Source organism: Neoarius graeffei, chromosome 4 (assembly GCF_027579695.1).
Source record: "Neoarius graeffei isolate fNeoGra1 chromosome 4, fNeoGra1.pri, whole genome shotgun sequence".
NCBI classification, from domain to species: Eukaryota; Metazoa; Chordata; class Actinopteri; order Siluriformes; family Ariidae; genus Neoarius; species Neoarius graeffei.
The window spans coordinates 13,556,938-13,794,246 of record NC_083572.1 but is presented as its reverse complement, the minus strand read 5'-3'; the positions used below and the strand labels follow the sequence as shown (position 1 = coordinate 13,794,246).

At 41.7% G+C, this 237,309-nt stretch overlaps 6 protein-coding genes across 14 annotated transcripts; 3 read left to right on the top strand and 3 right to left on the bottom strand.

Annotated features, from left to right (window-relative positions):
• The first annotated feature begins 13,835 nt into the window (after positions 1-13,835).
• ldlrb (low density lipoprotein receptor b) lies at positions 13,836-39,821 on the top strand. 2 transcript variants are annotated; one of them, XM_060918890.1, is made up of 18 exons: positions 13,836-14,024; positions 21,636-21,758; positions 21,876-21,998; positions 23,720-24,088; positions 24,301-24,423; positions 24,559-24,681; positions 26,120-26,239; positions 26,482-26,610; positions 27,062-27,233; positions 27,505-27,732; positions 27,984-28,102; positions 28,338-28,477; positions 31,188-31,329; positions 31,416-31,568; positions 33,100-33,288; positions 33,417-33,491; positions 33,610-33,773; positions 35,825-39,821. In XM_060918890.1, the coding sequence occupies exons 1-18, from the start codon at positions 13,952-13,954 to the stop codon at positions 35,912-35,914; spliced, it is 2,655 nt and encodes an 884-aa protein (XP_060774873.1). In that variant the 5' UTR covers positions 13,836-13,951; the 3' UTR covers positions 35,915-39,821. The 2 variants fall into 2 exon arrangements, with proteins under 2 accessions (XP_060774873.1, XP_060774872.1); XM_060918889.1 differs by having other exon boundaries at positions 33,100-33,309.
• Positions 39,822-63,669: 23,848 nt separating this feature from the next.
• ap1m2 (adaptor related protein complex 1 subunit mu 2) lies at positions 63,670-90,331 on the top strand. 2 transcript variants are annotated; one of them, XM_060918886.1, is made up of 12 exons: positions 63,670-63,880; positions 75,000-75,156; positions 78,868-78,935; positions 79,825-79,955; positions 82,122-82,269; positions 83,811-83,937; positions 84,138-84,280; positions 84,396-84,467; positions 87,742-87,900; positions 88,138-88,263; positions 88,422-88,497; positions 90,142-90,331. In XM_060918886.1, the coding sequence occupies exons 1-12, from the start codon at positions 63,839-63,841 to the stop codon at positions 90,162-90,164; spliced, it is 1,272 nt and encodes a 423-aa protein (XP_060774869.1). In that variant the 5' UTR covers positions 63,670-63,838; the 3' UTR covers positions 90,165-90,331. The 2 variants fall into 2 exon arrangements, with proteins under 2 accessions (XP_060774869.1, XP_060774870.1); XM_060918887.1 differs by lacking the exon at positions 63,670-63,880 and adding an exon at positions 63,911-63,967.
• A 418-nt stretch (positions 90,332-90,749) lies between these two features.
• cdkn2d (cyclin-dependent kinase inhibitor 2D (p19, inhibits CDK4)) lies at positions 90,750-110,412 on the top strand. The gene is made up of 3 exons (XM_060918888.1): positions 90,750-90,944; positions 91,320-91,507; positions 109,342-110,412. The coding sequence occupies exons 2-3, from the start codon at positions 91,367-91,369 to the stop codon at positions 109,711-109,713; spliced, it is 513 nt and encodes a 170-aa protein (XP_060774871.1). The 5' UTR covers positions 90,750-90,944; positions 91,320-91,366; the 3' UTR covers positions 109,714-110,412.
• A 6,246-nt stretch (positions 110,413-116,658) lies between these two features.
• Positions 116,659-123,755, bottom strand: si:zfos-323e3.4 (volume-regulated anion channel subunit LRRC8E). Its single transcript, XM_060918872.1, has 2 exons — positions 123,615-123,755; positions 116,659-119,020 (listed from the first exon to the last, which is right to left on the bottom strand). Exons 1-2 carry the CDS (start codon positions 123,753-123,755, stop codon positions 116,741-116,743), a joined length of 2,421 nt encoding a protein of 806 aa, XP_060774855.1. The 3' UTR covers positions 116,659-116,740.
• A 10,259-nt stretch (positions 123,756-134,014) lies between these two features.
• keap1b (kelch-like ECH-associated protein 1b) lies at positions 134,015-202,019 on the bottom strand. Of its 7 annotated transcripts, XR_009654496.1 has the most exons (8): positions 201,768-202,019; positions 178,866-180,013; positions 168,503-168,748; positions 156,773-157,449; positions 150,808-151,013; positions 148,531-148,716; positions 135,005-136,472; positions 134,015-134,669 (listed from the first exon to the last, which is right to left on the bottom strand). XR_009654496.1 is itself a non-coding variant. In XM_060918873.1 (7 exons), the coding sequence occupies exons 2-7, from the start codon at positions 179,175-179,177 to the stop codon at positions 136,282-136,284; spliced, it is 1,818 nt and encodes a 605-aa protein (XP_060774856.1). In that variant the 5' UTR covers positions 179,178-180,013; positions 201,768-202,019; the 3' UTR covers positions 134,015-136,281. The 7 variants fall into 7 exon arrangements, 6 of the variants coding, with proteins under 6 accessions (XP_060774856.1, XP_060774861.1, XP_060774859.1 ...); XM_060918873.1 differs by having other exon boundaries at positions 134,015-136,472; XM_060918878.1 differs by having other exon boundaries at positions 134,015-136,472; positions 148,531-148,707; positions 201,768-202,012.
• A 9,992-nt stretch (positions 202,020-212,011) lies between these two features.
• LOC132884860 (uncharacterized) lies at positions 212,012-215,551 on the bottom strand. Its single transcript, XM_060918869.1, has 2 exons — positions 213,894-215,551; positions 212,012-213,758 (listed from the first exon to the last, which is right to left on the bottom strand). Exons 1-2 carry the CDS (start codon positions 214,144-214,146, stop codon positions 213,061-213,063), a joined length of 951 nt encoding a protein of 316 aa, XP_060774852.1. The 5' UTR covers positions 214,147-215,551; the 3' UTR covers positions 212,012-213,060.
• Positions 215,552-237,309: the final 21,758 nt, after the last annotated feature.

The window sequence follows — 237,309 nt, the reverse complement described above, 5'->3', positions numbered from 1 at the left end:
AGGCACTTTTACATATTTGCTGCTAGGGGGTGTAAAATCATAGCATGTCCTGAAACAACAATTGCAAGTGTAGCACTGCAGCAGGTGCGCTGGGTCTGCAGAAGGATGCATCTACAAACACGTTGAAGGCTGTTTTTAAGTGAATGGATCAGCAGTGACATCTCTGGTGTCTTCAAATGGCTTCATTAGTGTTTACTGGAGATACCAGGCTAATGTAGTTATGAAGTAATTAGCACTGTGCCAGCTGTATCCTGAAATCATAACCTTATTAGAGATTGTAAGGTTCAAGAATACTAATTCAGCTTCGTAAAATTAATATTTAAATATTTTATTATATTTAGCATACAATTTCATCTTTCAGGCGTGGCACGCTGGCGCAGTGGTTAGCACTCTTGCCTCACAGCAAGAAGGTTCTTGGTTCGAACCTCATGGCTGACGAGGGCCTTTCTGTGTGGAGTTTGCATGTTCTCCCAGTGTCTGTGTGGGCTTCCTCTGTGTGCTCCGGTTTCCCTCACAGTCCAAAGACATGCAGATTAGGTAAAATACCCAGCCACTGGGGGTGCACAAACCAGTGCATACTTAGTGCCAGTCCCAAGCCCAGATAGATTGGGAAGGGTTGGGTCAGGAAGGGCATTTGTTGTAAAAACCTATGCCAAATCAAATATGCAGATCATGATGATCTGCTGTGGTGACCCCTAATGAGAGCAGCTGGAAGAAGAAGAAGAAGATGCAATTTCACCTTCAAACTTTGGGTCACATCACCTACCTCTGCTGAGGAAGAAGACAATCCCAGCTTTAAGATGGCTACCCTGTTGTCAGCCTGTCCAAAACCAATTATAATCAATTCTTATTGAGACACTGAACAAATCACTACAGTTTGAGGTGAGTCATTTGATTTCGATGTGCACTTTAATGAGGCTAAGCTTCCCTAATGAAGACACAAAACATGATCAAGAACATGTAAGGACCCAACAGCAAACCTGTGTAAGACTAGGATTTTGTCAATTTTCAGATATAAAACCTATAAAGATCTTCTGTCCCAAATTTATCATTTTTAGAGTTTATCATTTCTAGAGCCGTGTGCTTTTTCAAAGGTGAATTACAGTGAAAATGATCAATTACAACCCTTTTGCTGAAGCTACTAATTCCTGGTGAGTTGGGTTTTGAAAGAAAAGTATCAAACCTCTGCAGAGATGTTCTAGATGTGGGCGGAGCTAATTTCAGGGCCAGAAAAGAACTAAAATGAAGACACAAGCTATTCTGACATATTCCATTGTAATCTCATCTCATCTCATTATCTCTAGCTGCTTTATCCTGTTCTACAGGGTCGCAGGCAAGCTGGAGCCTATCCCAGCTGACTATGGGCGAAAGGCGGGGTACACCCTGGACAAGTCGCCAGGTCATCACAGGGCTGACACATAGACACAGACAACCATTCACACTCCCATTCACACCTACGGTCAATTTAGAGTCACCAGTTAACCTAACCTGCATGTCTTTGGACTGTGGGGGAAACCAGAGCACCCGAAGGAAACCCACGCGGACATGGGGAGAACATGCAAACTCCACACAGAAAGGCCCTCGCCGGCCACAGGGCTCGAACCCGGACCTTCTTGCTGTGAGGTGACAGCGCTAACCACTACACCACCGTGCCACCTATTCCATTGTAATACCACAGTAAATCTTTAAGGTTCTTTCAAGGCATGCTGATAAATTGTATGCTCTATACAGCACTAAAACTTTAAACATTACCAGAGGTGGACAAAGTACCCATCTTCATTACTTAAGTCAAAGTACAGATCCCACTGGTCAAATGTTACTCTGATACACGTGAAAGTTGCACAGTCAATTTTTTTTACTTAAGTTAAAGTACTGAAGTACTTGCTTTTAAAAATACTTGAGCATTAAATGTACATTTTCTGCCACAACGCTTACAAAACCTAATGCCGTTACCAAAGACAGAACTGTGAATTCACAAAATGAACACATGCTGTACTTGTTAGGGTTTTGCTGGGATACGAACCTGGTTCGTTGGTGTGATGATCCAGCAAACCCCCACTAGGCCACCAGGGGAATGACTCAAATGCAGAGGCGTGAGGCGGAAGTAGAAAAAGTAACAAAAGGTTTATTTATACTATGTACGCTATATACAATCCAGGGCAAAACAAACAAAAAAAAAAAAAACAAAGAGTATAATTCAAAAAGAAAAAGGCAAAAATGCAAAAGCTCAGAAGATCCACAAAACACAGTACAAAGGAAACTGGAGATAAACATAACAGCACAAAGACTCCGTGACAAGAGGACTGAACTCAGGGGTATAAATACACAAACTAATTAAGGACACAGGTGAAGATAATTAGGACTAACAGGCAATTAACAAAAAAAAAAAAACACAAAACACAGGAACAGTGGCGGCCTCTAGAGGCCAAAATAAATATGACACGAAAAGGAAATAACAGCGGCCTCTAGAGGCCAAAACAGTCCAAGTCCTAACAGGACCCCCCCTCTAGGAGCGTCTCCTGACGTTCCCAGGGCGATCCGGATGGGCCGAATGGAAGTCCCGACACAGTTCTTTATCCAGGACATCCCGAGCAGGAACCCAGCAGCGCTCCTCAGGACCATAGCCCTCCCAGTCCACCAGATATTGCAACCCGCCGCGGACCCGGCGGGAGTCAAGCAGGCGATGCACAGTGAACACAGTCTGCCCCTGGAAGATGCGGGGGGGTGGGGGGTTCCTAGGGGCAGGGGCATACGTAGACGTCAGTACAGGCCGCAACAGGGAAACATGGAAAGTGGGGTTGATCCTCAGAGTCCGGGGCAACTGGAGCCGGTAGGAGACAGGGTTCACCCTGCGCACCACCTTGAAGGGGCCAATGTAGCGAGGAGCAAGCTTGCGGTTCTCCACCCGCAGCGGAAGGTCCTTAGTGGACAGCCAAACCTGCTGCCCAGGGCGGAAAGTGTGTGCAGGTCTTCTATGGCGGTTGGCCTGAGTCTGGTTGGTTCTGGAGGTCTGTATGAGGGTCTTCCTGACCTTGCTCCAGGTCTTGCGACACCGTCTCACATATTGGTTGACCGAGGGCACCCCCGCGTCCTCCTCCTGGTCCGGGAACAGAGGTGGCTGGAACCCGAATTGGCACTGGAATGGCGACAGCTTGGTGGCCGATGACTGCAGGGTGTTGTGGGCGTACTCTGCTCATGGCAGCCAGGTGCTCCACGATGTCGGGTTATCCATAGCCAGGCCTTGCAGGGTGGTTTCCAGGTCCTGGTTGAGCCTCTCCGTCTGACCATTGGACTGTGGGTGAAACCCAGAGGAGAGGCTGGCAGTGGCTCCGATGACCTTGCAGAACCCGTGCCACACTCGGGAGGAGAACTGGGGCCCTCGGTCTGAGACGATGTCCTGTGGAAGACCAAAGACTCGGAAGACATGATTAAATATAAGTTTCGCTGTTTCAAGAGCAGAGGGGAGTTTGCACAGAGGTATGAAGCGGCAGGCCTTGGAGAATCTGTCAACAATGACCAAAATGACCATGTTACCTTGTGACTCAGGGAGACCCGTGATGAAGTCGACTGCCACGTGGGACCAGGGACGTCGGGGAATGGTCAGAGGATGCAGGAGACCCTGGGGACGCTGTCGTGGGTTCTTGGTTCTGGTGCAAACCTCACAGGACAGGACAAATGACCTTACTTCCTGCTCCATGTTAGGCCACCAGAAGCGTCTTTTCAGGAAGTCCAGGGTCCTCCGAGCTCCCGGGTGGGCGGTGAGAGGGGAAGAGTGACCCCACTGGAGAACCTTGGCCCGGGCTTGATGTGGGACATACAAGAGGCCCGGTGGCCCCGTCCCAGGACCGGGGTCCTGGCGTTGGGCTCGTCGAACAGCCTCCTCAATACCCCAGCGGACAGGGGCCACAATCCGGGACACCGGGATAATAGGCCCGACTTCATTCTCCCTGTTAGTGGCAGAGAACAGCCTGGACAGTGCGTCAGGTTTGGTGTTCTTGGAGCCGGGACGGTAGGAGAGGGTGAAGTCAACCCGACTGAAAAACAGGGCCCACCTAGCCTGTCGAGGGTTCAGTCTCTTGGCTTGCTGGAGGTACTCCAGGTTCTTGTGGTCAGTCCAAACCAGGAATGGATGTTGCGCTCCCTCCAGCCAGTGCCTCCACTCCTCAAGGGCCAGTTTGACCGCTAGCAGTTCTCGATCCCCCACATCGTACCGGGACTCCGCAGGACTCAGGCGGTGGGAGAAGTAAGCGCAGGGGTGCAGCTTTCCTTCCGAACGTTGAGAGAGTACCGCGCCGACACCACTGTCCGAGGCATCCACCTCCACGATGAATGGTTGGGAGGTGTCCGGGAGGACCAGAATGGGTGCCGTGCAGAAGCGGGCCTTGAGGTCTTTGAACGCCTTTTCTGCCTGAGGAGACCAGCCATAAGATCCACCTGTCCCTTTGGTGAGGTCTGACATGGGTGCTGCCACAGAACTGAAGTTCCTGATGAACTTGCGGTAGAAGTTAGCGAATCCTAAGAACCGCTAAACCTCCTTAACGGACTTGGGAGTAGGCCAGTCCCGGACGGCCAGGGTCTTGGCAGGGTCCATTTGGAGTTGGCCTGTCCGTACAATAAATCCCAGAAAGGAGACCTCGGGAACATGAAATTCGCATTTCTGGGCCTTGGCGAACAGATTGTTCTGTAGCAGCCTCTGGAGAACCTGGCGGACATGGTGGCGGTGCTCCTGCACGGTCTTGGAAAAGATAAGGATGTCATCGAGGTAGACAAAGACGTACAGGTTAATCATGTCCCTTAAGACATCGTTGATTAGGGCCTGAAAAACAGCTGGTGCGTTGGTGAGTCCGAAGGGCATCACCTGGTATTCGTAGTGCCCAGACGGGGTGTTAAAGGCAGTCTTCCACTCGTCTCCCTGTCGGATACGGATGAGGTGGTATGCGTTCCGTAGGTCCAACTTGGTGAAGACGGTGGCGCCTTGGAGCAGGTCGAAAGCAGTGGACATCAGCGGAAGGGGATATCGGTTGCGCACAGTGATCTTGTTCAGGCCCCTGTAGTCAATACATGGTCAAAGCCCCCCATCCTTCTTGCCGACAAAGAAGAAGCCGGCACCAGCAGGTGAGGTGGAGGGTCGAATGAACCCAGAGACAAGGGCGTCTTTGAGGTATTCCTCCATAGCCTTGCATTCTGGCTGAGAGAGGGAAAACAGTCTGCCACGAGGAGGGGTAGTCCCAGGGAGCAAGTCGATGGCACAGTCGTAGGCCCGGTGCGGAGGAAGAACAGCGGCCCTGCTCTTGCTGAATACCTCCTTGAGATCCCAGTACTCTGTGGGAACTTGAGATAACTCGGTGAGATCAGGGGGCTCGGCAGGAGACACAGGAGAGCTAGAGAGCAAACAAGAGGCATGGCATGCAGGGCCCCATTCCACAACCTGGCTTGTTACCCAGTCTATGCGAGGGTTGTGGCGAGTAAGCCAAGGAAGGCCTAGAATAACTGGGAACTCAGGTGAAGGAATCAGGTGCAGGGATATTTCTTCCTTGTGACCTTGAGACTGGAGGAAGACTGGAGAAGTAACTTGAGTGACTCTTCCATCACCTAACGCTTGGCCATCGAGGGCAGACACAGACAGTGGGACTTCAAGAGGTGCAGTAGGTATATTGATGCTTTGGGCGAAGTGAATATCCATAAAGTTCCCAGCCGCCCCTGAGTCTATCAAAGCTTGACAAGAGTGGACAGACTCACCCCAGGAGATGGAGACCGGGATGTAGATTCCTTGGCCAGGGAGTCCGGGAGAGAGGGTAGGCCCCGTCACAACCCTCCCTCGGCTGGACGGGGCGGTCCTTTTCCCAAGAGTTCGGGACATGATGCTCGGAAGTGACCAGGCTTGCCACAGTAGATGCAGCACTTGTCCCTCCTTCTGCGCTCCCTCTCAGATGCGGAGAGGCGAGTACGACCCACTTGCATGGGTTCTGGACAGTCACTGAAGGAGGTAGACGGTCTCCAGGTAGAGGTAGGGAGGCTGGGGGGGCTCAAGGCTTGGTGGCGTTCTCTCATCCTGTTGTCCAGACGAATAGCATGGGAGATGAGGGTTTCGAGGTCACTTGGGCATCCAATAGAGGCCAGACCGTCCTTGATGGGGTCAGACAGACCATGGTGGAAGGCTGACACCAGGGCAGTCTCGTTCCATCCACTTACTGCTGCGAGTGTTCGGAACGAGATGGCGTAATCTGCGACGCTTCCTCCTTGCCGGATGGACATGAGCTTTCGGGCTGCGTCGGTACTGATGTCTGCCTGATCGAAGACCCGAAGCATCTCTTCAGAAAACAGCTGGAAATCAAAGCACTCAGGTCCCTGTCTTTGCCAGATAGCAGTAGCCCAGGCTCGCGCCTTACCAGCTAATAAGGTGATCACAAAGGCAATCTTGCGGCGATCCGTAGTGTAGGTGGTAGGCTGAAGCTCAAAGGTGAGTTGACACTGGGTAAGGAACTCTCGGCACTCACTGTGCTTGCCGTCATACCTCTGTGGTGCAGGAAGGCTGGGTTCGCGAGGTGAAGAAGGCAGCATGGCAGGAGGCACTGGAGCAGGAGTGGGAGCTGGATCAGGAACAGGAACTGGATCAGGAGCAGGAGATGCAGGCAGAGATGTCAGCTGTGCCAGGGTTTTCCCAATTTGCTGAAACAGTTCCTCGTGGCGAGCAAGGGCCTCACGTTGGCTGGTGAGCGTACGTCCATGAGCGTCCATGGTCGCTCCGAAGCGTGTCAAAGCTGCCATAATTCCCTGAAGGTTGGCCGGGTAGACAGTTGAAGCAGCCTCTGCTGAGTCGGTCATGACGGAGTCTTTCTGTTAGGGTTTTGCTGGGATACGAACCTGGTTCGTTGGTGTGATGATCCAGCAAACCCCCACTAGGCCACCAGGGGAATGACTCAAATGCAGAGGCGTGAGGCGGAAGTAGAAAAAGTAACAAAAGGTTTATTTATACTATGTACACTATATACAATCCAGGGCAAAACAAACAAACAAACAAAAACAAAGAGTATAATTCAAAAAGAAAAAGGCAAAAATGCAAAAGCTCAGAAGATCCACAAAACACAGTACAAAGGAAACTGGAGATAAACATAACAGCACAAAGACTCCGTGACAAGAGGACTGAACTCAGGGGTATAAATACACAAACTAATTAAGGACACAGGTGAAGATAATTAGGACTAACAGGCAATTAACAAAAAAAAAAAACACAAAACACAGGAACAGTGGCGGCCTCTAGAGGCCAAAATAAATATGACACGAAAAGGAAATAACAGCGGCCTCTAGAGGCCAAAACAGTCCAAGTCCTAACAGTACTATCATGGTGGTTTAACGTTAAGCTAGCTAGTCAGTGAAACTCCACCTGACATGCTAGCAAACTCTTTTCAAACTCAAAATCATATTGGGTAGCTAACACTACTAGAAAAGAAAGATTTCTACATTGTGTTTATTTGGCAAGATTATGCTGAAACATATTTCTGAAAGGACTTCAGATAAGTTAACGTTATTCATGTTAGTGTAACTCTGTTTTTACATGCTAATTAACAGTGTCCAAGTTAACTAGCTATGTGTTAATGTTAGCTGTGGACAAGGCTATGGCAACTTGGCGGGGAAATCCATAGAAAGTCATTTGACTGCATAGCTATTGCAACATTATCGCTAGCTCTAAAAGCACAGACAAATTCGTTGCAAGCTTTCTCTTGGAATAAAATGTTTACATCCCTCAATATGCTTCCACAGCTTGGACAGCAAGTTTTTGTAAGCCGTGATGTGGTTCGTTTTCAGCAAACAAAGCAAACATTTAAAACGAAACGAATCTTTAATCCTTTCAGAAAACTGAAACATGGGTTCATGGGCCATGAGTGCGTGCATTCCCCAGAAGAACCGCCTCCTTCCGTTCTGCCATCAGCTGATTGCGTTCAAATAATGCTGCGGAGAAACTGAACTTGATTTTATCCAGTCTATGGACGTGACGTGACCCTAGTGATTACTGACTGTCTGTCTCAGTGTCACCTGCGAAAAAACCAATCACATTTTAGAAAAGAAAAGAAAAAACATCCACTTTCAAAGCTGCTTCATAGTAACGAGTAACGAGAACCTTGAAATGTAGTGGAGTGAAAAGTACGATATTTGTCTTTCAAATGTAGTGAAGTTAAAGTCAGAAATTTCCAAAAATAAAAACCCCTCAAGGAAAGTACAGATACTCAAAAAGTGTACTTAAGTACAGTACTCAAGTAAATGTACTTTGTTAATGTCCACCTCTGAACATTACACACTGCATCTTTAATTCTTTTCTTAACAAACTACACTAAAAACACTGACAAGTCTTCCCATTACCCCAACCTATCCTACCCCTTCGATTTAAACTACTAATCTGTGGTGCTGAGCAGAGCTGTACTGGCAGTCTGTGGAGCTCATTTCTGGGCCAGAAAAGGGCTAAAATGACAGATAAATTAGATCTGTTGCATTTTAATAAACAATCAATTGCAGTTCTGAGGTATGCTTATAATTTATATGATTATTGCAGGAGTATAAACAACCAACTTTAATGCAATATATCACAGTTTAAACAATGTGGTAATAATGCATGTATTGAACTACCCACTACTACACACATAACTTCAATACAACACACACATTTATCTCTTCGACAATCATTGCCAAAGGGCAGGGTCTTGCCTCATATGTGCACACATATCCAATTGTATGGAGGTCTTTGTGTGTGTGTGTGTTTGAGAGGAGGGACTCCAATGGTATGTGGTTCAGCAGCTATTTCTCCATTCCTTAAATGCTCTCTTGTCATTCGCTGTCTTCTTGCCAACAACAGCATGAGGTCATGGTCTGTCTCTCATGTGCAAGTAAAAGGGGCGAGCACAATTGATTTTTTTAGTTAGCATTTTAAAATTTATGAAATATTAACCTGTCAACGTTTGTATTATATTACATTCTCTACCATTTCCGTGTTGTCCTACACTCAGCTGAACACTTCATACTTCCAATCCTGGTGAATCTAATTTATTTGTAAGTTAGTACATTGCGTTAATGGCATTTAGCAGACGCTCTTATCCAGAGCGATGTACAACATACCCAGGGCAGCCTAGGGAGCAGTTGGGGATTATGTGCCTTGCTCAAGGGCACTTCAGCCATTCCTGCTGGTCCAGGGACTCAAACCAGTAACCTTCTGGTTCCAAAGCTGTTTCTCTAACCATTAGGCCATGGCTTCCCCTGGAAGTCATGGCCCTTGAAGTATTTACACCAGAGCATCTCATCTCATCTCATCTCATCTCATTATCTCTAGCCGCTTTATCCTTCTACAGGGTCGCTGGCAAGCTGGAGCCTATCCCAGCTGACTACGGGCGAAAGGCGGGGTACACCCTGGACAAGTCGCCAGGTCATCACAGGGCTGACACATAGACACAGACAACCATTCACACTCACATTCACACCTACGGTCAATTTAGAGTCACCAGTTAACCTAACCTGCATGTCTTTGGACTGTGGGGGAAACCGGAGCACCCGGAGGAAACCCACGCGGACACGGGGAGAACATGCAAACTCCGCACAGAAAGGCCCTCGCCGGCCACGGGGCTCAAACCCGGACCTTCTTGCTGTGAGGCGACAGCGCTAACCACTACGCCACCGTGCTGCCCACACCAGAGCATCATGTAGCCATTTTGAGATGTAAACTGTGGAGTGAAAATCTGGCTTTATATCACACCACACTATATATATTTAGCAGTTCTCATCTCATCTCATTATCTCTAGCCGCTTTATCCTTCTACAGGGTCGCAGGCAAGCTGGAGCCTATCCCAGCTGACTACGGGCGAAAGGCGGGGTACACCCTGGACAAGTCGCCAGGTCATCACAGGGCTGACACATAGACACAGACAACCATTCACACTCACATTCACACCTACGGTCAATTTAGAGTCACCAGTTAACCTAACCTGCATGTCTTTGGACTGTGGGGGAAACCGGAGCACCCGGAGGAAACCCACGCGGACACGGGGAGAACATGCAAACTCCGCACAGAAAGGCCCTCGCCGGCCCCAGGGCTCGAACCCGGACCTTCTTGCTGTGAGGCGACAGCGCTAACCACTACACCACCGTGCCGCCCCATATTTAGCAGTTATTCCACAAAATCAAGTTGTACATGAGCTGATAGCCAATGAAGCATGTAGCACTGAGTAGTCTATAAGCCATGTACGACAAGACTGAGTGGAATAACTGTTTTATTATATCCACATTTGCTGGATTTTGAGAATCATCCATCCATTATCCATAACCGCTTATCCTGTGCAGGGTCACAGGCAAGCTGGAGCCTATTCCAGCTGACTATGGACGAGAGGTGGGGTACACCCTGGACAAGTCGCCAGGTCATCACAGGGCTGACACATAGACAACCATTCACACTCACATTCACACCTATGGTCAATTTAGAACCACCAATTAGCCTAACCTGCATGTCTTTGGACTGTGGGAGAAACCGGAGCACCTGGAGGAAACCCACGCAGACATGGGGAGAACATGCAAACTCCACACAGAACGGCCCCTGTCAGCCACTGGACTTGAACCCAGGACCTTCTTGCTGTGAGGTGACAGTGCCATCCACTACACCACCGTGCCGCCATTTTGAGAAACAGAGCATTTTTCTCATCTCATCTCATTATCTCTAGCCGCTTTATCCTGTTCTACAGGGTCGCAGGCAAGCTGGAGCCTATCCCAGCTGACTACAGGCGAAAGGCGGGGTACACCCTGGACAAGTCGCCAGGTCATCACAGGGCTGACACATAGACACAGACAACCATTCACACTCACATTCACACCTACGGTCAATTTAGAGTCACCAGTTAACCTAACCTGCATGTCTTTGGACTGTGGGGGAAACCGGAGCACCCGGAGGAAACCCACGCGGACACGGGGAGAACATGCAAACTCCACACAGAAAGGCCCTTGCCGGCCCCGGGGCTCGAACCCAGGACCTTCTTGCTGTGAGGCGACAGTGCCATCCACTACACCACCGTGCCGCCATTTTGAGAAACAGAGCATTTTTATTTTTTGAAAATTCAATAAATAAACTTTATACAAAACATCTGACAAAATAATTCCCACTTAGAATACAAACAAATCGGTGAAATGACACTAGCAATTTGTGAAAAATGCTATAATAATAATTCTTGAAAAAAAATTTCCTTACCATCAAATACTTTTATTCCATATTTTGTTGCTTTTTTTTGTATTTTTTTGGGTTTTGTTTTTGAGTAGTTTTTATTTCATCCTCGGTTGGTTCAGCTACACACGCTGCCATTTTATTGTTCTCTACTCACGGTATATGAACTGATAGCCTAGTAGCAGAGTAGCCAATCAGAGCACACAGTTGCTCATATCCAGTGAATGTGGCTAGAATAATACATTTTTTTTCCTTCCCGCACCATTCATGGCGCATTTGACGGCGCCGATCTCCGTTTCGTAGCCCTCGGCCTCTCACCTATATTACATAGCTAGGGTTACAGTGAGGGACTGGTCCTCTAGTAACCGTGAGAGTTTGACTCCCCACTCGCATCTGTATTGCAGCGTGCCTTGCCAGATGGCAGTAGGCACCATTTTTATGATTGTCTTTGGTATGACCCGACCGTGAGTAGAACTCACGATGGAGAGGCGGACACGCAAACCACTAGGCCACTCGCTGGTCAGAATAATACATATTACAACTATATTACATAGTTGTGATTGGTCCTGTCTGGACTGGGAGCGCAAAGAGGTATTTTTTCCATCTCTGCACTGAAAATGAAAATGGCGCATGCAGACATTATGATTTATAGTATGTGTTTTTTTTCCTACACAAATAGTCCATATGTCCAAAATGTGAATTTGTAAAATAATCCATTTGTTTGCAGAATATCCAAGCTTCTATTAACTCCGAGGAAGACTCCATACTCATTCTTATAATCAAGTTTCAAGTTTATTTGTATAGCGCTTTTAACAATAAACATTGTCGCAAAGCAGCTTTACAGAATTTGAACGACTTAAAACATGAGCTAATTTTATCCCTAATCTATCCCCAATGAGCATGCTTGTGGCGACGGTGGCAAGGAAAAACTCCCTCAGATGACATGAGGAAGAAACCTCGAGAGGAACCAGACTCAAAAGGGAACCCATCCCCATCCGGGCAACAACAGATAATATTACTATAATATTAACAGTCCTAACATAAAGTCAGCTTCGTTGATGCTATAAACCCCCCACAGACGGAAACCCGAGCGCAAAACCGTTCACGACAACCGTAGTCCCAAAGTCAGCAAGTCAACTGCAGTCCCCATCCACAAAAGCACCACTGCAAGAGTCCAGAGCATCCTCCAGGCGCGAACCCTGACTGTCCACGTGGGGCCGCCCTCCACAGGAGCAATGCGATGAGACTCCAACCAGACACAGGGCACCAGGATGGATCAGGCAGGTCCAAGGAGCAGAAGAGGTCAGCATCTCAATCCCAGGACCGACATGTAACTCAGAGGGACAGATTTTTTTTTTTTTTGGGGGGGGGGGGGAGAAAACACAGGTTGTTAGGTATAATCTTATCATTTATACAAATTATAAACCTTTGGAAAAGTAAGAGAATAAGCAGTCGCTTTGTGTTATTTTTAAGAACATTTCCTTCACTGGGCGGCATGGTGGTGTAGTGGTTAGCGCTGTCGCCTCACAGCAAGAAGGTCCGGGTTCGAGCCCTGTGGCCGGCGAGGGCCTTTCTGTGCGGAGTTTGCATGTTGTCCCCGTGGGTTTCCTCCGGGTGCTCCGGTTTCCCCCACAGTCCAAAGACATGCAGGTTAGGTTAACTGGTGACTCTAAATTGACCGTAGGTGTGAATGTGAGTGTGAATGGTTGTTTGTCTCTGTGTCAGCCCTGTGATGACCTGGCGACTTGTCCAGGGTGTACCCCGCCTTTCGCCCGTAGTCAGCTGGGATAGGCTCCAGCTTGCCTGCGACCCTGTAGAACAGGATAAAGCGGCTAGAGATAATGAGATGAGATGAGACGAGATTTCCTTCACTTCCCAAAATCTAGTTTCTCTTTTCAAGGCTAAAACTATGTCAGTTATACGAGGCGTGATACATATTGATTTAGCATCTTGTTCCAAGGACGGAATGACTGTGTACATCAAAAAATCAGGCCAGTCATTCCCCAGACGGGCCTCCACCTGGTCCCCAAATGGGAATGGTGTTTCTATGGGGGAGGATTTCTAGAACCTTCTAATTGCTTCCTGGTAGGCAAAAAAGTGGGAGTCTCCCTGGTGCTCAGGAGGATTTTGCATCAAAGAACGAATCTGGATGGAAATGATTTGTTTTTGTTTGTTTGTTGGGAATGTCACGATAAATGAATCACAAAAAGTTGTCAAGGCATATAATATTTTTGATTCCATTTTAAAAAGAATATATGATGTAGCCTCTCTCTCTCTGTCTCTCTCTCTCACACTCACAAACATGTTTTCATCCATATTTATTTATGCAAATAGGTAATGTTCTGCTGCACCTAAACCAAACCTAAAGTTTGCCACTTTTATGACTTTATTTTTAAATACATATATATATTTTAAAAGCTGAATATTTTTCAATAAAAAAGCAATTCTAATTTCTTTATCAGTTTTAGTGGTGGAAAAGGGGGCGTGTAAAGCCGGCTCTCCTTCCTGTATATTCGTAAACCCCGCCCCCTTCGACCAGACGCACTTCTTTTCAGACATCACGCCACTGAGGAGACTCCGCCCCCCCGCCTTGCGCTCTCCTTATGAAATGAATGAGATTTGCTTTAATTCAGTGTGGAGCGGACGCTGTGGGCTGCGCACTAACACACTGCAGTAACACCGGGAAGTCGTCAGAGAGGGATACTCTAACATATATACATATATTTATAGTACATTTAAAAAACAAATAAACCTGTTGAGATGCTGTTGAGGAAAAGCTGCAGTCTGGTTTTGAGCTGCATTCTGCTCGGATTCATCTCTCTGCCTTTCAGCTGTAAGTATAATTAATCAGTTATTATTAATTATTACTAGAGTGCCTAAATATTATTCTGCATCTAATGAGAATTAAATTTCTATCACACATTTGTTCTGTAGCCTTATTATGATCACTGTTTCTCATTTACATAAGCAGCATTTGATATATAATATACAGTAATGAAATATGTAAGATTAAAAGTATCCTATACTTCTATTACTGCATGTTGATTGGTACATATTGATTTTTGGTAATTGTAGACTATATTCGGTTTTTCTACTTATTGATAGGTTATTCTACTTGTTGATAGTGAGCAGGGCACTAGGGATTAAATCTACAGAGAAGCTAGAAGGGCACTTGGTAGAATGCATACGTACGCCAAGCTACATATTCAGATTTTCATCCAAATCTAACCAATTGTTCCTTGGCCCATGGGTCACCTTTCCTCCAAATTTCATCCAAATCCGTTCACTACTTTTTGAGTTACGTTGGGAACAGGCAAAAAAAAAAAAAAAACTGGTTCTGCATACATATTTGGATCCTGGATTCATATACATATCCAGATTTGCACCAAAATCTATTCCGTTGTTCCTTGGCCCATGGGTCACCTTTCCTCCAAATTTCATCCAAATCCGTTCACTACTTTTTGAGTTAGGTTGGGAACAGGCAAAAAAAAAAAAGGCTCTGCATACATATTTGGATCCTGGATTCATATACATGTCCAGATTTGCACCAAAATCTATTCCGTTGTTCCTTGGCCCATGGATCACCTTCCCTTCAAATTTCATCCAAATCCGTTCACTACTTTTTGAGTTACGTTGGGAACAGGCAAAAAAAAAACTGGCTCTGCATACATATTTGGATCCTGGATCCATATACATATCCAGATTTGCACCAAAATCTATTCCGTTGTTTCTTGGCCCATGGGTCACCTTTCCTCCAAATTTCATCCAAATCCGTTCACTACTTTTTGAGTTAGGTTGGGAACAGGCAAAAAAAAAAAAAAAACCTGGCTCTGCATACATATTTGGATCCTGGATCCATATACATGTCCAGATTTGCACCAAAATCTATTCCATTGTTCCTTGGCCCATGGATCACCTTCCCTTCAAATTTCATCCAAATCCGTTCACTACTTTTTGAGTTACATTGGGAACAGGCAAAAAAACCCTGGCTCTGCATACATATCTGGATCCTGGATCCACATACCTATCCAGATTTGCACCAAAATCTATTCAGTTGTTCCTTGGCCCATGGATCACCTTCCATTCAAATTTCATCCAAATCTTTTCACTACTTTTTGAGTTAAGTTGGGAACAGGCAAAAAAAAAAAAAAACCTGGCTCTGCATACATATTTGGATCCTGGATCCACATATATATCCAGATTTGCACCAAAATCTATTCAGTTGTTCCTTGGCCCATGGGTCACCTTTCCTCCAAATTTCATTCAAATCCGTTCACTACTTTTTGAGTTACGTTGGGAACAGACAAACAAAGTTGGTGGAGGTAAATATCCCGTCATTCAGGTTTCACATGATGGACATAAACCATAAACTATGAATTTATGGTTCATATTTAAATATAAAAATTCTTTTCTACTTTTCCTTACTTGATGAGAATCACTGGGATTCACATTGACAGTTTTTATTGGTTTCACAATGACAGCATGTGCTGCATTGTCCAATCAGAAAAGAGCTCCTGACTTGCTCGCATTAAGCATGATGCATGGATAACTAGTGAGCGTGGTGGAGACCGGTTTCGCTGTCTCGGGTGCGGCGGAGTTGTTTATATAGGATCCATTCTCAGTAGAGCTTGCCTTATAACATCTCCTATACACGACACTATGCTAACGTGCATTATGTTGAAGTAATTTGATCCAAAATATTTTGACACTTTTGTGTGATTACGTTCATACTGTACGTCCTCAAGTTCAGAATGTTGCAGTTTCTGTCCATTTTTAGCAGTTGTTCTTAGCATCAGTTATTCCAACAGTTACTGTACCACCCAGATAATGCACTGTCATTGCTGATAAAGGGACACTACTCTCGCGCACTCTCGCTCTCTCTCTCTCATATGTTAAAGAAGTTGACCAACTTGTCTGAGCAGTGCTGCCACTTCAAACGGCATTCAAAGCATTTCTTTCTTTCGCTTAATGGACGTACAAAGAGACAGATATATACAAGCGTATACATGTATGCACTGCCATACAGAAGTTTTTAAACACTCTTATTTTAAATCCTCTACAGCAGTGCTTCTTAAACTTTTGTAGCCAGGAATCCCTGAAACTATAAAATAAACTCCATGGACCCCTCGAGTAAGATTTACTTTATGAAAATAATTTTAAAAATGTAAATGAGATTTTATGCAGAAATAGATCTTTCTGTTCAGGCCAATTACATTAGGTCTGAGTTGACTTTGGTGCTCGGACCCCTGAATATAATAACTTTGATCATGTGACATCATGGTTTCCACCAGTGTGTATATATATATATATATATATATATATATATATATATATAATCTCATTATCTCTAGCTGCTTTATCCTGTTCTACAGGGTCGCAGGCAAGCTGGAGCCTATTCCAGCTGACTATGGGCGAAAGGCGGGGTACACCCTGGACAAGTCGCCAGGTCATCACAGGGCTGACACAGACACAGACAACCATTCACACTCACATTCACACCTACGGTCAATTTAGAGTCACCAGTTAACCTAACCTGCATGTCTTTGGACTGTGGGGGAAACCGGAGCACCCGGAGGAAACCCACGCGGACAACATGCAAACTCTGCACAGAAAGGCCCTCGCCGGCCACAGGGCTCGAACCCAGACCTTCTTGCTGTGAGGCGACAGCGCTAACCACTACACCACCGTGCCGCCCTATTATTCCACAAAATCAAGTCGTACATGAGTTGACGAGATGCATAGTGCTGAGTTGGCTATAAGCCATGTATGATGGGATTGAGTGGAAAAACTGTTTTATTATATCCACATTCACCAGATTTTGAGAAACGGAGCATTTTTATTTTTATTGTTTGCAAATTCAATAAATAAAAACTTTATACAAAATGTCCAACAAAATAATTTCCGCTTAGAACGTAAACAAACCGGTGAAATGACTAACAATTTGTGAAAAATGCTATAATAATAATTCTTGAAAAATCAAAAAAGATACTTTTATTCCATATTTTGTTGCTTTTTTTTGTATTTTTAGGGGTTTTGTTTTTGAGTCGGTTCAGCAACACGCTCCACCATTTTGTTTTTCTCTACTCACGGTATATGAGCTGATAGCCTAGTAGTAGAGTAGCCAATCAGAGTGCACGATTGTTCATATCCAGTGAATGTGGATAGAATATATGGACCCCCTGGGTATGCTTCCTGGACCCCTGGGGACTCCATTTTGAGAACCATTGCTCTACAATGAGAAAAGCCAAGAAAGGAATGATTTTGGACATCTTGCCTTATTTATTGTCACACAATGAACACAGTATGATTTTTTTTTTGCTGACAGGTTTGATGTTTTCTCTCATGATGGTTACAAAGTAGGTTAGTGGAGCTGTTCTAGTTAAAAACAAAAGATGGTCTGGTTTTAAATTTACCTTGCAGCAGAGAGAAAAGCCAGTTGTCCAGTAAACACAGTGCTCATGCAAACCCATAAAAGGCAGAGGACGAAGCTGAGGAGAGGTTTGTAACGGAAGAAAAATGATAGTCGGACAGCTAAAGCATTACAGAAGTCATATTCATGTAAATGCTTTTTATACACATGGGACAAGGGAATTCTTGAAAAGGTCAATGGAAGCTGATATTTTCAAACATGTCTGTAATAATTGAGTGCCGCTTAGTGATTCTGCAATCACGTTATTGTAACAGTATATGAGTGAGTTTGCGTTTGCGCCCAAATCAAATCAATTTTTAAATCAGCCATATTGTACTTCTGAAGCAGAGCAGAGCGCTAAGTGAGTAGTCAATAGGATTATGGATTATTTTAGTGAAATGACCGCTGTAATGGAAAAGCTGTGTTCAGATATCGGATAGAGCACATGTCTCGTCTCGTAGCTCCTGTTGAATGCTCGATTCTGATTGGTCAGAAAGTCATGATTAATTTTCTATAACAGCAACTCGGACAGTCTTAATTAAAGGAGAACTGAAGTCATTTTTAAACTTGCTTTATTTCTTAATTAACATGTTATTCAATTACGTTTTCGGGTTTAGTAACCTTATATCGTGACTCATATTGGCAACTAATTGCAATTTATCGGCCTATTCGGTTTTTAGTCATGCTGAATTTAGCTCGTTTGGTCCGTGGCAGGCGTCGCTTATCCGCGCGATCGTCACGAGACTTCAAAATGTGAAGCGTCAGTTAGGTGTCAGTGCCGCCGTTTTGAAAACTGTTTTCCAAACGAAATATTGCACAAAAACGAGCTTAAATGACGATTCCTGCCGACTTTTTTCAAACTTTCTTGATTGCTGTCAAAACAAACAAAACTTCCAGCTTGATTACGTCAGCATTCGAAAGAGGGCACGCGCGTCTTTTGACAACGTTGGCAGATGTCGGTCACTTTGATTTCCGCTGTACGTTTTACTTCCGTCCTGCGATGTCTCGCACAGGTCTCAACGAATCTCGTTTACGGCCGTTGCTTTGACATATGGACTGGTATATTCCATAGCATATTTCAAACACTCATAACTTGCTATAGCAGTGACAAAATAGCGATCAAAAATGCATTCCTATATTTAATACAATGAGATAAATAGAATTTTGATGATAAAAAAAATGTGTCTTCAGTTCCCCTTTAATGTCATATAGTATAGTGAAGTTTGTTTTGAGGAGATGTTTAGTTCGCATTTTTGAAAAGTGTCTCCGTATCAGCGTTAGTGTAGCTCTGTAGCAAGCTTGCAGCTTGTTTTGTGGACATTCAATGTAACTAGAAATGGATAAAAAAGGGTGACACGTCCTTCTGTATTTAACAAAACTTGTAATTGTTGTTAAATTGCTGTAGTATAAGAGGAATAAGACACTTTGGGAGCAGCTGTTTTTTGAACATTAATCATCTTCAGGGTGGTAACATTAACAGCCTTGTGGTGTTTTATTCCTTACTTAGCCAACATGTAGGTTCGTTATGGTTGCCAAATTTGCAGGACACTATGATGCAACTTTAGCTTATTGCAATAAATTAGCTGCATAATTTCATACTTGGTGAATGGAAAAGCCACCTTTAAAGTCTGTGCACAGCTGATTTGTAAGAAATTGGGAAATTAATCAAGAATAATCTCATGCAGAGTTTTTTCCCTTGGGGGGAAAAAATGAAGGCAATTATTTCTCAAAGGTCTCAAAAGGGGGCAGCACGGTGGTGTAGTGGTTAGCGCTGTCGCCTCACAGCAAGAAGGTCCGGGTTCGAGCCCCGTGGCCGGCGAGGGCCTTTCTGTGTGGAGTTTGCATGTTCTCCCCGTGTCCGCGTGGGTTTCCTCCGGGTGCTCCGGTTTCCCCCACAGTCCAAAGACATGCAGGTTAGGTTAACTGGTGACCCTAAATTGACCGTAGGTGTGAATGTGAGTGTGAATGGTTGTTTGTATCTATGTGTCAGCGCTGTGATGACCTGGCGACTTGTCCAGGGTGTACCCCGCCTTTCGCCCGTAGTCAGCTGGGATAGGCTCCAGCTTGCCTGCGACCCTGTAGAACAGGATAAAGCGGCTAGAGATAATGAGATGAGATGAGGTCTCAAAAGTTATTCTGAGTTAGACGAGTTTACATGTTGGATTCAGCACAAAGCAGGGCTTCACCAGCATGGGGTTGTTGTAGTAAGTCTGCAAAAATGCCTCTTGTGGGATGTAGGTGGAGTCGGAAGGGTGTGTAAAAATAGAGAGAAAAATGCACTAGGTTCAGTTTTGACAATCATGGTTCTAATTCACAGCAGAACATTAAAATGTAATCCATGTATGAAGGGCAGGTTCAAGGTTAATGTTTTTTCATATTATGATCTTGTTTTGTATGAATGGAGGATGAATGTATGGAAATCCCCAAAGGTTTGTGGGAAAGTTTTGCTTCCAGTTTGAGTACAGCATACTCTGGAACACAGAGAAAAGAGAGCACGGTTCATGAATTTTCAATTAAAATAAAATTAGAATGAAAAATATACTGTACTTCACACACAGATGTTTGGACAATTGCCAAGCTTCCTCTCTCTCTCTCTCTCTCTCTCTCTCTTTTTCCCGGCTGGCGTCCGTAAATATAGTTTTGCCATGCAAATTATTGCAGGTAAGAAGAGAACGGCCTCAAAGACTGGGATAGTCACTGTATTTCCTGTATTTGACACAACAGGATAATCCTAGATTATTTCAGTAATGCAGATGTGTTTTTTTTTTTTTTACAATATTGCAACACAGTTCTGACGAATAGCCCATCTGTTGTAAGTTGCGAGACATTACAGGCTTTAGGAAACTGATTGCTCCAGCATCTGCTCAGTTCCCAGAATTCCTGATACAGTTCTCTTTCCCCGCCTCCACCATTGTCTGTGTAGATTTTGGATTATGCAGAACATCTTCTGAGACCAATGAGCAACTGGTGGTGTGATTACTAAACTCCTCCTCTCAGCATTGTCTTAAAGAGGCAGGGAAAAAATATGTCATCAGCTAAAGCAACAAAAGGTTTAAGATCATAACGAAAAGAAGAAAAACTAGAGCAAGTGGCTGTGTGGGTATGTTTTCCGTCTGAAAACGTACCCACATTTCTCCTTTTCACATCTACATCACATCATGATTTCACAAGCCTGTAGTTTGTTTGGGGGTTTTACACTCTCTCTCTCTCTCTGTCTCTCTCTCTCTCTCCATTTTTTTTTTTTTTAATGAAATAACATTCAGTAATTCATGTCAACTGTCACACCTGGCTACCTGGTTACATTATTACAACAGATGAAAAACAATTACAGGGCGTGTACAGGGTGCGTGTGAATGCGAGTGTGTTTGAACGTCATGGTCATCCGAGTGTACACACTGCGTGTTATCTGTTCAGATAAATTTTATAGCGCTTCCCTTGATTAAGGCTTGTGATGTTGTTAATCATTAAACATCATGAGACACTATCAGCTCCCTACCTGTTTTTTTTTTTTTCTCCATGGTTTTGCTTCTGATTTTTGGAATTTTACAACGTTTAAATTAAAGCTACATGTTTAAAGAGGCAAGTGTTTAAAGAAAGAGCAAAAAAACCCCAACTAAAGCAGAATGCTATAAGTGATTGTTTAAAGATGCAGTGTGGAATATTTAAAAGTCTTTCTAAACTGTTAATTGTATTATTTACAATCATAACTATTATTATTATTATTATTATTAGTTTCTACAGTATATCTAAGAAATTTCTAAATGTCTGCTTTACAATTCTGCAAATTGTGGTTTCTTCATTTAAAGCTTCTTAAATGCAGTTTTTCCGGGCCAGAAATAACTTTTACCAGCTCTTACACCATAACGACTTGAATTTGTTCCTTTTCTTTAAAAAGCATTAATAGTTTCAGCAGAGGGTTTATAACAGGAAGGGAAAGACTCATAACTGCTTCGATTGCAGTTCACCTTACAGACAGCAGAGCGTTGAAAAATGACAAACCGCCCCTTTAATGTTGCTCTGCTTGCTGTGTTGTAGGTGCTGCTACATGTAACGAGCAGCAGTTTCAGTGCGGCAACAAGAAATGCATCACAAGACGCTGGGTGTGTGACGGGATGGACGACTGCGGAGATGGAACCGACGAGCTCCCTGCTACCTGCAGTGAGTCACACGCACTTAATAACTACTGGTGTAGTTAGTTGAGTCATTGCACGTCTTTCTGAATTTCTATCCGTATTTAGCAATGACTCTCCTAACAATGACACATCTCTTGTCCAGCTGAGAAGAAATGCCTGCCGTCGGAGTTCACCTGCAATGGGAAGCCTGTTCAGTGCATATCCTCCAGGTGGCGCTGTGACGGAAAGGCCGACTGTGAGAACGGAGAGGATGAGCGGGGCTGCGGTATGCCATCACTCATGTGCCAATATCGTGTTGTTGTTGTTGTACAAGAGAATTATTTTGAATGTTTCAGTCATGCAGGTCATTTTGAAAGTTACAATTACTGTATAAACCAATATTTATAAAAGTAAATATAATTTCAAGCAAAGCTCTTTGAGAAAACTTGTAATGTTTAACTATTCAAAAACCACAGAAGCACTGATTAGTGGTCCACAGTTTGTTTGTTTTGTCCTGCTTGGTAATAACTTAAGCCTAGGTCACAACCGGACGTACAATTTTTTGGCCGTGCGATTTTTGGCGTTTCCCAAATCGCTGCGTTTTTTTTGTTCGTGGAGAAAGACGCATGTTGGCTGTAAGTTTGTCTTGCAACCTAAAAAAAACGTAAGCGCCCATAGAGTTTGTTTGACATGACAAAGAACCTCTGCGGCCAGTCTACGGCTTGAAAATCAGCATGTCACACGCGCGCCCTCCGTGCGTTTCTTGCGTTTTTTTGCACGTAGACCGGCCGTAGGAGCACGTACGTCCGGTTGTGACCGAGGCTTTAAGTAACATCATTCAAATGACTTTTTACGCCGTTTTGACTGGCTGAGCGAACTGCAAAAACTGCCTACAATAATGGTCTGTTCATGTGCAGTTACTTCGCATTTTTGTCAACGTGGCTCACTTCCTTAAATTGACAGACACTGAGTTGACTTATTTAATTGAAAGTAAAACCAGCAAAAACGCACACAAAAAAAACCTCGTTGTGCAAACTTTATAATCAGTATTTCAAGAATTTTTTTTGAATGATGGAACAATTGCTGAACTCGGTTTTCATAAAATATCGTGATTTGTTAGTGTCTGCCTTCGGCATTGGCAAATAATCGCTTGTTCGACACTAACAAATCATAATATTTTGTTCAACCTCATCCAGTAATTGCTTATTATTCTGTCCACATTCATTGGATATGAGCAATCACGCGCTCTGATTGGCGACTCTACGGTACTACTAGGCTATCAGCTCATATACCATGAGTAGAGAAAAACAAAATGGCAGAGCGTGTTGTTGAACCAACCGAGAACAAAATAAAAACTACTTGAAAACAAAACAACAAAAAATACAAAAAAAAATCAACAAAATAGGGAATGAAAGTGTTTGATTGGTGGTAAGAACGTGCCTTTTTAAAAATTTTCAAGTATTATTATTATAGCATTTTTCACAAATTGCTACTGTCATTTCACTGGTTTGTGTACTGTACATTCTAAGCGGAAATGATTTTGTCGGACATTTTGTGTAAAGTTTTTATTTATCGAATTTGCAAGAAATAAAAATAAAACTGCTATAGCCAACCCGGCGCTACGCACCTCGTCGACTATCAGCCCATGTACGACTCAATTTCGTGGAATAACTGTTACTTGTATGGAATAATTGAATTTTATTTCCTCTAAGAAACCTTCACCACACTTTACTCAGCTAACATTTGCGAGCTAACTGACGTGAACTGAAACACCAATACGAATAACTACATATTTACGTTACAGCATAGTTTTTTAATTACTGTATAATGCAAAACATATGTGATTACAGCGTACTTTCCGGAACCTGTGTAATTTATTTCACTGACAAAAGTTAATGTTAATAGAAATACTGATTAACTGGGAAATCACATGGGCTGCATGATATTAGTCACATTGATTGTACCTTTAACACCAGTGCTTAACCCTCACCTCATATCTCTCCTCAGCCCTAAAGAACTGTACGGCGGACGAGTTCCGCTGCGCAAACGGAGAGTGCATCTCTTCGTCATTCTTCTGCGATGAGGATGCTGATTGTTCAGATGGCAGCGACGAAGTGTCTTGCCCTAAGCCCACCTGTACAGCTGGCTCCTTCCAGTGTAATAACACGGTCTGCGTTCCGCAGCTGTGGGCTTGTGATGGAGACGTCGACTGCGCAGATGGCTCCGATGAGTGGAGTGAGCACTGCGGTCACAAACCGACACCCAGCTCCTGCAGTGGACAGGAGTTTCAGTGCAGTAACGGACAGTGCATCCACAGCATGTGGCGCTGCGATAAAAGCTTTGACTGCACCGACCGTTCAGACGAAGCTAACTGCAGTGAGTCAAAGTCTTAAAATCAATGCTTTTTTTTTTTTATTATACCACAGTAGGTAGTGAGGACAGACTGCTAGACCCTATGATATGTAATATGTACCTGCTACCAGTGAACCAGTGACCGATTATGTTTGTTGTGCTCTCTGTTGTGCTCCGGAATAGCTTGTTCCTGAAAACATTCGAATCACCCTTAATATGTTTGTTTTCTTCGGTAGCTGTGGCCACTTGCCGACCCGATGAGTTCCAGTGTATCGATGGTAGCTGTATTCCCGGCGTCCATCAGTGTGACGGCGAGTTCCAATGCAAGGACTTTAGCGATGAGAACGGCTGTGCCACTGGTGAGTGCATTTTCCAACACTGGTGTAGCAATATAGCCGACATCCTGCTTGTTATTAAGCGTCGCTACGAAGCATCTTTCTTCAAACGTTACTATTTAGTAAGAGTTAATATTTGATGTTCTTGTCTCCCTGCAGTGAGTAAATGTGAAGGCCCGGACACTTTCCAGTGCCGCAGCGGAGAGTGCATCAGCATCGATAAAGTGTGCAACAAGCAGCGTGACTGCAAGGACTTCTCTGACGAGCCCCTCAAAGAGTGCAGTGAGTGCAAACATCATTAATACCCTGTCCACAGTAGGGATTTTGTACCGATACGATACTACTTTCATACCCCAACACCTGTCCACACTAGCAACTATACCGGTACTGTAGCGGTATAACTGTATCGGTACGAAACCCACAAATGTATGGCTTTCGTACCGGTACAGTATCGGTACTGTAGCGCTTCGCTGTAGTGTGGACAGATGAAGTGGTTCTGTATCGATACAAATATAATGCGCATGCGAAAACGAAACGACCGTGGAGCTACATGGAGCAAAGAAAGGGGGAGGAGGGAGGGAGGGAGGGGGAAAGAGGCAGGAAGAGGGGGAAAAGGGAGAGAAAGGGAGGGGAAGAGAAGGGAAGAGGGAGAAAGTGAGGGGGGAGAAAGGGAGATTCGTTTTCTTTGTTTCTTTCTCAACTGCCTCGCGCGTTTTATACGAGTCAACTGAATAAATGACCACCAGAAATACAGACTGTACATTGACAACAAAAAGCACACACACGTTGTTTCATCCGCCATATTCTCGGAAGGAAGTTACTCGGTAACCACAGAAACATTTCGCGCACGCGCATTTCAACTACCGTGAAAGAAAACCGCAAACATTTCTCGCTAGTGTGGACAGATGCACTAAACTGTACCGGTATACTTTGTATCGACACAGTTATACCACTTTCGTACCGGTATAAGTGTGAACGTAGCAATAATCACCTACATATACACACACCAGAGTATCAGAATGGCAGCTTACTGGAATTCAGCATCACGCAGACAAGACCAAACAAAGCCTAATTAAAGCAGAATAAGAAAGAGAATGTTCTTCCGATGTCTGCTCAATTTAAAGCTGGAGTCAGCCCTTTTAAGCCAGAATATCTTTTGCAATATTTCGCAGAGTTCTGATTCCAGAAACTGTGAAGAAAATATCTGCTCATGATGAGAAAATCTTTGATCCCAGCAGTACAAGATGTTCTCTAAACAAGAGGCAAAAAAACAAACTGTGGGCCACCAACATCCAGCCAGTCAGAACAAACAAACACATCTTGACAAGTCTACACGGTTCAAAAAACTGTTTTACTGGGGTTCTTTCAGTAGATAAACGTTTTTAGCTTTCTGAATTGGTTCTGCTTGGAATTCGTCTACCTAATTCTCCCAGAGAAACAAACCATAGAACCCTAAAGCATTCTAAATTTAACCTATTTTTATAATACCGTGCCATTCAGTAACAGTTGTCTGTTAGTTCAGTAAGTCCCACTTCTTGCGTTAACATCTTTGTGCTTTGAACGGAATGCTGACAGGAGGGGCTGAATTTGTTTGAATTTTGAGTTTCAAAACAGCTGAAATTGTTGACTATAGCTTTAAGCAAAGGAGAAACAAAGAACGGAAAAGGAGAAGTCCATTTCGAAATGAACTGACTCGATTTTTCATTTGCCCTCTCCCCAGATATCAACGAGTGCCTTGAAAATAACGGCGGCTGCTCTCATACCTGTAATGACCTGAAGATCGGCTATGAGTGCCTCTGCCCTTCAGGCTACCGCCTGGTGGACCAGAAACACTGTGAAGGTAACGCCAGCGTTCAAGCAATCCAAATTAAACATTCACAATATAAAAAATAGCCAAAAAATTAGTCTAGAACAGGAAATGCTTCTTGAATAGAAGTCCTCTGCTTCAATCTTGCTCCATTTCCTGGTCTGTGATGCTTGATTGAGCTTGACAGCTAATAATCTGGGTTTTCGTGCATTAAAATTGGAACATGTGGAATCTTTAGCATTTGTATTTGACATCAAGTCTGTTTTCTGCCACAGACATTGACGAGTGTACAGACCCCGACACCTGCTCTCAGGTGTGCCTGAACCTGGTGGGCAGCTTCAAGTGTGATTGTCAGGAAGGCTATGAGATGGACCCCATGACCAAAGAGTGCAAAGCGGTTTCTGGTACGTCAGAAGCTTTCTCTTGAAATCCCCACAGTCACACCATAACACAGAAAGTAATTCTAGTCATTGATAATAGAATAGGAAGCTGAAGGTAAACCATTAAATGGTCCAAGCAAGAAGTAGCACATTGTTTTCTACTCTCCATTGGGAAAGTGGGAGAAGCTCGGTCAGTTTGCAACCATATGCTGTGACCCTTTATTGACACTTCTGCTTTTTCTGAACTGGGAAACATCATGTGTAAGGGAAGTGGTCACTCCATAGTAAAGACTGTTATTTGTGTGGTCACATACTGTAGTGATATAAAAATTTGTAACAAGCTAATGCACCAGAAAATTCTGGCACATATCATTATAACCATGTTCAAAAGATTACCTTGAATTGTACCTTGCCATATAATGTGAAGAATACATATTTATCTCTAACGTCTAGCATTTGTTTTCTTGTCCTGCAGATAACATTCCTTATCTGTACTTCACCAACCATCACGAGGTGAGAAAGATGACACTGGATAAGAAAGAGTATACGTGTCTGATCCCGCAACTGAAGAACGTGGTGGCACTCGATATGGATGTGTCCAGTGGAACAATCTTCTGGTCTGACCTTTTCCACAAAAAGATCTACAGGTCAGCGAGTTTATCACATCAGTTAAGGAAAGCAAGGCAGGAATTGCCGGTTTAGTGTCATTGGCAGAAAAGCTGTAGGGGTCAAGTACTAACACTGATGAACAAAATCATAATAAGAATTATAAAAAAACTTGAAGTGTGAATTTGTTTACCTGGTTCATTTTATTCCCTCGTGATTGGTCATCAGTGGGATTAATACAGTTTAGAATTTGACCCTTATGGTGCAGTTAAAGTAAATTTCTGGTTCTAAAACACCTTTGCTTGTTTCCAGCACTCCTATAGACAAGGCTGCTTATCCGGTTAACCACATCACCTTGATTGGCAGCCAAATCTCCTCTCCCAATGGCTTGGCTGTCGACTGGATTCATGGCAACATCTACTGGACTGACAGTTTCTTACAAAGCATTTCTGTGGCGACAAAGGATGGGTCCAAGCGCAAGACTCTTATCAACGAAGGCTTGAATAAGCCGCACGATATTGTTGTAGATCCAGAGCGCAAGTAAGCTCCTGTTAACATGCGATAATATTTTCCTCGATTTTATTGAATGTCATGAATAATGAATGACTCGATAGAGCAGCCTCAGGTTCTTTCCTAACACACCAGATCCAGTTCATCAGCTGACTATCATGTTGGTCATGAGCTGGATCAGGTTTGTTGGAAGCTGAGGAAACTCAAAACTGTGTGAGGACTGCAGTGGAGATCCTCTGGTCTATTAAGTTAATGGCTTGTGTATTTTATTGCCACTGTAGCTTCATGTACTGGACTGACTGTGGAAGCCCTGCCAGGATAGAGAAGAGTGGTTTGAATGGGGCAGATCGTACAGCTCTGGTCACTGACAACATCCTCTGGCCCAATGGCATCACATTAGGTGAGTAAGCAGTTTCAGACCTTATAAACAATGGCTTAATCATATGAATGCTCCATTGTAGGCTAGTTTTAAGTAAGGGTTTCAGTTGTCCACAACCACTGATCTGTATTGTATTTAGCTTTGCTTCTAAGCTTGTTGTGGCTTTAAAAGGATTAAATCCAAGACGGGTTTTTTGCTGGAAATGGTACATGACTGCCTAAAGTATGAATGTGCCTGTGTTTGTGTTTGTGTTCAGACTTGGTGAATGAGCGCCTGTACTGGCTGGACTCTAAACTGCACATGCTTTCCAGCATTGGTGTGGACGGTGGTTTGCGTCATACACTCATCGTAGACGAGTGGCAGCTGGCCTATCCATTTTCACTGGCTGTGTTTGAGGTGGGAGCAGGGGTTGAATTGGTGGGATTGAAAAAAAAAACCCCACACCAAACTGTAATCCATGCTGTTCCAAAAGTATCTACAGTAAACAAATCTATCAAGAGTAATTCAGCACAAAAGAAGAAAAAGAACCTTTGTAACATTTTCCGCTTTACCCCGAAATAATTCAAGCCGACATTTACTCCCTAATTTTCCACTTCCATATTTGGAAGAAATAAGAATTAGTAAGAACAAAGTCATCAACATTCATATATGCACATGTAATGTCATATATATTTTGTTTGCCAGCTAGCTAACCTGTCACATTTCTGAGAAAAATTTTAAGTCGTCTTTTTATGTTAATTTTTTATAGATTATTCATTGTTAACGTTAACAGCTAGCTAACATGAGCTAACCTGACAGGATTACTGAGAGGATTTGAAAGACATATTCATACATGTTTACTACATTATACACAGGGTAAACAAGCCAGCTAGCTAACATGAGCTAACCTAACAGGATTTTCGAGAGGATATTTAAGATTCATATATGATTATTATATTATTTACAGATGAAACTAGGTAGACAGCTAACATGAGCTAATCTGACTGGATTTCTGAGAGGCTTTTTAAAAACATACTCTTAAATTTTATAATATTTAAACCTAAAGCTAGGAAGCTAGCTAACTCGAGCTAATCTGACAGAATTTCTGAGACGATTTTTGAAACGTATTCTTAAATTTGATCATGTTCAAACCTAAAGCTAGTAAGCTAGCTGACATGAGCTAATCTGACAGGATTTCTGAGAGGATCATTAAAACATACTCTTAAATCTTACAATAGTCAAACCTAAAGCAAGTAAGCTAGCTATAGGTTTGACCTGACAGGATTTCTCAGAGGAATTTTAAAACATACTCTTAAATTTGATAATATTCAAACCTAAAGCTAGTAAGCTAGCTAACTTGAGCTAATCTGACAGGATTTCTGAAAGTAATTTTAAAACATGCTCTTAAATTTGATAATATTTAAACCTAAAGCTAGTAAGCTAGCTGACATGAGCTAATCTGACAGGATTTCTGAGAGGATTATTAAAACATACTCTTAAAGCTTACAATAGTCAAACCTAAAGCAAGTAAGCTTTAGGTTTGACCTGAATTTCTGAGAGGAATTTTAAAACATACTCTTAAATTTGATAATATTCAAACCTAAAGCTAATAAACTAGCTAACTTGAGCTAACATGACATGATTTCTGAGAGTAATTTTAAAACATATGCTTAAATTTGATAATATTTAAACCTAAAGCTAGTAAGCTAGCTAACTTGAGCTAATCTGACAGGATTTCTGAAAGTAATTTTAAAACATGCTCTTAAATTTGATAATATTTAAACCTAAAGCTAGTAAGCTAGCTAACTTGAGCTAATCTGACAGGATTTCTGAGACGATTTTTAAAACGTATTCTTAAATTTGATCATATTCAAACCTAAAGCTAGTAAGCTAGCTGACATGAGCTAATCTGACAGGATTTCTGAGAGGATTATTAAAACATACTCTTAAATCTTACAATAGTCAAACCTGAAGCAAGTAAGCTAGCTATAGGTGTGACCTGACAGGATTTCTCAGAGGAATTTTAAAACATACTCTTAAATTTGATAATATTCAAACCTAAAGCTAGTAAGCTAGCTAACTTGAGCTAACCTGACATGGTTTCTGAGAGTAATTTTAAGACATATGCTTAAATTTGATAATATTTAAACCTAAAGCTAGTAAGCTAGCTAACTTGAGCTAATCTGACAGGATTTCTGAAAATAATTTTAAAACATGCTCTTAAATTTGATAATATTTAAACCTAAAGCTAGTAAGCTAGCTGACATGAGCTAATCTGACACGGTTTCTGAGAGGATTATTAAAACATACTCTTAAAGCTTACAATAGTCAAACCTAAAGCAAGTAAGCTTTAGGTTTGACCTGACAGAATTTCTGAGAGGAATTTTAAAACATACTCTTAAATTTGATAATATTCAAACCTAAAGCTAATAAACTAGCTAACTTGAGCTAACATGACATTATTTCTGAGAGTAATTTTAAAACATATGCTTAAATTTGATAATATTTTAACCTAAAGCTAGTAAGCTAGCTAACTTGAGCTAATCTGACAGGATTTCTGAAAGTAATTTTAAAGCATGCTCTTAAATTTGATAATATTTAAACCTAAAGCTAGTAAGCTAGCTAACTTGAGCTAATCTGACAGGATTTCTGAGAGTAATTTTAAAACATGCTCTTAAATTTGATAATATTTAAACCTAAAGCTAGTAAGCTAGCTAACTTGAGCTAACATGACATGATTTCTGAGAGTAATTTTAAAACATATGCTTAAATTTGATAATATTTAAACCTAAAGCTAGTAAGCTAGCTAACTTGAGCTAATCTGACAGGATTTCTGAGAGTAATTTTAAAACATGCTCTTAAATTTGATAATATTTAAACTTAAAGCTTGTAAGCTAGCTAACTTGAGCTAATCTGACAGGATTTCTGAGAGGATTATTAAAACATATTCTTAAACTTTACAATAGTCAAACCTAAAGCTAGTAAGCTAGCTAACTTGAGCTAATCTGACAGGATTTGTCAGAGGATTTTTAAGAAATTCATAAACTCCACTTTATTTAGTAAAGGATTGTTTTCCTAATGATATTCTATGTTTTTGACCTTGGCTCTTATATACTGTGTGACACAGGAGAAAGTGTTTTGGACGGACGTATCCAATGGAAGCATCCTGAGTGCAAATCGTCTGACGGGAAAAAACGTTATGAAAGTAGTAGAGAACCTACTGCATCCCAAGGACATTGTGCTGTACCACAACCTTAAGCAGCCCAACGGTGAGTGATTTAAACCGACAGTCACAGCAGAAGACCTCCACATTGTTTGTTTGCCATATCTCTTTAACTGTTGGTTTGCTGTACAGGTACGAACTGGTGTGAAGAAGGGAACAATGTGAACGGTGGGTGTGAGTATTTGTGTCTTCCAGCTCCACGGGTGAATCACTATTCCCCAAAATATACTTGCACCTGCCCTGATCACATGATCCTCGGCCCTGACATGAGGAAGTGTGTGGAAGGTACGCATGTCATTTAATAAAATTTCTCAGCAAGGCAGTAATTTTCATGCATTTGCATATTTCTCAGCGTAACATCAGTGTTTTTTTTTTTTTTTTTTCTCACACAGATTAATAGAATGGTTTTGTGAAGAACCAAATGCACACTGTTTTTGCCTTACTGTCAGTGTGGTCAAGAATTGATTGGTGTACAATGTTTGCTTCTTTAGCTTGAGGCCAGTGTAGCTGATGTGATAGAAGTCTATCTTTTTCTTAAACAGATGTCTCAAACAACATCACACAGACTTGCTAATGTGCTTTAGGACAGATTGTAATATTTAAAACTAAACAAAACTCGACTTGAACTCTCTAATGCAATTTGGATAGCCATGTTGAACACCGAGAATGATTGATTTTTTTTCCCCCCTTACATATGAGTGCAATGCTATGCAAGATGTCTGAGGAAGGGAAAAAAATTGAGGGTGGAATTGAAGCAGAAATCTGGAAGTTATATAGATTATAATAATATACATACACTTAGAATTTGTAAATACAGACCTGTTACTTTATTATTAGAAACATTACATTACGGGCCCGTCCACACGAGTACGCGGCCTCACCCAATATGCTGTCGTTTTGAAAAAAATCTCCGTAAACACGGTGTCGTTTCCAGAAATATCTGCGTCCACACGGATTCACTGGAAACGACTCAAAATGCTGTAGTACATATGCCAGGCCTGTATGTGGCGCTGTGACGCCGCCACACCAATACACTAAAACCGGAAGAAAAGCCATGGAGCATGCGTATAAAGGTCACGCGCTGTTTACAAACAAGCTCATAACACGAGAAGAGGACGATCATGGCCAGCGCAACTCTGAGAGGAAGAGGAGAGTCTTTTGTGTGGACTGACAATGAAGTGAAACTTCTACTTCGTGTCACATTGGACATTTCTGCAGTACGAGCACAAGCCTGTAGTCCGCCATTGTTGTTGTTATGACGCGTCTAGCGGCGGCGGCTGAGGTTAAAGGTTAGAGAGGCGGGGCTTATACGTCATCGTTTCTGAAAAAAATCCGCATTCGCCGTCCAGACGACTCCGGGCTATCCGGCGTTTTAGGATTTTCCCACTCTGGGACTCGTTTTCAAAAAATACCGGTTTCACACCTCGAAAAAGCCAGATCTGTCTGGACGCGAGGCCGAAATGATAAAGTATTTATGCGGATTCGACAAAAACGTACTCGTGTGGACGGGCCCTACATTTATTGCTCCAGAAACATAACATTACATTAATGGCATTTAGCAGACACTCTTATCCAGAGCAGCGTACAACATACCCAGATCAGCCTGGGGAGCAGTTGGGGGTTGGGTGTCTTGCTCAAGGGCACTTCAGCCATTCCTGCTGGTCCAGGGAATCAAACTAGTGACCTTTTGGTCCCAAAGCTGCTTCTTTAACCATTAGACCATGACTTCCCTGAGAAACAAGAAATTGTGATGTTTCCTAAAAAATGTTTGGTTTTCAAGCAATGTAACACTGTCTTCACACATTTGTTCACACAGTTGTAAAGCCAGTAGCAACTACAGTAGCGATTCCACCTCCAGTTCCAGCTGGTACTACACCAAAACGACCTGCCATTCAAACCACCACCAAAAATCCCATAAAGTCAACCAAACAACCATCCAGAACTCCAGGCTCCATGACTTCCTTACGCGCAGCTGGGTCTCGAACAAACGTCTCCGAAACCAAGGGTGAGATCAGTGCTCGTGAAGGTACCAAATACTTTCTAAATATGCATGTTGTATGCTACACAGCTTCATGTCATGTATTATGTGTGTCAGTATGGTTTGTATTGATGTGCTTCTTCTTTCTCCTGTAGGTTCAAATGATGTGCACGTTGCAGTCACCAGCCCTTCGGAACACTCTGTCGCTCTCTATATCTTCCTCCCTATAGGTCTGTACATTACCTATATACAGTACAGTACTGTGTGTATATATACAGTATGTATATGTATGAGAAATAATGTATATTCAATTTCTATAATTTCCCCCTTATTTCTCATGCTGCTTAGTGGCAATATGCCTGATTGCACTCGGTGCCGTGCTGCTGCGGCGTCACTGGAAGCTGAAGAACACCAACACCATCCACTTTGAAAACCCTGTGTACCAGAAAACTACAGAGGACCAGGTGCACATCTGCAGGAGTCAAAGCCAAGACGGCTACGTCAACCCACCAGTAAGCTTACATAACGTCTCATTTAAACATCCCAAGGCTATTAGATATCCTGCTGAGATTTATTGTAAAATAGCACAGATTTGAATTATATTACTATTTATGGTAATACAGCAATTCTGTTCAGGTATATGTTAATGTTTTATTTATTTTTACGTACAGTTGTGGTCAGAAGTTTACATACAGTGACATGAATGTCATCTTGGATATGAATGACATGGCAATATTTGGGCTTTCAGTAATTTCTTTGAACTGTTCTTTTTCTGTGGTAGAATGATTGGACAGCATACATCTTCAATTAAAAAAAAACACTAGAATTTGGTGCACAAGTTTTAATTTTCTTTGAGTTTTCTGAAATCAACACAGGGTTAAATTATACATACAGGGTCAAAAATTTACATACGCGCACTTAGATGATTAATTCAGAGGTGCTGAAACTTCCAAAATGTCTCTTATCTTGCCAAGGCCGAGGTCTCTTAACTTCCTGTTAGTGATGATGATTGACTACAGCTGGTAGCTTCTCTGTGCCTTCATAAAAAGGGTTTGTTTACAGCATTCATTGGACTGACCAACACACAGTAAAATAGGAATGTCCAAGGAGCTCAGTGCAGATCTGAGAAAGAGGATCGCAGATATACACGACTCCGGAATGTCTCTTGAAACCATTTCTAAACAACTGCAAACTCCAAGATCAGTTCAAACAATTGTATCCAAGTTATTGTGAGGTGTAGTCACTTTGCCAAGCCACTTTGCTTCAAGAAAACCCAAGCTGTCACCCTCAGTTGAAAGGAAATTGGTTTGGATGGTCAGGAACAACCCGGGAACCTCCATGGCACAGCCCTGCCATGAACTGGAAGCTGATGGATCACTGTCTACAGTTCAGATCACCATGGACTAAGAGGCTGCTATCCAAGAAATAACCCCCTGCTCCAAAATTGACACCTTCAAGCTTCACTAAAGTTTGAAGCTGACCATACAGACAAAGAAAAATCCTTCTGGAGGATAGCTGTATGGTCAGATGAGGCAAAGACTGAGTTGTTTGGCCACAATGACCACCATGTACAGAGGGACACTGTACCAGCTGGTGGTGTTGGTCGGATCATCATGCTCTGGGGCTGTTTTGCTGCCAGTGGAAGTGGTTCATTGCACAAAGTGGATGGAATAACGAAGAAGGAGGACTACCTCAGAATTCTTCAGCATAAACCATCAGAAACTTGAACATGACTTGGGAACTACAACAGGACAATGAACTCAAACACGCATCAGAGCTGGTTGTGGAGGATAAAGCAGGCTAACATTAAGCTTAAAACAAGTCCTGACTTCAATCCTATTGAAAATATATGGACCGTGCTTATAAGTCGAGTCCGTGCCAAGAAAAAAAAAACAAATTTAATTGAACTCTACCAGTTCTACTATGAAAAGTCATAAAATATCCAACCAGAATTCTGCCAGAAGTTTGTTCATGGTAAACAAAAATGTTTGGTCAAGGTGAATCTTGCGAAGAGACATTTTACCCAAATATTAGGTGTGCTGTATGTATAATTTTGACCCTGTGTTGATTTCAGAAAACCCAAAGAAAATTAACTTGTGCACCAAATTTTAGTGTTTTTTTTTAATTAAAAATGTATGCTGTACATTCTCTCTCTCTCTCTCTCATTATCTGTAGCCGCTTTATCCTGTTCTACAGGGTCGCAGGCAAGCTGGAGCCTATCCCAGCTGACTACGGGCGAAAGGCGGGGTACACCCTGGACAAGTCGCCAGTACATTCTGCCACAGAAAAAGAACAGTTCAAAGAAATTACTGAAAGCCCAAATATTGCCATGACATTCATATCCAAGATAACATTCATGTCACTGTATGCAAACTTCTGACCACAACTGTATAACAGTAAGATACTTGGTCTTAAATCACGTCAGAGAATCTGCATGACATGACTGAAAAAACTGGATGTCGTCGTTTAAAGCATCCTCTTTCTCTACTTGTGTCTCTTACTGACATTTTCTGTAAAACTCATCCTCGCTCTCTCACTCTCTTGCTCTCGTTCTCTTTTTCAGCATCAGATGTTATGTTTGGATGAGGATGAAGATGTTGCATGGTGGTTCTCTCAGAAAGACACAAACAGCTTCACAGGAAGTCAAATCTGAAGAACGAGTGGGACTCCAAAGGTTAGCAGGCTCTTTAGATGCTGCTCATATGCTTTGAGTTTCTTTTCTTTTCTTTTCTTTTTTTTTTTTGCTGCACAAATCTGAATGTGAAGGAAAAATCCACAGCACAAAGCGTTCTTTTCCTCAAAGTACGGACACAGAAGAATGTCATCACCATGATATATGAAAAAAAGCCACTAAATATTTTACAATATCGACGCTTTCAGACCAAAGTCCTGTGCGATGTTACAGCCATCAGATTTCCGTGCTCATACCATTTAACAGCACATCTTGCAGCCAAACTTTACTAAGATAGGAAGTAAGATTAGATCCAGTTAGAATCTAAACGAATATGAAGAACCTCATCAACACTCTTGGCTTGAAAGAAGATTGTGTATTTTGGTAAAACTTTTTTGAGAAGCCCTGCAGAAGGACCGCATGACACATTCATAAATTAATAAGAAGCAGAATGCAGGTATGAAGCTATGAAGAGCCCTTACTGCATATTGATGGAAGTATATTAAAGGGATACTTTAGCGTTGTTTGGCGTCATCCCCTTCCACCAGGTTTATAGCATATGTGTGGTTACCATACTCAAGAATTATAATTTCTTTGTCCTGAAAAGAGAACAGAAAACCTGTTTACTCGAAGGGACCTCTTATTATGGAACAGACTTAAAATGGAAGGGCAGTTGCTGAATTGTGCGGTGAGAAAACAAATCGAAAACAAAATTACAGTAAAGGCACATACATGTCAACCTTTGGTCAATCAAACCTGTATAACCAACCTCCAAAATCCTTATTTCCCTTATAAAATCCGTATAAGATGCAAATTAAAATAATTTACCTAAAATTTGAATGATAATTAACAATGATATATCCCAGTTACTTTTTATTCAATATTAATAACAATAAACCTTCAGAATGAATACAAAGCTCCAATGTTTGACAAAAACACAGTGTTATCAGCGTAGTTACGAAGGAAATACTTCGTTGTTTGGAGACAGGTTTCACAGAGCGGCTATTATGCGCGAGACTTCATATTAGCCACAAAGTCAGGAAAATCTGTTCATAAAATTACGTTATAATGACCAAATACAATGAAAAGTATTTTTTCAGTCTCACCTGTGAAAGGTAATCCCATGTGATCTCGTTTGGATGGTAAACCTGTTGGTACAGTTAAACGCAGCACATGAATGAGGCATCTTTATTCTCGGCTACTGTCTAGACGCTATACCAGAGACGGCTGAAGAATCTCCACTTTGCCCCATCCAATATGGCGGCGAGGATGACGTATGATTCTATGCAGAAGGCGGCGTCTATGTTTATATGTCTATGACTTCCCGGTTGGCGGGATTCTCGCAATGCGGTGTGTGCATGATCAAAAGTGGAACGAAGTCTCGCTACCACAAGATAACGCGCGATTTCATAAGACTCTTTACTGGCTGTCTGTGGTGTACAGTACGTTTGTAAATGTTATGCGTTCTTTTATCATCGTGGGAATTGATTATAGCTCTAAATAAATATTGAAGTTTTTTTTAAAGAATCCGTATAACTTTATTTATACGCCCGTATACTACGTTTATTGAATCAAATCCGTATAAAATACGGACATTCCGTATAGGTTGACATGTATGAAGGCATTATACAGATTCAGGACTTAATTTACAAATACTCTTGATAGAAAAATTCACAAAAATACTCTAGCTGATAAATGTTAATCGACTGCCCTGACAACTGCCCTTAGACCTCTATTATAAACATGTAGGGAAACAGAAATTCGTTGAAATTCTTGTCCACGGTAATCATATGTCCTTATGGATTAGGTTCGAAGACTATGTTGAATAATGCTGGAGTATTCCTTTAATGGTGTGTGTGAACATTTGCACAGTGTAAATGACTGATTGTCCATTGTTCACTAACGAATGTGTAGTGTTTTTATTCGAGCCATTGCTGGGCTTTACACAAAAGTATTACCTGCAGATGCTGAAGGTTACTTCTTTGCTATGTGAAGGTTTACCTTTGCCTTGCGTGACTATTTTTTCGTACATGTTAACTTCCTGAACGACGAACTAGATTACAGTACGAAGTTGTATTGCAGTCTGAAGCGAACTGGTATCGAAATTAAAGTCGTGACGCGTCCTGAGCCATGACCGCTTTTTATACGACGGTCATGACACTACCGTGACTTGTTGGCAAGACAGGTCATCTTTCCAAAGAACTATTCAGGGAGAAATTATTTAAAAAAAAAAAAAGTCGATACAGGTTTGCCACGCTGGCATTTTGCACTTGAAGAGAACAGCTTGTTACCTCTTGTTGAAGAATGCAGACAAAACAGAAGCTTTACGATATTTGATACCATTGAATGATCAACAGCCTGTTAGCGCTTGTGCTTTCGGATATTTATGTGCCTGTACGATGCCAGCTGTAGATTAGTTAGATGTGTGGCTTATCTGATTGTTCTCATTTGTTTGAAACAAATGGATGAGTTGCTGCCTTAATGCTCAGGTTTCGGAATGTTCACAGAATAACTGGCCAGTGCTGGGTTTCTCAAAAGCCTCTTAACGCTAAGAGCATCTTAACTAGGAGAGAGACTGTTCATTGTGCTGCTCACTCTACCATTTAACGATGATCTTTGTGCTGCGATGCTTTTGGGAAATTCAGGCCAGAATAATACAACCTGATAGCTGTAGCATATGTAAAATGTAAAAACTTTTTTTTTTTTTGTGGAGAGTAGTTTTTAAAATGATATTTAAGACATTATTTGAGTGTAATCAACGTCAAATCATGTACATTGACTACGCTGCTGTTTTTTTTGCACACTCCGTGAATCTCTATTTTGAAAGATTGCAGTTCTTACAGTAGATGAGATCATAACGTGAAGTAAATGTAAAATGTGTACATAATGCCTGTGTATATACTGTACGTTTTCTGTCACTCACTGTTTCTTAAGTTTGTATAATTTGTTTGTATATTTAAACCACAGATTTTGTAAAGAGGGAAAAAGTGCTTTATTTATTGTACCATATCGATATAACGTGTCATTTAGTATTTTATAGTTTCTTTACTATTTACAGAAGACAAGCATGTTCTTGTAATACTTGCACTGTTATAGATGGATTACATGACAGCATATCTTTATCAAATTTAGTTTTGGCTTGTAACACCACGGTCTTCAAATGATTTTAATATTGTGCTTTTAATATTATGTTTAAGTTACACTTAGACAGTTCCGGTGTAGTTATTACCTAGGCACTGTAAAAATACAGATTTGATTCTGTAGGCATGTTACAACTCAAAGATTATGTAGGACGTTTATAAAAGTCAGACGTTATGAAATGAGCAGTTACGTACACGAAAGTACTTACATGATACATTCATAATTGTAAGATGTGCTACTATAATCCATCTGTAACAGCACGAACGTTGTAATTACAAAACATGATAATTACTCGTGTTTAATTTTATGTGTAATATTAATATAAAATGGGACCAAAAAAATAACAGCGCACTATACTTTTAAAATGAGCCATGTTACCGTCATAAATGTCATTGTATAAATGCCATCAAAAACACTTCTTCTTCTATAAAAATCACACAATTTAATTGTTAATTACAATGTTTGTGCCTTCTGATAATCATACCAGGCCTTACCTAAGCAGGAGGGATTATTATTATTATTATTATTATTATTATTATGTTGTTGTTGTTGTTACAAGAGTTACTTTTTACTGAGGTTTGTGTCCTGGGGATTCATTTGCTTTAACAGAAAGATTAGTCTGTTATAGTCTACTAGATGTTAGCTGTAGATAAGAGTATCTGAACGGTTCAAATGAAGGAAGCAAGAGCAACAGTTGCATGGTGTTTATTTTGTGTTATTGTTAAATAAATGTTATCTTTTAACCTGACTTTGTTAATGTCTGAATTTATTTCGTATTCATGGTTCCTTGAAGGCAGAAATTAATTTTCCGCATTTTGCATTAATATATGAACTCAAAGACCACTTTATCTGATCCACAGAACTGGTAAAATGACCTTAATCCTTTACTCCAGTAAAAGTCCAATCACTTATTTAAATAAACACTTGGGTAAACAATGAAGTGCAGCTTCGAAACGTAGCACTCAAATTATAGTAGAACAGTCTAAACTCACCCTTTTAGTCTGTCGTTATTGTCAGTTTCTGGCCACGCTATTATTGTCGGCTAGACATTTTTGATTGGTGGACTGTTTTCCAACCAAGCAATAACATTAATGTGCTGTTATCTTTCATTACTTGTTAGCAACAGTAATCTTGGCGCTCCAGTGCAAAATGAAAGAAGCAAAAGCCGGACAAAAATCATGTCTTGTCTGGTTAACTAAATTTGTAGTGATTATAATGGATTGATGATATTTAACAATTATTCCACGAAATCAAGTCGTACTGTACATGAGCTGATAGCTGATGAGGCATGTCGCACCGAGTTAGCTATAAGCCATCTACGGCAATAGTGAGTGGAATAACTGTTTTATTCTATCCACATTCATTGGATTTTGAGAAACGGAGCATTTTTATCTTTATTTTTTGCAAATTCAATAAAAAAACTTTCTACAAAACGCCCAACAAAATCATTTCGGCTTAGGCAGACTTCTCAAAAACCTACTGATGGCTGCACGAATTGACTTTAGTGTTGCTTTTTTTTTTGTAGAAAGTGCCGTCTTGCTGTCATGCCGAAGTATAGAATAGCTTTAGACATTTATTTAATTCTTCCTTGGACATTTCAGTTCTGTAATTTTCAAACTTTTTTGAGATTTTGAACCAGTCTAAAAAAATTTCAACAAATTTTAATGCTTAAAGATGAAGAATGTAAACAAACCAGCGACACGACAGGAGCAATTTGTGAAAAATGCTATAATTATAATTATTGAAAAATAAAGATACGTTCTTACAGTCAAATACTTTCATTCCATATTATTTTTGGGGGTTTTGTTTTTGAGTAGTTTTTTTCGTCCTTGGTTAGTTCAGCAACACGCGCCGCCATTTTGTTTTTCTCTCCTCACGGTATATGAACTGATAGCCTAGTACTCGAGTAACCAATCAGAGCTTGAGGTTTTCACACCTATTCTGAAATCTAATACCAAATCTGGAATTTACGTGGAAACTTGTGGGGGTGGAAAAAAAAAACAACAACCCAAAACTGGTGGGCATATACGCACGAACTGAAAACCACCTGGTAAAATTTTTCAGCGGGAAAGTCCGATCAAAGAAGCTCAGCTTTTAGATGTACACTACCGTTCAAAAGTTTGGGGTCACCCAGACAATTTTGTGTTTTCCATGAAAAGTCACACTTTTATTTACCACCATAAGTTGTAAAATGAATAGAAAATATAGTCAAGACATTTTTCTGGCCATTTTGAGCATTTAATCGACCCCACAAATGTGATGCTCCAGAAACTCAATCTGCTCAAAGGAAGGTCAGTTTTATAGCTTCTCTAAAGAGCTAAACTGTTTTCAGCTGTGCTAACATGATTGTACAAGGGTTTTCTAATCATCCATTAGCCTTCTGAGGCAATGAGCAAACACATTGTACCATTAGAACACTGGAGTGAGAGTTGCTGGAAATGGGCCTCTATACACCTATGGAGATATTGCACCAAAAACCAGACATTTGCAGCTAGAATAGTCATTTAGCACATTAGCAATGTATAGAGTGGATTTCTGATTAGTTTAAAGTGATCTTCATTGAAAAGAACAGTGCTTTTCTTTCAAAAATAAGGACATTTCAAAGTGACCCCAAACTTTTGAACGGTAGTGTAATTATGAAACTAATCATGTTTTGTTTCACCTTTTTTCTGTATACATTTCCACCTGTGGGGCGGCACGGTGGTGTAGTGGTTAGCGCTGTCGCCTCACAGCAAGAAGGTCCTGGGTTTGAGCCCCGGGGCCGGCGAGGACCTTTCTGTGTGGAGTTTGCATGTTCTCCCCGTGTCCGCGTGGGTTTCCTCCGGGTGCTCCGGTTTCCCCCACAGTCCAAAGACATGCAGGTTAGGTTAACTGGTGACTCTAAATTGACCGTAGGTGTGAGTGTGAATGGTTGTCTGTGTCTATGTGTCAGCCCTGTGATGACCTGGCGACTTGTCCAGGGTGTACCCCGCCTTTCGCCCGTAGTCAGCTGGGATAGGCTCCAGCTTGCCTGCGACCCTGTAGAAGGATAAAGCGGCTTGAGATAATGAGATGAGATGAGATTTCCACCTGTTTCAGAACTCTATTACGGTTTTGTTAGTATAAAGCACAAGTTAGTATAAAGTACAGAAGCAGCCATGAAGTCTGTTCCTTTCCTGAACAGGGCAGAAAAACTCTGGTTCAGCCCAATGGCGCTATGTGAAAATCTGATGAATCATAGAAAGATAAGAGTATGTTGATAAGACGCTTTGCCAAAGAAACCATTAATGATGAAGGCCCCCCAACTACTGTACTTCCTGTCTTTAAATTGTGAATGTAGGATAAGAATGTAATGATAACAGCAGAGACAATTTAAAAAAAAATAGTTTCAATTTTATACAGAGTAAGTGAATGACGTAACTGTAACGAACCCCATAATTCTGAAGGAAAGAATGTTCCGGTTCAGTTTTCCTGCCTACAGACAGGAAGCGGTTGGTGTGTGGAGGTAGTGACTCATCACTATGCGTTTATATGTGTGTATTTTTTGGCAAAGCACCTTATTAGCTTGCTCCTGTCTATCTATTAACAAAATGTTCAAACAAAAAAGTGTCTTATTTCCTATTTACATCTAAAGGCTGAGTATCAGTAGTGCCAGGGGGCTTTCAGTTAATGCATATGCTCACAATGTTGGGGGGAAAAACCAACAACCCATGTTTCTAACTTTAATTGACTTTTTTTTTTTAAATTACATTATATATATAGTATATGCTGTATATACTGTAGCCTCTAACTGGCTTACAGCAGTTCTGGACATTTTAAAAGTATAAAACTACAGCTGAGCAACCACAATCTAAACAAAAAATTTCTCAAGGTGTATTGCCTATTGTCTGTTAAATCCTACAGACAAGCATGAGTATGTAACCCTTTTCAAGTTTATTATTCCAATTGTTCATCATGCGTGAAGATGAAGGACTGCCAACTGGTCTTACCAACATGTGATTAAAACTTAAAACAAAAAGAAAACCCACATAACCAGACATTATGTCCTTTTGACTCATGGTAAGTTAGTTATGAATATACGGTCCGTTAATTTCCATCCTCTCTGACCTGATACTGCTGGACCAATGTGTTTTGTCAACATGGTCACAGTTGGAATGTAGTCAGACGTGAAACTACCAAGGCTTTTTTTTTTTCAGTTCTGTGAGACATGAGTCACACATATTTTCAGATACTGGGTCAACATGCATTCTTGAATGCCTCTGCGTCTAAGGTTTTGAACATTCTTGCTTACGTTTAAAAAAAAAACCCAGATACTTATATTTCCATCATCAGCAGCAGATATACTGATATACAGGTGAATGATGGCTCCATCTTGTTCAGCATTCCAGAGTCCTTGGTGTGATTTGCATATTCTAATGTTCTCATCCCCGATTGGCCTGCTTCCTTGCCATGGGTGGATCTTAGCACTCACGCCACTTTAGAAGGTGTGTGTCGTTCACTGCCATGGCAAAGAATATATTTAGACACACTTTAGAGACCGAAACCATCAGGTACTTTCAACTAAAAAAAATAAGCACTTCAGCCTTCATAAATCAGCCCTGAGTTAAAACCAGAAAACACCAGCAAACCCATTATAATTCTTATTATATTGATGTAATGCAGATGCAGTAAGTTAAACGTTTGTCCTTAGTTGACAATCTATCTGCTAGTTTTCCCAGAAGAATATGTTCTCTAAATGTGCTCAAGGCATCATCTCGAGCTTGCAGTTGCTATAGAGTTATGGAGTTATGAAAAGCAGTTGTGTGTCAGGTGGCCATCCTGTGGGACTGTCACTCCACGCAGGGGAATCGAACTCGACCCCGGCAGCCGACTGAGACCCGACTCAAGTTTCAGTGTCTCTGAAATGTTAATTATGGTATCCATGGGCACACGTATAACAAACCCATGATAATAGCATTTAATCATTTAATGTAAGAGTTTACTATGCTGTGTTTTGTTCTTGGTCTCAGATATCATTAATGAATTCGAGTAGTTAATCTATTATTTATACAAATAAATAGATGGATCCGCAAGGGGAAATTTCAATACTGCACTAATAAAAGAGACAAAAAAGTTAATGGAACAAGACAGAAAATGGACGGTGATACTGTATATGTAACTGACTGGTTCTATGAGTGGAGGACCACCAGGGTGGGTTCCTTCAAAATGACTGAAGTCCTCCTATTTGCTCATTTTCTTTCCGAGTACTGCAATGTCATCACTTCGTGACTGTAACCCTATTTAGATAACCTATAAAGGTTCATTGTTTGTCATTGTTCTGTCATTTAGCCATTCTTGTCAACATAAATGACACCGGTGTCCTTGCAGATGAATTCATAACCTTTAATTCTACTTCCTTTTGTTCCAGACAGTGAATTTGGTTTCCTTCAGAATTAATGGAGGTCGTATATTAAAGGGACCCTCCAGGAGATTTACTCTTAAACTTAGGCTAAGTAAAAGAATTCGTAGCTTTCAACAGTCAAACATTCATTTGAGGAGACCAAATAGTGTTCTAAAAAAATACAATTTTATTAAAATACCAGTACTGTGGAAGTGACTTATGTGATGACATGGCATGGTGGAAGCTTGGAGCAACTCGGCTGTTTATATCTTCTGCTTACATTGGGGTTTTGCTAGTAGAGTTTGAAAGAATCACCGAATGAGATGCTTTCATCTACCTAACAAAGAACACTGGATAATCTTGTTTTTGAAGACAACTATCTCTATCTGGATTTCAGCACTGACTGGTTCATCTGTTTGCACAGCAATATCCTTTGTTCCGGGTCAATTCACGTTCCTAGCACATACAGTGGATATAAAAAGTGTACACACCCTGTTAAAATGAAAGGTTTTTCTGATGTAAAAAAAATGAGACCACAGTAAATAATTTCAAAACATTTCCCACCTTTAATGTGACCTATAACCTGTACAATTCAACTGAAAAACAAACAAATCTGTTAGGGGGGAAAAATGTAAAAAATAAAAAACGTACAATAAGTTGGTTGTAGGGCGGCACGGTGGTGTAGTGGTTAGCGCTGTCGCCTCACAGCAAGAAGGTCCGGGTTCGAGCCCTGTGGCCGGCGAGGGCCTTTCTGTGCAGAGTTTGCATGTTCTCCCCGTGTCCGCGTGGGTTTCCTCCAGGTGCTCCGGTTTCCCCCACAGTCCAAAGACATGCAGGTTAGGTTAACTGGTGACTCTAAATTGACTGTGAGTGTGAATGGTTGTCTGTGTCTATGTGTCAGCCCTGTGATGACCTGGCGACTTGTCCAGGGTGTACCCCGCCTTTCGCCCGTAGTCAGCTGGGATAGGCTCCAGCTTGCCTGCGACCCTGTAGAACAGGATAAAGCGGCTAGAGATAATGAGATGAGATGAGAAGCTGGTTGTATACGGTAAGTGTGCACACCCTTAAACTAATACTTTGTTGAAGCACCTTTTAATTTAATTACAGCATTCAGTCTTTTTGGGTTCACACCTGCCATCAATTAAAATTAACCCCAAATAAAGTTCAGACATTTACTCAGTTGCATCCTCCAGCAAAAAACAGGGTCCACAGAGAGCTTACAAAGCATCAAAGGGATTGAAAGGTATCAGTCAGGAGAAGGGTACAAAAAAATTTCCACAGCATTAGATATACCATGGAGCACAGTGAAGACCGTCATCAAGAAGTGGAGAAAATATGGGACAACGGTGACATTACCAAGAACTGGACGTCCCTCCAAAATAGATGAAAAGACAAGACGAAAACTGGTCAGGGAGGCTGTCAAGAGGCCTACAGCAACACTGAAGGAGCTGCAGGAATTTCTGGCAGGCACTGGTTGTGTACTACATGTGACAACAATCTCCCGTATTCCCCATATGTCTGGACTATGAGTTAGGGTCGCTAAATTTTGCAAAAAAAAAATACCCCCAAAACATCAACTCTCCCAAAAGCATGTGGGAAAATGTGTTATGGTCTGATGAAACCAAGGCTGAGCTTTTTGGCCACAATTCTAAAAGGTATGTTTGACGCAAAAACAACACTGTGCATCACCAAAAGAACACCATACCCACGGTGAAGCATGGTGGTGGCAGCATCATGTTTTGGGGTTGTTTTTCTTCAGCTGGAACAGGGGCTTTAGTCAAGGTGGAGGGAATTATGAACAGTTCTAAATACCAGTCACTTTTGGCCCAAAAGCTTCAGGTGTCTGCTAGAAAGCTGAAGATGAAGAGGAATTTCATCTTTCAGCATGACAGTGACACCGAAAAAGTTTTGGAACGGCCCAGCCAGAGCCCAGACCTAAATCCAATTGAAAATCTGCGGGGTGACCTGAAGAGAGCTGTGCACAAGAGACGCCCTCACGATCTGACAGATTTGGAGCGCTTTTGCAAGGAAGAGTGGGCAAATATTGCCAAGTCTAGATGTGGCTGGCTGATAGACTCCGACCCAAAGAGACTGAATGCTGTAATTAAATCAAAAGGTGCTTCAACAAAGTATTAGTTTAAGGGTGTGCACACTTATGCAACCAGCTTATTGTATGTTTTTTATTTTTTATGTTTTTCCCCCGAACTGATTTGTTTGTTTTTCAATTGAATTTTACAGGTTATAGGTCACATTAAAGGTGGGAAAAGTTTTGAAATTATTTATAGTGGTCTCTTTTTTTTTTACATCAGAAAAACCGATCATTTTAATGGGGTGTGTACACTTTTTATATCCACTGTATGTGCTAGGAACATGAATTGACGAGAACAAGGGACATTGTTGGGCAAACAGATGAACCAGTCAGTGTTGAAATCCAGACAGAGACAGTTGTCTTCAAAAACAAGATTATCCAGTGTTCTTTGTTGGGAGATGAAAGTGTCTCGTTCGATGATTCGTTCAAACTCTACTAGCAAAACCACAGTGTATATGCTGCACAATGAGGCATACAACCCCGATTCCCAAAAAGTTGGGACAAAGTACAAATTGTAAATAAAAATGGAATGCAATAATTTACAAATCTCAAAAACTGATATTGTATTCACAATAGAACATAGACAACATATCAAATGTCGAAAGTGAGACATTTTGAAATTTCATGCCAAATATTGGCTCATTTGAAATTTCATGACAGCAACACATCTCAAAAAAGTTGGCACAGGGGCAATAAGAGGCTGGAAAAGTTAAAGGTACAAAAAAGGAACAGCTGGAGTAGCAAATTGCAACTCATTAGGTCAATTGGCAATAGGCCATTAACATGACTGGGTATAAAAAGAGCATCTTGGAGTGGCAGCGGCTCTCAGAAGTAAAGATGGGAAGAGGATCACCAATCCCCCTAATTCTGCACCGACAAATAGTGGAGCAATATCAGAAAGGAGTTCGACAGTGTAAAATTGCAAAGAGTTTGAACATATCATCATCTACAGTGCATAATATCATCAAAAGATTCAGAGAATCTGGAAGAATCTCTGTGCGTAAGGGTCAAGGCCGGAAAACCATACTGGGTGCCCGTGATCTTCGGGCCCTTAGACGGCACTGCATCACATACAGGCATGCTTCTGTATTGGAAATCACAAAATGGGCTCAGGAATATTTCTAGAGAACATTATCTGTGAACACAATTCACCGTGCCATCCGCCGTTGCCAGCTAAAACTCTATAGTTCAAAGAAGAAGCCGTATCTAAACACGATCCAGAAGCGCAGACGTCTTCTCTGGGCCAAGGCTCATTTAAAATGGACTGTGGCAAAGTGGAAAACTGTTCTGTGGTCAGACGAATCAAAATTTGAAGTTCTTTATGGAAATCGGGGATGCCTTGTCATTCGGACTAAAGAGGAGAAGGACGACTCATGTTGTTATCAGTGCTCAGTTCAGAAGCCTGCATCTCTGATGGTATGGGGTTGCATTAGTGCGTGTGGCATGGGCAGCTTACACATCTGGAAAGACACCATCAATGCTGAAAGGTATATCCAGGTTCTAGAGCAACATATGCTCCCATCCAGACGACGTCTCTTTCAGGGAAGACCTTACATTTTCCAACGTGACAATGCCAAACCACATACTGCACCAATTACAGCATCATGGCTGCGTAGAAGAAGGGTCCGGGTACTGAACTGGCCAGCCTGCAGTCCAGATCTTTCACCCATAGAAAACATTTGGCGCATCATAAAACGGAAGATATGACAAAAAAGACCTAAGACAGTTGAGCAACTAGAATCCTACATTAGACAAGAATGGGTTAACATTCCTATCCCTAAACTTGAGCAACTTGTCTCCTCAGTCCCCAGACGTTTACAGACTGTTGTAAAGAGAAAAGGGGATGTCTCACAGTGGTAAACATGGCTTTGTCCCAACTATTTTGAGATGTGTTGTTGTCATGAAATTTAAAATCACCTAATTTTTCTCTTTAAATGATACATGTTCTCAGTTTAAACATTTGATATGTCATCTATGTTCTATTTTGAATAAAATATGGAATTTTGAAACTTCCACATCATTGCATTCCGTTTTTATTTACAATTTGTACTTTGTCCCAACTTTTTTGGAATCGGGGTTATACTTTACTTATTTAAAAACCTATAAATTTAATAAAAATACTCGTAAAACTAGCAAAACCACGATGTACGGTAAGCAGAGGATATTAACAGCCGAATTGCTCTAAGCTTCCACTATGCCAAGTCATCGCATACGTCACTTCTGCGGGAGGCCCGTCTGGTATTTTAATAAAAAGAAAATTTTCTAGAACACTATTTGGTCTCTGAAAATGAATGTTTGACTGTTTAAATCAACGAATATTTTTACTTAATATAAGTTTAAGAGTAAATCTGCTGGAGGATCCCTTTAAAGATCTCATTTCGGGTTTATGACATGTCCTGATGGTACACCTTACCTGACGCATAAATAGTGCCTATTTTGAGAATGAAAAACACTCAAGTGTAGATACAGTTCTTAACTGATGATAAGAACAATTGACATTCAGGTACTGTTCTCTATTGAGGGTGATAATCACTCAAACTCACTCGAGACCACATGAGCTGTAATGGAGCTGATCTAGATGGAGTACATACTAAAAAATGGCTGACTGTTGATCATTTTTTTGTTCTGGTTTGTGCGACAGCACCAAGGTGGTCCATGATGTACCTTGCAAAACGCCATTCAGACTTATTTCTGTAACCTAAATTCATGTGAATTGTGTGATGGTTAGATGTGTTTTGTTCTTTTCAGCAAGGCACTAAGGAGAAAACCGCGAGCTGGCCTAGTGGTTCGCGTGTCTGCCTCTCGACCGGGAGCTCGCGAGTTATACTCGCAGTCAGGTCATACCAAAGAGCATCATAAAAATGGTACCTACTGCCATTTGGCAAATGCGAGTAGGGAGTCAAACTCTCGCCGTTACCAAAGGACTAGACCCCCACTGTAACCCTAGTTATATAATAAGCGAGAGGCCGAGGGCTATGGAAACAGAGATCGGTGCCGCACCTTAAGAGATGGTTAGTACTGGGATGGGAGACTGCCTGGGAAGACCAGATCCTGGTGCGGGAGGGACTTTGGACCAAGGAGAAAGAATCTATATTAGCCATTGCCATGCATTTCAGCTCAGTGAGTCTGATATGGGTTCCAAACTGGAGATCATCCTTTCAGTATGTGCAACAGCAGTATTTGCAGCATCATCAGGCTACACATTTGTACAAATTAATGAATTAACTCGATGAATAGACTCAAGAATGTTGACATACAAGTGGCTTGTGTGTCAGGGAAGTACTACCAGCAAACAGTACAGTACAGTACAGTACAGTGTGTTTCTTCCAAACTACTGCCAATGGCATTTGAGTGATGCAGGTTGCCTTTTCATTATACTAATCTACCACACTGTATTGTGATATCTCCGATTACTTGATTAGTGTTGACTGTCAGAACTCTACCCATTGCTCATGCAGTTAAGGACATGATGTCATTAAATGCAACTTATATTTGTCATAGCATCATACGCTTTGTAAAACATTGTTTTAGCTCCCAAATATTCGGCTGCGTATGTCAGTAGGTGAAAATGTCAATTTAATTGCATTTAATCTAAATCTTAAAGGAACCTTAAATTTCATAGTGTATTGAAGTTACCTTTAAGATCGGCTCCTAAATTTAGCAGTAAATTTAAGTACCTTTCCTGAACTTTTTAAATTCATTAAATATACTTGTAACTTTAAGACACTTTATTGGTATTATTAACAGTAGTAGTGACTTTCAAGCTAGACTGCCTTTCAGATTTTTCAAGTGTAGGTCATAAAAAGAATTTTCCCTGACACCCAATTATTTTTGTTTAGTGGACTGAAAGCTACTGAATTCGAATCACAGACTTCCAATTTTATTAGCTTTTTTTTTTTTAATACAACAATTAATGAATTTAGGGCCACATGGCCCTAAATTCTCCGCTATTTTTTCCTGCTTCACCATGACCCAATTCAAGATACTACGTCATACATCACATGGTAGGCTTTCCCCGTTCGCACAAGGCATTGTGGGATACAAATTTGAAACCAGAGATAAAAATGGAGGACGCGAATGAAACGTGAAAGACCGACTACAGTAACGGAAAGCGAGAAGAAAAGGCGTTATGTTGCGAAGGAAAGGAAATGCAACGCAGGACCAAACTAATAAATATAGGCAGTCAGCGAGCACCTCGGTGTGATCAGCTGTTCGTTTAGCGACAGAATGATGGAACTGTCAGTGCACGGTCAAGGTAAACCTGTAGATGGCAGTAATGCAACACTGTGGATGCCAGCTGCCAAAAAGATGAAGAAAAAGAAGAAGAAGAAGGTAAACCTGCGCATGCACCCATGGACTTCCTCTGTCTGCTCGAAGCAATCAATTTCATGCACATTATTTGCCAGGGAATACCCTCAAATTAAATAACTTCCTAGCCACAAAATGGCCTGTTTTTTTTTTTTTTTTAGATATTACAGAAATAAACATATGTCACAATGACCAACTTTCAGAGGGAACTAAATTTCACCGATTTTATGAAATCGAAAGGCCATCTAGCTTTAAGTACATTTAAATGTTAAATTTAGTGACTTGAAGTGACATCTTAAACATTATTTTAACAGCATTTCGTTATCTTTACCAAGTCATGGAAAGTCACTTAAAGTTATACTACAAGAATTCTTAAAGTTAGAAGTAAATACACTGAAATTTAGCATTTCGTAAACTTTTAGGACACTTTAAGAATATCTTAAAGCTATTAATTCTTCTAGTGGATCACTATATATCACTAACCTCTCACCGTGGTATCCAGAGGAATTAATCTTAACCTTTGATGCTTTGATGTACGTTTAGGTGTGAATAAGTGTGCTTCTTACATTGTAGGATAGCCCTGTCACCAACTGGGCTACTATACCACATTCAAGCAGCTGTATCTACTGGAAGATCCAGCTTCAATTTCAGGAAGGCAGCCAAAATATCAGCCTGCCGCACATTTTTTGCTGACGGTGAGCTGCACTGCTGCGTTACTTGCTTATCGTCAGACTGCTCTCGTGGTGGCTTATCAGCACTCTCCACCAAAGTGGTCATCAAGCTTAGAGAATGAGCCAGAGCCACTGAAAATACCTCAGGGTCTGCCTGTGTGTAACATCTTCACTTCAGCATGCTATTGCATTGCCACTTGTGCATTCAGCCCATGCTTGTTACCCTCTCAAAGTCTAAATGGAGCCCTCTCTAATAGGGACCCTTGGGTGCATATGTTCACCAAGAGGGATGACCTTAAGTACCCTTCAAGATGGAATCTTTCTTTTTCTTCTTCTTCTTGAACCATCTTGTTTAGTCATGGCTTTCTGAAGCTCTGTATGAATTTTTGTGTATGTCAATAGCTGTGGCTCTTGTTTCGAGACAATTTGGACAGATATACTGTCAGAAATAGGGGTACAGTAGGGGTCCATTTCCATCCCCCAAGGTACAATCGACACTAATGTACCCTCTATGGCTCAGTATTGGACCTCAAGGTAACTATGGGTACCTTTTTTGGGCCAAAAAGGTACATACAGGGTTAGTCAAAATTCTGTTAACACTTAAATGGTAGACACCATTTATTCACAAAATATATATCATATGTGCAAGATGATTTACAAGACGGTCTCAACCTGTTCGCCATCATGTTCAACAAACAAAAACTAGTGAGCAACAGTACCATTTAAAGCCCGGACACACATTTCACAGGGAATACATGATACCACAGTCCTTATTCTGTCCTTGAGGTCATTGATATCACGAACTTTCCTGCTATACACGCGCTCCTTCACCATACCCCATAACCAGAAATCACAGGGCATCAAATCAGGGGAGGGTGGAGGCCACGGCAATGGTCCACCGCAACCTATCCATCGACTTGGAAATGTGTGGTCGAGATAAGCACGAACAGTACGGCCAAAATGCGGTGGTGCGCCATCCTGTTGGAAATACCCCGCCAATCTGATCCATAGTGGAAGTTCATCAATGGCGTACTCCTGCACTATCTGTAAGTAGAAGTCTGACGTCAGGGTTGGGGTGTCAAAAAAGTAGGGCCCAATTATGCCAGCAGCGGTCACGACGCACCACACATTCAGGAGAAAAATAATCCATTCGTGTTAACATAATTTTTACTAACTCTGTATATGTTTACAACCAGTATATAAAGGGTACAAATAAGTACAACTAGAAGGTACTGCCCCAGTGACAAGCCATTGTACCCATTGTTATATTGTATTATATATCATATGGCACAGAACTGGCATATACAAGGTATATGTCTTAGCTTGTCTATGTTTGTCAGTTATTAGGAGACTCCTGCCCGTCTGAACAGTGCTATATGAATAAAAACTCCATTTGCTCCTGGCAATACAGCTGGGATGAGGAAGTGCAAGAGCAAGGAAACTGGATGCCTGTGATATATTGGACATATTTGACATTTAAATGCAGGGGAACTAGATCACTGATTCTAGAGCTGCAGAGAAATAAAACTATAAAGTTCATTGCATCACTTACATTAAGCAATGCATTAATACACACAACGTGATGTGGCATATCCTATGACTAATAAAAATAGATTATTTGTAAAAATAACCCAAATTTACAAGCCTTGGTAATGTTTTGGATATTTTTAAACCACATCTTGTTTATAGGGCGGCACGGTGGTGTCGTGGTTAGCGCTGTCGCCTCACAGCAAGAAGGTCCGGGTTCGAGCCCCGTGGCCGGCGAGGGCCTTTCTGTGCGGAGTTTGCATGTTCTCCCCGTGTCCGCGTGGGTTTCCTCCGGGTGCTCCGGTTTCCCCCACAGTCCAAAGACATGCAGGTTAGGTTAACTGGTGACTCTAAATTGACCGTAGGTGTGAATGTGAGTGTGAATGGTTGTCTGTGTCTATGTGTCAGCCCTGTGATGACCTGGCGACTTGTCCAGGGTGTACCCCGCCTTTCGCCCGTCGTCAGCTGGAATAGGCTCCAGCTTGCCTGCGACCCTGTAGAACAGGATAAAGTAGCTAGAGATTATATGAGATGAGATCTTGTTTATAACTCATTTTATGAACACACTACAGACTGTATTATGGCTCCTTTGCAAAACAGTCATAAAGTAATACACACTTCTGCAAATAAACCATACAACGTGCTCCACTGCTTATCTCTGTGTGCTGGGAGTATATCTTCCTGGTACATCAAGGATGTTTCTCAATGATTGTAATATTCCACATCTGTCCTGGGGCCTATCATTCATTCATTCAGTTTCTATGCTGCTTCTTTTTTGTGGGTCGTGAGTGAGCTGGAGCTAATCCCAGCTGAAACTGGGTAACAGGTGGGGTACACCCTGGACAAGTCACCAGTCAATCACAGGGCTAACAGAGAGACAGACAGTCATTCACACTCACATTCATACCTATGGGCCCACACCTAGAGTGAACATTTGACCTAATGTGTATGTCTTTGGACTGTGGGAGGAAACCGGAGCATCACAAAGAACCCCACCCAGGCATGAGGAGAACAAATACTCCACGCAGAAAGACCTGTGAATGACCTGTGGTTCATATCCAGAACCTGTTTGCTGTGAGGCACCAGCGCTAACTACTGCGCCGTCTGTAGCCGCCTGGGGCCTGTCAGTGATCTCTTATTTAAATGAACTTTAATATATTATGTAGGGAAAAATGTTAAAATGTTTTATTCATCATTTAAGAAACAAGGATTTGTAGTTTTTCTTAGTTTATAAATAAATAAATAAATAAATAAATAAATATTTTTTTAAGAGTATCACTTTGATTTCTGTGCACAGATTAAAGAAAGAAAGAAAGAAAGAAAGAAAGAACGAACGAACCCAGGAACAAATAAGGAGAGGATACAGAGCTGCTTAGATTAATTTCTGATAAAAAAAAATTAACTGATCTCAGGTTGCATCAGCTTATAAACACTATAAGACTCTTTGGGAAATGTTTTCTACTTTTTAAATTACATCTGTTCATCAGTTCAGTGTTATTTGAACTGAATGGAGTTGCAGAGTGTATTTGTAACACCACACTGCCACCATGTGGACATTTGTATGTATTACAAATTGTCAATAAAACATTTGATTGAGAATTAATTAATTGATTGATTTTTACTTAATTACAGCACACGTCCACACAATGCCTCTGTACACATGCCTCTGTATTAGTGAAATTTTCCCAGGTCTGTTATGAGAGTTTTGTTCATTGCTTGAGAGTACATTCATCTTTCACAAATGAATATCATTCTTATACGCTATAAAATCTGTACTGTACAGACAGATCAAATAATCACAGCAATATATCTGTCATTTTAAATGTATGCAAGGGAGTATGCAAAGAAAACTCTCCAAAGTGAAATCAAAGTGAGAGTTATTTTCCTACAGGTTCTTTTTTAGCAGATATTCAATGAAATGTCAAAGAAGAAAACATCACACATGCAAATGTTTATTGGTACCAGAACTGAGAAAGAATTAATTTTAGTGATGTGCCAAGGTATAAAAACAAACAAACAAACAAACAAACAAACAAACAAACAAACAAACATGTTAAAGAAATTTAAAAAAGCTCAGCATCCTTAAGTAAAAAACAAACAAAAAACAACAATTCACATCTTTCATCAAATTTAACTCTCTCAAGTCTGTACAAATACTATAAATAGATTTGTACTGCTAACTTCTAAGACATTTCAGAGAGTATGCATGTATGTTTGTTTGTTTGTTTATTTATAACAATGTTTATACAGAAGGCTCTCATCATCATGGTGTTTTTCAAAGCGGTCCTACGTAATTCATATCAATTCATTTTCCATACTGCAATTAATTACATCCCCCCCTTTAAAATTAATTAATTAAAGGGCATCATTGTTACAAATGTCAACATCAATAATAATAAAAATATGCAATACGTAGACAAATGAAACTTAGTCACAACATATCAGTTATTAAGTTATTAAAGCTAGAGATAATTTTTTTTATTTGAAAGACATTTTAAAGATTATGTAATAAAAATTGAATTCAATTAAAAAAAAACAAGGATTTTTTTAATGTAAGTGGTATTTCCTGGGTATTAAATTATTAAATAATAATAATAATAATAATAATAATAATAATAATAAATGTATTAGGCACAAGGTTTCAAAAGCTGACACTTATTTACATCAAAGCTGTGCATAACAGATATAAATTAATGACAAATATATAATATCGAATGAAATAAATAAAATATAGCCTAATGCGGATAAAAATATTAAAATTTGTATTGACAATTGAAACTTTAAGAACTAGTGTGAAAATTATAATAACTTCGAGGTCTGAATACATTGGACAATTTAGAGTTAATCTAGGACATTTTTAGTTCTACAGCGCCCTCCACAATTATTGGCACCCCTGGTTAAGATGTGTTAAAAGCCTTAAAATACAGTTTTTATTGCAGAAGCATAATCTCACACTGAAAATTGTAATCCTTAATGCAAGTGAATTAAAAAAAATTAAAAATCCCTGACTAAGAAATAATTATTTTTCATAAAATCACCTGTTCCACAATTATTGGCACCCATAACAATTCCTAGAAAATAAATGTATTTGAAGCATTTCTGTCATTTCTACTGTAGTTTATAAAGTTGATCAGAGTATCTAGGAACCTTTAATTAGTAATTCATCACATCCTGTTTCCCTGGGGTGTAAATATGATGTGACACAGAGGCCCATTTCTCTTATCCACTCTTCAACGTGGGAAAGACAAGAGAACACACCATTCAAGTAAGGCAGATGTGTGTCGACCTTCATAAGTCAGGCAATGGCTCCAAGAAAATAGCCACTCGCCTACACCTGCCCATATCTACAGTCAGAGGAATCATCAAGATGTTTAAAACAACTGGAACAGTGGCAAACAAGCCTGGACGAGGATGCAAGTTTATCTTGCCACCACGCACAGTGCGGAGGATGGTAAGAGAAGTAAAAAGTTCTTCAAAGCTCACTGTTAGAGAATTGCATCAAAGAGTAGCATCTTGGGGTCACAAAGTCTCCATAACAACCATCAGGCGCTATCTACACGCCAACAAGCTATTTGGGAGGCATGCACGGAAAAAGCCTTTTCTCACTTACAAGCATAAACGTAAACATCTGGAATTCGCTAAGCGGTACTGGGACTTCAACTGGGACCGTGTGCTTTGGTCAGATGAAACCAAGATAGAGCTTTTTGGCAAGGATGAAAGATGAGTATGCGGAAAAGCACCTCATGCCCACTGTGAAGTATGGGGGAGGATCGGTGATGCTGTGGGCCTGTTTCTCTTCCAAAGGCCCCAGAAACCTTGTTAGGATGCATGGCATCATGAACTCTTTGAAATACCAGGACATTTTAAAACAAAATCTGGTGGCCTCTGCCCGAAAGCTGAAGATAGGTTGTCACTAGGTCTTTCAGCAAGATAATGACCCTAAACATGTGGCCAAATCAACACAAAAATGGTTCACCAGACACAAAATCAAGCTCCTCCCATGGGCATCTCAGTCCCCAGACCTCAACCCAATTGAAAACCTGTGGGGTGAACTGAAGAGGAGAGTGCATAGGAGAGGACCCAGGACTCTGGATGATTTAGAGAGATTGTGCAAAGATGAATGGTCGAATATCCCTCTCTCTGTATTCTCACATCTTGTGAAATGTTATAGGAGAATATTAAGTGCTGTCTTGTTGGCAAAACAGAGTTGTACAAAGTATTAACATCAGGGGTGCCAATAATTGTGACACGGATGATTTCATGTAAAGGAATCATTTCTTAATGTGGGATTTTTTTTCCCCACTGAATAAATGCACTTGAATTAAAGGATGGATTTTTCTCTCTTTTTTTTTGCATTGTTGTCCTATATTATTTAGAAAAAAAAATAATTTATTAGAAGCCTAAAAACATATCTTAACGAGGGGTGCCAATAATTGTGGAGGGCGCTATATACATAACCAACAGTTTGAGCAAAATGATTTAACACACGGGCGGCACGGTGGTGTAGTGGTTAGCGCTGTCGCCTCACAGCAAGAAGGTCCTGGGTTCGAGCCCCGGGGCCGGCGAGGGCCTTTCTGTGCGGAGTTTGCATGTTCTCCCCATGTCCGCGTGGGTTTCCTCCAGGTGCTCCGGTTTCCCCCACAGTCCAAAGACATGCAGGTTAGGTTGACTGGTGACTCTAAATTGACCGTAGGTGTGAATGTGAGTGTGAATGGTTGTCTGTGTCTATGTGTCAGCCCTGTGATGACCTGGCGACTTGTCCAGGGTGTACCCCGCCTTTCGCCCGTAGTCAGCTGGGATAGGCTCCAGCTTGCCTGCGACCCTGTAGAACAGGATAAAGCGGCTAGAGATAATGAGATGAGATGAGATGAGCTTCATGAGGGAGTCACCTGGAATGCTTCTCAATTAACAGGTGTGTCTTGTCAAAAATGGAATTTCTCGCCTTCTTAATGCATTTGACACCATCAACCAGTAAAGAATAAAAATACAGTAAATAGCCCTGTTTGACAACTGTAGTAATCCATATTATGTCAAGAACCACTCAACTAAGTAAAGAGAAATAACAGTCAGGTACGAAGTGTCTTTTAGTTAATTAAAATAAAGAAAAAACATCGAATTTGAAGGTGTTTCCAAACTTTTGACTGGTACTGTATTTAAAGACTTAAAGAATGTTTCCATTTCTAAGGAGAAGAGAGAGAAAGAGGGTTGGAATTTTTGCCATTTTTGTTTATGAACAAAACATTTAGCTTGCAAAATTCACAACATATTCCAGGGATTTCTTTTCAGGATTTTCATAATAGAAAAAAAATCTTTGATACTAAGGGAGTAAGCCACGTCCAAGTGATCAAAGAGGTACACTATATTGCCAAAAGCATTCGCTCACCTGCCTTGACTCACATATGAGCTTAAGTGACATCCCATTCCTAATTCATAGGGTTCAATATGTCGTCGGTCCACCCTTTGCAGCTAGAACAGCTTCAACTCTTCTGGGAAGGCTGTCCACAAGGTTTAGCAGTGTGTTTATGGGAATTTTTGACCATTCTTCCAGAAGCGCATTTGTGAGGTCACACGCTGATGTTGGACGAGAAGGCCTGGCTCTCACTCTCTGCTCTAATTCATCCCAAAGGTGTTCTATCGGGTTGAGGTCAGGACTCTGTGCAGGCCAGTCAAGTTCATCCACACCAGACTCTGTCATCCATGTCTTGATGGACCTTGCTTTGTGCACTGGTGCACAGTCATGTTGGAAGAGGAAGGGGCCAGCTCCAAACTGTTCCCACAAAGTTGGGAGCATGGAATTGTCCAAAATGTCTTGGTATGCTGAAGTATTCAGAGTTCCTTTCACTGGAACTAAGGGGCCAAGCCCAGCTCCTGAAAAACAACCCCACACCAAAATCCCCCCTCCACCAAACTTTACACTTGGCACAATGCAGTCAGACAAGTACCGTTCTCCTGGCAACCGCTGAACCCAGACTCGTCCATCAGATTGCCAGATGGAGAAGCGCGATTCGTCACTCCAGAGAACGTGTCTCCACTGCTCTAGAGTCCAGTGGTGGCGTGCTTTACACCACTGCATCTGACACTCTGCATTGCACTTGGTGATGTATGGCTTGGATGCAGCTGCTCAACCATGGAAACCCATTCCATGAAGCTCTCTGTGCACTGTTCTTGAGCTAATCTGAAGGCCACATGAAGTTTGGAGGTCTGTAGTGATTGACTCTGCAGAAAGTTGGCGACCTCTTCGCACTATGCGCATCAGCATCCACTGACCCCGCTCCGTCAGTTTACGTGGCCTACCACTTCGTGGTTGAGTTGCTGTCATTCCCAAACACTTCCATTTTCTTATAATACAGCTGACAGTTGACTGTGGAATATTTAGGAGCGAGGAAATTTCACGACTGGATTTGTTGCACAGGCGGCATCCTATCACAGTTCCACGCTAGCATTCACTGAGCTCCTGAGAGTGATCCATTCTTTCACAAATGTTTGTAAAAACAGTCTGCATGCCTAGGTGCTTGATTTTATACACCTGTGGCCATGGAAGTGATTGGAACACCTGATTCCGATAATTTGGATTAGATTAGATAACTTTATTTGTACCCAAAGGTAGATTTGGTGTGCAGCCAAGTGATCTCCACTCATACAAAACATTTAAAACAAAGGACACGCTTAACATAGAAACATTTGAAATATTGCAGAAATGTTTAAAAACAGTAAACATTAGACAGTACCAAAGAAACGCATCCTAGAGTGACATAGTGTCACATTGTGTAAAAAAAAAAAACAGTGATATACCAGCCATGACAGATTGATGAATATGTAATAAAATGAGACTGATAAGATCCTTAAATATCTAAACAAATTAAAAATGAATTATAAAACAAATAAAATAAATTGTGCTATTACAGCCTATGTTTAGAAGTTATATTATTAATCTCTCTAATAGCAGAGGGGACAAAACTTGAATGAATGAATGAATGAATGAATGAATGAATTTATTTTTATTTCGAACATGTATAAAAAATGTATGTAACTATTTGTACATACAAAAGAAAGAAAATGAGAAATTAAAAAAAAAAAAAAAAAACATAAAGAGCTAAGACATTACAAAACACCGCACATTGTTCGAAAAAGGAGTGGGAAGAAGTACAATACTTTTTTAATTTCCCACCCCTTTTTAACTACCCCGAAATCCAAACTACATTAATACCCCTATAAAAATATATACCATATATACACTTCATGAATATCTATATAATTACAAAAATAAATATATACTACATACCATATATATACACTTCATAAATATCTATATAAATATTTAATTACAAAAATAAATATATACTACATACCATATATACACTTCATAAATATCTATATAAATATATAATTACAAAAAATATATATACTATATACCATATATACACTTCATAAATATCTATATAAATATATAATTACAAAAATAAATATCTACTACATACCTATCCCTGTAAATATGAATATACAAACTATCCCCATAAATAAATATATACCTATACCATATACTTAGTTCTAATATAACAATCAACCCTATTCTATTTATCCCTCATCATCCTCTGTTAACATACTTCCTCTTCTATATACTTGTTTAAAAATATTTTTTGTACCTTTTTTAAACAGATTTATATTTGCACTTTGTTTTATTTCTGTCTCCAGTCTGTTCCATAAAGTCACCCCACAGCTCGATACGCACATGCTTTTCATATTTGTTTGAACCTTTGGTTTTTTTAAAATTTAGGTCTCCCCTTAGATTATATCCCCCCTCTCTCTCACTAAACATTCCTTGTATATTTTTTGGCAATAGATTATTTCTCGCTTTGTACATTATTTGTGCTGTTCTGAATTTGACCAGATCCATAAATTTCAACGTGTGTGATTTTATGAATAGTGAGTTTGTGTGATCTCTGTATCCTGTTTTGTTTATTGTCCTTATTGCTCTTTTCTGTATTGTACATATCGGCTGCAGAGTGGTTTTGTAGGTGTTTCCCCAGACTTCGACACAGTAAGTCAGATATGGCAAAAATAACGAGTAATATAGAGTATGTAAAGATTTGCAATCAAGAATATGTTTTGTTTTCCACAGAATTGCAGAGCACTTTGCCAGTTTTGCTCGTATGTATCCTACATGAGGTTTCCAGCAGACTTTACGATCCAAAATCACACCAAGAAATTTAATTTCCTGTACCATTTCTATCTTAGTATTGTCTATTATCAATTCTACATTACAATCTATTTTGTGTCTCCCAAACAACATGATCTTTGTTTTGTTTAGATTTAATGATAATTTATTTTTGTCCAACCATAGTTTTAGTTTATTTATTTCAGTTGTGATTGTCTCCAAAGTCTGCTGCAAATTCTCACCGGAACAAAAAATATTGGTGTCGTCTGCAAACAAAACAAATTTCAGTACTTGCGAAATTCTACATATGTCATTGATATATAATATGAATAATTTCGGACCTAATATTGACCCCTGTGGTACCCCACATGTAATGTTCATGAAATCAGATTTACGGTCACCTATCTGCACAAACTGTTGCCTGTTTCTTACACTACGTTCAGACTGCACCCTGAAACGACCCATATCCGATTTTTTTGCCCATATGCGACCTGTATCCGATTTGTTATTGACAATCTGAATGACACAGATCCGATCATATGCGACCCAGGCCGCTTGGATATGTGGTCCTAATTCCGATGCATATCCGATATTTTCACATGCGACTGCAGTCTGACCGGACAGGTCGCATTCATGCGACCTACACGTCATCAACAAGAGACAAACGTCACTATTCTGCGTTGGCTAATCCCGCCTCTTTGGTGGAAAACAACAACATTTGTACAGTTTTCAGAATTTAAATAGACTTTTATAGAATTGATCAAGCTAATGGTGGATTTGGTAGGGACCTGGATGTTGATCTGTTAGCCTGATTAAATAAAACAGTTTCTATAACTGATTTATAACTTAAACCATCCTGTATTACAAGATTATAAGATTGTTCTGGAAATTTCCAGTAATTTGACACCTTCGGTCTCATTAGTCTGCTGCCCACATTAATCAGATTATTGTGTGAGTTCCGCTGCCGCCACAAAAACCACATCGCCAGGTCTCGCCTCATCTCCATGCTTTACTTGCAAACTTGAAGAGTGCGCTTTTTTTTTGTTTACGTATTACGTAGATGTGCTTATTACATGTCAATTTGCGCATGTGGGACACTTTTGGGTCGTTTTCCGTTCATATTGGAGATCGCATACAAGTCTCTTGGTAATGTGAACGGCCTAACAAAAAAATCGGATTTCACAACAAATCGGATATGGGTCATTTCAGGTTGCAGTCTGAACGTAGTGTTAGATAGCTCTCCTCACACGAACAAAAAGAACAGAGCACATTACTCCAATTCTAAGGTCCCTTCACTGGCTTCCAGTAAGCTACAGAATTGACTTTAAAGTATTGCTGCTGGTATACAAATCTCTAAATGGTACAGGGCCCAATTACCTCTCTGATATGTTGCAGCGGCCTAACCCAACCAGATCTACCAGATCAAAACAGAAAAATTTACTATTAAAACCAGTTGTTAAAACAAAGTGTGGTGAAGCAGCTTTTAGCTACTATGCAGTACAGCTATGGAACCAACTGCCAGAGGACATTAAAAATGCTCCTGCTGTTGGCAGCTTCAAATCTAGATTAAAGACCAAGCTGTTTTCAGATGCTTTCTGTTAAATAATTAATATTGTCTTCTTTACATTCTTTATAATCTTTACTTCTCTGCATGTTTTAAATTTACTTTAACTTTATCCTATTTTATTCTTTATTCTATTCTGCTGGTTTTTTTTTTCTTATAATCGTTTGAGTAGGGTGCGCACATCCAAAAACTCTTTGCAGGTGCCAGACAAAAATGTCAGACAATAAAAGAAAATAGGTCTGCACACTGCTGGATACGCTCCAAAAAATAAACTTTATTTAATTAAAACAAGCAACGTTTTGATCACCCTGGATCTTCATCAGGCATATCATATGCCTGATGAAGATCCAGGGTGATCAAAACGTTGCTTGTTTTAATTAAATAAAGTTTATTTTTTGGAGCGTATCCAGCAGTGTGCAGACCTATTTTCTTTTAGGGTTTTTTTTTCTTCTCATCCTATTTGAACTACTACTTCATTTTATTATTTTATTTTTTACTATTGTTTAATTCTTATTATTTTCTTTTAATTCTTTTAATTAATTGTTTTAGAATAAAAATAAAATTATTTTATGTAATTTTATTTCTCTATTGTTTACTGTTTTTGTTTTTACTTCTGTAAAGCACATTGAACTGCCATTGTGTATGAAATGTGCTATATAAATAAACTTGCCTTGCCTTGCCTTGCCTCTGCGTTCCTCTGAAACTCTTTGTCTTGCAGACAGGTAGGTTGTATCTGTAACCAGAGATGTACAGAGAGGATGGGTGAGCAAATACTTTTGGCAATATAGTGTACTTCTTCAGGTCAATAATAAAGAAACGTGTGAATTTACTTCCGCATTAGCGATGACGTGGCCCCCGTTGCTGCTCTCGCGCACAGTGCAGGTGAGCTCGGTTAATGTTTTACCTGGCGTTACGCAGTGTGACGTCAGCACGCTGCACAAGGAAAGGAAACAGAGGAATTCGAGAGTGTGCTGATTGTTTACCGTTAAATACAGGGTTGTTGATGGACATAAAGTGTTTTTAAGTTGGTAACCAAACCGATTTTAAGTGATATATTTGTAAGCATTGTTTTTAGACGGTTAATTGTCAGTCATGTCTGCTTCAGCGGTCTTCATCCTGGATCTCAAAGGCAAGGTGAGGAGGACTCGAGTCTGTTAGCAGGTGGTCAGGGCAGGCTAACACTAACACACACAGTGCAGCCTGATTTGTGTCATATTTCAGGTTTGTGTTTATTTTTTTAAAAAAAATCTGAAATATATTTATTATCATAGCAAGTTAGCTGTAAAGGTTGTAGCATTCATTCAGGAGGTTTTTTTTTTTTGGGTTTATTGGTAACATGGCGGCTGCTAGAACCTGTGTGCTTCAAAAAGTGTTTATCCTTTAACCTTAAAGTGTAGCAAAAGTCCTTCTTCACTCTTTTTTTTTTTTTTACACAATATGTTTCTACTAGTAGCCTTCAGTAGCTACGTCCAAAACATCCATACTAACTTCATTACTAAATATTAGTCCCCTCCTGCTGTTTCCATAGCAACCAGGTGGAATATTATCTTCATATAGGTAATTATATACACTACCGTTCAAAAGTTTGGGGTCACTTTGAAATGTCCTTATTTTTGAAAGAAAAGCACTGTTCTTTTCAATGAAGATCACTTTAAACTAATCAGAAATCCACTCTATACATTCCTAATGTGGTAAATGATTATTCTAGCTGCAAATGTCTGGTTTTTGGTGCAATATCTCCATAGGTGTATAGAGGCCCATTTCCAGCAACTCTCACTCCAGTGTTCTAATGGTACAATGTGTTTGCTCATTGCCTCAGAAGGCTAATGGATGATTAGAAAACCCTTGTACAATCATGTTAGCACAGCTGAAAACAGTTGAGCTCTTTAGAGAAGCTATAAAACTGACCTTCCTTTGAGCAGATTGAGTTTCTGGAGCGTCACATTTGTGGGGTCGATTAAATGCTCAAAATGGCCAGAAAAATGTCTTGACTATATTTTCTATTCATTTTACAACTTATGGTGGTAAATAAAAGTGTGACTTTTCATGGAAAACACAAAATTGTCTGGGTGACCCCAAACTTTTGAACGGTAGTGTGTATATAGTGTCCTAGTACTGTGTGTATTTCAGATACAGCCTCTATAATACTGGGCAAAAAGTCTGAGGCACATGCCGTAGAGCAAAAATGGCTTGAAAATAAGGGTTGTTTTACAATCAGTGTACAAAGTTTGTGTCTTGTACCAGTTTTTAAGTGAAGGACAAGTTAAAGAACAGATTTCAGGTAATTTTTTGACGTGTGTATGGTAGTTTTGTGTAATCTGCTATAAGATGGGAGAAACATTCATTCATTCATTCATTCATTATCTCTAGCCGCTTTATCCTTCTACAGGGTCGCAGGCAAGCTGGAGCCTATCCCAGCTGACTACGGGCGAAAGGCGGGGTACACCCTGGACAAGTCGCCAGGTCATCACAGGGCTGACACATAGACACAGACAACCATTCACACTCACATTCACACCTACGGTCAATTTAGAGTCACCAGTTAACCTAACCTGCATGTCTTTGGACTGTGGGGGAAACCGGAGCACCCGGAGGAAACCCACGGGGAGAACGTGCAAACTCCACACAGAAAGGCCCTCGCCGGCCCCGGGGCTCGAACCCAGGACCTTCTTGCTGTGAGGCGACAGCGCTAACCACTACACCACCGTGCCGCCCTATGGGAGAAACAAATGAAGTGATTCTTGGAGAGAACTTTTTTTTTTTTGACAATTCAGAATCCGCTACTTCCATAGTGCTTTTAAATATAAGGCTGTAAGCTTTGTGTTAGTTGTCTCTAATATTTATGTCCCAATATCTTGACCACATTTTAGGATGAAAATAATCATTTTAGATATGTTATTTTATATTGAAAAATTAGCTGTCTCGGAGAGGACTTTTTTTTTTTTTTACACAATTACATACTAATTTGATCAAAACAGTCTGAAAACTTACTGGCATTCAACATTAAAACTTAACTATGTTTCCAATGATATGGAACCAAATATTTGTTTTATGGTATAAAGAATGATTTAAGTGCATCCCTTTTGGAGCTACCTGTGGTCAAAAAAGCACTTTTTCTAAATGACACGAGTAATTTTGCTAAATATGACATATATTGCCATATATTCACCAAAAATAACGTTATCACCAAAATTTTTTTTTTTGCATGGTAAATAGAGCTATCACAGGGCTACAGTAAACAACCAAGTTTATTTAGTCAAGCCTTTTGATATTGAAGAAGTGTTAAATGTGATTTTTAGCTTGCGTACCCTGATTGTAAAACAACACAATGAAATGAAATGTTTCAACATTTAAAAAAAAACTATAAATGGCTTAACTCTTTACCCCTTAAAGCAGTTGCTACAGCCACCCTTGTATATGTATATACTGTTCACCCTTCAAACATATTTACAAGAAAAAAAGTCTAAAGACAAGGTTTTAGACAAGGTGTCGTATGTTGTCATTATGGGATATACATGGGGTCATCATTAAGGGGTAAAGAGTTAACAAAGTAAAAAAAAAAAAATAGTCTAAGGTTTAGCAAGTGCAGTTTTCTAAGTAAATCAGCTGTAGGTTTTACTGAGCATCTTGCAGGACCAGCCACAGTTCTTCTGGACACTTTGATTGTCACACTCGCGTCTTCACTTTGCACCAAAATCCAGCAGCCTTCATTATTTGCACGTTATAATATTTTTGCTGGGGCGGCACGGTGGTCACCTCACAGCAAGAAGGTCTGGGTTCGAGCCCCGTGGCCGGCGAGGGCCTTTCTGTGTGGCGTTTGCATGTTCTCCCCGTGTCCACGTGGGTTTCCTCCGGGTGCTCCGGTTTCCCCCACAGTCCAAAGGCATGCAGGTTAGGTTAATTGGTGGCTCTAAATTGACCGTAGGTGTGAATGTGAGTGTGAATGGTTGTCTGTGTCTATGGCTACATCCACACGACAACAGCAACGAGATGTTATTTAAAAATATATCGCATCCAAATGGGCAACGATCAGTAAAATATCAGGTCCATATGGCAACGCAACGCTTGCTGAAAACGATGCAATACACATGCCACACCTCTAGGGGCGCTGTAAGACGGTCCCTTTGGAGACACCAGAACAATAGAAGTAAGTAAGTACGCATGCGCATAATGCGCGAGACTTCATATTAGCCATAAAGTCAGGAAAATCTGTTTGTAAAATTACATTATAATGACCAAATACAATGGAAAGTATTTTTCCAGTCTCACCTGTGAAAGGTAATCCCATGTGATCTCGTTCGGACGGCAAACCTGTTGGTACAGTTAAACGCAGCTAATCTTTATTCTCCGCTTTGACCTATCCAATATGGCGGCGAGGATGACGTATGATTCTACGCGGAAGGCGGCGTCTTTAATGGTCCGGAATAAATTGAATACTACACATTGATGGATTAATTTGTTTCTCACCTGTGAAAGGTAATCCCATGTGATCTCGTTTGGACGGTAAACCTGTTGGTACAGTTAAAGGCAGCACATGAATCTTTATTCTCCGCTTTGACCTATCCAATATGGCGGCGAGGATGACGTATGATTCTACGCGGAAGGTGGCGTCTTTAATGGTCTGGAATAAATTGGATTAATTTGCTCCTCTACGCCCTTTTTGAGGAATGTATTGTCGGACTTAAATCAACATCTGAAGAGGTGAGATCGCTCCTTTTTTTTCCCTATTTTTGCTGGCGGGATTGCACCATTACACAATAAATATTCACAGTGAAAATATTTTGTAAGCGCGTTTCATGAACCAAGTTATAGGATTTGTTGACAACTCGCATCGCAATGAGAAGATCATTGGCACTACTGGTGTTAAGAATCAGACCATTTCATAAATGAATATTTTGCTGTAGAGCTGCAGTGTTTGTACAATTGCATGTTTTTGCTTCACTATTACTGTCACTATTCTGCTTCTTGCATTACTACTGTGAACTAACACTGAACATAATAATAATAATAATAATAATATCCAAGCTCGTGTTTCACTCTCACTAGTGCTCTGTAAGGCTTTTTCCTGGTGATATTCGTTACACTTCTACCCGGCGTGAAGCACTCAGTCATGTGGTTGCGATGTCATCGTAAACAAATCCGTTCTACTCATCCAGACGACTTCACAACGGCAACGTTGCCAGATCTTTCCACTCTGGAACCCGTTCTCAAAAAGATTTGCGTTTTGGGCACCCAAAACGCCGGTGCCGTGTGGACGCCAGGCCTAAACGATAAGCAATTGTATCGGAGTCACCTGAATCTGTTGCCATGTGGACAGGGCCTATGTGTCAGCCCTGTGATGACCTGGCGACTTGTCCAGGGTGTACGCCGCCTTTCGCCCGTAGTCAGCTGGGATAGGCTCCAGCTTGCCTGCGACCCTGTAGAACAGGATAAAGCGGCTAGAGATAATGAGATGAGATGAATATTTTTGCTGATGCATAATTTAATCTAATCCACTTCATATTTAATTCTGTGCTGAGCCAGATTGCAACGAAATTTCATTCGGTGTACACTTGTTGCATACTAAATGACAATAAAGGTTGTCCAAGTTATGTTTTCTTTTTTATTCTGAAAATTGGTCTCTTTTGTAACATGCTGCTCAGGTACAAACTTTTTTTTTTTTTTTTTTTCTCCTATAGCATTTAATTTTGTGTTGGAAAACAAACTCTCAAATGTTTTTGTTCTGACTTGATCATGTAGAAGTCATAAAATAGAAATCGATAACAACGTTTGTAATATAAAAACAGGGGGTCTGAGACTTTTGCACAGTACTGTGTTTGTGTATATCAAAAAATTAGAATATTGTGAAAAAGTTCAATATTTTCCATCAGTTATTTAAGAAAGTGAAAATGTTATATATTATAGACTCATTACACATAAACTAAAATGTTTCAAGCATTTTTCTATTTTAATTTTAGTCAGTATGGCATACAGTACAAAAACATAAACCCATCTCAAAATATTAGAATATTTCATTTCGAGTTTGAGTAAAACAGTATGAACACAGCGTATCTCTCGAGCTAGTTCAGTACACACAACCACAATCATGGGGAAGACTGCTGACTTGACTGTTGTCCAGAAGATGATCACTGATGCCCTCCACAAGGAGAGTAAGCCACAAAAGGTCATTGCTGAAAAGGGTGGCTGGAAAAGGTGCACAAGCAACAGGGATGGCCGTAGTCTTGAGAGGATTGTCAAGAAAAGTCGATTCAAGAACTTGGGAGAGCTTCACGAGGAGTGGACTGAGGCTGGTGTCAGTGTATCAAGACCCATCACGAACAGACATCTTCAAGAAAGGGAATACAACTTTCGCATTCCTAATATCAAGCTACTCCTGAGCCAGAGACAATGTCAGAAGTGTCTTATCTGGGCTAAGGAGAGAAAGAAATGGACTGTTGCTCAGTGGTCCAAAGTCCTCTTTTCAGATGAAAGTACATTTTGCATTTAATTTGGAAATCACGGTTCTAGAGTCTGGAGGTAGAGTGGAGAGGCACAGAATCCAAGGTGTTTGAAGCCCAGTGTGAAGTTTCCACAGTCTGTGATGATTTGGGGTGCCATGTCATCTGCTGGTGTTGGTCCACTGTATTTTATCAAGTCCAAAGTCAACACAGCCATCTACCAGGAGATTTTAGAGCACTTCATGCTTCCATCTGCTGACGAGCTTTTTGGAGATGCTGATTTCCTTTTCCAGCAGGACTTAGCACCTACCCACAGTGCCAAAACTACTACCAAATGGTTTGCTGACCATGATATTACTGTGTTTTGATTGGCCAGCCAACTTGCCTGACCTGAACCCCATAGAGAATCTATGGGGTATTGTCAAGAGGAAGAGGAGAAACACCCGACCCAAAAATACAGATACGCTGAAGGCCGCTATCAAAGCAACCTGGGCTTCAATAACACCTCAGCAGTGCCACAGACTGATCACCTCCATGCCACACCGCATTGATACAGGAATTCATGGTAAAGGAGCCCCAACCAAGTATTGAGTGTATAAATGAATATACTTTTCAGAAGTTGGACATTTCTGTATTGTAAATCCTTTTTTTTATTGATCTTAGGGAATATTCTAATAATTTGAGATACTGGATTTCTGATTTTCATGAGCTATAAGCCATAATCATCAAAATTAAAACAAAAAAGGCTTTAAATATTTCACTTTACATGTAATGAATATAGAATATATGAAAGTTTACCTTTTTTAATTAAATTATGAAAAAAAGGAACTTTTTCATGGTATTCTAATTTTTTTGAGATGCACTTGTGTGTGTGTGTGTGTGTGTGTGTGTGTGTGTGTGTGTGTGTGTGTGTGTACACACCCGCTCAAATTTCCTCACTGCCTCCTAATTTAGCCCTTAATCCAGGGCTTCTCAAACTTTTTTTACAGTCTGTTATAAAAGAGCACACACACAATCCTCAGCCCATCTTTATTTTTGTGAGTTAGTCAAATACACATCCATTTATTCAAATGAAATGTATTAAAAATAATTTTGTCGATTTATTCAAGGTTTTTCCTTCCTGAAATTTTTTTCAAAAAGGTCCAAGTTGACATTTATAGCCATCCTTTTTTTTTAAGTTACTGAGGTTTGGATTAAAATACATTTTATTCACCTAACCAGTCAAACAGCCTGATAAGTATAAGAGCTGAATAATAAATACAAATGACGGATTGTGATTTCTACTGTAACAAATAAATGAATGAATGACGTACTGGCCTTGTTTAACGGATCCTGGAGGATCCCTTGGAAAAACAGTCTATGTGAAACTTTCAAATTTTTTATTTCTTCGGTTTTGATTTTTGTGGTGTATGATGGAGGCGTTTTCATCTAATGCCTTATTCAGAAGGTGTCTCCTGGATTTGTAACGTGAGATGAGCTGGCTCGATTTCTTTCACAATGGGCTAAAGGAGGGCAGACGAGAAAACAGAAGGGAGGGGTGCGCTTTCCTGTAATCCTATTGCACATAGATTTGTGGTCAAAGGTTTACATACGCTCATCGTGGACCTGAATGTCATGGCAATATTGGGCTTTCAGTGATTTCTTTGAATTGTTGTTTTTTTTTTTTTTTTCTGGGGAAGAATGATTATGCATCTTTAATAGAAGGGGGGAAAAACAAGCAAGAATTTAATGCATAAGTTTTAATTTATTTTGGGATTTCTGAGATCAAGGCAGGGTCAAGGGTATACATACAGCACACCTAATATTTAATATATTAAATGTCCCTGAGCAAGTTTAACCTTGACCAGATGCTTTTGTTCTCTATCAACAAGTATCTGGCAGAATTCTGATTGGATATTTTGACCAGTGTTCTTGGCAGAATTGGTAGAGTTCAGTTAAATTTGTGTGTTTCCTGGCATAGACCTGACTTTTAAGCACAAGCCACATATTTTTGTTAGGGTTGAAGTCAGGATTTTGGGAAGGCCTTTCCAAAAGCCTTATTCATTCCACAATCAGCTTTGATGCGTTTGGGGTCGTTGTCCTATTGGAACACCCAACTGTGTACAAGTTTCAACTGTTTAGCTGATGGTTTGAGGCAGTGTTGTAGTCGAGTCATTAAACCTCGAGTCCCCAGTGTTCAAGTCCAAGTCATTAAAGAAAATTTCGAGTCGAGTCCGACACACGACAGTTATCACACACACACTCTAAAACACATTCACTACGTTTATATGCACATAGAGAGAATCGAATTTCTGCCGTTGCTCGACTGAAATCGAAGTTCAAAATGCCATGTATACACCTTAATTCGGCTGAAATTGAACCGAACTTGGTTTCTCGGAATCGAGCTACACGACCTAGTTTATGCGATTTCTGCCGAGTTACTTTGTGCATGTAAACCCTATCGAGCTAGTTGTCGAGCTACTTCCGGAAGTGACGAGTGACGAGACCACAAGCGGGAAACACAACAGCCTCGGTCGGCATGACAACAGTAGTAGCGAGCAGCAGAAGAGGTCAGGAGGAACAAACGAAGAAGAGAAAATGGCGATGTAGAGCTCTCTGAAGTGTGGGTGGAGCACAGAGGACGGCAGGACAAAGCTTCTGGTACTAATAGGCTTTTTATTGTCAGACTTTTCAGTTTAACAGCCTACTTTTATTCTTGAGAGAAAAACACACACACACGCGCGCGCGCGCGCGCTGTGTTCTAGTCCCGGGATGAGCTCTCCCCTCTGCTCTCCCTCTGCCTCCTTAAATAGGGCGCGGTTACTGGGAAGACACACAAACACAGGTTAATTACCGTCAGGTGAAGTGATTCTGCCACTCACCTTCCCTGGCTCCGCCCTCCTGTCACAGACCGGCGCTTGACCACGCCCCCACTGCCACAGGCAAGCGGAAACGTGCACTTCTGGAGCAATGAGGAGACAGAGTTCATGCTCATTCAGCTTAAGGAGTTAAATATATTAAAATTCATGGACGGGAGAAAAACGCGCAATGGAGAACACGGAACTGATAACTTTGTTTACACTCTTGAATAGCTCTTCTTCATGACGACAACCGGAAGTGTACCAACACGATGGGGCGTGTTGCGCCACCTGTGGTTCGGGTGCACAATGCACCTCACACAATAGCCCGATTTCATTGTGTGCATGTACGATTGGATTTCTCTGGCACCCTGCTGGGACCTTCAGCTCGATTACCGACAGCAGCTCGATTTGGATGTGCATGTAAACGTAGTCATTGATAGCGTTGAGTAGTGTGGAAAGCTTAACGTTAGCCTATGTAGATGATTGTTTATTGAATTATGTTGCATATGTTAGTAGCATTCCTGTAGTAGTAGGAGACCATATGAACAATATAATGCATCGTTCCTTAGAACCCTTTTGTTTTAATTGTGGTTTCATTTAGAAGCACGAGGCTACACTTCTGACTGCAAGTGCCTGATTTGGCGGCGCTTGCTGTTACCATGGAAATGTTTTTACAAGCCCTCGAATGCTAGCACTAGGTTCTGTTCTGCTAGCGATGGGATTCGCTAAGAACAAGACTCCAACCGCACCATTTGACAGTGGCTGTTGCTGCCTTTCTGTGAAAGCGTCTCTGCTACTATGTTGGACTAACGTTACTGCTCGACTGCCCCATTTTATTTAATAGGCTACAGATAAAAAGCTTGTTCGTCGCTCAGCAAGCCCCGCCCGCTATCAACAGGGCAATGAACATAGCATGTCACTTCCTTCTCTGGGTGGAGTCTTACCAAATGACGATTGAAGTTTGAGGTTCTCCTCGTCATCTCCTTGATAGTTCTTCTACGTACAGTATGGAACACGTAGCAGTGCATTTTTTTTTTTTTTCCCACTGTACAAGAAGTCTGTAGAAGCAAAGCGGACAATCCTAGGGGCGTCTCTCCAGGCATTTTAGCGCCATTAATGTTAGTTTGTTTCTGAACATGACGTATGAACAGGTGAATGTACATTCTCTTGCATGAAATTAGTATAAAAATTAACGTACACTACCGTTCAAACGTTTGGGGTCACCCAGACAATTTAGTGTTTTCCATGAAAAGTCACACTTTTATTTACCACCATAAGTTGTAAAATGAATAGAAAATATAGTCAAGACAGTTTTCTGGCCATTTTGAGCATTTAATCGACCCCACAAATGTGATGCTCCAGGAACTCAATCTGCTCAAAGGAAGGTCAGTTTTATAGCTTCTCGAAAGAGCTAAACTGTTTTCAGCTGTGCTAACATGATTGTACAAGGGTTTTCTAATCATCCATTAGCCTTCTGAGGCAATGAGCAAACACATTGTACCATTAGAACACTGGAGTGAGAGTTGCTGGAAATGGGCCTCTATACACCTATGGAGATATTGCACCAAAAACCAGACGTTTGCAGCTAGAATAGTCATTTACCACATTAGCAATGTATAGAGTGGATTTCTGATTAGTTTAAAGTGATCTTCATTGAAAAGAACAGTGCTTTTCTTTCAAAAATAAGGACATTTCAAAGTGACCCCAAACTTTTGAACAGTAGTGTAGATATAAATATCTTATGGCATGTTACAAAAAAATAAAGAAAAATCATAGTCCTCGTCTCCAGTTTACGAGTCTGAATGCAGTTAATACATGAGTCCAATTCCAAGTCAAGTCACGAGTCCTTAAAATTAGGTCACGAGTTGGACTTGAGTACTACAAGCCTAGTTTGAGGTTATGCTGAAGAGTTCTGAGATGGTCCTCATTCTTAATTATACCTTTCACTTTGCTTAACAGGTGGCACAGTGTTCTTGGGGTTGAATGCCTCACCTTTACTCCTTGAAACATACCTTGGGGCACTGTGGCAAGCAACTCAATCTTTGTCTTATCTTTTCTTTCCTCCAGAAGGCTTTTTCTTTGTCCATGCAAACTTTAGTTGAGCTTCAAGGTGTCGATTTTAGAGCGGGGTCTTTTTTTTTTTGGATGGCAACCAAAAAAAAAGTCCATGGTGATGTAAAACTCGCTTGGCTGTAGACCGTGACACTAATGTTCCAGCAGCTTCCAGTTCATGGCAGGCCTTGTGCTTGGGTGGTTCCTGGGTTGTTCCTGACCATCCAAACCAATTTCCTCAGAGCTGAGGATCACAATTTGGGTCGTCTTCCAGACCTGGGCAAAGTGGCTACACCTCTAAATAACCTGTACTTCTCAAACAAACTCTACAAAGAAGCTACCTGCTGTAGTCAGTCATGATCACTTACAGGAAGTTAAGAGGCCTTGGCAAGTTAAGACATTTTGGAACTGTCCATACAACTGAATGAATAATTTAAGTGGGTGTATGTGTATATATATATATATATATATATATATTTTTGACTTTGTATGCATAATTTTGACCCTACTTTGTTTTTGTTTTTCAGAAAATCCAAAATAAATTAAAATTTGTGCACCATATTTATTTTTTTCCTCTTAAAGACGCATGTTGTACAATCATTCTTCCCCAGAAAAAAAGCAGTTGAAAGAAAGAGAATTGAAAGCCCAATATTGCCATGACGTTCATGTCCATGATGAATGAATGTAAAATTCTGACCACAGCCGTAACCCGGTAATGCAGATATAACTCTCTTGTTTAAGATAACATTAGCTTAGAAACACTTATCACAATAATGGGCTACTAATTTCCTGAATTAAAGTGTAAGAGTTGTGTAAAGCAATCTCTGGATGATTTGTATGTGAAAATGCTTTTTTTTTGGGGGGGAACTCCTAATATACATGCATAGAAACATTCATCCAAATTTTGAATTTTACTCTCATCAGGTGCTCATATGTCGCAACTACAAAGGCGATGTGGACATGTTGGAGATCGACCATTTCCTGCCACTGCTGTTGCAACAGGAAGAGGAAGGGCTAATGTGCCCTGTTATTTCACATGGCAACGTCCACTTCATGTGGATCAAGCACAGCAATCTTTATTGTATCCTTTCATCGGTGGTTTTGAGCGGCTGACGCTCCCACAAGCGCAGGTTTGATAGTTTGAAATGGTTTGTGATACAGAAACTTCTATTGTAATTGTCTGGTCTGTCTGAATGCAGGAGTGGATAATAATAGTGTTAAAAATTCATGCCAGGGCACTGTTTGGTAGTGTTTCAGCATGGTGAAGCACTGATGTAGGACTCATCATTATAAAATAGCACATCTGTTTAGTCTGTAAAGGATTGTGAAATGCCCAATTCCCCTTTAAAAATAATTTCCGGTAAATAATTGGACCTGAAGGATCACTCATGGACCTCTTAAAATTTTACCCAAAAAGCTAATTAAAGTTGCACATTCCCAGGTGATCGACACAATAGCAGTCAAGTGTTTGGACACACCTCCTAATTCAGTGGTTTTTCTTTATTTTTTTTCATTAAAAGACACTTCATGTCTTAAAGTAATGATGGATGTCGTTTCTCTTTACTTAGCTGAGCGGTTCTTGACATAATATGGATTACTGCAGTTGTGGAATAGGGCTATTTACTTACTTAATCCTGTTACACCCGGCGGTGCGTAGGGCAGCAACTAGACTACTCCATCTCTGGCGATCTTTGGCCACTCGTTGTATGCTGGCCCAGGTGTGACCCATTTCTTTCAGTTCCATCTCTACAGTCCTCCTCCACGTGGCCTTGGGATGTCCGCGCTTCCTCTATGAGGGTAGTAGATTTTGCGCTAATGGCTACCCAGTTTGTGTCGGAGGCGTCCTGTTGGCTTTGACCTCTGCCAGTCATACTGATCCTCCTGGTGACAGCATGCCCGTTGGCGTCACTGTCTCTGTACTGGGATCCAGAGAGTCCATTTTGCACAGATGTAGATTGGTCTGTTGCTGTTTCCATAACAAGTAGTTTTTTTTTTAAACGTAAAAAGGTTGTTAGCCCCCCTGTACAACCCCCGATTGACCTGGAGGGCCGGGTGACTGCTCTCTGTCTGTCCCGTATCCTTCGACCTGTCTGGCATGAGTGACCCTACCAGGACCCAAAGGTCCAGCCAGCATAGTTCTTAGGGTCACTGGGGCTCGCAAGCCTCCCCACCGTGTCAAGATGTCAGTCACGGGGAGGAATAGGGCTATTTACTGTATTTTTATTATTTATTTGTGCTAGCAAATTGTTATTCTCACTCAGGATCTTTCTACTTTCTTCTCCTAACGTTTTTTTAGGATGGTATTTCTCCCTTAGTTTTCAGCCAATCATCACCAAATTTCACATGAATACCTCTGGGCTGAATTACATTGCTATGACTTTTGGTGCTGATCTGGATCACCGAACCGGAATGATCCATGAGAAACAGGCTTTTTTTTTTTCAATTACTTATAACTCTGTCAATTTTCATGATTTTTTTTTTCTTTTTCATTCAGCTTTTTTATTTCGTTCAGGGCGGCAGGACGCAACTTTTCCTTGACCTTCAACTGACAAAGGTCAGCTAGCACAAATTACTGTGACTTTAGTCACAGTCTCTCTATCTAGTTTTATTATTTACTGTTTGATCTCAAACACATTTAAGAAGGCAAGAGACTCGTCCACTAATGAACTGTTAATTGAAAAGCATTCCAGGTGACTACCTCATGAAGCTGGTTAAGATAATGCTAATAGTGAACAAAGCGTCATCAAGGGAAACGCTGGCTACTTTGATGAATCGAAAATGTGAAACGTATTTTGCTTTTTAATTTTTTTTAAACCCTTTTTTTTGTTTACTACATTATTCCATATATGACCCATATGTTATTTCATAGTTTTGATGTCTTTAGTATTGTACCACAATGTACAACCCCGATTTCAAAAAAGTTGGGACAAAGTACAAATTGTAAATAAAAACGGAATGCAATAATTTACAAATCTCAAAAGCTGATATTGTATTCACAATAGAACATGGACAACATATCAAATATCAAAAGTGAGACATTTTGAAATTTCATGCCAAATATTGGCTCATTTGAAATTTCATGACAGCAACACATCTCAAAAAAGGTGGGACAGGGGCAATAAGAGGCTGGAAAAGTTCAAGGTACAAAAAAGGAACAGCTGGAGGACCAAATTGCAACTCATTAGGTCAATTGGCAATAGGTCATTAACATGACTGGGTATAAAAAGAGCATCTTGGAGTGGCAGCGGCTCTCAGAAGTAAAGATGGGAAGAGGACCACCAATCCCCCTAATTCTGCGCCGACAAATAGTGGAGCAATATCAGAAAGGAGTTCGACAGTGTAAAATTGCAAAGAGTTTGAACATATCATCATCTACAGTGCATAATATCATCAAAAGATTCAGAGAATCTGGAAGAATCCCTGTGCGTAAGGGTCAAGGCTGGAAAACCATACTGGGTGCCCGTGATCTTCGGGCCCTTAGATGGCACTGCATCACATACAGGCATGCTTCTGTATTGGAAATCACAAAATGGGCTCAGGAATATTTCCAGAGAACATTATCTGTGAACACAATTCACCGTGCCATCCGCCGTTGCCAGCTAAAACTCTATAGTTCAAAGAAGAAGCCGTATCTAAACACGATCCAGAAGCGCAGACGTCTTCTCTGGACCAAGGCTCATTTAAAATGGACTGTGGCAAAGTGGAAAACTGTTCTGTGGTCAGACGAATCAAAATTTGAAGTTCTTTATGGAAATCAGGGACGCCGAGTCATTTGGACTAAAGAGGAGAAGGACGACCCAAGTTATCATCAGCGCTCAGTTCAGAAGCCTGCATCTCTGATGGTATGGGGTTGCATTAGTGCGTGTGGCATGGGCAGCTTACACATCTGGAAAGACACCATCAATGCTGAAAGGTATATCCAGGTTCTACAGCAACATATGCTCCCATCCAGATGACGTCTCTTTCAGGGAAGACCTTGCATTTTCCAACATGACAATGCCAAACCACATACTGCATCAATTACAACATCATGGCTGCGTAGAAGAAGGGTCCGGGTACTGCAGTCCAGATCTTTCACCCATAGAAAACATTTGGCGCATCATAAAACGGAAGATACGACAATAAAGACCTAAGACAGTTGAGCAACTAGAATCCTACATTAGACAAGAATGGGTTAACATTCCTATCCCTAAACTTGAGCAACTTGTCTCCTCAGTCCCCAGACGTTTACAGACTGTTGTAAAGAGAAAAGGGGATGTCTCACAGTGGTAAACATGGCCTTGTCCCAACTTTTTTGAGATGTGTTGTTGTCATGAAATTTAAAATCACCTCATTTTTCTCTTTAAATGATACATTTTCTCAGTTTAAACATTTGATATGTCATCTATGTTCTATTCTGAATAAAATATGGAGTTTTGAAACTTCCACATCACTGCATTCCATTTTTATTTACAATTTGTACTTTGTCCCAACTTTTTTGGAATCGGGGTTGTAGAAAATACAGAAAAACCTCTGAGTAGGGGTGTACAAACTTTTGATACTGGTACTGTATATGCCACAAGTACAAAACATGTACTACCCCATTGACTACCTTTTTATTTCTGAGGGTATAGTCTCCAGTTAAACATCGTAGCTCCAATACAAAACCAATATCTTCTCGTTTTTGCGTCCAAGTTCAATACAATAATTCCGAAACAAGCTCCTGCACTGAGATTAATTAGAAGTATCGTGAACTTTGGAGAAATTAGACCAACTAATATTGCGTTTGAGACTTAACATGATCACTGTACAGTGGTGGCTACGACCAACAAGAACTCCAATGCATCTCTGGTGTATTCTTTTCTGTACAAGCTGGTGGAGGTAAGAAACTACACACCTTATTCGTTGTAGTGGAGTAAAGAAGTTTAATCCCATCTGGACTCGTGTCAACTTTAGTTTAGCGGCATGTGCACATTTGAATAAGATGTTACTGTTGGAATTCAACTCTGCCGCGGGGTTGATACTCAAGCCGAGGATGGACTGCGTGCTCTTTGAATATCTTTGAGATGATTCTTGTGTGTCGGAGTTGCTTATCAATGTACACAGACTTCCTGAAGTGGTTTCAGACACAGGGCTTACGACTGTACAATGAATACAAATTACACAAAACCTTACTCTGTTACCTGAACGCTGTAATGTTCTAGAGGCAGCTATTTTGGATAATCTGACTCCCTGTTTTCATTAGTGATATGCAAAACAACTAGAGTTAATTGTTTGGTATTTGATTTGAAGGCAGAATTGTATCCGAAAGCTAGAAATTATAACATTTTGTCGTCATAACAAAATATGATTAGACTTGATGACTTGATATTAATACTTGTTAGCTACATTAGACATGGATATATGGTGGAATGTAAGTGCAAAACATGTTAACGGATCAGAAAACACAACAGCAAATCACAAAAACACCACAACAAATACGAAAATGCAGCAGCAGTAATAACGTACTCAAAATAGTCCGTATCCAACATCACATTGCTTGTTGCTGATTGGTTCAGTCTGAGAGTTGATGGAGGAAAACAAAGAGCTGGAGGATGTTCTGTCCAAGCAACAAGCCTGTGTTCGATAAAGACCTGACCTTTTGACTTACTGCTATTGCATTTTTTTTTTTTTCTTGGTGTGTTTTTTGCACTTTATACGAGCCACCATATGCAGATCTCCAGTGCTAAACCAGACACTCGCTTATATACTATGTGTGTTCTCTGTCCAGGTGTTCACAGAGTACTTTAAAGAGCTGGAAGAAGAGAGCATTCAGGATAACTTTGTTGTGGTGTACGAGTTGCTGGATGAGCTCATGGATTTCGGCTTCCCTCAGACTACAGATAGCAAGATCCTACAGGAGTACGTGCTCATGACCCGTTCTGTTTCTATCAACACCCCAAACTATGATTTACATTAAACAAAAGTGTTCCAGCCAGTGCTTCTTAAAGGCCTTGCGTCAGTGTTATATGGATTAGTTTTAAATGTTTTTAAGAAACATAGGCAAGACAATTCAGCATATTGGTCAATTAGCTGTTAGGCTGCTTCTTTAGCTGCTTTTACACAGGCACTCGCATCAGAACAAGTTGTTTCTGGAACACGTCGCCCCAGCGCAATTGCCTGTCGAAATATTTGTTCTGGAACAATTTGACACCAGTGAGCACATCTTGTTCCCGCTTACTGTCTAAACACAAACTGTGGCAAGTAGGACGGCTTATGCGTGCGCGATGGCATTCATCCGGGTCATTTATCATCCGGACAAGACCGCTTCAATAAAAAAAAAAAAAATTCAGTGGTCAGTTCTTCTCGAGTGCTTTTCCTTGTCAAACTTCTCCACCTTTAAATGATGCAGTCAAGAGATTCCCAAGCCAATCGCAGTGATACCTGGACTAAAGATGATGTTCTTGCCCTCATCCAGGTGTGGGGATATGCAGATCATTGTTCACTTTTTTTTTAAATTTAAAATTCATCAAAGAGTCGATCCGTTCCCTGAACGACACATCACTCAGAGTGAATCAGTTTTCCAGAAGCGAAAGTTGGATTTACCGCCAAATCACAGAGCGTTTAAACAGAAACGAGCAGCGGGAAGACAATAAAGCAAGTTAAAAACAAGCTTCTGATCACTGATTTGCGCATTAACGCTTTTGTCAAGTCATGTTTATTTTTATCGCGCTTTTAACAATAGACATTATCGCAAAGCAGCTGTACAGAATTTTAATGGCTTGAGCTAATCTTATCCCCAATGAGCAAGCCTGTGGTGACAGTGGCCAGGAAAAACTTCCTCAGATGACATGAGGAAGAAACCTCGAGAGGAACCGGACTCAAAATGGAACCCATCCTCATTTGGGTGATAACAGACACTGCGATTATAACAGTTTTAACATGAAGTCTGTTTCGTTGATGTTGTAACTCTTCATTAATGGAAACTTGAGTGCAAAACTGTTCACGACAACTGCAGTCTTAAAGTTATCAAGTCAACTGTAGTCCTCAGCCATAAAAGCATTACTGTACAGTAAGTGTCCAGAGCGTCTTCCAAGTGTGACTTCCAACTGTCCATATGGGGTCGTCCTCCACAGGAGCGATGCGATGAGACTCCAGCCAGACACAGGGCACCAGGATGGATCAGGCAGGTCTGAGGAAGATAGCACAGGCATGAGGGCACCCCGGGACATAAAGCGGCCACCATCCATACATCCCAGTTTACCAAAACACTCTATGCCTGAGGACCTTCCAGATCTACACCTTTACCTCATAAACACCATTAACAAAAGGCTTGACTAAACAGACATGTTTTCAGCCTAGACTTAAACGCTGAGACTGTGTCTGATTCCCGAACACTACTTGGAAGGCTGTTCCAGAACTGTGGGGCTTTGTAAGAAAAGGCTCTGCCCCTTGATGTAACCTTCACTGTACGAGGTACCAGCAGATAGCCTGCACCTTTTGATCTAAGTAGACATGGCGGGTTATAAAGGACCAGAAGTTCGCTCAGGTACTGTGGCGCGAGACCATTCAGTGCTTTTAAAGGTCAGTAGTAGTATTTTATAAACAGTACGAAATTTGATTGGGAGCCAATGCAGTGTGAGTACTGTATGGCAGGGGTGATGTGGTCCTATTTTCTAGTTCTAGTAAGGACTCTTGCTGCTGCATTTTGAACTAACTGGAGCTTGTTTCTGCACTTATTTGAACATCCGGACAGTAAGGCATTACAATAATCCAACCTGGAGGTAACAAGGTTTGTGTTTACGTGTCTAACCTTTGGTTTGCCACCAATCGAGAGTGAGCGTGTGAACACCAAGAAAAGTGGGCGCAACTTGTTCCCACTGCCCGTGTAAAGAGCACATTAGTGATTTCAGTGTTGCTGGGTGAGAAAGTACTCCTGTTCAGAATATGTGCCGAGTGTGGGTGGCTTACCACAACTGTGGCCTTCGAGAAGATTGCAACAGATGAGTTGTCAGTGAGCTGCGTGTGATGAATGAACCTTTTAGTGACCTGCCTTTTAACTACTTTGAATCCCTCAATTATATTTAGATACATCACACAAGAAGGCAACAAACTGGAAGTTGCTAAGGCCAAAGTGCCCACTACAGTCACCAACGCCGTGTCCTGGAGGTCTGAAGGCATCAAGTATAAGAAGAATGAGGTTTTCATAGACGTCATTGAGTCCATAAATGTCCTGGTGAGTGCTGAGGTTCTTTGACAGGAACTTATTCAGTCGATTTTTGGAATACACGTGTACACAAGTTATTCCACGAAATCGAGTCGTACATGAGCTGATAGCCAACGAGGCACGTAGCGCTGAGTCGGCTATAAGCCATGTATGACTAGATTGAGTGGAATAACTGTTTTATTCTCTCCACATTCACTGGATTTTGAGAAACGGAGCATTTTTATTTTTTGCAAATTCTTTTTTTCTACAAAGCATCCGACAGATTCATTTCCGCTTAGAATGTAAACAAGCCGGTGAAATGACAGGAGCAATTTGTGAAAAATGCTATAATAATAATTCTTGAAAAATAACGATACATTCTTCCCATCGAATACTTTCATTATGTTGTTGCTTTTTAGGGGTTTTGTTTTCAAGTAGAGTTTTTATTTAGTCCTCGGTCGGTTCAGCAACGCGCGCCGCCATTTTGTTTTTCTCTACTTGTGGTATACGAGCTGATAGCCTAGTAATGATTACTCATATCCCGTGACTGTGGATAGAGTAATTACTGCTATTTGATAATTCCTTTTTGGCTCAGCCTTTGGCTGAAGCCTACAGAGGCGCCTGTCTGTATGTGTATGTTTAACTGAGGTTGAGCGTGTTTAAGAATGTAATTGGTGTGCTAGCCTCAAGTAGTGATTCCATAGTGCATCGTAGCACCACATAACCGGAGTTCGCAGTGTAATCCTCCGTGACCGAGTGGTCTGGAGTGCTGTCCAGGAAAGGAACAGACTTTGCAACATCGGTTTGAATCCTGGCGTTGACATAAAAGGCTGAGCTCAGACCTGCACAGGTCTCTAGTTTTTGCCATTGGAGTGGCATTACTTGTTATTACACACATGCAACATACTTTTTTTTTTTTTAAACGGTTATTGCTATATAACTTTCACGTCTGTTGGATTTATGCAGTGTTAAATGAATTATGCACTGAAAAATGAAATTTAAACAATTTTTCCCCTAATCCAAATGTAGCCCAGTTAGCGAAGTTGTTTGCTTCTTTAACAACTTTACAGATAATTTATAGCTTGAATAAGTAATGATGTCAATGTCATGTAAACTCTTTTTCATAAAGATCTGCCTCAAACCATATCTAGCTCTTGGGTAATGCCAAGCAGACTTGCTTTTTGGGTTTCATACACAGTATGACTTTCTGTAAACCATAAAAATTTAAACAAATATGCAGAACATCACAGCATAGATGAATATTTGTTTGTTTTATAGTATATATTCCAGAATTTGTGAAGCCATCTTGGACAACTGAAATTACTTATTTTTCCGTTGGTTCCACTGGGATGTTCCTTGAAGCCGATAAATAAGGGTCTGGTTCTATCCAGTGCAAAACAAACGAAGCAAATGTTAGACACTGAACATGTCTTGGCTGATCAGTTACTTTTGGGATAAGTGGAACATTATGTACAATTACTTTTTCACAGAATCATTTCTTTAATAGTTTGTGATGTTTGATGTTTTGCAATGTAAATCGCTTGGTTGATTGATTGGTCTATGGCTCACAGGTGAACGCCAATGGAAGCGTAATGAGCAGTGATATTGTGGGCAGTATTAAACTGAAAACTATGCTCTCGGGAATGCCTGAACTCCGACTGGGCCTCAATGACCGTGTGCTCTTCGCCCTTACTGGCCGTAAGCAACAATTTCACCACACACGTTCTCTGTTTTATATCCGAGGATCTCTTAAAGGGCTAAAGTTGCATCAGAAACTAACTAAACTAGATTCAGACCTTGGAAATAACAAGTCATTCACTCTCAGCACTGTTTTATCCGTCATAAAGAAAGACGGACCATACATGACCACGTTGTACTTCTTGTCCGTTTGTCTGCAGGAGACAAGGGGAAGACTGTAGCAATGGAAGATGTGAAGTTTCACCAGTGTGTACGACTCTCTCGCTTTGAGAGCGACCGCACCATCTCATTCATCCCTCCGGATGGGGAGTCGGAGCTGATGTCTTACCGTATCAATACTCATGTGAGACTCCATTCACTGCATTTTACCAACCATATTAAGAATATATTATTATTGAGCGAATGGTAAAGTTAATAAGAACAGACCTGCCAAAAATGTTGCAAAATTTATCATGCAGGTGAAACCTCTGATCTGGATCGAGTCTGTTATTGAAAAGTTCTCACACAGTCGAGTGGAAATCATGGTAAAGGTGGGTTAAACTCAAGCATTTGCAGTGTTTCCTTGTTCGTCATCTCCCAAGCAAAAGTAATAACATGTACAACCCCAATTCCAAAAAAGTTGGGACGCTGTGTAAACTGTAAATAAAAACATAATGCGCTAATTTGTAAATCATGGCAACCCTATATTTCATTGAAAATGGTACAAAGGTAACATATCAAATGTTGAAACTGAGAAATTTTATCGTTTTTTGAAAAATCCATGCTCATTTTGAATTTGATGTCCGCAACATGTTTCAAAAAAGTTGGAATGGGGCATGTTTACCACTGTGTTGGATCGCTTCTACTTTTATCAACACTCTGTAAACGTTTTCAAACTGAGATCAGTTGCTGGAGTTTTGAAAGAGAAATGTTGTCCCATTCTGGCGGCATGGTGGTGTAGTGGTTAGCGCTGTCACCTCACAGCAAGAAGGTCCGGGTTCGAGCCCCGTGGCTGGCGAGGGCCTTTCTGTGTGGAGTTTGCATGTTCTCCCCGTGTCCGCGTGGGTTTCCTCCGGGTGCTCCGGTTTCCCCCACAGTCCAAAGACATGCAGGTTAGGTTAACTGGTGACTCTAAATTGGCCATGAGTGTGAATGGTTGTCTGTGTCTATGTGTCAGCCCTGTGATGACCTGGCGACTTGTCCAGGGTGTACCCCGCCTTTCGCCCGTAGTCAGCTGGGATAGGCTCCAGCTTGCCTGTGACCCTGTAGAACAGGATAAAGCGGCTAGAGATAATGAGATGAGATGTTGTCCCATTCTTGCCTGACATACGGTTTCAGTTGCTCAACAGTTTGGGGTCTCCTTTGTCATATTTTGTACTTCATAATGCGCCAAATGTTTTGGACTGCAGGCAGACCAGTTTAGCACCTGGACTCTTTTACTAAGGAGCCATGCAGTTTTAATATGCGCAGGAAACGGTTTGGCATTGCCTTGCTGAAAGAAGGAAGGCCTTCCCTGAAAAAGATTTTGTCTGGATGGCAGCATATTGCTCTGAAACATGTGTATATCATTCGATGCCTTCCCAGATGTACAAGCTACTCATGTCATATGCACTAATGCCCCCTCATACCATCACAGATGCTGGCTTTTGAACTGTGCGCTGATGACAAACCAGATGGTCCCGCTCCTCTTTAGCCTGGAGGTCATGGTGGCCATGATTTCTAAAAAGAATTTCTACTTTTAATTCGTCAGACCTCAGGACAATTTTCCACCTTGCCTCAGTCCATCGTAAAAGAGCTCGGGCCCAGAGAAGGTGTCAGAGTTTCTGGATATTGCTTATATCTGGTTTTAACTTGCATTTGTGGATGCAGTAATGAACTGTTTTCACAGACGATGATTTTCTGAAGTGTTCCTGAGCCCATACAGTGATTTCCACTACAGACACGTGTCTGCTTTTAATGCAGTGTCTCCTGAGGACCTGAAGATCACAGGCATCCAATGTCAGTTTTCAGCCTTGTCTCTTGCATACAGAGATTCCTCCAGATTCTCTGAATCTTCTAATGATATTATGTACCAGAGATGATCTGGTGCCCAAATTCTTTGCAATTTTACATTGAGGAACTTTATTCTTAAATTGCTGCACTGTTTGCCAACGCACTCTTTCACAGAGCGGTGAACCCCTCCCCATCTTTACTTCTGAGAGACTCCGCCTCTCTGGGATGCTCTTTTTATACCCAGTCATGTTACTGACCTGTTGCCAATTAACCAAATTTTTTTTATTTGTTTATTTTATTTATTTATTTTTTTAGCATTACACAACTTTTCCAGTCTTTTGTTGTCCTGTCCCAACTTTTCTGAAACGTGTTGCTGACATCAAATTCAAAATGAGCGTATATTTTTCAAAAAACAATAAAATTTCTCTGTCCGTATTGATCTGTTGTCTTTGTGCTATTTTCAATGAAACATAGGGTTGCCATGATTTGCACGCTATTGCGTTCTGCTTTTATTTACAGTTTACACAGCGTCCCGACTTTTTTGGAATTGGGGTTGTATGTGCTTTTATTAGAAGATTTATTAAAGGAATGGCCCATAATTCCTAGTATGGCCTCCTAGTATCACAACTTTGTGTTAATAGCCACATTAGTGAGAAAATTCAAGTTGCACAATTAATTTATATATGTATTACCAGCATTTCTAGTTTTAATGACTAGCCTAGTGCCCATAATTGCCTGTAAATGCCCATAATACTGTAGTTTTGGACAAATTCAAAGTAAGGATCAGCCACAGAAGCTATCCCAGTACACAGTATGAGAGTCCAGGATGACTATTTGAAAGAAATGGCGAACAAGAAATGTGCAGATTTTTTGCTCTCCAGTGAGAACAGGTGCAAGTAAACTTGTAAATGAATTAAAGGAACACTCTGGCACATTTCAACATAATATCTACCCACTGGATTTTCTGAGTACGTGTGACTTACTACAGATATGAATTTCAGCACTCGTATAAAAGAAGTAAAGGCTGTTGAATATACTTCTAATAAAACTCTGCGGTAGATGTTGAATTGCCAAGGCAAATTCAAAATAAGACCCATTATATTGTAAGAATAATGAGAGAGAGTTTTACGACTGCTGTTCTTAAGTAGTTTTATTCAACTTTCCAGCACTGGAGCAGTACAGCCAGCAAGTAATTCCAGGCCCAAACTGATGAACTTTTGTGTTAATTTTTAACTCGTGCCATTCTGACACGATAACATTCATTCTTCTATATAGTTAATCTTATCTCTAAAAGAACAAATTATAGATTTGAACCTCAATTTACAACTCCCTTTGACAAAAGACTTCACTAAAGTGTTTCTCACACACATTTTCCTGGCTGCTCCAACAACTGGACTTGGGCTACAATTACGTATAAGTGCGTTTTAATCAAAAGCTAAGTTCTGGTATTTACTCACGATAGAGAAACGTGTTAATTCCTGTCTAAGATAATCACATATTGTGCAGATGCAGACGATAGAATTTTAGCTTTAAAAATGCTGGAGTATCCCTTTAATAGAATTATGGAAAGCCATGGCCTAAAGGTTAGAGAAACAGCTTTGGGACCAAAAGGTCGCCTGTTCGATTCCCTGGACCAGCAGGAATGGCATCTAACCCCTAATTGCTCCCCAGGCTGCTCTGGGTATGTTGTACGTTGTTCTGGATAAGAGTGTCTGCTAAATGTCTGCAATGTAATTTTGTGGTGATGAAAATTCTTAGGTAATTATAGCAATGTAAAAATTTAACATCAGCATTAACGCATGCTCTTTCAAGTCTAATTTATTTTCCCTTCAGGCTAAAGGACAATTTAAAAAGCAGTCCGTGGCGAATAACGTCGAGGTGCGCGTTCCTGTCCCGAGTGATGCTGACTCCCCAAAGTTTAAAACGAGTACTGGCCATGCAAAGTACGTTCCTGAGAAGAACCTGGTGGTGTGGACCATTAAATCTTTCCCAGTGAGTAAAATCTCAAACGAGATTGCCGCCTTGTATGCAATTTTGTGGATTTCATACCCAGATCATTTATTTTATAAGAATTTGCTTTTTTTTCTGCTTATTCTTAATGGATTTTAAAGCATTATGTTGTGCAGGTATTATAGTAACAGGACATTCTGCTGCATGTTATGCCTGTTAACTCTCCATCACCTTAATTTGGTTATTCACCTCGTGTCTGAATATTGTGTGGGTGTGTAGGGAGGGAAAGAGTTCCTAATGCGAGCCCACTTTGGCCTCCCCAGTGTGGAGAAGGATGAGCTGGAGGGAAAACCACCCATTACAGTCAAATTTGAGATCCCGTACTTCACTGTGTCAGGAATACAGGTGTGTGTGTGTTTTTTCCTGTGGGTATATTTGTATCACATGTACATCATGATGTTTCACTTATCTACAAGACAATAATTCTTATTAATAATTCAAATTATTATGAATTGTATCATATATAACATTAGTTTTGTCTGGCTTTGTTTTCATTTCATAAGGTGCGATATATGAAGATCATCGAGAAGAGTGGCTACCAGGCATTACCTTGGGTTAGGTACATCACACAGAGTGGAGGTAAGCTGGAGTATTTGCATGTTTGCACATAGCAAGCCTGGGTTTAGGTGGGTGATTTGCATAGCATCATCATAAAGGGTCAGAGAAAACATTACTGTATTAGAGCCACACCAACAAAGTGACTGGAAAATATAGCAAAAACGTGGTCTGATATTCAATTAGCTGTTATTTTGGTTCATCACAGGCAGCACACTATGGCCAAAAGTATGAAGACACCTGATCATCACATCCATATGTGCTTTTTGGTTATAATAACCTCCGCTTTCCATGAGAAGCCACTAGAAACGTCTTCGTTCAACCAAGAACATTAGTAAGATTAGGCACCGACGTCAGAAGAGGAGGCCTGGGGTACAGTCAGCGTTCCAGTTTATCCCAAAGGTGTTCAGCAGGGTTTGATGTCAGGTCTCTGTGCAGGACACTCCAGTTCTTCTACTCCAGCCTTGGCAAACCATGTCTTCAAGGAGCTCGCTTTGTCATTCTGGGACATACTTTGAGAACCCTAATGCCGCTTTTCCACTACAAACGCGGCTGAGCCGTGCCGTGCTGAGTCGAGCTGAGCGGGGCTGTTGGAGTTGCATTTCGACTACAACCGCGCTGAACTGTGCTGGCTGGAAGTGGGTGGACACATTGGGTGGAGTTAGCGAAAGTGGGTGGACGTCACGTGATGTCGTTAAGCAGCGCAAACAGTGACATCAGTGAGCTTTTAAGCGGTAGTCTCATGACCCGAATAGTAAACAATAAACATGGAGGACATGGAGTCGTTAGTGTTGCTGGTCTTGGTGCTGTGGCTTGTTGTCACCGACAACGCCAACAGATACTGGCAAGAGCGTATAGATGAGGCGAGGCGCATAAGGCTTCAGAAATTCTCGTAATTCGTAATTATTCTTCTTCCGGGTTTGCGGTGTTTACAGATCCCAGCGTGCTCGCGGGGCATGTGCGGGCATGTGAGGACACTCCTCCTCACCAATCAGTGCACAGGGGAGTGTCTGCTCACGCCCCCAGCCTCACTCGGCTCGCTTTGGCTCGCTTCAGCCCCACTCCAAAACGGTGCGAGTTTTAGGGGCTAAGCAGGGCTGAAGCGAGCCGAGTCGTGCTGTTTTTTGGTAGTCGAAACGCGAGCCGTGTCGGGCTGAAGTGAGCTGAAAAAGGGTAGTGGAAAAGGGCCATAAGTTCCAGTGAAGGGAAAGTGTAATCCTTCAGCAGTCAACGACATCTGAGAAAATTGTGTGCTTCCAACTTTGGGGCAGCAGTTTGGACAAGAAGCACATACAGGTGTGCACATACTTTTGGCTGGATAGTGTATTTGAGAGGGGACTTGTCATTTTAGCTGCCAGTAGTCTTCCAGTTAACTGACAGGAAATACGTAACATGATGGAGTTTAAAAAAAAAATTGTATACATTAGGAAACTGTAGGAATTATTAGTACTATTTACTGTAATGTATTTAATAAGATCTTACAACTGGAACATTTTAATTAATCATTTCATGACAGATTATTGACAAACTTTTTCCTGTAAACCCAGTGTTTACGCAAAAAGATTCTGACCAAAGAGGATGTGGCAAAATCACTTTAGGTCACTGTTTATTTAAAAGCCTTGAAAATGAAATTCAGTATGCTTTTTTTCCCCCCCTTTTACTTTGCAGATTACCAACTCAGGACGAACTAGAGAAGCACTTTGCATTTCCTGATCCTGTTCAAGACCTGAGGCGAATAATAATAATAATAATCTGATGAAGGCATAATAATTTGCATCAAAAACTGTCTTAATATTTCTTTTTTTTTTGAAGCAGAAGGAAAATAATGTTGTTAATGGGCTGAAATGCTTCCTTTTTGAAGATTTCACTAAATCATGGTTTAAAATGTTAAATTAAAATATTTTTCTGATGACTTAAAAGCGATGAGTTTTGGTTTTGTCTGCAGAAGATCATGTTGTTTCATGGGTTTAAATTATGACACTGGAGTTGATTAGGGCTTGGACAGATGCACTGTACAAAACAAACCCCCATAAACCCGCCTTTTTCTCTGATTATCGCACTGCTGAAGGAGAAACATGAATGAACGTGCCAGAGTGGAGAAATAACCTTCTCAAATCGCCCGCCGTCTGCGCGCTCATTCTGATTGGCCAGAGGCGCAGTTACCATGGGGATACTGTAGCAACCGTACGTTCACTCCGCCCTTTTTACCATATATGGTAGGGTTTGGCCTCGTTTGTAGCTTGTGATTGGTGGACGCTTTTTATTTTTTCTTCCTCTCTCTCGTCACCGTTTGAGAAGTCGTGTAAGAAATTTGTCAGTGTTTTCCAAGCGCGCAAATTAAAGGCACTGGCGCTCTTGTTTGTTTGGATTTATTTGAAATTCTTTGTAAATAAGAGACCAGAAGGAGCCGCGCGTAACGGTCGATATTTGAAAAGCCACAGGTTTTTAGAAGGCTAAGCAGATGAGATAAGGTAAGGCAAGGCGACGCGGCGGAGCTGGCTGCGTTAAAAACACTTTCGTTTCCCTATTCTTAAAGAATTCAACCGCTCAGGATTATTCACGCACACGTATTTTATGTGTCTCAGGTGTGTGATGTAACGTGTTGTGGATATTTCAGTGTGTCCTGGGCGCTTCCTTGTTGACAGCTAATCGAGTTATAACCGAGTTTACGCTGTGGTAAACAAGTTAGCCTGTTAGCTTAGCACGAGCGAACAGCCGGCATTTAATTAAAGGCGCTCGAGCTCCAACAAAGCTGCGGATAGAGAATACAAACCAGCCGCACTGTGTCTGTCAGGTCTGGATAAAACATCTCCAAGGTGGTGTTTGTGTTTTTTTTCCCCCTGAAGGGCTGATAGAGCAGTGTGTAAATTATAATAATAATCATAGAGTGATCATGGTGCTGAGTGAGAGCGACGCGGGGAAGAGTCTGACTGCGGCGGCGGCGAGAGGAGACACGGCGGAGGTGAGGAGGCTGCTGGAGGAGAACCGGGTTCACCCCGACACCAGCAACGAGTTCGGCAAAACTGCCTTACAGGTACCGCTTAACCGAGTATCTATCTCTCTCTCTCTCTCTCTCTCTCTCTCTCTCTCACACACACACTTTCTGGATATATATAAAGATTAGGAGTCGCGTCGTGCCTGTCTTTTTTTTTTTTTTTTTAAATTTAAGATTGGACAATACATCAACAAAACAGTAAGAACAAGTGACAGACATTCCAAGACATGACAAAGGCATATAAGGGTTGTTTTTTTTTTTACAAAGTTTGTGTCACAGGGGTCCAAAATTCAAATAGATTCAAACTGGTTCTTGTTGTACCAGTTTTTAAAGTGCCATTCCACCATTGGATGCATTTTTTTTGGCATAAAATACAATATATTTTATGACAACATGACTAGACAGAGAAATCTTTTTTTAGCTTCAAAATGATATATCAAACATATAATTTTTTGACAAGTAGGGGAGAGCGGGGTAAGATGAGCCACCCCCTGTTTCTAAGAAACAGTAAACAAATGTGACCACATTCAAAGGAGGGGCGGGACCATTTACTTACACTTGTGGAGAGGAGCACCACATGTCAAACTAGGTGAGGGAGATACCGTATTTTCTGGACTATAGAGCGCACCTGTATATAAGCCGCATCCGCTCTATTAAAAAAAAAAAGATATACAAGCCGCACCGGGCTATAAGCCGCAGATATCTATGTTGAAAAATTAGATATTTACTGCATGTACAGAACGATTTTGTACTGTAAATGTACATGTATGTACCTAAACAGATTCTTTCCGAACAGTGCCTTTTAACACGGCAGCAACTTTGCTGATTAAAACGGAACAGAACCAAGAGAAAATAACCGGTATTTATTTACCTTCATTTCTCCTGTGTTTGAAACCACAAGTCACTTTAATCATCTTCGCTGGATTTGAAAATAATTACCAGTTAGTAATTTGTCATGCGTGTTCTATCTGCTAAAGATCTGCTAATTCTTCTTTGCATTGATTTTTCGTCTATCTTATTTTTGATTCTACTTCCGGTTAGAGCGCCCCTAGCGGTGGAAGAAAAATCCACAGAATAGCCGCACCTTTGTATAAGCCGCATGGTTCAAAACCTAGGAAAAAAGTAGTGGCTTATAGTCCAGAAAATACGGTATTTATAAAAATGTGTTTTTGTGCTTTCTAAGTCAATTCCATGTTTGTCCACAGTGAAGATGATTTAGAGAAGACAAAAGTAGAATAATATTTAGACACATTAGGGTTAAGTTTGTGGCTTTCTAAGCTATGATATGAATGCTAATAAAAATATTTTGATTAGCCTAATCCCCTTTATTAGCATTTTTCTACAAAATGGTGGCCACGGGGTAAGATGAGCCATTAGATGTGGGGCAAGTTGAGCCACTGGCTCAACTTACCCCATTGGTGGCTGAGCTTACCCAATATGGATGACACTTAAGTTTTCACATTTACTGGTCATATATGACAACAACATGTGTGTATATATATGAGTGATTCCACGCTTCTGGGTACTGAAATGGGGACATGAACTTATTTTTTAAAAATTCACCTAAAACCATTTCTTTTTTTTTACCATCAGGTCACAAAACATCTCATCTCATTATCTCTAGCCGCTTTATCCTTCTACAGGGTCGCAGGCAAGCTGGAGCCTATCCCAGCTGACTACGGGTGAAAGGCGGGGGTACACCCTGGACAAGTCGCCAGGTCATCACAGGGCTGACACATAGACACAGACAACCATTCACATTCACACCTACGGTCAATTTAGAGTCACCAGTTAACCTAACCTGCATGTCTTTGGACTGTGGGGGAAACCGGAGCACCCGGAGGAAACCCACGCGGACACGGGGAGAACATGCAAACTCCACACAGAAAGGCCCTCGCCGGCCCCGGGGCTCGAACCCAGGACCTTCTTGCTGTGAGGCGACAGCGCTAACCACTACACCACCGTGCCGCCCGGTCACAAAACATGTAATCTTTAATGAATGATATGTTAAAAGATAACTTTAATTTTCTGAGATGTAATAAAAACATATTTATATGCCAAAGTCAGAACGTAACAGAAGTGTTGTGGACATATATATTCTCAATTTTAACAATGTAGAATTACTTTTTGAAACATAGGAAGGTGATGTTTTAGCAAATATAATTAATAAACATGTGTAGTAGAATAAACATACACATTCTTTCAATAAGATTAACATGGTATATAGCTAGATTGTAATTAATTTGTAACAGGCGCGAGATGGACAATCGTAACAGAAGTAATGTAACCGACATCATTTTGGAACTCATAGGCTTGACTTTGGCATATAAATATGTTTTTATTACATCTCAGAAAATTAAAGTTATCTTTTAACATATCATTCATTAAAGATTACATGTTTTGTGACCTGATGGTAAAAAAAGAAATGGTTTTAGGTGAATAAGTTCATGTCCCCATTTCAGTACCCATAAGCGTGGAATCACTCATATGACATCAGATGAGGAAGACCAGTTGTTAGATGTGGGGGATTATGTTGTGGCAAAATTCACGGGGAAGAAGAAAGTGCATTTCTTCATTGGCCAGATAATCAAATTGGATGTCTTCGAAATAGAGGCAAGATTTCTCAAAAGAAGCCGGTCATGCCATGGCTCTGTAAGAAAGCCAACCTTTGTCTTCAAAGAGAAAGATGAGGCTGTCCTGTCAAGACAGGATATTGTGAAAAAATTGCCCCACCCCTTTACTGTTGGGGGGACAGCACGGAGGGAGAGGCAAATGGTGTTCCCTTGCCATTTGAACGCTTGGAACATTGAATAATGATGGAATGATTGATGGAATGATTGCTGCATGTTTTAGCAATGTTTTAACCTACTGAAAGAAATAAGATTTTTTGGCACTGTTCTACTGTTTTAGTAATTTCTATAATATAGTACATCTCTCATTCCCTCTCTAACCATCCCTCTATCTATCTATCTATCTATCTATCTATCTATCTATCTATCTATCTATCTATCTATCTATCTATCTATCTATCTATGCATCTCTCTCTATCCATCTATCTATCCCTCCCTATCCCATCTCGTTCTATCACCTCTCTCTTCATCTCCCCTTCTCTATGCAACGGCCCTGTCCCCCACTTGATTGACTTGATTCATTGATTGCATTTCTAATAATAAAAGTTGTTTACTTTGTTAACCTAACATGTTTTGTGTTGGCTCAATTTACCCCACACAGTGGCTCATCTTACCCCGTGCATGGGGTAAGTTGAGCCACTTGACTTTTTTTTTTTCAAGAGGTAATATCACTCTAACCATAAGAGCTTATCAATTATTTTTTGCTCAGATAGTAACAGTACACTTTGAAATTTGGTATGGTGTGTAGACTGGAAGCAAAAATGGCTTTAACATGTAGTTATGATGACACATGTAAAAAGTGGCTCATCTTACCCCGCTCTCCCCTATATTAATTTTGCGACCAAAGTCACCTACCCTTTTAATTTCCACGCGGTAGTGAAACGTGATGTCATCGGCAGGTTCCCCTTCTTGTGTACCACGTCACGTGTGACGTGGTACAGACCATCAGCAATGGCGGATAGAACGCGATTGTCGGCTTCGGAAAAGAAGCGAAGGAAAATAGCAAGTGATGCCCAAAGGAGACGGTCGATGGTGAATATCGGCACAGCAATCGACAAGTGGAAATCGCGTTCTATCCGCCATTGCTGATAATCTGTGCCACGTGACGTGGTACACAAGAAGGGGAACCTGCCGATGACATCACGTTTCACTACCGCGCGGAAATTAAAAGGGTAGATGATTTTGGTCGCAAAATTAATATACTTGTCGTTGTCAAAAAAATATGTTTGATATATCATTTTGAAGCTAAAAGATTTCTCTGTCTAGTCATGTTGTCATAAAATATATTGTATTTTATGCCAAAGAATACATCCAATGGTGGAATGGCACTTTAAGTGTATGGTAGTTTTGTGTAATCTGCTATAAGATGGGAGAAACAAATGAAGTGATTCTCAGAGAGGACTTTTTTTTTTTTTTTGACAATTCAGAATCCATTACTTCCATAGTGCTTTTAAATATAAGGCTGTAAGCTTTGTGTTAGTTGTCTCTAATATTTATGTCCCATTATCTTGACCACATTTTAGGATGAAAATAATCATTTTAGATATGTTATTTTATATTGAAAAATTAGCTGTCTCGGAGAGGACTTTTTTTTTTTGACACAATTACATACTAATTTGATCAAAACAGTCTGAAAACTTACTGGCATTCAACATTAAAACTTTGTTTCCAATGATATGGAACCAAATATTTGTTTTATGGTATAAAGAATGATTTAAGGGGCGGCACGGTGGTGTAGTGGTTAGCGCTGTCGCCTCACAGCAAGAAGGTCCGGGTTCGAGCCCCGTGGCCGGCGAGGGCCTTTCTGTGCGGAGTTTGCATGTTCTCCCCGTGTCTGCGTGGGTTTCCTCCGGGTGCTCCGGTTTCCCCCACAGTCCAAAGACATGCAGGTTAGGTTAACTGGTGACTCTAAATTGACCGTAGGTGTGAATGTGAGTGTGAATGGTTGTCTGTGTCAGCCCTGTGATGACCTGGCGACTTGTCCAGGGTGTACCCCGCCTTTCGCCCGTAGTCAGCTGGGATAGGCTCCAGCTTGCCTGCGACCCTGTAGAACAGGATAAAGTGGCTAGAGATAATGAGATGAGATGAATGAGAATGATTTAAGTGCATCCCTTTTGGAGCTACCTGTGGTCAAAAAAGCACTTTTTCTAAATGGCACGAATAATTTTGCTAAATATGACACACATTGCCATACATTCACCAAAAATAACGTTATCACAAATTTTTTTTTTTTTTTTTTGCATGGTAAATAGAGCTATCACAGGGCTACAATAAACAACCAAGTTTATTTAGTCAAGCCTTTTGATATTGAAGATAATAAGTGTTAAATGTGATTTTTAGCTTGCGTACCCTGATTGTAAAACAACCCATAAATAAAAAAATAATATAGAAAAAAAATAGGGGTGATAAGTGGATAAAATAATAAATAGAAATAAGTCTAAAGAAAGAGAAGATGTATAAAAACAGGGCAAATTGAAATGACAGACAATTTCACTTGAATAAAATTGAATAGCTGATGAGCACTTTTTGTTGGATTCGATATGTGATGGACTCAAAATACATTTTTAATTCAATTAAAAATAATGGGAATGAGGGGGTTGCCTAGTACAACCCCGATTCCAAAAAAGTTGGGACAAAGTACAAATTGTAAATAAAAACGGAATGCAATCATTTACAAATCTCAAAAACTGATATTGTATTCACAATAGAACATGGACAACATGTCGAAAGTGAGACATTTTGAAATTTCATGCCAAATATTGGCTCATTTGAAATTTCATGACCAACACATCTCAAAGTTGGGACAGGGCCAATAAGAGGCTGGAAAAGTTAAAGGTACAGCTGGGGGACCAAACTGCAACTCATTAGGTCAATTGGCAATAGGTCATTAACATGACTGGGTATAAAAAGAGCATCTTGGAGTGGCAGCGGCTCTCAGAAGTAAAGATGGGAAGAGGATCACCAATCCCCCTAATTCTGTGCCGACAAATAGTGGAGCAATATCAGAAAGGAGTTCAACAGTGTAAAATTGCAAAGAGTTTGAACAGATCATCATCTACAGTGCATAATATCATCAAAAGATTCAGAGAATCTGGAAGAATCTCTGCACGGAAGGGTCAAGGCCGGAAAACCATACTGGATGCCCGTGATCTTCGGGCCCTTAGACGGCACTGCATCACATACAGGCATGCTTCTGTATTGGAAATCACAAAATGGGCTCAGGAATATTTCCAGAGAACATTATCTGTGAACACAATTCACCGTGCCATCCGCCGTTGCCAGCTAAAACTCTATAGTTCAAAGAAGAAGCCGTATCTAAACACGATCCAGAAGTGCAGACGTCTTCTCTGGGCCAAGGCTCATTTAAAATGGACTGTGGCAAAGTGGAAAACTGTTCTGTGGTCAGATGAATCAAAATGTGAAGTTCTTTATGGAAATCAGGGACGCCGTGTCATTCGGACTAAAGAGGAGAAGGACGACCCGAGTTGTTATCGGCGCTCAGTTCAGAAGCCTGCATCTCTGATGGTATGGGGTTGCATTAGTGCGTGTGGCATGGGCAGCTTACACATCTGGAAAGACACCATCAATGCTGAAAGGTATATCCAGGTTCTAGAGCAACATATGCTCCCATCCAGACGACGTCTCTTTCAGGGAAGACCTTGCATTTTTCAACATGACAATGCCAAACCACATACTGCATCAATTACAACATCATGGCTGCGTAGAAGAAGGGTCCGGGTACTGAACTGGCCAGCCTGCAGTCCAGATCTTTCACCCATAGAAAACATTTGGCACATCATAAAACGGAAGATAGGACAAAAAAGACCTAAGGCAGTTGAGCAACTAGAATCCTACATTAGACAAGAACGGGTTAACATTCCTATCCCTAAACTTGAGCAACTTGTCTCCTCAGTCCCCAGACGTTTACAGACTGTTGTAAAGAGAAAAGGGGATGTCTCACAGTGGCAAACATGGCCTTGTCCCAAGTTTTTGAGATGTGTTGTTGTCATGAAATTTAAAATCACCTAATTTTTCTCTTTAAATGATACATGTTCTCAGTTTAAACATTTGATATGTCATCTATGTTCTATTCTGAATAAAATATGGAATTTTGAAACGTCCACATCATTGCATTCCGTTTTTATTTACAATATGTTCTTTGTCTCAACTTTTTTGGAATCGGGGTTGTAATATAAAGAGATTAATTATGTTAAATTTATTATTGTACGAGAAAGTGCCAAAAATAATGATTTTCTCATCAAAGTGATACTTGACTGTAGTTTTAGCAAAAAGAAAATTTCCCAAATCTTTCCAAAAGGTGATACAAAATGGGGATTTATAAAATAAATGGATGATTTTTTTTTTTTACAAAAGGTACAGCTGTCATCGATATCGGAAAATCTGGAGATGTATGCATTAGTAGGATAGATGTTATGTAATAGTTTAAGATGTAATTCTCTGATTTTGTTAGAAATTAAAAATTTAAATGGGACAAGCCAAGCTCTACTCCAGTTTATATCTTTGAAGAGGGAGTTCCAATAAGTCTTTCCATGAGGAGTTATTTTTCTTTTGCTATAAAGGCATCTTTTAATGTTTTATTTGTACATTTATAACTAATAATAAACTGGATTCCATCTAAATAAAGTGTCTGTTGAAGGTTAATAACCTCGTGTAGATTACTACAGCCTTTCATTAGCTCTTTCAAACCGCTGGGAATAGAGCTAACTATAAATCTATATTCCTTGGGTTTGATGGGAAATCCTTTCGTCGTGCCTGTCTTCACTCTGCAGTATTAAGTAATGATAACGTAATGTGTTCTTTTTGCTCACCCTATATCTTCTGTCTCATTACTGAGATTAAATTAGATAAACAGAGAATAGAAAAATAGAGAGAACTTCTAGATAAATTAAGTATCTACATATGGGGTCCGTCTCAGAAACTGGTCTTTCATTTGGGACATTAGAAAGAAAGAGCGAGCACAATTTTTATTCATCACACATTGTGAAATTTCCTCTCTGCATTTAACCCATCTGAAGCAGTGAACACACACACACATACCCAGAGCAGTGGGCAGCCATGCTAACAGCGCCCGGGGAGCAGTTGGGAGTTCGGTGCCTCGCTCAAGGGCACCTCAGCCCAAGGCCGTCCCATATTAACCTAACCGCATGTCTTTGGATTGTAGAGGAAACCCACGCAGACACGAGGAGAACATGCAAACTCCACACAGAAAGGCCCTCGCCGGCCACTGAGCTCGAACCCAGAACCTTCTTGCTGTGAGGCGACCGTGCTCCACACACACCAAGACATTCACTGCAGTTATATTTATCACTGCAGTGAATATTAGGCCACCCATTTTTTATTTTTAGGTTCACGGATTTTTTTCAACATATGGGCGGCACGGTGGTGTAGTGGTTAGCGCTGTCGCCTCACAGCAAGAAGGTCCGGGTTCGAGCCCCGTGGCCGGCGAGGGCCTTTCTGTGCGGAGTTTGCACGTTCTCCCCGTGTCCGCGTGGGTTTCCTCCGGGTGCTCCGGTTTCCCCCACAGTCCAAAGACATGCAGGTTAGGTTAACTGGTGACTCTAAATTGACCGTAGGTGTGAATGTGAGTGTGAATGGTTGTCTGTGTCTATGTGTCAGCCCTGTGATGACCTGGCGACTTGTCCAGGGTGAACCCCGCCTTTCGCCCGTAGTCAGCTGGGATAGGCTCCAGCTTGCCTGCGACCCTGTAGAACAGGATAAAGCGGCTAGAGATGATGAGATTTCTGATCACGTCGGTAAAAATAAGTGTCCTTGTCTATTTTTTTTTTTCTTTGTTTTTCGCATGGCAAAATTTCAGTGTCGGATTAAGATGATAAAATAGTTTAAATTCAAGAGACTCCCTTTTTTTATATTTTGCGCGCACACACAGTGTAGTATAAAGACCAAGACTTTCACTGCAGTTATATTTATCACGAACATTTTAAAATATGAAACAGAAATTGGACAATTTTTTTTTTTTTAAACAAACGCCTTAAAAAAAAAAAAATCAGTTTCATCATTTCTTAAAAGCACACAGCAAGAGGTATTTTGTACCACAGATGCATGTACTTGTCTGATCTCAAAAACATATATCGGAGCTATTTTTCTATACACCATCAATTTATACCTGTACGAGTACCATACATACACTACCGTTCAAAAGTTTGGGGTCACTTTGAAATGTCCTTATTTTTGAAAGAAAAGCACTGTTCTTTTCAATGAAGATCACTTCAAACTAATCAGAAATCCACTCTATACATTGCTAATGTGGTAAATGACTATTCTAGCTGCAAATGTCTGGTTTTTGGTGCAATATCTCCATAGGTGTATAGAGGCCCATTTCCAGCAACTCTCACTCCAGTGTTCTAATGGTACAATGTGTTTGCTCATTGCCTCAGAAGGCTAATGGATGATTAGAAAACCCTTGTACAATCATGTTAGCACAGCTGAAAACAGTTGAGCTCTTTAGAGAAGCTATAAAACTGACCTTCCTTTGAGCAGGTTGAGTTTCTGGAGCATCACATTTGTGGGGTCGATTAAATGCTCAAAATGGCCAGAAAAATGTCTTGACTAGATTTTCTATTCATTTTACAACTTATGGTGGTAAATAAAAGTGTGACTTTTCATGGGAAACACAAAATTGTCTGGGTGACCCCAAACTTTTGAACGGTAGTGTATGCTCATGAGGTTATCGCTAGCCATCAGCCACTTAAAGAAAATCTTGAAAAATATAATACAAATTAGCCAAAAATATATTTCTTCTTTTGATTTACTGTAATGTGGTTAATCAATTTGAAATCCTAGTGCTAGCCTGGCATTCCCAATGACAAATCCTAAGTAGGCACACATGTATATAAAATGTGTGTATTCTAATATAAAACTGGACTAGTATTCCAGTACTTACTTCTCTGAAGGCGTGTGGTCATATGACCGTTGAGCTCTCATTAGCACATCGAGGGCTGATACCTTCATGATACTCGGTTCGATAGGACTCTCTCCGGCACCTTCCTCTTCTAATTCTTCAGTCTGATACCTGCAGCCAAAATCTCAAACTAATGTTACTGCAGGCATGTTCAGCATGGCCCTGGTTAAATCGCTACTTTTCTCTCTGTGAACCAAAGATTGTTTTGATCTTTTCATTGTTTATCTTCAACGCTTGAGAGACGAAATCGCCCACGTTTTGGTCGGTGAGACAATGAAAAGATTTTTGTTTACCACGTTATGCTTACATAGAGTTGAGTTGATGGCTCGGAAGCCATGCTGTCAGCATCAGCCGTGATCAGCACGAGGTTTATACTGTCGTAAAGCGGTCGTAAATCACCCTGTAGAATTTGCAACATTCGAATCTAACATTCAAGTGAATACGCAATGTCGCTAAATAGTTTCGTTTTCTGACTTGGCTGAAGTGGATATATATACAACACACGTTGTCGTTTGTATTTACGATTTTTCCTTTTTACTTGTGACAAATAGGATCTAGTCCTGGGGATGCAATGCTGTTACAAGAAAAATATGTGACCTGAAAATTTTGTCATTTCTTTTTGTACGTTTCGGCGGTTCAAATAAAATACACACAGGCTTGTTTTATTTTTTCAGCGGTAGTATTTAACTGCTGTCGGTGGATCCGTGATTCGAAAAATCTAAAATGAGTCGCGTTATGGTCAATTTTTTTTTTTTCCCAATTTTACTTTTTTTTTTCCCCCCATTTATGTAACACTCAATGTTTCTTTTGTCATGTTTTATAAGAATAAAGATAGTATCTTGCTTTATCTGGCCTCCACTGTGGAAAATTTTTTTTGATTACAATTCAAATGCTTTTGTAAAATTGATTTCCATATAAAATAACTACATCATGAAGAATTAAAGCCCCTCCTTCACAGATGAGTGAAAATATTGAATAAATTTCCTCTTTTTGATTGCTTGGGTTAAAAATGCCAAGTTATGATGACTGAATTGATTATTCACTTAAATATGAATAATATGATACATTTTGGGTATTTGATATGGCGAAATAGGACACAATGGAAAAATCAAGAACACACCGGAAAGATGAGAATAACGGCGGTGGTAAAAGAACATCGACTGTACCGGCTGAAGGTCACGCGGGTGCGACGGGACATCACTACCGCACCGGACGGAGCGCGAGGCTGGGGCGGGCAAAATGACTGGCCGTAGATTCTATCAAAAGTTTGATCTAAATTGACCGTGGTTGCAAAATATTGGCCAAAAATACGCAAACAGTACGAAATATGAAAGTAAGATGAAAAAGAAACATTCTATTGCCTTATACTGCAAGACTAAAACAAAATAAAACTGTCAAAACTCACCTTTTCAGCGATTACGTCCGAACAGATCACCCGCGTAACAGAAAGACCGCAAATGGAAGCGCGATCAACTTCTAACTGTTGGAGTGGAAAATTCCATTCTACACATGCAAATTGTTAATGTGTGTCCTTCCCCGCACACAAATAACACACTGCGGTAAAAAATAGACCACAACTCATTTTATAGCTCAGAAATTCATACAAGACCAGCTACCATCGTAACATATTCTGTAAGAAACATATTCTATACCTAACTTTCAGCTTTCGTTTTAAAAAACAAAATTGCAGATTTATAACTAAATTTTTATATGGCGTAGTGATTTTAAGTTCCTACTTTTGGTGAGGCAGTGACCTTGACCCTGAGGCTTTCCGTTTAGATCAAAACACACGATCGTATTGGTTTTGGGTATGCGGAAAATGGAGTTACGATGGTGATCAAGTATTTTGCATGATGTTTTATTACGGTTATGGTTATTCTGTGAGCGCACCAATCCTTAGGTGTATAAAGTTACAACTTAAAATACAATTAGTGATAACTGTAGACTTTTCAGTGGACTACAACCTTTTTAAGGGAATGCGATGTAGTCGACCATTTATCATGTCCCAGATCAAGCCGCCATTTTTCCACACATTTGCAGAATTTTTGCCAAATTCTGAATATTCACATCAAAGATTTAGTTTTATCTGTATTATTTCTTTCATTTTATTTCAAATTAAAACCAACATCACCATTCAAAACCGTATAGTTTATTGACTGTGAGTATATTTAGTGGGCTACCCCCACAGTACCCAGTTTCTGAGACAGACCCTTATGAAAAAAGTCCAGCAAGAGAGGTATTGCAGAGGTATTCCCCCCCCAAGAGAGGAGTTGTACAGTCTGATGGCGTGAGGGACAAAGGAGTTTTTAAGTCTGTTAGTCCTGCGCTTGGGAAGGAGCCTGTTCAGTGACAGAATGCTCCTCTGGTTGCTGATGACGGTGTGCAGAGGGTGACTGGCATCGTCCATGATGTTCAGTAGTTTGTCCATAGTCCTCTTCTCTGCCACCGTCACCAGAGAGTCCAGCTTCACGCCGACCACAGAGCCGTCCAGCCTGGATGCGTCCTTCTTGGATGTGCTGCCCCCCAGCACACCACGGTGTAAAACAGGACACCGGCAACCATGGACTGATGGAACATCCACAGGAGTTTCCTGCAGATGTTAAAGTGCATGTCCTGGACCAACTTCGTGTTTTTTTTTTTTTTTATATGAAAGTATGTCCCTTTACACACTCATCCAGAAGGGTAATTTTGCACAAGGCCATCTGTCTACAGCAGAAAAAAATAAAATAACAAAACGCGTCTGGAAAAATCCCAAGGGAGTCTGGAGCCAGATTCGTGACGTCACGTGCGGAAGTGCCAGCAGGCTGCGAGAGCTTGCATGGATTCAGTGCACGGTCTGTGTAGACCAAGTTTAGCAGCTAGCGATTTTGCATTGAAATATGGAATTGTCACCTGAGTGCTGGATAGAACTGCGTCTTTTTTCAGATCAAGTTGCCTCTCGAAGCCCATTTCCCACTTCATTTACTGTAGTTCTCAAAGTCGTCGGGCCTTGTGAAGTGAGCACCGCAAATAATGCTGTAGCATGTAGCCAATTTTTCCGGGTGCTTCGCACGAAGCGTTCCCGTTTCTTTCTCATTGTCTGGTCTTTTGGAAAACGATGAGTACTAATCCTATCAAGATTGGTGTTGCTACACCCTCCTACGATACATCTGTTAACCATTTTAATAATTACGTGATAATGTTGAAGAAATTTGCAGAAAACCACCAGGTCGTTTTCTCATAAACAAACCAGCGCTGATGTAGGATTCAGAGGGAGGCGTCCCGCACGCGACGTCATGAAAATCAACGTTTCCCGGGAAATCCAAATGCCAAGTTTTTTCAGAGGCGGACCAATTCGCCTCAAATGGCTTGATTTCAACTGAATTTTTCTGGTATTGCGCAAAATGTGACAGATATTTGACCAAAGTTTAATATAAAATAGGAGAATTACATTGATCTTGCTCCTGAATTTACCCGTGATATGCACTTTAAAGGACCGCAGCCTCCTCAGGAAGTGCAGCCTGCTCTGTCCCTTCCTGTACAGGTGGTTGGTGTTGCAAGTCCAGCCACAGCCCGAGGTACTTGTAGGAATCCACAGCCTCCACCTTGACTCCTTCGATCAGAACTGGTTGTGACCTTGGTCTGGACCTCCCGAAGTCAATGACCAGCTCCTTGGTCTTCGAGGTGTTGAGCTGCAGATGGTTCCTGTTCCTGTGATATGATAAAATAATCAAACCAAGGGTGTGTCAGGCACTTTAACAGGATTCTAAGATTCCTGTTCTTTGGCTGCAGGACTGTTATTGCATGCTGAGATGCTTTTCTGCTCAGCACGGTTGTACAGAGTTACTGACAACCAACCCATTAGACTTGTCCTCTGTAGTTGACATTTGTTTTACGTGCACACCCTTTTACTCTTTTAAGCTATTCACTTGAATCCTGGTGTCTTGTCAAGAGTACATCCTGGGCTTTCTAATGATATGTGACTAGGAGGGTTGCTGTGAAATTCCTAGTAAGGAAATCACAACAAAAGAGAAATTGAGAGACTTTTTTTTTTTTTTTTCTTCTTGGTTCCCAGGACGTTACCCTTCCTGGATGTATCCAAACATCAAACCAAATCTGGCCATTTTCTTTTGACCTCTCTTATCAACAAGGCGTTCGTTTCCATCCACGGAACTCTCAATGTCTTTTTTTTTTTTTTTTTTCGTACCATTCTGTAAATCCCAAGAGATCAGCAGTTTCTGAAATACTCAAACCAGTTCATCTGGCTCAAACCAACACCCATGTCAAAGTGAAAGTCACACTTTGAGATCACAATCGTTTTTCCCATTCTGACGTCTGAAAGGAAGATTAACTAGAGCTTTTGATTTCTATCTGCATGATCTTATGATTGGATAACCGCATAAAACAGCAGGTGGGTGTGGACTTTATAGACAGGGTTAGCCAAAATTATGTTAACACCCATGGATTATTTTTCTTCTGAATGTGTGACTGCTGCTGGCGTAATTGGGCCCTACTTTTTTTTTTTGGACACCCCGACAGTGACCTCAGATGTCTACTTACAGATCGTGATCCGATTGGTTTCTACCATTTTGAGTTAATTTTGACTAACCCTGTACTACACCATTACCCCCAATGATATATGTGTAACCTATATAATTAATATTAATCATTGTTACACATTAGATAAAGCCAGATCACTTGAACCAAGCATAATACTAAAGCTGGACGCCAAATTTCATCCAAATCCGTTCACTACTTTGAATCATGTTGGGAACCAAAAAAAAAAAATCCTGGATCCACATATCCAGATTTGCATCAAAATCTAATCATTTGTTCTTTGGCCCATGGCTCACCTTTCCTCAAAATTTCATCCAAATCTGTTTTTTGTACTTTTTGAGGTACGTTGGAAACAAACAAATGGAGGCGAAAACAACCTCATCCAACAAAGTTGTTGGAGGTAAACATCAGAAATATAGCTATTTATTCCTTTAAAGTACAATGTATAATATTTTACATATATATGGTAATTCTGACAATTAATGAAGCACAGGACAATATGTACAGTAGAATATTCTACAACCCCGATTCCAAAAAAGTTGGGACAAAGTACAAATTGTAAATAAAAACGGAATGCAATAATTTACAAATCTCAAAACTGATATTGTATTCACAATAGAACATAGACAACATATCAAATGTCGAAAGTGAGACATTTTGAAATTTCATGCCAAATATTGGCTCATTTGAAACTTCATGACAGCAACACATCTCAAAAAAGTTGGGACAGGGGCAATAAGAGGCTGGAAAAGTTAAAGGTACAAAAAAGGAACAGCTGGAGGACCAAATTGCAACTCATTAGGTCAATTGGCAATAGGTCATTAACATGACTGGGTATAAAAAGAGCATCTTGGAGTGGCAGCGGCTCTCAGAAGTAAAGATGGGAAGAGGATCACCAATCCCCCTAATTCTGCGCTGACAAATAGTGGAGCAATATCAGAAAGGAGTTCGACAGTGTAAAATTGCAAAGAGTTTGAACATACCATCATCTACAGTGCATAATATCATCAAAAGATTCAGAGAAAATTGGAAGAATCTCTGTGCGTAAGGGTCAAGGAAAACCATACTGGGTGCCCGTGATCTTCGGGCCCTTAGACGGCACTGCATCACATACAGGCATGCTTCTGTATTGGAAATCACAAAATGGGCTCAGGAATATTTCCAGAGAACATTATCTGTGAACACAATTCACCGTGCCATCTGCCGATGCCAGCTAAAACTCTATAGTTCAAAGAAGAAGCCATATCTAAACATGATCTAGAAGCGCAGACGTCTTCTCTGGGCCAAGGCTCATTTAAAATGGACTGTGGCAAAGCGGAAAACTGTTCTGTGGTCAGACGAATCAAAATTTGAAGTTCTTTATGGAAATCAGGGACGCCGTGTCATTCGGACTAAAGAGGAGAAGGACGACCCAAGTTGTTATCAGTGCTCAGTTCAGAAGCCTGCATCTCTGATGGTATGGGGTTGCATTAGTGCGTGTGGCATGGGCAGCTTACACATCTGGAAAGACACCATCAATGCTGAAAGGTATATCCAGGTTATAGAGCAACATATGCTCCCATCCAGACGACGTCTCTTTCAGGGAAGACCTTGCGTTTTCCAACATGACAATGCCAAACCACATACTGCATCAATTACAGCATCATGGCTACGTAGAAGAAGGGTCCGGGTACTGAACTGGCCAGCCTGCAGTCCAGATCTTTCACCCATAGAAAACATTTGGCGCATCATAAAATGGAAGATACGACAAAAAAGACCTAAGACAGTTGAGCAACTAGAATCCTACATTAGACAAGAACGGGTTAACATTCCTATCCCTAAACTTGAGCAACTTGTCTCCTCAGTCCCCAGACGTTTACAGACTGTTGTAAAGAGAAAAGGGGATGTCTCACAGTGGTAAACATGGCCTTGTCCAAACTTTTTTGAGATGTGTTGTTGTCATGAAATTTAAAATCACCTAATTTTTCTCTTTAAATGATACATTTTCTCAGTTTAAACATTTTGATATGTCATCTATGTTCTATTCTGAATAAAATATGGAATTTTGAAACTTCCACATCATTGCATTCCGTTTTTATTTACAATTTGTACCTTGTCCCAACTTTTTTGGAATCGGGGTTGTATACCATTACGTATGAGCTGCCAATTTATAGCCTGCAAAACTAATATTTGCTGTGATGTTGAATTTCCCAGAAATAAAATCTCTCTTAGTCCATAAATCACTATAACTACTTTTTTATAAAAAGTGATGATCCTCGGTGCAATATGTATAATATTATGGTATACCATTACACGAAATACCATATGTCGATATACAGAACGGATATTTGTTTGAATTTTTCTGAACGTATAAAAGATCCGCCTGTAAATGTTTACTGTGATGGCTTTATGTTAAATGGCTGTACGTGAGCACAGTTGCCTAACCCTAACCGCGTGGAATCCAGCTTTGTTTGTCACACCTGATCCAGTTTATCAGGGCCTTCAACTGGCATCTGAGGTTGCAGAGGCAGTTGTGCTGGAAGCTTACTATGCGTGTCAGTAGATCTTCAGGAATGAGGACAAAGCCTCAGGGTAAATGTAAGACTTATGAGTTTATTATAAACATTCATCACACAGCAGTCCTACCTGGCCAGACGGTGAACTTTTTTTTTTTTTGCTTTTATTATTAGCGCATTTATGACTGTATATCAACAGAGAACGGACATGTATTCGATCGTTATATGTACGGTTGTCACGAGGTTATTTTTGGTCCAATTGAAATGTCAAAGATCTGTATCTTAAATGCCATGACAATGACCGTCTTTTATTGTATGTGACACAGACGCGCATTGTGAAGCATGGGAGGGTTGCATCAGCTGCTGTTACTGAATTTGAAATGTAAAGTTGACTCTAGGGGCTTATTAATAGTAATTAGCTTGTAAGGAACTATAATGTGGTGTGTTTTTTGTTTTTTTTTTTCCCCCTGCTGAATTGAACGTCTAAAAATACAACAAGAAGTCTATAGAAAAATTGTTCAGTATATCCAAGATACTAATAAAATGGCTTGGAAGTATTCCTTTAATTCTTAAGAAGAACGAAAATATCCGAACTGGGAATGTTCACCTACCATTTTAAATGCGAGAGATCTGGTGAGGGCGGCACAGTGGTGTAGTGGTTAGCAATGTCGCCTCACAGCAAGAAGGTCCGGGTTCGAGCCCCGTGGCCGGCGAGGGCCTTTCTGTGCGGAGTTTGCATGTTCTCCCCGTGTCCGCGTGGGTTTCCTCCGGGTGCTCCGGTTTCCCCCACAGTCCAAAGACATGCAGGTTAGGTTAACTGGTGACTCTAAATTGACCGTAGGTGTGAATGTGAGTGTGAATGGTTCTTTGTCTATGTGTCAGCCCTGTGATGACCTGGCGACTTGTCCAGGGTGTACCCCGCCTTTCGCCCGTAGTCAGCTGGGATAGGCTCCAGCTTGCCTGCGACCCTGTAGAACAGGATAAAGCGGCTAGAGATAATGAGATGAGATCTGGCGAGTTACTTGTCGACATGAACCTGAGTCCCAGTACAAGTCTAAGGTTTACATTGTCATATTACTAGCAATATAATACACCATATCCTATAGATTTGACCCGAATACTGATCGATATAGTTTTATATCCGAACATGACAGGGCATGATGATGTAGAAAAATAATGGTGTGGTCTATACTTCAAGAGGAATTGAGTATTTTTAAAATGATGTTTTTAATTTAACGGACATTTAAAGACTTGGTACTGTCGTCTCTGCAGGTAATGATGATGGGTAACCCCAACGTTGCTTGCCTGCTTTTGGAGAACGGTGCTGACCCGAACATCCAGGACCGCTTCGGGATCACACCGGCCCACGACGCAGCCCGGACAGGCTTTTTGGACACGCTGTGTGTCCTGGTTGACTACGGTGCCTCGGTCAACATTCCCGATCAGTCTGGTGCTCTGCCCATCCACATTGCCATCCGAGAGGGCTACAGAGACGTGGTGGAGTTCCTGGCACCGCGTTCGAACCTCGGCCACCAGGACACGCGAGGGGACACGGCGCTGGACATCGCCAAGGCCTCGTGCACGCCGGACTTGGTGGAGCTGTTGAAACGGCAGCTGGAATCCTCCCTGGCTTTCCAATCCTAGAAAATTCCACGTTGAGTTGCGAATTCTAAGCAGCTCTAAAGTGGTAGAAGTCCACAAAGACCTTTTTCTCATGTATAGGATTAGGTTACATTACTACGGTACTATGTTTATTTTAGTTTATTTCGTCGTTCAGTTATACAGTTAATACTAGATGAAGAATGTAGCAGCAGTTTTGCACAGAGCAAAGAATTGTTATCGGAAACAAGGATCGCGTTCCGTTCACCATCGAGTCGGGAGTTTGCCATGCACAATTGTAGAACAGCTCTTTTTTCATTCTTTTACAACCGAAGTTACATTTACTGCACGGGTCTGTGTAGAAAACTTGAATTGTTCATTTTCTAAAAAGAAATCTCGTGAAATTACTGTTGCCTTTCTCACTTGGTGAGACTGTGCAGCATGCACTGATGAACTTGCATGATCATTTGCTTAGTTTGTATTTGTTTGTGTGTGTAAAACACAATTTAGCGTTTTTTTTTTTTTTGGTTGTTGTTTTTAAATGTGTACATAGCATTTTATGAAAATATCAACTTATTTATTGACAGATTGTAAATAGATTTATGTTTATTGTGGGATTTCTGATGTTATTTATAAAGGTACTTATTGATGCCCCTCTGCCCCGACCCTGAAGATTTGTACTGATGTAATGGTGGTGTTATTACATGAATTCTTTGAAACACAATTAAATTCTTAAATTTAAAAGGCTTGTCTCACTGTGTGTTGTATCGTGTCGATGAAATTGGAAGTTCCTTGCACCACAAGAGGGCTCTATTCACAACTTCAAACTGAAATAATCACAAAAACATTTGCGCTGAAAAATGTTAACTTTTTTTTTCCTGCAATTAAACCAGGATATTAGACTTTAGACCAAAATCTAGTTAGATTTAGTTTTTTACAAGAATGATTTGGTCAAAAAGATCCGAACACCAAAATAGTGATCTACCGGTACGTAACACTAAAGCAGGAATTCTAGAAATTTTCATGAAGTTGACCAAAACTACAAATAGTTGACGAATGTCTACAGAACGATGCATGACGGATGGATAGCGCTGATAAACTGGATAAGTTTGTGCACACCGTGTGTGTGTTTGAGACCAAGGTGAGTCAGCAAGGACGTTTATAATTGCACCATACAGGAATGCACTTTACTGTACAAGCCTGACAGCACGCCATCACTCAGGTAGACCACAGAATAAAGCACTGAGAACAGGAATCCTATTTGTCCGCAGCGTTGCTGTTTTAAAGGACACCAGCACAATGGATGTTATTGTTGGCTCTTCTGCTTTAAAGCCAAAAGACTAGACTGGCTGCCTGTTGCATTTTGTAACAAAATCTCCAGTGGCATTCATTCAGATCGCTTTCTGGTCGCAGTTCCTTTCACTTTAACTGGACAAATATAACGTATCCACCTTGTTCCACACTTGAAGGAAAAAATCCACCCTGAACAACCTGCATATCAATGTGTGGTTTTTCAATTAAGGATAAAATTCGCAGTTGGCTTCAACTTTTGGCGTTCAACTTTTTTCATCACCTTGATTAACAGTTTATCCACAATACCTTTTGACTTCCTGTTGAGTGACGCCAATGGGAATTTACTGTATCTCTACCTAAAGGACCTGATTGCAGCAGGTCTTTAGACCTTCATACTATCCAGATCATCGACTGTAGAAAATATGGACGGCGTGGCTCCTTTGCCTCCCATTCTGTAGAAATGAAACCAAAATACTTCCACCATGTCAAATTTGTAACCAGACTCTGTGCAGTAGAAACATTCTCCTTCTTGGGTTTGCACAGAAAATAAAGTACATTATTATACTCGTTTACCTCTGTCCAGCCATCCATATTTCCATCCATCCGAAACACCCTTTTTCTCAGTAACCACAAATCATAGCCACTTAGTACCAAACGTCAGCTTGGGGTTCTATACTGTGTATACTGTTTTCAGGTCTGTTGCACATCAACTTCCTGTTTACCGACTTAATGTATTTACAAAATTTTTGGAACACTTTTCTCAGCAACTACAAATCTCAACTGCTTGATATTTGGTACTGAGCTCCAGCTTGGGCTTCTATACTGTATATACCATTTTCAGGTCTGTCGCACATCAACTTCCTGTTTACTGACTTAATGTATTTAAGAAACATACAGGGTGGATTTTGACGCTATTTTAAGAAGCGAAATGCTATTTCAAAATGACCGTTTACCAGGATCCTATTTGAAATCCCTGGGGAGAACACCGCTCTTGACTTACTTGTTTCAGGGTTAATTATTTGTTGAAGTCAGCATTCATAATAAGTGTCCTATTCCTTCGATTGCTTGCATTTTGATATGAGCGGGGGGGGGGGGGGGGACACATAAGTGAGCAGTAGCTCACAGTTGATCTTGTTGTAACTTTAGAGGTACAATCTAAGGTACTTATCTGTACCCTTTATATACTGCTTGGGAACATATGTACTTTTTTGGCTCTAAAAAGGTACACATAGTTACCTTGAGGTCTAGTAATGAGCCGTAGGGGGTACATTAGTGTAGGTTGTACCTTGGGAGACAGAAATGGACTTCTATTGTAGCCCCATTTCTGACAGTGTAAAGACAAGAGGCAAAGTGAGGTACACCCCAGTACTTTGGTAGACCCAACCTCCTTTCCAGTGCGTTACCAAATGTGTTCATGATGCTAATCAAGGACATTTATCACTTGGACATGAACTGGACATTCGCCATCAGATCAACTGTAGTTTCAGGAAGAGCAGCTGGTTTAGAGTGCACAGCAGGTTAAAAATGTATTATCTATAAAAGTGATCATAATCCTATAGATAGCGTGTGTTTACGGTCAAACAAATGGCTTTTGTGCAAATTTCGATAGCTGGCCAGCTGGATGTCATTAATATTGCTATCATGGTGGCTATATGTGCTATAATCTCTCAGTGTTTCCAACGTTTTTCAAAGAAACATCGAACAGTTTTTATTAGTGCATGTTTCCAGAAAAGTTCAAATAAGTAGGTAAATTCTGTGGTGAAGTTAGCTGGCTGGCTTCAGTCGATCTCTTCCAGGAAAGCTGTAAATCGCATAATTCCCAAGTGTATCCACGAATTCTGACTTTATATAAGAATAACGTTTTAAAAACTAATTTCTGGGGTAAAATAAAAAAACAACAACATACAGATAGCAGCATAGGGAAAACTAAGTGTTCAGATTAGACACTGTAGATGGAAAGATAGTCTCATCTCATCTCATTATCTCTAGCCGCTTTATCCTTCTACAGGGTCGCAGGCAAGCTGGAGCCTATCCCAGCCGACTATGGGCGAAAGGCGGGGTACACCCTGGACAAGTCGCCAGGTCATCACAGGGCTGACACATAGACACAGACAACCATTCACACCTACGGTCAATTTAGAGTCACCAGTTAACCTAACCTGCATGTCTTTGGACTGTGGGGGAAACCGGAGCACCCGGAGGAAACCCACGCGGACACGGGGAGAACATGCAAACTCCGCACAGAAAGGCCCTCGCCGGCCCCGGGGCTCGAACCCAGGACCTTCTTCCTGTGAGGCGACAGCGCTAACCACTACACCACCATGCCGCCTGGAAAGATAGTTTAGATGACAAAAGTGAGAGGAAAAAAATTATGTTCTTGATTGAAACACATGGGGATGGGCGGGGCTAAAAAGTGTACTGCAACCAGCCAGCAGGGGTGCTATATCTGTGGTAGCTTCACATTTTAGAGATGATACGCTGTCCATTTTTTTTATCCATCAGACCACTACTAACTTCTCACAGGAGTAGCAAAAATACAACACTCGCAGATTAGCACCAGAATCGCTGAGCACATCGCGATTTTTGATAAATAAATAAAAAATGGGTGGAGTTTTCCTTGAAGGGTTGTCCATCTGGAAAACTTTTAAAGGCTCTATGTATAACCTGACAACACGGTGCTTCCTAATCAGAAAGTTTTTGGAACACTTAATAATTCAAGGAACCATTGAAGAACCCTTTGAGTGTAGAATTTGGAGGTTTTTACGATTATTTAATCCTTAAGCTATTTAACTCAAGGCTCCAGCTTGCCTGCGACCCTGTAGAACAGGTTAAGCGGCTACAGATAATGAATGGATGGAACAAGAGTGTCATGACAGCCTGGAGATTTACAATGCCTAATGTGACGCCCATCTTTTTTTTTTTTTTTGTAAAAGCAGACTATTGTGGCAGAACACTAGAGGGCACCATTCAGAACATTGCGTCATTATTTTAGTTGCAGCATAGAAACTTGTTTCGGCATGTGCTTCAGTTTCAAGCGCAAATAAGATGGACAAAGAAAGTAGGTGAGTTTTTTTCAGGGATGACAAAAATAAAGTGAGAGGACAGCGGCTTATGTCACTGCATGCATTCAAGGGGAATTTTTGAACCCGTAATTAGCACTCTACTCATGAATCGGGTTAAACTTTAAATAATGGCCTTGTCATTATCCCTGACTGTAGACAAATCATAAACTTGGCTTGTACCAGTTTAGTCAAGAGCGTCTCCTGTTCGTGACCAGTTTCTTAATGTTTTTCCAGTTTCCATGTTTGACCTTTTTTTTAAAAAAACAAACAAAGACAAAGCAATAAAGTGCCACATTATTACACCCATTTATGAATCATCAGGAGAAGTTGTTTTTCACATAAATGATTTATCGAGCAGGATATCCACAGGGCATGGGCAGAGTCTTAACCTTATTGGCTAGAATTGGGTACGTCACTGCAGTACACTCACTTTAATGTGGAAAAGTACATTTAGGGTACATGAAACCTTGAATTTTAGTAATTGGCCTTTTTTTGTTTTGTTTTTGGCATTGTATTTGGATGATGTAGCTTTTAAGTTTAAGCATGGATCCAGACACTCATAACTGTCTGCTATTGAAGTGTGATCCAACAAGTTTAATCCTCTCTAGTGAGTCATTTATGTTAAAACCATCAGTTCATTACTGCATCCACAAATGCAAGTTAAAACCAGATATAAATAATATCCAGAAACATCGTCACCTTTTCTGGGCCCGAGCTCTTTTACAATGGACTGAGGTGAAGTGGAAAACTGTCCTGAGGTCTGACGAATCAAAAGGAGACATTTTTTTTTAAAATCATGGCCACCATGGGGCGGCACGCTGGCGCAGTGGTTAGCACTGTCGCCTCACAGCAGGAAGGTCCTGGGTTTGAGCCCAGTGGCCGGCGAGGGCCTTTCTTTGTGGAGTTGGCATGTTCTCCCCGTGTCTGTGTGGGTTTCCTCCGGTTTCCCCCACAGTCCAAAGACATGCAGGTTAGGCTAATTGGTGGCTCTAAATTGACCATAGCTGTGAATGTGAATGGTTGTTTGTCTCTGTGTCAGCCCTGCGATGTCCAGGGTGTACCCCGCCTCTCACCCATAGTCAGTTGGGATAGGCTCCAGCTTGCCTGCGACCCTGAAGAACAGGATAAGCGGCTACAGATAATGGATGGATGGTTGGATGGACACCACGTCCTCCAAGCATTCTTCTGGCTTGTTATCAGTGCACAGTTCAAAAGCCAGCATCTGTGATCGTATGAGGGTGCATTAGTACACATAACATAGGTGGCTTGTACATCTAGGAAGGCATCATTAATGCTAAATGATATATACATGTTTCAGAGTAACATACTGTCACCCAGACAAAATCTTTTTCAGGGAAGGCTTCCTTTTTTCAGGAAGACAATGCGAAACCGCTTTCTGCACGTATTAAAACTGCATGGCTCCGTAGTAAAAGAGTCCGGGTGCTAAACTGGCCTGTCTGCAGTCCACACCTGTCTCCCATTTAAAACATTTGGCGCATTATGAAGCACAAAATATGACAAAAGAGACCCCAAACTGTTGAGCAACTGAAACTGTATATCAGGCAAGAATTGGACAATATTTCTCTTTCAAAAACTACAGCAATTAGTGTCCTCAGTTCCCAAACGTTTACAGAGTGTTGTTAAAAGTAGAGGTGATATAACCCAGTGGTAAACATGCCCCTGTTCCAAATTTTTTTTTGAAACGTGTTGCTGACATCAAATTCAAAATGAGCATATATTTTTCAAAAAACAATAAAACTTCTCAGTTTCAACATTTGATATGTTGTCTTTGTACTATTTTCAATATAATATAGGGTTTCCATGCTTTGCAAATTATCGCATTCTGTTTTTATTTCCAGTTTACACAGCGTCCCAACTTTTTTTGGAACTGGGGTTGTACATGAGGTGTTGACCTAAATACTTTCAATAGTTACTTTCTCTATTATTTTGAAATGGACATTGCAACAGATTGTATACTACATACCACATGAATTCATATGCATAGGCAGACGCTGCTTTAAAATTGTATGCACACAGTTGTGTAGGATGTTTTTGTTTGCTGTAGCATTACAATTTTTCCTTCACTGAAACTAAAAGACATGGTTTGCCAAGTTTGATGCGTCACTAATGCTCTTTTGGCTGACTCCCCGCAGCTAGTGGAGATTCACTTAGCACATTGCAATGTAATTTACGAAGGCTGAAAGTTCCTTTGGGGATGATAATTCAGTACAATCAGAGACCGTGTATTAAATATGCAAAAGTACATTTTCACCAGATAGAGATAAAATTTTACCGTTCGCTGGGTTTTGAAATGGTCAGAAAGTTTCTTGAAATAATAATTTAATATAAACTTAATGATAAAATGACTATATACAAAGTGTATAAAAACATTTTATTTCCAAAAAGCTATAAAAATTTCCCAAAGGCACTTCAATGCAGCAATTAAAATAAATAATATTCACTAATTCTAACTGTTCATTTGAAATGCATTATGAAGTATGTGTTTGTGTATGCAATGACTAAAATTTATTTGACATGTTTTGTTTTTATCTACACAAAAAGGTAAATAAATAAAAATAAATTAAGCAGACCCAAGTTATATGACATGTTTCAGCTTACTCAAAATACAAAAACTTCTAGAACCAGCGATGTTTCCTTCTTTGTGCCGAATATGCTCTGGTTTTCCAACTCAACTCAAATGTGAGTCAGTCTTTGAATCACCTCTCCTTCATACTATCTTTTATGTAAGTAGGCAAGATATCAATCAGACTCTCCTCTACGATGAGCCCAGTCAACTTCAATAGGTTGCAGTCACCTATCTCAATAGGCAAAGACTCCAGCCTGTTACCCTTTAGTTCCAGACACACCAAGTGGGCCAAGTTCCCAACCCTTGGAGACAAAAAGGAAATTCTGTTATTCCCCAGCTCAAGAGTTCTCAACCTCTTACAGGAGAACAGCTCCTCTGGGAGCACTTCTAGTGAGTTGTAAGCAGCAGAAAGGTGCCACAGACTCTGGAGGATACCAATTTCAGGGGGCAATGAGGTGAGTTGATTGTGGGACAGATCCAGGTGCCGAAGCTTGGTACAGTAACAAAGGTGCAATGACAGTCTATGAATCTTGTTCCAGCTCAAGTCGAGTGTCTCAAGCGAGCGCAATTTGTTGATGTGCTCGGGGATGGAGCGGATAGAGTTGTGCCATAGTCTGAGCGTGCTCAGTCGGCGGCAGTGTTGCAGGCTAAGGATTTCCTCTACAGTGGTAAGCCTGTTCTCCTTCAGATCCAGCTGTTGCAGATTGGTGAGGCTGAAGATAGCGCTGGGGAGGCGCTCCAGTTCGCAACCAATCAGCTCCAGCATGGCCAAGTTTGCAAGCTTCTTCAGACTACTGAAGGCATGCAGCCTGCTGCCCTCGTTGTGCACACATAATCTTAGCAGCTGGCCACCTACATCCACCACACTGGAAGGGATCTTGGCAAGTTTACCACGCAAGGTCAACACACGAAGGTTCTTGAGCTCCCGCAAGGTGTCTAAGGTGGTGCCACGATGGACCTCATTGGTGAGTGGCCCACTCAGGTGGAGCTCTTCCAAATTTGTTAAAGTGTACATCCACAAGGGGACCTGCTCTGGGTTGCTGAAGGTGAGGAGGAGGACTTTCAGGTTCTCTCGTAGGTAAGTGAGGGCTTCTAGGTGAAGTCTGGCAGGGCAGTGAATGAGGGAGATTTCCTGTAAAACTGCAAGTTGGGTCACCGTGCCAGGAATAGTCACATTATTGATCTGTTCCAGCTTCAGAGATTCCACTTCTGGCACATCGAACACAGTGCTGGGTAAGCCTGGCAACATGAACAAGTGCAGTTCTAAGCGGTCACTGGTGTTCCTTGAGAGACGTGTGCGGAGTTTCTTGATGGGCCACTCGTGATTGAGGTTAACCTGACTCAACCTGCTCTCACTCACTTCAGAGAGAAAAACAGCAAAGCGTTTAGAGTAGAGAGGGTCGTACTGATCGCTGAGGTGCAAGAGGAATGCAAAGTCATTTTTAACGTCAGGGATGTCGTTGATCCCTGTCTCCAGACGTACATGCTCGAAGGAGTATGCTTTCAGTGGCCGATGGAAGAGCCAGTAGAGAGAATAGATGCATAGTATTCCATACACACCAACAAACCCAATGTAACAGTAGGCTAGTTTTGAGAAGAGGTGTGCTTTGTTGTTATTACAGCAGAACAAACCAAAACCAGTCAGGTCAGGTGGGACTCTGCAAGTCACTACAATCTCAATATTTGGTACAAGGAAAACACTATAAATGGTGATGATGGCAAATTTTAGCACCTTGAGTGAGGTCTGGAGAACATACATAAGGTAGAGGAGGTCTGCCTCTTCTACATGTGTCTGAAATTTTCTCACCTTCTCAAACAGAGCCTTGGCCTGCTCGCCTTCTTTTTTGTCCAGGACAGACGTGGCATGCTCAGGCTCCTTCTCCTGGTCAGACACAACCGACGTAGAACGAATAAAGGCAGCAGATTTGTCCTCCTCATCAGGACTTTCCACCGCCGATGCTTTTGCTGTGCAATTTTTCTTCCACGTGACCATGTCTTCTCTCTCCTCAGATACCTCACTAATTGCTCGAGTGGTCCAGGGGGAGTCAAAGCACTTCCCCAGGATTGACACAAACAGCTCGATCTTGGACGACGTCCCAGGGAATTTGAACCAGAAACTGCTGGCTACCATAAAGATCATAGTATGGATGACCACCAGGTAGGGGAAGTACTTGCCATACCAGTGCACTGCCCTTTCATAGCAGAAACTGTTTATGAAGATGTACTGGTGAATGTCCAGGTTGTTCTTTCGGCCAAACACCTCTACAATGTTTGGGGTGATGTTCTTGGTGATGGCATGCTCCCATAGGCTCTTGCTCTCTCTGGGTTTTTGGAGGTAGCTGCAATCCATGCTTTCATCTAAGTCTCCAGCGAAGCAATCAGGGAGACAGGAGATCTTTTCCTGTGTCAGCTATCAAAAGAGAGAATTGTCAGAGACCTGCTACCTGAAACAATTCATATCCAAACATTGATCATGTGGTTCACACCATTTAACATTCCATTTAATTATACCACAGCTTTGTTGAATTGTCAAATCTGAAGGTGTCTGACAGTTCCAACAGTCGTGGATGTAATTCAAAGATATTTAGCGAAGAAAAACATATAATGATTAATATGGTGAAGCTTTCTGTTAGACATTTATTCAACATTATGGAAAGAGTCTCCGGTGTCAGCATGATATAATTTTTTCCATCAGGGAGTCTTCAGGGCAGACGACTTTGCCTTTTCTGGTTTCTCAGTAAAATCACAAGTTGTGTGTGTGTGGTTTTTTTTTTTACTTATTAACTTCAAGAGAGATAAAATAGAAGCCGGTTAGGGAATGGCTGTTTATAAGTGTTATAAAGTACGTGATGATAACCATGCAATATACCATGCACTGAGAGGCTCCAGTTGAAATTATGGATTCTCTGAGGTGACTGGCATCATACCATTTTCTAATAGTACTAATAGTACTATGCCAGTCACTGAAGAGAATCCATAATCCCCAGTGCCTCTCAGTGCTTGGTATATTTGATTTATATCCCTCATTAAAAAATTCCAAACTAAAAGTTTTAAGACTGAATCCTGGCATAAACTCACTGGAGGCAGCCATGTTTGTTGTTTACGTCGGCGCGACCTTTGACTTGTGCATGTGCAATGTACCATGTTATCGCCTGCCTCGCTAGGCATGATCATGATACGTAGATCCACACACTGTGACTCGAGTCGGCCATATAGCTTGAAATTGTGATATCAGTCCATGGTATATCCAGGATATACCATGACTGACTCACAGCATATCTATTTTTTTTTTTTTTTGGCATCACTACTTAATTAATGGTGGAATTATTTTATGTCATGTGAGCCATCCTTGGCCAATCCCTGCACAGGAATTTTTTGATGAGGGATATAATAAGAACCAACCTCCTTCATGGACATTCCATTACATTAAATGTAACGATAAACAGTGAAAAAGTATCATGTACTTCATAAATAAAGTACAGATTGTCGTCATTGGCAAATTACTGAGGTATAAGGGGAATAAAAAACACTTCAGGACATGTTCTTATAGACCCCTTTCACTGACGTCACCCGAAACCGGAAGTAAACAGACCCTGCGCCATTTTGGAAGACCAACAAACTCGTGATAAGGGGATAATAACGGCAGCGGTATGTGAACCCACGAGAATAAAGTGGAGTGGCAAATGACTTAAACAAATCTGAGCTGTTTTATTTATGATTTATTGGCCCAACAGTAGACTTGAAAGAAACCTGTGTGAGACTTGGCAAAAAACTGTGGATATAATGGATAAGTCTGTGCATGATCTGCGGACATTTTGAGGTAAGCAAATGCAAGAAATTCAGATTTAAAACATGCTAAAGTGGCCCCAAGTCGATAACTGTATGAGGAGCAAGCCTCCCAGACTTCTACAGTTTAATAATAATAATAATAATAATTTAGGATGGTTTGGGGCTTGCTCGCTGCTGCCAGGTTGGTTGTTGAGTAGCCTGACTGTTTTTTTTTTTTCTTGCATGTGGTATCATTGTTGATGCGAGGTTGTTTTTTGAACATGCCAATGCGGACACGATTTCCCCTGATGAGTTATGACTTCAGACGCAATGCGTGTGTGGAGTCCGCGTGATATGTGCGTAAGATAGGCTTCTCATGTGTTTGGAGATCTGCGCTCCGAGACAAGCGCAAGCACACACACCCCCAAGGGAAAGAAAGGGACCCCCCCGAAAATATCGGCATAGTTCGAACACTGAGTGTAGGCACTGGGTGTAAACAACAAATAGTTTACAATGTCTGGGTAGCAAACAGATGGCAGAATTGGTGTCCGGTCCTCCTTATGTTTCTATTCTCCCTTGCCGCGAGTCTTATCATATGGGTCAAACCCATCAATCACAGCCAGTTTCTCCACATACCGTGCCCTTTCTGCAACTGGTAATGTACTCACATAACCAGAATTATCATCCATCGTGTCACTTTACTCTCGCTCGTACTTTGTTTTATATTGTGAGTGCATGTACTTGGTCTTCCAATATGGCGCCTAACAAAATCTCGCGGCGCGGTGACGTCATGTGAAAGGGGGCTATAGGAAAATACTTTAATCTTCAGCATGCATTGTTGTGCCTTTTTCTTTATAAACATAGTAGCTCTGGATAGCTGATACGACAATCTCTATATTGAAATATCAATAAATTATATCACTGTATACCTTTTTGGAAGTATAATAATATATTTATATAATTAATACTTCCAAATCATTGATTAACTCCGCTGATACTCAGAGGACTAGTCTGAAAAACTATTTAAAAAAAATCTAATCAATTGATTCAATTTCCAATGCAGTTCCTAACAAAAATCATTAACTTACAGTTTTCATTGGCTTTCCAAACTATAAAATGGTAATTTCTGGCGCTCAGCAGAGCTAAATATCCTAATACATAAAATATATCGTGAAAACATCTTCAACTATGGTAAACTGCTATTTCCTTCTCTTGTCACCTTCCCCTACTAGAAGCTATTCAACCAACAAGCAGCGTTTGAAACATGGAGCAAATTACTGTACTTGCTACTCTCCATTTTTTGCACACGTAGGAATGTTCAGAGATAAAATAAACCTTCTTTACTCAGTCGTTTAGTATTAGGTCTTGATGGCTGCATGGATCAGGTTTATAATTGCTAATATAAGATTGTACGAATGAAATATTAAGCCCTAGAGAGCATCTAATCCAATTCTATATGAATCTAGGTCAGGACAGTGCAAAACCAGGCGAGACTGTTATCCCTTACATGCACTAGAAGGTTAGACTTACAAATAAGAACTTGCGAATAATATTTAAATACTGGGAGTAGACGTGAGGTCTGAATTTTCCCATACATTACAACGTTTTTGATCTATAACTGAGCCTACTGCTGTGGCTTATAGTTGTTTATAGTATTTCAGTTTATATCCTACTGTCTCTGTCTCTCTTGCTTTGCTTTCATTACTTTATCCTCCTCTGTGTCTTGCCAGACCACCTCTGTAAATAATTTGCTCAGAAGTGGTTAACCTGGTCACATCACTGAAGAAGAAATAAATTTAAAACACAGTACACCTACCACAGTAAATAAATAGCTTGGCCATTTCACATGAAGACAGCATGGAAGTCAAAGTGAGGTAGTATAAGTACATGAGAATGCAGTGAATATACAATTAAAAGTGTAATATAAACCACAGATCCCACTATTTTTTTAGGAAATCAGGACATACACGCATATACATATATAAACAGGTCTTGCTCACAGAAGGTCATCATAGAATGACTCACTTCTGCCAACATGCTTTAACCTTAAAGTCAACAGTCCAACCCTTAAAGGCGCCTTTCTGACTGACTGGCACATAATCAGACAAACCGTTATGCGGAAATGTTAGAAGTAAAGCGCTTACTCATTGTTAAAGACTTAACGGCTGCTTAATTTTAATAGGATATTTATATTCAAATTGGCTCAAACCATTTCTGTCCCTACCAAAGAACCAAGCAGATCATGACTAAAACCCTGAATTCAAAGAAAGCAATATGAGAACAGTCCGACAACTAATCAAACGAAAGACAATTTAAAATCTTGACAGAAATCCAGCCATACAGCCTCTTGTACAGGTTCTCTCGGTAAAAATAAAGTGAAAAGAGATAAATGTTGGTAGACTGCCTCTGAGGTAATAGGATATAGATAGTTATCGTCACTCTTCCATGATTTAGTAACTAACTAAGATGCATGCAATGTCAAATGAAGAGAATATACGCTACGATATGCAATCTCCACAGATTAAAAGGCCAACTGTACACTTTTCCATGACTTTACTAATATTTATAGGACATTTTTAGTGTATCAACACCAACTTGTGAATTTCCAAAGCCATTTTGTAGCTGCTTAATAACACGTCTAAAATGACTTTCAAGGTCACTTCATTGCAGACTTGCTGATAACCAAGCAGGAACATTACTGTTAATAAACATTACTGTCAATGATACCTTTCTGTTTTAGCCAGCATTAACATTTTTCAGAAGTTTGTGCGACAGTAGCTCTTCTATGGGACTGGAACATATGGGCTAGCCTTTGTGCCCCATGCGAACCAATGAGCCTTCGACATCCATGACCCTGTCGCCGGTTCACCGGTTGTCCTTCCATGGACCACTTTTGGTAGGTACTAACCACTGCATACTGGGAACGCCCCACAAGATGTGCCATTTTGGAGATGCTCAGACCCAGTCATCTCGCCAGCACAATCTGACCCTTGTCAAAGTTGCTCAGATCCTTACACTTGCCCATTTTTCCTGCTTCCAACACATCAACTTCAAGAACTGACTGTTCACTTGCTGTCCCCTTGACAGGCGCCATTGTAATGAGATAATCAATGTTATTCACTTCACCTGCCAGTGATTTTTAATGTTATGACTGATCAGTGTATACACTCTCTTATCTGGATTAAAATGCATGAGCAATGTGGAGGAAGTTAAGTGAATGTGAAAGGTGAAGGTACCTGCATGGTGCATCCAAAGACGCCGATCATTAGCATGGCTATGCACAGGTACTCCGAGAAGACGTCCCACCATGGCTTTAAAACTCGGAACCGTGGATTTTGTTCCGAGGTAATGTTACGGAATTCATTAACGGGAATCATGCTGGAATCTGCCCATCAGGTGGATATGATATGAAGGATATGACTTAAATTAAAATGAAATCAAAAATAAAAATGAGCTTAGTATCGCAATATGAGATATCACAGGTATTGTCAATACTTTTTCTGACACTAATTTTGTACCAAATGTTTCACTTTCCCTCGTTTTCCCACATTAAACTGTATATCTCTGTAAATGTTCAATTTATTTGACAGGTTCTCACATACTGCATTATAATGGAAAGTCTTTATTTAAGCTCGGAAGCAGGTCCGTGACAAATATTTAACTTCTGTTTATAACAGGAGCATTGTGGGGTAGGAAAGAGGTTTGCATAATGCACAGGAATGCTATCTATCTATCAACTACAGAAAAAACAAAACAAACAAACAACAACAAAAAAACATGGTCAGATACCATTATCGGCCATCAGAGTAGAATGACTGTTTTGCAAAGACTGTTGAAAGAAAGCTTCAGCAACTTTTCATAACGCTGCTCATACTGGGAGTAGATTTAAACATTTATTCATTTTCAATAAGCAATTTATAACCTCACGGTGGTGTAGTGGTTAGCGCTGTCGCCTCACAGCAAGAAGGTCCTGGGTTCGAGCCTTGGGGCCGGCGAGGGCCTTTCTGTGTGGAGTTTGCATGTTCTCCCCGTGTCCGCGTGGGTTTCCTCCGGGTGCTCCGGTTTCCCCCACAGTCCAAAGACATGCAGGTTAGGTTGACTGGTGACTCTAAATTGACCGTAGGTGTGAATGTGAGTGTGAATGGTTGTCTGTGTCTATGTGTCAGCCCTGTGATGACCTGGCGACTTGTCCAGGGTGTACCCCGCCTTTCGCCCATAGTCAGCTGGGATAGGCTCCAGCTTGCCTGCGACCCTGTAGAAGGATAAAGCGGCTAGAGATAATGAGATGAGATGAGATGAGATGAATTTATAACCTTCTATACTAGTAACCTCTGTTTTGGGTCACAGTCAATCTGCAGTCTATCTCAGGAACACTGGGGGTGAAATGGGAATACATCCTGGATGGGACAATAGTCCATCACAGGATGCCATGTACACATTCATTCACACTTAGGAGTAATGTAAAGTAGCCAATCCACCTACAAACATATTTTTGGGAGGTGAGAGGAAACCAAAGAACCACATGGTCACAGTGAGAACATGTAAAGAAATTCCACACAGACTGTAACACTCCAGGAATAGAGGTGTGAAGATACATAAAGAAAATAAATAAATAAATTTTATACACACACACACACAGAGTTGTGGTCAGAAGTTTACATACAGTGACATGAATGTCATCTTGGATATGAATGTCATGGCAATATTTGGGCTTTCAGTAATTTCTTGAAACTGTTCTTTTTCTGTGGCAGAATGTACAGCATACATCTTTAATTAAAAAAAAACACTAGAATTTGGTGCACAAGTTTTAATTTTCTTTGGGGTTTCTTAAATCAACACAGGGTCAAAATTATACATACAGGGTCAAAAATATACATACAGCACACCTAATACTTGGGTAAAATGTCTCTTCGCAAGATTCAACTTGACCAAACATTTTTGTTTACCGTCAACAAGCTTCTGGCAGAATTCTGGTTGGATATTTCACGACTCTTCATGGTAGAACTGGTAGAGTTCAATTAATTTTTTTTCTTGGCATGGTCTTATGGACTTATAAGCATGGTCCATATATTTTCAATAGGGTTGAAGTCAGGATTTGTTTTAACCTTAATGTTAGCCTGCTTTATCCTCCACAACCAGCTCTGATGCATGTTTGGGTTCATTGTTCTGTTGTAACTCCCAAGTCGTGTTCAAGTTTCTGATGGTTTATGCTGAAGAATTCTGAGGTAGTCCTCCTTCTTCATTATTCCATCCACTTTGTGCAATGAACCAGTTCCACTGGCAGCAAAACAGCCCCAGAGCATGTTGATCCTACCACCACCACCAGCTGGTACAGTGTCCCTCTGTACATGGTGGTCATTGTGGCCAAACTCAATCTTTGTCTCATCTGACCATACAGCTATCCTCCAGAAGGCTTTTTCTTTGTCCGTGTGGTCAGCTTCAAACTTTAGTGAAGCTCGAAGGTGTCAATTTTGGAGCAAGGGGTTACTTCTTGGATAGCAGCCTCTTAGTCCATGGTGATCTGAACTGTAGACAGTGATCCATGAGCTTCCGGTTCATGGCAGGGCTGTGCCATGGTAGTTCCTGGGTTGTTCCTGACTATCCAAACCAATTTCCTTTCAGCTGATGGTGACAGCTTGAGTTTTCTTGAAACAAAGTGGCTTGGCAAAGTGACTACACCTCACAATAACTTGGATACAATTGTTTGAACTGATCTTGGAGTTTGCAGTTGTTTAGAAATGGCTCCAAGAGACATTCCGGAGTCGTGTATATCTGCGATCCTCTTTCTCAGATCTGCACTGAGCTCCTTGGACTTTCCCATTTTACTGTGTGTTGGTCAATCCAATGAGTGCTGTAAACAAACCCTTTTTATGAAGGCACAGAGAAGCTACCAGCTGTAGTCAATCATGATCGCTAACAGGAAGTTAAGAAACCTTGGCCATGGCAAGATAAGAGACATTTTGGAAGTTTCAGCACCTCTGAATCAATAAGTGAGTGTATGTAAATTTTTGACCCTGTATGTATAATTTTGACCCTGTGTTGATTTCAGAAAACCCAAAGAAAATTAAAACTTGTGCACCAAATTCTAGTGTTTTTTTAATTAACGATGTATGCTGTACAATCATTCTGCCACAGAAAAAGAACAGTTCAAAGAAATTACTGAAAGCCCAAATATTGCCATTACATTCATGTCCAAGATGACATTCATGTCACTGTATGTAAACTGCTGACCACAACTGTATATGAGAATGGTGTTTTTATGTTTTGCTCTGGATCACAACCATACTGTCAGAAAAAAGGTATATACCCTTATATTTTTCTTCCCCAATTGACAAACAAACACTGTTAATGTTCTGTATTCAGTGGATGTACAACACTGGCCCTGTTATATACCTTAAATGATATTTTACATGTACAGTATAATCCTTTGACAGAACTGAGGCACAGGTGGTAACACTGCCACCACTGGATCCACCGCCAACCTCACAAAAATGAAGGGTTTACCAAAAATTAATCAAAAATACCTCTTGTTCCTTTAACTAAAGATACCTAGGACATTTAGGACACCCTTCCAATGACATGTGGGATCTTAGTTTAGGAAGTCAGCATGCTTTTGAGGAATGGATCTTTTTTCCCAATTCATCACATGTATGTTAGCGCATAATGAAATTCTTTCTCTGCATTTAACCCATTTGGGGATGTGAGCACACATTCCCAGAGCAGTGGGCAGCTGTGCTGCAGTGCCCGGGGAGCAAAATAATAATGAGGTAACTGGTGTGTGTCTAAAAGTTCTTGCCAAATCCAACCCAACAGCTCTGACTTACTCTGAAATACCTTTCCAGGGTTTACAGCAGCCCAGGACTTGTATATTTTGCAGAATTGTTTCAATAATGGTTAAAATGAAGCCTTACATACCGCCACTTTAAAATAATAATTAAAAAAAACTTACATACGGCCACTTTAAGTAAGTGATGCAGAAATGTGAAAGTTTACTCCATGGAATAAAGAATTTTAAAATTAGTCACATGAACACTACCAGAACAGGTTTAAGTCACAAAAATACCACCATAACCCCATTTAAGTGCAATACAAAGTGTTTCTTCACAGCCTCATAGACAAATCTAAACGACTCTGCAAATTAAACGACACTTTTAATGTAATTAGATGATATTTAAATAAGCATAACAATCCTCACCTGCTTTTTTTCTCACGTGTTCACCATCTTCCCAAGTCCTTGGACCTTCATCTAATTAGTGCTGCTCCATTTCTGTTCTCTCACTGAATCTTGAGGACCGCCGCTGGGGCTATTATAATCAGGGTTGCCAGATTGGTTGTAATAGTTTTGTAAGCCAATCTCGCTTTAAAACACCTTTCCAAATCGATACAAGAGCCAAACTGATTTGTAACAAGTACAGAAGCTAATAATATATAAATCTACATAGATATATTATATTTAAAGTTATTCTTTTCATTACATTTCTCAATAAATTATGTTTAAAATAAAACCAATCTGGCAATCCGTGTAGTTACGCATGTAGACTGTAGATGTCGCTGAAAGCTCTCCAAACCGCACATTTTAATTCTGAACTGTATAACTGTAAAAGTTGTAATCGGTGAATACTTTTATGTCGTTTCCTTTCAGTAAAAACAGATTTTTTTTTCCTCCAGGAAGGGTAATTTTTCCTTCAAAGAGACGCAGAAAGTGCTGGAATAAAAATTTCCCAGCTGCACCAAACGCAGTTTTTTCTGAGGAGTATCTTTTTTCAGTTTCTAGGCTTTTTTTTTAAAACAAATCTAGGATACTTTAATTCATGCCCTAGTATGATATAATTTTTTTATCTGGATATTTAATAAAAAACTTGGAAAAAACCCCCCAAAAACAAACAAAAAAAGACGTATCACTTGTTGAAGTTACAGAGTGAGCGAGTGGGTAAGTGGCGCCATCGTGTGGTTAAATGGTAAAAGACACCATGTGCTTTATTAGCACACCTTCAACTAGTTCCTTTCCTATATCCAAGAAATACAGTAGTTTGACCTGAAGGTTTCCATCCATCTATCCATTATCTGTAGCCGCTTATCCTGTCCTACAGGGTCGCAGGCAAGCTGGAGCCTATCCCAGCTGACTATGGGCGAGAGGCGGGGTACACCTGGGACAAGTTGCCAGGTTATCGCAGGGCTGACACATAGACAAACAACCATTCACACTCACACCTACGGTCAATTTAGAGTCACCAGTTAACCTAACCTGCATGTCTTTGGACTGTGGGGGAAACCGGAGCACCCGGAGAAAACCCATACGGACACGAGGAGAACATGCAAACTCCGCACAGAAAGGCCCTCATTGGCTGCTGGGCTCGAACCCAGGACCTTCTTGCTGTGAGGCGACAGTGCAAACCACTACACCACCATGCCGCCCCCTGAAGGTTTCATGAAAGTTAAATTTATCAGTTTAACACTGGAACCAACCTACATGATCCCACTATATGATTTTCTATAGTTTGCATTTGCATACCGGGAACATGATTGGCTCATATGTTTTATGACACAATAACACAAACCTATCACAGTCACTACTAGCTCAGATTCTACAACGAGGTTTTCAGCAAATGCTGTAAAACTGCTATAGTGTTGGTTTTTACACATTGACCAGTGTGTGAACTCCCTTAAAAGGCTTTAATCCTTTTTTTTTTTAAATTTACATTCTAATAGGGTGCAGCACGGTGGTGTAGTGGTTAGCACTGTCGCCTCACAGCAAGAAGGTCCGGGTTCGAGCCCCGTGGCCGGCGAGGGCCTTTCTGTGTGGAGTTTGCATGTTCTCCCTGTGTCTGCGTGGGTTTCCTCCGGGTGCTCCGGTTTCCCCCACAGTCCAAAGACATGCAGGTTAGGTTAACTGGTGACTCTAAATTGACCGTAGGTGTGAATGTGAGTGTGAATGGTTGTCTGTCTCTGTGTCAGCCCTGCGATGTCCAGGGTGTACCCCACCTCTCACCCATAGTCAGTTGGGATAGGCTCCAGCTTGCCTGCGACCCTGAAGAACAGGATAAGGGCATTTGGTGTGAAACCTATGCCAAATCAAATATGTGGATCGAAATTGGGACAGATGATCCGCTGTGGTGACCCTTAACGGGAGCTGCCAGAAGATGATTACATTCTGATTGGTCAATTATGTCATTCTACGGGCTGTTATTTCTGAAAAGCAGACCATTGCTATAGACATAGCTCTGATCTGGAGAACAAGGTCTAGTCATATCAATCCGCAGAAAGAAATCTGTTTAATTTTGTTGCTTTTGTAATCAAATTAATATCATCATCTCATTTGTGACACCCTGTGAGGGGAAAAAAAAAAAATCAAAAGGCTACTCCATCAGAAAACACCCTGGAAGAATTTTCTAATATTAATTATAATGTTCAGTTTAATGTGAATTTAATTCTTGTGAAATAAACCCCTTCGTTGTAATTCAAGTCCCGTAATTCATCGTTTTGGAGTAATGACAGGCCAAACATTATCCCTTACATAAATAACATTTGGGGTAAATTCTCAGGGTGTTTGATATCCAGATTTTTATTTTGTTCCCTCTCCGAACACACCTGAGCCAAGCAAGAAACTGCATGCTTGCACATCAGTAAGCCATCAAATCAGTGTAATATATGTTACTGTATGAATTATGTCAAAATAGTGTGCCAAATACAGTACTATGTACGTAGTTTTTGACATAACTGATGGCTGTAGAATATATTAGACAGCCCTGTTACCATCTTTTATCTTCTATCCTTCTGTTTTGCGATCACAAAATCCTTTTCTGCAAAGGTTAGGACTGACTGCCCCTAGGGTTTTCATTTTTTGTAACACAATGACAATGACACATTCGATGGTCATTGCTATAGATTGGGAACCATTAAGGGTTCTCAACTCCAAATACACCTGACAAGCTACTGACCAGTCACTTGAGCTGTATTAAAAGTCTTGGGAACTCTTATTTAATGGATCGCCTATTCTATACAGAGGCAGCATTTTTCCCCTGGCTAATACTGGATGTATTTGCCAATCTCACCAAGCATTTAAAGATATTTAACAGTTATTCCACAAAATCAAGTCATATATGAACTGATAGCTGACGAGGTGCGTAGCACCGAGATTGAGTGGAATGACTGCTTTATTTTATCCACATTCACTGGATTTTGAGAAACAGAGCATTTTTAGCTCAGCCGACCGCAGGCCAGGCTAGATGAGCTTATGCGATCACGCTTCATCTGTCATCCATCCGTCCACAAAAATCGCTCCTCCTCCAACAGGATTAATTGGATTTTGATCAAACTCACATACAGTGTCTTGCATAAGTATTCATCCCCCTTGGTGTTTGTCCTGTTTTGTCGCATTACAAGCTGGAATTAAAATGGGTTTGGGGGGGTTAGCACCATTTCATTTACACAACGTGCCTAACACTTTAAAGGTGAAAATTGTTGTTTTATTGTGACACAAACAATAATTAAGATAAAAAAACAAACAGAAATCTGGAGTGTGCATAGGTATTCACCCCCAAAGTCAATACTTTGTTGAGCTACCTTTTGCTGCAATTACAGCTGCAAGTCTCTTGGGGTATGTCTCCATTAGCTTAGCACATCTAGCCACTGGGATTTTTGCCCATTCCTCAAGGCAAAATTGCTCCAACTCCTTCAAGTTAGATGGGTTGCATTGGTGTACAGCAATCTTCAAGTTATGCCACAGATTCTCAATTGGATTGAGGTCTGGGCTTTGATTAGGCCGTTCCAAGACATTTAAATGTTTCTCTTTAAACCACTCCAATGTAGCTTTAGTAGTATGTTTAGGGTCATTGTCCTGTTGGAATGTGAACCTTCGTCCCAGTCTCAAACCTCTGGCCGATTCAAACAGGTTTTCCTCCAGAATTTCCCTGTATTTAGTGCCATCTATCTTTCCTTCAGTCTTGACCAGCTTTCCTGTCCCTGCAGATGAAAAATATCCCCACAGCATGATGCTGCAGCGGCATGGTGGTGTAGTGGTTAGTGCTGTCGCCTCACAGCAAGAAGGTCCAGGTTCGAGCCCCGTGGCCGGCGAGGGCCTTTCTGTGCGGAGTTTGCATGTTCTCCGTGTCCGCGTGGGTTTCCTCCGGGTGCTCCGGTTTCCCCCACAGTCCAAAGACATGCAGGTTAGGTTAACTGGTGACTCTAAATTGACCGTAGGTGTGAATGTGAGTGTGAATGGTTGTCTGTGTCTATGTGTCAGCCCTGTGATGACCTGGTGATTTGTCCAGGGTGTACCCCGCCTTTCGCCCGTAGTCAGCTGGGATAGGCTCCAGCTTGCCTGCGACCCTGTAGAAGGATAAAGCGGCTAGAGATAATGAGATGAGATGAGAGCATGATGCTGCTGCCACCATGCTATACTGTAGGAATGGCGTTCTCAGGGTGTTGGGTTTGCACCACACATGGCATTTCCTATGATGGCCAAAAAGACCAATGTTAGTCTCATTTGACCAGAGAATCTTCTTCCATGTGTTTGGGGAGTCTGCCACATACTGTTGGGTAAACGCCAAACATGTTTTCTTAAGTAACTGCTTTTTTCTGGCCACTCTTCCATAAAGCCCTGCTCTGTGGAGTGTACGGCTTAAAGTGGTCCTATGGACAGATTCTCCCATCTCTGCTGTGGATCTTTGCCGCTCCTTCAGTGTTATCTTTGGTGTCTTTGTTGCATTTCTGATTAATGCCTTCCTTGCTCAGTCTGTGAGTTTTGGTGGGTGTCCTTCTCTTGTCAGGTTTATAGTGGTGACGTATTCTTTCCATTTTGCTCTAATGGATTTAATGGTGCTCCCTGGAGTATTCAAAGTTTGAGATATTCTTATAACCCAACCCTGATCTATACTTCTCCACAACATTGTCTCTGACCTGTTTGGAATGCTGCTTAGTTTTCATGTTGCTTGCTTAGTAGTGCTGCAGAGTCAGGGTCCTTCCAGAACAGGTTGATTTATACAGACATCATGTGACAGATCATGTGACCCTTTGATTGCACACAGGTGGATCTTAATCAACTAATTATGTGACTTATAAAGTGAATTGGTTGGACCAGCTCTTATTTAGGGGTTTCATACGAAAGGGGGTGAATGCCTCTGCACACTCCAGGTTTCTGTTTTTTTTTATCTTATTGTTTGTGTCACAATAAAACACTTTTCACCTTTAAAGTTGTAGGCATGTTGTGTAAATCAAATGGTGCTAACCCTCCAAAAATCCATTTTAATTCCAGCTTATAACGTGACAAAACAGGACAAACACCAACGGGGATGAATACTTTTGCAAGACACTATAAACATTGTCAAGATGGTGGCGCCACCTGTCATATTTACAAGTTTATGGGCATCTTGGCCATTATGAGCTCCAGCGTCATTGAGGCTATTTTTATTTTTTTGCAAATTCGATAAATTAAAACTTTATACAGAATGCCTGACAAAATCATTTCGGCACATCACAAACTGGTGAAATGACAGGAGCAATTTGTGGAAAATGCTATAATAATTAGTATTATTGAAAAACAAACAAAAGAAACGAAACGATTGCTTTTTTGGGGCTTTTGTTTCCGAGTAGAGTTTTTATTTCGTCCTCGGTTGGTTCAGGAACACGCTCCACCATTTTGTTTTTCTCTACTCACGGTATATGAGCTGATAGCCTAGTAGTAGAGTAGCCGATCAGAGTGCGCGATTGCTCATATCCAGTGAATGTGGATAGAATAAAATACTGTATATAACATAACTCGGTGCTCTTATGTTACGGGATGCCGATAACGTATCATGTGGCTAAATCAACATTTTTCTCTCCATTTTGTTCCTAATTTGGTCACCTGCCAATTCCCACCCACCAGCTCTCCCCTATCATACAGCAACCAACAAGCAGGGAGGATGAAGCACTGAGCTCAATATAAAATCTGGAGAGCTCATAGCCTATTCCCCACTGTCGAGATGAGTGAAGCCATTTGGACGCCATATTACCACTCCCACCGCGTATATATCAATACTCACAGGTGAATGTCTGTTTACAACCTTTGACCTGATGATTCGTACAGTTCACTGCTGCACATGTAGGCATTTTTCTTCTAATTTTTCCTCACCAGCTACATAAATAACTTGTCCAATTTTGTGTAGCTTCCAGTAGTCTAAATGACAGTTCCACTCCATGATGGGAGTGGTAAGATGGCAGCCAGCTGGCTCCACTCTGATGAGCCTGTGAGCTCTTCAGATTTTATATAGAGCTCAGTGGGTTGAAGGCTAACATATATTTCCTCTAAGACATGTGAAGCTACACAGCCTCATCTTTTCCGTTTGCTGCTAACGTGTCACAGTGCAGCATACGCACTCAGAGGAAACGCTATCTACCCCCTTCCGCATACATGAACTCACAAATGCTCGCGATTGGCTTGTGTCACTACGATTGACAAGGGAGAGAGTATGCCATCCCTCCGATGCAATTTTGCTCCCTTGCCTCCTGGCCATGGCTGGCTATTTGTGTCTTTTTTTTTTTTGGTAACAAAATTATATGTTTTAATTCCTGAGGAAGTTGAAGTGTCCAAAAGTACTGCCCAACAGTTCATATAAATCAATTTGGCTTATATCTCAGCATCAGGGACACGATGAACTACAATAAACAGGTATCTTTAATACACAATGTGTTGTACAATACATTGATTGCTGTAAAATGTACAAAGCAGTCTTTAAATTATCTCTCAATGTTAGTAATAAACCCTCAAAGCAAAAACTACTTCCTTTTTTTTTTTTTTGAAACAGCCAGACCTAGAAAAAGAGAAGTCACAAGTCGCCGTCACGTCTCAAATACGGCACATGCTCAGTATGCAACAAATACAAAAAGGAGATCAGGTGGTTTATTCCAACGTGGAACTTAAGGGCCAAGCATGAGGGGGGGGAAGACCCAAACAGGTAATCCAAAAAAAAAAAAAAAAAAAAAAGAGAAATCCAGACCCTGTACAAAACTCCAAGAAGTTTCTAAAATCTTGGGAAAAATGTAGCTTAAAATACTGTTATAAATACATTAAACCAGGATTTCTTTTGCCTGCTCGTGAAAGACGTCTGTTCTGACTGGGGTGTCGGCCTCAAGTGGCAACCCACTTTTTTTTTTTTTTTCCAGCACTGCATGATGACCAGACCAACATTCTTCTCCATTCCTTTCCAAAACATTCGTATCAGACATTCATATCAGTTTGATCAGACTTTCTTCATTTGTGCTCTTGGATTTCAGATACTGTTTTCCTCAGGTTCAGTCTGGACCCTGAAACACTTTCAAACGAGACGCTTTTTAAACAAACACAGGGCATCTAGACAAAACGCACACTCATGAAAGGTTTACGAATTAACAAGTGACTTCAGCAGAGAAAACACTAAACTGAATCAAGTGATTCAATAACCAGGGTTACGCAACCGTGGTTCCCAGCATTATAACATTCACCTTGTGTAAGATGATTCAACTCACTAGTAGTTAATTACAAAAGGCGCTGATTTACAAGTGTTTCTAAGCACACATCTGAAGGACATACTTTTAATGAAGATCATGAAATGAGCAATTGGCTAATACATGTTGAATCGGAGTCCTATAAAAAGACATGGATAATTACCTAATGAGTTGAACGAAGTATTTCCCGTTTCAATATGCCTGAATCAATCTGTCTTGAGAAGCACTTGATGACCTGATGAACGGAACCAGAACATGGGCTTTACAAAAACTCACCAAATGTACTCAATCAGCTTGAATCATGTTTAATGTCTGAATTATGTTTTGCACTGCGTTTCCAAAACTATGGAAGTCTGTCACATACCATATCTGTTTTTGAAAAATATCTGCTTCAAATGATATTCGTAAGCTGTAACCCATGCGATGTCATTTTGAAACAAATACGGTTGCAAGATAGTAAGAGCTATATGATGATGATCATCATCATCATCATCTTCAGCATAACCTCCAGGTCGAGGTAGTCAGAGGGATTTTTTTTTTTAATGCCACTGCCATCCACTCCTAATCTTTTTGTTTTGGCCTCCACTCCATCTTGAACTTCGTTCTGTTTCCCAAAATAGAAACGGGTCACTTAAACTGATCTTTGAACATCTTTTTAACTGTAGTATCTGTACTAATCAGTATACTACAATGAGATTGGTCCCAATGCACAGCTTCTCAAGTAGGCGTATTCCTGAAGAACAGGATATTTATGCAAGATAGACATTTCTTACTTCTTAGCCTGGTGCAAAACTAAAGAAGCAAACGTCAGATACAAAACACGTTTAGGCTGATCAAATAGATTTAGCATAAATGGAAGATTGTGTAAATTTGACTTTTCTCTAAACCAGCCCGATGCCTCTCTGGGTCCTAGTGCCTGGCATTATAGCTCTCTGTACAGCAGCACAGACTCGGATACTGAAACGTGTTGTGAGATACAATAATGGCACTTTAAAATGTTGACATCTGTGGTCCAAGGTGCTGATCTGCAACTTCTACTAAAGGAAAAATGTTAAGCTTTTTTTTTTTTTTAGTTTTATCCAGTGCTCACGTTTGGTTTAGACGGACTTGGCTGGTCAGTAATACAAACAGGAGACACAATTTGACTCACATTAATCATCTCAATGCCTGTGGTCTGGCTATAAAACCAGCAACAATGACAACAAAATATATTAACCAGTCCTGTCTGGAAGCATCTTATATTCTCTGTGATCTCATTGACAACACCACGGCTTTGTTTGTGAACCCTGTCAAAAGTCCAGAAACCCGTTTGCTCTCATTTATAGAAGACTATTGAAGTTCTTGAAGCACCAGAATTATAAATCACTGATGATCCTGGCTGAAAGTGGAAGGGATAGAACTATGGAAGGAAAAAAAAAGGGCAGAAGAGGATCAGAGGCACTAGAATTTCTGACAATCTTTCTGACAATCTTTCTGACAGTCTTTCTGACAATCCTTTTGGCACGGCTCCATGGTAACCGCAACGCCAACCCCGCTCCGCCCAGAGGTCATTCTCGTGACCTCGGTCCATGTGTCCGTTTCAGGATCATAGCACTCCACGCTGTCCAAAAACGTGTTCCCATCATATCCTCCTGTTGGGGGGGAGAGAGAAAGAGAGAGGAAAAAAAAAAAAGCAGACAAAGCCAATTAAAACACTTTCAAACTTTTAAAGTGCATATCAAAGGTAAATTCAGGAGCAAGATCAATGTAATTCTCCTATTTTATATTAAACTTTGGTAGATAAAGGAATCAAAGATCACCGCTCGTCTGTGGCAAGGTGCAGGATTAAGTGAAAACTTTGAGTAAATAGAATACAAATCTGCACACTTGAAGTCTGTGCAATGATTTCTTTACTGAGATAGCAAGCTTTCGGTCGCTAGATCTTCATCAGGCAAAGTGCATAGTCCAACAAACAGTAGGGCTGTAACGATATGCGTATCGAAATCAAAATCGCGATACGCAGAGCCACGATCCGTATCGCGATACAAGAAGGCAGAATTGCGGTACACCCTTTCAAACTTCTCCTCAGCCCAAAAACAGAGGCGCTTCCAAACTTCAATTTATGAATACTTTATTTTTTATTTAAATTACATTTTAAACTTACTTAAATTACTTTTATTTTTTATATCTATTAGTAAGTCGTTTTTTCGCCGACCTGCGACAATCTTCTGCGAGTCACGCAACGTCCACACTCGCCACTGGCAGAGCATTCATTTCTTTTAAGCGGTCGCCATTCGGGTTGCGACGCGGGGAGCGAATCTGTAAACAAGCAGCTCATTGGCTGGCTAGGTGTGCCACAAGCCAATCACAATCACTTGACCGGAAAGGCATGCAGTGTTGCCAGATTGGGCAGGTTTAGGTGCTTTTTGGCTGGTTTTGAACATATTTTGGGGTGGAAAACGTTAGCAATATCTGGCAACAGTGAAGGCATGTCTGCTTGGGCGGAAGCCTTCTGCGGCAGTTACATTTTGACACGCGAGCAATGTTTCACCATAAAAATTCCGTAATTTCCGTAAGTTCCCCGGAATGCCGTGACGTCAGTGAAAACTATCTATAACAATGCTCTTTCTAAGTCCAGAGCTGACCTTTTGAAAAAAGTGTAAAAAAAAAAAAAAGAAAGACACTTTTCAGTCTCTCGTATCACTACATACACTCCCCAGGCCCACATTATTAAAAAAACAATTATGAAATACTGGCATATTCTAACCACAGATCCAGTCTTGTTTGCACTTTTTCAGGATCCACCTCTTTTTGTCTACAAAAGAGGACCAAACCTTCGTAATAAATTGGTCAGAGCTACCATCTTACCTCCTCCGAAACAGACTCTATTAACTCCCGTTAGAGAAGGGAATTATCCCTGTGGAAATTGTGCTCATTGTCACAACTCAGTGAAAACAAACACTTTTAAGCACCCTAGAACTGGGAAAATCTTTGGAATCAGGGGGATCATCACATGTAACACAAAGAATATTATTTATATGTTAACATGTCCATGTGATAAAATTTACATAGGTAAAACCATCCGCCCTCTGAAACAAAGAATTAATGAACATAAGAGTTCTATTAGGAGGAAAGATGTAAACTATCCTGTTGCCTGTCATTTTAATGATCAGTCACATCCTGTTTCCTCACTCAGATTTAGAGGTATAGAACAAGTCACCTTACACAGAGGGGGTGACGTTGACAAGAAGTTATGCCAACGGGAACTCTTTTGGATATATACATTAGAAGCACTACAACCATCAGGTCTAAACGAGGATTTTGACATGAGTGTATTTATTTAATTCTGAATTGTTTATTGAATGTTGAACTGTTTATGCTTTGTTTTATGATGGCGGGAGCCTGATGTGTACACAGCATGGACTTGTTCTTTTTTCTTTTTTGTATACGTTTCATGACTATTTTTTTTTTTTAAAGATTTTTTTTGGGCTTTTTGTACTTTTATTGGATAGGACAGTGTAGAGACAGGAAATGAGCGGGAGAGGGCAGGTTGACACCAATAATTTTCTCTGCAGACCTTATTGTCCGTTGAGAAGAACAGACTGCAATGGACAATAAGGTCTACAGAGAAAATTATTGGTGTCAACCTGCCCTCCATTCAAGACTTATACTTGTCCAGAGTCAGGAAACGGGCAGGTAACATCTCTGCGGACACATCACACCCTGGTCACAATCTGTTTAATCTTCTCCCCTCAGGGAGGCGATATAGATCTCTGTATGCAAAAACAACCAGACACAAGAACAGTTTCTTCCCTCAGGCTGTCTCTGTGATGAACAGCTAAAATCCAGATTCATATATCAGTAATATCACTTGTAAAATATCTGAACACTTATACCGTCATTCTGTGCACACTGTATACTTTATATTTAACTATTCCATACTTGACTTACCTGGATTACTTTGCACTATACACCTATTTTTGTTGTTGTTTGCTTGTTTGTTTGATTTTGTGTCTACGCTTTTTTATCTGTTTTGTACTATGAGAGCTAAGTGAACCGGAGTCAAATTCCTCGTGTGTGTCCACATACCTGGTAATTAAAGTGTTTCTGATTCTGAGAGAGACGGGGAGGGATCGGGAAATGACCTAGGGCCGGAATCGAACCCGGGTCCCCGGATTTATGGTATGGCGCCTTCCCATGATGCTTTACTGACACAGAGTGGCTGCAGCACTGACTACAGGTGCTCCTAATTAAGATGTATTAACTCAGCACTGTTTGTTGGACTATGCACTCTGCCTGATGAAGGTCTAGCGACCGAAAGCTTGCTATCTCAGTAAAGAAATCATTGCACAGACTTCAAGTGTGCGGATTTGTATTCTATATATTAAACTTTGGTCAAATATCGGTCACATTTTGCATTTTGTGCAATTTTTTTACCTTGCGCAATACCAGAAAAATTCAGTTGAAATCAAGCCTTTTGAGGCAAATTGGTCCGCCTCTGAAAAACTTGCTATTTGGATTTCCCGGCAAATATTAATTTTTGTGAAGTCGCGTGCGGGACGCCTCCTTCTGAATCCTACGTCAGCGCTGGTTTGTTTATGAGAAAATGACCTGGTGGTTTTCTGCAAATTTCTTCAATGTTATCACGTAATTATTAAAATGGTTAACAGATGTATCGTAGGAGGGTGTAGCAACACCAGTCATGATGGGATTAGTACTCATCATTTTCCAAAAAACCGGACAATGAGAGAGAAATGGGAGCGCTTCGTGCGAGGCACCCAGAAGCCGAGGACCAAGCAGAGCCGAGAAAAAGACTAAGAAAATCGGCAATTCACAAGTTGACTGTTGCCAGGGTAAGAAATAATTCTGACATCTCATTATATGCTTCATCCAAAGGTGAAGTAACATTGCGCTCAGGTGACAATTCCATATTTCAATGCAAAATCGCTAGCTGCTAAACTTGGTCTACACAGGCTGTGCACTGAAACCGTGCAAGCTCTCGCAGCCTGCTGGCGCTTCCGCAAGTAACGTCACAAATCTGGCTCCAGACTCCCTTGGGATTTTTCCAGACGCGTTTTGTTATTTTATTTTTTTCTGCTGTAGACAGATGGCCTTGTGCAAAATTACCCTTCTGGAGGAGCGTGTAAAGGGACATATTTTCATATAAAAAAACCAAAATTGGTCCAGGATATGCACTTTAAAGTAACCAAATGTTTCCAAGCTGTGTTATTAGAGGAAATTAATCCACAGCTTCAGATATGAGAATTCAACAGCTCTGTCATATAAAGTTTTGCACGTTGACTTTTCTTTTAGCTAATAATGAGCATGGGGATGGAAATCATCATAACTAAGCGACTTGATTTTTACAAAAGAAAATAATCCTCACTCTTCGTCACGTATATATTTATTTCCGGCAGTATCGGATCAGTGCAGTCTGACTGCTTGCCATAAAGTAGTTTGTATACGATGTTACACAACGATCAGAGATGGGCAAAGTACCCAACTTCATTACTTAAGTCAAAGTACAGATCCCACTGGTTAAATGTTACTCTGATACAAGTGAAAGTTGTACAGTCAATTTTTTACTGAAGTACTTGCTTTTAAAAATTTACTTAAGTATTAAAAGTACATTTTCTGTCAATGCATCGTTGTATTATTGCCACAACGCTTACAAAACCTAACGCCTCTGAAGCAACTGACTGGATTTACTGACTAGCTTGTAGAATCTGTAGCGTTGAAGCTCCACCTGACATGCTAGCAAACTCTTTTCAAACTCGAAATCATACTGGGTAGCTAGCGTTACTAGAAAAGAAAGATTTCTACATTCTGTTTATTTGGCAAGATTATGCTAAAACATATTTCTGAAAGGACTTCCGATAAGTTAACGTTAGCATAACTCTGTTTTTACATTCTAACTAACAATGTTAGCCGTGGACAAGGCTACGGCAACTTGGTGGGCAAATCCATCGAAAGTCATTTGACTAACCAGACTGCATAGCTATTGCAACGTTATCGCTAGCTCTAAAAGTACAGACAACTTTGTTGCAAGCTTTCTCTTGGAATAAAACTTTTACGGACCTCAATATGCTTCTGCAGTTTGGACGGCGAGTTTTTGTAGGCTGTGATGTGGTTCGTTTTCGGCAAACAAAGCAAACATTTAAAACGAAATGAATCTTTAATCCTTTCCGAAAACTAAAACATGGGTTCTAGGTATGGTCATGGGTGCGTGCATTCTCCAGAAGAACCGCCTCCTTCCGTTCTGCTATCAGCTGAACAATTGTGTTCAAATAATGCTGCAGAGAAATCAGTGAACTTGATTTTATACAGTCTGTGGACGTGACCCTAGTGTTTACTGATCACAGGGTGTCTGCAGGCTTGAACAAGTTAAATTTAAGACTTTTTAAGACCTTTTTAAGACCATAGCAGGTTAAATTTAAGACTTATACCGCACAAAAAAAATAAAGAAAATTGGGAGAGCCTGAATTACTTTCGAAATAAAATTTATTATCATTCACCAATTAACTCATTACATCCCTAGGGTGCGCTCTTGCATTAATGAGGAACTAAGTTGCAGTGGAGCCAAAGACATCCCGCAAATCACCTGAGGATGAGGCATTCGATTCCGTACAGTTTGTGTGTTGTAGTGTTACAGTTTGCACGGAGTTAGCTGATACACCGTCTCGAGATGTGCTTGGACCTGACAACGGTGAACAAAATTGAGTGATGGCATGCGATTGTTGCAGACTTTTATGGGCAGCCTGGTGCTTCTCCGCTTTTGCGTGCGATTCCGGTGCCTTTACACCCAGGGTGCTGAGTTTGAGTGTTCTTTTGCACAATGTGCAGTACGCCTCAAACGGATTGTTTGGTACACGTTTTAACCAGTCTACGGAATCATTGCGTTCAAGCCAGCAGTCGTTAAACTTGCATTTGCCCATTTTGCTACAAACCGTGACAACAGGGCTGTGCGATATGGGAAAAAATGAATATCCCGATACATTTTCTCCATTTCACGATATATATCTCGATATATTTAAATCTCCTCTAAAGGACCCCATGAAATCTAACTTTTACTCTTTACTGTTTTCACTACAATCCCTGCAGATTAAATAACATTCTTGGTTAACTTTACAGGTGGTTTTCAACAACACATTTTAAATTTTCATGTTGGTGATTAATCACAATTGAATTGAAATAAGACTATTTTTATTCAACAAAGATGTAGCACAAACTGTAAAAACAATCTTGAAAATTGCAACAAAGGGGCAACACAATACAGAGCTGCTCAGAGCCCAAACCAATAAAGTGCAAGCTCAACACTGGGAAAGACTTTTAGCCTAAATAAGAAAAGTGCTCTTTCATTAAATTATTTAAAAAAAATAGATCTCCAAGCTATTAACCTGACTACTGAGAACCACTGGAACATTCACAATAGAGAGAGAGATTGAGGGAGAGAAGCGAGAGATCTGCAAAACATCATTTTTCTCTTTGCACACTTTTGAACTGAATGTTTTCTGGCTCTGCCTCTCAGATGTGTGTAATTCCGGTATTGCCTTCTCTGTAAAATGTCTGCGACCAGGCAACTCGTATTTGGGATCGAGTGTGTTTAGTAATTTTTGGAAGCCTGGTTTTTCCACTATACTAATTGGGATCACGTCTTCGGCAATGACGTTAGTGATTGCATCCGTTATAGCTCTCCATCTCTGACTCGTTTTCTCATATGGGGTGGCTTTGGAGAACGAGGCCGCTATGTCATTTGTTTAGCTCGTGGGAAAGTAGTTCGGAGTTTAAGAGACTCTTCATACTGTACCAGGTGAGTTTTAGGTGATGGAACATATTTGTCGTGCTGCTGCCTTTCGTGATGACAGGTTTTTTTTGCACACTTTACAAACTGGCATTTGCTGTTCCACGTCCTCCTCGCGATATCCAAAAAAATGCCAGATGACTGACCCCTTACTAGTTCTTTTAGGAACCAATTCATCCACTTCCATTTTTAATTTGTCGCTGAAATTGACAGAGCTTACATGGTAGCCTATGCAGCACCAGCGATTGCACGAACTGAGTCAGCGCTGTAAACCGAAACTAGAAAATCTTCGCAGTGTTGCCAGATACTGTTGACGTTTTCCAGCCCAAAATATGTTCAAAACCCGCTAAAACGCACTTAAAACTGCCCAATCTGGCAACACAACCGAAACTAGAAAATCTTCCCGGAAGTTCCTTTCAGCACCAAGATGCTAACCAATCCCGGGAGACATCTAGGTGCTGAAAGGAACTTCCAGGAAGATTTACCTAGGTCTTAAATTACCCAAATGAGACTTTAGACCAACAATGCAAAATATCTCTGTATTTTAGACTTTTTTAGGCCTAAAATTGAAAATGTGTAATTTTAGACTTTTTTAGACTCCGCGGACACCCTGTGATCAGCTGTCTCAGTGTCACCTGCGAAAAAAAAACCCAATCCTGTTTTAGAGAAGAGAAGGAAAAACATCCACTTTCAAAGCTGCTTCATAGTAACGAGGACCTTGATAGAAATGTAGTGGAATGAAAAGTACGACATTTGTCTTTCAAATGTAGTAAAGTCATAAGTTTCCGACAAATAATACTCAAGTAAAATTACTCAAAAAGCATACTTAAGTAAATGTACTTCGTTACTGTCCACCTCTGACAACTACAAACACACATTCCTGCCAGATCCTTGCAGACTGGCTCATCCAGAATAGTACAACAGCGGAATGTTTCCATGGCCTGCAGCGTCACCTCCCAGTCACCAGAGGGTGTTTATAATGAATAGAACTACTGTTTCAGGTCACACTCAAGCCCTTGACATTATGTCATTTAAGACACCTGATTCCACTTCTCGGCTAATTACCGAGGCCTTCATGAGTTCAATATGGAGGGCTAGAAGAGCAAGGAGTCTGTATAGCAAGCCCTGTTTGGCATCCTTAATGGTGAGATGTGCAAGTTTACTTTCATAAAATAAAACCTGCTAGTTAATAAGTACTGATGAGTCTGGATGAATACCAAGGAATTGATGGAGGCACTTCCTGTTTTGGTGAGTAACAGCCATCCCTGGGTACACAAGGGTGGAGTTCAAATCAGATTTTCTCATCCAACTGTGTAAATTCTCATCCAGACACACACATTATTTTTTGTTTTTTGGCTCTTCATCCAAATCAGCTTAGTCATTACCGTACAACTTTGTATATATAGGCACTCCAGTTTCTACTGCAACATGCAGGGGAGCAAAATGTTTATCACTTTCTAATCATCATTGCCACTAAAATTATCTCATCTCATTATCTGTAGCCGCTTTATCCTGTTCTACAGGGTCGCAGGCAAGCTGGAGCCTATCCCAGCTGACTACGGGCGAAAGGCGGGGTACACCCTGGACAAGTCGCCAGGTCATCACAGGGCTGACACATAGACACAGACAACCATTCACACTCCCATTCACACCTACGGTCAATTTAGAGTCACCAGTTAACCTAACATGCATGTCTTTGGACTGTGGGGGAAACCGGAGCACCCGGAGGAAACCCACGTGGACAACATGCAAACTCCGCACAGAAAGGTCCTCGCCGGCCACGGGGCTCGAACCCGGACCTTCTTGCTGTGAGGCGACAGCGCTAACCACTACACCACCGTGCTGCCCACCACTAAAATTATTTGTGCTAAATTTGATACATTTTAAACTTCCTTTTTGCTTTTAGTTGAATAAGTGCCATTTCTAATTCTTTTCAGCTAAAATTTATGCATCTCTATAGTTAACTGATTAACTATATGCTTGTCTCATGTTAGCTAATTCAAACACACACGAACAGACTTTTCTTTAATGGACTCAACCTTCTCCATTCACACGGAGAGAGATTGCTAGAGCAGGGGTTCTCAAGCTTTTCTGCTTTACGGCCCACCTATTCATACTTGTAACGAGTCGGGCCCATTAAAAATATGCCTAATTATTTTGGCTCATCTATTCTATTAGAATCTAATAACCTATTGTAACATGTATTAATGGGCTGCAACATCATTCCCTGTTACAGAAAGGAGTCCAGGAATTAAATAAATGCAACAAAAACCAAACTGTTTAATTGTAGGTATTGTAATTAAACCGGTATGGATGTGCCAGAAGCCAACATGAAACCATGCATGCAGGGCGTTCAGTCAAAAAGGATTAATGATCCAAAAGCGGAGTCCAGTCAATTAACACAAGAACTTATTGCCATGTTTGCGTACAGCAAACAAGCAAGTTATTAAAACCAAGAAGTACACTCAAAAGAAGTGGATATAGAATGGGATTAGATCCTTACATGCTAGCAAAGAAGGATTTTTCCTATGAAAGAAAAATTTGAGCTAAATTTGACATTAGTAAATACATTTTGATCCTATTGTCGCCATAACTAAAGACAATAGTTATGCATACTATTAACTTAATGTGAAAATTAACAGAATCAACAGATTTAAGGTTTTTTTTAAAGATTATGTATATTTTTATTCTTTTGTCTCTGTACATGTACGACCCCATCAGCTCTGCTGATCAACTTGTGTTTTAAAGAAAGTCATTCATTCATTCAATGAGTTGAAAAATTATCCATCCGTCGAGTTCCCCGATATCTTAGATTACCTGGTACTGCAGACGTCGTTCTACACAGACACAGACGAAAACCTAGAGGAGCATGGAGGAGAACAACTTTTTATATGTGGCTGGGTTAAAGATCTGGGGCTCAGGACACAAGATAAAGCCTGTATTGTTTTTGTCCGGGTAAATAGAAGTTTCTGGGCTTTTTGTACGCGGCTTTGAGAAGGTTGCCAAGACGCTACACATTTTAGTCTTGGGTGTAAACAAAGACCACAGCCGCTCGATTCTCAATCCTTCCTGCTTTTCTCTTCCAGCAGGCATCACAGATCCATACAATTTACCCACAAGTGTATTTATTTATTCTGCCTGCTGTGCTCTCATGCCCGCGCTCTGTGTGCGCATGCGTGGGTTAAATGTGACCAAAATAAAGGCTTCTTGTTCTTAATTTACCCACAAAATGTATTTATTCCACTTAAAGTATACGGCAAACCAGCTACTGGATTTGGGACCCTATATCCTGAACTTTTAGTTTTTGGCTTCAAACTTGGAAAAAAATTTCATGGGCCACTAGATGGTGCTTCGCGGCCCAGCCTAGTGGTTGAGAAACAATTTTGCTAGAGTACACTCAAGTTAAAGCTTGGCATGTTAAAAGGGTTACATCACCAAGAGCTTTTGGAAGTTTACTAGTAAGCTCTCGATCATTAGGCAAACTCATATCTTAGAAGGACAACAGAATAGAGAACGCCTTTTGTCACCGCACAAATGTACAACGAAATTTAGTTCATCACAGGACAGCAAAGCCGATGAAGCACCGCCACTTTTGGGCGCTTCAGCCCAAGGCCGTCCTATGTTAGCCTAACTGCATGTCTTTGAAGGGCACGCAGACAGTGCTGACCTCTAACAATGACGGTCAACTCTATGACGTGTGCAACTGTGTGTGTATTTTGCATAAGGGTTGTTTTACAATCAGGGTACAAAGTTTGTGTCACAGGAGTCCAAAATTCAAATTGATTCAAACTGGTTCTTGTACCAGTTTTTAAGTGAAGGACAAGTTAAAGAACAGATTTCAGGTAATTTTTTTGACGTGTATGGTAGTTTTGTGTAATCTGCTATAAGATAAAGAAGATTAAGTGTAGCTGGGAGAAACAAATGAAGTGATTCTCGGAGAGGACATTTTTTTTTTTGACAATTCAGAATCCGCTACTTCCATAGTGCTTTTAAATAAGGCTGTAAGCTTTGTGTTAGTTGTCTCTAATATTTATGTCCCAATATCTTGACCACATTTTAGGATGAAAATAATAATTTTAGATATGTTATTTTATATTGAAAAATTAGCTGTCTCGGAGAGGACTTTTTTTTTGACACAATTACATACTAATTTGATCAAAATAGTCTGAAAACTTACTGGCATTCAACATTAAAACTTAACTATGTTTCCAATGATATGGAACCAAATATTTGTTTTAGGGTATAAAGAATGATTTAAGTGCATCCCTTTTGGAGCTACCTGTTAGCCTGGCAAGCCAGACTAAATGTAAATATTTAGTCTGGCCTCGATCCGTAGACATTTCCGACAGGGGTGGGAGGAACAAACCGCTGTCTTTCAAACTGTCTGTGTATATAGGCCAACGCTCTGACCAATCAGCGCAACAGTGACTGTGACGTAGTCAGAGCGACAGAAAGCAGTGGAGGAGACCTTGAAATAAAAAATAATTTTTCAAAATGCGTATTAATTAATAAACAGGTTCTAGATATTAAGAAGTTTGGAGATAATGACCACAAGTTTGGAGTCTGTACCACATACTTAACATACACTTATTTTTTTCAAGGGTTTGCTTAAACTGTTTGAGAGTTTTTATTTAGTGGTGTTTGGTGAAATAATTTCCCTTAAATTTAAAATAACGGGAAAATAAGAAACAATCAAAAAGTAAATGTTTCAAAGCTGTTTATTAATTCTTCATACTGCACAAACTAGCCCCATCCTTTTGGCTATGAGCGGAGCCAGCTGGTAGATCAGACTTTTGCCATAGCTGGTCGGCAAAACAGCGAAAACGTCCTTCTTGAAAAGGAATGAGCGGAGAGCCTCTTCCTGCTCATGTTTCAACGAAAACTCCAAGTCTAACTCTTCTAAAACTGATTCCAAAGCGGAGTCAAACGCGTGCTGTTCACTAGCCGTAGCCATCTTTCCTGTTGTGCTTTCTCCAGCGTCACGCAGCTTTGTAGTCACTCCTGCAAAAGCCTGCCCAAAGAATCCAAACAAAAACCTTGCGTTGTGATTGGCGGGCACGATTTGATGCCCGGGGTGTTTGTTTTATATGGTGCAAGGCTAGACCCATTCGCTAGGCAAAAATATTTTTAGCCGTTAGGCGGGTGGGTCTAGTTTACTAGGCTAGCTATCTGTGGTCAAAAAAGCACTTTTTCTAAATGACACGAGTAATTTTGCTAAATATGACGCATATTGCCATACATTCACCAAAAATAACTATCACCAAATTTTTTTTTGCATGGTAAATAGAGCTATCACAGGGCTACAATAAACAACCAAGTTTATTTAGTCAAGCCTTTTGATATTGAAGTGTTAAATGTGATTTTTAGCTTGCGTACCCTGATTGTAAAACAACCCATAAATATATAAAAGATGCATTTCCAAAATTATTAGATTTACATGTGTATCCCAGAGGATTACTGGTACCCATGAATGTGGATTGTGAGAAGTCATCATATTTCTACATTGGCTGTTTGTCATTATTGAACTTTACTGCCATCTACTGGATTTTTAGATGTATGACATCCTTCAGCGCAGACTTCTGCCACATTAGCAAAAAGGGGAAATAAAAGGTAGCCAAGATCACTATCAAGCTAAATTAATCCAGAAGGGGATGTTTGCGTGTTTAATTACAGGGCCAAGTAGCAGGTGGCCGAACATTAGGTTAAATATAAATATTTATATCATGTAGTTGATGATAGCTTGGGGGGGGGATAAGGAAAGGCAACTTCTTGGCAAATTTAACAAAAGATGCGTTCTTGATGACCCCAGGGTCAGTGGTCTGTCTGCAAAACCAGGGCGTGAGGATAAGTTCTTAGCGTCGACAATCTCGCCAACCATTCAGCTATTAAGGTAGTTGAGAGCCAAATACCGAGTGCGTAGATGCGTCCTTGGTGGGTGGTGACTCCCAGTGCACTGCGCCGGTGTCTCATTGACGAGATGAAGGTCCAGCTGTCCATCTCCACATCGTTACGCTCCACTGTGTTCAGCTGATTGGTGCCATCATAGCCGCCCATTACATAGATGTGGTTACTCAACGCGCACACACCTGAGGAAACTGATTACAGTGAATGACTTGACAAGACAAAAAAAAAAAAAAAGTATTACCCAATACACAGGGTGCTGGGGGAGGAGAAGCTTATGATCAAATGAACTTCCTTGTTTTTTTCTGACCTCCAATGATTTGATTTTTATCTCGAATTAAAAGGCTGTTACTGTGATTGAGTAAATGGAACCTTGTTGCAGACGAATCATGACCATGCAGGAATATGTACACTGTGTTCCAAGTTATTATGCAACAAGTGTTTAAGAGTGGTAAGATATTTTTTGTTTGTCAGTTAAACTCATGAATGGTAATGTGTATCAGGGCTCTGTATATCACTGAAACCAATTGAAGACACCTGTGCTAATTAGTTTGGCAGGTGAGTCCAATTAAAGGGGAAACTACTAAAGAAGGTTGTCCCACATTATTAAGCAGGCTACCATTTTCAACCAAAATGGGCAAGAAAAGGGACCTGTCGGCTGCTGAAAAGCAACAAATAGTTGAATGTTTGGGTCAAGGCATGGCAACAATCAAAATTGCCAAGAGACTTCATGGCGATCATCGCACTATCAAGAAGTATGTAGCTGATTCAGAGCACGCACGTGTGCGTGCTGATAATGGAAAATCCAGGACTCTTTCCTACAGGCAAATACGTTGGATCAAAAGAGCAGCTGTAAAAATGCCCTGTCATAGCAGCAGACAAGTTTTTGAAGCTGCTGGTACCTCCAACGTGCCCCGAACAAGAAGATGCAGGGTCCTCCAGGGGTTTGCAGCGGTGCGTAAGCCATCGTTTCGACCTCCCCTATCCATTGGACACAAGCAGAAACGGCTCCAGTGGGCCAGGCAATACATGAAGACTGACTTCAAAACTGTTCTGTTCACCGATGAACGTCGTGCAACCCTCGATGGTCCAGATGGATGGAGTGGTGGATGGTTGGCTGACGGCCACCCCATGCAAACAAGGCTACGGCGCCAACAAGGAGGTGGTGGAGTGATGTTTTGGGCTGGAATCATGGGGAGAGAGATTGTCGGCCCTTTTAGGATCCCTGACGGTGTGAAGATGACATCCATAACGTATGTGGAGTTCCTCAAAGAACACTTCCTGCCATGGTTCAAAAGGAAGAATCGTGCTTTTTCGAAACAAGATCATTTTCATGCATGACAATGCACCATGTCATGCTGCAAAGAATACATCTGCATCTCTGGCTGCAATGGGCATCAAAGGAGACAAACTTATGGTGTGGCCCCCATCCTCCCCTGGCCTCAACCCTATTGAGAACCTTTGGAGCATCATCAAGAGAAGTGTTTATGATGGTGGGAGGTAGTTCACATCTCAACAACAGCTCTGGGAGGCTATTCTGTCCTCATGCAAGGCAGTTCCAGCAGATACTATCCAAAAACTGACCAATTCAATGGATGGAAGACTTGAGAAGGTCCTTTTCAACAAGGGGTCCTATGTTCAGATGTGACCTCACTTGCGATAATGTTTTGATTTAAATAGTGTTTGATTTCAGTTACATTTCAGTTAGTCATGACCTGCTAATGTTTCTAATTTCACACATGACCATTTTTTGTTCTTTATGACAATAAAATGTTTGGAAACTCAATTGTGCGTAATAATTTGGAACATGCATTTTGGGTGCATTTGTGTTTTTTATTTCTTAAAAATTTACTGTTATCATTGGGAGGTTCGTTCAAAAACATTTGAATTGTACTCTAATGGTTGATGACTGGAAAATCATGATGACTGCCATTAATATAGATAATTTAGGAAAATCTGAGAAAATATGATTTGCATAATTTGGAACACAGTGTAGTTAATGACTGAACCAAGAGTTATGTTTTTTTTTTTTTTAATTAAAATAAAAGGAAGGTTAGGAAGTGTCTAAGAAGTTTCTGCTTATTGTAAACAAGCAGAACTCGTGTTCAGTCATAGTATTCAACCAACCAAATAAACATGAATTGAATAAATCCAAGTCAATAAGTTAGGAATAAAACCTTGACAGGGTGTGCTATAACAGGAAAATGATCAGTGACCCCAAAGCATGCCACAGTGCATCTCGCTGGACGAGTAAGAAGTCGTCCAACAATCCAGCGAGGACTCACCTGCTCCGCTGCGGACAGTGTTCATGGGTGCCGTGCTCCTCCATTCGTCTTTCTCGGGGTTGTAACACTCCACTGAACTCAGACGATGCGTTCCATCAAACCCACCCACAGCGTAGAGGAGGCGGTTAATGACAGCCACGCCCACCCCTATTCGCCGGGTCAGCATGGGGGCCACCAGCTGCCATGAGTCTCTGTCTGGGTCATATCTGCATGGAAGGCGCACACAATCAGTGGAGCTCAAACACAGAGCCTTACATAAGTATTCACTCCCTTGAACTTTTTCACAGGTTGTCGTCTTACGACCTGGGGTTGAAGTTAACTCAATCGGGATTGCACGTCATGATTTCTACACAAGTATTGAAGAATACTTCCATGTTGAACACTGCACATCAAATCCATGATACAAAAAAAAATGGAAAGAATATGCCAAAGCCTGCTTAGAGAAAGGCGTCCACCAAAAACCAGTGAAGATGGGATTAGTCAAAGAATCAACCAAGACCCCAAAGGTAATTCTGAACACTACAAAATGTGGGAAAGTTCAAGGGGGTGAATATTTATGCATGTCAATTTATTTCCATACTCTTTGCCACTGGAATAACGACACTTCCTGTTTAGCCAGTATGAATGTGTATCACTGTGATTCTCAAAACGGTGGAACGTTTTCTTCATAAAGGTGAGATGTAGGAGAGTAACGAAACAAACAGCAATTGCTTTTACGTTCTGTTACATTATTAGATATTGGGTTGGGAAACAGTAGATTTTAGGATCTATGCTGTAATAACAGACAAATGCTTTAATAGTATTAGTGAGAGTGCTTTTGCCTATTGGGGCCGACACGCTTTCATTTCATGCTGACGCTTTAAATTTGCCAACTTTTTTTTTTTTTTCCCCCTCCAACACTTGCTGAAAAAAAAAAAAAATCACGTCAGATTTCCACCTTGCAATGTCTGTTTGGGGCATGTTTTGCAGGAAAATCAGTGTTTTGGGCTGGTTTACTGCCATGATGCACTCAGGCAGACCAGAAATACCCCTGGGAAATCCCTAATCACAACAAACACCCTTGGTCACTTTGCTGCTGCACTGGTACCATGACGCTTCGGTGCGTGGGCGAGCATCCTTGCAGTGATGTCACATGGACCTTACCAACCGTCACTACCCTATGCCTGGGGGACAAACGAACTTTGTTCGCATATTGAAGCCAAGCGAAGGTGTCCAGTGTCTGTTGCTGTTGCCTGAAGAGAACTACAGCTAAAAAAGCTCTACTACTGGATTACTTGGATAATCTTAGTCAGAAAGAAGCAAAGGATAGATATACGCAGACATTTACACTAATTGTTCAAAAGTTTGGGGTCACCCAGACAATTTTGTGTTTCCCATGAAAAGTCACACTTTTATTTACCACCATAAGTTGTAAAATGAATAGAAAATATAGTCAAGACCTTTTTCTGGCCATTTTGAGCATTTAATCGACCCCACAAATGTGATGCTCCAGAAACTCAATCTGCTCAAAGGAAGGTCAGTTTTATAGCTTCTCTAAAGAGCTCAACTGTTTTCAGCTGTGCTAACATGATTGTACAAGGGTTTTCTAATCATCCATTAGCCTTCTGAGGCAATGAGCAAACACATTGTACCATTAGAACACTGGAGTGAGAGTTGCTGGAAATGGGCCTCTATACACCTATGGAGATATTGCACCAAAAACCAGACATTTGCAGCTAGAATAGTCATTTACCACATTAGCAATCTATAGACCCCTTTCACTGACGTCACCCGAAACCGGAAGTAAACAGACCCTGCGCCATTTTGGAAGACCAACAAACTTGTGATAAGGGGATAATAACGGCAGCGGTATGTGAACCCACGAGAATAAAGTGGAGTGGCAAACGACTTAAACAAACAAATCTGAGCTGTTTTATTTATGATTTATTGGCCCAACAGTAGACTTGAAAGAAACCTGTGTGAGACTTGGCAAAAAACTGTGGATATAATGGATAAGTCTGTGCATGATCTGCGGACACTTTGAGGTAAGCAAACGCAAGAAATTCAGATTTAAAACATGCTAAAGTGGCCCCAAGTTGATAACTGTATGAGGAGCAAGCCTCCCAGACCTCTACAATTTAATAATAATAATAATTTAGGATTGTTTGGGGCTTGCTCGCTGCTGCCAGGTTGGTTGTTGAGTAGCCTGACTTTTTTTCCCCTTGCGTGTGGTATCATTGTTGACGCGAGGTTGTTTTTTGAACATGCCAATGCGGACACGATTTCCCCTGATGAGTTATGACTTCAGACGCGATGCGTGTGTGGAGTCCGCGTGATATGTGCGTAAGATAGGCTTCTCATGTGTTTGGAGATCCGCGCTCCGAGACAAGCGCAAGCACACACACACCCAAGGGAAAAAAAGGGGCCCCCCGAAAATATCGGCATAGTTCGAACACTGAGTGTAGGCACTGGGTGTAAACAACAAATAGTTTACAATGTCTGGGTAGCAAACAGATGGCAGAATTGGTGTCAGGTCCTCCTTATGTTTCCATTCTCCCTTGCCGCGAGTCTTATCATATGGGTCAAACCCATCAATCACAGCCAGTTTCTCCACATACCGTGCCCTTTCTGCAGCTGGTAATGTACTCACGTAACCAGAATTATCATCCATCGTGTCACTTTACTCTCGCTCGTACTTTGTTTTATATTGTGAGTGCATGTACTTGGTCTTCCAGTATGGCGCCTAACAAAATCTCGCGGCGCGGTGACGTCATGTGAAAGGGGTCTATAGAGTGTATTTCTGATTAGTTTAAAGTGATCTTCATTGAAAAGAACAGTGCTTTTCTTTCAAAAATAAGGACATTTCAAAGTGACCCCAAACTTTTAAATGGTAGTGTAGGTTATTAGCGGTTATGATCTGTACAAAATTCCTCGAAACGACTGGAGTGACGGTGCAGATTTGTGGCCTAATGTTAGCATTAGCTACATGTCGGAATGTACCTTCTTTTTCCCCGAAGAGTCCTGACCGGGAAGAACAGTTTAATTTAAAAAAAAAAAACACGCAAGGAAACCTTCTTTGCATAAAGACTTACCCCTTGATATCAGCTTTTGGGAACAGAATGTTGCGAAAGCCAGAGTATTTACTCTCAAAGGGCTCTGACCTGAACTGTTGGCAAGATGGTATTCCTGGCTTTGTGTCTCAACAACCCCAAGGACGTCTAGTTACGAGCTATTTGCATGCTATCATTTATACAGTGACGCTTATTATTGTTAAAACGATATCCGAAGTGGTGGATTTTTTTTTTTTTGCTAAGATTATTTTATCTAATAGTGGCTGGTACCATAATTACAATATGTATTATAGTCGCAGTATTATTGCTCAAACATGTTTATTCTAAGGTGCTTTTGGTGTTTGACATTCAGTAGGCCAAAGTATAAAGGGCATTTGTACAGTAATGAGCGGGTTTTTTTTTTTTAAAAATAAACTGCAGCAGAACTCATTTAAACGTTTGGTTCGTGGTGTTCCGGCAGTGGTTCAGGTAATAAAACAGCATTATTATATAATACACTCTTGTCACATGATGACTTTATTGCTCAGGTGAACCCCATGCTGCAAACCACAGTATCACAGACCTCCACTTGTTGCAGCAGCTTTTTCAACCATGTGAACAGTAAAGACCATGTCAGTACCACCAGAAAATGCTTGTAAAAGTCACCAGATGCCACCAAAACAGCCCCCCAGACATCCCCAAAGAGAAGGGGGAACCCCTCCCCCGCATGCCTCCACCCTATGGGCTACGCAGGGTGGCCGATGGCCCCCCAAAAGTTAGGGCTTTATTTTAATCCTGGAGAGAACACTGATATTGTATTACATTACAGGCATTTAGCAGACGTTCTTATCCAGAGTGATGTACCCGGAGCAGCTGGGAGTTAGGTGCCTTGCTCAAGGTTCACTTCAGCCATTCCTGCTTGTCCAGGGAATTGAACCAAAACCCTTCTGGTCCCAAAGCTGCTTCTCTAACCATTAGGCCATGGCTTCCCCTGACAAATTGATGTAGAGCAAATTCCTAATAATACCTAGTTTCTCTTCCTTATTCTTTTAAATTGGTTATTTCTTTGAGGCCCATCATTGGACTTGCGCACATGCCACTTCCTTCTCATGTGGGTGAATCATAGCGCGGGGGGGGGGAGGAGAAGAAACAAACAAAGGGAGCAAATGAGCAAGAGAAAAAGAAAGTAGAAGGGGGGGAAAGAAAGAAACAAAGGGAACAAATGAGTGAGAGGAGGGAGAAACAGAGAAAGGCAGCAAACGAGTAAGAAAGGAGGAGTGCGCAAAAGAGTGAGCAAGAAAAGGGAGGGGGAGAGAGAGAGCGCGAGAAAGGGGGGAGAGGGCGAGAGAGAGCCAGTGAAAAAGAAAGGGAGAGAGAGGAGGGAGAGAGCGAGAAAGGGGGAGAGTGCAAGAGTGCGTGGGGAGACAGACGGTGAGAAAGAAAGGGGGAGAGAGAGCGCAAGGGAGAGAGAGCAAGTGAGAGAAAGGGGGAGAGCATGAGCAAAAAAGGAGAAAAAGGGCGAAAGCAAAAGGGAGAGATGGCAAGAGAGAAAGGGGGAAGTGGGAGAAAGGGCGAGCAAGAGAAAGTGAGCAACAGAGAAAGGGAGAGAGATGGCGAGAGAGAAAAGCGGAAAAGAGTGAGGGAGAGAAAGGGAGAAGAGACAGAGGGAGAAAAAGCTAGTGAGACAGAAGGGGAAGAGAGATAGCAAGAGAAAAGAGTGATGGGAGAGAGAGAGAGAGAGAGAGAGAAAGAAGAGTGTGAGCGAGGAGAAAGGGAGGAGAGAGCGCGAGACAGCAAGAGAAAGGGGAAAAAAGAGAGGAACAGGGCAAGAGAAGGTGCGAGCAAGAGCGAAAGATTAAAGAAACAGTAAGGGAGAAGAGAGATAATGAGAGAAAGGAAGAAAAGAGAAGGAGCGAGCGAGAGAGAAAAGAAACCGAGCAGGCGAGAAAGAAGGGGGGGGGGGGAGGGAGTGAGCGCGCGCCATTTCAGAAATCTGTTTTGTACGAGGGCAGTATGACACAGTAGAACTGACTTTGTGATGTATTTGGGACCAAGTTTGTCCCCCAAATCCTTTGTAGACTCAGAGTACTGAAACACGTACTGAAAAACACCTGAACAGAAACGGCAGTATTTTTCGAATTTAATCGGGCGAGCGGATGCTTACGGTAAATCTTTCACTCAAAATAAAGTGCTCTTGTATAGAATAACGTAAAAATAACTGCCTTGTTGTACGAATCTTTAAGTCCAGTTGAAGGTCCACTTCTGTCTGCTGCCTGGACATCAACTTCACCTTGTCCATCAGTGAAAGGAGTCCGTCCCAGACCCGCCACCGAACAGGGATTATTTTGGTGATGGCTCATTTTCAGCAGCAGTGACGTTTTTACTGAAATAGTCGAGTATAGCACTGATACAAGAGCAGATGTTCTGGCATCGCTAAAAAGAACATCCTAGCAGGCACAGAGGAAAAAAATGAAGGTGCACCAAGAAACAATGAGTCAGATGTGACTCGTGATTAATAATAAGCAGCTCTTTTATCTATTTATTTATTTATTTTCTAAACCAACTAAGAGAGACACCGGTCCCACCCACTTGCTTTGAATTGCCTGACTAGACCGAGACTTGTAAATTCACAGGTCAAGGTTCAGGTAAATCAGGTCAGCGTGAAACGAAAGCAACTTCACAAAAGCTACCGAAAGCAAATGTGTGGCTTCCACATCCTTTCCCTTTTGAGTGAATCGCCTGCTCTGACTGAAAAAGCAGAAAACAGAAGCACCTTATTCTTCCTGCTGGATTGAAAAACAGTCGAATAAACCGTCTATGCTTTTGATCAGAAACTGACAGTGATGAACATTTTTAAAGTCTAAATCTACGCAATTTCCTCGCAGTAATTCCTCAGTGATCATCTTTGACAGTACAGAGTTGTTCTCTTTCCTCACCTCTCTACGCTGTTATGATGGATGCATCCATGCGAGCCCCCAACGGCGTAGATCATACCATCAATTACTCCGATGCCAATTCGGTTCCGGGGGACGCTCATTGGGGCGCACGGGAGCCAGCAGTTGTTCATCGGGTTGTAGCAGTCCAGTGTGTTGGAGTCCATGTTGCCATCAGGCGCGTTGTTCCTTCCTCCAACAGCGTAGAAGAGCCCGCTGATCACGCACGCTGCCAGGCCACTGCGGGGCACCTGCAGATCCGCCAGACGCAGCCAGGTGCCAGTTCCCGGGTTAAATGCCTCGAGGTAGCACAGCGACTGGCGGAAATAGCCGCCTGCTGTGTAGATGAGCTGCGGTACCTTCGGTGTGCGGCAAGCCACTGCCTTGGTGGGCTTGTGCAGGGTCAGGTCCTGAAAGATCTGTGCTAGATAGTCCTTGCTCTGTGCATCCCACTCGAAGTGCTCGAGCTGGCGCTGCAGGAAGTGCGGCGGAAGCGAGTGGCATCGCACGGCTTGGAGCAGCGCCTGCACGTAGGGTCGCCGCTCGTCACGCTCATACTGCACCCACGCCACGCATGCATGGTACACCTCAGACTCGCAGCGTACGTTCAGCTCGTCACGGCTGATCAGTGTTACCAGCTGGCACGGAGAGAGGTTAAAGAACTCCTCCTGCGTCGCCACCTGGTGGAGCACAGGAAACAAAGGGGGAAGGAGTAGTAATTGTTTTGAACCATTTGAATTCAAGTTCTGCAAACCGATGTCGCCAGTCAGCCTGTGCTGTCCAAACTTCTTTACTTTATGACCTATCGTGACGGATTCTAAGTGACTGACTGACTTGTGCTCCTCCAGTATTTTAGGTGTGCAAATCTTACTTTCACCCCCATTGTGCAAATACTACATATTGCTTCGTTAAGACTCCATAGCTTGCCTCAACTGAGTCTTACCCCATGTCCGAAATTGCTCCCTACTCACTATATAGGGTACTATATAGTGAGGACGCCATTTTGTAGTGCTGTTCGAAACCTTAGCGAGGATTATGTATCCCACAAGGCATCACGAAAAGTAGTGTACAACCGATGGTCACTAACCAAAGCAATATATCCCATCATGCATTGCAGTCGCGCTGAAAAATCAAATTAAGTCTCAAATTTGATTTAATAAAAGGCAGCGGCAAAGAAGAAAGTATTCAGCATTGATTTAAAAAAAAAAACTGAAAGATGCAGGTACTTTGTCCTGATTAATGTAGGAAATGCGCTCAGGATAATATGTACATCACACAAATACATGGACGTGTTTATTTTGAAACGCCACCAGCCGACTGATCTGCCACGTTTTAATTGTGCGACAGTAATGACGTAAATACCAGCGCAACGGAAAGCATTTTTTTAATTTTACCAACGAGCTCACTATATAGTAATTCCCTATGTTGGGAGTAGTGAACGAGTGAGCGATTTCGGACACAGGGTTAATAGGGTGCATCAGTTGCCCTCACTTTCATAAAATCTGATGCATTTTTGTTTGGGTGTTCCTTTTCACCAATAAAGACATCCTGTAAAATTTTTTTTGACCATATTCAAAAGTCTAATGGTGGCACCATGAGATTAATTTTTTGCCAAAAAATGCTTATTTTATGTTTTCACGTAAGGTTTGAATCACAATGTTGGACTCCATTTATTGATTTCTTGTGACCCAGAGATCATGTTAAGAACCTTTGCAAGGGGTTGAGAAGCATTAATGTGATTCATAATACATTTGTATTGTTTAAAAGTAGTTGAACAATGATTCAATGAACAGCTAAAACTCAAACTGTGCTTGATAATATATTTAGAATATGTACTAAAAATGTGTATCTAAGATATTTGGTATACTCTATAAGGTGCCATAATCAGGGTGTCTACAGGTTTGTCCAAGTTAAATTTAAGACTTTTTTTCATACCATGTTCCAAAAAAAATTTAAGACCAAATCTAAAGTCACGCAAAAACGTACTCTTTTGGAAAAAAAAAAAAAAAAAAACTATATAATTTAATTAGTGCTGTCAAGCGATTAAAATATTTAATCGCGATTAATGTCGCGACTGTCATAGTTAACTCGCGATTAATCGCAATTTAATCGCACATTTTTGTCACATGAAAAACCATTGTAATTCTCTTACCAGCATAAAAAAGTGAATGGGCTTGCTCACCGTTTGAACTACGGGGGTACTCGGGGGATCCGAGATCCCCTGAAACAGACATGAGATCCCTTGAAAACATGATTTGGGAAATGTTGGGGGGGTCTCTAAAATATTGGCAAAATGATGTTTAGTGACATAGCAATCGTGTGTAACGGGAAGCATTTGCATATCCGAAGTGAGCGCGCGATGGAGATCCGCGCTCTGAGACAAGCGCAAGCACCCCAAGGGAAAAAAAGGGACCCCCCGAAAATATCGGCATAGTTCGAACACTGGTAGTACCAATTTTATTTTTTATTTTTTTTTTATTGCAGAGCATAACACGTCTTGTCACAGCCACTGCAAAGTCGGGCTGGAGTCGCCGATGGGAAAACGAAACCTAAGCCGAGCACCGTGGCTCTTTGTCCCGAGGCGCGGGGCTAGCGCGCCCTGCCCGCACTGGTTCTTTGGGGGGGAGGGTAGAGGACTCTGGCTGTGCGGGGCGTGGCATTACAATCTAGCTGCTATCGTTTTTCTAAGCAAAATCTCTGTTCCAAGTTCCTGGCAGTTTCAAAAGCTTATGAAAAACCTACATCATGTCACAGAGCGTTAATCTCACGATAAAAAAAATTATCGCCGTTAAAATTGAGTCAACTTAACGCGTTAATAACGCGACATTTTTGACAGCACTAAATTTAATGTAACTTATTGTTCTTGTAAACATTCACCAGAAAACACTATTCTAGTAGAATTACTTCATTTCTTTTCCTTGACAGGCATTCACACACTCAGAACGCAATATAAGGATCGGATAAACTTCTAACTATGTGACAATCAGAATGCAGTCACAGCGTTTGAATCCAATGTAACACTGAAAATGTGAATGAAGTCACACACCGAATCCAATGCAACAGTTTTTTTTTTTTTTTAATTATTTTCTCTGCTTGGGGAGTCACATTGTAAGCAGAATTGTTCAATTCTTGGAACGATACCCACACACAAACAATACTATTCTCTCACATGCATGCAATAGAATATATATTCTCTCTCTCTCTCTCACACACACACACACACACACACACACACACACAATTCTCTTACATCTCGCAGACCCATCCTCTTCTCCACGACCGTTAGTGGTGGCAGCGCTGAAGTCGGATATTTGAGGCTGATGCTCGCGGCCTTTAGCAAAAGCAATGTGCTTGGCGCTCTTCATATGAGAGTCCACCGCTCTTATCCCCATTGTGCCCAACTTAAAAGTCTTACAGCATGCTACACAGTATGCCTCGTTGGCATCTTTGGGTACAGCTTTCAGCCACCACGAGTATTTTGCATCTTGCAGCCAGTTATCATTCAATTTACATTTACCCATTGTGGCTCGGACTACCCTCCATCAACAGATCAGGCACTGAGTGGTTGTCAAGCACGCGTGTGTCTAGCAACCGGTGGATTCGGAGCCTGCGCAGTATAATTGTGAGCATCAAAAACGATTAAACTTTTTTTCTCCAGCCAAAGTGTACCACATTTTAACGATATGACTGAGTAAAATCTCCATAAATTTAAGATTGAAAATTTAAGACCACGGGGTTTGAAATTTAAGACTTTTTAATGGCCTTATTTTAGGAAAATTAAATTTAAGACTTTTTAAGGACCCGCGGCCACCCTGATAATGTTTCATGAAAAGTGATCGAAATTGTCATAAAAGTCATAAAATAGCAGCTTTTTCCATAACTGAGCTCCTGGTGCCACCATTAAACTTTTGAATTTTGTCAAAATATTTCACCCAGTGTGTTTTCTTACCAAAAGGAACATAAAGACAAAAATGCATCATGATCGGAGACACTTTTCATTTTTAGGGGGCAACTGATGCACCCTAAAGGCCAATTTATGCTGACAATGCAGTCCTCGCAGATGGCGTCGCAGATGGCGTCTGCGTAGCCCCCCCACCTTCGCAGGCGCTCTGCGCGCACCTCCCAAAAATTGTGACCAGCGCAGAAGCCTCGCAGACAGCGTCGCAGACAAGAGGGCTCTGATTGGTCCACTCTACATCCGCTGTACACACACTTCCGCTTCCCTGCTTTCCCGGTTTGGTTTGTTTTCACGACCGCCATTTTTAAAAACACGAGCGAAGATGGAGCAGCACGAAGAGCGGTTGATCGAGGAAGTGAAGTACGTACATCTATACGACTCCAGTTCTAATCATTATAAGTAACCGGAGGATAAACACTCCACTAACCACACCCACCAACTACTCCTAGCGATTTCGTGACTTCGCGCCCCCTTGCGTTGTGGTGGTGAATGACATTGCGCACGCCTATTACTCCCCGCTCAACGATAAATTACAACTGTCTGCGAAAAGCTATCTGCGAAAGCCTTGTCGCAAGAGCATGCAGAGGCCCTAAGGCTTGGGTGGCCAACCCGCGGCTCGCGAGCCGCATGCGGCTCTTTGCCCGGTGTCATGCGGCTCTTACGTTCATATCGAAGTTTGTGTTTGTGTTTTTTTTTTATGTGCGTGTGCGCTTTGCTTGAGTTCAGTATGGTATTTTCGTCAAATGCATCTTCGCTTTGCTTGGGTATATTACGGTATTTTCAGGTCATGTCAAATGCGCATGTGCGTGAGATAATCGCTAAGTTTTTGGGCAAGGTGTATCTTGTGTCAAGTAGCCTCTCAAAATGGCAATGAAAAAATGCACAGCAAAACGAAAATATGAAGACGAACATGGGATATTTTTAACAGAGTGGGAGAATTTATACTTTTTTGTTGAACGTAATGGCAAGCCATTCTGCCTTATATGTCAGTCGTCATTAGCTCATTTCAAAGCTTCCCGCCTCCCTGAATAAGCAAGGAGCCAGATATGCAACACTAATTGAAAACCTGCACGAACGCTTTGTAACCCGGTTCCGTGATATACAACTGAAAAGGCCACAGGTTACGTTCCTTGTCGACCCATTCAATGCGGAGATGGACTGTTTGAAAGCCCCGCTAGTCACAGATGAGGCTGCGGCTGAGTTGGAGATGATCGATCTTCGTGAGGAAGACCAACTGAAACCTGTTTTGAGGGAAGGCACCATTGAGTTTTGGAAAAGTGTGCCATTGGAAAAATACCCGAATGTGAAACGGGCTGCGCTTAAGATACTGTCAATGTTTGGGTCAACATACGTCTGCGAGTCTGTGTTCTCTACCATGAAACACGTGAAGTCAAAGCATCGTTCTGTTCTGACTGACACCCATGTGAAAGAACTGCTTCGAGTGGCAACGACGGAATACAAGCCAGATTTGAAGAGGATTGTTCAAGGCAAGGAATGTCAGAAGTCCCACTAAGCAACATGCATAGTAAGTGCACACAATATTGATTGCTGTAAATGACTGGCCTGTGGTATTAGTACTGACTGAAGGAGTAAATTTCTCTCATGTTGGCGTGTGACATTTACTATTAATCTGGCTGAGCAGAGGTGCGTGCGTGAGCGTGTGTGTCTGTGAGGGAGAGCGCGGGGGGGGGGCGATGTTCATGTGCGGTCATGTGTATGGTGCGGCTTTTTTTTTGGTAATGCCATGAGTCCCACTAAGCAGCATGCATAGTAAGTGCACACAATGTTCATTGTTAAAAATGACTGGCCTCAGCCTGTGGTCTTAGTACTGTAGGAGTAAATATGTTGGTGTGTGACATTTACTATTAATCTGGCTGAGCAGAGGTGTGTGTGTGTGTGTGTGTGTGTCTCTGTGTGAGAGAGAGAGAGAGAGAGGAAGGGATGGGTGATGTTCGTGTGCCCATGTGTATGATGTGGCTCTTTGCGGTAATACAGTAAAAAATGTGGCTCTTGGTCTCCAACTGGTTGGCCACCCCTGCCCTAAGGGTTAAACTGGTGTGTGTGTGTGTGTGTGTGTGTGTGTTTGATGGGTCACATGGATAAGCTGTTGATATTGATGGCAAGACAATCCTAGCATTCAGAAAGAGTGAAACTATTTTACAAAAAAATCTTATTGGATGTCGGTGCACAGTACACTATTGTAGACGTGACTTTGGAGCCGCTTATTATTAAGTATTCATTTTTACTGAAGTGAAAGTAACCGCAGTCAGAAGCATATTTCCCCCACCCCCTTTTCAATGAATTGCCTTTTCTAGTGAATAAATACGATTCGTGTTTGATCTGACCACTTCTGTCCAAAATAAATCTGAAAAGGGGGGGTGGTGGGTTTTTTGTACTGCATTAGCTCCCTGGCTTCAGTGCAAACTCTGGATAAGGGGGGAAACCTTTTTGCAACTAGTATTTTTGGTCAAATAATACCCTTTTAAAAACACCAGTATCTAAATATCACCACGTCAAAAGAAGGTGTTGTTCTATGATGCGCAAGCTTCTGAAAAAGAACCGACAGTGTTTTTCATATGTCGCAAAACGTTTAACAAAAATGATGTTGGTCTTATGAGAAGTAAATGAAGTTGATTCTATTAAAAGTAGTCAAATTTAATTATTAATGAATGATCATAATTCCAGTAAACGAAGTGAAGATCAGCTGGATATCGGATCACTGCCAAGGTTTAGGCCAAGTGAGAAGAGGAACTAATCCTCTTCCTCTTGTCTGTAGTGGTATTCCTTCCTCTTGCAAATGAATACATTATGTATTATAGTGCCACTGACTCAACTACAGTACTCGGTGCCTTCACCGCACCTTGTGATGTGCGTCATGTGATTTAAAGTAAATGGCTTCTTTGGACACACCTTTATCAAGCAAGAAACTTTTACAGGAACATGGGTAATGCAGTAATACAGGTACGGCTACATTACATGCATATCCATGTGTATACAGGTTACCCCGACTGCGTTTCTAGACAGTATTCAATTTGTCTTTATTCCTATCTTGGAGGAAGTAAATTAAATTTTTTTTTTTTTTGGACATTATCCTTATTACTCGGATACTTTGGTTTATTTCACATTCATGGAAGGAATCTCTAGTGTTGGTGATAAATCTGTAACTAATTTTTCCGCCGTCATGGGAAAGTCCTCAGGATAAAGGCTTGTGTGTTTTCTGGGTAACATGACAAGCTGCATTCCTTTCGCGGTGTCCGAAATCACTCACCATATAGTGGACTATATAGTGAGGTCGCCATTTTGTAGCACTGTCTGAATGTATATCGAGAATTATTGTGGACTCATAGTATCCCACAATGCATCGTGAAAAGTAGTGTACAACCGATGGTCACTAACCAAGCAATATATCCCATCATGCATTGCGGTTGTGCTGAAAGAAGGGGGGGAAAAAAACAAGTGTTGGTGAATGGACGGAGGAAGAAACGCGTTATAAAACGGACATTCAAGTCCAATTAAAAATAGTAAGATAGGAAAAAAGCTAAAATGGAACAAGACCAATAAGTTACAGTGCAGAGCAAGGAAATAAGGCCAAATTAAAAAAAAAAAAAAGAAAAAAAAAAAAAGTGTGTTTCCGGTAACCCGACTGATCGAGAATTTCCGCGTTGAAATTGCCGACCGTAAAGTTTTTATTACAAATTTCCCTCGATATTTTAGTGTAAGCGGTGTTGTCATAATTTTTTGTTTCAACGCATTCAAGTTGTGAAAGAAACGATAAGTAAAATGTTTCGCCACTTCTATCAGCCCTCCTGCATAAACATGGAAGCGCACTTGTATACTGAAGGAGGAAGGGAAAACTGAGCCGAGCCGCCACTTTGAATCCTCATTCAAGGCTGTAATGCAAATTGCTTCCTTTTCAGTATACAAGTGCACTTCCATGGCAGGGAAAAACACTACGTTTTACCGCCTATGTAGCCCCCTATTTATACAAATAGGAGTCATTCAGGATTCAGCCATGTTTTTGCTCGACCCAAGTTCTACAGTAGGCTAGGCCGTCTGCTTTTAATGGAAGTAGCCTAGCCTAGGACGTTATTTTCATGTTATTTCTTGATAAGGTGTTTTCATGTTCTCATCTCATCATCTCAAGCCGCTTTATCCTGTTCTACAGGGTCGCAGGCAAGCTGGAGCCTATCCCAGCTGACTACGGGCGAAAGGCGGGGGTACAAGTCGCCAGGTCATCACAGGGCTGACACATAGACACAGACAACCATTCACACTCACATTCACACCTACGGTCAATTTAGAGTCACCAGTTAACCTAACCTGCATGTCTTTGGACTGTGGGGGAAACCGGAGCACCCGGAGGAAACCCACGCGGACACGGGGAGAACATGCAAACTCCACACAGAAAGGCCCTCGCCGGCCCCGGGGCTCGAACCCAGGACCTTCTTGCTGTGAGGCGACAGCGCTAACCACTACACCACCGTGCCGCCCCTGTTTTCATGTTATTACATGAAAATATCATGAAATATCGCTTCCGTAGATCATAACTCGAACTCTCGCGATATATATATTTTTTTATTCGTTTAAAGATTTAAAACACTTATTTTATGATGTGTGGTATAAAGGATTCTGTGCCAAAATACTATTTTGTAAGATGTTTACTTGTGTTAATTTTTTCGAACAAAATAAAAAAAAATTAAGGAAAAAAAAAACAAAAAAAACCTTTCCTACCTACCGACCTTATTTTAGTATTTCATGTTACCGGAAACACACTATTTTTTGGCCTAATCAAAAGCCTCAAATTTGATTTAATAAAAGGCAAAGAAAGTATTCAGCCTTGATTTTTAAAAAGAACTGAAAGATGCAGCAGACAAAGCACTTTGTATTTATTAAAGGGGAACTGAAGTCATTTCTAATTAATGTGTTATTCAATTACATTTTCGGTTTTATTAACCCTAGATCATGATTCGTATTGGCATATTATATTACACTTATCAGCCTTTTCGGTTTTTAGCCACATCGAATGTAGTTCGTTTGGTCCACGGCAGGCGTCGCTTATCCGCGCAATCTTCACGAGACTTCGAAGTGAAGTATCAGCGCCGCCATTTTGAAAACTGCTTACACAGCAGCCAGATCGCCATATAATTCCAATTTAGATTAATTTTGAGATTCGCCAGCTTCATCAGCGATGAAGTCGTATGGAATAATCTCCAAACCAACGTGGAGTAGAGAAGAGTTAGAAAGACGACAGGATAAGGACTAATCCATCGTGCTGGTATTTAACGCAATTACTGTCACACAATTAAAATATACCAGATCAGGTGGCTGGTGGGTTTTGAAAATAATAAATATCTGCGTGTATTGTTGTGATAAATGCATGTTATACTGGGCGCATTTCCCCACATAATCCTCGCTAAGGTTTCAGACAGCGCTACAAAATGGCGTCCCGACTATAACTTCTGGCTTGATTACGTCAGCATTTGAAGGAGGGCGCGCACGTCTTTTGACAACGTTGACAGATGTTGGTCGCTTTGATTTCCGCTGCACGTTCCGTCCTACGACGTCTCGCGCAGGTCTCGGCGAATCTCGTTTACGGCCATTGCTTTGACATATGGACTGATATTACATATTTCAAAACACTCATAACTTGCTACAGCAGGGAGAAAATAGCTATCAAAAATGCATTCATACATTTTATAAAATGAGAGAATTTTGATAAATTTGCCTTCGGTTCCCCTTTAATGCGGGAAATACGCTCGGTATAATATGTCTAAAAAAAACAAAACAATAATACATGCATGTATTTATTTTGAGAACCCACCACCCGACTGATCTGGCATGTTTTAATTTTAATTATGCCACAGTAATGATGTAAATAACGGCGCAGCGGCATGGTGTCAAAGTCATTTTATTTTAAGGCCATCCTTAAAAAAAAAAAAAAAAAAAAAATCCGTTTCCTGTCCACCGGGTGAGCAAAAAAATTTTCAGTAGGGAGGGAGGGATTTTTTTTTTTTTAATTGGATGGATAAGAAATCGCAATGCTGTTTGCTTTTTCTTTCAGTACTTTTTTTTTTTATTACAAAAGCAGACACATTTAATAAAATATGACAGTTTAATCAACTGAAACTTGTACAAAAACTTTAAGTTACCATTTTTAAATGCTGACTGCAACATTTGCAAAACGTTTACAAAGGTACTTAAAATGTCCGACACACGGACTTTTTGTAGTTCTAAATCGACCATTAGGCCTAGTTCGGATGAAATTACACTATTAAAATGATCACTGAATGATTTGTTTTTCTGAATCTTTACTGTTTTGTTGTTCGCTAGAATGCCATTTTGCGATTTCACACTTAAGCAAATGTTTAAAAACTCCGGATCTCCTTCCTTCATGGTGGCTGACATTTTTTTGTGCCGCACGGCGCATGCGCAGAACTGATTCAATTCTATATTCTGCGCGGAATGCAGGGCTTTCCGCAAGCACCGGCTGCCGGCCATACAGCCGACTACACAATTAAGTCCAGCCGGCTACTTTAATGACTATTATTTTTGTAGCCCACAGGCTCTAAATATTAATTTTTAATTTTAATAAAATTAAATGTTTATCTAACAGACTGACAATAATGTCAAACTGAACAGCACTCATTTAAGTTGTGATTCGTGCCGTTTGTACCGATAATAACTACAAATTTCCCGCAGACTTCGTTGATCAAGGGAGAGTAACTCATCCGCGGCCCCGACATGCGGTGTGTGTGCACGCGCACTCGGCGGAGGCAGTAGTGTGTCGGGGCCGTCGGAGGGAACAGAAGCAGAGATGACGCTTATTTTGTCTCCGGTAAACCAGTCTTCTCTCGTTCAATTACGTGCTGGCATCAAAAGACACCGTTGGTTGTAAATGAAACCAAACTGAGTGGTTGGAGTGTATTTTCAATGTTCGCTGAGCGTTTAATTGTGTAGCCGCCACTGCAGACCGTTGTCGTTGTTAATTCATAGCATGCTCAGCTGCGTGAATGTGTCATGCACCGAAAATAAGAGATTTACAAGCCAGGAACGCCTCATGATGCAATACGCAAGGAAAGAAAAGATTTACTGCCATTTTACTTTGTATTTGAATAAAGTGAATAAATAAATGGTCTGTGGAAAATGCATTTAATCCTGGGAACTGCGTGCACAGGAGTTTATTTGGTGTTTACCCCCCCGCCCCCGGCTGGCTACTTATTTGTCATGGCTGCCTAGTATGAGCCTTAGTGGAAAGCCCTGGGAATGCGTAAATGTCAAGTTCGATTTTAGATTTACGACCCCCCCCCCCAAAAAAAGTCGAAAAACCGGCGTTAAAAAAAAAAAAATTCAACCGCACAAATGGCACTCACCTGGCCGGTGGACCGGAAACAGAATATTTTTTTTATAATGGCCTAATCAATGAGCTCACTATATAGTCCTCTATAAAGAATTCCCTAGATGCATCTTTGAACCTGTCTTATTAAGAGAGCGAATGACTGTCTACAGCGACCCTTTTAACAAAAGAATTAACTTGCTTTCTAGGACATTCGACAACGTTAAAAACGTACCTACAGATGGAGAAAGTCTATTTATAGATTTTCCTTTAGCATCACACCCCTTTTTTCCCTTTTTTTTTTTTCCCTTAAATGTTAGTTCACAATATTCATTCCTAATAACCGTATACAGTTTATAAACCCATGATTCTTCAGTCAGTCATATGACCAGTGTGTGTCACCCACTGTAGCTGAATGATCGGCATCACGCGAGAGTCTGACCTGGCTGAAGTTCATGTAGATGTACTCGCGGGCTTTCTGGTGCAGCTCTGTGCAGCCAATCTGCTCGGCAAAGTTGGCGATGCCAATGGCGTTGCTCGGATCCAGCTGCTGCACCAAGAAATCGCAGCAGGCCTTCACCACGCTGTCGATCTGATACATCACAGCTCCGTTCATCACGTGGATGACGCACTTCTCTCCGACGGAGATGCTTGCCGTGTAGGCAAACTCGATCAGCCGGCTCATTACCTGTCAAGACAAATCACACGTTGCCTGTTTAGCACTAGAACATTTGTTGCGTGTTAGGTTCTTAATTCTAGTTCTGACAATGCCACAGCCGTCCATGACGGGATCAGTACGAAAACGGGTCATGTTGTCTGGTTGGGCCTGATGGCATTCGTTCATATTCTCATTTTGTTTCTCAGACATGTCATGGGTGGGTGGGAACTGGCAGGTAACCAAATTAAGGAGAAAATGAGGATATGTCTGTGATGACTGGTCATGGGAACATTTTTTTTTTTTTTCCTTTAAAAAGGCGCTCCAGCTTCTTCAAACTTCACTTGGACGTTACTGGCTAGCAAATGAAGCTCAAAGGGCAATAAATGTTTTGAGCACTTAATAGGAAAGGAAAGAAGAACGTTTTACCAACATGTCCCCTCTCTCTAGGGGGCCCCCCATTAAATGTAACTAAAGACGCACTACCAAAGTCTCACCTGCTGCACCACTCTTAAGCCTAGGTCACAACCGGCCATACGTGCTCCTACGGCCGGTCTACGTGCAAAAAACGGAAGAAACGCACGGAGGGCGCGCGTGTGACGTGCTGATTTTCGAGCCGTAGACTGGCCGCAGAGTTTTTGTCACGTCAAACAAACTCTACGGGCGCTTACGTTTTTTTTCAGGTTGCAAGACAAACTTACGGCTAACGTGCGTCTTTCTCCATGAACAAAAAAAAACGCAGCAATTTGGGAAACGCCAAAAATCGCACGGCCAAAAAATCGTACGTCCGGTTGTGACCTAGGCTTAACAGAAATAAGCAACATTCTACACTTTTATAGGAATTAATTCAGTAAAATATTACACAATGACCTTCCATTTGGCACAAATATACCGACACCATATTGTCTTTGGATCACTGTGTTTAATCAGTGTATTCCTTGACATTTTTTGATTTGCGTGGAAATTTTATATATTTCTTTAATTTATGATCCAGCTTGAGGGCAAACTGTACGGAATCCAGTGACAGTTTTGCTTTCATTGGAGGGGGGGGGGGAATCAGACAATTTTCCCTGATCACAAATGTAGTCGATCAGCCAAGATATCAGTTGTCCAACCGCGCATCCTTTTTTTTGGTCCAGTTTTGCCCTGGATGGAGCTGAGGCTATGCAGCGAACATGTCCAGTTTTTCAAAATGTCCTAATTTTCATCTACATGCTTCAAAGAACATCTATAACACTTATCTAACTTTTAATTAAACAGTCCAATACACCAAAGTGCAGTAATAAAAACTGACTTCCTTTTCATGATTTCATTGATTGTTTGCTACATTAAGCGAGTTTCTGCCGACCCTTTAAATGGGACATATTAATTTAAAAAAAAAAAAAAAAACACAATTGTGCTTGTGCACATGCATTCAGGTATATGGAGCCTTTCAACCCACAAACTCTGAAATAAGACAACCCGTTCAGTTTCTTTGTCGCGGCCTGTTTCAGAAAACGTGTCCTTCAACAAGCTGTTCAGATTTGGCTCCTCTTTCTATGTCACAAGTGGAGCTCGTTAGCATAATCCCGCCGTCAGATCGGAGTAGCTCCACTCATGGCTTGAGCACTGGCTTTGTGAATAGATAGTTTTCACATGACGTCACAGTTGGGGATTCCCTAGTGGCGGCCATCTTGCGGGTCAAACTTACCGTACGGGTCACTGATCACACATTGTAACGCGCAAGTACAAAGTCTTCAAAAGAACCCAATCAGGCTATTTAAAGCTAGCAATGGTGCACACCTGTTGTATTCATGGCTGTCGTAATAGGTCGGATGATGTCAAGCGGAGCTTTTATGGAATTCCCACTGTACAGGAGCATGAAGGCGAGCAAACAAAGAAACTCCGCATACAAAGGAGAAATCTATGGCTTGCGAGAATCAACCGCAAGGATTATCAGCCTTCCAAACACAGCAAAATCTGCTCCGATCATTTTACAAGTGGTAAGTTGTTTAAATAAACAATCGTGTTTAAAGGAACAGTCCACCGTACTTCCATAATGAAATATGCTCTTATCTGAATTGAGACGAGCTGCTCCGTACCTCTCCGAGCTTTGCGCGACCTCCCAGTCAGTCAGACGCGCTGTCACTCCTGTTAGCAATGTAGCTAGGCTCAGTATGGCCAATGGTATTTTTGGGGGCTGTAGTTAGATGCGACCAAACTCTTCCGCGTTTTTCCTGTTTACATAGGTTTATATGACCAGTGATATGAAACAAGTTCAGTTACACAAATTGAAACGTAGCGATTTTCTATGCTATGGAAAGTCCGCACTATGACAGGCATACTAACACCTTCTGCGCGCTTCGACAGCGCACTGATACCAATGCGCTGCCGAAGCGCGCAGAAGGTGTTAGTACGCCTGTCATTATAGTGCGGACTTTCCATAGCATAGAAAATCGCTACGTTTCAATTTGTGTAACTGAACTTGTTTCATATCACTGGTCATATAAACCTATGTAAACAGGAAAAACGCGGAAGAGTTTGGTCGCATCTAACTACAGCCCCCAAAAATACCATTGGCCATACTGAGCCTAGCTACATTGCTAACAGGAGTGACAGCGCGTCTGACTGCGTCTGATTGACTGGGAGGCCGCGCAAAGCTCGGACAGGTACGGAGCAGCTCGTCTCAATTCAGATAAGAGCATATTTCATTATGGAAGTACGGTGGACTGTTCCTTTAAGTTTGTTTTTGGAAACCAAAACATCGTGTAAACAATCTCTGGAGGATGCCTAACTATAATACCACTAATGGATGTAAAATTTGTCTTAAATCAACTCGATATTACACACACACACACACACATACATACACACATTTTATATATATATATATATATATATATATATATATATATATGCAGTGTTGAGAGCTCTAAAATTCCAATGTTTACATACCTTGGCTGTAATTAGGACACGACTGTCACTTGGTTTTATATGGTGGACTTCACAGACCCAGCCACAGACAAAATAATTGTATGACTCCAGCGACTTGTATGCTTTGAGGTCGTCAAGTGTGTAGGCACTTTTACTATTCACGAAATAGTTCACAATATCAGGGTACGATATGGATGGCAGCCCTGCATAGTCACTTGAAAATGCATCTTTGTCCACTTCGTAGGGGTCAATTCCCCCAATCAAGGCCAGTTTGGCTGCATACCGTTGTCGTGAGATGTCGTCCAATGTATCCATATACTTCCGTTTGCTTGATTTTGCCGACATTGATCTTTATTTTAGAAAACTGACTATATAACTTTATAAATTCGTCCGAGATAACGTAGCCGGTAATGGCGATGGTCCGTTTTGTTAGCCCCACAAGATGGCGGCTGGAGGGCGTTCCCCGGAATGCCGTGACGTCAGTGAAAACTATCTGAATAGGATTAAATTCACGATTAGCGTTTGGCTGGTGGAAGAGGTGGGGGACTGGGGTGAGCACTTGCTCATTGTCGTTTAAACAAACAGGCGCTCAAATCGGCCGTTTAAACGGGGTGAGAAGGGAGCTGTGGGGCTTTATCCTTGTCGTGTTTTGACTATGTTTCCTTAAGACCTCCGGGAACTGTCAAGTTGTGGAAAAGGAGTATCATACGTCACCTTTTAAGATTTATTATGAGCATGATCATGGCTCATGCACAGGGACACATTCTGAAAAGTTAGTTTGAGGTGATGTGATATTTTTCTCTTTTCGTGTCACCATCAGGCAGTACTGTATTTGTAGCCATCCTGCGAGTTTGGCTTTTTCCTACATTCGAGACGCGTCTTAATAGCCGTGGCGCCACACTGAACTTTTAATAAAAGTTTTCTGTCACTGCTAGAGTGTCCTCGCCAGTTGTCTGTGGTCGCAAATGCACTAAATTGCCTGGCAGTGCGCGTATTATGTGACCTAAAACTGCTGACCTCAGCTCACCCAAAATTTTTATATGCTGCAACAGCCAAAAATCATTCCGTATAAACCTTCAATGCAAAACGAAAGAAGTTTTGCCGAGTGACGACATGCGAGGCAAAATAAACCAAAACCTGTAAAGTACGGCTCTGTAACGTAGAAGAACAGGGCTCCGTAAAGAAACCATAATTTTAGTCCCATTACAGTACTAGTACTGGTAGGAAGTCTGGAATAGTAGAATAAAAAGGACACCAGACCCAAAGAAAATACTCTGACTGATGAGGTGCTTACTGAAATTGAAACCTGTTCTCTTTAGCCACGGTCCATAGTCCGTCTGACATGCCATGACACATCAGCGTGACTTCAGTTACGAAGTCCCTCATGGCATGGCGCAAGATCAGATCTAATCTTCAGAGCAGCACAGCTGGTGGTTGAATCTCTCAGGCCATGGTGATGACACTAGGGCTGCACGATATCAGAAAAATACGCGATATTCGATAACATGACTGAATATCTCGATATCGATATGTATCACGATAATTAAATATATACTGTTTTTCTTACCTCTACTCGCCGTTCTGCCCTGTATCTAGCATTTAAAAAAAAAAAAACACCCAATGCATCGCTTCCATTCCAACATTATTTTTTATTGGAAAAACATGGCTACACCTGCAATGGTGTCCATCAATCATCTTTAAATCTCTTAATTTTTGTGAGCGCAGCAGAAAACGTCTTAAGTTGAAGTAAACAAAAAACTGAAAACTACACTACATTTAACATAAAGCATTCAAAATGGCAATTTCAGCGGCTCCCGGGAGATGAAGGTGAGCGACACAGATTCACCATAAACTCAAACACAATCTGTTAATAACACATGCGGGTGAGAGAGCAGTGGTGTGTGTGTGAGAGTGAGCGAGCGAGCGAGCAGTAGTGTGTGAGAGAGAGCGAGAGAGAGCGCGGTTTTCTGTTTTTATGCTGCTGTACAGCAGTTTGTGTCCCAGTGAGCCGCCCCACCACTGTTTTACAGGTACATGTCTTGCAAAGTACCTGAGTTTGCAGTACGTCATCCCTCCTGAATCCAAAGTACTTCCAAATAGCAGACGTGCATTTTTTTTTTTTGGAAACCAGTTCCTCCTCACACAAGTTTGTCTCCCCACACTTGCTACCGCTTCCGCCATCACCACGAGGCTTTTACTTGTTTTGCAATAGGGGGCGGAGTTATCCCGCGGCACTTGTTGACATTCAAATGTGATTGGACGGCACAGAAAAATGTGCCTTTTATCGAAATTTAAGTAATTTTTGCGGTACGCGTATCGCAAACTATGACATCGCGATATCGATACTTTTTCGATATATCGTGCAGCCCTAGATGACACCACACCACAGGTGAGTAATGAGTGTGTCAAGCAGTAGCTCCTGATAGTGTGTACTAGTCTCTGGTCTGGAGCAACAGGTTGTGCAAGAGTTTTTATTATGTTAAGCTCATCACTGCGGTGCGGGAAAGTATTTTATTAAAAAAAAAAAAGATTTTCAGTATTTGCAAAAAGGAATGATGGAGAAAATAATTTTATTGAGAAATAACTTCATTGACTCCTTTAACATGCAGGTAAACCCAAAGTCTACACAAGCTGGTGAAAAATGATTTTTTTTTTCTTTTTCTAAAAGCATAATATGTGCAGCTTGCCAGTAAACCTATTATAGAAAAGGAACGTGACCCAATTTTCACGTTTCCAAGATAGTCCCTCCCCCCCGAAATATTATTTCAGGAAGGTGTTGCACGGAGATCCTGTCCTCTGAGCGAAATGCCAACAGGTGGTATTTCCTGCTGAACACAGACTAATGGAGTACGTGAACCAAATAACCCTTGTCCTTAAATGCATGTAGACATTAGGAAGGAAAATAAAGCTTGGAAGGAAGTAGCCGAGATTGTTGGTGCCTCTGGTGGATTAGAAAAGGCAAGTCGCCAGGTCATCACAGGGCTGACACATAGACACAGACAACCATTCACACTCACATTCACACCTACGGTCAATTTAGAGTCACCAGTTAACCTAACCTGCATGTCTTTGGACTGTGGGGGAAACCGGAGCACCCGGAGGAAACCCACGCGGACACGGGGAGAACATGCAAATTCCGCACAGAAAGGCCCTCGCCGGCCACGGGGCTCAAACCCGGACCTTCTTGCTGTGAGGCGACAGCGCTAACCACTACACCACCATGCCGCCCAACATGGAAATCAAACCACGTCTGTGAAGATTCTCTGTCATCCAGGTACATAGTAATCTGTGGTTGGTAGAAGAGAGCAACTTCAACTGGTGCGGGAGTATGAGAGAACTTCCAGAAAACTGGCAGACATCTTGGCCAGAGAGGATCGTTCATTTTTGTCAACCTGGAACGACAATCACTGAACAGAGGTGGGTGTCTAAGACATCTTTTATCAGCCACCTACAATGCAGCCATCAGAATTCTGATTCGGATTCTATGATGATCCATGAGAGGATAAATACTTGATACTCCCTATTAGTCAGACAGAACTGAGGAAGCCTTTCGGATGAGAGGTGAAACGTTTTCAAGAATCTTCAAGCAAGTCCAGTTGCTCTCTTCTACCAACCACAAATCAAACCACCGAACTTCATAGGGATTAGTGCATTATATAACTTGCATTTAACCAGTTGGCTTCAGAAACTATAAAGCTACTATAAATTTAAAGCTAGACTGCCTTTCAGATTTTAAGTGTAGGTCATAAAAAGAATTTTCCCGACACCCAATTATTTTTGTTTAGTGGACCGAAGCTACTGAATTCGAATCACAGACTTCCAATTTTATTAGCTTTAAAAAAAAAAAAAAAAAAGCCACGTGGCCCTAAATTCTCTGCTTGCTTTTTTTTTTTTTTTTCCCCCTGCTTCAACATGACTCCATTAAAAGATACTACGTCATGTGTCACATGGTGGGCTTTCCCCGTTCACAAATTTGAAACCAGAGAGAAAAATGGAAGACGTGAGCGTGCGAATGAAACGTGAAAGACTGACTACGGTAACCGAAAGCGAGAAAAGACATCATGTTGCGAAGGAAAGGAAACGCAGGATCAACCTAATAAATATCGGCGGTCAGCGAGCACCTCGGTAGGGGTGGGCGATATGTATCGTCTGCGATGTCATCGTGAATGTTGTTTTGACGATGTGTAATTTTGCATTATCGAGTTTTTTTAATTAAGCCGCCAAAAATCAATACAGAGCGGAGCAGACCCGGCGCCAGACACGGACTGACGGACGGGCCTTGAATTGCTTTGGGGGGGGCACACATTTTATACGCCAAGCCAGGGCAACACAACTGTTTCTAGCAACCCAGGAGAGCAGCACAGACGTGACAAGTTAAATATTCTAAGAAACCTATAAAGCAACCAAAACAACTTTCCAAAATGTATCAAACATTGCTCAGCATATTAAAAGTTTTTTTTTTTTTTTTTTTGCTCCGCTGGCCTCACAACGCACAAAGCTGATTTCGGGTATCTACCGGAAGATGTCGTGATATGATCCCGTCCAGCAATAAAATGTGATTGGCTGAGACAGCTGCTCATTTACCCAGATACCATCTGAAGAAAAAATGCGATTGGTCGGTTGGTTCATTCCATGTCATTAACCCATTGGTTCCCAAGAAATATTAGTCCACGTTTATAGCAATGATCCAGAAATTATTACTAGTGTTTCTGTACTCACGGATAATAATGAATGAACCGATCAGCCGATTTCGAACAGTTTCAATACATTTTAAATTGAGCACATTTTTCTTTATTATTGTTATACTGAAAAACTTTGACTTGTAGTTTACGTTTTTTTTTTTGAGGGGAAAAAAAAAAAAAGAAGAAGCTGTGACGGGCTCCTATCAGGCCAAGTGCGGTCACTCGCCGGCCACTTTCAGGCATCTTTTTCGGATTACTGAGACCAGACCCTCTGAACATGAATGGGGAGATATCAATACTGGACTCTGTGAAAACTAACGGTCGCGAAGAGCATATGATTGAAATCGCCATGAAAAGTTGATTATACTTGAGTGTTAGGTTGGTTCTCATGACTCAGAAAAAGCTTTAAAATCCACTTTTCTCGTGGATTATTTTGACACTGCGCAGGCGCAGTACTTCTATAACGGCAGGAGAGGGACAGCAGAGCACGAAGCTGCAAGATGATTGGAAAGCTGTTGGTTCAGATCGACATATGATTGGTTGTTGGCAGCGGAACAGGCGGGATATTTGCAGACCTGTACTGCGGTCAGAGACGGTTGATTAGAATGTTTGCTGCTGTTACGAACTGTCAATTGAATTATTCATTTTTATTAATTTAAAGTTGTTTAAGAAAATAAATATGGCTTTTCCTTAAATACTTGTGTCACTGCAATGATTCTTTTAGTCATTGTAATTATCGTCAAAATATCGTTATCGTTAAAATCCTAAAAAATATCGAGATATTATTTTTTGCCCATATCGCCCACCCCTACACCTCGGTGTGATCAGCTGTTCGTTTAGCGACAGAATGATGGAACTGTCAGTGTATGGTCAAGGTCAACCTGTAGATGGCAGTAATGCAACACTGTGGATGCCAGCTGCCATAAAGCCCAAAAGATGAAGACGAAGGCAAGTGTGTGCATGCGCACACGGACTTCCTCTGTCTGCTTGACTGCGCGAAGCGAGTGATTTCATGCACATTTTCTAGGGAATCCCCTCAAATTAAATAACTTCCCAGCCACAGGATGGCCTGATATTTTGAGAGATTACAGAAATAAACCTCACAATGACTGACTGACTAAATTTCACTGATTTTCGATTTCCTAAAAAAATAAGGCCATATAGTTTTAAAAAAAAAAATGCAGGATACTAAATGTCTACAAGAGGCAAACTACAAGCAGCAACACAAGTGACTTGTCGCTTGCTAGTGTTCATGTGTAATCAAAGAGGAAATAGTTTTGTATGTATTATAGTGCAAGGGCACAAAATCGACTTGAACAGAATACAGCATACGAACCATCAAATTGTGTTGTGTATTTCACATCAGTAAATCGCTGCATTGTCTTGTGACAGTGATCTCAATAATGAGATACGCGCTGCAGTTACGAATACATATTTACTCCTTTCTTTGACACCGCATGCCCTGCGCCAGAAACACCACGACATTTATTATGATGCGACTCTGCTGGGTGCCTGGTGGACAGCAGTGAACCAGCACTTTTTCATTTTACATCATAGTTATGATCGAATATCAAACTTGACGTGCCTGTTGGCCGGTTTCATCTTTCACGTTTGCGTGTGTTTGAAGTGCATGTGTGTGCAGCGCCATTCGGACTAATTACCATGCACCTGTTCCTGATTAGCGTGCAATCACAGCGCATACATATAAGGACTCTCAGTAACACGTAGACTTAAGTATATGCTCTGTGCCTTGTATCTATTTTGTATCGCTTTTCTGGTTTTTGGACTGAGTATTGTTACCTCTGATGTCCTATCTGTGTCTTGCTCTGACACTGCCCCCCTCTTTGACTCCATTTTGGATCTGTTTGCTAGCATGCTCTCAAAACTCTTCCTGCACTTGCATCTGTCTATTGCCCTTACATGACAAACTGTCCAAGCTAGTGGACTAATAAAATTGTTTATCTAGTTTTATATTAATTGAACATGAGGACATATTTTGAGGGCCTGAGAAGGTACTGAAGATTTAAGAGGTCGGAGAGGAGACTAAGGGGATTGAGAGGGTGCTTTGGGTTCCTCCAGGCCACTTGAAATCAGCTGAGTGCATCTTTTCGAACTGCTTGCTCAGACAGTGTCAGGAGTGGTGTAACCTACACACTGAGGAAAATGCTAGCCACCCACCTCTCTTTTTATATATATATATATATATATATAAAGCTAGTGTCACTGTAATCGACAAGGGAGAGAGTATGCCACTCCTCCCTCCCTGAGAGTACGGCCAATTTTGCTCTCTTGAGCTCCCAGCCACTGATGGCTATGGCATCATTGGGATATGAACTTTCCTCAGAAGTCCTGAAGAGGGCTTTCTGCACACGTTGTAGCTCTACTGCTAACATTCATTCCATCTGTAGCAATATAAAACTATACACAATGCTCTTTTATTATTCAAATACATCTGCATACTAGTCATGTATGTAACTAAAATTACGCACTACTACTTGTAAAGGAACTGACCACACATGGCAAAATTTCTAAAAAGGTAGCGGTCATTCACTCACCCGGGGGTGGATCCCTTCGATAGGCACCACCTCCATGCCGCACTCCTTCAGACCATTGGTGAACATGGCACGAAAGACGGGTGAGGAGGATGCCAGCACCACCTTATGTGCCACAAAGTCCACAGCCTCCAGGTCGTTGTATTTCACTCGCAGCGTGACATCACAGAGTTGCTGCTCGAGCCGCAGCTCATTCATGATGGCAAAGGCAGCTGCGGTGTGGCTCTCGAGCGTGTAGCTGAACACCCGGTGGCCATTGCGTGTCGACGGCGTCACCTCGGCCTTGCACTCTGTCATTCCTGACGCCGCGTACATGCTCAGCGGCGCCCGCGGCCCGGCGCCTTCATCCTCACTCGCCAGTGCGAGACGCGTACAGAGAAACCAAGATTTTACAAAGTTCTGGCCAAGTTATCTTTCTTTACAAGAATGCGCAAGCAACATTAGGGAAACACCTTCCTTTATAGCGCACTGGCTTTCTCTTTTTATGCTGAAACGCTCTCTTTACGGTGCGCTATCGGGCACAAACTCCAGTCTGTGGATCACCTCCATGTCGACATGCAATGTATTATCCATTTTGGAGTTTCTGGAAACGAGGCACACCTTTTATTAGAAAGCCTGTGGTCTGCTTACATCCTAAACATCGTCCTGTTCCACGAGGTCCATTAATCAGAAAAAAGGAACTGTAAATGAGCTCTGAAGGAAGGAATCTGAATGTGACTTGCTGTTGCAAATGTAGTAATGGCAGTAACAGAAGAAACTTTTGAGAGCCACAGTAACAAGAATGGAATGGCAATTCCAGGTGGATGGGAATCAGCTTGGCGGCCAAACACTCGGCACGTTTAAAGCTCCTCCTGGATTGGGACTAGATCAACACAGACTTTCTAAAACGCCATTTCAAACAAATCTGTCAGGTCGGAATCCGCTAACAAGTCGTATTTCAAAAGGCTTGTTAAAAACTCATTGCTTCAATGACTTTCTCACTACAGCAATCAAATCTAGCTGGTTTCGGGCCAGTATGAGGGGAGGGGGGGGGAAGTGCCAGAGGTTATTTAGTCCGTTCCTCCACCACCACGGCTGATCACTCCGGGACTGAATGGCTTGGAAAAGGTGCTGGGTTTCAATCTAGCGTCGTTAACTGCTTGCTCGAATACCTAAAGGGAAATAAACAGAGAGAGGATCAGCTGACTGAAATTGCACGCACTTTTACATCACATCCCATCCCCAGCTTTCTAAGAAAACGGATATTTATGTCCACACATCCAGGCTCCGCTATAACATTACCAACACTCCACATACCTGCATGAAATCAAAGCAAAAATACACATGGAAGTAAATCTCTGCAAGTCTCTCTTTCAGGAACGCACTGCCTGTTTACTCAGCGTGAGTGTGAAACTGAGACGGAGCTGCTATTTCGAACAGGTTACTTAAGCAGGGCCTCGTGCCACCCTGTCAGTGTGACTGCAGTTTCTTCGAGTCATATGTTCTCTCTGACGTCAGTTGAAGCGTGGCCAGCTGAAAGAATAGACGTGTCTCAAATCAGCCTCCTGGTGCATGAACACGTCTCCATAGTAAACTAACTGATTAAAATGTATGTAATGCCTTGTTGTGATGCTTTTAAAATGAATATCATTAGTAACAACCAAAATGAATTAATAAAGCAGGGGGGAAAAACATTTTGTTTTATTATCAAGCACAAAACTATCGTTAAATTGTGGCTTCTGGATCCTGGAAAAAGGTGGCCTTGCCCGAGGGCTAGTCACGCGTGGAACCCCGGTTATCTGGGTTGTTTCGGTTCATCTGACTCCGTGCTTGTTTGCTCGCTGAAATTGGATATTGTTGGAATCTTACAAAAACAACTGAAAGTGCAGAGTTGTTTGGAAGTTCAAGTCCATATACAACAGGACATTCGGTTCACGAATTTCTGAGAAAGGACACTAATTCAAAGCGACAGTGGGTGCATCAGTTGCCCCCTAAAAATGAAAAGTTCCTCCGATCATGATGCATTTTTGTTTTTATGTTCCTTTTGGTAAGAAAACAGACTGGGTGAAATATTTTTTGACAAAATTCAAAAGTTTAATGGTGGCACCAGGAGCTCAAAGTTATGGAAAAAGCTATTTTATGACTTTTTTTAATGACAATTTCAATCACTTTTCATGAAACATTATGGCACCTTATAGAGTATACCAAATATCTTAGATACACATTTTTAGTACATATTCTAAATATATTATCAAGCACAGTTTGAGTTTTAGCTGTTCACTGAATCATTGTTCAATGGAACTGGCGGCGGCGGCTGTCACCACTATGGTCCACGGTTTTCCGGTCGAGACAGTTGAGGAATATAAATACCTGGGAACCATTCTGGACTGCCAACTGAGGTTCTCTTCCAACACAGAAGGGATCCTGAGGAAGTGCCACCAGAGGACGTACCTACTAAGGAAACTGAACTCTTTTTCTGTCAGTCAGAACATCTTGTTGACAGTCTATTATACATTCATTGAAAGTGTTTTAGCTTTTTCTATATGCTGTTGGTATTACTCCATTACTGTACAGCAGGGGTCTTCAATCCTATCCGCAAAGGGCCGGTGTAGCTGCAGGCTTTCATTACAGCCAAATTGGAGGCTCACTTGATTGTTGACTGGAGAGGAGGGTGAAATGATTAAACAAGTGAAATCAGGTGTAGCTCCTGCTTGGTTGGAATGAAAGTCTGCAGCCACACTGGCCCTTTGTGGATAGGATTGAAGACCCCTGCTGTACAGGATAGGAACCGCCTGCATAATGTCAAGGTGCGTTCTAAGATTATTGGACTTCCTGCTCGCCACCTGAATACTGCGTACGAGCAGCAGGCTAGCGGCCTGGCTCGTCGAATTCTTAAAGGAACAGTCCACCGTACTTCCATAATGAAATATGCTCTTATCTGAATTGAGACGAGCTGCTCCGTACCTCTCCGAGCTTTGCGCGACCTCCCAGTCAGTCAGACGCGCTGTCACTCCTGTTAGCAATGTAGCTAGGCTCAGCATGGCCAATGATATTTTTTTGGGGGCTGTAGTTAGATGCGACCAAACTCTTCCACGTTTTTCCTGTTTACATAGGTTTATATGACCAGTGACATGAAACAAGTTCAGTTACACAAATTGAAACGTAGCGATTTTCTATGCTATGGAAAGTCCGCACTATAATGACAAGCGTACTAACACCTTCTGCGCGCTTCGGCAGCGCACTGATATCTGAGCTCCGTATCAATGCGCTGTCGAAGCGCGCAGAAGGTGTTAGTACGCCTGTCATTATAGTGTGGACTTTCCATAGCATAGAAAATCGCTACGTTTCAATTTGTGTAACTGAACTTGTTTCATGTCACTGGTCATATAAACCTATGTAAACAGGAAAAACGTGGAAGAGTTTGGTCGCATCTAACTACAGCCCCCAAAAAATACCATTGGCCATGCTGAGCCTAGCTACATTGCTAACAGGAGTGACAGCGCGTCTGACTGACTGGGAGGTCGCGCAAAGCTCGGAGAGGTACGGAGCAGCTCGTCTCAATTCAGATAAGAGCATATTTCATTATGGAAGTACGGTGGACTGTTCCTTTAAGGACTCGACTCATGCTTTGTTCCCAGCATTTGAGCAGCTGCCATCTGGTCGCAGGTTCCGCTGTCCGGCCTGTAAGACCCAGAGGAGGAGAGCAACCTTTGTTCCAAGTGTTATTCTCCTCCTGAACTCTAAGAAGTCTAAGACAGTTACAATAACTTCTGTACAATACTCTAGTGCAATATCACATGTCCTGATGTGCAATATTACAATATCACCTTGTCACTTTAACTACAATGTCACTCTAATCATATTGTCGTTTTAATTTTATCTGCTGCCTTTATTTTTTCTTTTACTTTGTTACTGGCAATAGGCCTGCCACTGTACTGTATATTGTACATAATGCGCTTTTTTCCCCCACCCATTTTTGTGATTTTTATTCTTTTTGTGATTTTATTTTCTTGCTCTTTTAATGTACCGCTCTTCGCCCTTCTAATTGCCCTTCGGGGATAAATAAAGTTTTGTCTAAGTCTAACTACTTTTAAACAATACAAATGTATTATGAATCACATTAATGCTTCTCGATCCCTTGCAAAGGTTCTTAACATGATCTCTGGGTCACAAGAAATCAATAAACGGAGTCCAACATTGTGATTCAAACCTTACGCGAAAACATTAAAATAAGTGTTTTTTGGCAAAAAATGAACCTCATGGTGCCACCATTAGACTTTTGAATATGGGCAAAAAATTTTACAGGATGTCTTTATTGGGGAAAAGGAACACCCAAACAAAAATGCATCAGATTTTATGAAAGTGAGGGCAACTGATGCACCCTATTTAACACCACTGGACGAAACATTCATTCATTCATTATCTCTAGCCGCTTTATCCTTCTACAGGGTCGCAGGCAAGCTGGAGCCTATCCCAGCTGACTACGGGCGAAAGGCGGGGTACACCCTGGACAAGTTGCCAGGTCATCACAGGGCTGACACATAGACACAGACAACCATTCACACTCACATTCACACCTACGGTCAATTTAGAGTCACCAGTTAACCTAACCTGCATGTCTTTGGACTGTGGGGGAAACCGGAGCACCCGGAGGAAACCCACGCGGGCACGGGGAGAACATGCAAACTCCACACAGAAAGGCCCTCGCCGGCCCCGGGGCTCGAACCCAGGACCTTCTTGCTGTGAGGCGACAGCGCTAAGCACTACACCACCATGCCGCCCCTCTGGGCGAAACAGTCATAATAAAAAAAAAAAAAAAAAAAAAAAAAAACAGACTGGCCACTTTATTCAGAACACCATCCATCCACCTGCTGTTTTACGCAGTTCTCTAATCAGCCGATCCCTTGACAGCAGCACGATGCATCAAATCATGCAGATACAAATCAAGAGCTTCAGTTAATGTTCACTACAAACATCCGAATGTGGGAAATTATTGTGATCTCAAAGTGACTTTGACTGTGGCATGGGTGCTGGTTTGAGTATTTCAGAAACTGCTGATCTCCTGGGGTTTACAGAATGGTGCGAGAGACAGTTCTGTGGGTGGAAACAAACGCCTTGTTGTGAAGAAAGATCAGAGGAAAATGGCCAGATTGGTTCGAGCTATATCTAGGAAGGATATAGCAACTTTTCTTTACAACCGGAGTGAGCAGCAAATCCTCTCTGCATGCAACAGCAGAAGACCATGTCGGGTTCCATTTCCACCAGGCAAGAACAGGAATCTTAGAATCAAGAACGAGTTCCTATTAAAGTGGATGGTGAAATGTAGAAATAAATACAAAAAAGCAGCACTTCTTCTCAGGATGTGCTTTTTACGAGCTGTGCCCAGGCCATTATTAAAAAATGTTCTGTTTCCGGTCCACCAGCCGGGTGAGTGCCGTTTGTGCGGGTGAAATTTTTTTTTTTTTTAACGCCGGTTTTTCAACATTTTTTTTTCGGGTTCGTAAATCTAAAATCGAACTTGACATTTCCGCATTCCCAGGGCTTTCCACCAGCCATGACAAATAAGTAGCCAGCCAGGGGGAGTAAACCAAACTCCTGTGCACGCAGTTCCCAGGATTAAATGTATTTTCCACAGACCATTTTATTTATTCACTTTACTCAAATACAAAGTAAAATGGCAGTAAATCATCTTTCTTTTCTTGCGTATTGCATCATGAGGCGTTCCTGGCTTGTAAATCTCTTATTTTTGGTGCATGACACATTCACGCAGCTGAGCATGCTATGAATTAACAACGACAACGGTCTGCAGTGGGGCTACACAATTACACACTCAGCGAACATTTCTCCATTTGTGTATGAAAATACACTCCAACCACTCAGTTTGGTTTCATTTACAACCAACGGTGTCTTTTGATGCCAGCACGTAATTGAACAACAAAATAGTAAAGATTCAGAAAAACAAATCATTCAGTGATCATTTTAATAGTGTAATTTCATCCGAACTAGGCCTAACGGTCGATTTAGAACTACAAAAAGTCCGTGTGTCGGACATTTTAAGTACCTTTGTAAAAGTTTTGCAAATGTTGCAGTCAGCATTTAAAATGCTAACTTAAAGTTTTTGTACAAGTTTCAGTTGATTAAACTGTCATTTTATTAAATGTGTCTGCTTTTGTAATAAAGTACTGAAAGAAAAAGCAAACACAGCATTGTGATTTCTTATCCATCCATATATAATTTTAAAAAAATTAAAAAAAAAATCCCTCCCGACTGAAATTTTTTTTGCTCACCCGGTGGACAGGAAACGGATTTTTTTTTAAAAGGATGGCCCCACTTTCCTTGGTGTTTTCACGCTCACTCACTATCGGTGGCAAACCAGAGGTTAAACAGGTAAATCGGCGATCAGAAGCTTGTCTTTAACTAATTTTATTGTCCTCTCATTGCTTGTTTGTTTAAACTGATTCACTCTGAGCGAACGAACCAACTTTTTGAGTTGGCTCTTTTATTTTAGATGAATTTTTAAATTGAAAAAGCAAACGATGATCTGCATCTCTGCACAACTGGATGACGGTAAGAACAACTTTAGTCCAGGTATCCTTGCGATTAGCGGGAATGGAGTCACATGACTCCATTGTTTAAAGTCGGGGGGGAAAAAGAAAAGCACTCTAACAACTGCCTTTTTTTTTTTTTTTTAAATAAACTGAAGCGGTCTTGTCCGGATGATAAATGACCCGGATTGCCACCGATGTGTTCAGTAAGCAGGAACAAGTTGCACCCAGTGGTGTAAAATTCTTCGGGAACAAATCCTATTTAAGGGGTGTTCACACGGCAACTTTTACTCCAGTGTAGCACCGGGGCTGCCCCGGTAGAGCGTTCACACGGTACAAAGTTATACCGGTGTAGCCCCTGAAAGCTGCTTAAACCGGTGCAAACCCTGCTCAGGAGGTGGTTTAAGAAATTTACTCTGGAGTAAATGCTAGTTTGCGGGGCAGCACCGATTATAAAATGGGACGTCTGAACGCTACAGGGGTAGACTCGCTACGCGTGAGGAGAGTTGATTTACATATGGACATAGCATAATTTGCTTCCAAAATGGTGAATATCAACAACAGAACTGCATGTCTTCATCCACGTTGTTTTCCCGGTGCTTGGTGATGCCGTGACAACCGTCCACGTGGCCATGAACGACACGAAGTCGTCGATTTGTTGCCGAATGAATTGTAGAATGCGTTGTTTTCGTGCTTTCTTGTACTTGCGCAACCTTTCCTTTCTCTCTTTTACGGTGTCTGATAGACCACAACGTAGAAAGTTTGTCTGGAGAAGTATAAACCATGGTTTTTCGATATATCAATCACAAACAAGGCGGGACAAGGAAGTACGTTTTCACGCATGCGCATATTTCATTTCCGCATTATTACTATCGTATAGCACGGTCGCAAAAACTGCCGTGTGAACGTAAGTGGGGCTGCACCGGTGTGAACACGCTTCTCTCTAGTAAGCAGGTTTGTGACGTGTGAACGCTCCACAAAATGTACACTGGTGTAAGATATATCGCAACAAAATACATCGGTGTAGCATCGATGCAAATATGTGCCGTGTGAACACCCCTTTAGATGGGCAGTTGTGCTGGGGCAAGCTGTTCCAGCGTGAATGCCCGTGTAAAAGCAGCTTTAAACTCCTCCCTTGTTGTAGCTTCCCCCCCATTACAATCTGTAACTTTTTTTTTTGTGTGTGTGGAAATCCAGCAATGTGTAATAGTCACCCCAGAAAGCCCCAGTGTGCTTCCCAGTCCTATGTTTGTTGCCTGAGAAGGTATCAGAGTCTAAAAAGTGTTAGCTAAACTAATATGGCATGTGCGCTAGCTAGCGAGTTAAAGTGCTGATGACACGAACATGACTCTATGCAATTTCTTAAATAAACTATACAACATGGCAAACATGTTAGATTTCTGTTATAATTACGTGAAAAGAAGCTGTTGTTACGCAAATATCCAACTTTTAATTGCACAGCGCAAGAAAACTGGGTCCGTGGCTCGCGGCCATGCTGTGACGTCAGCGGAAGAACACGCTGCGGTTCGCTGGCTGTTCTACTCTGGTTCTACTCAATGGAAATGGCGCATGAAAACGCCGGTGAACTCTCTAGTGCTAGCTCTTCCTCTTCTGGGAGTCTAGAACTGTGTTGATCTCTTCCGAATAGAATCTATGATAACCTACCCTCTTTACCCTTTGCCTCTCGTTGCTAGGCGGCAGTTACATGAAAGCCGCAAGCTTTCACGAGCAAATACATGACTGATATCACGCCGACTTTATGATTACATTTATGATTATCATGTAGAATCTATAGCTCTACGTACCTTTATCTTATGTCGTTTCACAACACATGTTCTGACAGGAGGACTGTCTTTGGATCCGGCATAGCTACTAGTAGACCCCCTCTGGAATACTGGCAGTGTTGCCAGATTGGGAGGTTTCCCGCCCAGTTGAGCGGTTTCAAGTGCATTTTGGTGGGTTTTGAACATATTTTGGGCTGGAAAACGTCAGCAGTATCTGGCAACAGATACTGCTGACGTTTTCCAGCCCAAAATAATGTTCAAAACCCACCAAAATGCACTTGAAACCACTCAACTGGGCGGGAAAAATCCCAATCTGGCAACACTGTGTAGGCACTGCTGATGGTAGTAACACACATTTGTGATGAACTGAACACCCAAGAGATTCTTTTAAGCTGGGAAGGGTGTCAAAACAATCCAAATCGAAGTGTTCAGAGCACAGGACAGATGTTGGTGAGGGCTGTCACGAGTGCGCCTGACTTGCTTCACCCACTTCGCATGCAGCTCGGGATCTCTGGGAAACTTGAATAAACTTACCCCATCCTTGGGTTTTGGAGCAAAAGCCGGCAACACAACGCGAAGGCATAATAACTAATATATGAGTGATTCCACGCTTATGGGTACTGAAATGGGGACATGAACTTATTCACCTAAAACCATTTCTTTTTTTACCATCAGGTCACAAAACATGTAATCTTTAATGAATATGTTAAAAGATAACTTTAATTTTCTGAGATGTAATAAAAACATATTTATATGCCAAAGTCAAGCCTATGAGTTCCAAAATGATGTCTGTTACATTACTTCTGTTACGATTGTCCATCTCGCGTCTGTTACAAATTAATTACAATCTAGCTATATACCATGTTAATCTTATTGAAAGAATGTGTATGTTTATTCTACTACACGTTTATTAATTATATTTGCTAAAACATCACCTTCCTATGTTTCAAAAAGTAATTCTACATTGTTAAAATTGAGAATATATATGTCCACAACACTTCTGTTACGTTCTGACTTTGGCATATAAATATGTTTTTATTACAGCTCAGAAAATTAGTTATCTTTTAACATATCATTCATTAAAGATTACATGTTTTGTGACCTGATGGTAAAAAAAAGAAATGGTTTTAGGTGAATTTTTAAAAATAAGTTCATGTCCCCATTTCAGTACCCATAAGCGTGGAATCACTCATATAAGCCGCTACTTTTTTCCTAGGTTTTGAACCATGCGGCTTATACAAAAGTGCGGCTATTCTGTGGATTTTTCTTCCACCGCTAGGGGCGCTCTAACCGGAAGTAGAATCAAAAATAAGATAGATGAAAAATCAATGCAAAGAAGAATTAGCAGATCTTTAGCAGATAGAACACGCACGACAAATTACTAACTGGTAATTATTTTCAAATCCAGCGAAGATGATTAAAGTGACTTGTGGTTTCAAACACAGGAGAAACGAAGGTAAATAAATACCGGTTATTTTCTCTTGGTTCTGTTCCGTTTTAATCAGCAAAGTTGCTGCCGTGTTAAAAGGCACTGTTCGGAAAGAATCTGTTCAGGTACATACATGTACATTTACAGTACAAAATCGTTCTGTACATGCAGTAAATATCTAATTTTTCAACATAGATATCTGCGGCTTATAGCCCGGTGCGGCTTGTATATCTTTTTTTATTTTATTTTTTTTAAAAAATAGAGCGGATGCGGCTTATATACAGGTGCGCTCTATAGTCCAGAAAATACGGTATGTATGTGTGTGTATAATAATAATACTAATAATGACAAACTGAACACCTGTCACATCAACAATAAACTGGTAAGTTAGCAGGAAGGTTCTTTCGCTGACGTCATATAGCTCCTCCTCCTCTTTCGACTCCTGGGTGCTGCAGCCCCGTCAAATTTGCCCAAATAGCCGCGTTTTTTTATCATAACTTGTAAAATAGGCGCCTTCGTGAATTAATATATGGATCATCGGGAATTACTTTTTATGTTATAAAACATCGCCAAAGATGTCAAAAACGTGTCATCAGCACTTTAAGTGATTTTCAATTCCGGCTAAAGGAAACTAACAACTGGCAACATTTTCAGCTCTGAGACATGGTGGGGTCTCCTCAGATCACATGTAAAATGATTCAAGTCTGATTAGCTTGTTTTTTTCCTCTCTCTCTCTCTCTCTCTCTCTCAATGTGACATGACTCCACAGTGTGTGTTGAGCTAGTAAGAGATGTGCTGCTTATGACTCATTTACACTGCTGTTTATATTGCTCAGATTTATCAGTGTTTCCATATAACAGCATGTTCCTCAAGACTGTCTGTGTCTTAATGTGCCTTGTACAAACTGTTCTGTTCTCCGGGTCGCCAGACTGCGAGTCAACCGATGTGTGTAGTGCAGCATTTGGAACGAGTAGCTTGTGCTAGAATTTCAGCACCGCTGCGAATGCATCGAATTTAAACCTGTGCACCAAATGCTTGATAAACGTCAATAAGGACTGGATTATTTTGTCTGTTTCTGGTTGTTGAAAGTCTTCGTCTGTCTGGCAGCTATGACTAACAAAACAAATAACCCGGATATGCCCTGGTGGAAAAACCTCACAGGATCTTTAAGGAGCCACGAGATCCTTAAAGGATCTTAGAAAGCTCTTCAAATGCAAAATTGTTTGTAAAGCTCTTCAAGGATTTGACAAGGATATTTTAAGGATCCCCTACAAAGATCCTCATAATGATGCTGCAAGGATCCTTCGCAGGAGCTTGTTCAGATCTTTGCTCGGATCCTTCAGGATTTTCGTCAAGATCTTTGCAAAGATCCAACAAGGATCCTTTAAAGGAACAGTCCATCTGAGCTCCGTATCAATGCGCTGCCGAAGCGCGCAGAAGGTGTTAGTACGCCTGTCATTATAGTGCGGACTTTCCATAGCATAGAAAATCGCTACGTTTCAATTTGTGTAACTGAACTTGTTGCATATCACTGGTCATATAAACCTATGTAAACAGGAAAAACGTGGAAGAGTTTGGTCGCATCTAACTACAGCCCCAAAAAATACCATTGGCCATACTGAGCCTAACTACATTGCTAACAGGAGTGACAGCGCGTCTGACTGACTGGGAGGTCGCGCAAAGCTCGGAGAGGTACGGAGCAGCTCATCTCAATTCAGATAGAGCATATTTCATTATGGAAGTACGGTGGACTGTTCCTTTAAGACCTTAACTGGAATCCTCAAGGATTTAATCAGGATCTTGTAAGGATCCTTGTCAGGATCCCTGTCAAGGTCTTTACGAGATCTTTGTGAAGATCAAATGCAGATCTTTCAATTCATAAGAATTGGAAAAGGATATACCAAGGAATCCTGAATAGCCAATATCTTAAGAGGATCTCTGAAAGAATCTTTCATGATTTTCAAGGTTTCAAAGATCTTCAAAGGATCTCTTGGTCAATCAGTTGACTACTTCGACTGGAAATGTCAGTGTATAGGTTATGATGGTGTCAAAGAATTTTGTTTGGAACTGAATGTGGTTTTTGTTTAAGAGCCTTGAAGATCTGGGCAAGAAGCTGAAAGAGCCTTGAAGATCTTTTGAGGATCTTTGAGATCCTCACAAAGAACTTTATGGCTCCTTGAAGAAGATCCTTAAAAGACTTCCACCAGGGTGAAACCTGCTTGTTTCAGGTGCCCGGGTTAGCGATCCTTACAGACACACACCCTTCCCTCCCCTAGATAGTAATTTGCTATAAAGGGCACCACCAGCAATCGATTTGAAACACCACCCATGTCTTGTATAGCCTACAGTGTAAAGGTTGCATGGAAATGTACCACAACAACACGAAGCAGCTCCGCACATTAAACCAAACTTTGCTCTAATGAATGACTTACTTTTTCAAAACATTTTCTCCCCCCCCCCCCCATTTTAGCTTGAGACCTAGTTTTAAATTGAAATTTTTCCAAATGCACAGAATCAAAGGAAGTAAGTTAACTTGCACTACTTCCTGCTGCTGACATGTGTGACCCCTGAAAATGTGCTAATTTTTTTTTTTTTTTGCCTTAATCCTGAATTTAAACTAGGAACTGAAACAAGAAAAATTCAATATGCCAGTTTTTCCGAGAGGGCCTGTACCCAGTCGCCATAATCGCTCATTCTGAACGCAGCCAAATATCCATTTCAACTCGCACTGCCAAGCCAAACTCTCGCCACGTTAATCATTTAAAGCATGATGCGTTTCAGGATGCACTTGCACTCCTTGTTATCGGCTCTGCAATGTTAAAGCTGATAATTCCACTGAACCCTGCAGTAAGAGGATGTGATCCAGGAAGAACGTTGCATCAGAGGAAATCGGGGCACAGCGTGTCATTTTTACTGAAGACTATTTTAGACAAGACGGTCGTATTGCACTGGACCTTCACCTAATGACCCCGTGTACAGATTTGCGTGTGCGCGCGTGTTTCACTTGATCGAAAGCACGAGATGCAGTCAGCAAATGTGATCTTTTTTTGGGGGGAGTGGCAAGTTAACAGTTTTGGCAAAGTGCCATCAGCAGTGACTCAACAGACATAGTTGACTTTAATAAAGTGGGAGGAAATAAGAGAATGGAACACACTGTCCAGCAACAAGCCAATAACAACTACACGTATACTAAACTTGCACACTCCCTGTATATTATTAATTGTGTGGTAAAACAAAAAGCCAAAACATTACAGTTTAAATATTGGCTTACAGCGCTCTCGGTGCAAAACCTCGGATAAATAATGACACCTCAGCACCAAGACGTAATAATGGCACTCTTTACCAGAAAGAAAAATTCTTAATCTGGACATTTCCATTCCATCCACATCATACAAACTGAATCTGCGAGGTGTTCGTGTTTTTAAAATGTGCTGTAACATATCAAGAGAACTTTTTCCTGGGTTTACTAAAAGTAGCGTTTTAATTTTATGCTTGTTTTTAGGATGTTGGGCTTTAGATTAGGAAATATTCGAGAAAAAAACTTGTCTGGTGTCTGAAATCGCTCACTTGTTCACTACTCCTTATATAGAGATCTTGCATGTGACGTCACAGCTGATCCAGATTGTAACAGACGCCATCTTGTCGGTCAAACGCCATATTTCCGCCTTCTGCTTCTACTTTTTCTTCTGGAAAACCCTACTATATACAATTCTACTACAACGGCTGCGGCTACAAGCTCTCCCTACCTGTGCACGTTTTTTTTGTGTGTGTGTGTGTGTGTGTGTGTGTGTGTGTGTGTGTGTGTGTGTGTGTGTATTTTTGCGTGTTGTTCGTCTGTACCAGACTTCAATATCCACTACAACCGTATGGACTTACTGGACATTGGTTTCCAGCAGAAAATGACAGTTTGTAGCGATTTCCATCGCATGCACAACATTCCGGACGAGATAGCGAGACCAGCGGGGTCTCCATGGATTGTTATCGGGTCTGGCAGGCGAAGGAGGCGGCGCCGGGAGAGGAAGCAAAAGCGAGGCTGCAGGCAGAGCCGGCCTGTTGGCTAAGCTCAGAAAACAGCCACTCAAATCTCCACTGCCAAGCCTCTCTCTCTCTCCAACGCCAGATCCATGGTAAACAAGACGGACGATTTGGAATTACAGCTGGAATTACCTTATTCTATTCTACAATCGGCTGGTCAGTGCTATACTAGATACTACTGATATATCTACTATCAGTACTAGTAATACTTAAGTGACTTACCCATCCAATGAGGATTGTTATTTTCTTGTTTACAAGATGCCACATCTGAGGGCGGCTAACAAATCCTGAATTTCTGTAAAGATAACTGTCCAGAGATTTATAAGCACGCAGTGCTTCATCACTGAACAGCGAGGGAAAGTTAATGAGGTAATTATACACGTCTGGGTATTCCACCTCTGGCAGTTCCATATCCACTGACACGGTCGTGAAAACTATGTCCGGTAAGCCATAAGGGTCACTAATCTGTAGGTCGTTTATTTTAGACATGTATCTAGTTATCTGCTCATTAGAAAAATGAGCCATGTAGTCCGTCGGGTGAAATTTATCCATTTTGTACACGAGTGCAGCAGTATTCAGCGGTGTTTTTTATCGACAAGATGGCGGCTGTGTACTTCCCGGTCACGTGACTGCAAGATCTCTATAGGGAATTACTATATAGAGGACTATATCGTGAGCTCGTTGGTAAAATTAAACGCTTTCAGACCCTAGTCCATCGCGCTGGTATTTACATCATTACTGTCACACAATTAAAACGTGCCAGATCAGTCGGCTGGTGGGTTTTCAAAATAATAAACACATGCATGTATTTTTGTGACAAATCTGTATTCTACTGAGCGTCTTTCCGACACTAATCAATACAAAGTACCTGCATCTTTCAGTTCTTTTAAATCGACGCTGAATACTTTCTTCTTTGCCGCTGCCTTTTATTAAATCAAATTTGAGACTTTTAATTTGATTTCTTTCAGCGTGACCACAATGCACGATGGGATATATCGCTTTGGTTAGTGACCATCGGTTGTACACTACTTTTCATGATGCATTGTGGGATACTTTGAGTGCACTATGTAGGGTATAAATAATCCTCACTAAGGTTTCGGACAGCACTACAAAATGGTGTCCTCGCTATATAGTGAGTAGGGAGCGATTTCGGACACAGGGTTAGACTAGTCTATACAGCCTAACTATTCTATCCACATTTACTGGATATGAGTATTCGCAGGCACTGATAGCCTAGTAGTAGAGTAGCCAATCAGCTCATATACCGTGAGTAGAGGGAAAAAAAACATGGCGGAGCATTTTGGTGAACCAACCGAGGACAAAATTTAAAAACTCTACTTGAAAAACAAAGGTGTGGTAGGTGGTGTTTCTAAGGGCGGCCACGCGCAAATACAGCTCCGTGTTTGGTCGTGAAAATTTTAAGAGTTAGCTTGTTTAGAATATCTTAAATGTTTGTGTGAAAATGAATGAAGATAGTTGGATCAAACTGAAGGAAGTTGAGTTAGCTAAGCGACCATACGATTGGATTTTGTGTGCTGTACTTCATTGTGACTGTGGTGGTGTATGTCAACAATGGTGACGCTATTTAGATACACATCCAGTTTCTTACGTGCTTACTGGCCGACTACCCAGCCCCTTTTACCACAGGAAACGGCATTCCTAAAGGAGGCTGGACTGCTTCGGATGTCCTCCAGACCCAGAGGATGTAAGGGAGGTAGGAATCGTATTCGTAAAATTGAAACTGTGATTGGAAATAGGCTGGCGTCCCTAACCCAAGCCGCTACCATCGTATGCAAATCGGCGTTTGAGAAACAAGACAACTCAACTTTCCAACATATTATGGCGAGGCCCCGTATTCTCTGTTCAGTTCAATGCAAACAAACTTGACAAGAAGGCCTGTGCCCCTCGTATGTTATGTAACCCAAGGTCTTTGATCAATAAATTGGATGAGTTCCAAATAACTCTGTCTCAGAACCAAGTGGACATCGCCGTAATGGCCGAAACTCGGTTTTCAAAAGTCCATCCTGCATCTGCCATTGCAGTAAGCGATTATAACTTGTTTTCCAAGTACAGAGAAGTTAAGAGAGGGGGAGGAGTAGCAGTCTATGTTAAACAGGACATACCGTCAAAACAGCTGACAGAACATGTAGTACCTAACCTGGAATGTGTGTGGGGATTTGGATTAGGCCGCGTCGTCTACCTAGACCATTGTCAGCAATTGCTGTCTGTGGGATTTACTTGCTCCCCAACTTATCTCATCAGGAAACTCTTGTTGACCACCTGCTAACTGTCTCCGATGACCTGTGTACTAAGTACCCTGACTGCAGGCTTGCATTTCTTGGAGATTTTAATAGAACAGACATTTCAGATATCTGTAGAGGAGGTCTTTTTTTTTGCAAGTGGTGAAAAGCAATACTAGGGGTAATGCCATCTTGGATTTGATTATAACCAATATGAAATGTGTACCTCAGTCCTCAGATTTTGCCGCCAGTGGGCCTGAGTGACCACTCTTCAGTTCTTTGGATTCCAAAGAACAAAGTCACAGATAACAAACCTAAGAAGAAAACTTTGACAGCTGAATGAGACTGGCAGGTGGATTGCATCTCACAACTGGTCAGAGGTATATGATACTGAAGATGTAGCTGCAAAGGCTAATGCTTTCTACGCCATGCTCAAAAGTTCCATTGAAACCTTTTTCCCGACTAAAACCATCAGAATACCTAATACTGACAAACCTTGGGTGACGCCAAACATCAAATGACTGAGGAGCCTGAGACAAAAGGCCTTCAACAAACAGGTTCCAACTGTCTGGAAGTTTTATCGGAACCTTACGCAAAGAGCTCTTGCTTGAGCTAAGAAGAGCTATTATTCAGATCAAGTTACCTCTCTTAAAACTTCCGACCCACGACACTGGCATCAGGAAATTATCTCATCTCATCTCATTATCTCTAGCCGCTTTATCCTTCTACAGGGTCGCAGGCAAGCTGGAGCCTATCCCAGCTGACTACGGGCGAAAGGCGGAGTACACCCTGGACAAGTCGCCAGGTCATCACAGGGCTGACACATAGACACAGACAACCATTCACACCTACGGTCAATTTAGAGTCACCAGTTAACCTACCCTGCATGTCTTTGGACTGTGGGGGAAACCGGAGCACCCGGAGGAAACCCACGCAGACACGGGGAGAACATGCAAACTCCACACAAAGGCCCTCGCCGGCCCCGGGGCTCAAACCCAGGACCTTCTTGCTGTGAGGCGACAGCGCTAACCACTACACCACCGTGCCGCCCCATCAGGAAATTATGAACATGGCAAATAAAAGAAAAAAAAAAAAGTGTGATAGTAACATAACGATCCCTGGACTTGATACAGACGATAATTCCATCATCGCAGACACCATTAACGCCAAATTTGCCAAAGTATCAAAAGCCCTTCCTGCATTGGACCTTACTCAGCTTCCTGCTTTTCTACCAGCTCCTCAAACATTACCAACTCTGCAGGTTTGGGATGTGTATAAAAGCCTTCTGGCAGTCAAGATAAATAAGGCATCTGGTCCAGATGGCCTATCCCCCAAGCTGCTATGGGAGTTTGCCTGTGAATTTGGTTCACCTTTCTGCCATATTCTCAACACCTCTTTTTTGCAAATGGCATAGTTCCCAGTCAGCGGAAACAAGCAGTTGTTGTGCCTGTTCCTAAATTCCAGCCACCTACAGTAGACCAGTTAAGACTAGGGATGGTGAAAATTAAAAAAAAAAAAAAATCTTGACCGACCACCAAGCCTCATTAGCCGGTTAAAGTCGGTTAACCTATGAGTTTAAACAGGGATGCAAACGGCGCGCCTTTTGGCGGATGCCGCCTTTTTCACGGCTGAATCGTGCAGATCCGATTTTTTTTTTTTTTTGGGGGGGGGGGGGGGGTTGGAGTGTCTGAATAATTTCATCAGAGTAAATTCTGTATTAAAATTACTAAATAAGCAAATGGCGTTACAGTCCATGAAACATAGGAAGTATGAGAAGAAAACAGTAAATCAGAAAGCTGCATATGTTTTCGCGGAAGCTGAGCAAATGTGCGCAGCTTTCTGATTTACTGTTTTCTTCTCATACTTCCTGTTTCATGGACTGTAACGCCATTTGCTTATTTAGTAATTTTAATACAGAATTTACTCTGATGAAATTATTCAGACACTCCAACGCCCCCCCTAAAAAAAAAAATCGGATCTGCACGATTCAGCCGTGAAAAAGTCGGCATCTGCGCCTTTAGTTTGTGTGGAGAGATATGATCTGCAATAACATGCATTGTTGGCTACAGACCGAAACATACTTTCAGAATGCACTGGCCAAGGCAGGACTAAACTCGATGTGCCTTCTAATAAAAAAAAACAACAACAGAATAGTAATTTGTAAGCTAAAAAGCCTGTGTCTACACTTTTCTTTCGCCGAGTGTCAGCTGTCTTCAACTGGAGCGGGAGGGCAGGACATGACTGAATGGGTGTTTCTGATTTGTCAGCTGTCGTCCTTACACCGCATGGCATGCCCCAAGCGTTTACAACACAGAATTCCAGGTTCTCCGCTCAAATCGGCAGCTTCAAAACCGTTTTTTTTTTTTTTTTTAACCGACAACCAAAAAAAAAAAATTAACTGGTTGACGTTGATTCAGTCAACCATCGGTCAAACAGTCATCGATTAACATCCCTAGTTAAGACCAATTTACCTGACTTCTCAGCTTTCTAAGATTGCTCAACCCTTCGCCTTAAACTGGGTTCTAAAGGACATGGGATTCGACAATAGTCAGTTTGGCAGTCTGAAAGGGCGCTCTACAGTTCATGCGCTTGTTAACCTGGTTGACAGTCTTTACAAGGGAATGGACAAACCATCTACTATCTGTACTGCTGTAGCTACAGATTTTTCGAAAGCCTTTGACCGAGTTCACCACAACACTGCAATTATGAAACTGATAAACATAAGACTCTGACCTGAACTGGTGCTATGGGTAGCTGATTTAATCTCCAATAGACAGCGTGTATGTTACCGCGGGTCCCTTTCCGACTGGGAATATTTGTCTTGTGGTGTGGCGCAAGGAACCTTACTTGGGCCCATCTTATTTCTTGTACTTATTGATGATGCCGCAGGTAATGCTACCAATTCAGTGTGGAAATACGTGGACGACATGAACCTGCTGGAAACAAGAATCCTGTGCCAACCTTCCACTTTACAGTCTGACGAATTGGTTCTGTGGTCAGATAGGAATCACATGCTTTTAAATATTAGTAAATGCTTTGCCATGCACGTTACTTTCTGTCGGAATACGCCATCACTGCCACTATTACAGATCAACAATATTCCCTTAGCTGTCGTTCCATGTCTGAAGATGCTTGGTCTTTGTCCAGTCAAACCTTCGATGGGACGAACAAGTGAAACAACAGATGATGGTTGGGAAAGCCTCCAGGAAACTGTATCTCCTCAAACAAATTAGGAAGCTTAATATCTCTCAAGGTGATTTGACAACCATCTACACGGCGTATATTAGACCAATCCTAGAGTATACAGTCCCTGTCTGGTCTTCTGGAATCACAAAAACTCAAGCGAACAAACTTAAACGTATCCAGAATCGGGCTTGTAGAATAATCTTGGGTATGACACACACAGGGTATGCCTTAGCATTACAACATCTTGGACTGACATCACCACTAGTTGAGAGAAGAAAACAGTTGTGCCTGAAATTTGCTAGATCACTGTTGAAGTCGGACTTCAGAGACTGGCTGCCACCAACCAGATCACAGATAACTAATCGGAACACTAGAAATGACCAGAAACTGGACCATCTCAAAATACGAACAAATGGATAAGACTTCTCCCATACCTTACATGCGCCATCTCATTAACAAATATGGATTTTGATGTATTTTCATGTCACTTGTTTTTATTATATATAACTTTAGTACATAACGACTGCTATCGATACTTTTTAATGATTAAATTTGTTCTTAATATTGATTTTAATGTAAATTGATCGCAATTCAGTGTTAATTCACTGCGATGTATCAATAAAGACATCTTATCTTGATTGAAACCGCAAAAAATAAAAAATTGATTTTAATTTTTCAAGAATTATCGTATTTTTCACAAATCGCTCCTGTCATTTCGCCGGTTTGTTTACATTTGAAGCGGAAATGATTTTGTTGGACGTTTTGTATAAAGTTTTTATTGATCGAATTAGCAAAAAAAAAGCCATTTCTCAAAATCCAGTGACTGTGGATAAAATAAAATGGCTATTCCACTCGCTCATCATACACGGCTTATAGCTAACTCTGCTATCAGCTCATGTATGACTTGATTTCGTGGAATAACTTAAATATAACCACTTTAACAACAGCCATTTATATTCATTTTATAATGGTATAAATACTCGGGCGATTACAGAAAGTCGTGCGCGCCGATTATAGAGAAATAGTCTGAATTTCTCGACTAATCACCTCGAGTGACTCAGCAAAATAACGGCCAATTGCTTTGTCACTGTAAATGAGGAAGAATCGCAAGTTATGAAAGAAAATGCTGTTCCTAAAAGCACTAAAGATGCTACAAAATTTGGTCCAAAACTATCCAAAGGGAAGGTGGGCTTGGGATTTATTTTATCGATTTCAAAACTAAGTATTTTATGTGATGCGGCGTAGATAAGTGACAAGTCTGCGCTGCACAGTTATTACATTTGCATGCTGATTTTGAAGTTTGAAAAATTATTTTTTAAATCTATTTATACCAAAACAATTCTCCGGCTCAGTGAATAATTGTTAATCTCCACGATCAGTGCATTAGTAAACTAAACTACATTACATTACTGCAGAGCTCCAGGATTTCGCTGTGTAATACTACCTACCCACTTTGAGAACTGCTACACGGTAAGCACAGACGACACAAATTCTTCTGGACTTTGTCACGGCGGACAAATTTCAAGTGTCGGGCCTCGATAAAAACATGAACCTTGTCATGCAACATAATCAAAGAACAGCAATGTGACACCCTGACGAAAAGTCGAGCACATCAGAATTTTGCGTTTTCTGGCCTAGTTTGATATTTTCTTGATGGCAACCACTGAATTTCTTGACCCTCCTCTCTGACGACACGCAAGGACCCGAACAAGGATTGTGTTTGTGTATACGGCAAAACTACAGATAATGAGATCGAGGGTTAGGTCTAATTAAATGATCGCATGAGCGATCAATCAATGTATTTTAATACGATCATCGTACAAAATAGGCGGCACGGCGGTGTAGTGGTTAGCGCTGTCGCCTCACAGCAAGAAGGTCCGGGTTCGAGCCCCGTGGCCAGCAAGGGCCTTTCTGTGCGGAGTTTGCATGTTCTCCCCGTGTCCGCGTGGGTTTCCTCCGGGTGCTCCGGTTTCCCCCACAGTCCAAAGACATGCAGGTTAGGTTAACTGGTGACTCTAAATTGACCGTAGGTGTGAATGGTTGTCTGTGTCTATTGCCGCTTTTCCACTATCAACGCGGCTGAGTGGGGCTGTTGGAGTTGCATTTCGACTACAACCGCGCTAAACCGTGCTGGCTGGAAGTGGGTGGACACATTGGGTGGAGTTAGCGAAAGTGGGTGGACGTCACGTGATGTCGTTAGGCGGCGCAAACAGTGACATCAGTGATCTTTTAAGCGGTAGTCTCACGACCCGGATAGTAAACAATAAACATGGAGGACATGGAGTCGTTAGTGTTGCTGGTCTTGGTGCTGTGGCTTGTTGTCACCGACAACGCCAACAGATACTGGCAAGAGCGTATAGATGAGGCGAGGCGCATAAGGCTTCAGAAATTCTCGTAATTCTTCTTCCGGGTTTACGGTGTTTACAGATCCCAGCGTGCTTGCGGGGCGTGTGTGGGCATGTGAGGACACTCCTCCTCACCAATCAGTGCACAGGGGAGTGTCTCCTCACGCCCCTAGCCCTACTCGGCTCGGTTTGGCTTGCTTCAGCCCTACTCCAAAACCGTGCGAGTTTTGGGTGCTAAGCAGGGCTGAAGCGAGCTGAGTCGTGCTGCTCTAAGGTAGTCGAAACGCGAGCCGTGTCGGGCTGAAGTGAGCTGAAAAAGGGTAGTGGAAAAGGGCCATATGTGTCAGCCCTGTGATGACCTGGCGACTTGTCCAGGGTGTACCCCGCCTTTCACCCGTAGTCAGCTGGGATAGGCTCCAGCTTGCCTGCGACCCTGTAGAACAGGATAAAGCGGCTACAGATAATGAGATGAGATTAACAAATTCGATACCGGAAGTGCACATTGAGAGTTTCGGTCTTTCCGGATTTGTAAAACCGGCGCAACGTCGCCAGTCTCTCAAACGAGACACGGCGAGAATTTCCGCCGCTATGATCGCCGAATCTGACTCGGCGAGCATCGTGAAAGAGAGAAATATTGTCTGAAACAAGCTGAAGCGCATGTTCGAGTCCTTTTTTTTTTTTTGTCCTGAAGACTTTCCTGTGGTGGAAAACTGAGTGGGGGGAGGGGCGGAGAAAGTGCGGACACTGGAGACTCCTTCCGAAATGTGAAATAAAACAAACAGTCTCCTTACACATACACACCATCTCAATGCTTTTTAGCTTTAGTGTTAGATTAAGTACAGCATCAGCCTGTGTAAGCTGTTGCTATAACAACCACAAAGAGCGCATTAATATAATAAACTCGAGTGTGAGTTGAATTCCAGCTGGAACTACTTTCCGAGCTGCTGACCAATCAGAATCCAGAAAAACAAGATCAGTAACAAAGCATCCTGACTCTGCAAGAAGTGACGTAAGCACCTCATGTTTACTCCACTGAGAAAGTCAACGTTTCCAATCTGACTTTTAGCATTATTATTATTATTCCTAAACTGCTGACTTTTTTTTTTATATGCACTTAAAAAGTTATTCCAAATCAGGCTTCAAGAGAAACACTAGACTACTCGCGTTGCACAAGAAGAGAAAAACAAAACATCCAGCAGGCTTCTTTTCTTCTTCTACAGTCAGTCAGGGTGCAAATCTGATCCCTCACTAAACATGCAGTCAAACCCAATGGAAGGGGAAAGAAAAAAAACCAAACCAAACAAAACATGCACTACATAAACACCCACCCACGCAAAACTCGTATGGATAATCAGTACTCACAAAACCTCCTATTCAAAGTGACACGGCTGAATTCTTGCACTGCACTGCTTTCTAAACTCCACAGGAGAGCGAGGGAAAGCCATAAAGTCACCATGACTAAGCATTGTGATCTGGAGCGCCAAAATAAAAGTTGGGCTGCGTCCCAAATATCTCCCTCCTCCCTATACATCTCCAAACCCTCAACCTGTACAAGAGTGCATTACCGAAATATTACTCTGAGTGTCTGAGAGAACCGAATAGGCAATTCTACACACGCTTCGTGCACTATATATGCATTATTTTGACACGCAACAGCTACTAGTGTCTGAGTGCGCATTTTTTAGACTAGAGGTAGCTGTCGAGAATGGCGGCTGCGTGACGTCACTGAAAATGGCGGCGCACAGGGAGCAGTACATCCGCATTTGATAAACAACCGCTTTCAAGCCTTTAGTGCGTGTTATAGATATGTATTAATTATCAGTGATTTAGATTGTGTATTATCCAAAGCACGGAGGCTTGTAAACGCACGCGTTTATCGCGAAACTTTAGAGTTAGCTATGGAGCTAGCAAAGAGTGCTATCAAAAACACTTCCGCATTCTTTGGGTCGGGGGAAGGAGGACTTTTATACAAACAAACGAACAACTATTGTACATGAGGAATGAAGGAATCTCTCTCTCTCACACACACACACACACACACACACACACAACTTTTTTCTTTTTTAACTATTAAGCAGCGTCCCATGAGCTGTCGATCAGTTCTACACAATAGGATTTAACTTTTTTTTTAAGTTTATGCAACGGTGCTGTCGAATTCTCGAATCTGATTGGTCAGAATTTATTGATTAATTTTCCAGAACAGTAAGGGGGCGGGGAACTGTTTCTAACTGATATATATAATTCGATATAACCTCAATAAAACACATAGAAACAGGGGCGCTGCTAGGGGGGGGAAAGGTTAGGACGATTCTAAGGGCCTGGCACTGACAGGGGGGCCTGTGAGGGATATTAATATTATTTTAATAGTATTGCCTTGTGTAAGTTTTTGAAATAAAATATTTCATTTCATCTGTTAAAATATGCAAATTATACATGGTTATGATTTGCTATAACATATTTTTCTTGAATTATTTGATATTGTCATTTCACCCCTCCACCCTTTTTACTAATGGTACAGTCTGATTCTGGGAGCGGGACACGTGAAATGTGTAGCTCCGTGTATGCGCAGAGCCGCTATTAGCGCAGCTTAGATCAGCTGGCAGTTTTCCTACAGTATGTGCGCAGCAGAGGTGTACATTCTAGAAGTTGCTAAGCAGGAGCAGGTGTGATGAATTATGAAGTCCGGATATCACACTGTGTGTAAAAAAAAAAAAATAATAATAATAATCACCTTTTTTCATAGGTATCTTTATTGTATAATTAAGTCTAGATGTTTTGCCATTGTTCATGTGTGGATTTGTTGATAATGTTAAGTATTTAACTTTAATATTTTGCACATTAGCTGTGGTCAGAGATATCATTGCTATTGTTCATGTGTGGATTTATTGATACTGTTGCTAAGTATTTAACTTGAATATTTGAACATTTGCTGTGTTTTCTAATAAATGTGTGATGCCTAAAAGAAACCAAAAAGACTTAGTGGATTTCTTGCAGTGCACTCTGTAATTGTATCAAAAAACTAGTCATCAAGGCATACATTTGATCACACACAATAAGTCAAGAAATGGAGGAAACAAAGGAATACATTTTGTAATCCTGATTATTGATGATGATTGCTGGAGGGCTCTGGAGTATCCATAATGTGCATACAGAATGTTATAAATCCATACTGATACAGTGATACAGTGATGCATGCAATTTCTCTCAACACAAACATTTGGATTGAATGAACTCCATAGGCTACTGAGTGGCCTAATAATAGTTGCTCATAAAAGAAGAAATATATATATATATATATATATATATATATATATATATATATATATATATATATATATTCTTCCATATATATCATGGAATTTTATTTTATTTTTTATCTGCACAGAAGATAATAAACAGCGCTGGATCAGGGAGGCCATATAGATCCGTAAGCGAAGCCCGAGGACCATCAACCGGGATGAGGGAGCATACATGCTCTCCCATACCTGGAGTGCCATCTTGCAGGGGACGAACTGACAGTAGAAGGCGTGACCGACCTGTCAATCCAGACAGGAAGGCCACGCCTTCGGAATCATCAGCTGATAAAAGATGCGTCACCAATAACATCCGGTGACACTCTGAGGAAGACGACAGTTGTACGTCGAAACATGTCAGGTAAACAAACCCAAAAACTAGATGTCTGATAAAAATAGAAACAAAAAACTAACTATATTTAATATAAGACATAATGAACGTAATCGAAAGATTATATCATGGAATTTTCATTTTAAGGCAACAGTCTATTCAGTCTAATTCTGACAGTTCTGCATTTAAAATGTTCATATACCAAATACAGTGGTGCTTGAAAGTTTGTGAACCCTTTAGAATTTTCTATATTTCTGCATAAATATGACCTAAAACATCATCAGATTTTCACACAAGTCCTAAAAGTAGATAAAGAGAACCCAGTTAAACAAATGAGACAAAAATATTATACTTGGTCATTTATTTATTGAGGAAAATGAGCCAATATTACATATCTGTGAGTGGCAAAAGTATGTGAACCTCTAGGATTAGCAGTTAATTTGAAGGTGAAATTAGAGTCAGGTGTTTTCCATCAATGGGATGACAATCAGGTGTGAGTGGGCACCCTGTTTTATTTAAAGAACAGGGATCTATCAAAGTCTGATCTTCACAACACATGTTTGTGGAAGTGTATCATGGCATGAACAAAGGAGATTTCTGAGGACCTCAGAAAAAGCGTTGTTGATGCTCATCAGGCTGGTAAAGGTTACAAAACCATCTCTAAAGAGTTTGGACTCCACCAATCCACAGTCAGACAGATTGTGTACAAATGGAGGAGATTCAAGACCATTGTTACCCTCCCTAGGAGTGGTTGACCAACAAAGATCACTCCAAGAGCAAGGCGTGTAATAGTCGGCGAGGTCACAAAGGACCCCAGGGTAACTTCTAAGCAACTGAAGGCCTCTCTCACATTGGCTAATGTTAATATTTGTGAGTCCACCATCAGGAGAACACTGAACAACAATGGTGTGCATGGCAGGGTTGCAAGGAGAAAGCCAGTGCTCTCCAAAAAGAACATTGCTGCTCGTCTGCAGTTTGCTAAAGATCACGTGGACAAGCCAGAAGGCTATTGGAAAAATTTTGTGGACGGATGAGAACAAAATAGAACTTTTTGGTTTAAATGAGAAGCGTTATGTTTGGAGAAAGGAAAACACTGCATTCCAGCATAAGAACCTTATCCCATCTGTGAAACATAGTGGTGGTAGTGTCATGGTTTGGGCCTGTTTTGCTGCATCTGGGCCAGGACGGCTTGCCATCTTTGATGGAACAATGAATTCTGAATTATACCAGCGAATTCTAAAGGAAAATGTCAGGACATCTGTCCATGACCTGAATCTCAAGAGAAGGTGGGTCATGCAGCAAGACAACGACCCTAAGCACACAAGTCGCTCTCCTAAAGAATGGTTAAAGAATAAAGTTAATGTTTTGGAATGGCCAAGTCAAAGTCCTGACCTCAATCCAATCGAAATGTTGTGGAAGGACCTGAAGCGAGCAGTTCATGTAAGGAAACCCACCAACATCCCAGAGTTGAAGCTGTTCTGTACGGAGGAATGGGCTAAAATTCCTCCAAGCCGGTATGCAGGACTGATCAACAGTTACTGCAAACGTTTAGTTGCAGTTATTGCTGCACAAGGGGGTCACACCAGATACTGAAAGCAAAGGTTCACATACTTTTGCCACTCACAGATATGTAATATTGGATCATTTTCCTCAATAAATAAATGACCAAGTATAATATTTTTGTCTCCTTTGTTTAACTGGGTTCTCTTTATCTACTTTTAGGACTTGTGTGAAAATCTGATGATGTTTTAGGTCATATTTATGCAGAAATATAGAAAATTCTAAAGGGTTCACAAACTTTCAAGCACCACTGTAATTGTATCACCTAAACTTGCTAGGTAGCTGATCACATGCATAGTAAAGTAGAAGTACCAGCCAAAAACAGACTTGAAATTCAGTTGCTTGAGCTTGAAAATTTTACCGGGGGGGGGCCCTAAATTGTAATCTTTCATAGGGCCCAAGATTTCTAGCAGCGCCCCTGCATAGAAACACTGTGGAATTTTGCCTATTGTCTTTTTTTTCCCTTTAAAGGCTGGATAGGTAATTTTTAGGCGGCACGGTGGTGTAGTGGTTAGCACTGTCGCCTCACAGCAGGAAGGTCCTGGGTTCGAGCCTAGCGGCCAACGAGGGCCTTTCTGTGTGGAGTTTGCATGTTCTCCCCGTGTCCGCATGGGTTTCCTCCGGTTTTCCGCACAGTCCAAAGACATGCAGGTTAGGCTAACTAGTGACTCTAAATTAGGGTGACCAGATTTCCCTAGTCTGAAACCGGGACACTTTTGCGCGCGACCATGCTCGCGCACGCACACCTTTTTTTTACGTAAACGTGACACTCAGAGAGGTGCTCTTATCATTTTGTTGACGCTCACATTTATCAACATCTCACATGAAATAAAACAAACAGGCATTTTGTTATCTAGTAGCATAGTGGTATACAGATCAGTTAAATTACGGTCAGGCAACAGATTTTGTAATGGCTGAGAATAGGCCAGGCTATGTCCATAGGCCAAATTTAAACTGACTTATTTCACCTGTTGGTGAGAACACCAAAAAGAATGCATATGCACATGTAGGCTATATCTCTAAAATTGTATGCACTATAGCATGAACTTAAAAAGTAGATATGTGACCTCAACATAGCCTAGGTCAGAATCAACCTTACTAACCATTCCCCACAACTGAATGAATAAAGCAAGATGTGTACAAAAGTGAACACTTTAATGGAAGGTGCAACAAGCTGTTCAACACAGCAATATGGCCAAACTGTCAGAATGGTATGCTAAACAGAAACAAAAAAAAGACAAGTGATTTGAGAATATACACTCAAACAAAACAGCAGTAAAGGAGGAGAGGGGCGACAGCCCGAGGAAAGCCCCCACAGGAGCGCACAGCATTTGCAACATAGGCTACCCAACTCAGTACAAGAACAAAGCACAGGAACAAAGCTAAGGCAACTGTCAATCCACCCACCCTAAACAAAATTCATTAGCCTACGTATATTTACTTAGTGTGTGCAGTAGGCTTCGTGCGCATTGTTCTGCACCTCTCGGAGGAAGTAAGTCTTTGGAAAAGGTACATTTTCTTTTCGGCATAATTGCTGCGGCATTACTGCTGCTAGCTGCTAGACAAAGAACATTCGCGCCAGTTAATGTTTATTTTATTGTTGCATGGCAACACGTTCTGTTGTCTGGAATAATGTGGCTAAATAAACACCCATGCCACAGGGCCAGGGGGCAGTAACCAGGAAAGTTTGCGATTCCTGTCAGTTCATCAAAATAGTAAATGCAGACATTTCTCCGCTAATGATTCCCACGCTGCTCAGTCGCAAACCGGGACATATCCGTGTCCCTTCAGACTTTTGTAGGGACTCGGGACACACAACCCCAAATTGGGACTGTCCCGGTAAAACCGGGACGTCTGGTCACCCTACTCTAAATTGACCGTAGGTGTGAATGCGAGTGCGAATGGTTGTCTGTGTCAGCCCTGCGATGACCTGGCGACTTGTCCAGGGTGTACCCCGCCTCTCGCCCATAGTCAGCTGGGATAGGCTCCAGCTTGCCTGCGACCCTGTAGGACAGGATAAGTGGCAACAAATAATGGATGGATGGATGAAATTCTCTTGACAGTGGTGAATGAAATAAAAAGAAGAAAAATCCATCATCTGTGGACGTCACAGGGCTGTAAAAAGCCCGTCCAGTCATTTCACTCGGTCGGAATGAAATGATTGGATGGTCTACTTGTGCGTGCGTACTCGACACATGAACTCATTGCGTGTGACTGGAGTCTTCCACAAGGCCAGGCAGACATATTGTATACGTATTGCAAAAGCTAGCGAGCTAGTCGACAGTGTTGAGTACTCACAATAGCCTTGTTTTATTGTTTGTTCGTTATGCTAATGTTGGGTGTTTTCTTGCATGGAAATGAGACTTGAGGTAGTTGGATATGACAACAAGGCGCTATGCTCCCCAGTAAAAGCTCCCCTCCAAGTGTGCTCTCGTGAACTTGGCCTCCAGCAGTAATCAGGCAGTGCGTGTTCATGTGTTTTGGAGGAGTGGTTGGATACTTCCAAAAGCTAGTTTCTCCAAAATTACCTACCTTACATTTTAAGGCAAAAATGTCAATGCTATGTTCGTGGTTAAAGCAGAAGTCGGTAGGATTGAGAAGAGGTGGCCGTAGCTTGAAATTTGAACAAGTAGGGAATTTATTGTTAGCATGCCAGACGTTATCTTGCAGATTAATCAGGAGCCAAGCAGCATGTATGATGACTGTACCCAGGAAAACAAAATAGAAATTGAAAGTGACGACTCTTCTGGGGGCTTATTGCCCCACACCTGTAGGGAACAGGCTCTATGGGGGGGGGGGTTGATTTGTTGGAAAACTGTTGCACTTATCATTGGATTTAATGCTGGTTAATTTGTAATTGTTTGTTTGCTCCATTACACTGTTAATAACGTTATATTCTTTATACCATATCTCATCTCATCTCATTATCTGTAGCCGCTTTATCCTTCTACAGGGTCGCAGGCAAGCTGGAGCCTATCCCAGCTGACTATGGGCGAAAGGCGGGGTACACCCTGGACAAGTCGCCAGGTCATCACAGGGCTGACACATAGACACAGACAACCATTCACACTCACATTCACACCTACGGTCAATTTAGAGTCAGCAGTTAACCTAACCTGCATGTCTTTGGACTGTGGGGGAAACCGGAGCACCCGGAGGAAACCCACGCAGACACGGGGAGAACATGCAAACTCCGCACAGAAAGGCCCTCGCCGGCCCCGGGGCTCGAACCCAGGACCTTCTTGCTGTGAGGCGACAGCGCTAACCACTACACCACCGTGCCGCCCCTTTATACCATATGTTAAACAAAAAAAAAAGGTGTGGGGCCGGGCGGCACGGTGGTGTAGTGGTTAGTGCTGTCGCCTCACAGCAAGAAGGTCCTGGGTTCGAGCCCCGGGGCCGGCGAGGGCCTTTCTGTGTGGAGTTTGCATGTTCTCCCCGTGTCCGCGTGGGTTTCCTCCGGGTGCTCCGGTTTCCCCCACAGTCCAAAGACATGCAGGTTAGGTTAACTGGTGACTCTAAATTGACCGTAGGTGTGAGTGTGAATGGTTGTCTGTGTCTATGTGTCAGCCCTGTGATGACCTGGCGACTTGTCCAGGGTGTACCCCGCCTTTCGCCTGTAGTCAGCTGGGATAGGCTCCAGCTTGCCTGTGACCCTGTAGAAGGATAAAGCGGCTAGAGATGATGAGATGAAGTGTGGGGCCTAATACTCCCCAATTCCCCTCCTTTGCTACTGTACTCCAGCCTTGCTTCCAAAGTCTGTTCCTGTAGAGGAGGCTGCTGTGCTCCCACAAGCTACCAACCTCCATCCATTATCCGCAACCGCTTATCCTGTGCAGGGTCGCGGGCAAGCGACTATCCCAGTTGATTATGGGCAAGAGGCCAGATCACAGCAGGCTACCAACCTGTATTAGCAAATGGCATTAGGAGCACTAGGTGGAGCCAGAGGAGCCAGATTTATTTATTTTTTAAGATTTATTTTTATTTAATAATCCTCCCCCCAGATTATCTGTCTTCATGTACCACTGTCAGGACATAGTGACATTTTCAGCAAATATAGCGAAGTTATTTTTATATGGTTTAACTACTGCAACTTTAAAGATGAACTGATGATCTGTAGTAAAGATGTACCGTCTTACCCTAATCAAAAGGGTTCTCTCCAGCACTTTGGATATCAGCTATAGGCCTGTAGTTCTCCAAACTGTTTAGCTTACCAGTTTTATCCTTAATGGCGGACATAAAATAGGGTCTGGTAAGATACCATGGACTAAAAAAAACAGTGAAACAAATACCAAGCAAAGGACACAGGTTTTTTTTTTTTTTTTAAACTAGCAAGTTTTAAGTGTTCAGCAGTTCTTATCCTTAACTTTGAGACTTCACCATGCAGGGTGGCAACCGCATCCTTGTTCTTTTCTATATTGCTTACTGTAAATCCAGTGCTTTTGACACAAACAAATTATTATAATGTCTTTGCCACAACTGAGAAATATTATCTGAACCACTTACCCCATCAATGTATGACTGTAAAGATACTTTATGGGGCAGGTAATCTAATGCCGCTTTTCCACTACAAACGCGGCTGAGCCGTGCCGTGCTGAGTCAAGCTGAGTCGAGCTGAGCGGGGCTGTTGGAGTTGCATTTCGACTACAACCGCGCTGAACCGTGCTGGCTGGAAGTGGGTGGACACATTGGGTGGAGTTAGCGAAAGTGGGTGGACGTCACGTGATGTCGTTAAGCAGCGCAAACAGTGACATCAGTGACAGTGGCGGAACAAGTCAGAGCCGGGCCGGGGGCGGGGCAAATGACCGGGCCCTTTATTAAAGCTTATCATAACATCATTTTAGGCTACAAAATGTCCGCAACTGCGGTGTTTACCAATTTCAACACTACCGGGTGCAACTATGTTATTTAGTACATCAAGTCCTTCAAACGAACATGTAACTCAGAAACAAAAAACATTAGGATACTGTACATGGCTCATAATAAAACATCAATAGCCTATACTGCGCACATTATTTGAAGGGCATACAAATGAGCGCTCAGAGGTTGCAACGGTGACAGGAAGAGTCAGAAATAAAAGGAGGGCGGTGCAAACCTCACTGAATGCACTGTGTTTACCAATTTCAACACTACCGGGTGCAACTATGTTATTTTGTACATTAAGTCCTTCAAACGAACATGTAACTCAGAAACAAAAAAACATTAGGCGACATACTGTACATGGCTCATAATAAAACATCAATAGCCTACTGCGCGCATTATTTGAAGGGCATACGACGAGCCTTGCGCTCCGCGAACTCGTCCACGATGCTCTGTATGTCACTGATTCAGTGATCTTTTAAGCAGTAGTCTCACGACCCGAATAGTAAACAATAAACATGGAGGACATGGTGTCGTTAGTGTTGCTGGTCTTGGTGCTGTGGCTTGTTGTCACCGACAACGCCAACAGATACTGGCAAGAGCGTATAGATGAGGCGAGGCGCATAAGGCTTCAGAAATTCTCGCAATTCGTAATTATTCTTCTTCCGGGTTTGCGGTGTTTACAGATCCCAGCGCGCTCGCGGGGCGTGTGTGGGCATGTGAGGACACTCCTCCTCACCAATCAGTGCACAGGGGAGTGTCTGCTCACGCCCCCAGCCTCACTCGGCACGGTTTGGCTCGCTTCAGCCCCACTCCAAAACCGTGCGAGTTTTAGGGGCTAAGCAGGGCTGAAGCGAGCCGAGTCGTGCTGGTTTTTGGTAGTCGAAACGCGAGCCGTGTCGGGCTGAAGCGAGCTGAAGTGAGCTGAAAAAGGGTAGTGGAAAAGGGCCATTAGGGTCCTAGGCAAGCACAGGTTCTCAAAGATGGTTATCCATGCAGGAGCTAATGATATACGCCTTTGTCAGTCTGAGGTTATGAAGAGTAACATTGTAGAGGTGTTTAAGCATGGACGACCAGACCTACACTCTTCCATGAGTGGGGTCAAAAATGACCCCAATTGGAATTAGGGCATTTTTGAGTGGAAACTGATTTTATGTTGTTCAGAGTTGATTGTTAATGCCATATTTTGATATTTGACATGTTCATTCACCACTTTGTATGTTTGTTTGTGTTTGTTTTGTGTGAATTTGTTTGTTGTTTGTTTATTTTTGTTTGTCTGTACATGTACAGTTGAATTTGTGTGTGTGCGCTCATCCGTATAGCGGTATCTCAGAGGATAACATATTCTCCAGTGGAGAGAATGATGAGAGAAACAGTAATGACACAATGACAACAGTATGATGTTGTATGATGTTCTCATGCACTTTATTTACATGCTTACTTATCCCCTTAACACCCAAATATAGAAAAAAAGTGTAAAAAAATTTTTTCAACCTAATATATGTTGTTCTAGGTAGGCTCTGATGCAAAAATTGTGTTTCTTTTTTAATTTTGACATTTTAGCAACTTTTTGGGGAAATGTTGTAAAATTACAACGTTGGCTCTCAAGGGTAGGTAGCAGAATTTCACTGGCATCATTCACACACTGTAAATGATCTGGGTGTGTTTGTCTTCACCTTCCTGCTGATAAAGGGTCACAGAAGTGATTGTATCTTCACAACAAACAACAACAATAATAGTCAGACATGTTATATTGTTTTATGACCAGTAATTTATTCAAAAAAAGTAATTTCCACTCTTTAAAAACACTGGATGAATGCTGTATGTACAAATCTGAAACCAAACTTAAGATGCATTTTTACATCTCCCTTTACCTATGGTAGTCCAAAAAGCAGTTTCTTTGTTCTGAAAAACAAAGGCGGACATCACACTTCATACAAACAGTGTTAGTGTAGCCTTTAGCACACTGTCTGCACCTTCCCCCGTCAGCTTTGATGGGGGAAATGCCCAGTCATGTCTTTGCAGACATCACTTGGTGGGTGTGCATTTCTCCTCTTATGCCGCTTTTCCACTACAAATGCGGCTGAGTCGGGCTGAGCCGTGCCGTGCTGAGTCGAGCTGAGCGGGGCTGTTGGAGTTGCATTTCGACTACAACCGCACTGAACTGTGCTGGCTGGAAGTGGGTGGACACATTGGGTGGAGTTAGCGAAAGTGAGTGGACGTCACGTGATGTCGTTAAGCAGCGCAAACAGTGACATCAGTGATCTTTTAAGCGGTAGTCTCACAACCCGAATAGTAAACAATAAACATGGAGGACATGGAGTCGTTAGTGTTGCTGGTCTTGGTGCTGTGGCTTGTTGTCACCGACAACGCCAACAGATACTGGCAAGAGCGTATAGATGAGGCAAGGCGCATAAGGCTTCAGAAATTCTCGTAATTCGTAATTCTCCTTCTTCCGGGTTTATGGTGTTTACAGATCCCAGCGTGCTCGCGGGGCGTGTGTGGGCATGTGAGGACACTCCTCCTCACCAATCAGTGCACAGGGGAGTGTCTGCTCACGCCCCTAGCCTCACTCAGCTCGCTTCAGCCCCACTCCAAAACGGTGCGAGTTTTAGGGGCTAAGTAGGGCTGAAGCGAGCTGAGTCGTGCTGGTTTTTGGTAGTCGAAACGCGAGCCGTGTCGGGCTGAAGTGAGCTGAAGCGAGCTGAAGTGAGCTGAAAAACGGTAGTGGAAAAGGGCCATTAGAGGGCCTAGCAGCTGGAGAACTCATAGGGCTTGAGGATGGCCGCCCTCGCTTTGGCACTGGGACAGATGTGCCAGTCAGGATAAGGGAGGATGCCAACTGGGCCTGAAACCGTCTCCTGATCAGGATCTCTTTCTTTGGAATAGCCCAGGCCTTGCAGTCCCGTTTGTACAGGAGCCAAGCGTTGATCACAGCTAGAATAATTATGTGCCAGAAGATGTTGATGTACCAACGATGGGACTTGAGAGGAAACTTGTACTTGGCCGCAAATGAGTCCAGCAAATCCACTCCCCCCATGTTTTTGTTGTAGGTCGCCACGATGTTAGGCCTCTGAACTTCCACAAATGTTTTGGCAGTTTTGTCCCAACGTTTAACCTTTTCCACTGGTTCTGGGCCAGTAAAGGATGACACAAGTGTCACCTGACAGGTGTCGTACCATGTCACAGCACAAATGTTGTGGTTCTTCTCCACTCTGACATCAAATGTCCCTCTTCCCTTTTTCTTCAAGGTTTTCTCATCATTGAGGTTGCAGTTTGGAAGCCGTACTTTACTGTTAGCACAGTAAGCTAGTGTAATAAAAATAAGTATAGAACAACATAAGTATGCAGTAACAACACAATCACACAAGATTCATTGATGTTGAAAATAAGTTAACATTTTAGGACTATTGTATGGCGAATAAAACTGATGATAATACTTACATGTGTGTTGCTGAGTAAAAATGCTCTTCAGGGTGGTGAGAATGTAAGCAGTAGATGTGTTGATCGGCAACAAATGTATTCCTGACAACCAGAGGTGACAAAAATAAAAAGTTCCTCGGGATATCAACCGAAACTCCATATAAAATGCTTGGGGTCCGTTTTGACCCCACTTATGGAAAAGTTGGGTATTGATACAAAATATAAAATAACTTAAAAGAAAAAAAACTATACATACAAATCCAAATGAGACCATATCAAAAACACCCTATTTGAGGAATACATGGAAGGTTAGACAATATAAATGTAAAATGACAAAGATTTTGCAACAAAACTACCACTGGGGTCCGTTTGGACCCCACTTATGCATCTAAGGGTTTTGTGGCGTGGCGATGTAGCTTACAGCAGGTTATGGTCGCTGAACTGCTGGTTGTACAGGTGGTGCTCTGAAAACAGTGTGGGCTTTATAGATAATTGGGCTAATTTTGAGGGCACTGCTGGCCTGTTAGGGTGGGATGGTATCCATCCCACTCGGGAAGGTGCTGCTCTCATTTCCTGCAACATTGGTCATAGTCTCAGGACAAGCCTAGTTAATTCCTGACAATCCAGAGCCAAGGCCAGGGAGCAGACGAACAGGCTAAACCGACTGTCTGCTAGCTGCACAGAGTCGTCACTCAGGGTCCACTACATTGAGACTGTGTCTGTTCCCCAGGCTAAACAAAAAGGTAGAACTTTTCAGAGAGTTTGCTCCAGTAATCTAATCAATATAAAATTGGATCATACTGACTGTACAGCTGCTGCTAGCACCTTTTGATCTAAAGGTGGAGCTATTAAATATTAGATCTCTTACATCTAAAGCGCTAATGGTTAATGAACTCATTACTGATCAGGAGTTTAATGTACTTTGTTTAACTGAAACATGGATTAAGCCAAATGAATATATAGCATTAAATGAAGCGAGTCCTCCTGGATACAGTTATATACAGTACACCAGCCTCGTCAAACTGGCAGAGGAGGAGGCGTTGCGGTTATTTATAATGATTATCTAGGTGTAACACACAAACCTGGTTATAAATGTAATACATTTGAAGTTCTTCATACTCGTATAATGTATGTAGCCTTGAAAAATAAGTCTACCCAGTTAATTCCATTGCTTATTATTTACAGGCCCCCGGGGCCATATTCTGAGTTTCTTTCTGAATTTGCAGATTTTATCTCCGATCTGGTTAGTTCCTTAGACAAAGCTTTAGTTGTCGAAGATTTTAATATTCACTAAGATAACCCAGAAGACCCTTTAAAAACAGCATTTGTGTCCATTTTAGATTCAGTAGGGATTAATCAGAACGTCATAGGACCGACCCATAATGGTGGTCACACCCTTGATCTAATACTAACATTCAGGTTAAATGTAGACAATATAGTCATACTTCCACAGTCTGAAGTTATCTCAGATCATTATCTCATCTCATTCAAACTATGTCTGAGTAATAATATATGCACCTCACCACGCTACTGTATTAAATGTACATTCACATCAACTACTGCACAGAGCTTTATAAATGATCTCCCAGAGTTATCAACTTTGATTGGGTCACTGTCAGCCCCTGCAGAATTTGATCAGGCAACTGAATGCTTAGAGTCAACATTCCGCCATACCTTAGATAATGTAGCTCCTCTAAAAAGGAAAATGGTCAGAGACAAAAAATTAGCACCCTGGTATAATGATGACACTCGCACATTAAAACAGACCACTCGAAAATTGGAACGTAAATGGCGTCAAACAAAATTGGTAGTGTTCAAATTAGCGTGGAAGGAGAGCTTCCTGAAGTATAGAAAAGCTCTTAGTGCTGCTATATCAACATATCTCTCCTCCCTAATAGAAGATAACAAAAATAATCCTAGATTCCTATTTAATACTGTAGCAAAATTAACCAGGAATAAGTCCACTATAGACACATGCACACCTGCAGTATATAATAGTAACGATTACATGAATTTTTTTAATGACAAAATTGAGAATATCCGACAAAAAATTCAAACTACTAATTTAAGGTCAGACAATGAAAGTGACCTTGTAGTTAATCATAAAACTCTATCAGATCATCAGTTAGAATGTTTTACTCCCCCTTAAAGAAACTGAATTACTTTCATTAATCTTGGCATCAAAAGCCTCAACTTGTGTACTTGATCCCTTACCTACACGTCTATTCAAACAGATAATACCTGAAGTAATTGAACCGCTTCTAAAAATAATAAATTCTTCAATCACGATTGGCTATGTACCCAAATCCTTGAAACTAGCAGTTATCAAACCCCTGATTAAAAAACCTGACCTTTATCCCTGTCAGCTGTCCAATTATAGGCCAATATCAAACCTCCCCTTTATCTCCAAGATCCTTGAAAAAGCTGTGGTACAGCAGTTATGCTCATATTTACATAGGAATAACATCCATGAAATGTATCAGTCAGGATTTAGACCTAATCACAGCACAGAAACAGCTTTGGTTAAAGTAGTAAACGACCTACTGTTGGCGTCTGATCAGGGCTGTGTCTCGCTGCTTGTGTTGCTTGACCTTAGTGTAGCATTTGATACCACTGATCATTCCATTCTTCTGGATAGACTAGAAAATGTTGTGGGAGTTAAGGGAATGGCCCTTTCCTGGCTCAGCTCTTATTTAACTGATCGTTATCAGTATGTTGATATAAATGGTGATATTTCTAGACGTACCGAGGTAAAGTTTGGTGTTCCACAAGGTTCTGTCTTGGGTCCACTGCTTTTTTTTTTTCTCTATACATGTTACCTCTGGGTGATATTATTTGTAAACGTTGTATTAGTTTCCACTGTTATGCTGATGACACACAGTTGTATGTTTCTGCAAAACCTGATGAGACACCAGCTTTATAGAATTGAGGAATGCGTTAAGGACATTAGACACTGGATGCTTATTAATTTCCTTCTGCTTAACTCTGACAAGACTGAAGTACTTGTACTAGGACCACATGCAGCTAGAAATAAGTTTTCTGATTACACAGTGACTCTGGATGGCCTTTGTTTCTTCACGTGCAGTAGTAAAAGACCTCGGGGTGATTATTGACCCCAGACTTTCATTCAAAACTCACATTGATAACATTACCCGGATAGCTTTCTTTCATCTCAGAAATATTGCAAAGATAAGAAATTTAATGTCACTACATGACGTGGAAAAACTAGTTCATGCTTTCATTACCTCCAGGTTGGATTATTGTAATGCCTTACTGTCTGGATGTTCCAATAAGTGCATAAACAAGCTCCAGTTAGTTCAAAATGCAGCAGCAAGAGTCCTTACTAGAACTAGAAAATATGACCACATCACGCCGGTCTTATCCACACTGCATTGGCTCCCAATCAAATTTCGTATTGATTATAAAATACTACTATTGACCTTTTAAAGCACTGAATGGTCTCACACCACAGTACCTGAGTGAACTTCTGGTCCTCTATGACCCGCCACGCCTACTTGGATCAAAAGGTGCAGGCTATCTGCTGGTACCTCGTATAGTGAAGGCTGCATCGGGGGCAGAGCCTTTACTTACAAAGCCCCACAGTTATGGAACAGCCTTCCAAGTAATGTTCGGGAATCAGACACAGTCTCAGTGTTTTAAGTCTAGGCTGAAAACATATCTGTTTAGTCAAGCCTTTTGTTAATGGTGTTTGAGGTAAAGGTGTAGATCTGAAGGGTCCTCAGACATAGTGTTTTGGTAAACTGGGATGTATGGATGCTGTCAGTCCCCACTCGCTTGCTCACTCGAGTTTGTTGACGGTGTAGTGGCTGGCTGCTTTATGTCCCAGGGCTCCCTCATGCCTGTGTTACCTTCTGGCTCTCCCCTTTTAGTTGTGCTGTCATAGTTAGTTGCCGGAGTCCCTGCTTGTACTCAGTGCAATATGTATACTGTTCCTACTTATTCAGGTGACATTGGGCATACCTAACAACCTGTTTTCTCTCCCCCCCCCCCCCCCCCCCAAATCTGTCCCTCTGAGTTACCTGGAGTCAACAGGAAATCTTTTGGTGGAGAGGGTGGAGACCTCGACTGGCTATTGTAGCCTGCAGGGAATCGGCCGTCAGACATTCTGTCACATGTCCCAGACCCGGTGAAATGTAACTGAATTGTCTTGGCCAGCCCTAAGGGTCCCATCTGCATCCCATCATTGCTGAGGAGTGTGCTCCCATCACCCAATCAAGCATCCAGCCAGAGCAGGTCATGATATTTTTTAACCAAATTAACATGCCATTGTTGTGTATTATGCCTGATGTCAAGACTCTCGTCTCTGCAAGCCTACCACACAGACTTAATACTTGTCATTTTTAGGGCATACCTAACAACCTGTTTTTTGTCCCTCTTAGTTACATGTCGGTCCTGGGATCGCGATGCTGACCTCTTCTGCCCCTCGGACCTGCTTGATCCATCCTGGTGCCCTGTGTCTGGTTGGAGTCTTATCGCATCACTCCTGTGGAGGATGGCCCCATGGAGACAGTTGAAAGTTACACCTGGAGAATGCTCTGGACTCTTACAGTAATGCTTTTATGGCTGAGGACTACAGTTGACTTGCTAACTTTAGGACTGCAGTTGTCATGAACAGTTTTGCACTCAAGTTTCCATCAATGAAGAGTTACATCAACAAAACTGTCTTCATGTTAAAACTGTTAATGTTATAGTCATGCTGTCTGTTGTTGCCCAAATGAGGATGGGTTCCCTTTTGAGTCTGGTTCCTCTCGAGGTTTCTTCCTCATGTCATCTGAGGGAGGTTTTTCCTTGCCACCGTCGCCGCAGGCTTGCTCACTGGGGATAGATTAGGGATAAAATTAGCTCATGTTTTAAGTCGTTCAAATTCTGTAAAGCTGCTTTGCGACAATGTTTGTTGTTAAAAGCGCTATATAAATAAACTTGACTTGACTTAATTCGGTCACTGTGGTTGGCTGTGTGAATTAAAAGCCTACCTTGGTCTGCTGAATTACTATAACAAGCTTCTCCCTAATCTGGCCACACTCTTAGCACCACTCCATCAGTTGCTGAGAAAAGATGCTCAGTGGACTTGGAACAAAGAGTAAGAAGATGCTTTTAGAATTTCCAAACAGATGCTGAAATCAGCCAAAGTCCTGAGTCACTATACAGTGGACAAAGACTTGGTACTGGCATCTGACACCTCACCATATGGAGTGGGCGCCGTGTTGTCTCATGTCATGAAAGATGGCAGCGAGAAGCCATTAGGCTTCATGTCACGCATGCTGACACCAGCCGAGAACCGCTATTTGCAACTCGACAAGGAGGGGTTGGCCATCATGTTTGGGATAAAGCGGTTCCATAAGTACATATATGGACGAATGTTTACAATTAGCACTGACCACAAACCGCTAATATCACTTTTCCATGAAAAGAAGCCTGTTCCACAGATGGGGTCACCGAGAGTGCAAAGGTGGGCAACATTTGCTAAGAGCATATGAGTACAAAATCATATACAAACCAGGCAAGGAACACGCAAACGCTGATGCGCTGAGCAGGTTGCCTCTGCCACAAATGGATGAAGAGGATGACACAGATCAAGTCCTCATGCTTGACGTAATGGAAGACCCACCAATCACAACAGCTCAAGTGAAGCAGTGGACAACCACAGATGGGACACTCTTGCAGGTGCTATTCTGGTGTCTGAAAGGATGGCCAAAGGAGGTGGAGACAGCATTCAAACCCTACAGCCAGAGAAAGCTGGAGCTTAGTGTGAAAGATGGATGTGTCTTCTGGGGGGCAAGAGTGGTTGTTCCAAAGAAGGGAAGGAATGTCATTTTGAAGCAACTGCACCACACGCACCCAGGGATATCCAGAATGAAGGGCCTAGCATGCTCTTGTGTGGTGGCCAGGGATGGACTCTGAGATCGAAAGGGAAGTTCAGTCTTGCCACACTTGTCAAGAAAACAGGAAGTGTCCAGCTGGGGCACCGCTTCATCCATGGGAGTGGCCTGAGACACCCTGGAGCAGACTGCATAATGATTATGCAGGTCCTTTCTTACGCAAGATGCTTCTCATCATTGTAGATGCACATTCCAAATGGATTGACGCGTATCCAACAAACAGTGCAACTAGTCAAGTTACTATTGAAAAGCTCAGTCAGTGTTTTAGCGCACGCGGTCTGCCCCAGACAATAATATCTGACAATGGAACTTGTTTTACAAGAATTTGAGACATTCCTGAAACAGAATGGCGTACAGCACATGACATCTGCGCCTTTCCACCCGGCATCCAATGGCCTGGCAGAAAGAGCCGTTCAGACATTCAAACAAGGAATAAAGAAAATAAAAGGAGACACTTTGGAAACAAAAATAGCAAGATTTCTGTTCAACTACAGAATCACACCACAGAGGACTACTGGCTTGTCATCAGCAGAAATGCTTATGTCCAGAAGATTGCGTTCAACATTGGATCTTCTACTGCCTGATGTGAAGTAAAAGATTCACAAGAAACAACTCAAACAAAAAGAACATGACACACACAGTAAGTGGAGGCGTTTTACTTCTGGTGATGACGTGTACATTCACAATTACAGCCATGGACCCAAATGGATACCAGCGGTCATAGATGAGAACACAGGACCTGTATCCTATACAGTACAGACAGGAGACGGACGCGTGATGAGACGTCATGTCGACCAAATCCGAAAGCGCCATGCAACGTTGAACAACATGTCCAGACCAGAGGTGATGGTGGAGCCTGTCTTCAGTTTCCAGAGCAAGCAGTGGAGGTCTTGCTTACAGACTCTGCCGTCCCAACTTCAGTGGAAAGGGAAGCGACTGAGCCTGCTGTGACAGCCCAGGTTCACCCTCCAGCTGACGATCTGTCAGATGCAAGAGCAGAATCATCACTGGTACTGCGTCGCTCTGAGCGCACAAGACAGACTCCTGCTTACCTAAAAGACTTTGTAAGACAGTAGTGAGTTCCCTCAAGTAAGAGCAAGAATGCGCTCTGGGATTCACTGGAAGGATGGTAGTCCACCCACCTTCCTAGTTAGTTCTTTTTTCAATGTTTAAAAAGAAAATGTGATGTTGACATTGTTATACTGTCTGTCAGGTATTAATTGTTGAATTCTGTTAGATAGTCTAGGTGATTGTTACAAGATGGTGTATTTGCAATTCACTGTTATAGTGCAAAATGAAGGTTGATGTTGAAGGTGAGAGTGATGTTTAAGCTCACCTGAATAGTTTACTCTTAAGGGGGGAGGGATGTGGTATCCTGACTGAAATGTATTCCATGCACTACCACCCCACACCACCAGGTGTTATGGTGGACCTTTAGAACTAATGAGTTACTCAATAGAGAGGTAGTGAAAGAATAACCAGTGACTTGTAAGTTGAGTTCGTGTGTAATAAAAAGCCAAGAACGGGATGCCTGTGAGTGACCTCGTCCTTTGTGATTAAGTTATCACATTAACCCAAGACAAACAAAAATCCACCACCCAAGGGCCCACCAGGGACTCCCATGGGGCCCAAATATGGAATTTCTGAGTTCTGCCAAATTGTGGCGCTCTCCTGTAGGGGAGAGTGGGGAGGAGTGAGCCATGGGGAGAAGTGAACCACTTAAAATTTTTCGAAATTTAGCCAGGGTTTATCCCAGTTAACTTGTCATATGAAGTCACCAGGGAATTCCCCTGACTTCAACCCACAGTGGATGGAATCCTGGCACCCTGCTCACAATAGGTAAACAAAAGTCTAAAATTCAAAGTAGTAAGTAAATATTTCACTTAACATATTTTTTCATCCTATTGTCTAATAAACCAAGATAACAATCACATTGTTGTTGTTTATTAGGCATGTACTATGGTATTGTGTGATGACATAACCTGGGCCACATCCTTCCGTTCAAATGTAGGTCGACATCAGAAGCAATGGCGGGTCATTTTGGGAGGAGTGAGCCACACAGTGCATGGGAGGAGTGAGCCTAGGCTCACTCCTCCCTTCAGTGGCCCACTCCTCCCTTAACTAATCTTGTGTCATGGTGATACATTACCGTACTAATACTTTTACATGTAATTAAGGTATGGGGCTATAATCCACAGATTACCAATAATCCTACCAACCAGTCGTTGGCATCAAACGTACTTTAGACCAGTTCATGTTTGATGTGGTCTTTTAACACGTTCATTTTTGTATGCTGGGATGGCATACGAGGTACCTATACTTCTGTTGTAGGCTTTAAGAAGCCTTGAGTTCCAATTTCAGGTTAGTTGGTTATTTGGCTAAGCGTGCCCATTACTAGTATCTCATTTCAGATTATTTTGGTGTTTCGGCTAAAGACAGGCCTCAGGTTTAATTATGTTTTATAGACTGTAATGCTGCTGTGCAAACACGTGTTCCTACAAAAAAAAAACTTATAATAGCTGGACTTTTTTTGTTAAGATTTTAGATTTTTTTGATATCTTTACTGTTTTACAAGTTTTACAGTCTTATTTGTTTTTTTTAATACGTTTCATTTGTTACAGTTCAAATAAAAGTTTGTATTTCATGACAAATGTCATTTGTTCATGATTTCAAGCCAGTGGTCCAGTCCTCCCCATGGGGTGATTCACACCTCCCTTAGATCGGGAGGAGTGAGCCATAAAATTAACAGGCTTTTTCTCCCATCTGTAGAACTGATGGTTGCACGATTAGTTGTACAACTTGGTTCATGTTGCAACTACTCTGAATACCTTTCATTTGCATAGGATCATTTTAACTTCAGCCCTTTTATTTTGGCTAGGGGTCCAAAAATAAAAAAAGCGGCTCACTCCTCCCCACTCTCCCCTACCTACGTGCCAAATTTAGTGAAGATCTGTCAAGAGTTTGTGTTGATAAATGTAACATGAAAGGCATTGAGGAAGGGGGTGGGTGGATGTTGTGCCCCTCCACCCAGGGACCTCCCTGGGGACCGTACATGAATTTTGTTTATATCTGCAAAATTCCCGGTCATCCTCCAACCTGCTTGCCAAATTTGGTGAAAATCCGTCAAGAAATGGTGACGTTAGCTCAAGATAAACAAACAAACTTTGACACTTATTATATAGATTATGAAATGCATGATATGATGTTTTTACGTTTATATATGAGTGATTCCACTCTTATGGGTACTGAAATGGGGACATGAACTTATTCACCTAAAAACCATTTCTTTTTTAACCATCAGGTCACAAAACATGTAATCTTTAATGAATGATATGTTAAAAGATAACTTTAATTTTCTGAGATGTAATAAAAACATATTTATATGCCAAAGTCAAGCCTATGAGTTCCAAAATGATGTCTGTTACATTACTTCTGTTACGATTGTCCATCTCGCGTCTGTTACAAATTAATTACAATCTAGCTATATACCATGTTAATCTTATTGAAAGAATGTGTATGTTTATTCTACTACACATGTTTATTAATTATATTTGCTAAAACATCACCTTCCTATGTTTCAAAAAGTAATTCTACATTGTTAAAATTGAGAATATATATGTCCACAACACTTCTGTTACGTTCTGACTTTGGCATATAAATATGTTTTTATTACATCTCAGAAAATTAAAGTTATCTTTTAACATATCATTCATTAAAGATTACATGTTTTGTGACCTGATGGTAAAAAAAAGAAATGGTTTTAGGTGAATTTTTAAAAATAAGTTCATGTCCCCATTTCAGTACCCATAAGCGTGGAATCACTCATATGTTTTTAAATTTGCATACCTAGAACTAAGGTGATTTCTTGGACGAAGACTAATCCTCAGTTTACTTAATCGTGATAAACATCAAGTCCTCACATGGTGAGCGAGGTAAATAATGCGATAATGTTGCAGTCAAAGGGTTAAGGTGTCAAAAGGGAGATGGAGCACTTGCTTAGAAACACCTTCATGCTAGTTAGTCAGGCAGTGATTTATAATCAGTTAGTTATACAATAGGAACTTGTTCTTGATTCTAGGATCCCTGTTCTTTGGCTGCAGGAGTGGAACCCAGTGTGGTCTTCTGCTGTTGCATGCTGAGATGCTTTTCTGCTCACCACGGTTGTAAAGAGTTGCTATGAGAGAAAGAAAGAAAGCACAACTTTATTCATCACACACTTGTGAAATTTCCGCTTTGCATTTAACCCATCTGAAACGGTGAACACGCACGCGCACACCCAGAGCAGTGGGCAGCCCCACACAGCGCCCAGGGAGCAGTTGGGTGCCTCACTCAAGGGCACCTCAGCCCAAGGCCGTCCCATATTAACCTAACCTGCATGTCTTTGGATTGTGGGGGAAACCGGAGCACCCGGAGGAAACCCACGCAGACACGGGGAGAGCATGCAAACTCATTACTATATACTGTAGTAATAACGAGTTACTATATAGGATATAGTAACTCGTTACTGAGTTACTATATCCTTCCTGGATACAGCTTGAACCAATCTAGCCATTTTCCTCTGACCTCGCGTCAACAAGGCGTTTGTTTCCACCCACAAAACTGTCGCTCACTCAACGTTTTTCTTGTTTTTGGCACCATTCTGTAAACCTCAGGAGATCAGCAGTTTCCAAAATACTCAAACCAGTCCATCTGGCTCAAACCCATGCCACAGTGAAAGAAAGTCACACTTTGAGATTGCAATCATTTTTCCCATTCTGATGTTTGACGTGAACATTAACTGAAGCTCTTGATTTGCATCTGCATGATTTGAAGCACTGTGCTGCTATCAAGGGTTCGGCTGATTTTAAAGAACTACGCAAAACTGCAGGTGGATGTATGGGTGTTCCTAATAAAGTGGCTGGTGAGTATACAGTATATCCCAGTATTCAAACATATCCTGTTCTGATGGGTTTTTGGTTGCAAATGAGATGACCCCCCCCCCCCCCCCCCCCCCAAAAAAAAAAATAAAAATTCACTGTAGGATTTTTTTTTCCTTTTCAATGTGCTTTTAAGGTCTATCTCCAAACTCGGAGATAAATTTGATTTTATAAAGCAAATCTGTTTCGATATTTCTTCTCTGATTCAGCAAGCAACTAATCACATTGCAAAATGCTGAAAAGAAATACAACTCTTTCTGAGTATATTTCTGGATGTTTCTTCACCATAAACTTTTCCTTTATTTCGTTCTAACCAGTTTCTGAAAGCAATGTTTTCTTCTTTTCGAATTTCCTGATTTTTTTTAAAAAACTAATTCTTAAATGTTTTACGATGGAATTTCAACGTAAACTAATCTTAATTAGGAACAACGTATAGGTGTTTAGAAATCAAAATATTCTTTGAATTTGAAATCGTAAAGAATACACGGCGTGAAATAAAGAGCAGATATGCTCATAATGAAGTCTTAAGTCTCAAAATTGCTTCCTCTACTGAGTTGCATCATTTATTGGCTAAATAACATGATTTTCTTAATTATTCACCTTGAGTTCGTCGAGGTTCTTCTTTACCAATATTCACTGTGCCTGAGGCAGATAACCATTTTAGTATAAATACCCAGGTGATTATCTTCAAAAGCAGCATGCAAATGTAACTAAGGTGCAGCGCAGAATTGTCACTTGATCTGTGCTGACTTGCATAAAATGCTTTGTTTTGAAATCGGTAAAATGAATCACAATTCCACCTTACGTTTTGAATAGTTTTAGACCAAACTTCATAGCATCTTTCGTGCTTTTAGGAACAGCATTTTCTTTCATTTGTAATTCTTCCTCGCTTATGGTGACCAAGCGATCGGCCGCCATTTTGCCGAGTCACTCGACGTGATTATCGACAAATACAGTGGTGCTTGAAAGTTTGCGAACCCTTTAGAATTTTCTATATTTCTGCATAAATATGACCTAAAACATCAGATTTTCACGCAAGTCCTAAAAGTAGATAAAGAGAACCCAGTTAAACAAATGAGACAAAAATATTATACTTGATCATTTATTTATTGAGGAAAATGATCCAATGTTACATATCTGTGAATGGCAAAAGTACAACCCCGATTCCAAAAAAGTTGGGACAAAGTACAAATTGTAAATAAAAATGGAATGCAATGATGTGGAAGTTTCAAAATTCCATATTTTATTCAGAATAGAACATAGATGACATATCAAATGTTTAAACTGAGAAAATGTATCATTTAAAGAGAAAAATGAGGTGATTTTAAATTTCATGACAACAACACATCTCAAAAAAGTTGGGACAAGGCCATGTTTACCACTGTGAGACATCCCCTTTTCTCTTTACAACAGTCTGTAAACGTCTGGGGACTGAGGAGACAAGTTGCTCAAGTTTAGGGATAGGAATGTTAACCCATTCTTGTCTAATGTAGGATTCTAGTTGGTCAACTGTCTTAGGTCTTTCTTGTCGTATCTTCCGTTTTATGATGCACCAAATGTTTTCTATAGGTGAAAGATCTGGACTGCAGGCTGGCCAGTTCAGTACCCGGACCCTTCTACGCAGCCATGATGCTGTAATTGATGCAGTATGTGGTTTGGCATGGTCATGTTGGAAAACGCAAGGTCTTCCCTGAAAGAGAGGTCGTCTGGATGGGAGCATATGTTGCTCTAGAACCTGGATATACCTTTCAGCATTGATGGTGTCTTTCCAGATGTGTAAGCTGCCCATGCCACACGCACTAATACAACCCCATACCATCAGAGATGCAGGCTTCTGAACTGAGTGCTGATAACAACTTGAGTCGTCCTTCTCCTCTTTAGTCTGAATGACACAGCGTCCCTGATTTCCATAAAGAACTTCAAATTTTGATTCGTCTGACCACAAAACAGTTTTCCACTTTGCCACAGTCCATTTTAAATGAGCCTTGGCCCAGAGGAAGACGTCTGCGCTTCTGGATCATGTTTAGATACGGCTTCTTCTTTGAACGATAGAGTTTTAGCTGGCAACGGCGGATGGCACGGTGAATTGTGTTCACAGATAATGTTCTCTGGAAATATTCCTGAGCCCATTTTGTGATTTCCAATACAGAAGCATGCCTGTATGTGATGCAGTGCCATCTAAGGGCCCGAAGATCACGGGCACCCAGTATGGTTTTCCGGCCTTGACCCTTACGCACAGAGATTCTTCCAGATTCTCTGAATCTTTTGATATTATGCACTGTAGATGATGATATGTTCAAACTCTTTGCAATTTTACACTGTCAAACTCCTTTCTGATATTGCTCCACTATTTGTCGGTGCAGAATTAGGGGGATTGGTGATCCTCTTCCCATCTTTACTTCTGAGAGCCGCTGCCACTTCAAGATGCTCTTTTTATACCCAGTCATGTTAATGACCTATTACCAATTGTCCTAATGAGTTGCAATTTGGTCCTCCAGCTGTTCCTTTTTTGTACCTTTAACTTTTCCAGCCTCTTATTGCCCCTGTCCCAACTTTTCTGAGATGTGTTGCTGTCATGAAATTTCAAATGAGCCAATATTTGGCATGAAATTTCAAAACGTCTCACTTTCGACATTTGATATGTTGTCTATGTTCTATTGTGAATACAATATCAGTTTTTGAGATTTCTAAATTACTGCATTCCATTTTTATTTACAATTTGTACTTTGTCCCAACTTTTTTGGAATCGGGGTTGTATGTGAACCTCTAGGATTAGCAGTTAATTTGAAGGTGAAATTAGCCAGGTGTTTTCAATCAACAGGATGACAATCAGGTGTGAGTGGGCACCCTGTTTTATTTAAAGAACGGGGATCTATCAAAGTCTGATCTTCAGAACACATGTTTGTGGAAGTGCATCATGGCATGAACAAAGGAGATTTCTGAGGACCTCAGAAAAAGCGTTGTTGATGCTCATCAGGCTGGAAAAGGTTACAAAACCACCTCTAAAGAGTTTGGACTCCACCAATCCACAGTCGGACAGATTGTGTACAAATGGATGAAATTCAAGACCATCGTTACCCTCCCCATGAGTGGTCGACCAACAAAGATCACTCCAAGAGCAAGGCGTGTAATAGTCGGCGAGGTCACAAAGGACCCCAGGGTAACTTCTAAGCAACTGAAGGCCTCTTTCACATTGGCTAATGTTGATGTTCATGAGTCCACCATCAGAACACTGAACAACAATGGTGTGCATGGCAGGGTTGCAAGGAGAAAGCCACTGCTCTCCAAAAAGAACATTGCTGCTCATCTGCAGTTTGCTAAAGATCACGTGAACAAGCCAGAAGGCTATTGGAAAAATGTTTTGTGGACGGATGAGACCAAAATAGAACTTTTTGGTTTAAATGAGAAGTATTATGTTTGGAGAAAGGAAAACACTGCATTCCAGCATAAGAACCTTTTCCCATCTGTGAAACATGGTGGTGGTAGTATCATGGTTTTGGGCCTGTTTTGCTGCATCTGGACCAGGATGGCTTGCCAACAATGAATTCTGAATTATACCAGTGAATTCTAAAGGAAAACGTCAGGACATCTATCTATGAACTGCATCTCAAGAGAAGGTGGGTCATGCAGCAAGACAACGACCCTAAGCACACAAGTCGTTCTACCAAAGAATGGTTAAAGAAGAATGAAGTTAATGTTTTGGAATGGCCAAGTCAAAGTCCTGACCTTAGTCCAATCGAAATGTTGTGGAAGGACCTGAAGCGAGCAGTTCATGTGAGGAAACCCACCAACATCCCAGAGTTGAAGCTGTTCTCTACAGAGGAATGGGCTAAAATTCCTCCAAGCTGGTGTGCAGGACTGATCAACAGTTACCAGAAATGCTTAGTTGCGGTTATTGCTGCACAAGGGGGTCACACCAGATACTGAAAGCAAAGGTTCACATACTTTTGCCGCTCACAGATATGTAATATTGGATCATTTTCCTCAATAAATAAATGACCAAGTATCATACTTTTGTCTCATTTGTTTAACTGGGTTCTCTTTATCTACTTTTAGGACTTGTCTGATGTTTTAGGTCATATTTATGCAGAAACATATAGAAAATTCTATAGGGTTCACAAACTTTCAAGCACCACTGTAGTCTGAATTTCTCAACCAACCAGCATGTGGTTCACCTGTATAATCACCTGTGTCTTTATACTAATGAACAGTTATTTCATGAACTCGAGTCGCATATGAGCCAATAGCTGACGAGGCACGTAGTGCTGAGTTGACTATAACCCATGTACGACGAGATTGAGTGGAATAACTCTTTTATTCTACCCACATTCATTGGATTTTGAGAAACTTTTTTTTTTTTGCAAATTCAATAAATAAAAACTTTGTCAAATGTTTTGTACAAATCATTTCCGCTTGGAACGTAAACAAACCAGTGAAATGACAGTAGCAATTGGTGAAAAATGCCATAATTCTTGAAAAAAAAAGATGCGTTCTTGCCATCAAATACTTTTATTTCATATTTTGTCGCTTGTATTTATTTTATTTTATTTTTTTGGAGTTTTCTCTTGGTGCATTACCGCCACCGACTGAGCTGGAGTGTGGATGGGACTATATTCTTTAATAGCTTGTTGCATCTGACCAGGTGGGTGGAGCACAGAAGCATGGCAGGCTAGAATTGCGTTCACAAAAACTTTTATTCTTAGCTTTTCAGCTTTCCACACTCTCCCAGCCACACACGCATGCACACAAGTGTTCTGGTTGGGGAGAGAGCTCCCTTTTTCTGCTCTCTCTCTCCTTTTTAAAGGGTGGGGTCACTGGGGAAGACACGCAAACAGGTTAATTCCCATGAGGTGCAATGATTCCACCACTTACCTTCCCTGACTCTGCCCTCCATTCACAGACCGATGCTTGGCCACGCCCCCACTGCCACATGCCCCCACTGCCCGACTCAGGCCGGGGAGCCATCCGGCCTGTAGCCGACTACCCCCCCCCCAAACGGGAGAGGAAATTCGCCACAACCATCTGCGTGATCCGCGCGTTGACATCCTTCATGCGGTGGAGCCACTGCAGGGCTGTGTGGTCTGAAGAGAGGGTGAAAGGGCACCCCAGCAGGTAGTAGCGAAGGGCAAGGACTGCCCACTTGATGGCGAGGCACTCCTTTTCGATTGTGCTGTATCTGCCCTCATGCACCGACAGCTTCTGGCTGATGTACAGCACTGGACGATTCTCCCCCTCCAGGGACAGAACAGCCCCCAGCCCTCTGTCCAATGTGTCCATCTGCAAAATAAAGGTGAGAGAAAAGTCAGGGGAGTGTAACAGTGGCCCCCCCACACAGTGCAGCCTTTACCTCCAAGAAAGCCTGCTAGCATTGCTCTGTCCACTGGACGGGATCTGGTGCTCCCTTTTTAGTGAGATCAGTCAGTGGGCTGGTGACGTCCAAATAATTAGGTATAAACCTACAATAGTAGCCAGTCAGCCCCAGGAACTGTCTCACCTCCTTTTTGGTTTTGGGCCTCGGGTAGGCCGCAATTGCTGCTGTCTTATTGATTTGGGGACGCACCTGCCCATTGCCCAAGTGGAAACCCAGATACCGTACTTCCACCCACCCAATCGCACACTTCTTCGGGTTGGCTGTGAGACCTGCTCGCCTCACAGACCTAAGGATGGCCCTTAGGTGTTCCAGATGCTGTGGCCAGTCATCTCATCTCATCTCATCTCATCATCTCTAGCTGCTTTATCCTGTTCTACAGGGTCGCAGGCAAGCTGGAGCCTATCCCAGCTGACTACGGGCGAAAGGCGGGGTACACCCTGGACAAGTCGCCAGGTCATCACAGGGCTGACACATAGACACAGACAACCATTCACACTCGCATTCACACCTACAGTCAATTTAGAGTCACCAGTTAACCTAACCTGCATGTCTTTGGACTGTGGGGGAAACCAGAGCACCCAGAGGAAACCCACGCGGACACGGGGAGAACATGCAAACTCCACACAGAAAGGCCCTTGTCGGCCACGGGGCTCGAACCCGGACCTTCTTGCTGTGAGGCAACAGCGCTAACCACTACGCCACCGTGCCGCCCTGGCCAGTCATTACTGTAATAATAATGTCGTCCAAGTAGGCGGCGGCATGGGGGCGGAGGACCCTATCCATGAGCCGCTGGAACGTAGCAGGTGCCCCAAACAGCCCAAAAGGAAGTGTGACGAACTGGTGTAAGCCAAACGGTGTGGAAAAGGCCGTTCTCTCTCGGGATAGCGGAGTCAAGGGGATCTGCCAATATCCCTTTGTCAAATCCAGTGTCGAATAAAAACGAGCCATGCCTAGTCGATCAAGCAACTTGTCAATACGAGGCATTGGGTACGCATGAAATTTAGACACCGCGTTGACTTTTCTGTAGTCCACACAGAACCGGACCAACCAGTCAGCCTTGGGAAACAAGACCACCGGGCTGCTCCAGTCACTGTGGGACTCCTCAACGATGCCCATTTCGAGCATGGCCTCGAGTTCTTCCCGAACCACTTTTTTTTTTGGTGTGTGTGTGTGTGTGTGTGTGTGTGTGTTCAGGCAGTCTGTAAGGGTGGCTGCGCACTACTACCCCCGGGGGAGTCTCAATGTGGTGTTCTATGAGGTGGGTGCAGCTGGGCAGCAGTGAGAACATGTCAGAAAATTCTGTTTGCAACTGGGCGACCTCCGTGAGCTGGGTCGGGGAGAGGTGGTCTCCACAGGGGACCGGAGTGGTGGGCGATTTGTCAATTTTCTTTTTTGAACCTCCGGCCCCAGCTGCGCCTTCTCTGGGACCACCGACACCAATGCCACGGGGACCTCCTCGTTCCAAAGTTTGAGTAGATTGAGGTGGTATATCTGTAACGCCCCACCCCTGTCCATTCGCCTCACCTCATAGTTGACGTCCCCGACTTGCTGTGTGACCTCAAAGGGTCCTTGCCACCTGGCGATCAATTTGGAGTTCGACGTGGGCAACAACACGAGTACTTTATCTCCCGGTGTGAATTCCCTAAGGCGTGTGCCCCTGTCGTACAGACGGACTTGACATTCTTGGGCCTGGTGCAGATTCTCCTGGGTTAGGTGTGTGAGGGTGTGGAGTTTGGTGTGCAGGTCGATAACGTATTGAATTACGTTTTTACTGGTCAAAGGTTCCTCCTCCCAATTTTCCCATAGCACATCCAGAATGCCACGTGGCTTACGCCTGTATAATAATTTGAACGGGGAGAACACCGTAGAGGCTTGTGGGACCTCTCACATTGCGAATAACAGGGGCTTGAGCCATTTATCCCAGTTGCGTGCATCTTCTCTTATGAATTTTCTAATTGTTTTTGAGGGTGCGATTAAACCGTTCGACTAAGCCATCCATTTTTGGGTGATAAACGCTGGTGCGGATAGGCTTAATTCCCAGTAACCCATAGAGTTCGCGCAGTGTGCGTGACATAAACGTAGTGCCTTGATCAGTCAGAATCTCTTTGGGGATTCCGACCCGGGAGATGATGCAGAAGAGCACTTCTGCAATACTATGTGCTGAGATATTGCAAAGAGGCACTGCTTCAGGGTATCGCGTTGCATAGTCCACCAGAACTAAATTAAAGCAATACCCTCATGTTGACCGATCTAATGGCCCGACGAGATCCATCCCAATTCTTTCGAACGGGGTCTCGATTAATGGCAGAGAGCGCAAAGGCGCTTTTGGAATGGCCATGGAATTTACTAACTGGCATTCGCAGCATGCCGTACACCACCTACGGACATCGCCGCAAATCCCTGGCCAATAGAACCGGGCCATTATTCAGGCGAGTGTCTTATCCTGCCCCAAGTGTCTGGCCATGGGATTAAAGTGAGCTGCCTGGAATATAAATTCCAGGCGGCTCTTTGGGATTAAAAGCTGTGTTATTTGTTCCTTAGTCTGAGTGTCCTGTGTCACTCGGTATAATCTATCCTTAATAATGGAAAAATAGGGGAAGGATGGGGTGGCGTTTGGCTGGAGCATTTGACCATCGATTACTCTCACTTGGTCAAACGCAGGCTGTAGAGTCTCGTCTCACGACTGCTCCAACGGGAAATCCGTGAAGGATTCCTCGAGAGAGGGAGGAGGAGCATGCTGCTCCTCACTCTGACGCGGTGATGACGTAGACGCTCTGTGACAGCTGCTCCCGCCAATGGCACACCGGGACCTCCCCCTGCTGAACTATGGCAGGCCCCACTCTTCATTAAATGTGACATTAATTCCCGAAATCCCGGCCAATCAGTCCCCAAAATTATCGAGTGGGTAAGGCGAGGATTAACCGCTGCCTTTACTCTAAATTTTTCCCTTTGAAATAGAATGTGAACCGACACTAAAAGGTAGTTGTGAACATCCCTGTGCACACACAATACCTTCACCAATTGTGCTCTTCCCAATGCCTCGTCTTGCACCAGGCTTTGGTGGATTGAGGTCTGATTACAGCCGGAGTCCACCAAAGCCTGATACGTATCCCCTTGGATACTCGTATGCGATATGCTCCGGCCCGATCGAGGGCAGTCCCTGGCACGTCGGGGATCGGTGACGAATTGTTCCAGCGCCACCAGATCGATGATTCCCTCAGCGTTGTGGTTGTCAGCCCTCACCCACCGCCGGCAGGCATCCCGGAGTTGCTGGCCAAACGCGAACGGCGGGCCGACCTCCTCCAGGCACAGCACGCGGAAGTGCTCCTGTTGTTGTTCCAGGGTGCGACCCACGCATTGGAGGACGGCCCTGCGGAGGTCTGCATAGACCAGCCGGCTGTCGTCGGGGAACTGTAGCACAGCCAGCTGCACCTCGCCTGTTAGCAGGGGTAGGAGGCGCACCGCACACTGTTCCACCGGCCAACCCCACACCTCTGCTGCCTGCTCAAAAAGAGTGAGGAAGGCTTCGGGGTCGTCATGTGGACTCATCTTCGTTAGGGTGAGGTGGGGAGGGTCCGCGGCCGGTGGTGGACCCTGCCGACGCGAGCAGGTGCTGGAACGCCTGGCGATCTTCCTGTTGCGCCAGCACCAGGGCTTCGAACCGTTGTTCCTGCTCCTTCAGGAGGGCGATCAGCGCCTGGTGCTGGCTCTGTTGGGCTGTGGCGAGGGCATGGACCAGGTCCTTGAAGGGGGAGGACTCCATGTGGCCGTTCCCTTCTGCACTCATTCCCTTCTGCACTCGTTTGTGGGTTTCGGCACCACTGTTGCATCTGACCAGGTGGGTGGAGCACAGAAGCATGGCAGGCTAGAACTGAGTTCACAAAAACTCTTTTTATTCTTAGCTTTTCAGCTTTCCACACTCTCCCAACCACACACGCATGCACACAAGTGTTCTGGTTGGGGAGAGAGCTCCCTTTCTCTGCTCTCTCTCCTTTTAAAGGGCGCAGTCACTGGGGAAGACACACAAACACAGGTTAATTTCCATCAGGTGCAATGATTCCACCACTTGCCTTCCCTGACTCCGCCCTCCATTCACAGACCGATGCTTGGCCACACCCCTGCTGCCACATAGCTCATCTCATCTCATCTCATTATCTCTAGCTGCTTTATCCTTCTACAGGGTCGCAGGCAAGCTGGAGCCTATCCCAGATGACTACGGGCGAAAGGCGGGGTACACCCTGGACAAGTCGCCAGGTCATCACAGGGCCGACACATAGACACAGACAACCATTCACACTCACATTCACACCTACGGTCAATTTAGAGTCACCAGTTAACCTAACCTGCATGTCTTTGGACTGTGGGGGAAACCGGAGCACCCGGAGGAAACCCATGCGGACACGGGGAGAACATGCAAACTCCACACAGAAAGGCCCTCGCCGGCCACGGGGCTCGAACCCAGGACCTTCTTGCTGTGAGGCGACAGCGCTAACCACTACACCACCGTGCCGCCTGCCACATAGCTATTTCACTTTATTTTAAAGTTCCCTTTCATCGTTTTTTCATTGTGTGGTGGTCTCTAGTATGAATGAATGCCCTGCGAGCCAGTTTTGGTGAAAAAAAAAATGCTGTGGTTCTCCTGTTTCAGGCTGTTCTAGTTTGGTGGAGGAGTGGGTGGCAGGAGAACGACAGGATTTCAGCTCTTACTCATTAATATTCATGACATGTAAGCGTCTTACCTCTGATTGGCTAACAGCACTGTGACGCTACCTCCAGTGGGTCAGAACAAGCGGATGTGGGTGTCTTTGTAAAAACTGTATCGATTGGCTATTATGGTCTCGACATTTGATGTTCTGACCAATAACAATATAGATGTGGCAGCGGGGGCATGGCAGTGCGTTGGTCTGTGAATGGAGGGCGGAGTCATGGAAGGTAAGTGGCAAAATTACTGCACCTGACGGGAATTAACGTGTGTGTGTGTCTGTCTTCCCCAGTGACCATGCCCTATAAGAGGAGAGGGAGAGCAGAGGAAGGGAGCTCTCTCCCCAACCAGAATGCTTGTGTATGTGTGCGCGCGTGACTGGGTGGGAGTCATTCATTCGTTTATTTATTTATTTATTTATTTATTTATTTAGTTAATTGAATACTCCCTGTGGCAGCGGCTCTCATCAAGGCACGAGGCATGGAGCGGAGCTCGCCTCGGGGTGTGTGGGGGGAATAACCTCCCCTGGCTGGGAGCTGATGGGTCCTGGCAGTGCTGGTTCATTTGGGAGAGGGCAGGGGTCGCTGGCTGGGGAGGCTGGGACCTAGGGTTAGGTGAATTACGTCCGGAGGCGCGGAGCTAGCCCACCCAGCGAGCACTCTTTCATTTGGGAGAGGGCAGAGGCCGCTGGCTGCCAAGTCTGGGGAGGCTGGGACCTCCCCTGCCCGAGTTACGAGCATGCAAAGTCAGGCTGGAGCCGCTGTTGAAACGAAACTGATGCGGAGCACCGCGCTGCGCCTCTGGGCGAATTGCGTCCCATGGCGCGGAGCTAGCCCACCCTGGCAGCGCTGGTTCCTTCGGGAGGGGGCAGAGGTCGCTGGCTGCCAAGTCTGGGAAGGCTGGGACCTCCCCTGCCCAAGTTACGAGTGTGCAAAGTCAGGCTGGAGCCTCCGTTAGAAACGAAACTGATGCGGAGCACTGTGCCGCGCCTCTCGGTGAATTACGTCTCTCTCCTCACACTTTCTTCCCGTGGGCGGTCGCAAGCCAAGGTGGGCAAGGCCATGAATACTAATTTTTGAAGTGACGTAACTTCGTATGGCTTTTTCTGATCCGCTCGTTTTTCCGACTATTTTCTTTCATAAGCTAATACAGGGAATGGGAGTAGAATTACATTTTCACATGCAGCATGCATATGCAACTTGGAGTGAACAATGGTATTTCAAAAAGAGCCAGTATTAAATGTTTTTGGTGGAAGGGCACCTTTAAATACTTGATAATTTGAGGTTTTGTTTTCGAGTACAGTCTTAATTTCATCCTTAGTTAGTTCAGCAACACCCCTCCACCATTTTGTTTTCATCTACTCATGGTATGGAGCACTTGCATGTGACGTCACAGCTGATCCAGATTGTGACAGACGCCATCTTGTCGGTCAAACGCCATATTCCGCCTTCTACTTCTGGTTCTACTTCTGCTTTTACTTCTACCTTTTCTTCTGGAAAACCCTACTATATACAATTGTACTACAACGGCTGCGGCTACAAGCTCTCGCTACCTGTGCACGTTTTTTGTTTTTTGTGTGTATTTTTGCGTGTTGTTCATCTGTACCGGACTTCAATATCCACTACAACCGTATGGACTTACTGGACATTGGTTTCCAGCAGAAAATGATGGTTTGTAGCGATTTCCATCGCATGCACAACATTCTGGACGAGATAGCGAGACCAGCGGGGTCTCCGTGGATTGTTATCGGAAGCAAAGCGAAGGAGGCAGCGCCGGGAGCAGAAGCAAAAGCGAGGCTACAGGCAGAGCCGGCCTGTTGACTAAGCTCAGAAAACAGCCACTCAAATCTCCACTGCCAAGCCTCTACCTCTCCAACGCCAGATCCATGTAAACAAGACGGACGATTTGGAATTACCTTATTCTATTCTATAATCGGCTGGTCAGTGCTATACTCAATACTTAAGTGACTTACCCATCCAATGAGGATTTTCTTGTTTACAAGATGCCACATCTGAGTCGCTGACAAATCCTGAATTTCTGTAAAGATAACTGTCCAGAGATTTATAAGCACGCAGTGCTTCACCACTGAACAGCGAGGGAAAGTTAATGAGGTAATTATACACATCCGGGTATTCCGCTGGCAGTTCAATATCCGGTCGTGAAAACTCCGTCCGGTAAGCCATAAGGGTCATAAATCTGTAGATCGTTTATTTTAGACATATATCTAGTTATCTGTTCATTAGAAAAATGAGCCGTGTAGTCCGTCGGTTGAAATTGATCCATTCTGTACACGAGTGCAGCAGTATTCAGCTGTGTTTTTGACCGACAAGATGCCGGTTGTGTACTTTCCGGTCACGTGACTGCAAGATCTCTATATGAGCTGATATCCTTGTAGTACAGTAGCCAATCAGAGCGCACGATTGCTCATATCCAGTGACTGTGGATAGAGTAATAAGAAATAGTCTGATGGAACCTTATACAATCAAATGTATTTAATTTAGCATAATAGGATACTTTGTATTTGACTATGACTTTGTATTTTTCTTTC

Bases quoted from the DNA above. Each gene is read 5' to 3' on its own strand.
- ldlrb (XM_060918889.1), top strand. From the start codon at position 13,952: ATGCTGTTGAGGAAAAGCTGCAGTCTGGTTTTGAGCTGCATTCTGCTC. The intron at 26,611-27,061 runs GTACGTCAGAAG...CTTGTCCTGCAG, and splicing joins AGAGTGCAAAGCGGTTTCTG to ATAACATTCCTTATCTGTAC. The intron at 33,492-33,609 runs GTCTGTACATTA...CATGCTGCTTAG, and splicing joins CTATATCTTCCTCCCTATAG to TGGCAATATGCCTGATTGCA.
- cdkn2d (XM_060918888.1), top strand. From the start codon at position 91,367: ATGGTGCTGAGTGAGAGCGACGCGGGGAAGAGTCTGACTGCGGCGGCG. The intron at 91,508-109,341 runs GTACCGCTTAAC...TCGTCTCTGCAG, and splicing joins TCGGCAAAACTGCCTTACAG to GTAATGATGATGGGTAACCC.
- si:zfos-323e3.4 (XM_060918872.1), bottom strand. From the start codon at position 123,755: ATGATTCCCGTTAATGAATTCCGTAACATTACCTCGGAACAAAATCCA. The intron at 119,021-123,614 runs GTACCTTCACCT...CTCTTTTGATAG, and splicing joins TCTTTGGATGCACCATGCAG to CTGACACAGGAAAAGATCTC.
- keap1b (XM_060918873.1), bottom strand. From the start codon at position 179,177: ATGTACGCGGCGTCAGGAATGACAGAGTGCAAGGCCGAGGTGACGCCG. The intron at 168,749-178,865 runs GTGAGTGAATGA...TTGTCTTGACAG, and splicing joins TCGAAGGGATCCACCCCCGG to GTAATGAGCCGGCTGATCGA. The intron at 151,014-156,772 runs GTGAGGAAAGAG...CCTTCCATGCAG, and splicing joins CATCATAACAGCGTAGAGAG to ATATGACCCAGACAGAGACT.
- ap1m2 (XM_060918886.1), top strand. From the start codon at position 63,839: ATGTCTGCTTCAGCGGTCTTCATCCTGGATCTCAAAGGCAAG. The intron at 84,468-87,741 runs GTGGGTTAAACT...TTTTCCCTTCAG, and splicing joins GAGTGGAAATCATGGTAAAG to GCTAAAGGACAATTTAAAAA. The intron at 87,901-88,137 runs GTGAGTAAAATC...GTGGGTGTGTAG, and splicing joins GGACCATTAAATCTTTCCCA to GGAGGGAAAGAGTTCCTAAT.
- LOC132884860 (XM_060918869.1), bottom strand. From the start codon at position 214,146: ATGGTCTCATTTGGATTTGTATGTATAGTTTTTTTTCTTTTAAGTTAT. The intron at 213,759-213,893 runs GTAAGTATTATC...TTATTACACTAG, and splicing joins TTTTACTCAGCAACACACAT to CTTACTGTGCTAACAGTAAA.